This window comes from Fistularia commersonii, chromosome 29, assembly GCF_037954325.1.
Source record: "Fistularia commersonii isolate RoL2024-O1a breed Wild chromosome 29, RoL_Fcom_v1.0, whole genome shotgun sequence".
NCBI lineage: Eukaryota > Metazoa > Chordata > Actinopteri > Syngnathiformes > Fistulariidae > Fistularia > Fistularia commersonii.
Genome location: NC_141312.1, coordinates 10,767,143 through 11,037,582, shown reverse-complemented (window position 1 = coordinate 11,037,582; position 270,440 = coordinate 10,767,143). Strand labels below are relative to the sequence as shown.

Below are 270,440 nucleotides of genomic sequence, written 5' to 3'. Positions count from 1 at the left end.
GACATAAACATATAATATACATTAGCTTGCGTCAACTATCTTAGGAAAGAAACAAGTTCTACAAGCAAATAATGCAGATGTTTAAGATGCCAACACTGACATAGTACCTCAATACCTTTTCAGGAAGATGTGGATCAAGGCCTGGGATTTCATTTATAATACATTTCATAAGATCTACATCAGTGTTTCCCAACCTTTTTTGAGCCACGGCACATATTTTACATTAGAAAAATCCCGCGGCACCACCAAATAAATATGTCAAAAACATTTTTTAATGAATTAGAATGAAACCGTAGTCTCAATTTACTTAGTGTGAAATCTAATATATCTAATATCTGTAGATTTGTCAAGTTGCAATGCAAATTTCCCACTGATGTGCAACTTTTCCAGAACACTTTTTCAATTTCTGAAGACATGTCATCAATATGTCTGGAAATGGTATTATTTGAGAGAACTCTGGCTATTTCTTTATCAACGCCAGAGCCGAGCATTTCTTATACAATGATTTTGCCGGCAGGTAGTATTAATGTTTTGCTACGGTGTGTGGCTGTTTGGAATTAGAGATGAGTTCAACAACTTTGTAGCAAGTTTTCACTGCTTTCTCACTCGTCTTGGTAGTTTTCAATAATGCTGCCTGTTTGTTTACGCAGATACAAGTACTTTTTATCTTAAAAATGTATCACGCAAAGCGTCACTAATCACTCTGATACGCAGATGCACAGGTTAATTCATTACCGGTTGCCATCGAGTGGAAGAGCATTTAATTGTTCTGCCTGTCACTGCACGCTGCCCACATAGACATAGGATGACACATTATTTGCGTTGGATAAATAATTTCCGGACCAATGAGGTGAAAGTGGGCATTTTTCCATGGCGCACCTAATGATCTCTCACGGCACACTAATGTGCTGCGGCACAGTGGTTGGGAAAAACTGATCTACATAACCAGCTTTGACAAACCATCAACACATTCAGCTGCGTCTACGCAACTGCAGACCAATTTATCAATCAACTTGTTGATGAGAAAAGGCAATTGTTGTGTTAGACCTCAGCATGTCTACATCCTACCATTGAGTCGGTGCAAACAACATAAAAAAAAATAAATCTCAAAATGTGTGATGTAAGCCTGAGATATAGTGCCTTTCTAGTAAGCTGCTATACTGATGTTTGCAAACAAGAAAAGTTTTATTTTGAAGAATGAATAGAATACATCACGAGATGAGCAGAGAAGTAAGAGAACTAAGAAGAGAAAAAAATAGAGAGCTCTCCCAGGGATGGGTTTCTTGTTTTTACTTCAAGAAAGTCTTGATCTTGGGTCTGCAGTGTGTGTGTGTGTGTACACGTTTGTGTATGTCTTGTCAAAAAAAACAAACAAAAAAAAACCTCACTAACCCAAGCTTACTGTTCTGTATATTTCCTGTGCATCGTGTATTTGCAAGTGTATTTGCAGTCCCTATGTCCTCTATTGTAAGTCGCTTTGGATAAAAGCGTCTGCCAAATGTAATGTAATGTAATGTAATGTAATGGGTCTACTAAGTGAAGGCAAGTGCAAATCTCAGTCAGAGCTTTTTCTTGCTTTTGAAGGCCATGAGTTAAGAGTTCATACTTTGTTTTTACTGATGAATTTTGATTGATGATTCTGCAGCCCACCATGAAGTCCCCCCCCCCATAAATATCTTAATAAATAACAGACATATTCATAACAGGAGTATTATTCAAGCTGAAAAAGTAATTGACAAAATTGATAACAATCTAATTGTGTGACATATGTGGCAGAGCAAGGGACCAGATGAACAAATACAGTAAAAAAGGTTTGCATTCAGCTCAGACTTTAAATATGGGCGTTGATATTTGTTTGTAAAATACCAATATGTAGAATCCTCTGGACCTTCATATATAAAATGCATGTAAAACATTTCTAATGAGACAAATTTAAAAAAATAAGTTAATGCAGCCATTATATCATTATATGTTGGAAAACACATTTCCTCCATTCAATATGAATGATTCCAATTCAAAATCCTGCATTTTGGATCAATCAGCTTTGAGATGCAAGCACAGCCTTGAAAACACAATAGCAGCCAATTTAATGGGTCAAGCTCATGAAGGTCTTCATAGCTTATAGCGCAATCTTCCGCTCACTCCCTGCAGCGGTGTGGCCTCTCCTATATTAAGAAGATCCAACTTGACTCTGATACAGAATTACGAAAATGATAGACATGGGTAGAGGAAAAAGAAAACTGAAATGAACAAACTGGAAAAGAAAAAAATTCATTGGTGGACTTGCACTTGCTGTCACTCTTATCTCACATTAATAATTTGTATGATTAGAATCCTGATTTGTGGATGATTCCAAATTACATTTTCTGATGAAATATTAAATAAAAATATTGATAAAAATAAAACAGTTTTGACACTGTTATATGTAACCTCTAGACAAGTAGTACCGTTGTTCAAATTCAGAAAACAATCTTCTGTTCGAGCTGTTTTATCTTTTTTATGGACTTCTCAACCCCTTGTAGGGCAAGATTTGACAGGACTGAGGAAATTATTTTGAGTATTTAATACCTTTCAGAGTGAAGTTAAATACTAAACCAAAAGCATTTTGTTTCTATCTTTCTCTCTTATTTACCTGAAACCTTAAAAAAAACACACACACGCACACACACACATGCATACACACACACACACACACACACACACACACACACAAATACACACACACACACAAATACACACACACACACTCACACTCACACGCACATTACATTATTGATCATTACATGTTGATATATCATTATACAAGCTGTACATTTTAGCCATTAAATGGGGAAATGGGAATGTGAGTATGCCTTGTTTGATAAGTTTTCTCTTGGAAATTGACTTTTTTGCTCTAATATAAAATTTGTGGCTGCAGTCTGGGGAAAAAAAAAAAAGCCTCATTAAGCAAGTGTAGAATTAAACTGTTAGTTTTCTATCTACTGCTCATTATGGTTCCCTTGCTCTGACTGTGTTGTATGTTGTGCCGAACAACATGTACCTGCACTGGTGAGGTGCTAATGATAGTTTATCAAGCTGTGTGATTGTCCATCAGGTGCTTAAACCTGACCCAGAGCGATGCCATCTGAACAGTGAGGGATGAATGTTTAGGCTATGTTCCTCGGGTTAATCTTGACAAACTTGTCCATATTTGGTATTTCCAGATGCTTTCTTATGAGAATTTATGAATATCTATGTTAGTCCAAGGGACTGAAAAGCACTGGGGGCAGAAAGGGGAGGCGAGAGGAAAGTCACTCATGTCACTTTACTCCTGTCCTTGTGTAGCATTATACCTATTTTTATCCTTCTACTGTTGTTGTCTCTGTCCTTTTTAATGGCTATTTACATTTATTGTTGTTGTTTATTATCTTTTGTTACCTGTTCTCTGGCCTGTGCTTCTGCAACATCCGAACTTCCCTTGTGGGGATAACTACAGTATAATTGTATCTTATTTTAAGAGGATGACAGAGAAGCAGAATGAGGGAAAAGATGGTGCCCTCAGAGTGACAGGATTCCACGAATGCATCAGTTCCTCTGACGAGCCAAGAGATGTCCAGTTGCAGCAGAGGAATCATTTAACCTAGCTTTTTTTTTTGTTGATTTCTTTTTGAATCAAGAAATTCTGCTTGTGTCTGACATGCTCTGAAAGAAGTCCAAGAAGTTATTCGGTGAGATTAGGCTCACAGCGATGAAAACATAACAGAAACCAGAAGTGAAATCTCAACTAAACAGCTCCAAAGATCTAAAATGTGGTGTCTTTGCTGGACCCCAAGGGAAAGAATTTACACGAGTGCCAATTTCAAGGCAACATTTAGTGTCTTTTAACCCCCCAATTTCTGATGACAATTTTGTGGTCTTTGATGTCAAATATTTTGTGTTTGTTTTCAGATTTTTATCCCTACCACATTAGTTAAAGCAATATAAAAGATATTTCCATAAAATTGTGCATTTGAAAATAAAAGGGTGTTTATAAGGTGCTTCAGTCACATGGTATAGTTTGGACCCAGTTTCTACATCCTCATTGGACAGTAGCTAACATAAAGCGTGTCATCCACTGTGGAGGATTCAAGATTTAAGCTTTCTGTTGTCATGTATTCTTGTTGAAATTAGCTTGTCGCAGCAACTGGACTTGAATTTCTTCAGTTACTTGGAGACGTTTCATTACATTACATTACATTACATTACATTTGGCAGACGCTTTTATCCAGAGCGACTTACAATAGAGGACACAGGGACTGCAATAACACTTGCAAATACATCATCTGAGAGGCTTCTTCAGTTCTGAACCGTGAGCCTCCGGACATGTTGTCACATATATTGTAAGAATGTGGTTATTCGGACAGTGCAGTGAAATTCTTGCTTTGTACACTCCTTTCACACCAGATGGATAGCAGTAGAGAGACCCTGCTATTGATGCAACAGAACAATAATGCTAGTAAATATGCCAAATGAGAACCATGATTCCGCTTACCTCAGAAAGCAGTGCAAACGAATAGGGGCAGGGAAGGGGTCATTCAACCTGTTTATATGCATGGGTGTGTTCCCTTACAGGTTCAGGATCAACACAACCCCCTGTACAAACATTAGGGGAAAATATTAATACATATGTGTTAATTAACTTGAATAACATTCAATCATTATCTACCGCTTGTCCTGCACTCAGGGTGCTGAAGCTTATTCCAGCTGATTTGAGCAACAGCTGGGGCTTTATTCCAAAACAAAAAACAATTCACCCTCTCATTCAAACATCTGGGCAATTTTGGATCTCCAATTAACCTTCTGCATGTTTTTGGATTGTGAGAGAAAACAGGAGGACCAAGAGGAAACCCGAGCTGACCCAGGAAAAACGTGCAAAAGCCACCGCCTAACTTTAATAATGACATCACATTTACTGTTTGCATTTGGAATACAACAGTGCAAAAATGACACCTTTTTCTCACTCCAATTAGACAGCATATTTGCATTGTTTCTTTTGCATATTGCAACCAGCCTTTGCCCATTTGTAAAGTACTTCTAAAGCAAACAGTCTGTCAAAAGTAATCTACTGTATAGCTCTCTCTCTCTCCCTCTCTCTCTCTCTCTCTCTCTCTCTCTCTCTCTCTCATATATATATATATATATATATATATATACATATATATAAAAGAGAGAGATATGGATATATATATATATATACACTGCTCAAAAAAATAAAGGGAACACTTAAAAAACACATCCTATCTAAATGAATGAAATATTCTTATGAAATACTTTGCTCTTTACACAGTTGAATGTGCTGACAACAAAATCACACAAAAATGATCAATGGAAATCAATTGTATCAACCCATGGAGGTCTGGATTAGGAATCACACTCAAAATTAAAGTGTAAAAACAAACTCCAGGCTGATCCAACTTTGATGTAATGTCCTTAAAACAAGTCAAAATGAATCTGTGTTGCTTCCTGAGTGGACACTATGATTTCACAGAAGTGGGATTGACTTGGAGTTACATTGTGTTGTTCAAGTGTTCCCTTTATTTTTTTGAGCAGTATATATATATATATCCATATTCTTCTTTTTCTTCTTTTGGCTGTTCCCTTCAGGGGTCACCACAACGTATCAACCCTCTCCATCTAACCCTATTTTCTGTATCCTCGTCTCTCACACAATCTACCTTTGTATCCTCTCTCACTACATCCATAAATCTTCTCCTTGGTCTTCCTCGAGACCTCCTGCCTGGCAGCTCCAATTCCAGTATCCATCCACCAATATTTTCACTCTGCATCCTCTGTACATGATCTAAACCATCTCAATTTGGCTTCTCTCGCCTTCTCTCCTAAACATCTAACATGAGCCATCCGACTGATATACTCATTCCTGATCCTATCCATCCTGGTCACTCCCAAAGAGAACCTCAACATCTTCATCTCTGCAACCTCTAGTTCTGCCTGCTGTCTTTTGGTCATTGTAACAGTTTCTAGTCCATACATCATTGCTGGTCTCACCACTGTCTTGTACACCTTTCCTTTCATTCTGGCTGATAGTCTTCTTGCACCCCTGACGCTTTTCTCCACCCATTCCAACCTGCTTGGACCCGTCTCTTCACCTCATTCCCACACTCTCTGTTGCTCTGGACTGTTGACCCCAAGTACCTGATATCCTCCAGCTTCTTGATCTCCACTCCCTGTAGCCTCACTGTTCCACCCGAGTTCCTCTCATTCACACACATATATTCTGTCTTGCTGCGAATAATTTTCATTCTTCTCCTTTCCAGCGCGTTCCTCCACCTCTCTAAATTTCCTCTGCCTGTTTTCTGCTCTCACAACAGATCACAATGTCATCTGGAAATATCATGGTCCATGGGGATTCCTGTCTAACCTCATCTGTGAGCCTGTCCATCACCACTGCAAACAAGAAGGGGCTCAGAGCTGGTCCGTGATGGAGTCCCACCTCCACCTTAAACTTCTATTACACATACAGCACACAGCACCACTGTCTCACAGCTAGCATACATGTCCTGGACCAGTCTAACATACTTCTCTGCCAATCCAAATTGTCTCATTCAATACCAGAGCTCTTCTCTTGGTACCCTGTCATAGGCTTTTTCTAGGTCTACAGAAACACAATGCAGCTCCCTCTGTCCTTCTCTGTACTTCTCTGTCAGCATTCTCATAGCAAATACTGCATCTGTGGTACAGTTTCTAGGCGTGAAGTGATGTTGCTGTTCACAAATGCTGACTTCTGCTCTCAGTCTAGTTTCCACTACTCTTTCCCATAACTTCATTGTATGGCTTATCAACTTTATCCCTCTATAGTTGCCGCAATTCTGCACATCCCCCTTATCCTTAAAAGTGGGCACCATCACACTTCATCTCCATTCTTCAGGCATCTTCTCACTCTCTATGAACCTGTTGAATAATCAAGTCAGAAACTCTACCGTTGCCTCTCCTAGACACTTCCACACCTTCACGGGTATATCATCAGGACCACCTGCCTTTCCACTCTTCATCCTCTTCAATGCTCTCTTCACATCACTTTTACTAATCTCTGCTACTCTGTGGTCTACAATAGTCACCTCTTCTACCCTTGCCTCTCTTTCATTTTCCACATTCATCAGCTCTTCAAAGTACTCTTTCCATCTTCCCATTACCTTTCTAGCATCTGTCAATAAATTTCCCTCTCTATCCCTAATCACCCAGACTTGTTGTACATTGTTTCATCATTATTTCTGTTTTGCCACCCTGTATAGATCATTCTCTCTCTCCTTACTGTCCAACCGAGCATACCAGTCATTGTGTGCCCTTTGTTTTGCCTTGCTACCTCTATTTTTACCTTATGTTGTATCTCCCTGTACTCCTCTCTGATCTCTTCAGCCCTGTCAGTGTCCTACTTTTACTTTGCCAACTGCTTTTTCTGTATATACTCCTGCACTTCCTCATACCACCACCAAGTCTTCCTTCCAGATGACATACCAAGTACTATCCTCCATGTCTCCTTGATAGCACTAGCTGTAGTTGTCCAATCATCTGGAAGCTCTCCCTGACCACCCAGAGCCTTTCTGTACTCCTCCTTGAAAACCATACAACACTCCACCCTTTTCAGCTTCCACCACTTTGTCCTCTGCTCTGCCTTTGTCCTCTTTATCTTCCTTGCCACCAGAGTCATCCTACAAACCTCCTTACAAGATGTATTCTACCTGGTTGCTCTTACCTCCGCTCTTATAAGTTACCCTATGTCCTGTCTTTTCTGGAAAAAAGTGTTCAATACAGCCATCTCACTCCAGAACTACTCTCTCTCCTCAAACTCACATCCCACCTGCATAGCCACTAACAACATTGAGCATCACACCTTCAATTTCAAGTTTCAGACTCATAAGCCTCTCTGACATTCTTTTCACCTCCAGAACGTTCCTAACAAACTCCTCCTTCAACTTTTCCTGTCATAGTCCCAAATATAGCCAAAGAACTTCAGTCTCTACTCTCAGTCCCAGAGTCTTGCCTTTCTTCTTCTCTCTCTGCTTCTGAACATGCCCTCCTCCTCTCCTTCTTTGACCTATTGTAGCCCAGGTTCCATTGGTTCCCTTTTGGTCATCTGTACCAATGGCGGTCATTGTTCACCTTGGCCTCGACCGATCTGGTTATTATGATTGATTCGCATATTTGGTTTTGGCAAAAGTTTTACATTGGATGCCCTTCCTGATGCAACCTTCTCCATTAAGCCTACCTAACAACCATACTTATCCACCAATTTGCCCCAACTAATAGAAGATCAATGGTGATCGTTGTCTCCCTGAGCCAGGTACTGGCTCAGGGTGACACTGGCCCATGCCCCCCGCACCCCCCGAGCTGGCTTGGGGAGACACCGGCCCCCCTGAAGCTGCATTGCGCATTGTAATTGAGCTTGTAATTGTGATGTAATATAAATAAAATTATTAATGCTGTTAAAAAACATTTTTAAAATATTTTCCAAGTGAATGAGGTTTTGCCCTGTGAAACAGCACTAGCTCCCGGAAACATTATGAGTTAATTGAAATATAATTCAGAATACTATATGACAAAAAATTATGATGATTTTAGGAGAGATATGACTATCATCTCTTGAAGCCAACATGATATTTATACATTGACAATGTAACAAAATGAGTTGGAGAAGTTCCTCCACATATATTTTCTTGGAAAGCCAATTGTACCTTTTCGCAACATATCGACAATACAGTAAATGAGTGGACAAAAATCAATATCAAATGTTCTCTCTCTCTCTCTCTCTCTCTCTCTCTCTCTCTCTCACTCACACTCACACTCACAAACATCTGTGATATTTGTAAAGTTGAGACTTAAATTGTAAACATATAACCTTCATTCTTCTGGTAACTAACTGTGCATCACCACAGCACAACATACATGTCCCTCAGCTGTGTATGGTTACATAGGTATCCTCTATTAAACGTTTCTGGTGAGACGTGTTTGAAATTTCAAATCATTTGATTCTATGAAGAAATCTGGAAAATCATGCCAAAAGATGATTTACTTTGCCATTCCACAGTCATCTCAACCACTTAATGGCCACTTGTGCCATTGTAATATACGCTATCTGTCATCATCAAGGGCATTAACCTTTTTTTGAGATGTCATATTCCACTGACCTTTTCCACTATACTAAATGCTCAAATAATTCTTCATTTAATTGCCTCTTTTTCATTTTTCTTTCGTTTTGTCTTTTTACCTTCCCTAAAGAAAATCTGCTGCAACACACGAGAGCCCCAGTCAATTCTATCTCCCCCCAAGTCATACATCATACATCAAGTGCATGGATTTCTAATATCTTGCTACAGCAGTCAAGATGATGTAGCAGATATGGACCCTGACCACATCTCAAACAGATTACTTTAGGATATTCAAAAGGGATGTCAAGAGACATTACTTAAAAATACTTTTTTTATAGATAGCCTCATACCATGAATTATACAGTCAAATATCAAAGCATTGCTGAGAGTAGTTTTTGGAGTTTGATGATATAAAGCTGTTGATAATATTGATGATTCCAAAAATTGTATAGCCAAAGAACTTTAGCACATCCTTGAAAACCTGGGGGGGGTTTCAGAATGCAAAAGATCCAACCAATGATTTGCAAGGTATTCTGATTTCAAAGATCAACCCACTTTCAAGGTTTTGGCAACATGTTTAAACATTTGATCAAGGGTGTTCTGTCTTTAAAATGGGTTTCACAGGTAGAATTGAAATCCAGCTAACCGTAGAGTACAAGAAAAATGCTATACTTTTGTTAAAGTCTTGAATTTTTAGAATATACTGTAAGTGATGATGCCATCATTTATTAATCAGTTCATATAAGATGTTGATAGTTATCCTCTTACCCTATCTTTGACATAATTGTGGAACATGTGGGTGAGTTAAGATAAAACTTTCATGGCTCTGATGCTGATAATGAATGACAAATAGTGAGGGGAAATTACTGTGTAGTGTCTTTGACAAGCTGGACTATTTCTATGGGCCAAAAAGGACCTTGTAATTTTTCTTAAATTACTGGATGCTTTCACATATTTTTAAAAGGTCCCTCCCAGATTAAATCGTGCACTCATGGTTGGAATATTCATGCTTATACAAAGACATCAGAGCTATTGTTTGACAGGGAATTGACATTTTCTAATTATTGTTTCCAATTAAAAAATAGGGACCTGAAAACATTCCCAGCATTTATGGTTGCTGCACAATGACTCTTTCCATTCTCTTTTCAAAAGCTTCATATCATGTTTACAACTGCCTCTTAGCACTTAGTACTCTTAGCTGTTGTATGGGAATTGTTGGGAAAGTGGTTGAGTACATGTCAAGCCTGATTAAGAGGCTCTAAATCACTGGGACCCAGTCTTGCCCACAAGATATATACAATGAGAGGAGCAAGAGGGGGGACAATACAAAATCCCATGTAATACATCATAAGACTAAATCCAGCTGACCACAGGGGAACACTAACCCCAAAAATGCCCTCTCCCAATTCATTGTTACTCTTTTGTTCTCTCTCTTCCCCCCCTTTGTCTTTGTCCTGGTACATCTGTCGCCAGTTTACAGTATCTTCTCTCCCTCCTTATCCACTGCTGGCTTGGACCTCCTGTATTGTAATTTTAACATGGATATTATGTGTAACTGACAAAACATATTAGATATCGGCGTTCGATGTTGGGCTCTTTCAATTCAAATAATTATGATTAACAGGGCAAATAGGTACAGTTACCTAGTTAAGAGATACTGTGATGCCAAATTAGATGATATCACTGAAATCCCATTTTACACATATTGTAATTTTATAATACAGCAACATTTATTAATTTTATATTAATTTTAAAAATGAGCAATGGTCATAAGTATTTATTTCATATTCAAATTTAATACTACTCAAAATGTGTCAATATACTGTTTTTTTCATTAAAAGTCTCAAAGTTAACTGTAATGTCAATAACGCCATATGTTGCACAAATATAGATGATTGAAATTGTGTGCTGAAATGGTTGCATGTTTGTCACAGTGCAGTGGGTGAATTATAAATAAACATGCAGAAGATTAATTTGACTTCGTAGTTATTCAAAAACATGTCTCCCTTTAAATGACTTGAATCTGTCACATTAGGTAGAAACAAACAAACAAACAAATAAAAACAGAACAGTATACTCACACATCTCAGTATAATGGGACATTCATTCTCACACCATCACTTTACTTAAAACCCCCAAACAGATTTGGCAAGGTAAACTAGTAAGTGTCTTTTTACGTTCTCACTTTGCATTTGAGCTCTGATGTCAAAAAGAATATATAACCACTGTGGTCCATCCTGCTAGTGAGGAATGACTGCGGTGCGCCCTAAGTGCGCCTTATCTCCGCCTCAAGATCCCGCCACTTCATCGCCTCCTGTCGAAGAGAGCAAGCCCACAGTCCTGGAGACCAAGCTTGCAATTAATGACCTGTGCTGCCAGAGCTGTGAGGGTCAGAAACGGCAGTTACGAAATCTACAGGACCATTTTTGTGGCAAGAGAAGAGGACTACACACAGACAAGCCTAGTCCAATATAAGATTGACACTGGTGGGGCCCATCCAGTTCATCTCCACCCCAATCATCTACTGTTTGCCGAGCAGATTGCGACCGAACAGAAAAGTCAGAAGAGGGGGAAGAAAGGCCTTACCCCTAAACAAAGTGGATCAAACCGTGTCCTGTCCTGGTGAAAATTGGATGTTTTTTGCGGGGTTAGCTTGATAAAGAGCAGCCATGTGGTGGTACAACAAGGTGTGCCATATCATCAATTGACCCCAGAGGGGGGTGAGGGGACAGGGACAGGATACCAGCCTTCAGATCCACTGCATCAACAGAATCTACTGGGGAGGCATTCAACTGACCCCGCTGATTGTGCACGGTCCTACACAACTTAAAGGATTTTATTATGGCGGCTGAGATTGCTGAGGAAAACGGGCTAAAGTGCGGGCTATGTAATGTGTTGTGGGGAGACTTGCCGTGTCTTCCCAGTGGCCTTTGTTGCAGAAGTCACAACCTTGTTTGTCTCCTATAGTTTAATACTTAAAAGCCTAAATGTTTATGTCAGTGTCCTGTACAGGAGGCACCATGAACGAGACTGCTTGCCTTTAAATCATGCCCTGAGGTATTCCTGTCGGTTGAATGTTTTCTAATCTACGCATTAATCAAAGAACATAATCCTTGAAAAAGTAATTCCTCTATTTGCCTTCTGCAGCCCTGGCTTGGCATATAATGTATGATGACATTTTCTTCATTGTGAAATATTTTCCTTTGCACTTTATAATTAAATATTGGGGAGATCAACATATCCCTCAGGCTATGCATTTGGGTTCTCTTCAACGTTGCCAAGTCATGCATGGTTAGGCTTGACAGAGTGAAGCCTCAAAAATGAACCAAGCTAACTTGTATAAACAATCATCAAAGAACATAATCCTTGAAAAAATGATTCCTCTATTTGCCTGGCTCACAATAATGTTATTCTACCTATTTATAATGATTAAGTTGACAATAATGGCAAAACTATATTGAAAGCATATATACATCAGTCAGCCTCTATGTCATCTCATGTCTAAATATTGTCTTTTTTCATCAGTTGGACAAATAGAAATGGTTGGTTTGAAATGTAATAACAGCGACTTACAGAACATTATAAAAATATACATGAGCTTGGTATACATAAAATACATATAGAAAGGTCAGACCTGGTGAGTCAAATCAACTCTTTCAGGTTTCAGAGAAAACAAAGCTGGTAACTATGGGTGTGCATCAGTAGTGTCCCAAGCCAAGCAGGGCCAGTGGACTACTCAGAGCACTGTAAGCTCACTCGGTGAGATCTATGGGAAAAGGAAGGGACCAAAATCAGCTTCATCATGACGGCCAACATTGCTTTTGATGCACACAAACCAGGGTGGCGTACACAGGTGCAAGATATTGTGGGGATCTTCACCAAAGAGAAGGATATTCACCAAACCACTTGTTTAGGTTTGTGGGTGTGGGAAGAACATCATAGGTGGCTCTGATGATGAAGCTGATTTGGCTTCCTTCCAGTTGAGCTTTCTAAGTTCAAGGTTTTCCAGCCTAGTCCACTGGTCCGGTTTGGACCACTAGACTGCCTTTGTGCCTCCTCCGTGTGCCTCCTCTTCTTGCCGCACCTGATCCACTACCAGCTTTCTCCACTGGGTTGATGTTGCTCTGTTCCATGTTGGTCGACTCCTCCCAAGCCTGCATCTTCCATGCAGTGCCTGGCCTTCAACATATCCATACCTGAGAGCAGATTTTGCTTTCTGTATGGCCTCAGATGGGATCCATTTCCTCCAAGTTGCCAGTCCTGCAGCAACCAATTGAATCTTGTCATCTTGGGACTCAGTCAGGGTCATGTCCAGCCTCACTTGGGTGCATTTTAACTCCTCTATGAGGCTTGAGATGGGCTGATCCAGGGCACCATGTCCATATTCATTATTGTATTTATTTTTCTGTCTTATTATTTCTTTCTTTATTTTTTTTGATGCTTTGGCCGTGGAACTTATAGGGGGAAGAAGACTGGGTATTTAGGTGTGGTGTATTGGAGTGTGGCTCCTGCTCTCTGTGTATTGAATAGCCTTTGTGACTAGGCTCCTGGTGGTGTGTAGTGAACACCCCTTGAATTGGCTCGTACTTGGTGTGTGGTGAAACAGCCCTTGTGAGTTGGCTCCTTTTGCTCTGTAGTGACTAAAACTCTGCATTGTTATCTGGCTACGCTCTGTGTGGAGTGAATTCCCAGAAAAAGCTTATTTATTATTGGGGTGTAGGTGTAATACTTAGTATTTCCTCTGGGGCGTCGCAGCCAAAGCTGACCTGTTACACTTATTTTGCTTTCTTGTCAGATTGTCAGATTTTCTTGTCCATCTCGAAGAACAAGAAGAAGAAGAAGAGGAGGAGTGCGTGCTCGGAAGCAGAGAAAGAGGAGGAAAGGAAAGAGTCTGGGACTGAGAGTAGGGACTTTGAATATTGGGACTATGACAGGAAAAGGTAGAGAGTTGGTCGACATGATGCAGAGAAGGAAGGTGGATATACTCTGTGTCCAGGAGACCAGGTGGAAAGGTAGTAAGGCTAGAGGCTTAGGAGCAGGCTTTAAGTTGTACTATTATGGTACTGACAAGAAGAGAAATGGAGTAGGAGTTATCTTGAAGGAGGAGTTCATAAGGAACGTCCTAGAGGTGAAAAGAATGTCAGATAGACTTATGAGTCTGAAACTGGAAATTGAAGGTGTGATGCTCAATGTTGTAAGTGGCTATGCCCCACAGGTGGGATGTGAATCTGAAGAGAAGGAGAAGTTCTGGAATGAGTTAGATGAAGTGATACAGAATATTCCCAGAAATGAGAGAGTGATAATTGGTGCAGACTTCAATGGACATTTTGGTGAAGGCAATAGAGGGGATGAAGAAGTGATGGGCAGATTTGGTATCCAGGATAGGAACGCAAAGGGACAGATGGTGGTAGATTTTGCAAAAAGGATGGAAATGGCTGTAGTGAATACCTTTTTCCAGAAAAAACAGGAACATAGGATGACTTATAAGAGCAGAGGTAGGAGCATGCAGGTAGACTACATCTTGTATAGACGAGGTAACCTGAAAGAGATCAGTGACTGCAAAGTAGTTGTAGGTGAGAGTGTAGCCAGACAGCATAGGATGGTGGTTTGTAGGATGACTCTGGTGACAAGGAAGCCACTTGAGCCACAATAAGACAGAATACATTGGTTTGAATGAGAGGGACTTAAGTGGAACAGTGACTCAACAGGGAGTGGGGATAAAGAACATGGAGGATTTTAAGTATTTAGGGTCAACACTCTTAAGCAATTTAATATATGGAAAGGAGGTTAAGAAAAATGGTCAACCAGGTTGGAATGGGTGGAGAAAGGTATAGCAATGCAGTGTTGTTTTAGAGACAGTGACATTGGAGAAAATACAGGAAGCAGTGCTGGAGGTTACAAAGACAGGATAAACGAGAATATCCTTTTAATATTTCTTTAATTCCCTTTTTCATCTCACAGTGGGAAATTTCAAATGAATTTCAATTTTCAAATGAAGATGGTTAAGGTCCTGGTTAGGTTTTCTTTGGAAATGATGAGGATGTATTGATCAAGAATTATTCCATCAGAGGGACAGCACATGATAGATGTTTCAGCGATGAGGTCAGAGAAGCCAGACTATGATAGTTTGCTTATGTAATGAGGAAGAAAACTGAATAGTAAAGTTGGTAGAAAGATGCCAAGATTGGGATTGTCAGGTAGACCAAAGAGGAAGACCATTAACGCCATTCTGAGAGCATAGCTTAGCATTTTAAATCAGCTGTGTGGGTTATGGTAAGAATGGGTACTACAAATGAAGTATTTGCTTTGAGAATGTGGGTAAAATAGTGTACACAATGACAGAAGGAGCTGCCTGGTGCCTTTTTTGATCTAGAAAAAGCCTTGGACAAGTTGCAGAGAGAAATAATGTGTGAGGAAGTCTGAAGTGGGAGATATGCATGTTAGATTTGTGCAGGGCATGTATGAGAGCTGTTTGACTGTGAGATGTGACAAAAGAGTTCATGGTAGAGATGGGGCCACATCTGGGCTCAGGTCTGATCTGTTCTTTGTTTGCTATGGTGATGGACATGCTGCCAGATAAGGTTTGACCGAAATCACCATGGCTTTTTATATTTGCAGATGATATTGTGGGTTATAGCAAGAGCAGAGTAGTAGAGGATTGACTGTCGCAAGACTGAATATAAATATGTGAATTAGAGTGTTTCAAGTAATATACTTAGATAACATGTTTGAGACACAAAAAATTTCAAATTTTTGGAAAATTTCAAATACCTTGGGTCCACAATCATGAGCAACAGTGAGAGTGAAAAGGTGGGGAAAGCGAAGAGGCATGTACCAGCAAGCTGGAATTGGAGTAGTAGCCAGAATGAAAGCGGAGCTGTACAAGAACAGCTTGTGAGACCAGCAATGTTATATGGTTCAGAAACAGCACCATGAAATGAAAGATAGGACGCAGACATGAAAATGTAGTGATGTGTCTGGGAGTGATGACGATGGATAGGTTTTAGATTGAGGCCATCAGAGAGACGGCACCTCACATTATTTTGAGACAAAGTTAACTTGGCCAGTTGGAGATAGTTTGGACATGTAGAGAGGGAGGGTGGTGAATATATCGGTAGAAGGATTCTGGGGCTGGAATTACCTGGCAGGGGACTCAAAGGATAAAACTAATAGATGGAGTGAAATTGTTAGTTGGTGAGAGAGAAGTTGTCACAGAGAAGAGGTTAGAAGGCAGCAGGTGATTCACTGTGGCAACCCCTGAAAGAAGCAGTTGAAAGGAAAAGAAGATGTACGTCTAATGAAAACACGAAGGATAGTTTACGGCAGAATGTTATTCAATAATAAATTATCTCTTTTTTATGTGTCAAAATAGTACTTATGTATTATGTCACCTTTACTTGTAGTTGAAAATGTGAAGTATAATTAGTCTGCCTGGTTTCTCAAAGTACACAGCTACGGCCAATGAGACTCAAGTGGCTGTAATGGAAGTCATACTTTTTTCAATTTCTTTTCCTTACAGTTCAGTTCAAAGTCTTAGGATTGTAATTGCAGCAGGATGTACTTTGAAGATTACACCTGCTTTAGCTGAGCTGTCTGAAGAAAATTATGTGGATGAGGCGATCCTGTCAGTGTGAGGCACAGCAGCTTTTCATGGATGTTACACAGCCATCAACCAGCTACTCAAAATTTCCTGGGAGGGCGGAAAAATGACCAATTTTTTACAGCACTGGGTGCTTTTGTATCAGTGGGTCTGACAAGTTCACAGGTAATTAAGCATCACTTTATTGGCACTTTAGGGGCATGGTTGTGCTTGTGCCTGTGCTGAGTTCCTATCTTGAGAGAGCATTATTATTATCATTATTATTATATTATCCAGGTGGTGTCAAATATTTTACAGTTACAAAAAAACACATATCTTGACATGTTTATAATCACATATGCTGCTTATTTTTGTTACTTATTTCTTGCACTTTGCTTTATATCCCGTTCCCTTTATTTTTTGTCTTGATCTTTACTTTACTTATACACAGCTTCCTCTATATCTTCTTGTAAATTTATTTCGTCCAAAAAAGTGTATCATCCGTTAAGTTTCGCCATGTACTGTTGACATTTTTCTTACTTCATTATTGTGTCTGTAGATATTTCACCCTGGGGCTATATGGAATGATATCAAATAAGTTTGTGAAAGAACTGATGAGGAAAAAAAAGAAGCTGCACCAGGATAATGGTGGAAATATACATAACCGAAATAAAATAATTCTTAGATAATGGACCAAAAAGAATCCATCAAGCATGACGCTTTCCATGCACATTTTGTAATTAAATGTTATAGTTTGCTAAAAAAAATATTGCTTACTGCATGACCATACATTTTTGTCCTCTTGCCATTTTACTTACCTAGCATGCAAGACAAAAAATGACACCCCAACAAATCTTAAAATGTCACACACATTCACGAATAACATGATGAAAAACAGCTGTTATACTGTTCCCTTTTAGGAACAATCAGTCACCTGACTGTTCATGCAGTTCCTGAACAACAAGGTAGTTCCCCACCAAGAGAATTCAAATAAAAAAATGCCAACGATGACCAAAAATGGCTCAACCAAAGAAACAGAAAATCATGAGTGAGTGCAGGAAATTTCAGATATGGTGGGGAAATTAACATTTCTTTACAGAAGTCAATGGGAAGTATGTCTGATTAATTTGCAACAAAACTGCTGCAGTGATGAAAGTTGCAATGATAATGTCCGACAACTCTACGAAACAAAACATTCGACCTACACTTTTTACAATGCTGCTGAAAGAGAAGATAAAGTTAAGAAAATGACAGCAAGCCTGCAAAAACAAGAACAGTTTTTTTTTTTTCGTGCTCAGAAAATACAAGAAAATGCCACACAGGCAAGTTATGAAGTCGCTCAACTCATCGTCCAACACAGAGACACATCCAACACGTCCTTTCTCAGATAGTGAATTCATAAAACAGTGCCTTACTAAGGTCTTGAGAATAATGTGCCAGAAAAAAACTGCAGGACTTCAACAAAATTAGCATGTCCAGAAACACAGTTGTGTGGTTCATCGATGTCTTGTCAGCCAACATAAAACTTCAAAAAGCTTGCGCTTTTGATTTTTATTCAATCGGATGTGATGAGCGCACAGATGCCACAGACACGGCACAGCTGTGAAATTTTTTGTGGGGAGTTGATAATTTTTGCATTACGGAGGAGCTGTGTGATCGCAGGAGTGTAAAAGGCACAACTGGAAAGGACATTTTTGAAGCTGTGTCGGTTTCAATGGACAAGATGGGACTTCAATGGGAAAAGCTGTGTGGAGTTATTACCGATAGGGCTCCAGCTCTGACAAGTGAGTGCCAAGGAATGGCTTCTATGGTGTGCAGCAAGGTGCAAGAGAGAATATGGTTAAATTGAATTGATTATGGCTAAAGTTTAACCATATTCAATTAAAAATCATGATTAACTAACATTTTATTGATTTTGCTAATTTTAATACACTAGAAGTGAAGTTATATACCTGACCACTAGTGAGTGGCCCAGTCCTTTTTTATATTTTTCTGTATGTGGCCCTCAGTGAAAAAAGTTTGGACACCCCCGATTTAGGGTGTTGATCTTCTCAGGCTACACCCTCCCTTGTTACACAAATACACATTAACTTATATGCATTTAATCCAATAAGTATTCAAGTTTATACACCTTGGAGTTGGAAATTATGGATAAAATGATGATATGGTAGAAATAGGCCCTTGCCTAATTATTGTGCAGAGTATAGCTGTAGCTCCTTGGTCAATAAATCACTAACACTATAAAACATATGGCAAAATATAGACATAGGAAGCATTATGTCTTTTCTCTAATTTTACGAACAAAAGTTCTTGATTTGGACTGGACTGCATGGGTAAATGCTTGCTTTCTCTCCCTATATATATATATATATATACACACACACACACACATATATATATATATGCACATATATATACACACACACACACACACACACACACACATATATATATATATATATATATATATATATATACAGTATATCTGTGTGTTAAAAGGGCATATATATGTACAGTATATGCCCAATAAATCAGTATTTAGTGTGTGTTAAATGCATTCTTAATACATTATTATTTACTCATTTCCACAACACATTCTGGACTTGATCTGCTGTTTTGGTGTCATCCCTCTCGACCTTACAGCAGATGAAGTCCCCATAACAGGTCACTTCCTCCTCTCATTTTTAGTGAAACTCACTCTCCTCATTTCTAAGATATGTCATGGAAAATTTTTATTGCCGGTCCTGTGACAATAAGTGAAATAGACTGGAATCCGAGAGGAGTCTAGGCATTTTTTTAATTATTTCTTTGAGCTCAGAGAGGTACCGGTCATGCAGAGCACACAGCAGACTGCAGGAGAGTGTGAAGAAAACAGAGCGAGAATGGTTTTTTAAGCCCAGAGAGGAGGCACCATCTTGAAGGATGAAGTCAGGAGATTTGTCCGGTCCCATGGTGGTCCCATGCTAAGAAAGACTTTTTTTTTTACCGTTTCTTTGAGTCATATTTAGATTAGGTGTTACAATACCGCAAAATGGAATAGTACATAGTGACATTTCTTGGAAAATGTATGCTTATTTAAACTGATTTATATAAATAACGGAATTGTTGTCGTGGTAACTTGTAGATAATATACCAGTGTTGCTCAGTGTCCAAAAGGGGATGGGATGATGTTTTGTCAAAGCTAATGTCTCCAGTGATCATGTCACTGTATCATCATCCACTACAAGCTTTTGTAATGTTGGCTTCAAAGGAGTCACGACTGGAACAAATTGGTTTTACATGCTTTTCTCTGGATGATTGGAGTAGGTTTGTGTGTTTGCTACCATAGTACACATTTTTCTAAAACAAACAATTGATCCGGCGTGATGTTTTCACCCCAAACCCTCAATACATTTCCAACTTTTAAGCAATGCAGTTAATCAATAGTCTTTTTAATCTCACATGTGAGTACAGTCAATAAAACTACTGATTAATTGATTTTTTTTTACTCAATTTTTATTTAGTTTTTCTCTACATCAATATGACAGGTACATGTACCACATATAATGAGATGACCTGATAATGGATAAATAAGTAAGATAAGATCAGCTGTATTGATCCCCAAAGGTGAAATCCCTTTGTTACAGCCGGGTAACAGTTATAATGTCAAAAACATTAAAAGTAACATAAATATTAATATAAATATAAGTAGAGAGACAGAAGACAAAGGATTTCAAAACGTCCACAAATAAATAAACAGCAGCAACAACATCAGGGATAATAATGGACAACATAAAGGAACAGTAAGGGTGGAAATACACAAACAGAACTAAACGACAATATGAATAGCGTGACAATAGCAATAACAAGAATAACATAAATAAATAGAAATCAGCAGGATGTGTGCGGGCTGGGACCAACAATGATAAGAAAGACAGCAGAGTTAGGGCATGACGTGAATGGGTGAAGTAGTGAATGGGGTAAGGTAGTGAGATTGTGGGAGGAGCACAGATGAACTCAGGCCGGTCAGAGTAGCATGTCGTCCAGATTGCTGTTGTACAGTCTGATGGCCGTGGGCCTTTTGTAGCGTTCAGTTCTGCACCGGGGTGGGATGAACTGTTGGCTGAAGGAGCTGCCTGTCAGCCACAGCTCGATGTGCAGGGGGTGGGAAAGATTGTCCAGGAAAGCTCCCACTTTGTCCTTCACCCTCCCCACTGCCATCGATTGAAGATGAGCCAGGTTCAGTCCCGAGCAGCCTTTCCTCACTATCTTGTTGAGCCTATTGACCTCACTAGTCCTGGCAACGCCCCACCATCACACTATTCCAAAGAAGAGTGCGCTGGCTACCATAGACTGGTAGAAGGTCTTGAAGAGCCTGCTGCAGACACCAAACGACCTCAGTCTCCTCGGGAAAAACATCCTGCTTTGACCCTTCCTGTAGAGTGCATCAGTGTTGTGTTACCAGTTGAATTTATTGTTAAAGTGAATCCCAAGGTACTTGTAGGACTCCACTATCTCCACCTCTTCACCTTGGATGGTGATTGGTAGCTGTCTTTTCTGATTCTTATGGAAGTCCACAACCACCTCATTGGTCTTTGAGTTGTTGAGTAGGAGTTGTTTCTGGTTGCTCCACTCAACAAAACTTGTGATCAGTCCCTCTTGATTTATTATTATTCCTTTTTATGCTTTCTTCTCTAATGAGCTGGGCCAGTGGATCAATGCTGATAGCAAACAGCAGGGGTGATTAAGAGCAACCTTGTGTGCATCCTTATTCTAGTGTAAATCTCTCTTATCTGTTTCCATTTACCTTAATGACTGCTTTTGGGGATGAATGAAGTATTTGAATCCAATTTATGAAATTAGGACCAAATCTGAATTGTTTAAGTCTTTGAAATAGTAATTGCCATGATACCCGATCAAATGGTTTTGTGCATCCATAGATACTCTTATTGGTTCTAATTTAATAACTTTCTAAAGTGTTATTATATTTACTAGGCGATGTGCATTCTCCATAAAACCTTCCAGTGATGAAGCCTCTTTGGTCAGGGTGTAGAATTTGGGCAATTATCTTACTTAACCTTCTAGCTAGAATTGCATTTGATATATCCAAATCTCTGTTTAGTAATTATATTGGCCTATGAGACTGGGATTTAATAGGGTCCTTATGAATTACAACTATTGTTGCCTCGGTCTAGGATGGTGCCATAGTTTTAGAATCTAGTGCATATCTGTATGTATTTGGTAAAAGGGGTGCTAGCAGGTCTTTAAAGGTTTTATAAAATCCATTGACATATCCATCAGGACCTGGACTTTTGTTATTCTTAAGTGATGAAATAACTTGCTTAATTTCCATTCACCAATCTGCTTGTTTAACTCCTAAGCTTAGTTAAGTCTGTCAGTTCATTACATCACATTACATTACAGTCATTTGGCAGGTGTTTTTATCCAAAGCGACTTGCAACAAGTTTGGTTAGTTTTATGCTTTTTAAGTACTCTGCGAGTTCTGCATCAGCACTGCATGTGACTGCATTCTCATATAATGATTTCTAAAACCTTGCAAACGCCTCTACTATTTTGTTTGGTTTCACTTACACGTGATTTTATTTTCTTCAGTATGTTGGAAGATTGTTGCTTTCTTAGTTTCCGTATTCATAATATTTTTGTTTAGTAAATCTGAAACTTCCCTCAATTTTATCTGATAATAAGCTGTTCAGTTGTCTTCAGATTGTATTTAAATTATCTGTGAGCTTAATTGTTTATTTTTATGTTCTAACTTTTATTTTATCTTCCAACTCTCGCTGTTTGACCTCCCTCTCTCTTTTCCTTGCAGTTGTGAATGTAATAAAGTGTCCTCTGATATATGCCTTGGCACAATCCCACAGTATCAGGGGATTAGTTTCCAGTGAGATATTGGTGTCTAGATACTTTTTTAATTCTTCTGTGATGAACAAGATAAATTCTTTATCGTTAAGAAAAGAAGTATTAAGCCTCCATTGTTTATTTGTTGGTCTTTGTCATATATCCCATTTCAATACTACAGGCACATGATCAGAAATAGTGATAGGCAGTATCTCAACGGCTCTACTCTGTCTCACAGCTAGCATACATGTCCTGCACCAGTTTAACATATTTCTCTGCCACTCCAGACTTCCTCATACAATACCAGAGCTCCTCTCTTGGCACCCTATCATATGCTTTTTCTAGGTCTCCAAAAACGCAATGCAGCTCCCTCTGGCCTTCTCTGTACTTCTCTATTAGCATTCTCAATGCAAATACTGGATTTGTAGTACTCTTTCTAGGCATGAAGCCATACTGCTGTTCACAAATGCTTACTTCTGCTCTCAGTCTAGTTTCAACTACTCTTTCCCATAACTTCATTGTATGGCTCATCAACTTTATTCCTCTAGAGTTGCAGCAATTCTGCATATCCCCTTTATTCTTAAAAACAGGTACCATCACACTTCGTCTCCATTCTTCAGGCACTGTCTCACTCTCTAAGATCCTGTTGAATAATAGTCAGAAAATCTACCACTGCCTCTCCTAGACACTTCCACACCTCCAGGTATATCATCAGGACCAACTGCTTTTCCCCTCTTCATCCTCTTTAATGCCTTCCTCACTTCATGTTCACTAATTTCTGGTCTATTTCACTAACTTTGTGGTCTATAATAGGAACCTCTTCCCTGCCTCTCTTTCATTTTCCCCATTCATCAGCTCTTCAAAGTACTCTTTCCATCTTCCCATCACTCTTCTAGCATCTGTCAATACATTTCCTCTCTCTATCCTTAATCACCCAGACCTGTTGTACATCCTCTCCATCATTATCTCTGTTCCGCCAACCTGTATAGATCATTCTCACCCTCCTTACCATCCAACCGAGCATACAAGTCATCGTACGCCCTTTGTTTTGCCTTTGCTACCTCTATCTTTACCTTATGTTGTATCTCCCTGTACTCCTCTCTGTTCTCTTCAGTCCTCTCAGTATCCCACTTCTTCTTTGCTAACTGCTTTCTCTGTATATACTCCTGCACTTCCTCATTCCACCACCAAGTCTCCTTATCTACTTTCCTTCCAGATGACACACCAAGTGCTCTTCTATCTGTCTCCCTGATAACACTAGCAGTTGTTGTCCAATCACCTAGTGGCTCACCCTGATCACCCAGAGCCTTTCTCAACTCCTCCCTGAAAACCATGCAATACTCCTCCCTTTTCAGTTTTCACCACTTTGTCCTCTGCCCTGCCTTTGCCCTCTTGATCCTCATTGTCACCAGTCATCCTACAAACCACCATACTATTCTGTCTGGCAACACTCAACTACAACTACTTTGCAGTCACTGATCTCTTTCAGGTTACCTCATCAATAGAAGATGCAGTCTACCTGCGCGCTCCTACCTCTGCTCTTATACGTTACCCTATGTTCCTGTTTTTTCTGGAAAAAAGTGTTCACTACAGCCATGTCAATGCCATTTCCTTTTCGCAACCAGCATGTCCATTGAAGTCTGCACCAATTACCACTCTCTCATCTCTGGCGATATTCTGCATCACTTCATCTAGCTCATCCCAGAACTTCTCCTTCTCCTCAAACTCACATCCCACCTGCGGGGATAAGCCACAAACAACATTTAGCATCACGCCTTCAGTTTCCAGTTTCAGACTCGTAAGTCTATCTGACATTCTTTTTATCTACAGATCATTTCTAGCAAACTCCTCTTTCAAGATTACTCCTCCTCCATTTCTCCTCCTGTCAGTACCATGATAGTACAACTTAAATCCTGCGCCTAAGGTTCTATCTTTACTACCTTTCCAGCTGGTCTCCTGGACACACAGTATATCCACATTCCTTCTCTGCATCGTGTCGACCAACTCTCTACCTTATTCTGTCATAGTCCTGATATTCAAAGTCTCTACTCCCAGTCCCAGACTCTTGCCTTTCCTTTTCTTTCTCTGCTTCTGAAACACCTTCCTCCTCTCCTTCTTTGTACTACAGTAGCCCAGTTTCCATTGGTGCCCTGTAGGACATTAGCACCAATGGAGGTCATTGCTAACCTGGGCCTCGACCGATCTAGTATGATCTTATTATAAAATTTGATTTGCATGTTTGGTTTTTGGCAAAAGTTTTACGCAGGATTACCTTCCTGATGCAATCCTCTGCATTAATCCATGCTTGGGACCAGCTCAGGGAGAAACCGTCCAGTGCCACCCTGAGGCAGCATTATGATAATGATGATGATTTCATGATAAAATTATAATCATTTGATGTCTGTGGAGGTTCTCAGTCATCCAGGTCATGGTGAATAATAATATCATATTTGTCCCACAGTTTCTTTTATAGGTGCAAAAAAAATGTGTTGAGCAAATTTTTGCTAAGAACCTTCCATGTGTTTTAAAGTAAACACAAAAATTTTGATAGACTATAATTTTTTTAACGGTTTTTAAATCTTTGAATTCTGATGTTTTATTCAATTTTATTACAGTTTGCTCATCAAGAGGACAGCAAGAAAAGGAAGGCACTAGTATAATCGAGGTCCTTTTTTTTAACTTAGTCTCATCTAATTATTGAGACTGTAAATCGTTTGTGGTCTTACTTATATTATCAAAGTCCATGCGCCCTCTCAATGAAAGGCTCTATTACTTTGTTGTGAGAGTCCTTGTTATTGTATTTAATTTATCCCAGTTATTTTGTCTTACACTGCTTATAGAAGGATTACAGCAAAAGGCACCTGCCAGCTCATGTACCCAGCTTCAGGTGTCAGGACAGCACTGTCTGACTCACCCAATAACTTTTCTAATTTATTGGTTGATTACTAAAATAATAATGTCATACGCTTACATTACACATTACACAGGCTGTAGAAAGTTACAGCTTGTAATAAATCTTAAAAATCTACAAACGTTCTATTGGAGATATATGGGAGATAAAAGTAAGCACTTGGCAGGGAATCCAGTTATAGGGAGTTGTACATTCAGAGGTAAAGCTCGGTTTGCCGCTGTCACACCTCGGGTTTCTGCTCTGTATTTGATTGTCAAATGCTCAAATTCAGCAATTATATTCAAGAAAATGTTTATAACATTTATAACACAGATCAGTTGACAAATATTGTTTTTTTGTTATCATTATACAGTAGTTTTCGTACAGATCAGGGAGCCTCTCCTTCCCTGCCACCCCTGACCGTCAGTACTAATATATACAGTATGTATTTGACTATGAGCTGGATGACTGAGAACCTTCACAGAGACATCCGAGTTTCAATTCCACTCGATGCAACACAAATTGTATTTTTTTCAGCTAGATACATCATATAATGTTAGACTACCTCTTACCGTTGTATTTCATGTGTATATCTGTATCTTCCTCCCAACCCCTTGTCCTAATACATGCAATTCAGAGGAAGCTTCAATCAGGAATAATTATCTGCATGGCCATGTGGTCTTCGTTCAATAACAACATTCAGAAGGACAGCAATGGTGACACGTTGCTGGAGAATGCTGAGCATAAAAACACATAACAGATGATATTGACTAATTTAAGAGTGAGGGCCAGTTTGATTTAGCCCCTCATTAATCCTTAGGATTGTAATCATTAGGAGAGTGAACTCCTGGATGAACCAAGGCTATAATTTGGAGGTATCCTTCAAAGATTTAAAGTAACAGCCCGCAGTTCGTTAAATGCATCAATAGCCTTTAATAGACAAATACAGTATATGGAGGCACTAAGTAGTCTAAGAAAAATGTACTGACATTTTTATTGGAATAGAAAGCAATATAATGTTCAATATAATCACAGCAAACAGAGCTGAACTTCACATTGCTGGTTTTTATATTCAAGTTGCAGCTCACTCAACTTTGCCCCTGGTAAAACAGTCACCTCATATACTGGTAATACTTTGGGGGATGTCAGCATTCCTCTTATTGTTGCTTGTGCTCAATTGTAACATTTGTAAAAGGCACCAAATAGAGAGCAATTATCTTTTCATTTTGCCTGTTTGTTTTTGTTAATTTTTTTCACAGGCTAAAATTATCTTTAAATTCCCAAAGAGTATCAACCAATATTTGCTCAGTCATTGGTCATAAACACAAGAATGTGTCATATCACTGGTGCTCACACTGTATCAGGTTCCACACTTCTTTTTAAATGACTTATCTATTGACATTTAAAAATGCTAAACATATATTAACGTATAAATATACTAATTATATTATGCAGATATTATATATACGTTGCTGTTCCTTACATAACTGCATGACCCCCCTATGGCACAATACAATTTAGAACATTTACAGTCTCTACTCTAAAAGGAGTCAGCCAGGGTTGCATAGTCCAGACAGTAGTTGCTGGTAGCTTGCCCAAAGAAGGCTGTAAAATGATCATCAGTAATGGTCGAATCTATTCGGACTTAACGATCTTCATGTAAGAAGAGATTGAATCCTCCATTTTTCTCTTTCTCAGCTTATTAATTGGACTGATGTCAGTGGTGTAATTTTTATGAACGGTTTGAAGTGGTGGCAATTCCCTTCTATGGAATAATAATGATAGACTGACTTGGAGAAAAAAATTAAAAGTGCTTATGATAGTGGTAAGCTTTTGGTAACTTGGTCCAGCTTTCCTACTCATTGAGAGTAATCAGTTTTTAGTAACTCTCCCTGGTAGACATGAATTGTAAGCTTACTGAAGTTCTTAAGTAGCTTGCATGTTTGACTGCATGTTCATTTGCCCATGGTGTGTTTGAAGAAAGACTACCCAGACTGACTGCTTGGACATCATAGAACTGACAAATGCCAAATAAAGGATAGACGACAGGCTATCTATTCATTTATCTTTTTATTTTTTTTCCTATGACTGGCATGCAATTTGTAACTGCACTACCTTTGCAATCAACATTTTGGTAACCCCAACTTTATGCAATCCTTTGACACAGGTACGTGTTGTGATAGCAGTCATGTTGACAGAGTCATCATATTACCATTGTATTTGCAAGTGCATTTGCAGTCCGTATGTCCTCTATTGTAAGTCGCTTTGGATAAAAGCGTCTGCCAAATGCAATGTAATGTAATTACCAAAACAAAATTATTGAAATTTTGATCAACTAAAGTACTTTGTGGGACAAAGAACTGATGATCATCCAGTCGACAGATCGTTGAGCCAAAGTAGGGTTGACTACTTTCTCCAAATGTGGTTTGATTTGAAAAATAAAGAAAACAAAAAAAGAAGTCACAAAAACACATACATACAGTACATAAAACTTACAAACGAAAGAAAAACTGTCAAAATTCCTCTAAATCTAATTTAATTGTACAAATGTTGTTGCAATTTGATACTTCATTGGTTTTTCAGTCTATACACACACACACACACACACACACACACGGTTTGTTTTATTTCCAAAACTGTCTTATTAGCGTATCTATTCAGTCAATGGGCTGAACTCCTATTTCGAAACATTCTTTGCTCAGTGCAGTCAGTAAGTTCATGAGACACAGCAGAACATTTATTTTTTTACAATTTATTTATTTTTCATTTCTCCTTTTTTTTTTTTTTTACAAAACAGTTTGCCATAAACTAACACATAAAATGCATAAAGAAAACTATACAGTCAGTTTGCCAAGTCTGAGTCTCTTCTAAGCAAGAACAATGTTATCTACAACGTGGTTCCTGTTGGTGGCCCTCTAGTGAAGCTCAAGGGATTCATGTAACACTGAAGGAAGAGCCAAAAAAACATGAGCTAGTCTGTTATGTAGTTCATATCATCTGGCAGAGCTTCAGTCTTTATGCACTACCAGACTCTGATTATGTCTGAATCAACCTTGAGAGAGAAATGGACAAATGTGACATCAAAGGGCAGGAATGTGACTTTTTACATAACTTGAAACTGTATAAGACTGTGTGGGATGATTAAGTGGTCCAACACGATCATATTCAAGATTTGGTTTAATTATATTCATGCCTCAAAGCTGTCAAATACTTATGGGTTTAAATGCTACTTGGGAAGCCTGAAACTGTCAAATGATCTCTTTTTTCTTTATCTTTTATTGTCACAGTAAGAAACCTAGTGAATTAAATCATATCAAGGTATCATTTAGGTAGGAAAATGTTTCCTCCTTCTTGGTGCAACAATGTTCAAGAAAATATTTTCAAGATTGAGTTATGTTATTAAGTTTTTAACTTTCAAAATGTCATCAAACACACTTGTTTTATATCACAGCGAATTATCAGCAAATATCTATATTACAGATAATAGAAAATTAACATTGCCTCTTGCATTTATTTTGTTCTTAATTTTTTCGTTAGATTAATTTGATTTGTGTCTACCATACAGATTGCATGTGTTACTCACAGATACTATGCAACGGGACAAACAGCAGGAAGTCATCAACATTTAATTAGGGCTGCTACTTGATCTGGTGTCAGACAGATATAATGAAATATTGTCTAATCACAAGACTCCAGTTGGATTTTTAGTGGAACACAAAAAATAAGATATTCTATCAGGTGAACTTCAGGAAGCTTCAGATGTGAATATGCCCAGTTTGCCCCCTTTTGGATATTTTTGACCCACACAAAGATGGCAATAACTTGACAATTCTAGTGGCTGTGAGTATTTGTGCAGTGATTATTAATGGAGATCTCTCTGAATAATCATTTCAATTATGTAATTGTCTTTCCATGGAATAACAGATAACCTTTAGTACTTTAAGTATACTTAGTCTACTTTGTATAGAATTAAATCAGTTATTTGGTTTTAAATCTGTTTTGGCCATGGAGTATATCAAAGAGTTATCCTGCATCACAAAGGGCTTTAAATTGTCATTCTTTGTAATAAACAACTAATTATAACTAAGTGCATAGACAGTTAAAAAATGACCATATGTATGAATATTTCAGTAAATACTCAAATTGAGTTTGATTGCTTATATTACATCCTTTAATACAGCATGATTTTCATTTTCATAAAAGTTGGTTGCATCAAGTGTCAAAATGACAAATTCCATTGGGGGATTAACAGATAACTACCTTGTTCAAAATACCCTTGCTTATAACAGCAATGCGTCTTGTTTTAGCCCAGGATGTGAAGAACATCACGGGTGTCATCCAAATGTTCAAAATGAATACCTCAGGAGGTAGGGATGGTTAAGTGACACTATGTTTTTTTTTTTATGACAATCTTATTGCATTTACAGAGAGGCGGCAGCACCATGTAATTCATCATCAGAATGATTAGTGCAAATAGAAACAGCAAATTACACAGAAGATGCTGGAGTTTACCTACTGATAAAAATATCAGCAATTTGAATAGAAAAATGTTGCTGGTGTTGATACAATAATCGGTGACACCCCCCACCCAGATCCCCACATTTATTTATTTACCCTTTATCAACAATGATATAAATGATGCCCAAGCCAGTACATCCTGAGCCATTTATTTCATTTAGCAATCAATATGTTCCTAGAATTGTGAAAGCGTAATGCAATAATGTTTAAATTATTCAGAGTACAGTAAAATGTTTGTAGACAATATACTCATATCCCTTTGGGGTTGCAGGCTGAAGTTATAGATACAGCACACATTATCCTCATGTGGGTAACATTTTCAATCCACCACACATCCCAAATAATTTGTTGGAGAGACAGCCACTAATCATCTGTGTGCTACAGCCCTATAAGTGACAGATGTGTATTTCCCTTTCGTTTTGATGCATGGCTCATTGGGAGGTTTGCAAATGCTCACAGCCAGGCAGATCATCAAGTTGATGCCACTTTGGTCCTTCCACGGCATATAGCCAGCATATACCAGATTCATTACCCTGAGGATATCTGGTAAGCGGCATTGTCAGGCTTCACGGCACAGAGTTGTGCTGGGGGTATGCCATTAAATTTAGAAACCGAGGGGGGATAAATCATAGCCTTGCAAGAGACAACATTATGTAATGTTCATTACTGTTTAACAATGACATAAACTGTTGACAGACTTGTATGATGGACCAAAATTCTGTGCATGAAGCAAACTTCTGGAGGGAATGGAGATAATGACATCTTTCACATGGAGGATACTTGATTTTAAAAGGACTCAGAACACACAAACACTAAATGTTGATCATACATTTTGTGGTGATTATATGAATCACTGGTGAAAACAATGAACATAGTTGAAATTGGAAAGCTTTTTACTTTTAAAAAAGTGAGCATTGTGCATAGTTTATAGTTTGTTAGTAACCACTCTAGGTACCTATTTGCTGTGATAACATGGAAGGAAGTGCAATTATGTACATTTCTGTATAATTAAATGCACATAGATCACTGTTGCACTCAATGGCATTGACACTTTCTCCCGATAGAAATACCACAGCAGGGTGTGTTTTCTTTATTTCTATATTAAGTGTAGGTTTTGTTACAATAATTCTGTACGTATGCCCTTCTATCCCAGTCCCAGGGTTGAGTCCACAAACTAATGTTTACATGAATCTTTAACATATCTACTTGGGCCTGATATCTCCCCTTTTTATTTGTTATAATGATAGAACTCCCGTTTAATTAGTTATTAATTCATTTATTGTCTTTTCACTCATACCTCACCAACCCAAACAACTGTGTTCCCTCTCTTGATATCTGAAACCTCGCAGTGTGGCGTTCTCTGCTTTCCATTCAGGACAAACAGAGATTCAGCAGATGGTGTTACAAGGTATTGTCCAAACAAGCCACTTGACACAACCACTCTGGTGGCCCCCCCCCATGGCCACGACTGTGGGGATAAGGGCTCCTTGAGGTTTTGGAGAACCTCGCTGCGACCTGATGATAGATCAGCAAAAAGTAGGTCTGTGCTTGAGCTTGAGGTGGCCACCATCACGTGCTGGTTGGACTCTGTGAAGGACAGCTGGAAAACCAGATCAGAGATAACTACAGGGTTCTCAATTTCTAGGTTAAGACCCAGCACGCCATGGAAAGACACTGTCTGTACTATTAAATTTGAGCTGTGGAGGTCTGGAGTCACAATATAACGTCCATCCTGTGACACAAATGCCTGCCCTGTGATATTTAGGTTTGGGCCGATCACCGCGTCTGTCACACTGTCGAGGAGGAGTTGAGATGGGGCTTGATGCTGGTTCTTTGCTTGGCACTGGATGAAGTAGAAGCCACTCAGATGTGTGTAGGCCATACTGACCGGTATGCAACTGTAGTTTTTCAGGCTTATGGTCTTGACACGGTAGAAAGTTTCCAGGTCAATCTTATGCACCGCAGGTTCATTTTTGAGGAAGATGAAGGCAAACCTATATTGACAAAGTTCAAATGTTGGTTAATAACCTCTTAAGTAGGAGCGATTAATACAAATTATGATTTTCATTAGAATACTGATTTGCTCTTTCCTTCTAAAACTCAGCAATTGCAATTATGAGAGACCAATGAGGTCACAGCAGTAATGTGTATGAAATCAGGGGTGGCTGATTTCGTGCAGTTTTGTGTGCTCTTTTACCTCACATGAGTGATGATGAGGTTGGTGGGGGGAATGAAGAAGTCATTGACCCTCTGGAATGTTGTGTGGATGGCATGATGTACTTCCCCAACACTAGCTTGAGGTATAACCTGTTGGTGATAATAATAAGAATAAGAATAACTGTTAGTGATACACAGGAATTAATTCAATAGTATATATGTAGATTAAGTTTTTTCCACCACATGGATTCCATGACTATAAACAACAACATTTTATGCAACCATGCTGTTGAACATAATGTGTATTTTTGTGGCACTTCTTCTCACTTCACATGGTAAATGGAAATAAGGAAAAATAGAGACATCATCATTCATTACTAGTGTTGATTGAATTGACTTATTCTTGTTGCCATTACATAATATATATACTGCTCAAAAAAATAAAGGGAACACTTGAACAAGACAATGTAACTCCAAGTCAATCACACTTCTGTGAAATCATAGTGTCCACTCAGGAAGCAACACAGATTCATTTTGACTTGTTTTAAGGACATTACATCAAAGTTGGATCAGCCTGGAGTTTGTTTTTACACTTTAATTTTGAGTGTGATTCCTAATCCAGACCTCCATGGGTTGATACAATTGATTTCCATTGATCATTTTGGTGTGATTTTGTTGTCAGCACATTCAACTGTGTAAAGAGCAAAGTATTTCATAAGAATATTTCATTCATTTAGATCTAGGATGTGTTTTTTAAGTGTTCCCTTTATTTTTTTGAGCAGTGTACATAATATATCAAGAAATACATAAAAAAAATGTTTTATATTTTTCATCAGAGCCATAGACATCATAGCCCACTAACTCTAATAAAGCCATAGAGTTTGTTGTGATCAGTGCTACTAACTTGGTTGGATTCAGGAAAACAGTTCAACATTAACACAGTTTAGGTATTTTGCAACAACACAATTTCATTGTTAGAGGAATATTCATTGTATTATTATAGTCATATTCAGAATATTCTTTCTTCATTTACTGAAGTTGTGCAGCATGTAACATTGTGTTGAAATGAATACTAGACGTTCAAGCTAAAACTATACTTATTGCATCATTGGAATGTCATTTCCATATTTGCCATTGTTCACTCTTGAAGTAAAAAAAGATTCTTGCATATTATGTTAAGGGCTCTTATTGGAAATCATAGTTAAAAACAGTGACTAATTTGTTTCAGGTCCATTTAATTTTATCCCTGACAGTTTTGTGCAGCAAGCGAACCTGACAGATGAGCCCATTACATATTTTTTCAATTCCATAGCTCAATTTTCATGTATTCACCACTTAAGTTACTTAATGAGTAAAATATCTAATGTTATATTTATCACACAAGTTTTAATGTAGGTGAGGTACTTTGAAAAAGTTCTGACTGAAAAGCTTGTTCTATTTTTATTTTTTTCAATCTCTAAATATATTTTCCAATTTAACAGTTGATGCATCAGAAAAAAAAAATCAATATTCTGAAAGGTTTATTCATCCCACAACTACTGAGCAAATTTGCTAAGCACCAGTCTACTGAGGATAAAATTGCTGCTTCCTTAAAGTGAAGTCAGGATGACAAACAAAAAAGGGGAAGGGAAAAAGATGATTACGAAGATTTGGCAAAATATTAACTGACAAAAATGGTTAGACAAAAAGTGAACAAGACCAGCAGTTAATAATTATTTTAAATTAAATCAGCAACGTCTATTGTAGGCACAAAGCTAAGATTTCACTCTGGAACTCAACAGCACAACATAGCATAAATTCAATAATGTGCATGGAAGGTAGAATTTAACACATTTCTTTGTGATCAAAAGTAGTGCAAACACAATAATTGTTTCATATCATGAATTTCACATCCTGAACCTAATAAAATTTTCAAAATAAGTTCAATCAATGCCAGATGGACCACAATAATCAAGTAAGCCCTGAACTCAAGAGAACAATTGGAATTGAAAAAATATGTTGATAGAAGAAAGACATTTGGGTTGATCAATTCTGTTTGAGAAATATTTACTGATTAAATCAAGATGGATCACAATAATCAACTAAGCCCTGAACTCAAGAAAACATATCTGAATTGAAAGAATATGTAGATGAAAGAAGGACTATTAGGTTGGTGAATTGTGTTTGAGAAAGGTTTACTGATTAAATCAACCTTATGTTCTTTTTTTTCTTTTTTTGAAAATGCATATTGAAAAACATGGGTGCCACATTGTCAAGACAAATTTTCCCATAATTAATGAGCAGTGTTTGTTTCTCACACTGAATGAATTTATAATTTGAGGTAAAACAAATTCATGGCATTATAGGCTATAGGGCTGGGTTGTGTGTTGTGTCTAAATTTTTAATAAAATATATTCACTACTTTATTTACAATGAGTCAGGTGACAAATTTTCAGATGTCACCTGACAAAACTAAACTTACTAACTGCAGTGTAAGAAAAGTGTTGCCAATCAATTGAGAGAGATGAAACTCAAATGAGCTTAAAAGCAACATAGACACCAAGTTCTTCAGGCTATGAGCATGCTAAGAGGCTTATACCAAAAAATCATTTTAGTATTAGATGGGTATAAAAAAAGATATGTCAGAAGATGATGAAAGTGAAGAGAGAAGAGTTCATCTGGGGATAGAAAAGACATGTGGAGAAAACACTGGAGAGAGAATATACTCCTCATGCATATTGGAACAATAGGTGTTGTACCAAATTTTGCTGGAAAAATGTATGTGGGTATACAGACACAGACACACACACACACACACACACACACACACACACACACTCAGTTTTTTGTAATTTTGTTTTTTTCTTTTTCATTTTTGTAATCAAATATTTGTGTCATGGATCCAGACAGGAGGCCCACAGGGAATGTATGTGTAGACGTAGGTTGATCTCCAAACACTGCTATCAAAATGGCTTGTAATATGAATTGTACTGCATGAATTATACAAATCGCAGATCAATTTCCAGTAAGTACGGTGAGTAGGGAAAGTAAAGTCAGTTTCTGTTTCTTTTGGCACCTTGAGACCGAACAATTTGTAAAAGTAAAACTGCTCAGTCACTATCAATCCTTATATACAGTATAAGCAAGCAAGCTAAATGAGTAGTTGTCATCTCTGAATGTTTGGAAAAGAAAATGCAAAACAGTGACCTCTTACCAAGGGAAGACAGAGGTATTTATTTGAAAGCACCCGCATATATGCAGATGGCAGTTTTTGAATGATACCTAAAAATATTACATTATATTTCAGTAACTCCTGCCATAGTATTGTTTTAAGACTGTATATGTTCTAATGGGGTTTCATTTTTTTGGTTACCAGAATTGTATCAGAAAGCTGAAAAGCTGAAAATCTCACACCCAACGATGTTTATGATATTTGGACACCTTAAAACCTGGCTTTGGGTAATACCTTGTAGCTGAACCTACATCTACACCCTTGCAAAAACAGATTTTCTTATGATGAGCACATAAATAAGCTCCTGTGAAAACTGAGACACATACTCATTCACATGCATGATTCATTGAGTGCTTCTGATGGTGGCAAGGTGTTACTCAACTGGTCAGTTACTTTTATTCAAAATGTTAATGACATTATCAGACCATTAGTATTTTGATTCATGTGTGCTCCAATCCATTATGTTGTTTTTCCTGCAAAAACATTTGTAAGTGATTCATGCTATGCAAACTAACTACTCATTGCCTGTGCATGACTGTGTTTTCTTTTTACAAGATCCCACGTTCTACTTTACACACATACACACATATATGTATGTATATTGTATTTTTATTGCATTTATATTTAAAGTTATAAAAAGCTCTTTTTTCTGTTTTTTTTTTTTTTTTTTTTTTTTTTTATTGTAGAATTGTTTTTGTTTGCAATAAAAAAGTAAGTACATGACCAATGTATTTTTAGATCACGTGTTTTTCAGTTACACGGCATATATGATATCAGTTAGCATTTGGTAAAATTGTATGTAATGAGTCATTAATTCTAATTACAATGTTGACAAATATTAAGATAAGATACATTTAAAGGGGAATTAAATTAACAAACCATCACATTTGATGTAAATGCATCAACAATTCCATAGAAAGGGATTATTTTCAGGGTAAAATGCAAAACCATTAACAATTGATTAACCACTGAAATCAGAAATAATCCACTTAACATGGAGAACACCAGATACCAGTGTAATTTCCTTTTTAATTAAAGTGCTTATCAAACTATTACGAGCAATTTCATTCCCAAGATTCTCTGAAGAATCATGAATTAGTGAATATATCATCACTTGGCAATCCTTTGCAATGAACATGAAAATGCAGACAAATCAGATCACACATTCGTCAGTGGGAGGAGACAGACTTCTTGAAGCATCCTGCCCTCCTATTTCCACAAGCAAACACACACAGTCATATCAAATGATTTGCCACCCACTCTGCATCTTCCTCTCTGTTCCCTTAACATGCTCAATTCCCAAAGATAAATTCAAGACAACCATGTCTGCAATTAGTTCTTATTTGTAAAATCTTCAACAACAGAGGTCTGCAGGGACATTCAACGCCTGCCATCAGCAATTCATCCGTGAATCACTGTCTTGCTGGCTTAAAAAATGTGCTCAATCATACATATATTAGATGCTGTGATACAAATTGTCGCACAAATGGGGACAAGGATACAACATCCTGCAAAAAAAATTGTTATTTCGCCGTCCTTTTCCTTTTATGGAAAACCTTCAACATTTGGTATTGATTGTATTGTCCCTTCCCACTACTATTACTACTACCACTAATTCTAGTAATAATGATAACATATTAATTATTGTTATTATTATTTTACATCTAAGAAAATATTTATTTGTGATGCTTTAGGCTGCCTTTAAACTACATATGTAACTGAATTTTTCCTCTCTTGTTGTGTGTTCTTGAAAATATGAATAGAAAACATTCTCAAGAGAGGCTTTAAAATGCAGTAGCTCTTGTTACTATTTTGCTTTCATCTGTGTCCATATAAAATACCTCTGGTCATTTTTTGCTTCTGTTTTTATCTGAACTCATTCGCTTGCATGTTTTCTCTTCATGCAAGCAAGCATTAAGGGTCTCTTTCAAAAGTAGATACTTGAAGATAGTTAAATCATAATTGGAGATAAAGATATGAAGGGAAGATTCCTGTTTGCTTTTAAACTGGCATTAAGCTGGCTTTCATCTAGGGAATATCTGGAATAAAGTTATGATCTTAAAGAAGTAGCCAAGTTGTCCATAAGGGACTAGTCCGCATAGGAGACTGTTAAATGGTTTTTAATTAATGTTCATTGCAGTCCAGGGTATACCCCGCCTCTCGCACAATGACAGCTGGGATAGGATCCAATGCGACCCTGAGTGCAGGATAAGCGGCAGGCGATGGATGGATGTATTGCACATCCAAGATCTGTACCAAGACCATGTTGCCACCCTTTTATTGTGTCTTTGCTCTTGTTAATTTCAATAAACAGAAACAGGAAGGCATGCGTGGCTTGGTTTGATGATGATCTGGCTTTGTTATCTAGATATTGCACAAACTTGGCTTGATTAAGAGAATCAGGTGGTATCTCGATTAGCCATAAAGGACAAAATTCATGTATTTAGTTATATTGTGAAACTGGTATGCCAAAGTGCAAGTGCACACAATTTGCACTTTTTGCTCACTTGTGTTTAACTATATTGTTCAACTCCACCTCACTCTCCCACTCCCTCCATTCTGCCCCACCCCTAGATGTTGAACTCTCTTTCTCTTCATTGTTCACTACCCAGATTCCGAACTCTCCCCCTACTTTCTACTGGACTCTGACAATATTTCGCACTTTGCATTGTCACGGAGAAAACCATCATGCTGCTATTGTACTATATAACATTATGGTATAACTTACTTACCGACCTTTGCACTGAACTGTTCAAACAAACAAAAACAACCTCTGCTGCCACTATCTCATGCTGTCAAATGTCTTTTCACCTTACCAGCAGTTGCTACTCTTGATCAATACATCAAATTTCACAAAATTTAATCCAGTCTATCTTAAACTTAATTTTGTATACTGTTAACATAGCTTTGCGGGAATTTAAAGTGCAATAACATTTAATAAAGCACAGATTTGTGTGATATTTGTCCCTCTTTTTAGCACCATTTGTACTGTGTGCTCTTGTTTGTGTGAGGGAAATCATGTTGTAGATAAAGTGATTGTTTGTGCCCAGTTAACCCCTAACTCCTAGGAGGAGTTGCAAACATATTTACTCTGGAAATAATAGATGAAGTATGGTTTCATTGCACATTACAAAAACAGCTACCTTTGTGCTAACCTTAATAGAGTAGGTGGGAATACTTGCAGGGCAGAGAGAAAGTGGAAATGTTTAAAGGCTCTCTGTCACATTGTCATTACACTGTCTCAAACCACATTGAGAGCACAGGTGAAAGCCTAAATATTGAGTAGCAGGTCACAGTTAGGACTTCTCTCCTGAAAGATATGGTAGGTTGCATTGGTTTGTAAAAAACAAAGATTTCATGTCATCTGGATTTTTCTCTTTTAAGCGTTGTATGACGCAGCCCATTCGTTCAGCCCTTGATCTCCCACAACCACTCGATTAACCATTATTATGAATATTTGTAAAAGGAATGGTCCCAGACAGTCCTATGTCAACGGTTCATCCAATACCTGAAGTGTTGCCTTTTGTTGCTTACATGTTGAGAAAGTAAGAAGCACAATGGAACATCCATCTTGTGGCACACATCCATCTTGGATGAACACAGGTATACCATTTTTCATCAGCTTTTGTCTACTTTCAGTCCTATAACTGTGGAAACAGGCAATAGATTTATTTTTAACCCTGCCTCAAATGTAGGCTGGAGTTTTTGAACTTTTTAAACAGAACAAAATTGGGACCACCTCAAAGCACCAACACAAATTTTAAAGGTATGCTGCTATGACTATGTTTAAAGTTTGGTTTAGGTGGTCAAAATTAATTGGCTGCATTGCTATTTCATTTATCCAAGGTGGATGTTAATTTGTCTCCTTTCCCCCAGAAATGACAAGTGACAATGATAAGTGACAGAAAATTGCCAACTCTAAATGGTTTGACTATTCTTCTCTGAAAAAAGAAATATCAATCATACATACCTGTAGTGTTGGATGTGTTCTTTCCATATCCCCCCATGTTAGAACCCAGACTTGGTCATGAGATTTGTCATACAGCATCTTCACAGGGAAAGGATCTGTTACTATTACCTGGTAGATACAGAAGAGCAGAATTATCAAATGAACAGAAATACAACTTCAGATTGTAGTACTACAATCCTGCATAATCCAAGTTGATATTAAAACTAGCTCATATAAGCAGGGAAATGATACTATGGCAAATAACATATAAGAGTTATCAGTTTGATTTGATTATACTGTAAGCTGTCAGAAGTATATGAATTGGGAAATTGCCAGGTATTGAGGTCATGGATGAATTTCAGATTATCAAATCATCAGAACACTCACTCACTCTGGATTTCTTATATATGTGTTTTTTTTACTTTGGTTGGGATTTTATTTGTTTAGATGCAGCCTGTCAAAGATATCTTTATTTGTCTACTTTTACCTGTGCTTGTAAACTATTGAAACTAGAACAAATTAAAGGCAGGAGTTATTTTTTTTTAGTTATTTAGCAAAATCTGTTAAAGCTTTTCTCAACATCCACTATTATGTGATAAGATGGCAAATTGGAAGATAATTCATAAAAGGCTCAGTATAACTCAGGGATCGCAGCTATTGAAAAGGCTTGGTGAATTTGCTTTTGAAACATTGTCATCTCCAAATATCAAACATAATTGAATGTTCCCAATAAAATAATCAGGAAAGTGGTGTTTAACAAAGATTTGGACATAGCTGCCAAACATGAGCACTTGGCTTCATGAAAGGAGAATATACAGTAATTAAAATATACCTGACATTCTTTATTCAAGACAATGTTACGTCTGTATTTATCCTTGCTCCCAGGGTTGTGAGAACAAAATGACATAATTCTGTTCTTTCAGCCCCAGTGTGGGAGTTCTCTCAGCTTGGTCTGGACAGATCATCTTGACAGAACTTTTTTTTCATGTGGTGTCTCAGAACTTTTGTCTGACTGGTCAGATATTTGAAGCAGGCATAGTTATTATGGAGAGCAGAAGTACTGTAATTTCCATTTTTCCACTGGCATGAATGGTTGTACAGTGTATAGTTTTGAGGCTGATAGTATGAAGATCAATGTAACACATCTGGACATAAAAGACACACATGGCTAGTAATTCTTTAGAAGAGGTAGCCTGAACAGTGTGCAAAGTTGAGGACACCTGTCCCAAAAGATGGTGATACCTTCAAGACAAATGATGTGGATGGATTAAAAGGAGTGGTGAACCTGGTGGGAGAAAATCATTTTTTCACTTTGTTACAGTAACTTGATGCGCAAATAAAAATAATGACCAAAGACCAACGTGGCTTTCACTGCCATAATCACCGTGCTGTCGCTGCATTTCTGCTGGATTCCCAAATTGTGAAGCGCAAATGACATTTGCCCAGGGTCTAAGAGGAACTCCTGAAGTTCTACACCTGAGTTTCTGATGAAGTACCAAATGTCATATCTACAACTAACTGCCTTTGTGTTTTTGGCACCTTGAGAAAAATAACACATTTATATTCTTGTTGAAGATGTGTAGGCTTCATGTGTGCTCAACTATCACAGTTCCATCTATCTACTTTTTTGGATAAAATAAGTATGTGTATTTGCAATGTGTAGAGATGGCCTATGTTTTACCTCTGTATTTGTTAAGCTTACAGAGCAATTGGAGAACAGACAGAATTGGGCTAAATTCAGTGTTAAGCTGATTGACAGGCAGCAGTTGAGTTTTCATAACGAAATCCATTGCGGAGGTCCTGCTGTGTTTAAATGTAAATCAAAGTTGAATTTGTGCTAGCTGATGGTTTAAAGTGTTTTTTTTACATATCAGAACACGTCCTATCCTAAACGGTCTTTGTTGACTGAGTCAAGAGACAAAAGTTGTCTGAGTAATACATCACTAACAGCAATTAATGAGCTTGTTAGCTACTTGGTTGCTCATTTTAGAAGCATTAAATGAGAGGGTTACAAATCTGTGGATGTAAATTTGAACTCAACCGATGGTGGTGTAGTCATTACTCCTCAAATCCAAATATGCGAAAACACATTAGCTACAAAAGTATTTGTAAAGACCACCAGTTTGTCAACGTAGCATCAATTCAGACCAGTTTAGCTGCTGCTACACTCATTGATTTAAAGCATCTTCACAGCCACTTTGAATTAATAATTGATTTACACTTATGCATTTGGATAATGAAGAAGACTTGTTCCCCTATGTAAAACAGAAAAGTAGTTATCAGTGAAGAAATATTAAAATACTAGTTTGAGCACAAAGTACAGATAATTGAATCAAACATTATATTGGCAGTGTTGTTTACAAGAGGAATATCTCTATTTTTAGCATTGCCAATAAATATTGATTAATGATGCTGTTTATCAATGATAATCATTGATAATAATTGCTAAACAGCATCATTATAATATAATATAACTATTAATGACTGATGTATAATCACTGAATGATTATATATCAGTCATTAATGGTTATATTTCTTTTTTACATTTATAATTATGATAGGAGCATAACATCATTGCTTCATAGAACAAATAGCTTTTCTGAGACTGCTTTTGATTTGGGGCATTAAAATGATAAAATGAAAAAAAAAAAGATTTTCACTCGCCATTGTCTGCTATTTCACGCAACACAGTTGGGGACTGTGAAATTTAAAATCACCTTTTCTGTTGAAGCATTTAACTGTAAAATCTTTATGTATCCGTTCACTTCCTCTGAAATAGCATGGGAATCTTGCCATGGCATGCAAGACATGCCATACAAACATTTTTCTTTACCTAATGGGTTAATTGTGGACAAATTACTACAAATATACCTTGAGTGAATAAAATCAGGTCTACAGAGAGATAACACACAAGTACTATACAAACACATTTACAAGTGGGATATTTGACTCATAAGCCGGTTATCAAAGTTAACCAAAATAAACTAAAATTTGAAAACATGATTTATGGTGTGTAGGGGCAAATATAACTTGCCCAAGAAAACCTTGTAGAATGGATTCTAATAGATACAACTGATAATGTTGAGGCTTGTATTTATATATTTTTTTTAAATGGCATTTATTTTATTGTATTTTATCTTATTTATTCATAAATGTATTCATAGTTATATTTAAAACCAAATGGATGGATCGTGGATGCTGAAATGAATTTGTGGTCTGAATTTGTTGTTTAATTCATTAATTAAGCAATTAATCAAGGCTTATTTATTTCCTAATTTATGTATTCACTAATTACATTGTATAGATTCGTTATTATTATTAGTAGTATTCATGCTGTTAATAATATTGACTTATGTCTCCCTTTGGGAAATGATAATTATGAACCCCAATCCACACATAACAAAAGTTAATTAACAAAAAATATGTTGCATTCTTTTTTTATTTCATTTTTAATTTTCTTTTTAATTTTTCTTATGCTATGCTTGGTTCATTTACCTTGAATTAGGCCTTATGACCTATCCCTTACTCAGAATGATGCTGACCCTTTGAGGAAAATCTGAAGGAGTCTCTAAACAGCTCTTATAGGTAAGATGGATAGGGAGGTGGCATCTTTTATTTTATTTTTTTTCAATTATGAGCTATTGAGCACTATTGACATTCAAACCTGAAATATCCTGCAATTATGGTTGTAGAATTCATCATAATTCGTGTTTTTCTCCTTTTACAGTTGATGATGATTTATACTTTATTAATACATCGTGCGAAAATTCGTTCTTTGCAATTAAGCCATTATGGATGAACCATGGGCAGTCGGCTGCTGTCGACCAGTGCCAGGGGAGCAGTTAGGGGTTCAATGTCTTGCTCAGCAACACTTGGACGCACTAGGAGGAGCTTTACCTCCTGTGCCTTGCTGTTCTGGTGCAAACTGGTAATTCAGCATTGCACTTATGTTTTGACAGTCTCGTCAAAAATTTTCACAGAAAATGTATAATTTCAGTCACTTGTCAATAGGAAATTGATTATTTATTTGTTTTCAAAAAATACCATGGTAAATTCAAACAACCCCCCTGCATTTACTCCACTTACCTGCATGACCCGCTGAGCCTGAATGTCAACTACTAGCAGTCGGCTTTGGAGGGGCTGTGTTACATAAATGTATTTATCCCTGACATTGACTGCTGATGACCATATGCAACTCTGAGGTGACACCCCCTCTCCCTTTGGGCACATCTCCTCCTGGGGAAACCAGTAAAGGCAAGAAGATAATGAGTAGTATGAATGAGTGCAATGCTTATGTTTATTTAACTTATTTCTTTAATTGCTGAACTATTAAGGGATGTAACCGTCAGCTGCAGGTTATGCTTAAAGGCCAAGGTTTAGAATGACAGGATGTCATGATACAATTTAGAAAGAAGGAAAAGAGGAAACACTGAAAGCCGATTCTGTTTCTCAGCCTTTGGCTACTGTCTTTCTCCGCCACTGATGAACAACTAACAGAAGATTTGGTTTATAAATCAAAGAGATGAAGATAAACAACAATGTACTGGTTCTAACTTTTTGGTTAGTGGAGAGCAAAGCAAAAATTTGAAAGAAACTCCTCATTGTATATTCGAAAATAGTCTTTGCTTTCAAGTAGGAGTTTAGAAACAATGTTTATCAGTATAAAGCAAAGATGACTGCGGACTATATGCATTATCCCCGATGTTCTCAAAGAACACTTTATTTATAAAACACACACACACACACACACACACACACACACACACACACACACACACACACACCTATGTGATCATTAATACCCACTAATTTGCCCCGACAGACATTGTTACAAGGGCTTTTACCTCAGGAAAGTGGTGAAACTGCTGTTTATAGCAGGGACTGAAACATATGGTGTATTGAGTTTGTATTGATCTGTAATACAATTACAGGCAGGCTGTGAAACCCCAATCCTTCAGTGGAACAAGGAACTTTTACTATCCTAAGACTATTGCTTGAGATGAAGTATGTTAATCAGAGAACTAAGAACCTGAGGATCTGTAGAATCAGCTTTATATCGTCCACTGGTGTAAACTGTTGACTGAAGGACCTAAGCAGTCCAATTGTTAGAAATGTGACATCAATAACTGGGGGCGTAGGATATAAGTCCCAAAAGCAGTATCCAACAAAATTGTTTTAATGGGTTTCCCGATTTTAATGGGCTTTTTTACAAATAATATAAAATTGTCCATTGTCAACTCAGAGGTTGACAATGGACGTCATGCTACCCAACAGATATTTTCACTACAGTTACTACTACTGAATGTATTAATGAATTATACAATTAATAAATAAATGCAAAGTTGTACATACGTAGGTGGCGACTATCCTCTCTGTCTGCTTAATGTGTCTATGAATCTCGCACTGACTTGGCTGAAGAACTGTGATACCCTCATCAGAGAACACATAGAACATGTTTCCAACACTCAAGCCTGAAAGACAGGACAGGAAAACAAACAAAAGTGAATAGAGGTACTAAGGAAAATGTACAAAATAAAAATAACTTGCATATGACACCTCTGATGAACACTTAAATTTCTTTTTTTAGCCCAAGGACATAAGAATGTGTTGAAATCATGCTGGTGGACAATGTGTGGGTGTAAATATTTTGCAGCACACAAGTTCTTAGCACCACCAGAATCCTGTGGGTTAAAATATTTTCTGTTAAAGTTGTTTGTTGTGGTGTTTTGAAGACCAAATTAAAAAGAATAAAAAAATCTTGTGTTCACGTTGCTGTGTGAGTATAAAGTCAATCGCAGAGTATACATTTTTTCAGTCCTGAAGAAAAAACAGTTTTTCATTTCACCAACAATGGAATCATAGCATTATTTTTCAAATTGAGACAGTCCACAAAAACTCTTGTTGAGTATAGATATTTAAAAAAAAAAAGAAAAAGAAAAAATTTAGAGACCATTAACACAATGATGACACACCATGGGCCTTCGCGTGAGAAAGCAACATTTGTTGCCGAGAAAACTTTCTGAATCTAAAGTACAAAAAAATCAAACAATATATAAATCATCTTGGAAAGGAACATATCATATACTATAAGTTATAGGCCCTGGAGTGGTATTAAAAAGGCTAAATAAATTATCACATTGACAACAATACAAATTACTTTGAGTATTAAGTAAGAAGCAATATGCATTACCTTCCTCTCTCCATAGAATGTTCGCAACTGCATAGTAAGGTATAGAGTGGAAACAGAGAGGGGAGATAAAAAATACACAAGTCAAAAGGATCTTTTGTATATTCAGAAAGTAGATTTTCAAGTTAAAAATATTCTCAAAGGACATAAAGGTAAGCAATCTTCAGCAACCTTCTGGCTGTGAGGCAGAAGCACACAGCCATCCTGCATATATATATATATATGTATTAATACATACTCTACAAGTTCTATAACATGACCTCACATACAAAACATACATAATCCACACCTTTTTCAATTTCACTGTTTACCTCTTATAATATAAGTGATAGTTTGGCTATGAAATCGCAACAATATAATGAAAGGCATTTTGTCTCAATTGAGAGAAATTGGATAAACTCACGTGTCTTCTTGGCTGAATCTTCAACAAAAAGAGAGGAGATATCTTCATCCACCCCCACTTCATTTTTGGCAATGCAAGTGTAGGCCCCAGTATCCTCATACCGGACACTGCCTATAAAGAGCTCACTACCATTTGCTAAAATGAATACATGAAATTGTATTAGCAAACAAATAAATAAAAAGGAGATGAGAGAAAAATATTTTCTTAAATATTTTGTTGTGCATTATTCAAAATGAGTGTGAACAGGCTTGTTAGAGTGAGCCAAATTTATCTTTGACATTACCTGTGCACAATTGCTTGCAAATACAAAAACAAAAAAAATGACAAAAACTGTGATATATTAACTATTGATATACATTTGTCCTATAAGAAATACTTATTGATAAAAGTCACATTTTATTGTCTTTTTAGGGATATTTCAGTTTACCCAAAATCATACAAAGCACAAGGCTGTTTCTGAAACTGGCAGATATGAGCTTGATATTTCTTCTTCTTCTTCTTCTTCTTCTTCTTCTTCTTCTTCTTCTTCTTCTTCTTCTTCTTCTTATCCTTTCACCTTTTCCCCTCAGGGGTTATCACAGCGACCTTCTCCATCTAACCCTATTCTCTGTATTCTCCTCTCTCACACCAGCTACCTTCATATCCTCTCTCATTATGTCCATACATATTCTCTTTGGTCCCCCTTGAGACCTCATGCCTTGCAGCTCCAATTCCAGCATCCATCTACCAATATATTCACTTTCCCTCCTTTGTACATGATGGAATCATCTCAGTCTGGATTCTCTGACCTTCTCTCCAAAAAAACTAAGATATCATGTTCTTCTGATAGACTCATTCCTGATCCTATCCATCCTGGTCACTCCCAAAGAGAACCTTAGCATCTTCATCGCTGTGATCTCTAGCTCTGCCTCCTGTTTTTTCATCCTTGCAACTGTTTCTAGACCATAGAGCAACGCTGGTCTCACCACTGTCTTGTACACCTGTCCTTTCCTTCTGGCTGATACTCTTCCATCGCATAGTACCCCTGACACTTTTCTCCACCCATTCTAACCTGTTTGAATCTGTCTCTTCACCTCTTTTTCACACTCTCTGCTACTCTGGACTGTTGACCCTGGGTACCTGAAATACTCCAACCTCTCGACCCCCACTCCCTGTAGCCTCACTGTTCAACCCAAGTTCCTCTCATTCATACACAAATATTCTGTCTCGCTGCAACTAACTTTCATTCCTCTCAATTCCAGCACATACCTCCACCTCTCTAGATTTTCCTCAACCTGATCTCTGCTCTCTCTACAAATCATGAGGTCATCTGCAAACATCATGGTCCCATGGAGATTCCTTTCTAACCTCATCTGTCAGCCTCCATCACAACTGCAAACATGAAGGGGCTTAGAGCTGATCCCTCATGGAGTCCCACCTCCACCTTGAACTTCTCTGTTACCTCTACAGCACACCGTACCACTTCTCACAGCTAGCATACATGTCCTGCACCAGTTTAACATACTTCTCTGCCCCTCCAGATTTCCTCATACAATACCAGAGCTCCTCTCTTGGCATCCGGTCATATGATTTTTCTAGGTCTACAAAAACACAATGCAGCTCCCCCTGTCCGTCTCTGTACTTCTTCATTAGCATTCTCAAAGCAAATACTGCATCTGTAGTACTCTTTCTTGGCATGAAGCAATACTGCTGCTCACAAATGCTGCCTTCTGCTCTAAGTTTAGTTTCCACTACTCTTTCCCATAACTTCATTTTATGGCTTTTCAGCTTTATCCCTCTATAGTTGCCGCAATTCTGCATATACCCATTGTTCTTAAAAAATGGCCACCATCACACTTTGTCGCCATTCTTCAGGCATCTTCTCGCTCTTAAAGATCCTGTTGAAGAATTGAATCAGAGACTCTACCACTGCCTCTCCTAGACACTTCCATACCTTCACAGGTATATCATCAGGACCAACTGCCTTTCAACTCTTCATCCTCTTCAACGCCTTCCTCACTTCACTTTTACTGATATCTGCTACTTTTTGGTCTTCAATAGTCACCTCTTCGTCCCTTGCCTCTTTCATTTTCCACATTCATCAGCTCTTCACAGTAGTTTTTCCGTCTTCCCATCACTCTTCCAGCATCTGTCATTACATTTCCCTTTCTATCCCTAATTACCCAATCCTGTTGTACATAGTTTCAATTTCTTTCCATTGAAGTCTGCACCAATTACCACTCTCTCATCTCTGGCGATATTCTGTATCCCTGCATCATTCCAGAACTTCTCCTCCTCCTCAAACTCACATCCCACCTGTAGGGATAAGCCACGAACAACATTGAGCATCACACCTTCAGTTTCAAGTTTCAGACTCATAAGTCTATCTGACATTCTTCCACCTCTAGGTCGTTCCTAACAAACTCCTCCTTCAAGATAACTCCAACTCCATTTCTCTTCTTGTCACTACCATGATTGTATAACTTAAAGCCTCTAGCCTTACTACCTTTCCAGCTGGTCTCTTGGACACACAGTATATCCTCTTTCCTTCTCTGCATCGTGTCGACCAAATTTTCCCTGTCATAGTTCCAATATTCAAAGTCCCTACTCTCAGTTTCAGACTCTTGCTTTTCCTCCTTACTCTCTGCTTCCTACCACGCCTTCCTCCTCTCCTTTGACCTGAAGTAGCCCAGTTTCCATTGGTTTCTCGAAGGTCATCGGTACCAATGGCGGTCGGTGCATTCAGTGCATTAAATGTGCTGTTGTAACGCAACTACATTCAAATGTATGACACATTTGAAAGTCGAATGGTTGTGGGATACATTTTCCTGAATTTCTGAATAAGACTATTGTATTCCATTGAGAACAGAGGCAAAAAGTCATCATAGTACTGTTAGTGCCATATCACTTGCCTCAATGTCCATTAAATTATTTGAAAGAAATCTGCATTGATGAAAACAGTAGCCCATCAGCTCCCAGGCAAATACTGTGAAGCCCTTCAGTATCTGTGGTATCTCCTCCAGTATCTTGTTATTTCTCTTCTTATTTTACCCTCTTGTAAAATATCTACATAATAACGATTGAAGTCTGTTCAAAGTCCAGAATACAACTACTTACCCTGCCCAAAATAATTCATAATTATGGTTGTAACAGATATTCATGGCAGTGGTGGGAGTTGCTCTACCCTGGACGAGGTTATTATGACAATAACAACAATAATGATAATAATAATAATGATAATAATAATAATCATTATTATTATTGTTGAGTGGTAAGAACATAAAAAATCTTCAGTTTTCTTTCTACGCAAGAATAATCAGTTTTACAAACACTCAGTCTTTGTACCCTTGATTTCTTGTCATATTGTCTATATTATAGTCAGAGCAAGAGACATACTAATCAGAAAATGCAGAGCATGCCTACAAAATTACAAGCTGTGCTCTTTTTTTAATTGGAAATTATCTTCAGCTACTAATTAGTGTCTCGTGAATTATAAAATGACAAGATATTACAGTGGTTGATGTAAAGTTTCAGATATTAGTGAAATTTTTTTTTAGTGCCTTAGAATTCTCTTTTATCGAAGGAAAATTATCTACTGCTTTAAAATAGAAACTGCCCTACAGAACAGTGGACCTTTGAGAAAAACAACACCATCTAAATTACTTCTAGTTTGTATAAATGGTCAGAAAATTCTTTACTTGAAGGGATCATTCACTCAGTTACAATTTGAAACTTAATTTATTGTCTTGTAGGAGCTTGCTTTACTTTGACAAGGGAGCTTGTTTGACAGAGAACTGTATATTATATACATACCCACACAAACATGTGTGTGTATATACCAGTATATGCATGCATACACACACACACACGCACACATACACATACACACACACACACACACACACACACACACACACACACACACACACACACACACACACACACACACACACACACACACACACACACCTGTGCAAAGGGCCAAAGTAAGGTGATGAGGTCTCTTAGTCTCCTAGTCATCTGGACTCCTAAGTTACCAATTATAAGCTCTAAGAAGTAAGGTGTTACGTATAGTGCACTGCCTCAGGAAGAGTTGGAGCGACAACTCAAGGATTAATCAAAGCCACCCTCTTACCAACCTCAAATTCCTTTCTGTTTGTGAAAGTGTCAATGTATGCATGGTTGAACAATTAGTGCTCCTCACTTTTCAGCACTTTGTGACCCAGACTCAGTGAAATATATATTGGAGCAAGAAGCTACTGTTAGTCACAGTGACGATGTGTCTTTATGTTCAGCCAACAATTGCAAGTATAACTTGTTCCCGTAATTATGGATATTTTCAGGAAGTTGTCAGACCTGGGCAGTGATGATTTTAGTTATTGGGATTTAAATTGAGTTAAATTAGGCCAGGTTTTGCACATTTCACATGAAAGAATGCAGAGAAAGATGGCGAGTGCGGTTTTTTAGATTTTGCAGTATCTTCCGGCTCATTTGGGGTGTGTTTTTAACTGAACAGCTACACAGCCGTAGCTTTTGGATATCAATTTTGCCACTTCAACATTTTTATCAATGATCTTTGACTCTGCCTGAGGAGATGCTTGCAGGTGGTGTCAAATTGACAAACAAATCCTGGGGAAGCATGGACTGCCTGACAATACTGTCAAATTTGCTGGGAACACAACACTCTGAGCAGATAGAACAGAGGATGACTCAGGAAAGACAACGGTTGGTTGACTGCGATTTGTATATCAACAAGGCTTGGTTCATCCAACCTTGAGTTTCTCATGGTCAACTGTAAACCTACTTTTATCTGCCACGGGAGTTTACATCCACTATTGTAGCCACAGCCTGTATCCCTCCGGGTACTACTGACGAATTTGCTATAAACAAACTCTATACAGCCATTAGCAAACAATGGACTCCTCAGCCACATGCTGCATTTATAGTTGGTGATTTTGATTATTCAAATTCAAAACAGTGCTTCCAAAATTACACCAGAATGTCTCCTGCAATTCCTGAGCAAACAAAACTCCTGAATCATGTTTACTCAAACATTGGCCAGCAAGGCCCTGGACCGCTGGTCTATTCAAATCCGGAAAAGTTTTCTTTTTTAATTTGTAAATAACACTATTATTTAATTCTTTAATACAATAGCTAGCTTGTGTTGTCTGGTTCTATGAAGTCTGCCTGAGACCTTGAGAACAAACAGAGCAGGCTCCTGTGTGCGACAAGCATTTTATTATTTTTTTAATTTATTGTTGATATGTTTTTGTCATTTCTATTTTGTTAGAATTAAAATGAATGCTAATGAAATGACAAAAATACAAAAAATAAAAAAATAAATATGGATTTCCCACGGATTTCTTATATGAAACAGCAGTAACGTGCAGTACATATGACAAACTTGTTTAAGCTCTCTAGCGTACTGTTAGTGGACTTGTTAAAGTACTGCTGTCTTAAAATCACCTTTTATTTGGGAGTTTTGATAGTATCCCAATACCAGCTACACAAAGCAGTTTCTCTAGTTAATGTTTACCTCTGGTTAGTAATTGATGCTGCAATGCAAATGTATTCGTGTTTGTCATTGTTTGGCAATAAAAATAAATGACTAAAATGAGCAAGATATTGATCAAGACCCAAGGATGTCACTTATCAGACCTCTACAGCTGTTTGTCATGGAACAAGTAGAACCAAGGTAAACCACAAGTAAAATCGTCTCCCAACAGTAATATAATGTAGAACATAGAATCGTATCTCATCAAATAAAATCAGAATGAAAATCTTGCAAAAGTACATAGCAATACATAGAACGTAGATCCTGCAGCTGCACCAAATGCCAATCTATGTAAAATGATAAGAAAAAAATATGACAGGTAAAAAAATGAATAAATAAAATCACAGTAAGCTTTTAAAAACACTATGTAGCATCTTGTTTTGGATCTTGCAAGACTACGTCTACCCTAATAGTATGCATGTAATTTGACTGGTATGGAGCCCATCAAATTTTTGAATTCTTGGTAAAAAAAATATAATAAAACAGAAATCAAAAAAATCAAACGTTTGCCATTGCTATGATTCTGTAGTCACAGCAGTGTTTGTGTGTTGATGAACCTAACAGTGTTTGTTTGAGTGTCTGGGGGATGATAATGGCCTATTACCACAGGTAATGACCCACACACTGCCAATAAACTCTGTGCTAATGAGAACCAGATCATAAAAAGACATTGTATGCTCCATTCTGCTTCTTCTCTTACAAAAAGAACATGTCATATAATGCCTTTCTCTCTTGCATATGTAGCTTTGGTTTTATGTCATGATAGTACATATGTTCTAATGCCTTTTTGAGCTTCATTATTTTTTCCTTGGAAAATAAAGTAAATCCACACCTCACTAAATCTGTAATAATGTTTAGAATTCATACTGCTGAAGGCAATAATCAAAATAAAGAAAAGCTTCTCACCTATGAGAGAAAGTTGTTTGGAGGATCTGGGCTGCAAGTCCATACCATTCTTTAGCCAGAGGAGTTTTGGATTTGGGATGCCATCAGCATGGCAGTGGAGGCTGGCAGGGACACCTGGCTCCTGGGCCTGAGTCTCTGGATATACCAGAATCACTGGAGGAACTGAATAAACAAACAGAAACAAAGAAGGCAGGAGGGGGGGTGGATAATTATACACTGTTTTATGGTATACTGTAATTCCTGTGGGACTGCAGCACAAAAACGAACATGCACAGTGGGAAGGAAGACATTAATTTCTCCATAGTATGGAATATATTTGCATATAATAAGAATCCAAAGAGTCGTACGTGGTTTTTAAATGACCAGAGTTTTGCATCTAATTGATGTTGAAGATACCTACTACTTATGTCCTAATATACATGAACAGATCTGTTTTTTTTATGAAGCTTGAGGCCACTTTAGCCCTTACTACTGGCAACTGGTGTTAAAATCTGATTTGTCTTTCTTTTGGCAAATCCTTTTGTCATGTCGTCTACATGTGCTAAGAAAAAATGCAGATTAAGTTCCTTGGTTCCTAAGTTTCTAAGCTATGGATGTACAATTTAATACGTTAGTTGTTCTTTCTCCCTCAAAATAAAGGATTCATTCTGTTGTCATATATTGACCTCTGTTTTTTTCAGCTCTTAAATTTCAGATTTATCCACTTTTATTCAACTGAATAAAGCCACTTTGTTGCCAAACGCACAGACACAGACCCACACCTACACACAAACATACACATATCAAAATTTACACAACTGTTGTTCCTGTATGTCCTTAGTCACTCTAAAAATCAAAACCTGCAGTTCTTTGCTGTCTAAAACATGCTTCACAGAGAATTTATAACTTGGAGCACATGTTATTATAAAACAAAGAAAATATACTAAGCAGGCACAATTATAGTTCTCCTTACAAAAGCTCAAGATATGTCATCTCTTATTCTACATGTCAGAAAAATTAGATGCATGGTCTTAATGGTATAATTTAGGATTAATTTGGGGTATTGACCACTTCCGTCACAATTTTCCGCCAGATTTTCTCACACAATTTTCCTTCACTAGGAGTAATTTTCTTCTGACTTACTAGATAATAATTAAAGTCATATAAGTCAAATCTGTAAAAAACAAAAATATATGATCCTTTTTTTATTTACAAAAACAAACAAACCTGAATGATAATGATAACAACCGGTAAGCAGGTGAGTAAACATATAAACACACAAATAAAGGAAAATACAAATGAATAAACAAATAAATAAAATGATAACTAGATAAATGCATAAATAAATAAGCAAGCTAGCAAGCAAGCAAGCGAGCAAGCCACTACTGACCATTCACCTGCAGCACATGAGTCTGGTAAAGATCTTCATAGCCATAGGCATGGCAGCTGTAGTTCCCCATGTGGATGGTTGTCACCTTAGTAATGTAAAGAGAGCCATCATCCCCAAAGTCCTGAAATAAAGGGTAGGGAGATTGAACAGTTAAATGAAGGAACACAACAAGTGTATTTGTGAAAGAGCATAGAAAATGATAAAGACAGATAATCAGCAAAGACGAGCAGTGGAAAATCTAGGGGCTATAAGGAATTGGGTGCTGGAAAAAAACACAGGGAGAGGGGGCACAATAGGTGAAAGGAATGGATGTAGCTTGATAGCATACATAAAGTCATTCAGAGGGAAGAGAGGAAGCACACAGCAGGAGGGAGTGATGGTAAAATACGAGTGAGAGAAAAGTGGAATGCAAGAAGAGACAGCAGGGGGAAGAACGGGGGATGTAACAGCGGGGAGTGATGGGAAAAGATGGGAGAAAATGAGTGATGTGAAAAAGTAGTGAGGCCATGAATCAATGGTTCCCCTGTTGAGCTGATGCAGGTGTTAGGGAATTTGATCTTTCTCTCTCTCATTCCTCAGTGTGATAAATGGCAAGGGTTAAAAATATAAAGCTCATTAGGTTGATAAATGGGTGAGGGGAGTTTGTTGGTGCAAGATGCTGAAGCACCAGGGACTACCAGTTTATGGTGGATTAAGGTATTAAATACTTTGCTGTTCCAATAAATGGTAGAGCTATGTTCTATGTTCAGCTGTGTCATAACACAGAATCATATCTATCTATAAAAATAGAAATCACAGCTGGACGTTTCGGCGGGGCTGGGGGGTGGGGTGTTCTTTTAAAGGATAATTTATTTCTCAATTGACAGTCATGCCTACATTAGCACCAAATGACAACAATCACTTTCACACATGCAGCTTAAATGAATTGAAACGAGATAAATGAAAAGGTGTACAGATTACCCTCCTGAAAAGTTTTCTTAAATTTCAACACAGAGATTCTTCACAATTAAGACAATAAATGTTCTTAGACGTGGTTTAAATTAAGAACTGTTCCATAGGCTGTTGAACTTTCGGGTAAATGTTCAATTTTCAGAATTAAACCGTTGACTTTAAATGTTCAAATTACACAGCTCCTCAAAAGCATTTTTTGGAGTAACCGATATTTTTAAAGTGTTGTCTTAAAGTGTTGTCTTTATAAAGCGTTGTCTTAAAGTGTTGTCTTTATACAGAAATAAAGTACTGGAAAACAAACAATAATCCCAAACAAAAAGCAACAAATAAAAAACGACAATGGTGAATCATAAAACCCAGCGAACATGTGAACATTGCAGAAAAGGTTTTTATATTGGCGGGAACTTTGGTGCTGACTGCCAGCAGCAACATTCTATTTGATCCAAATTATGCTTCTAAAATGTAACCAATAACAATGATGCCTTTTTACTCCTTTTTCAAAATAGGACTGATCACTTCTTTATCATGGTATTGTGGAAAAAAAAAAAAAAAAATCAAAGTCAGCACATGTAAGGAACAATATACTTTCCATTTTCATTCACACAAATTTATAACTTATTTCAGACACTAATAACACGATCATTGGTTGACTTACGAATGTTGCACTTGCCTTTTACCGAAAACACATTTTTATGGAAAAAAAAAGAGACAAAACTATGAGTGAGGAAGAGTGAGACTGAAGGTAATAACAAAGGAGAGGTTGAAGGAGAGCTGAGAAATGACATCAATTGTAATGATGGGTTGTTTCTCATATTTAGAATACACTTAAGAGTGCAGAAAGATTCTCATCACTGAAAAATGGAATTTTAGGAATTTAAAGAAAAAAGTGGCAAAAGGTTACTTTTCTTTCCTGAAATACAATCTTCTTAGACACTAAGTGACAAGTCAGTTTAAATGTCTGTGGTTTGTTTTTTGGTTTTGCGTTTTTAAGCGACTCTGCAGAGTTCAACAGTACTTTGAGTGGACTGGCAGATGGAGAGGGTGCAGAAGAGGAATTGCAGTCAAATTAACCTTGGTGCTGTTTTACAGATTTCAGATTTACTAGACGTGAACTGTTTAACTATTTTACTCAGCAAATCGATTGGTTTGTTTTGAAAAAATAGAGGGACATCTCTATGCTTGTAACACCAATAAGCAGAAATTGATTTCTACAAGAATCAGTTTTGTAAATACAATATACAAACATCCAAACAAGCATGTATCTAACCCTCCCCCCCTCTCCCTCAAGAAGTAGCTTTACAAGGTATTGGAATGTATCATATTATATTATGACATAATAAAACACAATGTTCAAAGCTTTTAGCTTTGTTATATGCATTCTTTGACTCATTAAAAGCATGCCCATATGCACTTCTTCTCCTTCCAGCTTTTCCCTTCAGGGGTCGCCACAGCGAATCAACTTTCTTCATCTAACCCTATTCTCTGTATCCGCCTCTCTCATACCAACTACCTTCATATTTTCTCTCACTATGTCCATAAATCATCCCATCACGCATGTGATGTGTGACAACCCATTTTCCTGAGCATCTCATTCTTTCATTAAAGGTAAAGTTCCATGTTCCCAGAGCCACAACGTGAATAGGGATATATTAATTTAAAGAGAGTGCAATAATAATCAAAAAGTCATTGTTGATTACATGAAATTATTATTAGCAATATATGTAGCGGAGTTAAAAAAATATTGTCCAAGTTCTCCCACTTAAAGAGATGATAGAGGCCTGTAATCTTCATCATAGTGCACTTCAACTCTGAGTGACAGAATATGAAAAACAAAATACAGAAAAATCACATTGTCTGATTTTTAATACTCTGTTGTATACCCTTTGTTGGCAATGACAGAGGTCAAACATTTTCTGTAAGTCTTCACAAGGTTTTCACAAACTGTTGCTTGGCCCATTCCTCCATGGAGATCTCCCCTAGAGCAATGATGTTTTGGGGCTGTCGGTCCCTCCAAAGATTTTCGATGGGGGTTGAGATACGGAGACTGGCTAGGCCACTCCAGAACGTTGAAATGCTTCTTAAGAAGCCACTCCTTTGTTACCTGGGCGGTATGTTTGGTATCATTGTCATGCTGAAAGACCCAGCCACGATTCATCTTCAATGCCCTTGCTGATGGAAGGAGGTATTCACTCAAAATCTCATGATCTAATGATACATGGCCACATTTTTTCTTTTCTTTTTACGGATGGTCCCTTTGCAGAAAAACAGCCCCAAAGCATGCTGTTTCCACCACTATGCTTCACAGTAGGTATGGTATTATTTGGATATAACTCAGCATTCTTTCTCCTCCGAACACAAGTTGAGTTTGTCATATGGTCAGATGAAACCAAAATAGAAATTTCTGGTACATTCGCCCAATCCTCTTCTGGATCATCCAAATACTCTCTAGCAAACTTCAAAACAGGCCTGGACACGTCTGGCACTGCAGGATTTGAGTCCCCGGCGGCGTGGTGTTACTCATGGTAGCCTTTGTTACTTTATTGGAGGGTCTGTGTAGGTCATTCAGAAGCCCCCCTGCATGGTTCTGGGATTTTTGCTCACTGTTCATGTGATCATTTTGACCCCATGGGATGAGATCTTGCGTGGAGCCCCAGACTGGGGTGGATAATCAGCGGTCTTAAATGTCTTCCATTTTCAAATAATTTCTCCCACAGTTGATTTTTTTCACACCAAGCTGCTTACCTATTGCAGATTCAATCTTCCCAGCCTGGTGTGGGTCTGCAATTTTGTTTCTGGTGTCCTTTGACAGCTCTTTGGTCTTGGCCACAGTGTAGTTTTGAGTGTGACTGTTTGAGGTTTTGGACAGGTGTCTTTTATACTTATAATCAGTTCATATAGGTGCCATTAGTACAGATAATGTATGGAGGACTAAGGCGCCTCTTACAAAAGAAGTTATGGTGTGTAAGAGCCAGAAATCTTGCTTGTTTGTAGGTGGCCAAATACTCATTTTTCACCATAATTTGCAAATAAATTCTTTAAAAAAATCAGACATTGTGATTCTCTAGATGTTTTTTCCACGTTCTGTCTCTCATAATTGAAGTGTACCTATGATGAAAATTACAGGCCTCTGTCACCTTTTTAAGTGAGAGAACTTGCACGATTGGTGGCTGACTAAATACTGTTTTGTCCCACTGTATATTTTGTGTATGTATCCTTTATCCTTTACCCAGGGCTTCAGTTGAGTAGGAGCAAATCCTATCTCTTCTAGAATGCAAGGTCGACTGGCAGCCAGTTAATCACAGGACAACATGGAGAGACACTGATATTAATTCTCCAATTGACATGTTTTGGCAATTTGGAGTTTTCAATGTGTCAGTGAATCAACCCAGAAAGAAGAAGGCAGAAAACGTATTTTTAAAGTCAGCAATGCCAGCCACCGTGTCACTGAGCCCCGGAAAAATGATAGAATATTATTCTGTTTGTGCTTCAGTGTGGCATGGGACATAATTTTATGTTTGAAACCAGCCCTTTAAGTGTAGTTTCCAAGCCCAGCCTGATCCCAAAAGTCCTTTTTGCCCTACTCAGTTGAGCGAAATTACCGAGAAAGTGCTACCAGTCCATGTCTTGGCAGGTGGGGACTGCCATAATAGACCGCTCGAATGTAATAATTATCACAATCACCAACCAAAACATTTCTAAGAAAAACATGGCATATTCTCACATTGATATCCTCAACGTCCAAGAAGTTAAGTACGACGCCGTTTCTCTTCCAGATGATTGGCGGCCGCAAGGTCCCCTGAATAGCGCAGGTGAGGACAGCACTGAGGCCCACTGTTACAGAAGAGATGCTGATTTGCTGGTCCTCTGTCAGGCTCAGCTGGATAACCTCTGTTAGGGTGTGAGAATGAAGTATGACAATTAGTGCCATAGAAACAATTAGAGAGGTAAGGAGCAAATTATTGTGAGAGGCAAAGAGTAAGTAGTGAATAATGGGGAAATGAACAAAAAGCAGCAGGAAACAGTTGCTGAAACAGTGGCCAAGCTTAATACATTTTAGCCATTTTAGCATCTATGTCATTACGAGTACAACAAAAAGGAAAACCAGCTGCCCAAGACTTAATATATCCCATATGAAAACAGCCACCCAAATACCATTCTTCTCATTAAGGGTCATTTATGTTCATTTACAATGGCAATCTAACGCAATTCACTTTTACAGACAATTAAGAGGTATTCTTCTTTGCTTCTTATGGCACCATAAATCGTATATATTATGAAACTGTTTGGCAAGACACCAATTCTAAAAATCGGATTAAAAAAAAAGTGTTACGCACAATATTGTTTTGACGTTTCAGTTCAAACTGTACTCTGTGTTTTAGTGTGTTGGTGAATCGACAGTTGTGATGGAATGGATTGTGTAAACTCACCATTAGCACAATTATTTTCCCTTATGAGTAAAATGTATGTGCCAAATTTGATCTGTTATCGTATTGATCGTTAATGATCTTCTCAAAATACCTGTCATGTGTCTTTAATGTGTTCAGTACCAAGTTGTTAACCAAAACAATAATGACTTTGTCTTCAATAATTGTTTCTTATCAATAAATAGTGTGTTAAAACTGAACGAGGAACATGGTGATTAACAGTTAACGAAACGCAGCGCCAGCATGCAACCTTTAAATGTTATATTCAATCAAGCATGTTAAACCGAAGCAACACTTGTGAGGAATACAGTTTTTCTTTGCAGGAATATAAAATTAAGTCAAATTTACAATGCCAAATTTAACAAAATACATAGGAATTCAATCATTTAAAAAGACAGATGGCAATTATTTTCTTCTACTGAAAAGGCAATGCTGGTTTTATGAGAAAATTAAATCACCAGAAACTGGTGTCCTATATTTAGAGTGATTCCAAATGTTATTCTATCTTGGAATTAAAGGGATAATTAATAGCACAGCCGCAGTGTCGGTTTGCATTTCGTGCCTCATAAAATGGTACCGGTAAATGATAGTTCAGGTATTACCTTGTTCAGTGATATATAAGAGGTACTTCTTGGGTGACAGTTGAGTAATAACAGAATGCCTTTGGACAAATAAAGTTATAATTCAGCATTGATTGAGACTGAGCATCATGTGAATGAATACCAGATGACATACATACTGTAAATCTGACACAGCTTAGAGGGAAAGTTTCAGGTTGGTCCTGTGAATTTCCTGTTACCAGCTCAATTTGATTTGAACACTATCCTCTGGAATCTTTCTTGTGCAGTTTGCTACAATTTTGTTTTATAGTGGACTGTTCAGATGTAAAATCCATTGCACCACAGACCTACCTCATATCTGATGTACAAAGATAGCTCTCAACTTTTGTACCTCTCACCTTAGAGCAACTGGTTTAGAGAACACAAATTGACGTACTGCAGCAATGTGGGAATATTGAGCAGAACCAACTCAAGAAATGGTGTTGGTTGCCTCATGTCCATTTTGAGAATATTTGGGATGAGAAGGTTTAACATATTTACAGCTGGGTTAGATCAAAAGTCTTTGACACCATTACAATGTTGCACAATCTTGCAGTGTGTCTGTAACTGTTTCTTTCTTTTTTTTGACAAACTGAAGTTCCACCTGCAAATTCTGTCACCTTGATTCAGTGCTCAGTTTTTACCACAATATTTAGATCTTCTAAAGACTTTCAGTAGCTTGGAATGTATGATATTTGGCATATAGTATAACAACCTATATATGATACATGGTATGGTATGTGGCCTGTATTAAAGTGACATTGATCTGAGTGATCCCTGATGATCCACTACTGTCGTTATGTATCACACATAACATATAAACAGTGAACTAGCAGTCCTTAAAATCAACATTTGATCATGTGAAAACCAATTTCAGCTGAATTTTGAATTGATCAAAATGTATCACGATGGGGTGGGACATGTTTGTGTCACAAGCTCCAGATTTCAATGTCCGGACTCTGGACTCTTCAGCTGCTCTATCCATCTTGCCCACTCAATACAACTACTTTCAATCTCCCGATTATACTCACCCAAACCTGATCACAACAATCATGACCAGTAAAAAGACATAAGCCTCAGACTCATGCAGTTGCCATTGCTCACACTGCCAGGTTCTGCATCAGTTTTTGCACCTTGAGGTGCAAGGCTGTCCATTGTTTCTTGTGACTATTTTCCTGGTTCTGACCCTGCCTGTCCCTGGCTGGCCTGCTTAATCTGTTTTCCTTGTCGGTTTTTTCGTCACCTATTCCTGTCTTTACGGTCAACCAATAAAGGGCAATGAAATAAAGATCCAGTGGTCCATTGTGCTGCAAATTATGTAATATGAAAATCTAAATTCGTGGTTGTTTAAAAATAGATCTGTAGGACTGGACAATTTCTGAAAATTCTTAACCTCCTCGGAATCTCATGGAGAGAGCATTTCAGCCACAATTGGACAGCTCTGAGTCCAGTGCTTAAGAATCTGTTTCTGACGAGAGGGCTATAAACCAGGGCACCTTGCAAAATATTCAAAGTAATGTTTCAGTGAGACCTGGAATTGTAGACCAGCTTGGAAAGAAAACACACCAAATTCATGAACTGTAAATGCAAGTCTTACTTTGTAACTTAACATGCCCTCGGGACAAAAAGTCCAGGAAGCCTCAATACACTGTGCCAACAACCATTGGCAGCAGTCATGCAACTACATCTAAGTAACTGCACACGCAGTGCAGCTGCTTGGATGTCATTGGTCTCAAGAAAGATCTGTGTCATGTATGATGGAATCAAAAATCATTAAAAAAAGCCCCTCAAATCAACATTCTCCTAAGATCAGCCATAGGCCAGTCCATTACTATCCAATCCAAACAATGCCACCTCTGAGTGGAGCACTAATCTGAACTATGCCAGTGACAACAAAGTCTTGGATGCAGCAGTCAGCTGCATGGCATGCCATCCTGTGTCCAAGGAGCTTGACAAAGAACAAACTTTGGTGGAGGTTAGCAACACCATCAACAACCTAACCAGTAGAAAAGCACCATGCCACAGATGGCCCCACAGATGGAGTTCCCAAGTGTTGGAAGCTGGCTTTTCAAGATGACCTCAACAAGATCCTCTGTCTGTGTTGGAGCAACATGCAACATGCAAATATTGTCATTGTCTACAAGGGGCAAAGGAGACAGGAGTGTCTGACAACTACTGTGGGATTTCTCTCCTTAGCATCCCTGGCAAATTATTTGCTCGAGTTGTATTGAGCAAGCTTCAGGTCCACAGTGAAAAGATATGCCCAGAAACTGAAGCTGGGCTCAGAGCAGGAAGGTGTACCAGAGACTCATTGACTTGACAAAAGCCTTTGACCTTGTGAGCAGGGAGCAGGAGTGGGCTTGTCAGTAGCATTGAATGTATATATTGTCATCCCTCCTATGCATCCTGCACTGACATGCAACTCACTGTCCAGTTTGCTGTGTCCACTTCACTCCCTTTCAAAATCTGCTGTGGTATTTAGCACCATTGTGTGTTGATATCCACAGTTTGTGGGATTGTCTATTCTCTCCTTTTGCGTCAAGCCTTGATAACACTGACTGAGGGTGACTACAGAACCATAAGAACAGAGGGCAAACTGTATATGACTGTAAACCAAATCAGAGGTGAGATCTGTCACCGTTAACTGATGATGCAGCAATACTGACACGGACCAATTCACCCATACCAGCTTGCAATTTGGCCTGATCAGCCTTAACAACAGTAAGATAAAACAAGATACAGACCCCGCCCATGGATCTCCATTAACAAGTACACACAGGAGGCTGTGTATAGTTTCACCTACCTTGGATCCACCATCACAAGCAATCTATTGGTAGTTTCCATTCTCGGAATTAAACAAATGAATGATGGAAGAATTTCAAAGGACCTCCTTTATTTGGAACTGGCTTTTGACAAAACGCCTACTGGCCAACCTCAGCTTCACTATAAAGAAATTTGTAAGCAAGATCTCAAGTGCCTCAAGTATAGTAGTATATCAAAAGAATTTCATATTGTCCATAAAGATGTTACAGTATTTTCTCGAATACAAACTGAGTATATCATGTATCTTTCGTTGCTCTGTATCTTATTCCCACACAAGTACTAATCTTCCTCTCAATTCAAGAACTTAAGCTCTCTCTCTGAGAGTTCTGGCATAGTGATTATTCATGAGGGATGAGCAATCATCATCCAGCTCATTAATCACTTTTGCTGGAGATCCTTAATCTCCTCTGCTGGTACAGAGGAATCCAGCACCACTCTTCAGCCACAGGGAATCTTAAAATCTTAAACGTTAAGAAAAAAAAAAAGAATTTCACCCACTTACTGTAAATTGTAATAATTTATCTGTATATATGTTCATAACTGTGCAAGATTTGATAACAGCTACATGTACAATATTTCTTAATTTTTTCATACTCTTGTCCACTCCTTATCTTTCACTTGGTACTGAAGACCTTAAGACACTTTATAGTTTTCACTTGTTACTTAAGACACATTGTTTATTTGTATTTCTTATTCTCCTTTTTTTTTTACTGTTTATACAATTTTCTACAATTATTTATTATTGTTACATTTTTCTTGCAACTCTGGCACAATAATTTCCTTCGGGATAAATAAAGTTGTTCTTAGTCTTATTCTTATTCTTATTGCATATTTAACTTTCACTTCCTTCCAGCCTTTCTCTTTTCTTTTTTCCTCTAATGACTTGTTTGCATCTTTGGTTATAACTGTCTTTATGTTTTACTCTGCCTGTCAGTCCCATCCTGCAGCTGACACTTTCTTGTTCATATGGTCCGTTTTATCTACTTATGTTACACTTAGTGTCCCCATCTGACTTTGTTTTTTTTGTGATAGTAAAGCCATGCTTCTGTCTCTTTTTAATGTTCCTCTACACAAGAAAAAGATGCCATATTGTGGTCTAAAATTTTAGACAAAGGTGAAGAAAAAAAACGGTATGAATGGTAAAAAGGAAAGACCCATTCAGACTGTCTTAATTTGCAAATTGCATAGATTTGAAAAGAAATGTGTTATTTCCCCCCTTCAAATACATTTCACTCCAGACTGAGCTGGTAAAAGCCCTTTCATAAACAGTTTGCAAGAGAAATACACTCACATGCAGTCTATTTTTCAAGAGCCAGAGGAAAATTCAATTTCATCTTCTACTAAATCGTGACACAGATTTGTGTGTGTGAATGTGTGTGTGTGAGAGTGAAAGAGATTCGTAAATGAAAACTCGAAGCAAACAAACAAACCAAAACCAGATAACAACTGGTAAATAGCTTAGACATTGATGCAGAAAAAAAAAAACAAAAAAAAACAGAAAAGGGCTGCACTGTGGACACTGTGAAAGCCCTTGTCATACAGCAGTTTGCCAGTGACAAATACACACACAGGTGGCATCAGCCATCATTTTTGGAATGGTCTGCCTGGCCAATAGTATGCCAGCAATGGACAGGCAGAGGCTGGGGAGACTGATGGGAAAAGCCAACCCTGTCTGGAATGCTCCCCAAACTCAGTGGAGGTGGTGCAGGGGTGAGAGAGATAAAGCAAAACGATCATATCTGGTGGACAACCTGTACCACCACAAGATACCATCACAGCACTGAGCAGCTCCTTAAGTGACTGACAAACATTGTAAATGTCTGCAAGAGGATCTCTCTTTAGACAGCATTGGTCCTCATGCCAGGTGCAGTATGACAATTGCCATTTCAAGGATATAGATAGATTGACATAGGGAACATCATAAGGAAATAGCAGGAACACACACAAATGTCACCATTGTATTACCTTCAACTTGCAAATGCGTTTCCAAAGAATAAGAATAAGAATAAGAATAAGAATAAGAATAAGAATAAGAATAAGAATAAGAATAAGAATAAGAATAAGAATAAGAATAAGAATAAGAATAAGAATAAGAATAAGAATAAGAATAAGAATAAGAATAAGAATAAGAATAAGAATAAGAATAAGAATAAGAATAAGAATAAGAATAAGAATAAGAATAAGAATAAGAATAAGAATAAGAATAAGAATAAGAATAAGAATAAGAATAAGAACAACCTATTCAGTAGTCCTTGTCAGTTTCCAGGTTTTCTTCTGAACAATGGTCGTGCTTCTTGCCTACAGTCTTAAATGCAAAATGGGCGTACAATATACTATACATTCCTTCTATCTTTCCCATTGTTTAAAAAAGAAATTGAATGAAGGGAAGTTATGAAGCTAATCTCTCCTGAGATTCTTCACTGTATGAGATGAAAAACTACTAAGAGACTGTTACAAAAAACACACTTCTGCTCTTTCCACTGAAAATACATTTTTCTGATAGGGTTGGCCAAATGGATTTTCTTGTTTTGAAGCCCTTTAGTCCTGCAAAGGAAGCAAATAGAAGAGATTCATGCCCTTCAGCAGACCTCAGCCTCTGCCCTCCAGGAACTGTACCATGACTTGACCTGAGGGTCCATCTGAATAAAGTTACTGCCAAAAAAAAGATGAGCTCTGTTTATCTGGATGAGCAACGTGTATGCATTTTATGTATTAGTCTCCAAGATTTTTTTTTTGCAGTATACTGACTTTATAATGTATATTCAAAGTATCACTTAAAAAACTGAAAGTCCCCTTGCTATGACTACCATTCTTTCAATGAATCCCATTTACCTTCTCGCCTGTTATAATTGTGATGGTCTGTCCCGCCATAATTCACTGATTTCTAGTCAAAGCTTGAGAAAAATGTTCCTGCAGCACAATGATTTTTGTGCCCCCCCCCTCCCGCAAACTAGCATCTTACACCGTCATGTCATGTTCTTGACAAATACAGGGGCCTCTCTAGTTTGACATTGCAGTCTTTTCGTTTTGGGGTCTTACTTTTTTCTCTCTTTTGGTGGATTCCATTTTCATATCAACGTGAGTGCCTGTGGTTGAGCCAACATGTTCTAAGCTTCTATTCAGCCTTCTTTAACCAATAGAAGGCAGTCTTGACCCCTCCATGATCTGATGATGAATCCCATGAAGCAGCTGAGTTTCATTGTTAATGCTTTTTAATAATTCCTTTTCCCAGAGGACACAATTGCAACAGTTGACGCTTAATATATTTATGGATGCTACATTTACTTCATAATATGAAGAGTTCTTACTTGTGAGCTTTGTCGTTCAGTCTATATTGTTGCCAATGTGAAAAGGGAAGGCAGATATAATCAACATATTCCAATCCCAATTGGTAAACACATTCATGTTTTATTTGGGATTCTGGATACTTAATTAATCCATTGCGGAAAATCGTTCCCAAAATTTACCCATCATGGATGAACCATGAGCAGCAGCCACCCTCTTATCATTGCCCTTTTGTGCTGCAAGATGCTACTGTTTACTTAATTCAAGTGTAGATGAGCATATATGTGGCTGGGTGTATAACTTCATATGTATGGTGATTTTTTTTCTGCCTTGTGCATTGTAATACTTTCTGATTGCTCTTTATCCAGTCTCATCAAAAGATGGTACCAATAAAGTTATCTACAAATGTGAAATATGATGGGTGGCTGCAATAAAAACGAAATTTCAGGAGAGTAAGATCTGGAAAAATAATCAAAGAAAAAAGCCTTTAGGCTGAACTCTTTTTCCTGTGAAGGTGTCACATGCCGGTCAAGGAGGTGAAGGAAGTCATACCTGTAGTTTTAAGTAACAACAGCCTTTCTGGGTGTGTCGATTCAGTGTCCGAGCATGACAATTTACTGACAAGACCCATCTACGACAGTCAAAAATACAATGGATTACATACAGTTGATTTTGTCCGAAACAGACAAATCATGTTCAGTTATGACTGATTAATAGATGTTTTTGTGCTCACATAAAATCATTACAGATGACTTTATTCCTCTAGCTATTTTAATGAAAACATCAAATTCCATCGAAATCATAGAACTTTTCATTCTGATATTGAGCAACTACTCTACATCAATAAATTTCTCAATTGTTTGCATCATATGGTGATTTTAGCCTGTCTAAAATCTGCACAAAAAAAACTCAAAGCTTTGAATCAAGTTGGATGGATTATGTTTTAATAAGTCTGGGTTCAGAAGGATACTTGTGCCGAAGGAGATATTTTGAAACACTGCAGTGAGTACAGACGTCTTAGTACGTCTGGAGAATCAGGCAGCACTTCTGAGGATAAGGACTCGTAATATTTGGGAGTTTTGCGTTTATACCATGAATTCTCTAGGTTTCATTTTATCTCTCTCTTGTCAACGCTCAACTAAACCAGTGAATACTTCAGGTTTTCAAAGGTAACTGAACAAATATTTTGTCTTTGGAATTGTTGAGTCACTGAACAGTACTTGCTCTTACTGTGAGTATTATAATGGAAAACCATTTTATATAAAGAGAGAGTGCAGATTATCTGTAAAGAAAATGCAATTGTTACAACTGTAGATGCTTTCCTGGCGGGGGGGGGGGTATTCATGTCTTTCAGTAATTAAACAAGTTCAGTTTCCAAAATAAGATTTATCAGACAATATGAAACTTTATGGTTATCTCACCTCAAAATTTGGGATAAACAATCTTTGAGCGGTGTAAATCATAGGATTGAGTTTGAAAAGCTTGAAGCTGCTGGACAAAAAGCAAAAGTGGCAACGTCTTATAAAAAGGTTAAGACAAGGACATCATTCCATTGATGACCTAAAGGCTAAGACCATTCAAATATTTAGAGAAGTGATCAAATCTTATCAGTGTGGTCCTGGAGGAAAAATATAAGAATGCTGGAAGTATAAGCAAGTGCTAGTGCTCCCAATGGGAATGGCAAACCGGACAAAAGTATCGGAGTGTACTGTATACCATTCAGCATAGTGAGAATACACTGACCTTTACATTGGGGAAACAAAACAACAAGTGCACAAATGCTAGGACCAAACACAGCTCTTGAGATGATAACCCAGTAGTCCATGTAAAAGGAGTGTTAGAGTTTTTTCTCTATATTCATAGCTATGTTATTTCGACTACTCAACGAGACTCCTTTCAAGACAGTCAGTCCCACATCTTTGGAAGAGCGAGGGGTATGAGAAGTCATTTTTTGACTTTTGAGACATCGTTTAAAAGAGGAAATGGCCTTTAACAATATTTCACATTGCTTCTTTGAGGTAGGCTAACTCCTGCTTCCTATAGGACTAATGTGATCTGAGTGGCTCAAATGTTGAGGGGGTGGGTAAAAAAATTCCCAGTTGACCAAGGTGACCCCCATTCAACAGCCCTAACAAGTAACCGAACTGGCTCTGCAGGGGGCTCCGGACTCCTTCAATGCTGTCTACTAGGTGGATCCACAAGTCTTTGTTTCTCTAGGTTCAACCCCTTTTGTGGTTAAAAAGTGCAAAATCACCACAGTTTGTTTGGAAAGGTGACACTGCTTGATGAGCACTGAAATATCTTAAAGAAATTGTCAGGTCCAGCTCTCTTTATAGAATTTATTTTCCACTTATTAGATGACATGACAACAGCTGCACTTTGTAACACTCAAATACTTACTGGATATTTTTGAGGAAACTGATAATACTTATATATCTTACAGATTCTGAAAAAAGGATGGAATACACCATTGGAATCAAGTACCAAGGAAATAGACTTTAGTCCAAACTGCATGTATACTATTGTATGCTGGGAACGTAAAATCTCCATGCGATACACAATATGGCCAAAAGTATTTGCTCACCTGCCTTGACTCGCATATGAAATGGAATCCCATTCCTAATCAATAGAGTTCAATATGATGTTGGTCAACCCTTTGAAGCTAGGATAACTTCTTCTCTTGTGGGACGGCTGGCCACAAGGTTCAGGAGTGTATTTATGGGAATTTTTGTCCATTCTTCCTGAAGCACATTTGTGAGGTCACACGCTGATGTTGGATGAGAAGGCCTGGCTCTCAGTCTCCGCTCTAATTCATCCCAAGGGTGTTCTCTGGGCGGGCCAGTTAAGTTCATCCACACCAGACTCTGTCATGCATGTCTTTATGGACCTTGCTTCCTGTTGGAAAAGGAAGGGGCCAGCTCCAAACTGTTCCCCCAAAGTTGAGAGCATGGAATTGTCCAATCCCAACTGGATTTGTTGCACAGGTGGCAACCTATCACAGTTCCACACTCGAATTCACTGAGCTCCTGAGGGCCACCCACTCTTTCACAAATGTTTGTAAAAAAAAAAAAGGCCTGCATGCCTTGGTGCTTGATTTCATACAACTGTGGGCATGGAAGTGATTGGAGAACACCTGATTCTGATTATTTGGACAGGTGAGCAAATACTTTTGGCCATATATTGTGGATGAACTTACAGTGCCAATGAGGCTGCACAATATAAAGAAAGCAGAACCATATGATCAATAGAGATGCAACCTATTTAATTTCCTGAAATAGGACTTGAGATCCTTCACCAGCAAGGCGTTGTTCCATATCATTCACCAATCTTGAATGCAAAGTGGTTCCATCAGTGTGAGATGGAGTATTCTATTAAGGTGTGGCAACAAATGGGGATCTACAGTATGGTGTGTAGGCTTTTCCTTTTCCTTTGGGTCTCCTTTGAATCAATCCCTCCCCACTCTCTGTAATGTGTGTGCCAGGATCAACTCCTGGTGGCTAAAGTGGTGAGTGCTTCTTCCCCTAAAGTATTCATCTGAGCTAATTGCCATGCTCTGAGCCAATATGCTTCAGATTTAGTGAGGTCCTTTCTCTAATCTCCCAGTCATGGTGTTTTGCATGTTGGTGTATTTTGCTTCATGGAGATGACAATTTTCTTGATGTTGACTCTGAATCTCACCTTTCCATCCTCTTCATTTATTGCTATGACTGAGTTGTATTGCTCCTGGGTAGATGTTAGGTAGGGTTGGCTGATTTCAGGGCATTTATGAACGTCTTTCAAGTCAGGATATAATCCATGTTGTTTCTTATGTTGTGCCCGGGACTTCTCAGTGTCCATCTCCTTCATTTGGACAGTCTGAACCAGGTGTTTCCAGTGTTGAAGTTGTTGCTTTGCCACCCTGCCAGATGTTCTCATCTCATTTGAAGTTCCCAGGCCAAATGTTCTAATGTTGTTCCCCGCCTTTTCATAGAACCCATCCAGTTCTTGTTCACTTCCGTCACTTCTGGGAGCATGTACTTGTATGATGTTTATGTCAAAAGGTTTATCTTGAAGCTTGATCAAGATGACTCTATCAGAAAAAGACAAAAATCCTCTCAGTGTTTTTGCATGGTTCTGGTCCAGGATGGCTCCGACTCCTCTTCTGTCATGTTGACTCCCCTAGTTATGGTCAGATACCCATCTGTAGTTGTTGTTTGGCCTACATTGGTCCACCTTTCTTCTGTGAGTCCCAGTATGTTGACACCAAATATGTGCATTAAGGCGAGCTCAGCTATATGAAGCAAATCTTCAGCCTTGCAGGCTCCTACCCTATCAGAGAGGTGATGTTTCATGTCCATAGGTATTGAACCACACTTTTTCTGGTTCCCAAGGAGGCTAATAAATCCCTCCACAACTAGGATCACTGGGACAGACAGATACCCCCAGCTCAATAAGTTCTGCAAATGAACAAAGTTCTTTTGAAGTGCTGATTTTTTTTGTAAAGTGACAGAAAGAGAAAAGGATAATTTACTCCTACAATGAGATCAGCTGAAATGTCAATCAACTTAAGAGTCAGGATTGTTTCCTTGCCAGAACAGGAGTTAGAGGAGAGCGATAAAAGCTGACGTCATAATGTGCTGCAATAACAGCCAGGGGCTAATGGAAAGGAATTATTGCACATGGGAAATGGTTCCTGCTTTTGGTACTCACAGGTTGCAAAGTGAAGAGAAAGAAGCAAAATAAAGATAAAGCATACTGAAGATTGGCAGCAGGGTAAAGCTAATGTGGCCTAGTTCCTGAGTTGATCCTGATTTCTATAGTGAATTAGCGACATGAAGTTAAAATTCAAGTAGTGGAAAAGAAGAAAAAGACAGATGACAAAGAATTCAGAAGCAATATTCTATAGCATTATTTAATATGATAATATGACGGTTTTTATCAAGACAAAATGTGGCTAAATCACGAGTCATTTTCAAGGTGCATTGGACTTGCAATATGTTTGGTCCATTTTCCTCCTTTCCTCAATGAAATTCACCATTTTATGTTTTGATGACACATATCCATAATCTATTTCTTCTTGGGAAAGAGAAAAAAAATTCTCTAATTTCTTACTATATGTTTTAATTATTCAACAAAACTTAAATGTATTGATAATAAATAAAATGTATTTATGTAGCACAAATTCATGACATAGTTGTCTCATTACACTTTATATATGGGATAGATCTGGACAGTGACGTGCAGTCAGTAGAGGCAGGGGAGGCCGGGCCTCACCTGCCATCATGGAAAGAAAAAAATGTAAAATGAAAAAATAAATTAAATGGTTATATTTATTCTTTAATTTTTATTATAAAGTTATTTTCCACATAGCTTCACTACTTTCAGTTTTTTTTTTTCAAAATTGCCAAAAAAAATTCACATTCACCATTCAAATATGAAGAAGAGATGTGCGGTGACATGGCAACCAGCTGAGCCCACTCTGGAATGATTCTGCTAACTGTGCTGGCATGCTATGCAATTAGACCATATTGCTGTCTCTGTGGATGTCACTATTAAAAGACACACTTTTAATATATGACCTAAATTTTCATTGTTTTGCTGATGTGTCAAATGTTTTCGTCAACAACTGTAACGTGTTTCTTGTGTTTCTCGTAATCATTAAGTGAGGCACGCAGTGACGGTGCCTCATGGTAGGGGGCACCGCTGATCCCAGGGATCCTTCTTACTACTCGGCTACAGAATAATAGAATTAGCAATAGCAAGCTACAGTAAACAGTTAGCAAGTCAAATGCAGGCATCCAGCTATTTTTTGCCGATCTCATCGGGCTGTATAGCTCACAAACGGTGAGGGATGAATGCAAATCTCCTTGGCAGCCTCTAAACTTTTTGTCCCAGAAGGATCTCATTCAAACTGTTCCTGATGCGACAAAGTTGCTCCGTTCCGGCTACGACAGCATCAGTGGAGCGCTCATTCTCTGCACCGAAAATACTCAAAACATACAGTCGGAACAAGACCGATCAAGGACCACTGCCTTCACTGGTAGCGATTTCCATATAGACAGAGATACTTTTAAAACTGAAGAAAGAAACAGAAGACTTCTACAATCAAGCTATCGATGCTTCAGAAGGAGCGGCGCATGGACTTCATTTATAAGGAAAGGTAAGAGACAATAACGTTTTTGTACATGTGCTTTTTCATATGCTACAGTTTGTTTATGTAAAGAATGCTGATATGATATTTTAAACAAAACACGTCAACTGGTGGCAATGAAATGGTGAATAAGTCACTCTGTAGGGTTCATGTGTTTGTAAATCTGACGGTGATGATGTCAGTGCCTCACCAGCCATGAGCCTCACTGCACCTCACTGGATCTGGACCACCCTGATAATTATAGAGATCCAACTTTCCCCGTGATTAAGCATTTACCTGTCAGAATCTTGAAAAGATCAATGCTCGATGGGATTGCCTCATATCTTGACTGGTCGGAATGAAAAGGTGAGCGAGAGGGTCAGACAGAAAGAGAAAGAAAGAGAAAGAGAAAACCACAGTGATAGAATGCAAGACTGTGATGGGACAGTATGGAGGGTTTGTGAAGTACAGCCACAAATGCTGATGGATCTATTATTATTGCTACCAGTACTGATAAAGTCACATGAATAATAGCTTTATCCTGACTACTTAGATTATTTTAACCACTTAACCACCATAATGTCAGAAAGAAAGAAATATGAATAAATTATATAAATAGAAAAGGGAGAAGATAGCAAGTCAAAACAATCCAGGAATAGATAGACAACAATTAGTAAATATTCTTGTAAAACTGCAATATGAATTATTTGGAATAATTATCAAATACATAATTTATAAAGAAATATATGATAAACTCGAGCTTTGTTTAAATGTATTGTAAAAAAGATGATTAGGCACAACAATGCATGTCTTCAATGCATCTTTTGGAACTGTTCATTTTGTGTGGTGTTGCAGCCAACCATACTACTGCTACTAAAAATAATGATCATAAGAATAATAACATAAAAAAAAAATCATACACAGAATGAACACACAATGAATGTAATGAATAAAATACAGATCTACAATTTCACTTGTTCGCACATGTGCTTTGAGGTGTACTTCTTAATTTTTAAGCTCCAGTTGTGTAATTTTTTCTTTAAAATATGCTGTGTACCTTATATACCCTTGTAAAATGTATTACAAAAACGTCAGTGGGCACAATGTAGTGTGTTCTTGTTTCATTAATATACAAGAATGGCTCAACAAGCTGCCCCTTAGTCATTAACATACATTTTTACAATGGCTCTGTAATTGTAAAGTAAGTGACTGTTTGACACCGACTGCAGGAAATTACCATCTTTTGCGGTGTGGTTGAGGAAATACTTGCATACCACCAAAAAGAAACAAACAAACAAAAAAGAAATATATATAAAAATGCAGTCAGATACATATATGAAAAACATTCATTAATTAAATGTACTCTCTGATCAATGCCGAATATGAACCTCCAATTTTCACAAAGATTTCCCTCTGATCACCTTTTACGATCATGTTCTCAGATTAACCTTGGAGTTAAATAATTCTCAAGATCTACTGAAATAACTACAGCTGCAGACATGAAAGTTATAATAACATGCTTCTCGGAAAACTGCTTTTTAACACCAGTTATCCTGTCACACCAGTCCCAGACCAAAAAGTAACATTAAAAAAAAAAAAAAAAAAAAAACACAAACAGTCATACTTAATCAGTCAACTATAAATAGCAAGATCCAGAGGCTAGAAACATGTTTCTGCCTCTTAAATCCTAGTCTCAGAATAATCCAGGATTCATTTGTGCAGCAAGTGACAATGATAATTGTTTCAAAAGTGAACCCTGAAAAAACACATTTCAGCTATTCTACCTCAGGATAAATCATTTTTTACCATCTTTTGAAATTAAGAAATAAACTATGTCACATAGATGTCAGATATCTCAGTTAACAAGTACACAATATAATGCATCTGGCATCTGGTAACAACAACCAAATAATCTCAAGATCTCTTCTTCAGTAATACATACATACATACATACAGTAACTGTTAAAATTTGTGATATATGTTTAAGGGTGGCACTGAATGGTGACTCCCCGAGCCAGCCTTTGAGGGGGGGGGGGGGGGGGGGGGAAGCATGGGCCCCTGAGGCAGTCCCAAGCCCAGTTAACTGCTGAGGGTTGCATCAGGAAGGGCCTCTGGCGTAAAACCTTTGCCAAAACCAAACATGCGAATCACCCACAATAATAAGATCATACCAGAACGGTCAAGGCCTGGGTTAACAATGACCGCCATTGGTACCAATGACCTACAGGGAACCAATGGAAACTGGGCAGTTGTAGGTCAAAGAAGGAAAGAAGGAAGGCGTGTTCGGAAGCAGAGAGAGAAGAGGAAGGCAAGAGTCTGGGACTGGGAGTAGCAACTTTGAATATTGGGACTATGACAGGAAAGGGTAAAGAGTTGGTCGACATGATGCAGAGAAGGAAGGTGGATATATTGTGTGTCCAGGAGACCAGGAGGGAAGGTAGTAAGGCTAGAAGCTTAGGAGCAGGCATTAAGTTGTACTATCACGGTACTGACCAGAAGAGAAATGGAGTAGGAGTTATCTTGATGAGAAGGAGAAGTTCTTGAATGAGTTAGATGAAGTGATGCAGAATCACTTAATCACGTGATGAGAGAGTGGTAATTGTTGGAGACTTCAATGGCCATGTTGGTGAAAGCAATAGAGGGGATGAAGAAGTGATGGTCATATTTGGGACAGAGGATAGGAATGCAGAGGGACAGGTTGTGGTAGATTTTGCATAAAGGATGAAAATGGCTCTAGTACACTTTTTCCAGAAAAGACAGGAACATAGGGTAACTTATAAGAGCGGAGGTAGGAGGATGCAGGTAGACTACAACTTGTATAGACAAGGTAACCTGAAAGAGATCAGTGACTGTTAAGTAGTTGTAGGTGAGAAGGTGGCCAGACAGCATAGAATGGTGGTTTGTAGGACAACTCTGGTAACAAGGAAGATCAAGAGGATAAAGCAGAGGACAAAATGGTGGAACTAAGTTGGAGGAGGGAGGAGTGTTGTATGGTTTTCAGGAAGGAGTTGAGAAAGTGTCTGGGTGCTCAAGGTGAGCTTCCAGATGATTGGAGAACTACAGCTAGTGTTATCGGGGAGACAGGTAGAAAAGTGCTTGGTGTGTCATCTGGAAGGGAAGTAGATAAGGAGACTTGCTGGTGGAATGAGGAAGTGCAGGAGTACACACAGAAAAAGCAGTTAAAGAAGTAAAGAGTAAAGAAGTAAAGAAGACGTAAAGAAGTAAAGAAGAAGTGTAAAGAAGAAGTAAAGAAGAAGTGGGATACTGAGAGGACTGAAGAGAACAGAGAGGAGTACAGGAAGATACAACATAAGGTAAAGATAGAGGTAGCAAAAGGCAAAACTAAGGGCGTATGATGACTTGTATCCTCGGTTGGACAGTAAGGAGGGAGAGAATGATCCTGTGGGGGTATGGAAGTGTCTAGGAGAGGCAACTGTAGTTTCTGACTGAATTTTTCAACAAGATCTTAGAGACCGCGAAGATGCCTGAAAATGGAAATGAAGTGTGATGGTGCATATTTTTAAGAATAAGGGGGATGCTCAGGATTGCGGAAAATATAGAGGGATAAACTCGATGAGCCATACAATTAAGTTATGGGAAAGAGTAGTGAAAACTAGACCGAGAGCAGATGTCAGCATTTGTGAACAGCAGTATGGCTTCATGCCTAAAAAGAGTACTATAGATAGAGTATTTGCTTTGAGAATAGTAATGGAGAAGTACAGAAAAGGCCAGAGGGAGCTGCATTGTGTTTTTTGTAGATATAGAAAGAGCATATGCTAGGGTCCCAAGAGAGGAACTCTGGTATTGTATGAGGAAATCTGGAGTGGTAGAGAAGTATGTTAGACTGGTGCAGGACATATATGCTAGCTGTGAGACAGTGATGCAGTGTGCAGTAGCCGTGACAGAGAAGTTCAAGGTGGTGGTGGTGGTAATCCATCAGGGATCAGCTCTGAGCCCCCTCTTGTTTGCAATGGCGATGGACAGGCTGACAGATGAGGTTAGACAGGAATATCCATGGACCATGGTGTTTGCAGATGACATTGTGATCTGTAGTCAGAGCAGAAAACAGGTAGAGGAAAATCTAGATAGGAGAAGGTATGTGCCGGAAAGGAGAGGAATGAAAGTTAGTCGTAGCAAGACAGATTATGTGTGTGTGAGGCATTGAGGCCTCAGGGAGTTGGAGGATTTCAGGCACTTGGGGTCAACAGTTCAGAGCAACAGAGAGTGTGGAAAAGAGGTGAAGAGACGGATTCAAGTAGGTTGGAATTGGTGGAGAAAAGTGTTAGGGGCACTATATGATAGAAGACTATTGGCCAGAATGAAAGGAAAGGTTTGGAAGACGGTGGTTAGGCCAGTAATGTTGTATGGACTAGAAACAGTTACAAAGACCAAAACACAGGATGCATAGCTCGAGGTCGCAGAGATGAAGATGCTAAGGTTCTCTTTGGGAGTGACCAGGATGGATAGGATCGGGAATGAGTCCATCAGACGGACAGCACATGTTAGATGTTTTGGAGTGGAGAGAATGTCAGAGAAGCCAGACTAATGTGGTTTGGTCATGTACAAAGAAGGGATTATGAATAAATTGGTAGATGGATGCTGGATTTGGAGCTGCCATGCAGGCGGTCCTGAGGAAGACCAAAGAGAAGATTTATGGACGTAGTTAGAGAAGATATGAAGGTAGTTGGTGTGAGAGAGGAGGATATAGAGAATAGGGTTAGATAGAGAAAGTTGATTCGCTGTGGGGACCCCTGACGCGAAAATCCAAAAGGAGAAGAAGTTCAACCCTTTGACAGAGAACTCCCATGACTAATGTGATCCAAATAACTTACATGTTGAGGGGTTGGGTAAAAAATTCCCAGCTGACCAAGGTGACCCCCATTCATGGCTTTTAGCTTTCAGGTAAATGCTCTAAAAATGTCAATGAAACAGGTAGCGTGTGAGTGTACATGTCAATTTATCGGTTCAGTGAGAAAAACAACAAAGCATTTATGAAATATCAAACCTTGAATCTTTAATGAAAATATCAATAGCCATGTCAAAAAACAAAACAAACAAACAATAAATAATGTGATTGCTTTTTGTGTGAGTGTGTTTTCGGTTTCAGCTACACAGTAGATTTTCTATGCATGATTTGCTTTTTTGTAGTCCCTTTTTTCAACTATACCGCAAAGTATTATGTTTTTTTACTGGCTCCCAAAGTGCTTTCATTTTTTAATGTCATGTTCTCACAGTTCCTGTAATCTAGGGTTTCCATTTTTTTCTTTTCTCAGACCATACTGGTTCTCGAAACAGCAGCTATTTTGAATCAATTCCATATATTATATTATATTGTTATGAATTTAATCAAAATCAACCTAGCAAAGCATCAGTTTTTGCATTTGTTGGTGAGATTTCAGGAGCTGATTTACTTAAATCATCAAGCGTAGTTTGTGTTATCACATCACCAAGTTGTACTGAACAAACAAATAGAAATAAAATAGTCTCACAAATCTGTCTCTGGTTGTGCAATGCATAAATGATAACCTGAGTGGTTTGTACACCTGAAGAGAACTCACTCAACAAAGGATGTTTTGACCAGGCTTACTGATGTGGAAATAATGTAAGAACACTCATTTTTTGAAGACAAATACTTTTTTTTTTTTAACTTCGGAATGGTGAGTGGGTTATTTGCTACTGTATTGGTGATATGGTAAAACTATCATATCATAATTCCATATGGTCGAAGCCATTTTTAGTCTTTGAATAAGATTAGAAAATTAGCTTGACAGAAAACAGTGAAAACCGTTTTCCACATCGTCATTCACTTTTAATTTTCCAATTTCCTATATTTCATCCCTGGTAAACACACCTGTGATTCCTGGCTACTCTCTTCCTAGTTCCCCCACAGAGGACGGCAATGACTTCACTCAGGAATACACACACAAATACACAACTCACTGGTAATTATACAATCCCAACAAATACATTGACATGCAAAGATGCATAATTTTGTCCCCATCAACATGATCCAGGACAGCAGATGAACCATTCAAAAATAATTACTCCCACTTGGCATTGCCTTATTGCAGCCATGCCATTAACCTTGAGCATCATCTGATTGAAAGGTTCTAATTTTCCCCCAAACTACTCTCATCTACAAAACTTGAAATGCGGTGACAAAAGTGGTCTAAATGCCTACAGCCTTGCCTATGGTTGCATTAATAACTTGCAATGCATCCTGACTATCCACCTGGGAGGTGAGGGGAGTGTAACTGGATAATGGAAAGATAGTTCACACTGAAACCACCCATTAAGAAGCTAAATTAGTGGTTAGGCTTAATGGACCTTCACAAGCTGAGTGTGGAGTATTACAAATGGCCACCTGCCACCGTGAACAGCTTCATTTATCAATTTTACAAGATTTTATCTCCAATTTGGATAGATATGTATGCTGTTCACTGCAGATTAATGACAAATTGGGAAAGAAACAGGAAAAAAATAGTTTGAAATCCAAAGCTATGTGTGTTGCCATGACAACTCTCATTTTAATGCTGATGCAACTGTAACATTCATTTAAGAAATGTTATTGGTTTTAATTCGACAGTTTTCAGACTAATCTCTGAGCTGCAGCACAGTAAAACTGCAAAGCCTATTATGTTTCTTCCAGAGACCAAAATTATTGCTGAATCTGGGCAAATTGATGAGTGAGCAATCTTCGATATATTGACCACAGACATATTTTAATGTCTGTGGCTGGTGTTGCGAGTTTAACAGAGGAGGAAATCACTGTACAAACAGTAGTAAAATAAACAGAGTGTGTTTTTGAAAGCCACAATGGAAAATGCATCATATTATTTGTCAGCCATTGCATATAAGGTATCAGATGAATTGGACTCAACACTGGCAGTTGTTTAGTGTATTTATCAACAATGTTGTTATTTAGCTTTATTTGAACATTTTAAATGATGCTTCATATTAAAAAAAAAATGCCACATAATTCACATAATTTCACATAATTCACAGCAAAGATGAAATATGCTTAAAACAAAGTTCTGTGAAAAGGAAGACATGCAGGTAAGTATAGACTCACGGAAAGCTGTATAGAACTCATGTAGACTGAGGTGTCCATCATTGTTATAGTCATCATAACGCAACAGGTCCTGCATAGAGCACTCCAGCAGGTTGTCCTCCAGGTGTTCTTTCACTGAGATCTAAAATATAAAGTACAATATACTGGTAAATCATATGACTAAGCAAAATAAGGGGGTTTGAAGATTTACAAAGACTGCATGGGCCACAGTTTTTGAGGTTTAATGGAAAATGAGGAAAGAAAAAGAATAGCTCACTAGCAACCCATCCCTTTTGTTGTGATTTCTATTTGTTTTCCCCATGTCAATGAAGGTTCTCAGTCGTCCAGATCATGAACAAGCATTGCTAGGTCTTATTGTAGTAACTGGATTTCTTTCTCTTTTTTTGAAGATGTTTCACCTCTTATCTAAGAGACTTATTGAGTCTAAAGAACTATTTGTATGAGAAAAACTAAGACCAGTTGCTGAAAAGATAGGATTGCTTTGTATCTTAAGTTATTTGTTCTAATATGAAACAAACGTATACACGTGTTCCTGTAACTCCTGGTCTGGTAATAATAAACCTCTAGGAAAGTGATATGGTGTGAAATATTGCTTATTTTTCAATTCAGTACTTATTTCACAGGGTCTCCAAACAACATAATTGTACATCTTCTTCACATGTAAAAAAAAGCCAGAACCAAGTGTTATCTAGAACAAGACATACAACAATAATGAAAAAACACATGAATGACTTTTAAAGCAATTTCCTCATTTGAATTACATGAGGTAAATGAATATAGCACTTGCTGATCATATACATGTACCCAAATGTGAATTGACATTATCATTTATTTTTTTTGTGCTGACACTAATTTTCTCACACCAATCTAATCCAGAGCATGGGATTAACTGAATTTACTATTTATCTTTATAAAATGATCCAACTACTTCTATTGTAGTCACTTGATTTATGATCTGCAGCTTCAGTGAGTACAACCACCCCAGCCCCAGAAAACTGAGTTTATATTGAACTTTGACTATAACATTTTTTGCTTACAGTAGAAGCAGTCAACTCCAAATGTATCGCAGGCTAATTTTCTTTAATCTTCCATCTTAATAAAACTACAGTAGATTTTTGACTGTTAAAGGGAACATTTTTCCCTTACTATTTTAACAAGCTCGGCCTAGACCGTTTGCATAAAAATGCCTTGAGAAAGTATTATGAATTAGTCATATACACACCAAACTGGACTGAGCCTAATGCAAGCATTTCACAGCTTAACATTTTAGGGAGAAGAACTAGGTTCTGTTTTATTCCAATAATGCTTATATACAGATTAAAACTACAAATGGAGGGAATCACTCTCTGTGAAACTTAATGAAAATGGAACAAAAAGAAGGAAAAATTATACCCACCTTCTCCAACTCTTTACTGGCCAGCTGACCATCATGATTGAAATCTAAATATTTGAACATTGAATCCACCAGAGTTTTCTTCTCTTCTGTGTCCCTCTGCTGACTCTTTTCTCCATATTTCAAGATTTTATGTTGCATGTCGATAAGATTTCGCTTGAGTTTGCTGTACTCTGACATTGTACATGCCTTGCCTAAAAGAGAAAACACATGCATATACAAAGCATAGTGTTACTTTTATTTATACAAGCACAAGCTCTACATCTTTGCATTTGTATCGACAAAAAAAAAAATAAAAAAATGAACCATAGACTGTAACTGTACATGGGTTTTCACACATCCTTGAGTGTTTGTGTATCTAAATAAATGCAATTTTTGCTTGCATACATAGATAGCCGTTGCGGTACAGTGGGTTGAATCAATCTCATGTAATCCTTAAATCAACATGGCAACAGAAAGCTGAACATCCTCATTTAAACCTAATCGAGGCCCTAGTCCTCCTTTATGTTATAATTAAAGGTCATGTTCAAACTAGAATCCAAATCAAGGTTTGGAGATTAAATGAATATTTAATCTCCTCCGGAACTCAGCAAATTTTAAAGCCAATAAATTGATTAAATTGGATTTTAGAGATTTAAAAAGCAAAGCTTTTGGAAATTTATTATCAGTGCCTCTTGGATATAAATTCTGTAGCAAAGTCATTGTGTAATGGTCTATATTCTCTTTAGTCCTCTCAGTGTCCCACTTCTTCTTTGCTGACTGCTCTCTCTGGATATACTCCTGCTATTGCTCATTCCACCACCAAGTCTCCTTATCTACTTTCCTTCCAGATAATACACCAAGTACTCTCCTACCTGTCTCCCTGATAACATTAGCTGCAGTTCTCCAATAACCTGAAGCTCTCCCTGACCACTCAGTTATTCTCACCTCCTGCGTGAAACCTTAAAAACACTCCTCCCTTTTTTTTAGCTTCCACCTCTTTGTCCTTTGCTCTGCCTTCGTTCTCTTGATCCTCCTTGTCACCAGTCATCCTACAAACCACCATCCTATGGTGTCTGGCTACACTCTCACCTACAACTACTTTGCAGTCACTGATCTCTTTCAGACTACCTTGTCTATACAAGTTATAGTCGACCTGCTTGCTCCTACCTCTGCTCTTATAAGTTACCCTATGTTCCTGTTTTGTCTTGAAAAACAGAGTTCCCAACAGCCATTTCCATGCCATTTCCTTTTTTCAAAGTCTATCACCGTCTGTCTTTCTGCCTTTCTATCCTGTATATCAAATCTGCCCATCACTTCTTCATCCCCCTATTGCCTGTACCAACATGCCCATCGAAGTCCACACCAATTACCACTTTCATCTCTGGGGATATTCTGCATCTAGCTCATTCCAGAACACCTCCTTCTCCTCAAACTCACATCTCATCTGTGGGGCATAGCCACTAATAACACTGAGCATCACACCTTCAATTTCCAGTTTCAGACCTATAAGTCTATCTGACATTCTTTTCACCTCCAGAACAGTCCTAATAAACTCCTCCTTCAAGGTAACTCATACCCCATTTCTCTTCCTGTCAGTACCATGATAGTACAACAAGTACAAGCTCCAGAGCCTCTAGCCTTACTACCTTTCCACCTAGTCTTCTGGACACACAGTACATCCACCTTCCTTCTCTGTATCATGTGGACCAACTCTCTAACTTTTCCTGTAGTAGTCCTGATATTTCAAGTCTCTACTGTCAGTCCCAGACTCTTGCCTTTCCTCTTCTCTCTCTGCTTCCAAACAAACCCCTGAAAGTGTCTGGATAATATGTCAAATTTCAACCCAGGCACCAAATAAGTGGGAGTGAATAGGAAACATTTTAGAGCACTCTTAGTGGGCATATTTTTGTCAAACCTTTGTTTAGTGAACAGAGAAAAGTCAGTGTTCTGTTTGATGCTAAGGTTTGGATGTACTAGTTAATACAAGCAGTATTTAAAGTCATAATTGTGTGTTTTTTTTTACAGTAAAATAATTTTACATATTTTGCAAATCTGTATTTTCAAAGTTTTAGGGATTGGTGTCAATACGACTTGAAAACATCATGTCCACTTGACACCAAGCAAAGTGACAGAGGTGCCTCACCACTGTCTTACTTTAATAATTTCATAAAGATGCCTACCTGAAATGAATGACGGTGAAAATATTGAAATGTGCATTTTTTTCTGATTACAGTAAAACTATTGGCGTGCCTGCAGGTATCATGACAAAATGATAATGAGCACATGGGCAGTGTGACTCTGAAACTTCTGAATTATGTGCTACTGCAACTGAAAATTAACAGTTATGAGAAACGTTTATCGGTTGGTCGAGATGTATTGATGTTAAAAATGTAAAATTTTAAATTTCAAATTCCACAATAAATACATAGGATTTATGACGCTTGAGTTACAGGGCATTACAACAACCACCAATGGCTAAAGTTTGGCTTTCAAAAAAAAAAAAAACAAAACCACTATCACTATGGTACATGAATACACACTCAAATCAAAAAGGACCAGCTGTTATGCTGTGTAACATCTTGCATTTACACCAGAAATATCTGCATGTTCTTTGCAAAGACAATGTGCAATCTAATAGCTGCCACTTGTGTCAAAATCTTGGCAAAATCCCTGTTCAGTGTTAGTCTTGTGAACATGAGTAAGATCAGACATGATGAATCATCACCTTACTCTCAATCTCTTTCCTTTCTGGGAGGACAAAAATAAATGAATACCCTCTGTGCTGATTTGATTATTGTCAAAAAGGAAAAGAGGAATTCTTCCATACGGTCTAATTTACTTTTCTGTTCGAAGTATATGTGGAGAAAGCAGGTGATTATTACAGCAAATAATGTGTTGAGTCTATTTAAAAATATCAATCCATCCATCCATCCATACTTTTCCTGCACTCAGGGTCGCGGGGGGATGCTGGAGCCTATCCCAGCTGCCATCTGGCGAGAGGCAGCGCACACCCTGGACTGGTTGCCAATCAATCACAGGGCCACATAAACAGACAAACAATCATGCACTCAATAAACACAGCATTTATTCCTGCAATGGTTGGAAATATAATTGTTGATTCTGGGGACTGTTTCAATTATTATTCAGCTAGATATGAGCTCTCATATCTGACAAGGGAAACAAATACATGGGTATTAAGAGATTCTTTTCTATTTGTTTGTGAAACTATCCTTGGTATTTGTTTTGATAATGTGAACAATATTCCTACACCAAAAAGTGAATAAATAGACAATATTTTATATTTATATTTAAAACTAGGTTTTTTGATAGTGTGAGCAATATTTGCTACACCAAAAAAGCAAATAATTTATGAGCCATTGTTAGTTACAACCTCCTTATTCCTCAATGCACTCTCGTTGAATTCAATTATACATACATTGCCTGAGTACCAGCAGGTTGTCTGTAGGTTTCCCTCACAACACATTCAGCAGAGTGGATCATAGAAAGCCTTATCTGAGCCAGTGCAGCTTGGCACTGACTAAATAAGAAACCTGTTGCTACACTGACATTATTAGCAAATCAGCAGAGGAAGAAATTGAACACTTGCATTCAAATCCTTTCTGCTTATAAGGGAAGTAGCTTCACAAACTGCACAACAGCAACATAGACATCAGCCCCATGTCTTGTCTCCTCTCTCTCCAACTCAGCACTCCCTCACACCCTGTCAGGACAATCTTGTCGGTCTGTGGAAGAATCTACCGGAAATACAAGAGAACAAAGAACACAGTGACTTCAGTTGTATCCAAGGCCCTCCTGTATGGGAGGAGTGCTCCTCGGAAAAATACTGATCACTGTTGTGACAAGTGTTGTTAGCATCACACTGCTGCTGCTACCATTTTGTCAAATATCTCTCCTTGGCCCAAACGCAGATCTTCTTCTTCTCCTTTCGGCTTTTCCCTTCAGGGGTTGCCAGTGTGAATCAACCTTCTCCATCTAACCCTATTCTCTTTATCCTCCTCTCTCACACCAACTACCTTCATATCCTCTCTCACTACGTCCATGAATCTTCTTTGGTCTTTCGCTAGACCTCCTGCCTGACAGCTCCAATTCCAACATCCGTCTACCAATATATTCTCTATCCCTGCTCTGTACATGACCGAACCATCTCAGTCCGGCTTCTCGGACCTTCTCCCCGAAACATCATTGCTGCATTGTGCTGTTCCTCTGATGGACTTATTCCTGATCTGATCCATCATGGTCACTGCCAAAGAGAACCTTAGCATCGTCATCTGCGACCTCTAGCTCTGCCTCCTGTCTTTTCATCATTGTAACTGTTTCTAGTCCATACAACATCGCAGGTCTCGCCACCATCTTTTACACCTTTCCTTTCATTCTGGCTGATAGTCTTCTATTGCATAGTACCGCTGACCCTTTTCTCCACCCATTCCAACCTGCTTGAACCCGTGTCTTCCTGTCTTTTCCACACTCTCCGTTGCTCTGGACTGTTGACCCCAAGTATCTGAAATCCTCCAACTTCTTGATCTCCACTCTCTGTAGCCTCATCGTTTCCACCCGAGTTCCTCTCATTCACATACATTTATTCTGTCTTGCTGCGACTAACTTTCATTCCTCTCTTTTCCAGAGCATACCTCCACCTATCTAGATTTTCTCTGCGCTCACTATAGATCAAAGTGTCATCTTGAAAAACCATGTCGTAATGCCAGCTAGTGTTGTGTGTGGCTCAGTGGTAGAGTGCGTGCTTCATATGTATGATTCCTGGGTTCAATCCCCAGCATTTTCATTGTAAGTCACTTTGGTTAAAACTAAACTAAAACTCCCGTAACTTCATTGTATGGCTTATCAGCTTTATCCCTTTATATTTTCCGCAATCCTGAACATCCCCCTTATTCTTAAAAATAGGCCCCCTCACACTTTGTCTCCATTCAATAGGCATCTTCTCACTCTCTAAGATTCTGTTGAATAATCTCATCAGAAATTCTACCACTGCCTCTCCTAGACACCTCCACACCTCCAGAGATATATCATCAGGACCAACTGCCTTTCCACCCTTCATCCTCTTTAACGCCTTCCTCACTTCACTTTTACTAAACTGTGTTACTTTGTGGTCTACAATAGTCACATCTTCTACCCTTGCCTCTCTGTCATTTTCTTCATTCATCAGCTCTTCAAAGAACTCTTTCCATCTTTACATCACCCTTCTGTCATCTGCATCTGCCAATACATTTCCTTAATCACTCGGACCTGTTGTACATCCTTTCAATTTCTATCTCTGTTTCGCCAACCTGGATAGATCATAACCCCCCATCCTTACCGTCCAACCGAGCTTACAAGTCATCGTACGCCCTTTGTTTAGCCTTTGCTACCTCTATCTTTACCTTATGTTGTAAGCCTTTCCTCTTCAGTCCTCTCAGTATTCCACTTCTTTGCTAACCGCTTTCTCTGTACATACTCCTGCATGTCCTCATTTCCCCACCAAGTCTCCTTATCTACTTTCCTTCCAGATGACACACCAAGTACTCTCCTACCTGTGTCCCTGATAACACTAGCTGTTGTTGCCCAATCATCTGGAAGCTCTCCCTCACCACTCAAAGCTTTTCTCAACTCCTCCCTGAAAACCATACAACACTCCTCCCTTTTCAGCTTCCACCACTTTGTCCTCTACTCTGCCTTTGTCTTCTTGATATTCCTTGACACCAGGGTCATCCTACAAACCACCATCCAATACTGTCTGCGTACACTCTCACCTACAAATACTTTGCAGTTACTGATCTCTTTCAGGTTACCTTGTCTATTCAAGATGTAGTCTACCTGCATGCTCCTACCTCCGTTCTTATAAGTTAACCCATGTTCCTGTCTTTTCTGGAAAATATGTTCACTAAAGCAATATCCATCCTTTTTGCAAAATCTACCACCACCTGTCCCTCTGCTGTCCTATCCTGAATACCAAATCTGCCCATCACTTTTTCATCCCCTCTATTGCCTGCACCAACATGCTCATTGACGTCTGCACCAATTACCACTTTCATCTCTGGGGATATTCTGCATCTAGCTCATTCCAGACCACCTCCTTCTCCTCAAACTCACATCAAACCTGTGGGGCATAGCCACTAATAACATTGAGCATCACAACTTTAATTTCCAGTTTCAGACCTAAAAGTCTATCTGACATCATTTTTACCTCCAGAACATCCCTAATAAACTCCTCCTTCAAGATAACTCATACCCCATTTCTCTTCCTGTCAGTACCATGATAGTACAACCTAATGCCTGCTCCCAATCTTCCAGCCGTTCTACCTTTCCATCTGGTCTCCTGGACACACAATATATCCACCGTCCTTCTCTGCATCATGTTGAACAACTCTTTATCTTTTCCTGTTGTAGCCCCAATATTCAAAGTCCCTACTCCAGTCCCAGACTCTTGCCTTTCCTCTTCTCTCTCTGCTTCTGAAGACGCCTTCCTCCTTATCCTTCTTTGACCTACAGTATTCCAGTTTCCACTGGTTCCTTTTAGGTCATCCGTACCAATGGTGGTTGTTGTTAACCCAGGCGTTGACTGATCTAGTATGATCTGGTTATTATGGTTGATTTGCATGTTTGCCTTTGGCAAACGTTTTACGCCAGATGCTCTTCCTGACGCAACCCCCTGCATTTATCCGGGCTTGGGACCAGCTCAGGCAGTTGTGTCTAATCATCTTTTTATAAAACACATTTAAGCTGGACTTTATTATATATTTCTTTATAAATGATGTGTTTACTAATTATTCCAAATAATTCACGTTGCAGTTTTATCAAAATGTATGCTAATTGCTGTCTATTTATTTGTGGATTGTTTTGTCTTGCGATCTTCTGCTTTTCTATTTATATAATTTATTCATTTTGTTTTCTCTTTTTTGGCATTATAACTGTAACACTGCTGTGACAAAGGAATTCCCCATGTGGGAATCGATAAAGTTTATTTTATTTTAACTGGAATTTTTATTCTGCCATCTTCCGAAGCTGCATTCCGCCCTGGGGCTGCATTCAGATATTCAGATAAATTCCCTTCGAAAGAATCTTCAAACTTTAAGGCGAAGAAGTATCTTACAAATCATTACCTCAATGTATTATATTCAATACCTGAACAGTCACATATTGTTTCACAAAGCATGGCTTTCTTTTAAACCCGATAGTCTCCTCACACACATAGCCAGTTTGACCATAAGGTCCATTAATGGCTCCATCTATACTGTTGCCTTCAGTATCAGAACTTTAGACTGCTTTCCCACAAGTGTCAAATCCTGTACAACTTTAGACATGACTAAAAAACTGTGTAGAGAACTGTGATATGTGTTCAAATAGATGTACTATAGTCAGCCAAAAAATGACCAAAACCTGGGCCTTGCTAATGTAAATGGTTCTGATGAATCTCTGAGTAGCTGTGAAACTACACATGTCAGCTATCTGATTTTAAAGTTTTTACTTGTCCTCCTGACTAAAATTTACAAGTAAATAACAATTGAACAACAAAATAATTTGACAGTAAATCAATGGAATGCTTACTTATATATGTTGAGACAGAAAAAATAAAGAAAATGTTTATCAATGTGAGGTAATTACACTTATTGTGAGAATCAGACTAGCACACAGAGGCTGTTTATTTTAGAGTTTCAGCACATATGCAATGGTATAATCATCTACTGAGCTTCAACCATACCTGACCCAAAATGCCTGTATGTAGTATATGAGTTTAATGACTGGATTGAATACCACTATGGGGTTACACCCACAACAGTTAGGGCAGTATATGGGGACATGTCATATTTACTTACTAAGTTAACGAACTGGGAACATGAATAATAGGTAAGTGGAAGACTTTAGTAATCTAAAGTGGAGTTGAACTGTGATGGTTAGCATCACATCTAAAAAACAGCAGTTTTTGTTGGCTTTACAATGTCTGCTGTAATCGTTAGCTATTTTATTTATTTATTTTTATTTCATTTATTAATTTATTTAAATTGCTGTTTTAACCGCAGCATTACAAAACTTGTGACCCAGTAAAGGAGTATGAAGACAAGGCACAATGACATGGTTGATGACCAGCTGTTTCCTGTCAGCCAAAACTCCAAAATTGTGGTGAATTGGGCTGCCCGGGCATCTCTTCACAGCTTATACTCCCTGTAATGGGCACATAGGCATCAAAACTGCAACATGCAATAAAGGGAGAATGGAGTGTGGTCTTTTGAATCACATTTTCTTTTGTGCGTATGTAACGACTGAGAGTATGTGTACTGCTTCATTGGAGAAGATAATGCACCAGGAGAACTATACAGATGGATGCAGCGTGATACTCTACATATCTATGATACTTTAATGTTCTACTGAGAAACGTCAGGTCCTCCCATGATATGACCTGTTCTACCCTCTCAAACACTGCTGCAGACCAAGTTCATCTGATGATGTACATATGCATTTGATAGAGAAAAAATGCCCAATGGCAATGCCATCTTTATGAAGATTCTGTGCCACACAACAAAAATAGGGTCTGTATTGGTTTGAAGAACTCAGCTATAAGTTTGAGGTTTAGGTTTTGGGTTTTCTGGACAAACAATTCTGACCAATAGAGGCCTCCCCTTTACGGTTCGCAGGCATTAAAGGATCTGTTGCTTAATGGGTTATACCAAATGACATATCACACCGTCAGAAGTCTCGATGAATCCTTGCATGTTGGATTGTAATCCTGGCAAGGTTATTTTACCACCGAAGGAGGACCTGCACAATGTTAGGCAGGCGGTCATTATGCTGGATCATATAGATATACTACAACATCACAGCCAATGCATTATTTTTCCATTCTGCTCTAAATTTGAAAGCAACACTAATGTGGTTTGCCACATTACACAGGGGTGGCAGGGTAATGTATGAAATACCATTATGACCCATTAACCAAAAAGTTGTTTCTGTTCAGCACAGGCTTAATAACACAACGGGCAAACAATTCCTGTTTAGAGAGAATGCTAGTACAGTTACACTTGTGTCTTGAGTGCTAGTGACATCAGATTTACCTAAGGAAAATAAGAAAATGCTCAAATTTTTATCACATACTCTCCTCTCTTCCATACACCTGCAGTATAAGTTAGAACAATCTCAAGGCCTTTTACAGCCCTCACTGAGGTCTGCAGGCTGCTGGCTACTGATCCCTGGAGTATACACCTTTTAAATTGCCTGTATGTGTGGACGAGAGGAGATGGAGGCCTCTGGCAGTATATGGCCTTGCTGAACCCTTCTCACAAAAGACAAAACTGGACTCACATCCAGTAAACCCCTGGGCTGCAGTGTCCTTCTGGGAAAGTTCCAGGGGCATTTGGGAAGAGTACCCAATTTGAAGTTAGAAATTTGAAGTACAATTAAAGTTGTAAAAGAAAACCTTCTAAAAGACTCCTTAAAAATAAACAAAAAACAATCAAACAAACAAAAAAAAAAACAATAATATAATAAAAAAAAAAAAAAAGATAAAATCTTGAATTTTCATATACAACAACAATAATAGCACCATTTGTCATTCTTGGGAGCTTGCAGTTTTTGTTTCACTGCTTTGGCATGAAATGTCTTGTTTACGGAAGTTCTCAGTCATCCAGGTCATGGTGAAATCTTGTTGAAATCTTCTTGTTGTGGTAACTGGACTAGAATTTCTTTACTTGAGGAAGTTTCACACCTCATCACAGAGGCATTTCAATTCAGTAGGTTCTTCGGTTGCTTTTCTCTGTGTTCTGTTCACATTTGTGACTGTTTGATTGCTTTATTTGGTTGTTTGGGCTGTAAGGTGTGCCCACCTGCACTATGGTGCTGTCTAACCAGGGACATGGCGTTCTCTGAGCTCCCCCCCTCCGTCTCTCAAGTACGGAGTACAGATAATGGTGCCTGACACTACGATGTCCATGGAGGGAATACTGCTTGCAGTCGGTGAGCAGGTAGGACATGAAAATCTGACATACGCATCCAGAATGAACTGAGGTGTGGTTGCTTTCGTGAAGTCGGAAGCGCTCATCCACCAGCTGATTGCTAGCAACAATCAGCCCCAGTCCATACCCTCGACATGGATCACCGTTCATTTCAAACAGACTGTTGGAAAATGTATGGAAAGTTTGCCAATGGCTTTAAAACAGTAAGCCTGGGGCGCAAGGATCCTTGGCTAAGGCGTGTTCAGTCCCTGAGGAGGCAGGCTTTCATGATTTTGGAGGTGCCATCACAGACCCTTGTGGTCTGTCCAAAACTGCAAGGAAAATGAAGTAAAAGACCATGTATCGCTCCTGCTTTTTGCCCTGTTGTTTATCATGTCCAGTCTCTCACCCTGGTGTCTCTCTTTCCCCATTCATGAGGAAGGTAGAGGAATAACCACTGGGCTCGTGGCTGATGGAGGACCCGCTGCTCTTCAACAGTTTCCTGAGGTCCCAGTCTTAATAATAATAATAATAATTTATTTCTTAATCTCATTTTAATTTTTTGACGGCTATTGATCAGCCTCATTTGAGTAAAAATGTACAATGACGACCAAATGATTTATTGTGTTTTGTAACTGGCTTATGTCAGGCTCTTAAAAGACAAAAGTACAATTTTGAATGGTGGAATTTAGATTAAACTAACTGATTTCCCATCATAATCAAGATACCTCACCTCCTCAGCAAATGGAAGGCAGTAGAGTTAGGGAGGAAAACTTTCTAGACTATCAAATGCCATTGCTGTTCTCACCTCTGGTAAACAACCCGCATTACTCTTTTCCATCTACACATTCAACCCCTCCCCACCCCTTGCCTGTGGCTGTTTTCATGAATACCCACAAGAATTGGTTTAAAGTGTGTTACAGTCAGCTGCTTGTATATAGAACGGAAGCAAAACGGTATAGCAGTAATTAGACCACATCAAGGCCCTGACAAATAAGATTGAGAAAAAGGTATAGGTTAGCAACACTCACACAGACTGTACTACTCTATCATAAAACATAGTTCATTAATTCTGCTTTTAGCCCACTTTGATTTGATGCGTAAATCCCAGGTCAAAAAAAACATAATAGTGACACGACAGTTGGTCAGCTGCCTTGAAGCTTGAGATCAGTGAAGATTTGCAAGATCTTAAGACAACAGATAGGACATATAACTATTAGAAAGAATTTAATTCAGCCAGCAATTGATAAATGAAGAAATAAATAAATTCATACATAAGCAAATTGCTGATTACTTAATTAACAACAGCAGCACTACTTAGCACTATTGCCTTTACAAAATATTACTACTACTACATATAATGAAAATTATAATAATATGTCGAGCCAAAAAACAAAAGTCCATTAAACTGTTGCAAAATTGTGCAAAGCCGATACAGATACGGGTCAACTGTAAGAATGATTATGGTTTACAAGTGGACTAAGAAATAGAAGGTTGATGAAGGCATTGAAGAGGATGAAGAGTGGGAAGGCAGTTGGTCCTGATGATATACCTGTGGAGGTGTGGAAGTGTCTATGAGAGGCAGCGGTAGAGTTGCTGACTCGATTATTCAACAAGACCTTTGAGAGCGAGAAGATGCCTGAAGAATGGAGACAAAGTGTGAAGGTGCATATTTTTAAGAATAAGGGGGATGTCTAGAATTGCGGCAATTATAGAGGGATAAAGTTGATGAGCCATACAATGAAGTTATGGGAAAGAGTAATGGAAAATAGACCGAGAGCAGAAGTAAGCATTTGTGAACAGCAGTATGGCTTCATGCCTAAAAAGAGTACTACAGGTGCAGTATTTGCTCTGAGAATGCAAATAGAGAAATACAGAGCAGGCCAGAGGGAGCTGCATTGTGTTTTTGTAGACCTAGAAAAAGAATATGACTGGGTGCCAAGAGAGGAGCTCTGGTATTGTATGAAGAAGTCTGGAGTGGGAGAGAAGTATGTTAGACTGGTGCGGGACATGTATGCTAGCTGTGAGACAGTGGTGCGGTGTGCTGTAGGGGAAACGGAGAAGTTCAAGGTGGAGGTGGGACTCCATCAGGGATCAGCTCTGAGCCCCTTCTTGTTTGCAATGGTGATGGACAGGCTGACAGAGGAATCTCCATGAACCATGATGTTTGCAGATGACATTATGATCTTTAGTGAGAGCAGTAAACAGGTAGAGGAAAATCTAGAGAGGTGGAGGTATGCTCTGGAAAAGAGAGGAATGAAAGGTAGTCGCAGCAAGACAGAATATATGTGTGTGAATGAGAGATACCCCGGTGGAACGGTGAGGCTACAGGGAGTGGAGATCAAGAAGTTGGAGGATTTCAGGTACTTGGGGTCAACAGTCCAGAGCAACGAAGAGTGTGGAAAAGACAGGAAGACACGGGTTCAAGCAGGTTGGAATGGGTGGAGAAAAGGGTCAGGGGTACTATGCAATACAAGACTATCAGCCAGAATGATAGAAAAGGTGTAAAAGATGGTGGTGAGACCTGCGATGTTGTATGGACTAGAAACAGTTACAATGACGAAAAGACAAGGGGCAGAGCTAGAGGTAGGAGAGGTGAAGATGCTAAGGTTCTCTTTGGGAGTGACCAGGATGGATAGGATCAGGAATGAGTCTATCAGAGGAACAGCACATGTTGGATAATTTGGAGAGAAGATCATCGAAGCCAGACTGAGATGGTTCGGTCATGTACAAAGGAGGGATAGTGAATACAGTATATTGGTAGACAGATGCTGGAATTCAAGCTGCCAGGCAGGAGGTCTTGAGGAAGACCAAAGAGAAGATTTATGGACGTAGTGAGAGTGCATATGAAGGTAGTTGGTTTGAGAGAAGAGGATACAGAGAATAGTGTTAGATGGAGAAAGTTGAATTGCTGTGGCGATCCCCAAAGGGAAAACCCGAAAGAATAAGAAGAAGAACAAGTGGACTAAGAAATGGTGATGGTAGAAGCACACCATGCCATTAACCAGATGATAGGACTAACGGGGGGACGAGATTAACATGGCATTCAGAAATTCATCGACATGACATTCAGAAATTCTCTGCTTGTTTCATATTGATTGAATTTTCTTGTTCCTGTATTTTACCACCCCTTTTCATTAGAGGGGATGCTATTTAAGTCACGGATATCTGCCATTTTTACAACCAAAACACAACCTGTATTCTATGAGAGTTTTACATTTTCTAAATATCAATACAAAGTGGTATTTTAATTGTATTTTTAGACCTAAACTGAGAAAAAAGACTAGTTTTACATATTTGACTTTGCAGAAAATCTCCTTTTATCCTTCAGTCACATGTTTCCTCAGTTATTTTACAAAGTAGTTAGGGTAAGGGTAACAAGAGAATGCTTTTCTTTCAGCCCCTGACTTGGTTCTGTTTTTCAGACCCAGTCAGAGAATTTATAACAGGTCATTGAAGATGTCACCATTGATTAAAAACTTGCAGCATTTTTAGAGGACCAAGATAAAACAACAGCTGCTCTAGTGTCATGATTTTTTATTTGTATTTCTTGAGCTTTATCAATACAGCTAGATTTCAGAATGTATATCCCTCTAATATGGATAATGGTTTAAGGTGTAAAATAATGGCATCTTTGTTGTTTGACTAATATATGGATGGCTCTGCTTGAAGTGTGTGTCTGTGTGTGGGGGGGGGCAAAGGAAAGTGTAGCATTTCTATTCATCAAAAATCAATCAAAATATGTATTTCTAAACTGATATCATGGTTTTCATCATCAACAACATCTTAATCATCTTTGTATCAAGAGTGTTTCTGCTTTTTGTTTTTTTGGTACCCCAGTGTAAGACAGAATATCTACCATATTGAGGTCATTTATTCTCAGTTCAGCTGTTGACACAGTGAAATGAAAAACCAAAGGTTTCAGCAATTGTCATAATTCTGAAAATGTACAGTACCTCACACTGCAGCCGTAGGAGACCATCTTTGTTTTACGACTTGTTTTTAGTATTAGTCACCATTAATAGCAAAGTATTGTGTCTGAGGGGCTTTTTTCAATCATGTCGAATAATTGATCTACAGGGAGCAATAACTTAATAATGAAGAAAGAAAATCTGTCTAATTACTATCCTAAACAGGGGATTAACAGCCATCGTCTCTTGGGGCTGAGAACCAAATTACATGTTAATAGCATCAGTATTAAAAACCTCCAAGATCATTCTTTATTCTGGTGATAATATTATGTTGTTTCCTTTCATGCTGCTATCCATTTTAATCTTTACTAATACACTAATACAAATGTTTTTTTTTTTTTTTTAAATTTGTATTTTTTTCGGTGGCCTCTATTTTAATGTGGCTTTAATTTAGTAGGCAATTCAGCAATTGAGTCCCGTATATTAGCAAGAAGTCATTCATTTCAAAAGAAAAACACAAGTTTTAAACCCCAAAAATCAATTAAAATTAATATTTAAACATTAAATGGCACTTAAATAACACATGCTTCTGACCTTACAATGGTTGGTAGAGGCGACGGTTCTTAACGCTAAACCTTAAACATTATGTTGTAGTAGGCTGAAAAAATGAAAGTAGCAAAATGGGATCATTTTTCTCCTGTCAAAAAATGACAAGCTGGCTGATTTACATTGATAAAAATAAAATTATTGCAAAGACATATAATATTGCTTTATCTAAGCTAATTGAAGAAAGTACAACCTGCAATTTAATTTTGTTAAAATGAATAAAACCGTATACCATTTGATACCTACATCATCCCTATGCTTGTTCTTAAAAAAAAAAAAAAAAAGAAAAAAAAAATCTCAAAGCCAACCGTGAGCTAAAGATCTCCTTTGATGCCAGACTGCCCAATGTGAAAGATGTAAATTGGTTTTCCCACTTACAAAGCACAATTTGGCAGGCACCTTAGCAATTCAACGATCCTGCTGTCTGGTGTTACTTTACACCACCACTGCATCAAATCATCCACTGGCAGGTAGTGAACATGCACTTCAACAGATAACAGCCTTTAATGAAATAACATATTAATTGCCATTGATCTATTACGAATCGAAGGTTAGTCTAGAAATCTTTATAATAATTTGAAGTATGAGTAACTTATCAAATTTGTAACAGTATTCAACCACCCAAACAAAAAAAATGTTTAACAAGGATGAAGGAAAGTGATTTAATGAAATATTATTGAAACACTAACCAAAACACATTTGAAAATCTTCTTCTCCTTTTGGCTTTTCCCTTCAGGGGTCACCACAGCGAATCAACCTTCTCCATCTAACCCTATTCTCTGTATCCTCCTCTCTCACACCAACTACCTTCATATATTCTCTCACTACGTCCATAAATCTTCTCTTTGGTCTTCCTCAAGACCTCCTGCCTGACAGCTAAAGTTCCAGCATCCGTCTACCAATATATTCACTATCCCTCCTCTGCACGTGACCGAACCATCTCAGTCTGGCTTCTCTGAGCTTCTCTCCAAAACATCTAATATGTGCTGTTCCTCTGATAGACTCATTCCTGATCCTATCCATCCTGATCACTCCCAAAGAGAACTTCAACATCTTGATCTCTGCACAGAAAGGCCACCTATCTAGATAAAACCAGTGGCCTTCTTGTTGTGAGGTGGTTGAAGTCACCACTGCAGCAGTGTGTTGTCCGGTTTATATAATGTCAAACCAATTCTTTGAGTCAGTAAAGCCCAGTTAATTTGCATAAATAAAATTTTACAAACTGTCTCTTGTAAAATCTTTCATTCAAATACAGAATCTATTTGTGATGCATAGTTGGATGAATATGAAGTAAACATGCCTGGCCAATGTGACATACCTGGACTACCTTCTTCTTCTCCTTTTGGCTTTTCCCTTCAGGGGTTGGCACAGTGAGTCAACTTTCTCCATCTAACCTTATTCTCTGTATCCTCCTCTCTGACACCAAGTACCTTCATATCCTCCCTCACTATGTCTTCCTTGAGAACTCCTGCCTGGCAGCTCAAATTCCAGCATCTGTCTACCAACATATTCACTATCCCTCCCCCATATGTGACCAAACAAACTCAGTCTGGCTTCTCTGACGTTCTCTCCAAAACATGTAGTTTGCACTGTCCCTCCGATGGACTCATTCCTGATCCTATTCATCCTGGTCACTCTCAAAGAGAACCTTAGCATCTCCATCTCTGCAACCTCCAGCTCTGCCTCCTGTCTTTTCGTCATTGTAACGCTTTCTAGGCCATACAGCCTGGTCTCAGCACTGTCTTGTACACCTTTCCTTTCATTCTGGCTGATAGTCTTGTATCGCATAGTACCCTGACACTTTTCGCCACTCATTCCAACCTGCTTGAACCCGTGTCTTCACCTCTTTTCCACACTCTCCATTGCTCTGGACTGTTGACCCCAAGTACCGGGAATCCTCCAACTTCTTGATCTCCACTCCCTGTAGCCTCACCGTTCCACCCGGGTTCCTCTCATTCACATACACATACTCTGTCTTGCTGCGACAAACTTTCATTCCTCTCTTTTCCAGCTCATACCTCTCTAGATTTTCCTCTACTTGTTCTCTGCTCTCACTACAGATCAAACAGCCTGTCTATCACCACTGCAAACAAGAAGGGGCTCGGAGCTGATCCCTGATGGAGTCCCACCTGCACCTTGAACTTCTCTGTCACCCCTACCACAAACCGCACCACTGTCTCTCAGCTAGCATACTTGTCCTGCACCAGTCTAACATACTTCTGTGCCACTCCAGATTTCCTTATGCAATACCAGAGTTCCTCTCTTTTTGCATCCTGTAAATATGTTTTTTCTATCTTAAACACATTTGAAAGTCGTAACCTCAAAAATACTACTCCTAAAGTAGTACCTTAAGACACCAATCATTAAAATTACCAAAAGGGTCTGCCAGCGAGGTTTGATTCATCTCCCTGACATATTTTATAAATAAATATGTGTGAGCTTCCCTATCAAAAAGAGAACGATGGTGAATTAAATGTTTTTTTTTTTACCATCACATGTGGCTATATACCTATATATATTTTTTGGGGGGTAACGAGCTTCATGCCACCAAAGCATTTAGCCTCAGCACATCAGATTAATGAAAGTATGGTGAAATTCTGAGGCTGTTCAATTCCAACACTAAAGAAAACAACTTATTGGTTTTAGTGCCCAGGAGGATGATGAAGATACTCTGACTTATTGGTTATGTAGGATATTGAGTCCAAGATAAAAACAACATGAAGTTGGAAGTTGAATTAAGTTTTAATGTTAATTATTTCATCAAATCAGTGGGACTGATTTGATACTACATGCATTGCCAAATCATCTTTTGATGAAGCTCTACTTTTCAAGCACGGTTACTAATGCAATCACAATTCTAGACTGTGGCCTAGATAATGCAACAGCAATGTGATATGCTTTTCCTGTGAAAAATCACATTCATTAAATCACATAATCAGTGAATAGAAACATGAGCAGAAATCCAATGTTTCACTCTTTTTTTAATATAATAATAAGTTATCCTCTATCAACCCCCTGGGGAAATCAGTCTCTGCAATTAACCCATCATAGATGAACCAAAAGCAGTGGGCTGCTGTACACCAGCTCAAGGGCATTGGTTCTTGCTCAACAACACTTCAATACACTTGGAGGAGCGAGGGATCAAACCAGGGATGTTCCAAAGACGATTGCTCTATCTCCTGCGCCACGCTGTCCCCAACACTGTGTTGACTGTCCTCCTTTTAATTTTTCCTTATGTGACTAATTTTATCAGCAGACATGGATAAAAATTGTGATTACCAAAATCAGTCTCTAATTTCTCTATGGTTTTGTCAATTTTTTCAATTTTTTTTTGGAAGTTGTTAGTCAGTAGGGAGGATACCTTTAATACTTTGAAAACCTTGTCAATTCCATTGCCATGGGATCCAATGATAGAGCAGAGTCTGGGGACTCAGGGGTGGCCTCTCCTATCTCTGAGACTAAATTTATCAAGGTGGTTAAAAAACTTGGCACTTCACATAAAAACACACACAATCATATTATTTTCCACTTTTATGCTTTGAGGTAGAATCTCTATATTTGCCAGCCATGAGGTCTTGCAGTGGAGTCTTGGCATCTGTGGTTGGTGTTTAGGCAGCGAAGGGCATAGCTTTAGGATAGCTGAGGAAAGATCTGTAGCTAAAGGAATTCTGCATGTGCACTGCAGAGATGGCCAAGCTGATATGCAGTTACATTTTGGGAGTCTTAAAATCTAGATAATACATCGTCTGTCTTTATAATCAGGTTTTTGATAAAACATGTTTCCTCGTGCTTAACCCGCTAAATTTAGAATTGAAAAATGACTTATAGTTTTTGAGCATTGCATAGTCCTGTATTTTTAAATCACACTTTTCAAATTAGACAAATGTAGTCTGACAATGAAGGGGGATGTGCAGAATTATGGCAACTATAGAGGGATAAAGTTGATGAGCCATACAATGAAGTTGTGGGAAAGAGTAGTGGAAACTAGACTGAGAGCAGAATTTAGCATTTGTGAACAGCAGTATGGCTCCATGCTTACAAAAAATACTACAGATGCAATATTTGCTTTGAGAATGCTAATAGAGAGATACAGAGAAGCCCAGAGGGAGCTGCATTATGTTTTTGTAGGCCTAGAAATGTATATGACGGGGTGCCAAAAGAGGAGCTCTGGTATTGTATGAGAAAATCTGGAGTGGCACAGAAGTATGTTAGACTGGTGCAGGACATGTATGCTAGCTGTGAGACAGTGGTGCGGTGTGCTGTAGGGGTAACAGAGAGGTTCAAGGTGGAGGTGGGACTCCATCAGGGATCAGCTCCGAGCCCCTTCTTGTTTGCAGTGGTGATGGACAGGCTGTCTGATCTGTGGTGAGAGCAAAGAACAGGTAGAGGAAAGTCTAGAGAGGTATGTGCTGGAAAAGAGAGGAATGAAAGATAGTCACAGCAAGACAGAGTATATGTGTGTGAATGAGAGGAATGGAATTTTGAGGCTACAGGGAGTGGAGATCAAGAAGTTGGAGGATTTCAGGTACTTGGGGTCAACAGTCCAGAGCAATGGAGAGTTTGGAAAAGAGGGGAAGACACAGGTTCAAACAGGTTGGAATGGGTGAAGAAAAGTGTCAGGGGTACTATACAATAAAAGACTATCAGCCAGAATGTAAGGAAAGGTGTACAAGACAGGGCTGAGACCAGGCTGTATGGCTTAGAGACAGTTACCATTGTGAAAAGACAGGAGGCAGAGCTGGAGGTTGCAGAGATCAAGATGTTGAGGTTTTCTTTGGGAGTGACCAGGATGGATAGGATCAGGAATGAGTCTATCAGTGGAACAGCACATGTTAGATGTTTTGGACAGAAGGTTAGAGAAGCCAGACTGGGATGGTTCGGTCATGTACAGAGGAGGGATAGTGAATATATTGGTAGACGGATGCTGGAATTCAAGCTGCCAGGCAGGAGGTCTCGAGGAAGACCAAAGAGAAGATTTATGGACGTAGTGAGAGAAGATATGAAGGTAGTTGGTGTGAGAGAAGAGGATACAGAGAATAGGGTGAGATAGAGAAAGTTGATTCTCTGTGGCAACCCCTAAAGGGAAAAGCTGAAAGGAGAAGAAGAAGAAGAAGAAGAAGAAGAATGAATGACAAGAATATTACCACTGTGATTCAATTCAAGTCCACAAAAACAACTTGGGGGTTGTTTGAAATGCATCCATAAAGAAAGAGATGCAATCATTTATTCATGAACCGACAAAACTTACCCCAAATGGCCCCTCCTAGTATTATTCATTTCAATTCATAAGGATTCAAGGGCATACATTTTACCAAAGTAAAGGAATATATTTTTGATATAATCAAGCTCTCTCTCTCACTCAATCACGTATACATCATCAACACATAAAATATATCATCCTGGTAAATGCAATAATTAGCTGCAATCCACAAAGGGTGAAATTTGAAGTACCACTGGAATGGAAAAAGGCTGTAATGTTTGGGTTCAGGCACTGACAGGTGTGTTTCTTGGCTGCGGGTTCTTCTGAGTTATTCATGCAACCTATAATGCAAAATACGATCAGCACACTGGTGCTTTTAGGTTCGAAATACATCTCATTTTTAAATATTTTTTTTTTCCCTGATGCTAAACTGTCACGTTTAGTGAAAGTCTAGGTGTCATATGATTCAGTATTACCAACTGACCAAAAAGTAAGTAAAAGCTGAGAGTGATAAAATTATGTTGGTGTTATTCACTTGTGAAACAGATACCTGAATGTATATGTATGTACACACACACACACACACACACACACACACACACACACACATATATATATATATATATATATACATATATACATATAGTGATATGCCTTGTGAATTGTGTCTGAAAAAAAATAGAAGAAGTGTCATGGTGCCATGGTGATGACCATCACAAGCTTTAGGAGAGGGAAAATGTCTCTGTGCATGAAAGATTATTACACTTTAAAAACATTGCTCTAAAACAGGACTGGAACACCAGTTTCAGTTTGTCTTGGTCAGTAGTATTCTCCTCGGGCTGGCTGACAGGGGGCACAGAAGGAAACCAATAAGAATCTACTCATTGCAGATAATCTGTTCATATTTTTAAGAAGTACAGTTTCCTCCCAACTGTTCTAATGAGGCTTCATATAGTTCTCCAGAACTCTGCAGATGAAAGCCTGACAGAATGAAGGGATTGAGGAGAGAAGGAATGACATCAGGACTGATTACGGAGGAGAGGAAAAAAAGTTGAGGCAAGATGGAAAAAAAAACAGTTTAACGGGGCTGAACATGATGGAGCCTTGAGGGTAGAGAGTGAAGAGGATGAGTGAATAACTATTTAGGACATAAGGGGGAGAAAGTGGGAGAGGACGGGAGGATAAAGCCGGGTAGCATAGGGGAAAGGAGAGGGACATACGGAGGGCTTAAAATCTGGTTGGGGGCTCCAGGGCAGCATGGACGAAGAGACTGAGACACAGTTCAGCTGCAGGGACTGCCACTGCTTGATTTGCAATAGAAAAGAAGGTTAGGGATGGATGTCAGTGTGAGCTCTCAGGCTTAGTTCATGTGAGTATAAGTCATAAGTAGAGGGTATATTTTTTCTGTCACGAAAGCATCGGTGCCAAACCATAAACTAGCCTGTCATGCAAATGGCTGTACCTTTACATAACCATTTTTATGTGCCTTTTTCGGCCTTTTTTCCTCCCAGACGACCAATGCAGCTGCTCTCGAGAAGCAATTACTGTGCTTGACCATGCAGTGTTTGTTTACCACAACTTGGCACTACAGATTTTAGTTGTCATCATGCCTGTTTGTTTATTAGCTCTTAGAAAAAAAAACACGGAACATTTACCTAGACAAACATCATCCAGCATCCTGCGAGATGGCACACACCAGGACTGGCACAAAACAATATGAACTGAGGACCAGTAGATACTAGGACTGTTAAAATATCAAATAGCTCCCAAAAGTCTTATTATTACCATCACTGTGTTAGACAGCAAAATAAAAAAAATAAAGAAACAAAGAATGATACAACAAATAGATTTATAATTTCATCAATTTAAGAATAACAATAAGCCAACATCTTCAAACTTTGGTGAACAAAAATCTGTTGCAGGAAATCATTGTTTTTGAATTAATTAAGTGAATTTATTTAATTTCATCCTTTGGGGATATTTAATACTTTCAATATGTTGACATTTGAAATGCTACAACTGATTATATATTGCATGCTTTATATAAACTAAAAGTGAGTATTCAGAATCAACACTCAAAGTAAGACACTTGTTAGATTGGCCTTATTCTCACTGTATAGCCTGGTATGAGAATGAGAAAGGGGGCTGAATGGTCCCGCAGAGATAAGGTCCCAAATCTTCATCCCCACACCAGTAAGGTTCTTTGTTTGATTCTTATAGGGCCTTTCTGAGTTATGCATGGGTTTCCCCGAGGTTCTTCGGTTCCCTCCCACAGTCCAAAAACATGCAGTATGTTCTTCGGAGACCCTAAATTGCTCAGATGTGTTGATGAGAAAGTGAATGTTTGTATGTTGCTTCAATGTTTATATATGACCCTGTGACCGACTACCTCAGGGTGAACCCTGCCTCTTGCACGATGATAAGTGGGCTAGCGACCCTGAGTTCATGATAGGCAGTAAATAATAAATTAATTAATTTATGATAAGATGTTTTCATCGCTTATGAATATGCATTTGTCATGAATCCAGTGGAGTGGCTACAGCATATTTGTGCCCATTGTGAAAATATCTCCCCTCCCTCCATCTCTTTGCCAGGGACAAACCTGTTATCACCTGCATGAGCAAATTCTGTCTACATCTGACGGCTCTGAAGAATGCTGCATTCAACTTTGAATATCACCATAATACCAAACAAAATGTGTGGAATGCAGAATATCTTATAGTTAATCATCTGTTTGTTTGGCCTGGAATGAGAATCGTGTCCTCTGCCTCTTTCTCCTCCATACCTACCCTCAACCAATGCATACACAAATCTCCTCTATAGTCTTCCCCATTGCCTCTTGCCTAGCTCTGTCACCAACATTCTTCCGCCACCAATATACCTGTATTCACTTTCTCTCCTCTTCTCTTCTTTCTTGCCAGACCATCTCAATCTCAGACTTTGCTTAAAAGAAGTCTAATTTCGGTTGTTGCTCTGATGTGCATGTTTTTAATCTTTGAGTCATTTGCATCCCAAAACCTGTACCTAATACCATGGTATTTATCCTGAGAAAAACAATATTAATTATTTTCCAGTTACGGTAGTCAAGGTGTGAAATGCAGCCTCAGGGCAGCAGGGGCTGGTGGCTCCCCGAGTCAGCAATGGGGGGGCATGAGCCACTGTCTCCCTGAGCCGGTTCCAAGCCCAGGTAAATGCAGAAGATTGCGACAGGAAGGGCATCTTACAGAAAAATTTTGCCAAAACCAAACATGTGAATTAAACATAGTAACCAGATCATACCGGATCGGTCGAGGCCTGGGTTAACAACGACCGCCATTGGTATCGATGACCTACAGGGAACCAATGGAAACTGGGCTACTGTAGGTCAAAGAAGGAGAGGAGGAAGGCGTGTTCGGAAGCAGAGAAAGAAGATGAAAGACAATAGTCTGGGACTAGGAGGAGGGACTTTGAATATTGAGAGTTGGTCGACATGATGCAGAGAAGGAAGGTGGATATACTGTGTGTCCAGGAGACAAGGTGGAAAGGTAGTAGGGCTAGAAGATTAGGAGCAGGTTTTAAGTTGTACTATCATCATACTGACAGGAATAGAAATGGTGTAGGAGTTATCTTGAAGGAGGAGCTTGATAGGAACGTTCTGGAGGTAAAAAGAATGCCAGATAGACTTATAGGTTTGAAACTGGAAATTGAGGGTGTGATGCTCAATGCTGTTGGTGGCTATGCCCCACAGGTGGGATGTGAGTTTGAGGAGAAGGAGAAGTTCTGGAATGAGTTAGATAAAGTGATGTGGAACATTCCCAGAAATGAGAGCGGGGTAATTGGTGCAGACTTCAATGGACACGTTGGTGAAGACAATCGAGGGGATGAAGAAGTGATGGGCAGATTTGGTATACAAGATAGGAACGCAGAAGGACAGATGGTTGTAGATGTTGCAAAAAGGATGGAAATGGCTGTAGAGAACACTTTTTTTCCAGAAAACACACGAACATAGGGTAACTTATAAGAGCGGAGGTAGGAGGACATAGGTAGACTACATCTTACATAGACAAGGTAATTTGAAAGAGATCAGTGACAGCAAAGTAGATGTGGGTGAGAGTGCAGCCAGACAGCATAGCAGAGAGATGATGGTGATGCTTGGTATGCTTTGCTCTGGTGACAAGGAAGGTCAAGAGTACAAAGGCAAAGCAGAGCAGAGGATAAAGTGATAGAAGCTGAAAAGGTAGGAGTGTTGTATTGTTTTCAGGGAGGAGTTGAAAGGCTCTGGGTGGTCAAGGAGAGCTTCCAGATGATTGGACAACAACAGCTAGTGTTATCAGGGAGACAAGTAGGAGAGTACTTGGTGTGTCATCTGGAAGGAAAGTAGATAAGGAGACTTGGTGGCGGAATGAGGAAGTGCAGGAGTATATACAGAGAAAGCGGTTAGCAAAGAAGACGTGGGATACTGAGAGGACTGAAGGGAACAGACAGGAGTACAGGGAGATACAACATAAGGTAAAAATAGAGGTAACAAAGGCAAAACAAAGGGTGTACATTGACCTGTATTCTTGGTTGGACAGAGAGGAGGGACACAATGATCTATACAGGTTTAGGAAACAGAGAGATATGGATGGAAAGGATGTACATCAGGTCAAGGTGATTAAGGATAGAGCGGGAAATGTATTAATAGATGCTAAAAGAGTGATGGGATGAATTTCTGTCTTTCTTTTTTCTTTAACCTTTATTTAACCAGGAAAGTCCCATTGAGATTAAAAACCTCTTTGCCAAGGGAGTCCTGGCCAAGAGGCAGCAAAAGAATACAGTTACATTTAAAATGAAATCAAAATTACATACAAATCATATAAAACAGTTACAAATCAGTGAAGTTGTCTCAAGTGCTCTGAATCTGGATTTAAAGCCGTTCAATGAAACAAGTTCCGTGAGTTTCCAGTCCTTTTGCAACATGTTCCATGTAGAGGGGGCAGAATAGACAAAAGCATTTTTTTCCCAGTTTCGTGCGGACAAATGGAACAGAAAGAAACAGCTGATCATTAAAATGTAAACCATAAGAATCAACACTTCTCTGTATAATTAAGTTACAAATGTAAGAGGGCAGCAGTCCCAGCACAGCCATGAAAGTGCTCCAGTGAATAAATCTTCTGGTGGACAAAGAAGACCATCCCACTCGAGAATACAGCTCACAGTGATGGGTTAAGGCCCTCGAGTTAGAAACAAACCTCAAAGTAGCATGATACACCGAGTCAACCTTACTCAGACACTGAGCTGTAGCATTCACATACAAAAGTTCTCCATAATCTAAAATGGATAAAAAGTTGCAAAAGTCGCTTTTTGACCTCAAAGGAAAAACAGCATTTATTTCGGAATAAAAACCCAGGCTCAATTTGAGCTTCTTCACAAGACTCTCAACATGAGGATCTCAACATGATATTTGTATACATGAACCACCTCAATTTCACTTCCCTTAAACGTGGACACTGTAGGGATAACTTGCAGCCTCTTTCTAGAGTTTGGAAACAACATTAGTTTGGTTTTGTTAGTATTAAGAACTAATTTTAGTTGCAAAAGTGTGTGCTGCACCACATTAAAAGCTTTCTGCAGAGATTCAATAGCAGCAGCATGGGATGAGCCAAAGCAGTGCATTATTGTGTCATCTGCATAAAAATGCATGCCAGCATTGGAGACATTTTGTCCTAAATCATTAATGTGCATAATGAATAAGAGTCCTTCGTAGACGCTCAAGAAATTACAACACAGGTCATTATATTCAAAACACTGGGTCCTGTCACTCAAATAATTTGTGAACCAGGAGGTGACATTTTCTGAAAGACCAAAACTGATGAGCCTTTGTTTTAAGACTGTGTGGTCCACAGTGTCAAACGCCTTTGACAAATCAATAAAAAGTGCACCACAGTACTGTTTTTTTATCAAGAGCTACAAGTATATCATTAATCACTTTTGTTGCAGCAGTAATAGTGCTGTGTTTTTTCCTAAAGCCCGATTGCAGCTTTGATAGAAGCTCTTTCAAGTATAGAAACTCTTTAAGTTGATCACACACAAGAGATTCAAGAATTTTGGACAAAATGCACAAATTTGAAAGTGGTCTATAATTTGTTAAAACTATTGGATCGTCTCCTTCTAAGAGAGGGACAACAAAAGCACACTTCCAAACTGAAGGAATTTCTTTGTTTTCAAATTTAAAAGCACTGCAAGAGGCTGTGCAATCAAATCAGCAGCCATTTTCAAAAAATAAGACTCAGTTAGATCTGGCCCAGGGGGCTTTCTGTGATTCAAACTTTTGAGAGCCTTATGAACTTGCTGCACAGTAAAAGGCACAAATGCAAAGGGTTCTCCTGAACATATTTGAGTGTTTGTATAGTGAGGCACAGAAGTAACTCCTGTAGAGTCAAATAATGAACCACATGCTACAAAATGATCATTAAAGCAATTTAAAATCTAAGCTCTATCATATATTGGGACTGAGTCTTTTAAAACAAAAGTAGGAAGCACCTGATTGCATTTGTTCACAAATAAAGACTTAATCACTTTCCAAAATTTCTGTGGGTTATTGAGATTCTCAGTAGTGACGGACAAGTAATATTCAGATTTAGCCTTTTTAATAAAAGAGGTGCATTTAGTTCTCAGTTGTCTAAAGATAGCCCAGTCACTAGCAGAATCACTTTTCCTGGCTTTGGCCCATGCCACATTATGCTGGTGAATAAGATCAGATAGTTCAGGAGAAAACCAGGGGTTTTATCGCCCCTTTACCCTGAATTTCCTCATAGGAACATGCTTATTTACAATTTTGTCAAAGTGGTCCTTAAAAAAGGTCCAAGCTAGCTCAACATCTGGTATTAGGCCTATTTGTTCCCAATTGACCAAGGACAAGTCAGGATGACAGGCCTGTTCATTAAATTTCTTCAAACTTTTCATAAAAATAATGCACAATTTAAATTTTGGGATTTTTGTGTCTCTGTATGCTGCTACAACACAATGATCATTCAAATCATTGCAGAAAATTCCCTACAGATGAAAACTTATGTGGAACATTTGTTAGAATTACATCGATCAAAGTACACTTTTCAGGGCATTTAACATTTGGCCTAGTTGGATGATTGATCAAATAGCTAAAATTTGCAGAATCACAGAAGGATTAAAATTCTTCAGTAGCTGTGTTTAACCAATCCCAATTGAGGTCTCCTGCAATTAAAAACTCATTATAGTTGGATTTCGACAGAAGCTGCCCTAAAGATGACAGTGCCTCTTTGGTGGCAGACGGAGGTCTGTGACAAAAGTTATAGAAAAGGGTTTAACAATTTCTACATTCAAGGCCAGAAACTCCATTTGCTTTGAAATGGACTTAGACGGGACAACTGAAGTATCATATTTTGATTTTACGTAGATGGCTACACCACCACCTTTTTTAGGCCTGTCAGTGCGATGGACATTGCATCCATTTATACTAATGTCATCGTTTGTGATAGATTTTGTCAGCCATGTTTCAGAGATTATCACAATGTCCGCATCAGTTGATTTAATCCAAATTTTGACCATGTCCATTTTAGGCAATAAATTGCGCACATTAAGGTGAACACTTTTGAGACCAAGCATTGATTTGAAATCAGCAGGAGTCTCAATACATTGCAGTCCAGGACCAGGGTTAGGCTGCACATTTCCAGATAAAAGTAAAAGCAGGACAACCATGAATCTTTGCTTCAGATTACTTCTTGGAACAATATTTTTGTTTGTTGACTCCAAGCAATTCTTTTCACTTGAGTGTGAGATCATACAAAGTAAGAACATTTTGAAGTTTAAGTAGCTCCCTCGACACATCTGACCAGGAGTTTAAGAACCAGACCAAATGAGTCTGTGATTACCCATACACAGTATTACCTCAGTAGTACCACTATTGTAAGTGTCCCAAGAACACAACACATTATTATGGGTACTCACCCAGGAAACATTGTTTGGTCTCATGTCACAGGTGTGCCATAAAGCATACCAAAATACTGAAAAATGCCATTGTCCTCCCCTTTAACTCCAAGAGAAGTGCAGCAGGCTCCAGGAAGTGTAGGCCTTGCGGCCCAGCCTTGAGGCAGATGAAGCAGGCTCAAGCCAGTTAGCTCGGCTTTAGGAGAAGTGTAGGCCCCCAAACCAGTCTACAGGGGGACGATGCAGACTAAAGTTAGTTAGCTTGGCTCCAGGGGAAGTGCATGCCTCCCAGAACAGTCTCCAGGGGAATGTAACAGGCTCCAGGAGAAGTTTAGGCCTCCCAGAACAGTCTCGAGGAAGATGAAACAGGGTGAAGCTTGTTCGCTCCACTCTTGGAGAGGTATAGTCCCCCAAACCAGTCTCCAGGGGGAAGTAGGCTCAAGCTAGTTAGCTCGGCTCCTAGGAGAAGTGTTGGCCTCCCAGACCAGTCTCTCGGGGGATGAGGCAGGCTTAAGCCAGTTGGCTCTGCTCCAAGAGAAGTGTAGTCCTCCCAGCTCAGTCTCTAGAGGGGATGAAGCAGGCTCAGGCTCCAGGAGGTACAAAAAGCCCAGGCCTGTTAGCCAAACTTTTTAGAAGTCACTCAGTTCATGAAAATCCCAATGCACTTGGAGCATGTGAAGGGATTTTGGTAAAAATGTCAACAGCAACTTACTAAAAAAAGATATTTTACTGTGGGAAGCAAGTGTTTGTCTTGGACTGCTGTGTTCTTCTTCCACCATGCATACCGCCCCTTGTTATGTCCAAATAACTCAATTTTAGTTTCATCAGTACACAGCATCTTATTCCAAAATGAAGCTGGCTTGGAATGTGCTTTAGCATACCTCAAGCGACTCTGTTTGTGGCATGTGCGCAGAAAAGGCTTCTGCCGTATTACTCTCCCATACCGCATGTCCTTGTGCAAAGTGCGCTGAATAGTTGAATAATCCACAGTGACACCATCTACAGCAAGATCCTGTTGTAGGTCTTTGGTGCTGGTCAATGGGTTGAGTTTGACTGTTCTCACCATCCTTCGCGTCTGCTTATCTGATATTTTTCTTGGCCTGCCACTCTGGGCCTTAACTAGAACTGTGCCTGTGGTCTTCCATTTCCTCACTATGTTTCTCACTGTGGAAACTGACAGCTTAAATCTATGAGCTAGTGAATTGTATCCTTCCCCTAAACCCTGATGTCGAACAATCTTTGTTTTCAGGTCATTTGACAGTTGTTTTGAGGTTCCCATGTTGCCACTCTTCAGAGTAGATGCAAAGAGGAGAAAAACTTGCAACTGGCCACCTTAAATACCCTTTCTCATCTTTGGCTTCACTTATGTATGTAGGTCAAGGCTTACCAAACAAATTTTGTGTTCCAATAGTTAGTGCTAAAGGTATTCAAATCAATAAAACAAAAGGGTGCCCAAATTTATGCACCTGCCTACTTTTGTTTCAGTAATTATTGCTTACTTTCTGTAAATCCTTTTAACTTCATTTCACTTCTGAAACATCACTGTGTTTGTCTGCTATATCATATATTTAACCCTTGTGTTGTCTTGCGGGTCAAAAGTGACCCACTACCATGTTAAGCTGTAGAAAAAAACACCTTAACCTACTTTTTTCCAACTTGAAATTCTATGACTTTTCCTAAAGAGATCCCATAATTTGAAAAAGTGATACGTCTTTTTTGTTTATGTTTCCATGTGGGCTGTACACCACTAGGGAACAAAGATTATCTCATTGGTCATTTTTGACCCGTAGGACAAGGGGAGTAAACACAATGTTAAGATCGCATGAGGGTTAACTGAAATTGCTGATCTGAACAACCAATGATTTATAAAGGAAAATCTGTGAAAATGATTAGGGGTGCCCAAACTTTTTCAAATGACCGTATATAAGTTTAGTCATTTATTTATTATCTACCACTTATACATGCACTCTGGGCACAGTCGCAGGGATGCTGGAGCTCAGCCAAAGCTGGGTACACCCTGGACTGGTCGCCAGCCAATCGCAGAGCCACATATTGAGACAAACAACCATTTACTCTCTCATTCACACATCTTGGCAATGGCATTTGGGTCTCCAGTTGACTTCGGTGTTTTTGGATCGAAGGAGAAAATTTCAAAACCCGGCAGACACATGTGGAAACATGCAAACTCCACACAGAAAGGCACCCCGTGGGCATTGAACCGGGGTGCTTTTTGCTTGTGAGGCAAAATCGTGGCACCAACTACAGTCTTGGACTACAGAACTTTTGTCACACAGCAAGAAGGTCTGACAGCAAATCTCAATCCAAAAATACAGTACAGTAGGTTAATAAAAACTCACTTTTCTGTGACTGAAAACAAATGTAAATGGTTGATTGTTTGTATATGTGGCCCTGTAATCGAATGACAGCAGGCCAAGATCAATCCTAGCTCCGAAGCTATTCAATTTAGTATTCTGTACTTTGTACTTTCTGAACTATGGGAACCCTGTACACCTACAAGTGAATTAAAATCAAGTTATGATATTTTGAGATCTGGACAGAACCTAAAGGTGTATGAAATCATGCACCTAGGCATGAAGACTCTTTTTACAAACATTTGTGAAAGAATGTGTCACTCAGGAGTTCAGTGAATTCCAGCATGGAACTGTGATAGGATGACACCTGTGCGACAAAACCAGTTGTGAAATTTACACGCTCCTAAATATTCCACAATCAACTATAAGGTGTATTATAAGAACATGGAAGTGTTTGGGAACAACAGCAACTAAGCAATGAAGTGGTAAACTGATGGAGTGAGGTCAGCAGATGCTGAGCTGCATAGTGTGAAGAGGCCACCAACTTTCTGCAGAGTCAATCACTACAGACCTCCAAACTTCATGCGGCCTTCAGATTAGCTCAACAGTTTGCAGGGAGTTTCATAGAATGGGTTTTCCAAGGCTGAGCAGCTGCATCCAAACCACACATCACACACAATTTAAAGTGCAGAGGCAGAAAGCACACCGCCACTATGCACTAGCGCAGTTGAGATGCATTTTTTGGAGTAATGAATCTCGCTTTTCCATCTGGCAATCTGATGGATGAGTCTGGATTTGGTGGTTGCCAGGAGAACGTTACTGACTGCATTGTGCCATCATCCTACTACCGATATACTTACTCTCCTCTTAACTTTCATGTACAACAATTATCTGGCCTTTCTTACTTCGTCCCTAAGACATCTAACCAGAGCTATCCCTCTGATGTGCTCATTTTTTACCCTGTCCATCCTTCCCACACCTAAAGAAAAATGTATCTTCAACTCTGCCGTCTCCAGCTCTGCTTCTTGTCTTTTAGAGTCACCGCCTCCAAGCTATACAGAACGGCTTATCTCACCGCTCTTTTGTAAACCTTTCCCATCACTCTTGCTGCTAATCTGTCATAGACAGCAACACTCTTCTCCATCCACAAGACTCCACCTCTACTTATTTATTCACCTCTTTTCCACACTCTCTAGTGATTGTCCGTGCAAAGGCTTGGCTCCGCTCACTGGTACTGCACCTCAGGTTTCTGCCCTGGCAGGAAATGCTCAGATAAATGTTTTCAATTATTGGAATAAATCATTAAAAATATAAATTCATTTTATGTAATCATTACTGATCCAAAACAGTTCTGATCCACCCAATCCTACTTGTATATTAAAGAGCAAAATAATGAAATAAGAGAGGGGCCGATCCCAACAAGTCTGAAAATCATTGTCTTACAACAGTTTGATAACAAATTAATGAGACATCAGCAAGGATTCACAATATGCTTTGCGCTCTCACCTCATAAACAGATGTATTCAATGCTACTAGTACCTCTCATGATGATGATGATAATAATAATAATAATAATAACAATAATTATAAAAATACAACTAATAATAGCAATAACAATAATAATAACAAAAGCAATTATAACTATAATTAATTATAATTATAATAATAACAATGTGCCATATATAATAAATTGGTAGTAATAGTAGTCATGCTATAATGTAGCCTCAGGGCAGCGCTGGCCCGTGTCTCCCCAAGCCTGCCTTGGGGGGGCACGGAGCAGGTCCCAAGCCCGGATAAATGCCGAGGGTTGTGTCAGGAAGGGCATGGGGTGTAAAACTTTTGCCAAAACCAAATATGCAAGTCAACCATGACCATATCATACCGGATCGGTTGAGCACCGGGTTAACAACGACCGCTATACCAGGGTAACAGTAAAAATTGGGCTACTGTGGGTCGAAGAACAAGAACAAGAAGAAGCAGAGGAGTGCGTGTTTGGAAGCAGAGAGAGAGGAGGAAAGGAAAGAGCCTGGGACTGAAAGTAGGGACTTTGAATATCGGGACAATGACAGGAAAAGGTAGAGAGTTGGTAGACATGATGCAGAGAAGGAAGGTGAATGTACTGTGTGTTCAGGAGACCAGGTGGAAAAGTTGTAAGGCTAGAAGATTAGGGGCAGGCTTTAAGTTGTACTATTATGATACTGACAAGAGGAGAAATGAAGTAGGAGTTATCTTGAAGGAGGAGTTTGCTAGTAACGTTCTAGACGTGAAAAGGATGTCAGATAGACTTATGAGTCTGAAACTGGAAATTGAAGGTGTGATGCTCAATGTTGTTAGTGGCTATGCCCCACAGGTGGGATTTGAATTTGAAGAGAAGGAGAAGTTCTGGAATGAGTTAGATGAAGTGATACAGAATATTCCCAGAAATGAGAGAGTGGTAATTGGTGCAGACTTCAATGGACATGTTGGTGAAGACAATAAAGGGGATGATGAAGTGATGGGCAGATTTGGTATCCAGGATAGGAACGCAGAGGGACAGATGGTGGAAGACTTTGCAAAATGGATGGAAATGGCTGTAGTGAACACCTTTTTCCAGAACACAGGGTAACTTATAAGAGCAGAGGTAGGAGCACGCAGTTAGACTACATCTTGTATAGACGAGGTAACCTGAAATAGATCAACGACTGCAAAGTAGTTGTTTGTGAGAGTGTGGCCAGACCGCATAGGATGGTGGTTTGTAGAAGGACTCTGGTGAAAAGGAAGATCAAGGGGACAAAGGCAGAGGAGAGGACAAAGTGGTGGAAGCTGAAAAGGGAGGAGTGTTGCATGGTTTTCAAGGAGGAGTTGAAAGGCTCTGGGTGGTCAAGGAGAGCTTCCAGATGATTGGACAACAACAGCTAGCGTCATCAGGGAGACAGGTAGAAGAGTACTTGGTGTATCATCTGGAAGGAAAGTAGATAAGGAGACTTGGTGGTGAAATGAGGAAGTGCAGGAGTATATCCAGAGAAAGCGGTTTGCAAATATTAGTGGGATACTGAGAGGACTGGAGAGAACAGACAGGAGTACAGGGAGATAAAACGTAAGGTAAAGATAGATACCAAAGGCAAAACAAAGGGCCTACAATGACTTGTATGCTTCGTTGGATAGTAAGGAGGGTGAGAATGATCTATACAGGCTGGCAAAACAGAGAGATAGAGATGGAAAGGATGTACAACTGGTCAAGTTGATTAAGGATAGAGAGGGAAATGTATTGACAGATGCTAGAAGAGTGATGGGAAGATGGAAAGAGTACATTGAAGCTGATAAATGGGGAAAATGAAAGAGAGGCAAGGGTAGAAGAGGTGACCATTGAAGACCACAAAGTAGCACAAATTAGTAAAAAAAAGCGAGGAAGGCATTAAAGAGGATGAAGAGTGGAAAAGCAGTTGGTCCTGATGATATACCCATGGAAGTGTGGAAGTGTCTAGGAGAGGCAGCGGTAGAGTCTCTCACTCTATTAATAAACAGGATCTTAGAGAGTGAGACGATGCCTGAAGAATGGGGAGGAGGTGTGATGGTGCCTATTTTTAAGAATAAAGGGGATGTGCAGAATTGCGGTAATTATAGAGGGATAAAGTTGATGAGCCATACAATGAAGTTATGGGAAAGAGTAGTGGAAACTAGACTGAGACCAGAAGTCAGCATTTGTGAACAGCAGTATGGCTTCATGCCTAGAAAGAGTACTACAGATGCAGTATTTGCGTTGAGCATGTGATTGTTGTTCACTATTGTGATTGTTGTCCATCACTATTGTTCGCAATAGTGATGGACAGGCTGACAGATGAGGTTAGACAGGAATCTCCATGGACCAGATGTTTGCAGATGACATTGTGATCTGTAGTGAGAGCAGAGAACAGGTAGAGGAAAATCTGGAGAGGTATGTGCTGGACAGGAGAGGAATGAAAGTTAGTCGCAGCAAGACAGATTATATTTATGTGAATGAGAGGAACTCGGGTGGAAACGATGAGGCTACAGGGAGTGGAAATCAAGAAGTTGGAGGATTTCAGGTACTTGGGGTCAACAGTCCAGAGCAATGGAGAGTTTGGAAAAGAGGGGAAGACACAGGTTCAAACAGGTTGGAATGGGTGGAGAAAAGTATCAGGGGTACTATGTGATAGAAGACTATTGGACAGAATAAAAAGAAAGTTGTACAAGACAGTGATGAGACCAGCCATGCTGTATGGCCTAGAAACAGTTACAATGACGAAAAAGACAGGAGGCAGAACTAGAGGTTGCAGAGATGAAGATGTTGAGGGTCTCTTTGGGAGTGACCAGGATGGATAGGATCAGGAATGAGTCTATTAGAGGAACAACACATGTTAGGTGTTTTGGAGAGAAGGTTAGAGAAGCCAGACTGGGATGGTTTGGTCATGTACAGAGGAGGGATAGTGAATACATTGGTAGACGGATGCTGGAATTGGAGCTGCTAGGCAAGAGGTCTCAAGGAAGACCAAAGAGAAGATTTATGAACGTAGTGAGAGAGGCACTATGTATATGAGAGAGGAGGATACAGAGAATAGGGTTAGATGGAAAAAGCTGATTCGCTGTGGCGACCCCTGAGGGGAAAAGCCAAAAGAATAAGAAGAAGAAGTAGTCATGCAATATTCATCAAACTAATTATCAGTATCATTTTTGATACAGAACAGCTATATAATTATCTATCAATGAAGTCTGACATATGATTTGATCGAAGGCAACTGTTTAACTCCAAGTTGACTCCAAGTCAGGTAGTAGCATTGTTGTTGTATGTAGCAGCAGACTTATGAGATTGCATCTTGTCTGTGTGTGAAAATCACAGACTGAATAGGCCAATGCTTTACTTGGCAGGGAAGGGAAATTACATAAGCAATTTGCAAATGCAAGCTAATGTCTCTAGTATACATAAAGCTCAGACAGGATAATTTTTTACAGCAGTAGCCAACTATTGGCAATGTTTGGAATTTATACTGACTGCCGAGAGCGACTTTAACAGAAGCTGACAGACGTGTGATAAATTAAAGTACAGATACAAAGATAAGTGCAGGTATTTAAGGCATGGCTATCATTTTAAGTTGAGTCTGAGCCGGAACCTCACCAGCCAAACAACAAATGTTTTCATTCTTTCATGTTGACTGTCTGTGTGAGAAAAGAGGCTATAATTTGCTGTGATTGATTGTTGAGACTAAGGCTTGATAGATAGCTGAATGCTTCAAAATTACAACTTTTGACTCAAAAACTTTGTTTCTCCTTACATTTTGAACCATGAAATCCCTGCATTAAGTATGACTCAAGGGTAATCATTTAAGGGCAATGTTCTTAAAAAAAGACAAAACTATAAGATATAGGCTATCAGACATTAGAGGGAAATTCTTGTTTTCATGTTGCAGCATCAGGTGAGGGTCTTGTTTTTATTTGCATCAGAGTAAAGTCAAAAATCATGTTATTTATACATTTAATGGCTTATAATGCCTATATCATTAATTAATTCACTGAATATACCACTTATCCTGCAGTCAGGGTTGTGGAACTGCTATCCCAGCTGCCTACCCCAGCCTATCCCAGCTGTCATAGGGAGGTAGGTGGGGTGTCCCCCAGACCAGTTAGCAGTTGATCACAGGGCCTAATATAGAGACAAACAACCATTCACCCTCATTCACTCATCTGGGTTGTAAGGTTCTTCAGTGAACCTACTAAACACTTTCTCTGGAAGCAGAGAATCCGGAGATACCAACCCAGATATGGGGAGAACATGCAAACTCCAAGCCGAAGGCCACTCTCAGGAATTGAACGAGGCACCTTGTTGCTATGAGATGAAGGTCCTGCAACCCTGTGCCACTGTACAACCCCTTATTCTTAATTTTGAGAGAAAAAAATCATAAACCCATTTAAAATAATTCACAGGACACTGGAACTGATATTGCAATTTACTATATCTGTTCTTCACGTCCCTGCAACCCTGAATGAAGGATAAGTGGAAGAGAATGGATGGATGGATGTTCTTAACCCTGTATGTTATACATATCACAAATCAAAATCACAGGCAAAGCATGAATTGCACTATTTTCAAACAGATCAGTCAATTTAGACAACATTCTTTTACCTTTGAAAAAGCAGTCCTTGCTGTGCACCACATAGATATGCCTCCTCTCCAAGCAGGCAGTTCTGTAAACCTCACAATGGTTTTCGTAGAGCCTGCCATCTGAGCCACACACAGGCACAAAGGTAGTTCGGCATTTCTCTTGGCAAATACACTCAGCATGGGCATTTTCTGCCAACAGCACACACTGTCGACCCCGGCCGCAGTACATCCTTTGACAGGGGGATCCATCTGAATCAGAAAGGGCTAGAAAAAGAAAGAGATGGAGAAAATACTGAGAAACACTGCACCACAGACAGGTGCAAGAAAAAAAAAAGTACACCCACCTTTGGAGTGAGTGTCAAGACATATTTGTTCAGACAAGACATCAATGATAGTCAAAGAAAGTGAGGTATTGGCGCATAAAACAACCAATGAAAATGACTTATTTACCTCTTCCTGAAATACAAAGGCACACAGAAAAATATCAAGGTGATATTGAAAATGCCTTATTTAGTTTCAGCACTGTTCTTCTCTTCAACAGTGAAAGAGGAAACATACATGTAAAAAACTAAGCATTCCAAATGCAACTTTAAACCTGAAACAGATATACCAAAAAAAAAAAAAAAAAGAAATAATCAGTCAAATTCCCTCTCTCCCTCCCACATCTTACCTCTTTGCCACACTTTGCATTGCTCTGGACTGTTGACTCTAAGTACAGGGTGGAGCATACCTCCAGCTCTCTGGATTTTCCTCCACCTGTTCCCTACTCTCACAGCAGTTCACAATGTCATCTGCGAACATCATGGTCCATGGATATTGCTGTCTAACTTCCTCTGTCAGTTGGTCCATCATCACTCCAAACAAGAGGGGGCTCAGAACCGATCCCTGATGTACCACCTGCACAGTGAACTTCTCTGTCACACCTGCACCATTCTCACATTTTGCATGCATGTCCTGCACCAGTCTAACTCACTTCTCTGTCTCTCCAGACTTCTTCAGACAATACCATAGATCTCTTGGCACCATGTTATATGATTTATCTAAGTCTGCAAAAGCATAATGCAACTCCCTCTGACCTTCTTTGTACTTCTCTACCAGCATTCCAAAAGGAAATACTGCATTTGTAGTACACTTTCGAGGCATGAAACCGTACTGCTGCTCACAAATGCAAACTTCTGCTCTCAGTCTAGTTTCCACTACTCTTTTCTAGGATTTTATAGTATAGCTCATCAACTTTATCCCTCTATAGGTTTTTGCAGTTCTGCACATGTCCCTTATTCTTAAAAATGGGTAACATACCATACTACCACATACAATCATACTACTTCTTCATTCTTCAGGCATTCCCCACTCTCATAGATCCTTTTGAATAATCTCGCAAAAACTCTACCGCTGCCTCTCCTAGAAATGTCTATACCTCCACAGGTATATCATCAAGACCAACTGCCTTGCCACTCTTCATCCTCCTCAATGCACTCCTCACTTCACTTTCACTTCTCTCTGTTATGGTCCACAAGAGTCACCTCTTCTACCCATTTTCATTTTCCTTATTCATCAGCTGTTGAATGTACTCTTCCCATCTTCCCATCACTCTTCCAGCATCTGTCAATACATTACTCTCTCTATTCTTAATCGTCCAAACCTGATGTAAATCCTCTCCATCTCCATCTCTGTTTCACCAACTGCATGACTCATTCTCACCCCCCTTGCTCTCCACCGAGCATAAAAGTCATCATACGTCCTTTGTTTGGCCTTTGCCACCTCTACCTTTACCTTGAGCTGCTTCTCTTTATACTCCTGTCTGTCTTCTTCAGTCCCCTCAGTGGCCTACTTCTTCTTTGCTCACCTCTTTCTCTGAATATACTCCTGCACTTCCTCACTCCACCACCAGATCTCCTATCTACTTTCCTTCTAGATGACACAAGTACTCTCCTACCTATCTCCCTGATCACATTAGCTGTTGTCCCGTCATCTGGAAGCTCTCCCTGACCACCGAGAATCTTCCTCAGCTCCTCCCTAAAACCATCCACAATCCTCCCTTTTCAGCTGCCATTACTTTCTCTTCTGCTCTGCCTTTGTCCTCTGTAACTTTCCTACCTTTAGATTTATCATACAAACCATCATCCTATGCTGTCTGGCTACGCTCATCTATCACTACTTTGCATTCACTGATCTATTTCAGGTTACCTCGTCTACGCAAGATTTGGTCTATCTCTGCTCCTATCTCTGCTCTCACAGTACCCAAGTTACCCAATGTTCCTGTCTTTTCTGGAAAAAAAAAAATTCAATACAGCCATCTCCACCCTTTTAGCAAAGTCTACCACCATCTGTCTCTGCGTTCCTATCCTTGATACCAAATCTGCCCATCACTTCTTCGTCACCCCTACAGCCTGCATCAACATGTGCATTGAAGTCTGCATCCGGTTACCACTCTCTCTGGGGATATTCCTTTTCCCTCAGCCAAAGGGAATATTCAAATCTTTGTACTTTCTAAGACCTTAAAACACTTAATAGCCTTGACTTTGACACTTTATAGTTTTATTTGTATTTCTTATTTTCCCTATTATTATTATTATTATTATTATTACTATTATTTATTATTGTTATGTTTTACTTGAATTCTGGCACAACAATATCCTTCGGGATAAATAAAGTTGTTCTTATTCTTATTCCTATATTTTGTATCACTTCATCTAAATCACACCAGAAATTCTCCTTCTCCTCTAACTCGCATCCAACCTGTGGGGAGTAGCCACAGTAGGCAGTCCAGAGCTGTGATTGCAAGGCAATCAGCGCTGCCCTGTTGGGGCAGCAACCCTTGAAGCCCCTGTGGGGCTCTGGAGGCAGCTGACTTTTACCAGCAGGTAAAACAACATGCTTGCTTCTGGTGGTTGCCGTGGCAAAAATTCATGGGAAGAGTTTGGGGAGACCATGGAGAATGACTTCTGGTGGGCTTCAAGGAGATTCTGGTCCACCATCCGGTGGCTTGGGTATGGAAAGCAGTGTTCTGTCAACACTGTGCATAGTGAGAGTGGGGCGCTGCTGACCTCAACTCCAGACATAGCTTGGCTGCAGGAATACTTCTGGGACCTTCTCAATCCCATCTAAAGGCCTTCCAATGAGGAATCAGAATCATGGGACTCTGGAGCGGACCCATCTATTTCCAGGGCTGAAGTTGCTGAGGCAGTCAAAAAGCTCTTCAATCGCGGGGTTGATGAGGTCCGCCCTGGGTTCCTCAAGGCTCTGGATGCTGTATGACTGTCCTGACTGAAGCATTTGGTGAATGTTGGGGACATTGCTGCTGGAATGGCAGACTGGGGTGGTGTTCGCCCTCTTAAGATGAGATGAGAACAACTTTATTTATCCCGAAGGAAATTGTTGTATCCCAAAGGAAATTGTTGAGAAATAGCGAATGGAGCAACATCTCTTGTTTTGGTAAATTCAATTAACTTAACTCAATAGTTACTAAAATAGTTAAAAAATAGTGAAAAAGGGGGATCAGAGGCTGTGCTCTAACTACAATGGAATCACACACCTCAGCTTCCCTGGTAAGGTCTATTCCGCAGTGTTGGAGAGGAAGGTCTGTTGGGTCATTGAAACTCGGATCCCAAAGGAGCATTATGGCTTTCATCCTGGTTATGGAACAGTGGAACAGCTCTATACACTGAGCAGGGTTCTCAAGAGGGCATGGGAGTTTTATTTATATATATATATATATATATATATATATATATATATATATATATATTTATATCTATCTATCTATCTATCTATCTATCTATCTATCTATCTATCTATCTATCTATCTATCTATCTATCTATCTATCTATCTATCTATGTGTGTGTGTATGTATATGTATATATATATATATATATATATATATATATATATATACTTCATTATTCCCCAAGACCAATTTAAACACCCAAAACTGATGTTGCTTACAACAACATTTCTGTGACACTTGAATGAAAAGACACTCATTTCCAGCTATTTTATTTTATTATTTATTATATTTATTATTTTATTTTATTATTGGACCCATGCAGAGAAGGGTTAAATTCTGTCACCAAAAAAAAAGAGAAAAAAAACAGCTGGGAAAGGCTAGAAGTCAAAGTGTTGAAAAGTGAATTTAAATTTTCCTGGACTAAATTACAATCTTAACTCTCTGGATATTCAATAAAAAAAAATGTTTATTCTGCTGTCAGAGAGGAATTACAAAAAGAGGGTCAGTTCAAGACCTTAGGCATCCAAGATCAAACATTACTACTCAATTGGCCAGGTACAAAGTTTTCAAGTTTGGCAAAATTCAGTTTTGACATTGCACTCAATATGTCCTGTCAAATACATAAAATACTGCTAGTATTTGACAGCTGCTATTCTTTTTGCTTTTTATTATAATGTCTAAAACAATCTGTGATGGGATATCAGAGGTTATTTAATAATTATGAGGAATTGTGACATTATTTGGCAGGGGATAGCTTAATAAAAGACTGTGTGTGTTTGCGTGTGTGAGGGGGTGAGTGTACACATTCATTCTTATCTAGTTTACTAATTGTTTTGCTTCTCATGCAAAGCGTCTGTTGGAAGTGTAAAGTAGCTTAGTTATGGTATGACCTTTCTGTTTATGGCAAGGTCAAACACGATAACAAAATTGTTTGCATTCTCTGAGCATAACAGATTAAACGCTTAGCAACAACAATCCGGTGGCAGTCACCCACTCGTGGTATTCTATGTCATCCACTTGTTTATTCCGCCCCTGCCTTTCACTCCGTTCACACAACCCTCTTGCCCTTTTTGGTTTTTCTCTGAGAAAACAGTATACAAGAAGCATTTACTGGAACAACAGAAACAATAATGCACAACCATTGCATTCACAATACAAAAACTGTCTGGCATTTAGCAAAGTTTTACTCTTATGTTTATCCTCGCTGCGTGTCCTTTGTCTTGGACTCTCTTGGATCATGTAGCTTGCTTAAGAGGCTAAAAGAGTTGTCTCATAATCCTCCCTGTCTAAGCTGTTGGCACAGTTTTTATACATGAGTCTTAGAGGTTCTGATGTTGTGGTGTGCCAGAACAATAAAGAACTGACCATCACTATCAAGCCCCCTGCCACTAGCTCTATTTCCTTTATTCTTCCTTGTGTCAAATATTTTATTCTCTTTAGTTTGACGTGCATATGGAAACACTGACTCCTTGTCTTTGTTTCTTTATAAGCACAAGTGTGGTGTGTTGTTCGGCTTGAGGGAAATTATACTTTTATAGATTTTCAGGCCATATTATTGGAAAGAAAACTCTCGAAATTTCGGGGGAATGTAAGGGATTTTGAGTATTAAGACCATTTATCTCCTTGACATTTTGACAAACAAAGATACATTTCCTCTCTCATATTCTTTTTATGCAAGCATAAGTGGATCAGGGCATAACTGAAGGCACAGCATGTCTGTCTGACTGACTGGATTTTCATTTGTCAGGAGAGTCAGTCTTGTCAGTTTCACCCCTTTCTGTATCCTCGTATTGAAACCAATGGCAAATTGAGCCACAGAATTGAGCATGTACTCATATAAATATTGTACAGCACACCGACTGGCAGAGTCGCAAGGTGTCAGAATATGTCAGTTTACTGCAGGCAAAAGAAGAAAACATTGCCCGATGTATACCTGAGCTTAACTCATATATTCAAAGAAATTACCACAATCCCTACTTTGTATATGATCCAACAAAATTGAGTGTCTCACAATCACTGAATACCTGACAGCTATAAACTTTTTAGCATGTATTCAGTGTGTATTTTTACAATGTGGAAAATAAACATGATAATGATTGTTTTGTGTCTATACTGGGCTTTCCCCTGCTCAGGAAAAAAAACAAAAAACAAAAAAAAAAAAAACTGTCAAGACATGGTGACATAACAGATCATTCTATCTCGACTAGTTGTAGATGATTACATTTTGAGCCATGCCATCAAGTTCTGTCTCTCCCTCTGTCCGACAAGCATGCTAAACTTAAATATCAATGGAAATCACAAGTCCTTTGTGCTGCTTGAGACATGCTATGGAATGCACAACTGTAAACTGTGTAAACTGCCCATTTTTGATACTGTGCTGACAAATTGTGGTTCTCTAGCTAAACACTTGCTTCAGATTTGAATAAAGAGAACGTCCATCAGTAGAGAAATCCAAATGCTGATGTAATAATATATTGAGGGGTAAAAGAAGTCAACAATTATACAAGTTTTATTATGTTAAGATACTAGCCATAAGACAGATAACACATTTTAAAGATTTTATTATAAATTCATTGGCTTGAACGCACAACATTTAGTATATTCACATTATATTAACACTCATGGTGTTTAGACAGTTCAGTTAATATATCTGCATAAATAACTGAGCCCTATTTAACAAGCCCCATTTCTACATATATGCATAAATTAGCTGCTGTTTAAAACAAATATCCAGTCAGCTCTTACTCGCAGAAAATACATCAAGACTTATATGATGTTAAGAGAATACTTTAACCAAAAATGCAACACACAGACAGGAACTATGTGTTTAATGTTGCATGACCACTGAAGCCAAATGTGTTTGAGCATAGGGAGATGACTGGCAGAAAGGTGACAATTAATACGCTTGCACACACACACACAAACACAGAGATGGCCAGACAAAAACTGGATACTGCAAATGTTGATGCTCAAAAGGACATCTCCTATAAAGAAAAATACTACAAAAAGCACTCTATAACCCCTCCAAGCTTGGCAATTGCACACCTGCCGCAGATGTCTGTGAGTTGGGAGTGCACAGCTGGGCCCGGTTACCAGCATTTGGTGAGGGCTCAATTCCCCCCCCATTCCCTTGTCTGTATATGTTAATGTCCCCCTGCCTGGTTTCCCATCCAAGTAGACTTGTTTTCAATCCCTATCTGTTTGGTGCGGAGTCGTGTGGCTGCGTGTGGATCTGACCTCCCAACCGGAATAGTTGTCTTGAACATGCATGTAACTGTGGTGACTGCAATATCTCCAGTTATGTTTCTGTGGCTGCAGCTGGCATGTATGAAAGGCAAAAATGTTGAAATCAGAAAAAAAAAATGCATAGCTGTTTATTTTTTTTTTTCTGCATTTCCCTTAGATGATCAGCTTAAACTGCCCTCTATTGATGTTTATTGTGAATTAAATTTGAGTAATGTTAATGTATTCTTCAGTGTCACCCTGATCTCATCTTTGACTCTTTTGTCTAAATCTTTCTACACTATGTGCTGCACTTTTCTGACCTCACACCTGAACCTCTCTGCCTGCAGGGATCTGGGAGAAAAAAGACCAAGTGCTCCGAATGGCCTTGCTCCTGCCGCCAAGATAATTAGTAGCACCTACAGTGCAAGATGCTACAGAGGTGAGACACAAAGTGAGGGAAAATGGATCAGGCGATGTCATCCTATAAGCCTTGTAAATATTTTCCTTAGTTGGGTGAACTTGAGCTTGTTCAACTTGGGCCCATCATCGGCAAAAAGCAATTTCAAAATGAGCGACCAATATACAGCATTGTAAAGACACAATTTCACTTGGCAAACGTTTCTGTGAAGAAAAATGAAATGAGTAAAACACTGGTGTTAAGAACACTACTATGCTATAGTGCTATTGTGCTATAGTGCTATGCTATTTGCAGACTGTGCTACTCGAGAGGTGTTGTTTCTAAGCCATTAAAATTCACATTAGTTGCAACTTTGAAAAGGTACCATGATCATTTAACAGAAGGGAAATGATTAGCAAAAGCATATGTCAGGGTCATTTTTTGTTTGTATTTTTTTAATTTGTTTAAGTAATGCTTTTAGATTTAGCCATAATGCACTGTTCAACATCAAGGTGATAGTACAATCAGTACATATGTTATTATATAGAAATATCCATCTCCTGCAAAAAGTGTGAGGAGACAACTTGGCAGGGGTAACCGAGTAGGATGCCAAAAGAAAGGTCCTGTGCAGATGTTAGTTGAGCCCTAGGAAAGGTGAGCACATGTTTGGGATTTAAAGCAGGGTTAAATGCTAAAATTAATTTAGAAAAATAAGAAATGGACAGTATAATGCAGCCTTGGGGGAGAGCACAGGCCAGTATCTCCCTGAGCCAGCCTCAGGGGGGGGAACAGGCCAGTGTCTCCATGAGTTGGTCCCAAGCCCAGATAAATGCAGAAGGTTGTGTCAGGAAGGGCAGCCAGAGTAAAACTTGTGGCAAAACCGAATATGCGGATCAAACCTAAGAATCTAATACTGAATAGGATGAGGCCCGGGTTAACATCGAACACCATTGGAGCAGATAATCTACAGGGTAACAGTGGAAATTGGGCCGCTGTGGGTTGAAGACGGAGAGGAGGAAGGTGTGTTTGAAAGCAGAGGAGAAGAGGAAAGGCGAGAGTCTGGGACCAAGAGCAGGGACTTTAATTATTGGGACAGTGACAGGAAAGATAGAGTTGGTTGATATTATGCAGAGAAGAAAGGTGGGTATAATGTTTCTCCAGGTGGAAAGGTAGTAACGACAGAGGTTTAAAGTTGTACTATCATGGTACTGACAGGAAGAGAAATGGAGTAGGAGTTATTTTGGAGGAGTTTGTTGGGAATATTCTGGAGGTGAAAATGTCATAGACGTATGAGTCTGAAATAGAAAACTGAAGGTTTGATGGTCAAAGTTGTTCGTGGCTATGCTATGCCCCAAAAGTGGGATGAGAGTTAGAGAAGGAGAAGTTCTGTTGTGAGTTAGATGAAGTGATGTAGAATATCCCCAGAGAGAATGGTAACTGGTGCGGATCTCAATTCACATGTTGATGCAGGTGATATAAGTGATGGTTAGGTTTGGTATCAGGATAGGAACACAGAGGGACAAATTATAGACTTTCCAAAAAGGATAGAAATGGCTCTGGTGATTCTAGGGATTTTTTTTTTTTAATCTATCCAGAAAAGTCTTCTCTATACAACACTAAATCTTGGATAGACAAGGTAACCTGAAAGAGAACAGTGACTGCTAAGTCGTGATAGGTGAAAGTGTAGCCATACAGCAGAGGATGGTGTTTTGTGGGGTAAATCTAATGACTGGAAAGTTAAAAAGGACAAAGGCAGAGCAGAAGAGAAAGTAATAGAAGCTGAACAGGGAGGATTATTGAATGTTTTTAGGAAGAAGCTGCGAAAGACTCTCAATGGTCAGAGAGCTTCCAGATGACTGGACTACAGCTAATGTGATCCGGTAGAAGAGTGCTTGGTGTGTCGTCTAGAAGGAAAGTAGATGAGGAGATCTGGTGGTGGAATTAGGAAGTGCAGGAGTATATTCAAAGAAAGCGTTTAGCAAAGAAGTGAAACACTGAGGGGACTGAAGAGAACAGACAGGTGTACAGGAGATGCACCGCAAGGTAAAGGTAGAGGTTGCAAAGGCCGAACAAAGAGCGGGAGCAAGGAGAGTGAGAATAAGTCATACATGTTTGCAAATAGAGATGGAAGGGATGTACATCAGTTTCGGTTGATTAAGAATAGAGAGGGAGACGTAATGACAGATGCTGGAAGAGTGATGGGAAGATGAAAAGAGTACTTTGAACAGCTGATGAATGAGGAAAATGAAAGAGGTATGGGGAGAAGAGGTGACCATTGTAGACCACAAAGTAGCAAAGATTAGTAAAAGTGAAGTGAGGAAGAAATTGAAGAGTGGAAAGGCAGTTGGTCCTGATGATTTATCTGTGGAGGTATGGAAATGTCTAGGAGTGGCAGTGGTGGAGTTTCTGGCTAGATTATTCAACAGGATCTTAGAGAGAGAAGATGCCTGATGAATGGAGGAGTGTGACAGTGCCCATTTTTAAGAATAAGGGGGATGTGCAGATTTGCGGCAACTATAGAGGGATAAAGATGAGCCATACAATGAATAGTGGAAACTGGCACAAGAGCAAACGTAAGCATTTGTGAACAGCTGTATGGCTTCATGCCTAGAAAGGGTACTATGGATGCAGTATTTGCTTTGAGAATGCTCATAAGTACAGAGAAGGTCAGAGGGAGCTGCATTGTAGCCATTTTGTAGGCCTAGAAAAAGCATATTACAGGGTGTCAGGAGAGGAACTCAGGTATTGTATGAGAGTCTGGAGTGGCAGAGAACTATGTTAGACTGGTGCAGGACATGGATGCTAGCTGTGTGATGGTGGTGAGGTGCGCTGTAGGCATAACTGAAGTTTAAGGTTGAGGTCGGACTTCATCAAGGATCAGCTCTGAGCCCCCTTCTTGTTTGCAGTGGTGATGCACAGGCTGACAGATGAGGTTAGACAGGAATCTCCATGGACCATGATGTTTGCAGATGACATTGTGACCTGGAGTGAGAGCAGGGACAGGATGAGGGAGAGGTGGAGGTATGTGCTGGAGAGGAATTAAGGTTTGTCACAGCAAGACAGAATATATGTGTGTGAATAAGAGGAATATGGGGGGAACGGTGAGGCTACAGGAAGTGGAAATCAGGAAGTCAGAGGATTTCATGTACTGAGGGTCAACAGTCCAGAGCAACGGAAAATGTGGAATAGAGGTAAAGAAACTGGTTCAAGCAGGTTGGAATGGCTGGATAAAAGTATCAGGGGTATTATGTGATCAAAAACTATCAGCCAGAATGAAAGGAGTGGTGTACAAGACAGTGGTGAGAACAGAGATGTCAGTGACAATGACAAAAAGAGAGGAGGCTGAGCTGGAGTTTTCAGATTAAGTTGTTGAGGTTCTCTTTGGGAGTGACAAGAATGGATAGGATAAGAAATGACTCATCAGAAGAACAGCACATGTTAGCTGTTTTGGAGAGGGTCAAAGATGCCAGACTGAGATGATTTGGTAATGCACAAAGGAGGGATAGTGAATATATTGGTAGACGGATGCTGGAATTGGAGCTGTCAGGCAGCAGTTCTCGAGGAAGACCAAAGAGAAGAATTATGGACATAGTGAGAGAGTACATGAAGGCAGTCGGTGTCAAAGAGGAGAATACAGAGAATAAGGTTAAATGGAGAAAGTTGATTTGCTGTGGCAACCCCTGAGGGGAAAAGCCAAAAGGAAAAGAAGAAGAAGAAATGGACAGTCATTTGGTGTGAGGTATACAGATAATCACATCACTGTACACTCCTGTCACCAGTGAGTTTCTTTTTGCATGACTGATGCCAGGAAGGGACTTCTGATGGCAACATCATGTTGGGATTGGTCTTTTGATAGAAAAGGAGTTGAAAATAAATTAAATTGCAATAAGGGCTACAATGATTGTCATCCAAATGAGGGTACAAGAATAGTGATGAGTTACTAAGTAGGTGAAAACCAAAGGCAAAAGGGATGACAGATGCACTACAAAGCAGTTCCCTGGGTAAAAACAAAGTACTGACAGAGAAAGATAAGTAGGCAATAGACAAGGAGAATATTTTTGAAGACACATTAACTGAAAAGTGAAGAGGACAAATAAGGGTAATCAAATGGTATTATAGTGGAAAGTAGAATGGAGGATTAGGAGGCAGCTGCTGAAAAATGATACAGTTGAGTATGAGAGAAAAGGAACGTGTGCTTGTGTGACCACGTTAATCTGCCAAGCATAAAGTGGTGAACAAAAAGAGCGATTAGGTGGCAGATAATTAAAGAAGACATGCTATTGACTTAGATGATGATGGAGGTCCTTTCAATTGCTTTAGATAAACAAAATGGGTATTTCTTTTCCAAACCTGGTGCCCATGTGATGGGTTCACAGAAGGGGCAAGATGGGAACACTCAGCTTCAATCAAATCACAATACATAATTGATGGAAATGTAAATATCTTATGAAGGACTGCAATGGAGAAAATGAGTCAGTACTCAAAAACACACAAACTTGCACGTAGACTTTGAAAAGGAGTACAAAAAAAACAAGACCATGTAACAAAAGTGTATTCATACTGTATGCATACTTTATCTTTAAATTGATAATTTGGGCAGTATAATTTTGTAGCTCCTGTCTGTTCAAATCTAAATTCTAAAATTACATATTAGGAGTCAGGTATCAGGATGAAATCCTCGGACCTATTGTCAGAACCTAGGCTGGTGCAGTGGGACATTGTCAGGCATAATTTTTTGACTTTGATTTATGGGGTTTCTTTTATTAAACCCTCTATAGGGTGATCATTTTCATTTCAATCAAATTTTGTGGCTTTCTTTTGCTACAAACAAAAACTACTCATCTGGAAAGGTATTAAAGATTGTTTTGTCCCATTTAGATCTGTGTTTTCAAGGTTTTCCCCATATCTGAGCAATATTTACACATTAAAAAACAAACATGGTGCTTCAGAAAATAAATGTATAATAGAAAATACAAAAAATTGAGATGAAATAAATGTATTCACAATATAAAGGCAAAAACTATCCAATCATACATTTTTGGGATTGTTACTTATTAACATGTAGATTGGGATGCTTTTGAGTCTCTGGTTTGTACTCTCTGTGTGGTAATGATATTATGAGTGCAGAGGCAGTGTGAAGCCGTGCAAAGTCCCACAGGGGACTGCTAAAAGCAGACCCTGACCCTGTTGATCATCAATAATTCAGGGAATCAGGGTTAGAATAAGTGCAGCATCGAACGGCACATCATTTATACAGTACATAGAAGAGACAACATCTCTACCATCATAAAGTTTGCATAAGACCCAAGTGTCCCCTGTTAGCTGTCCACTGGGGTGAGCATTAGCTCCATTACCCTGAAAAAAATAAAACAAGCAGTGATGAGTCACCATCCAACCTCAGTCTCTTCTGAGACTGCCACAGAGAAAATACACAGTCCTGTGGTTGGTCTGGAATGCCAGTAGTTGCTGGCCTCCTATTGAGCCTGCTACTACACTGAGAACACATGGTAGCAAACATTAGAGCAAACAACTGAATGTCAGATGAGGTGCAGAATTAGAATTCTACAGAAAAAATGGGGCAAATTCAATAGAAGTAATGTCTTCATTATCTTACTTCCTGAACATGTTGCGTTGCCCTCCAACACTGCCTTTATCTGACAATAATATTCTTTAAAAAAAAAAAAAACATAAACAGACCAAGATGATTTTGTAAAAGACCAATATGGCAAAGGCTACGCTCCTTTCTGTGATATTTCTATAGGTTTCTCTGATATTACTTTTTTTTTTCATCACACCCACCACCTCATCTGGATGCATATGCTGCGTGAACAGCAAACACCAGGACTGAAAACATGTCTTCTTAATGCCCGAGAATTGATATTGTTTATATCAAAGAAAAGCTTCAACACAGATCTCACGATCCATGTAGTTTCCTGGGAAAGAACATTTGATTTATCTTTTCCTAAATCAACTTTGATGCACTCAGATGACCTGCTTGCCAGCAGTTTTTAAAATGTAGGCCAGCAGTCTTTCCAGCACTTAAATGCGTCCATAAGCTGTCTCTTAGGTGATGTGATGTGTAATGATTATCTGTTTAACACACCCCTTGAATTTCTTTCTTCTCCATCAAGCAACAGTGGTTGCAGCCAATAGGAGCACATTTCACAAATGTGATACATGAAAAGATGCTCAGGGGTGTACAATTATTATTGATATAGCCATTACCCAGTTTTTAATAGATGATAAAGTGTTTCAAATGAACAAGATCAGTTAGGATTACCAATAATTTTATCAAAGCATTTCTTGGTTAGGAGGAGCCAAAATTAAGCTAAAACCAAGCAATGTTTTTTGGATCAAAGAAGCAACACAATAACTGCCAAGGAGCCCACAAATCAATTGATAATCCTGAGTGAAATTAGGGCAAGTGACAAACTGACATTACTTGTTCTTGTGAATAAGATTTTTTTATTTCCAGTCTGTAAAAATAAAAAAAAAACTGTCACGAAATGTGCATTTTCTATGGTATTGCCCATTTGCCATATAATACCTCTCAGTGTCTCTGCAGGTGGGTATAGTAGGAGCTCATTAGCAGTAGTGGTAACAGCGGCACCCTTTGTACCAGCACACTGTGAATATCTTCCAAGACAGCAGTTGGTCACCTGTTTCTGATTCCTGAAAGACTCTTTGTTTCATTTTTCTTCGGCCCCTGGACTTCTGTTGCACTATGCCCCCCCCCGACATAATCTTTCACGTGTTCCTATAACTAACACTACCTTCATGCTCACTTGATATCTCATTTTATTCAGAATGAAACGCTAACGTGTAGGAGAAGTCCATCAAAGGGCCACAATGGGACAAAGAACTATTCATGCCCCCTTATACATTAAATTGTCTTTTTTTTTCCCTCAACATCTGGTATCCCCCTTTTTAATTGGTGCAACAATATCCAGGAGAGTAAATAAAAATAACTCTTTGCATCAAGCGCCAGGGAAGCAGTTGGGGTTCAGTGTCTTGCTCAACAACACTGCGACACACTAGAAGGAGCCAGGAATCAAACCAGGAATGTTTGGTTCCAAAGATGATTGCTCTACATCCTGCGCCACACAGCCCTGCCAAAAAGGTCATAGCACCTGGTATTCCCAGGCAGTCTCCCTGGAAGATATGAAGTTATGGGGGAATCAATTTAAATATATGGTACAAAAGGAAAGCCCTTGAGATCTCATGGAGCGGGTCAAATCCGATATGTCATCAGTGAATAACTGATGTGTGATAACAGAACATACTACTCTTTAACAATATAATGTTCTTCTTGTTGCCTGTCTGTATTTTGTGGTACAATGACTTCCACAGAGAAAGATTAAGTTTTTCTTCATCATGGCTAATCTAAAGATCATTAGTAACACTATATGCTCGACTTGTGTTATTTATTGTGCTATTATTTTCCCTATTAAAAATCTCACTGGAAAATGATTAATGTGGCTATGCCTCTATGCATGCCTGTCAATGAAACCTCTGTACCCTAAGAGAAAGTATGATTTTTCACTTATCAAGAATTTTACTCAACAATGAAATTAGAATGCAATGTTATAGGAATATTGTGCGAGCTACAACTTAAGATTCCACAGCAGCAATCTGGGAAACACTATTTTCTCATATCTCAAGCACAACTGTTTTTTGATATGAAATATGAAAGCCAGTTGAGAAAAAGTCTCAACTCATATCCAAGCAAGTAATTTATTCAAAAGCTAAATTTTATGATGACTGATTTTACATTATTTGAATCATCATAAAAACAGACAGGAGTTCTTATGTGTTTTTGAAGGAAAATTTGCCTCCTCTTAAGGTATTTACTAAATTCACTTGTCCCCAATCATTTAGTGTCATAATTTAGTTCTGCTCAGTCTTTAGGTAGTGTAATTTTATGGGAGGTAGCACTGAAACAGACATGGTTGTCAAAGTATAGAATACAGTGATTTAGCAGACAATTTTATCCAGAGCAACTTACAATGGAGGTGCCAAGGATTGAACCCAGGACCTCATATATGCAAAGTATATACATTACCACTGAGCAACACATGAACCTGTTTGGCTTGCTCTCTCTTTACTATCTCCCCTAACCTGCAGGTTGGTGGACCATGTACACTGGTTTGCTGCGGCATACCTGTCTTGTAACTAGTCCTGGCTTACTTAATCCCCCTGCTTCCTAGTGTTCAGTGCTAGATCGTGGTCACACATATTCCAGTGTTTATTGCCAGTCTCTCTAGTCTCTGTCCTCTGTACAGTTGGACAAACTGTACAGTGTACAAGACCTTTCTGTCACAGCCAGTTATACAGCAAAATTTTACCACTATATTGAATCATGGAATATCCTGGGCTACTGAACATCGCCAACAACGATTCTGCAGGCTAGGAGGAGCAGGGGAATTGAAACAAGAATGTTCGGTTCCAGGGTAAATCGAGAGGTCGACTTTAGCATAATGGAAGAAAAGAAAAGGCCCTGTGATATCTGGTGTTTTAAAAAAGGAGAAATCGTGGCACAATATCTTGCACCCTTATCAAGAATAGCTCCTAAAACCAGCATTGTTTTTTCCCAGGTTCCCATTGTATGTGGCTTGATCTACTGCAGTGGTCTTATAAGGCACCCACCATTGGTATCCCTTTATTTATATATGCATATAATATTAAAGCTTCCACCGTAACTGTCAACACTAATGGTATTAGAAGCACTAGACCATTTGCGCCAAGGAAGATAGGATTATCAAAGCCATCATGAATTATTACTCATCAACTCTCCATTTCAAGAAAATAATCCGTTGCCAGTGAGGAATGAAAAAAATACATTTTGTAACCCATTACAATTAACTACATTTCTATGATGCTGTTTAACCAAGGAGTTAGCAAATCCACTAATACAAAACTGCCAGAGATCTCTGTGCCATAGCATCTAATGTTAAAATAAACAAACCAACAAATAAACCCAAACACACCTCTCATTATGCCTGTGAGAGTGGCATGCATTTTCAAAGGATGCCTTGTCTCCACCACAAAATGCAGTGCGCTGAAATCAGTACTACTCTCAAATTTTAGGCTGGCAATCCTTTCCTGATCTATATCCCCATCTAGCATGGGAGCCTGTGAAGATGAATGAGTCTGTGCAACAATGAAAAATACCAAACACTTAACCATATAACTAGTGGTAAAAGCTAAAACTATCAGCCTCCAGACTTTTTCCCAAGGGGAAGACACTTCTCCTTTGCCATTAACACCATCTTAGTCTTCTTTTATAATTGTAAAAACACATTCTTTCCCACAACATTGATTACTATGATGTGGAAAAAGGGCAGTATCTCACTTTCCCACTTGTACCGAAACATTTGTCCTTATCGAGAAAAGCAGGTAAATCATTTTTACATCAAGTACATTTAAAAAACACATTCCTATTATTACTGAATCCATCATGAAAATATTTGTTTGGTCAAAACCACATCTTCCGTCAACAGTTCAAGGTCACTTCTCTTATATCAACATACCTGCATGCACATTACATGAAACCTTGTGATGTGTTTTGAAGAAAATATTGAACAAATTTAAACCACAAATCAGGATATGGTAAAAAAAAAAATATATATATATATTTATCAAAATTGTCCAATATCGCCGATCAAGTGATGGAGCACACACTCAAGCTAGTTATCATGGCCTCATGCGAATATAGTTTCCTTTCTTTGGATAGCCAGCATTTATTAGTAAATACATGAGAACCTTCACCAACTGGAGAAAACTCACTCTGTCTGCTTGTGTTCGCAATCTCATTCTTTCAGTCACGACACACAGCTTGTGACTATAGTTGAGGGAAAGAACATAGATCAACCGATAATTGGGAGCTTCGTCTTTTGGCTCAAGCTCCCTCTTATCCATGACAGACCGGTTTAGAGTCCGCATTGGTATAGACGCCGCACAGATCTCCTCGTCGATCTTCCGCTCCATCCTTCCCTCACTTGTGAACAAGACCTGAAATACTTCAACTCCTCCACTTGGGGCACAACCACTTCCTCGACCCGGAGTGGACTTTGAATATTGGGACTACGACAGGAAAAAGTATAGAGTTGGTCCACATGATGCAGAGAAGGAAGGTGGATATACTGTGTGTCCGGAAGACCAGGTGGAAAGGTATTGAGATTAGAAGCTTAGGAGCAGCTTTAAGGGTGTGATGCTCAATGTTTTTAGTGGCTATGCCCCACAGGTGGGATGTGAGTTAGAGGAGGAGAAATTCTGGAATGAGTTCAATGAAATGATGGAGAATATCCCCAGAGATGAGAAAGTGGTAATTGGTGCAGACTTTAATGGACATATTGATGCAGATAATAGAAGGGATGAAGAAGTGATGGGCATGTTTGGTATCCAGGATAAGGATGCAGAGGGACAGATGGTGGTAGACTTTGCAAAAAGGATAGAAATGGCTGTAATGAATACTTTTTCTTGGACGATGGTTGTAGTGGACCACAGAAAACACAGTGGACCAACACCAGCACATGCCTTGTGCATCACACTGGACTTCAAGCAATGTGGACTCTGTGGCTTCACCCTCTTCCTCCAGACTCTGAGACCTTGATTTCCAAATGACATGCAAAATTTATCTGAAAAGATGAATCTTTTTTCTCTACAGTTCAATGATTGTTTAGCCAACACACCCTTACTGAAAGACTTTTAAAATTAGGATACCTTCGTGGGTGTCTTGAGTTACCTAGCTGATTAGAGTGACACCATGAATTACCTGTACTGAACTTTGTCACAATATTCTAATTTTGTGTGGCACTGAATTTTCTGTTTCATTATCTGTAAGCCAGAATCATCAACAAATTCAAGAAATAAAGGCTTGAAATATTTCACTCTACGTGTATGTGTAAAGAATCCATATAATTTAATGGGTTCCACCTTCCAAAGTGAGTGATAAAAATATTGAACTTTCAGGATAATATTATTTTTTAAGATGTACCCCACTATCACTAGAGAGAGAGAGAGAGAGAAAGAGAGAGAGAGAGAGAGAGAGAGAGAGAGAGAGAGATGTTAATACATGTGGATAAATTGAAAATAAAGCTGACTTTTGACTTATTGTTATAAAATTAAGTAACATTATATTGTTTTTTTTCTTTTCAAAAAGGGCGTTGTAGGAGGTAAAGCATTCCTGGTTCAACATTGAACCCCAAACTGCTCCCCTGGCAGCTAGTGGTTCATCCATCATGGGTTAAATGCAGAGAGGGCATTTCCCTGGCAAAGATTAATAAAGTATAATAATATATAAACAGTATTATGACAAAAAAATGTTTCAAGGACTTTATAAAGAGTTTTTCTTCACCTGTAAAATCATGTTTGGAAATAACTGAAATAAAGTTTTAACAGCAAATATTCATTAAGAGGATCATGCTGTCAAAAAACAGTCATACTTAAGTCATTACTTGATCAAGAAGAAAGCAAGATATGGTACAAAAAATACATTGAAACTTAAATCAACATGAAAAACAATAATCTTAATGTCATCTACAAACAAAAGCAGAGGGTTGTTTTGATAACAGACACCACGGCCTTCCTCTCTCCACTGAGAATTGATGCAAAGGTAAGTCATTTTTGTTGTGTCTGTCACGGCGTCTTAAAGTCTGAGATATGAAAGAAAGAGAGATATCTGTCTCCCTCTGGAAAAATAGATGGAATAAATTGGATGCTACTCTAATCATGGTAATTCCGTTTTATCCCCAAAAACTTAACATATGAGTGAATATAGTTTAACTTTCCGTTTTAATGAGTTATAGGCCTTTACAAAATTAGTTAATTTGTATTATTTCCACAACTACTGTATCTCTAATTTCTCTCTTCATCCGCACTGCATTCAATAAAACAATTCTACATAACTTTGTATACTGTACTTATAAATTCAACGTGTACTTATGCCTAGTTCATCTGAGTCACAGTTAATCAATCCTGACTTTTCAGCTTATGAATTTACTGATGATGTACTTGGCAGCCTCTGTTTAATCTGTTTAGGTTTTGCCCAAGCGAAAAGGAAATGTTTCAGAATCCAGTGCAGATTTTGAATATTCTTCCTGAGCTGTTAATGTTTGAATTTGGGTGATAAATCAAATCTTTTAAGGTCCTGTAGCTTCACCTACTGAGGTAACCTGAGAGGCATTGCATCAAATGGCAAACATGGGCATGAAAATTTTAATGTTTTTTCTTCTTTCTTTCTTTTTTCTTTCTTTCTTTTTTCTTTCTTTCTTTCTTTCTTTCTTTCTTTCTTTCTTTCTTTCTTTCTTTCTTTCTTTCTTTCTTTCTTTCTTCCTTTCTTTCTTTCTTTCTTTCTTTCTGTCTGTCTTCCACTGTGAGTGTGAAAGAGCAAGGAGGACATTTCAAGTCTTTCTGTGCTATTTTGGGACACTTGCTCACTCACTTCAGGATAAATATATTTTGATGTGTCATGGGAAGACTGACAGGGGAGTTTTCACAGCATCCTTTGCTTCGGCAGTTTAGAATTTTTTTGGCTTCCTGTCGTTTAACACCTGAAAGCCGAGGTGTTTATGTGTGTCTCCTGCATAGGTGCACAGGTGATGCACTAATCTGTGCTTTTGCACGACAGGACGACAGAATGTGGATACACCATCATGAGACTGATTGCTGTGTGAATTAAAACCTGAGGTTGTTTCAACACATTATAATTTAGAGATCCACGTCGTTGAAAACCTGATGTCTGCACTTTAATTACTTGTTGCAATACTGCGCTGTATCAACACACACTGTTATGACTGTTTGAAAACAATGCCTCCCAAAAGGAAGTATGTGGCTGTTATTAGGAAGTCAATGATGGGTAAAATCACAAGGAGTGGGAATGAAAAGAAGGTTATTGAAAATCTTGAAAATGGATATATTATGCAGAGGGAAGCTCGGAATAAAGAATAAAGACAGCTCTGATCAGGTCCTGTCTTCTCCAGCTCAAGGATATGGATGCCCCAAATTCCTGTTTCTCAACCTCGAAAGATCCACCGCTTAGCGAAAGCTAATGTTTTGTTTGACATTACCTAGAGACAGCGTCACCATCGATTCTACGGAAGTGGGGGCTCAAACGCACTGTTTTACAGACTTGTCTGGGGCTGGGGATTAGGTGTATGGAAACATCAGGGAAAGTTTCAAAGTGTCCATGCTCCCCCACCGTGGCCAATCAGATCACCTCTCTCGTTTCTAATCCCAGCATGCAGATCTCTTATTAAAACAACCAAACCTACTGTGAGATAGGAATAGATTTGGCTGTGTCCACTGTCAAGCACTGTATCGATAGCATCACTGTAGACAGGGGGACCAGATGACATCGGAATAACAAACCATGGATGACCAGAAAAGTCAAACGGCTGCTGAATGAACATATCTCTGCTTTCTTGTTGGGCAACATGAAGCTTTATAGTGTTTTTAGAGCCAAATGCCATCGCAGTGGCAAAATCCGCATTTGGGAAGAAAATAGGAGGACAATTCAATAAAAGAGACCCACCCCCAGCGCATCTGGCAATGCATCAAACAGGTGACAGACTACAAGGGCAACGAGGAGCTGGCGCCCAGCAGCAGAGGTGGCAGTCACTCATTGGCTATGGAGTGCAACTACTTTTTGCCCACTTCAAAGAAGCTGACGCTACACTTGCGGTGGACACTTGTTTGTCCACCTTTCACGGACAAACCAGCATTTTTGTGAATGTTGAGGATATCAGGGGAGTCTTCCGTAGAGTCAATCCCAGAAAATCTATGGGCCCAGAAACCGTCCCCAGGATAGTGCTCCAAGACTGCACAGATCAGCTGGCTGAGATATTGGTGAACATTTTCAACCTATTTTTGGTAACATGCTTAACCCTCTCAGGCTCAAATTAAGTTGTAGTCGCAGGAAAAATCTGATATTTGGCTGTCGCAAATCTGCAACATCTCCCTGGAGAGGGTTAACATGTTATGTATGTTAGCATGTAGCACTGTGCCAAAATTTCTCAAACCACCACTGTCGTACGCATTCCCAAGAAAACACACACCAGTGACCTAAATGACGAGAGACCAGTAGCACTAACATCAACTGTGATGAAGTGTTTTGAGAGGATGGTCCCAGCTCATGTGAAAGCAAAACTCCTCCTACCCTCCATTGACCAACCTCCAAATTTGCATATAGACCCAACAGGTCAACAGAAGATGCGATAACCACTGCACTTAACTCAGTATTGACTCTCCTGGAAAACCCAGGCTCATATGCAAGGATTCTATTTGTAGACTTCAGTTCTGTATTCAATATAATCTTCCCTAGCAGACCAGTTGATAAGGTACTCGAGCTAGGAATAGCTGGGAACACGAGTAGATGGATAAAGGACTTCTTAACAGACTGCCCCCAGACTCTCAGGCTGGGGTCTTACTACCCTACAGTTCTGCAGGAGTATATGCTTTCTCCAGTCCTTAACACATTTTACTTTTGACCGCACACCATCATACAACGATAATGAAATAATCAAGTTAGCAGATAATACAACAGTGGTGGAACCGATCCAAGAGGATGAGTCAGCATACCGAGATGAAGTCCACATCTCACAGTTTGGTGCTCTAATAACAACCAGGCACTGAATTCCAAAAAAACGAAAGAACTGAAAATGGACTTCAGGAGAAGGAGCGTGGAACCTACTCCTCTATTTATCAAAGGAGTGGGGGTCAACAGGATAAGGGAATTCAGGATCCTTGGCACATCTCCCAGGACCTCTCATGAACATTAAACACCATTGTCCTTGTAAAGAAGGCACAGCAGTTGCTGTATTTCCCGAGGTCACTAAGGAAACTCAACCTCTCTCGGGAACTGCTGCTGTCTTTCTACAGATTCTATTTGCTTTTGGGAAAGAAACTGAATAGGGGTAGAAGACAAAGTAAGTGTATGGTAATCAAAGTGGAGGTAGCTACTGCCTCGCTGTCATCTAGGGGAAGGGTGTTGGTCACCAACAACCTCATTGAGACTCAACTATTTGGCGCAAGCTTATTGCATTACCAATACCAAGGGCTTGCTACAGGAGTTCCAGAGGTCAATCTTAGACATCTTCTTCTGGAAAACACTGGACCCGAGCACTTGTGCTCTATATTCCAGCCAAGGACTCACTCACATTCTTCTGTAAGGTATCAGATTCCAGATTGCATCCAGCAAAGAGGGTCCTGTTTAAGTACAGACCCAAACTGGCTGATCACCGGACTTATATCCTTCTACAGCTCAGCCCTCTAAGCTTGGCTTATCCTAGCATTTATATGGGTTGACAATGACTTCCCCAGCTGGTAGCTGACGGAAGAGCCTCTGCTTTTCAATCATTTTCAGTAAAACCAGTCTTTGCGTTTCCAAAGGCCTGTGTTTCAGCATCAGCTGGTCTTACAAAGCTGGGTCACCTTTTACAGCTCACCCCTTCTTCTCGAATGCACTAAGGGCTTTTGGACAAATCACCTCTGTTACGTTGGTTGCCAGAGTTACCAAGAAAATCTTATATGTAATACTTTGCGACTGATCATTCTTGCCTTGAGTCATGGAATGAGAATGTTGACTACAAGTTTCCCTCACTCACGATGTGGCAGCTGATGGGGCATGAGAGGACAAAGAAAGCCAGCTACTGATCTACTACTTCTTCAAGAAGCCACTCTTGAAGTAGTTTCAAGCTACAGATAAAAGACCGCTACTTAACTTATGTCAAGGTTCTTAAACTTCAACCCCTATCACAAGTATAGGTATCTGAGTGACTTATCTTATTTTGAACAGACTCGTCTCTGAAAGGGAGATGCTGAGTCCTGTTCAAGCAACCAGTGGAAAAATCACTGGCAGGTGACCTCCACTGGAGAATTATGTATAGCGCCAAAACGACAAACGGATAAAGAGCACATTTTGAATTGCGAGAGACAGGAGAGTGCTTGTTTTGTTCACATCCTGAAATGTTTTCTTATTTGTTCATTGAATGTCCCAGGTTGCAGTCACTGTTTAGTTTCTTGAAGGGCTTGTTTCTTGGTTATAGGTTTCCTTTACTTCCCATTTGTTTATTTTTGGTTCAAAGTACTCAAAGGACCACAAGAGGGCATCAGTATGTTAAACCTTTTGACTGACTCGGCCACATTAGCCATTTAGCTGACCGAGAAAATAAGGATCGTGATCAAGGGAATGAGAATCCAGTCATAGTTTTAAAAGCATTAATTAAAACTCATTCAAAAGTGGAATTAGATTTTTTTTCATTAACAGACAACTTCGGGACTGTATTTGTATTTGGGCGAGGGGAGGAGTATTTTGTTCTGTTAACAACAGTAGCGAGTTGATATTTTCATTTTAGGTTGATCACTCTTCCATTGTCATTAAGTTAAATTGGGTATCTTATGTGTTCCCTTGAATCTATTCTTGTCAAATCCCAGCATTTGAATTAAGGGATTTTTAAACTCAAACTCTGTCTTTCTTTCTTTTTTAATTTTAGAAAGTCAAAAACAAAACATACAAAAGAAATTGAAAAAGCAACTTGCTAAAAGCTGCAGAAGCTGTGGGAAACAGGGAATTGTTGTATGTAAACAGGTTTAAACAGTTACCGGTTCAATTAATTAATCTATATGTTATGTGCAGTTCTACTGTAAAAGAGATACTAATTTTCTTCATTTGGGTTAACAGGTTCACATTTAGTTTAATTGCTATGATTAAAAAATACTGAGCGACAGCCTTTAATTGCCTGAGTTTGCTATGGAATATACTTTTTCCCTCAGTGTATGTACAGTCTGTTTACTTTGCCCTTGCCAACTGTTTTCCCCTTTTGTCTGCTTCTTTTGCTCCTGCAGTTACTGAAAATATATGTATTACTAATTATGTATTATCTTGTCTGCAGAGAGCAATAAACCACACTTGACAAACAAAATCAGACTAATCTACTGTTGACTTTCTACCACGATGCAACTGCATTTAAATTCAGTCTATCATAATAGAACTGACAGAACTGCTTATTTTCTTTGTGCCACTTGTTTCTTTGTAGTCATTCATTAATCATTCAATTTATCCAATCTGCAGGCACCTGCCTGCCATTACCTTGTCAACTGTTGTAGTTTATCTAGCTTAGTCTATCAGCCATCCTGCAAAATGTTGATTCAGCCGTCGAGGGAAATCAGACTTTCGGACACCTTGCATTTAATTAAATGACAATTCATTTTCCACACTTGTTTTACTCCCTTGTGGACTGACTTCTGCTAACGCACATGTGGTGCCCCATTGCATCTTGAAGTGTCCTTAAACAATTTTGTCTTTCTTGACCATGAACGTTGGACTGTCCCTTCTCTTTTTTTCTACTAGGTTCGCCAAAGCTGGACCATGAAAGGTAGACCTAATTTTTACTTTCATTATGTTGGCCATGTATATACTGCTCCTCACAGTGACTTATACTAAAAAAAACAACCAAAAAAAAAAGAAACTGATGATCAGAAGCCCCTAGTTTTGTATAATCACGTAAATAGGTCAGTCAAACTACATGTTATAATTTTGCTTGAAGCTTTGTTGTCATTGACTCAAAAAACAACACAACTAAACTCTTTTATAATTACAATATTATTATTGTTCTTGATACTCTAAATATTATCAAATTATCAAATCATGTCCCAGAAAATGTGCGCATCCTTATCCTCGACTAATACGGCAATTTTAGTCTGAGGGTGTCCTCTGGGGCATCTACATCCGATTGGCACCGTCTGGAGAAAGGCATTATCACCGGCTGCAACAATCTCGGTGTCCCTGTTCGCCGAGGCCCACCGTCTAGATCTCGCACCCGACAACCACCGATCAGAGCATTCATGGATGACCTCACGGTAACCGCAGCATCTGTGCCCAGATGCCGATGGCTCCTGCAAGGTCTGGATTGACTCTTCACTTTGGCCAGACTCAGCTTGAAGCCCGAAAAGTCCAGGTCCCTTGTCTAGAGGAAGGGGATGGTGACGGATCGCTTCCGATTCAGCCTGAGTGACGCTACTATTCCATTCGTGTCCGAGAAACCAGTGAAGAGCCTCGGAAAGCTCTTCACCAGCGATCAGAATTAAACCCCTGCACGACGGGCAGCCAGCGCCGATCTCAACCAGTGGCTTTCTGCTGTCGACAAGTCCTGGACTGCCAAGGAAATTCAAGACCTGGAAAGAGCCAAGGCACGGCTGTGGCACAGTACCTTAGTGGGTACTGTGACCACAGGTCGGACAGGACTGGGCAGCAACCCTAAGCCTTGCTATAGCAGGGCCAAAGGGAAGGAGAGGCGCAGGCTCATTCAAGATGAGGTTTGAGCAGAAGTGGAAGAAGCTCGCCTCACCAGAGTGATGGGCATGAGCAAGCATGGGGCCTGGACCAAGTGGGAACATGTCAAGAGCCGTAAGATCACCTGGACTGATCTGTGGAGGGCGGAGCCACATCATTTCAAGTTCCTCGTGCAGTCTGTGTATGCTGTCCTCCCAAGCCCCGCTAACCTGTTCGCCTGGGACCTGAAAGATGCCCCTCAGTGGATCCTTAGAATACATCCTCAGCTGTTGCTCAAAGGCCTTGGGAGATGGGGGGTATCGCTGGCGCCACGACCAGGTCCTGTGGGCAATAGCAGACACCATCTGCACCGGCATCAACATCAGCAAGGGACAACAGCCAACCAAGAAAGCCATTGCCTTTGTCCAAGCAGGGGAGAAACCTCAACCCTCCAAGAAGACACAAAGGGGCCTGCTTTCAACAGCAAGGCACTGGAAACTCTTGGTTGATTTGGGGAGGCAGCTGTGTTTCTTGGACAACATCGCAGCCACGACACTCCTTCCAGACATAGTGTTGATGTCAATTTCCAGCAGGCAGGTGGTGCTTTTCAAGTTAACAGTTCCCTAGGAGGACAGAATGGAGGAAGCCCAGGAGAGGAAAAGAGCAAGATACGCAGAGCTTGTGGCAAGAGGAACGGTTGAATGCCCGCTGCGTGCCTATTGAGGTGGGCTGCAGGGGCTGTGCAGGCAGATCCCTACATCATGCCCTTGGACTCCGAAGAATTTGTGGACTGCAGAGGCAAGGGCCTCCAAGAACATCTTTGAAGCAGCTGAGAAGGCTTCACGGTGGCTCTGGTTGAAAAGGGGGGAGTCGTGGCGTAGTTTGCTACCTGGACACAAGTCGGGGGACTGATCAAACCCTGAGTTATGCACCCTTATGCACCCTAAGGGTGTATGACTCAGACCCAACACCCAGTGATCTTTGGAGAGTCACTGAAGATGTGTCCAGGTTGCACCTCCAGGTGTATTTTAGGTCTAATGCAATTAAAAGCTCCCTTTTGAATTATTGTAAAAAAAATAAATAAAAAGCTAAAGAAGCATATCAACAATGGTAAAGGAGACATTTGGTGAAAATAAGAAGGCGATGTTTCACATTTGCCTTAAATCAACTCCCATCTAGCAATTACCATGTAAATTTAGAATATGTGAAGCTTTAAGATGTGATAATTTCCCTGAGAAAAGGGTCTGACCCAGGGACTATGAGCCTGCAAACAGGCAGCAATGAACTATGATTCATCCTCACTTTTTTCTGTTTACATAGAGCCTTAGTAACTAATTAGTAACAAAAAAAATCAAATCATCAAAAATTATAGTCTCCCAGATTTTTATTATTATAATGTGTATCATCATCATTGATATTATTATTATTACTGCTGTTAGTATTGTCTTTTTTATCATTGTTGGTAGTATCAGTAATATTATTAATATTAGAATTGTTGCTGATACCAGATGAGTCAAAGTGTATGAGACTGATTTTACTATGAATGCTTGAAACACTGGAATTTTATGTGTGGCAATAGGAGTCAAGCATTGATTATTGATAACAGAAAAAAATCTTTATTTATATTTCTTTGTGTTCTGAATCTGAATCACTGTCCCCCTCTGTGGGCCGAGTCTTACAAAGGATCTGGATACAGTTAAAAACAAACAAACAAAACAAGCTTCACTTGTGTGGTCTAGATTTATTTATTTATTCTGTTATGAAAAAAATAAAGCAGACACTTTATTCATGCACTGTATTCAAAACAAAACATTTCTTTTAAAGGTAATATGGAATCATTCAAGGTCTTTCAGGTCTTTTTTTTTTGTTCCTCTTATAATGACACTATCATACATGCACTGGGAGACAGCTCATTACTGCCTATCAAAATAACAATTCAACCACAGGCACCTAAATCTCTGCCTCTCTTCTTTTTCCTCTTATTACAGATGTCCTTAATGCAAGACAGTGTCTCATTCATTGCCAGTGCCTTTGATTTTTTTTCAGGTGCACATAGATGCTCTGTTTGCATTTGGCTATTAAATTTATCTCCCCAGTGTGACTCGCGATGATGTCTCATTTTCCTGTGAGAGCAGTACTAATGTTAAGTGCAATATATTCTTCCATGGGAGTACCGTGTCTTCTCTTTGTCATGAGCTGTGGCAAATCTAGAATAAAATGTAGAATGGTATGAAAAATTTTAAACCCACTCGGTGTTGCCGATTATCGGATTAAACTGGTCTTTTGAGGTTTCAATTAAAAAGTCCTAAATAGGACTTAAGAGTGCAGTGGATTAACATCAATAATTTCATTCTGAATATGCTGTCAATAAATGTCTTTAATTTTGTCTATATTTGAATAAAGCTGTCTTACGATGTGTTATATATACTGTAAAGTACACATACACTATGAAAATAGGTATGTGTTGCTTGTGTGTATAAATATGTATATACTTATACACATAAGCACACACACATACCTTTGTGTGAAAAAAACTCAAACTAAAATAACAAACATTAATGTTAGGACTGGATTACTCTGTGGGTTACTCTAGTTTTTACTCTATTTTTTCACAAGAAAGAAAGAAAAAAAGAAAGAAAAATAGAATGAAATTGATCAATATATGCTTGATATATGCTGAATGTAATGAACTTAATATTAACAATGATAACCAAACAAATTCAAAACAAACATTATACCATCAAATTTATATATATATTTTTTTAGCAATTTGGACCATTTCAATAACAATTGCTTTGTTCATATGCCCACACTGATGACAATTACTTCAACAATTTATAATAAAGAGATATCTCTCTCAGGTTCAGCTGGACTGAAGATGAATTAAAAAAGATAAACAACACCATGTCTGGATTCTTAAGATGAAAGGATGTTTTATTTTGTTTTATTTTATCTATTTATATGATTTTTTTTTTTTGCATTCACAGTTGGTTTGTCATTGAGCTTCAAACACATTGAAGGACTTCGTGTGGCTGAGCAAATATTAAAAATAGATTCCTCTATATAGGCTATGCCAATGATCAGAGAGTCTCACAAGTTTATTTCCAGAGACTGCTCTCTTGGTTGTAGGTATATGGTACTTTGTTGCAACCAGAATATTTCTTATAGTAGCTGCAGCCCTTTTATGAGCTTTCTTGTCAATAAGTCCTTCATGAGAAATCTGTTATTGCAAATGGAATTCTTAAACCTAAAAAGCAGAATCCTGGCATAGTCCACTCTCTCAGACAAGCATAAAACAGACAATCATAAATATTTTTGGAAAATACTAAAAGAGGCTGAGAGATTTCGAAGAGATATAGTCGGACTCACCTCAACACAGGCTACTAGGCGTCTTAAGAGGGGCTGGACTCTTTTTTATTTTGGAGTTGCCCCCAGTGAAAGGCACCAGGCAAGTGTGGGCATATAGATTGCTGCCCCATCTCGGCGCCTACATGTTGGGGTTCAAACTGGTGGACGAGAGGGTAGCCTCCCTCCGCCTTCAGGTAGGGGGACGGGTTCTGACTGTTGATTGTGGCTATGCACCCAACAACAGTTCAATTTTCCCACCCTTCTTGGGGTCCCTCGAGGGACTGCCCCTACCAGGGACTCCCTTGTTATGCTAGGGGACTTCAACACTCATGTGGGCAATGACAGTTTGACTTGGACGGGCATGATTTGGAGGAATGGCCCCCCTGATCTGAACCCAAGCAGTGTTTTTATTGGGCTTCTGTGCTCGTCATTGATTGTCCATAACGAACACGATGCTCAGGCATAAAGGTGTCAATATGTGCACTTGGCACAAACACACCTTAGGCCACAGTTCTTTGATCTATATTGTGGTCATAGCATCGGACTTGCAGTTGCATGTCCTGGACACTTGGGTGAAGAGAGGGGCGGAGCTGTCAACTGATCACCACCTGGTGGTGGCCGGCTCAAATGGTGGGGGTGGCTGCCAGTCAGACCTGGCCGACCCAAACGTAATGTAAGCGTCTGCTAAGAACTTCTAGCAGAGTCCCCTGTCAGAGGGAGTTTCAACTTCCACCTCCGGCAGAACTACAACCACGTCCTGAGGGAGGCAGGAGACATTGAGTCCGAACGGGCCTTGTTCCATGCTTCCATTGTCGAGGTGGCAGACCGGAGCTGCGGTCATAAGGCAGTCGGCGCCTGTTTGGGAGGGAACCCTTGAACCCGCTGGTGGACTCCGGCGGTGAGTGATGCTGTCAAACTGAAGGAGTCCTATCAGGCCTTTCTGGCCTGTGGGGCTCCGGAGGCAGCCGACAGGTACCGACAGGCCAAGCAGCTTTGGTGATTGCTGAGGCAAAAACTAGAGCATGTGAGGAGTTCAGGGAGACCATGGAGAATGAATTCAGGTGGGCCACCCCCGGTCCTTTGAAACACTTTGAAAGGATCGATGAAGAGAAAAATAGCTCGCTGCAGTTCATTCTAAGGTATTAATTTTCAAACGTAAAATTAATTTGCTTGTGTTGTCAGTGATGTTTTCATTACCAAGGAGCAGAAGTTGATTTCCAGTGAATTATATTTAGATCCTAGACAGACTACGTATTACATTCTTGTTTATGGTGTGAAACCTCCAGATAATCAGATTTTTCCATCACACTGAACATTTATCGTATTAAACAAATAGTATTAAAATACATTAAAAAATAGAAGAAAAGAAGAAAAGAAAGAATGTTGAAACATCTAAAAAGGGCTTTGTAACCAAATGAAATTTGATTTAGAAATCCAATATTCCTCTTCCTACACACGTATGGCTAAGACTTTGACTGAACCAAAAACGGATACATGCAAGTATTACAATAATGCAAGTATTATAATAAGTATACAATAATCCCAGCACTTAATTTGGTGCTCATTTCTTTCAGATTATCACCATATGTGTTTGTATGTGTCTGTCTGTCTATCTATCCATCAATGACTTGTACTCCAGTGCAGTATTAATTCATAAAAATAATCTCTGATAGGTAAAGGGCAAATATAAACCATGTCCAATATTTATACTGCCTATATTTCCAATGAAGCAAACACTATATTATAGTTATAGATTATATATAGATTGTATATATTGACACTATATAGATTATATTAAGTAGAAAAAAGAAAAAAAAAAACTGGCTAAATAACAAAAACACAAACACCAGACAAGGGTTAAATCAGCTTTCTAAATGTTTACTTTTTTATATTGAAAAAACATGGAAGTTTGTCATCAAACTTCCAAGATTTTTGATCTCAAATGACAGAATTACCAGCTGTCCCCAATAATAAGGTAATAATGTGCACTGAAGAGGTGCATATTTAAGAGAAAAAGATGTACATCCTTAGTTTACTTATATGTCAACACAATGGTACTACAATGAATATGAACAATGTCCAACCTAGTAAAAATTTGGCAGCTGAACCAAAGACCATCTAAAAACAAGCCAGTTTACATTACTCTATATGATCATATTGTACGTTGATACCGTGATCAGAGACAGATTTTAATGGAGATCCTGTTGATAGAATCACATATGCAATGCTGGCCCAGTCAGCAAAATTGGACATACTGGTTCCCACAATTTAAACGCCTCTGTAGAGCGAGCACGATTGTGAAGAAATTTGATGAGTTGAATTGTGCATAGTTTCTTCACCTAATGGGAGGACTGTCAATCAAAGTTTTAGTTTAAGTCAAGAGTGACAAAAATAGACAGACTACTGTTAGCCCAAAAGAGCTTACCTTGTAAATAACATATTTGAAACCAAGGACTCCATTTGAAAAGTTGCACAACTCCTGACACATTCAGAATCATGCATAGATTAGGCAACAATAAGCAGATAACCAGATCAAACAATAAGCAGATAAAACACCAGGGAAAAAAAAACCAAAAAGCAATAGGAAAACAAATTATATTTTCTGTGCAGGGCAAATGATATCAAGTAATATCAAATCTATCACACACACACACACACACACACACACACACAGAGGGAGAGTTTCACAGCCATGGAGAACATCCTGCATGATACTCCACACCCTAAAGAACTTAACATCTAAAGGTCATTGGCAGTAACATACAACCTGATGAAAAACCTTAAGAGATTGGTCATTATCCCAGTCTGCCTTCATGTGAACACTTCAGTGGACTCACTGCAGTTTGTGCCATAAGGCATAGTAGAGTCCTTAAACTTGCTTCAAAACAGAATTCCCCTCAACAGACCAAGAGCAATGTAATGATCATGTTCTTTGATTTCCTTAGCGCTTTCATTACAATATACATTGTAGGCCTGATAAAGAACCCAGATAAAGCAAAGGTTAATATCCACCTTGCATCCTACATTTTGATTTATTAATCCAGACTATGTGCCTTGACACTAGACTATATGCTCAGCATAGTCATCAGCTGTATAGCACACTCTATGCACCATTATGGCTCAGTGTCTTTGCACTGTATACTTGACAGACTTGTCACACACACACACATAACACACACGTACTGTACTACTACTTTAATTTCTTAGACAACTCACAAGTGCTTACCTCAATGGAATCGAAACTACAGGGGGTGCACATAACAGATAGAAAACTTATTGCCCAGTGCCAGCAAAAACAGTTGCAGTTTGACAGGTAAACCAAAGTGATGGTAGTAAAATAATGCATGTGATGTACACACACCAATAACCATCCTGCATATGATCATTTAAATGGTCATGTAATAAGGATACTTTGACATTAAACTGAAAAAATAGAGTGGAGTGAACTGACAAGACTAAAGAACTTTGCAAGAAAAGTCGGAATTTTTTTGTTATTTTATTTTGTATCTTTTCTTTTCTTTTTCTTTTTTTTTTTATTAACAGTTTGGCACTTGTATTGATTGCTTGTAAGATACTTCAACTTATACATTGTTTGCTATGCAAATATTCCATCTAGGAATATGACAAATGAATTTCAATAGACATAATGAACCAGGGACCCTGTGCATTCCTGTCCTGCAAAAATATTTTGCAACAGTAAAAATGAAAAGTAGATTTAAATACACTTAATGTTTTGCACGTACATGAAGTAAAATAGTAGAAGTAAATCTGATGCACACAGAAGTGCAATAACAACTGGGATAGCGACTGTAATAAATGGTTCCCAAAACAAGCTGTATGAGTGCATATCGGCCCAATAACTTTAGATTCACCCGTTACAATTTGGAAATGAAAACAAATTTGTCACCAAAATGAAAAGTCAGACAAGTGGCACATTTTGAAAAATGTAGTTTACAACATAGTAAGTGTACTCACATTGATAGAAGCTTCTGTCTTCTTTCCCCTTCTCCTGCAAACAGAATAAACAAAAAGCTGATGATTACAGGCATGCACACAGACACACACACAAACACACACACAGACACACCTTCTACAGCTTTTTTGAGCTACATCAATTATTTTCTGTTTCCCTCTTCCTCGAGGTCATTCAACAATTACAAGAAATGCAAAGTGGACATTTGGGAAAAGAATGAAAAGGGCTAGAGATTAGTGAGTGAGTGAGACTATAAGACGGATGATATCGGAAAAACCTGAGGACATTTACAATTCAAAAGCAGATCCAAGATTCAATTTAATCACCATAATTCAATACACGGTTTCAAACAGGATAAAAAGTGGAAGGCGTCAAAATGTGAGTATGTCAAAGCAAGTATACCTCCAGGATGAATAAGGTAACTAATTTTTGTCAATTTAAAATACATGTAAGACGGTGTCATTTAACCTTTGCACTTTCAACAGAGGCATTTGAAAAAAGACAGGATAAATCTAAATTGATTGAAAGTTTATACTGATATTTCTACCAAGAAAAACAAAAGTCTTATTATTTTCAGCGTATTAGAGTAAATTGTGACAAACAGATTAGCATTTCATGTTGTAAGAAATGGCAAAAATGACTAGGTTGATGTCATGCCATAGTTAAATCTCTATTTATCAGAAAATTGTATAAGCTTTATGAGAACCTACATGTTATTGAATAAAACTTTAAAACTATATATAATGTTTTAATTTCTATCTATAGTATAGATAGAAATTAAAACATTATATGTGGTTTCACATAGTATAGAGTCTATATGAAAGCGCAAGATGAATTTAGCTATTTACTCAGAATTAACCTCAAAAGTTGATTGGGGTCGTATAATCCAATTTGAAGCTCATACGTAATTACCGCAACAATGATTTCATATTATTCCTTCAGGTACTGAGAAGGCGTTCATCACGCTAAACAAGTCATGCACTTCCATGGCTTTTCTTATCATACAATATCCTCAGCTCTAGTTTGCAGGCGAGCAGCTATGATGTAGGAGTTGAGGTTATTCTGTTGAAATGCTCAGACTGTTTCAAACAGCAATTTGTGCCTTTTCCTCACATCACTGTCTATAACACAGAGGAATTGTAAAGTTAAGAAACTAGGAGTCGTTGGTGGTCAAGATGGAAGGATGGAAAGAAAGATAATATTTCTTGTTTAGAATGTAATTGGAGTGAAAGCATTTATAACCCTTTCCACTGTCTTCAAGGGTTAACCAAAAAGTGCCTACCAAGAGGTAGCAAATTTCCTACCCGGCACCTAAACAGTGATTTCATGCATTCTTAAAATTTTGGTGAACGATAAACCAGATTTGAAAAACCTATATTTTCATACCATCTCCAGAAAGGTGATGTGTATTGGACCATTCCAAGTTTCAGATATGATTGAGAACTGTTCATATTATTTACTGTTTGCCAGAACCCTCTGAAAAATTGTTCCAACTAGTCACATGCAAACCAAAGTGGATCAACATGCTAGGCGCCTGTGTAAACCCACACAACTAAGAGACATTAACCACATGGTGAACCTTGAGGGCTGATGTTCAGAATAGGTCATTGACTTCAATAATAAAACTCTGATCCTACCAACATGAAATGGTCCCCTTTTCCACCAAACAATTCCAGTATGACTTGACCTGATTTTTTTATGGTTTGTTTTGGTAAATTTGCTTTTTTTTTCATTATGGAACATTTTCCATACCCGTTACTTTTATACATTGGTTATACCTTATACTTATAGATCATACCTACCTGCTCTAGTGAGGTTACAAGTTAAATGTGACATAAACTGACTGCCAGTCACTGAGTTACCAGAGTGAGCATGTGCTCAACAAAATAATGAAACCCATTCTTTGAAAAAAAGCAACTACACAAAAAACAAACCAAAAAACTTAAGTTATCGTACATGAAAGTATGTCTTCTGTTGTGTCACATTGTCTATAGCCCTCTCTGGCTCTTTTATGTCACTTTATGTTTGACAAAAAGCCACGGACTGAGCAGCAAGAACAGTAATCCCTCAATGTCCTCCATTGTTGTGTGGTTAGTGTCACATATAACACAACATCACAGCAGCCCATAGGCTGTGCTATGACGGCACTGCCCCAATTTAATAGGTCTCATGAAGTAATAGAAAAAAACAAACACAGTCCTATCCAGTCATACCATGTCATGCTGGAACTGTAATCGTCCTGCTTTCCACTAATTTCACAGTAACATAGAACCAGCTGATCATATTCTAATTTGGCAGTTCTAAGTTCGTAGTTTTTCCACTGCTTTGAATCACACATTTCCATTTATATTTCTTCTATGCTTTAAGTTTTTCAAAAATATGTATTTCTGGTCAAAAATTCTGCAACCCCCAATTTTTGAAATCTTGTCAATCTCACCTCTTTCTCTTTCACCTGACTTATAGATCCTGATTATTTCTTTTTACATGTGTACTGTATATTTTTGAACCTTTTGGGAAATGAGGAAAAAAAAGTTTGAGGAAAAGAAGGGTGTTCTGAAACTATTAAGCAGTAACACAAAACACTGCTGTGACATTTTTCAACCTTAACCATTACTGTAAAGGCTCAATGATAAAATGTATGGTTCTGTGTGTTGCCCCCCTTTCTGTGTTTTTCATATTGTCATGCGGGTGGACTGTGGTGTCAATCAGAACACCCGAATTCAATCAGCTGCGGTCAATCACCATGTGCTAACTTCTTTAAAGGCTGACACTACTGTTCAACTGTTGCTGATGTGCAGCACGCTAAGGTGAAATGCTGTGAAGTTTGGGAGAACAAACATTGTGAGGGTGTTGGGGTTGCTGACTGTGTATTTCAGAGTGTGTGGCTTTTGTTCTCCTTTGTTGCTCTACCTGCAGACTCCGAGGTAGTGGGTTGTTCCTGTTATGAGGACTCTTTCTGTTTTATTCCTTGTTGATTTGAGCAGCAGCAAACCTACCTCTTTTTCCTTGTAGTTGTAACTCTGCACCTTCTTTTGCAGACTTCCATTATAAGCAGTTTTATTAAAAAACAATTACATCTGGTTATATGTTGCTTCCCCTCTTCAAGCTAGGATGTAACACTGTGAGACCCTTCTAGTTTCCCAGGAGACAGAGAGCCCCAGGCCAGACAGCAATATCAGACCTACCATCCCCCATCTCTTCATTTTTGGTTGTCGTCCTTCTGCTGTATGTCCATATTAATTGCAAATGCACTTACAGAGTCATCACATCATAACCATGTCCCATCATCTTAAATAGCAGTGGTTGAATGGTTGATTAGAAAATCACATCCAATTGGTCATACAGTTTGTACATGAACAATTAAGACGTAGTTTATATAAGATTTTCAAATGTTGCTTATTATATTATATTCAATGCAGCTAAAAACCAACATTTTCTTGAATTTTGTCTGCATCTTAAAGACCTGTGTTTTGTTGTCCAAAGGGGATGAAAGTCATTGACATTTGAAGGGATAATAGAGGGTCCGACTAGTATGCTCTTAAAAAATACAACCAAATGCAGTCTATCTCTAACTTCTCTCTCGCAGGTGTACATGGTGTACTCTATGGATAGTCATACTAGAATGCTTTGCACATATGTCTTAATGAGTAAAGTAACATAGGAGAGGAAAGGAAAAGAATATTTTGAACATTCAACCTACAATTTGTGAATGCGCGCACACAGTTGCACTAAACTGTTTACTATTCAATCTACACTTTTTTCAACTCACACATCCAGTGGTGAATCGAACTCGTTACATTTCAATTTGGATTCTCATTTTGCACATCTAATATTGTCTCTATTATGCTAATTTATTGTTTTGTCTTTATTTACTTACCTATTTCTCTTCTACTAACACCCTATCAAACCTCTTCTTCTTTTGGCTTTTCCCTTCAGGGGTCGCCACAGCGAATCAACTTTCTCCATCTAACCCTATTCTCCGTATCCTACTCTGTCACACCAACTACCTTCATATCTACTCTCACTACTTCCATAAATTTTCTCTTTGGTCTTCCTCGAGACCTCTTGCCTGGCAGCTCCAATTCCAGCATCCGTCTACCAATATATTCTCTATTCCTCCTTTGTACATCGGAACCATCTCAGTCTGGCTTCTCTGACCTTCTCTCCAAAACATCTAACATGTGCTGTTCCTCTGAAAGACTCATTCCTGATCCTATCCATGGCTGGTAGGATCTAACATTCAGCTTAACTATGAACAGCAAAATAAGAATGTCTTAATGTGCAAATGACAAACTTTTCGAAGCCACCGAGCCTGCAAAAATGTTAGCTCTGTAATTTCTTTCCTGTCTGTTTACCTTCCCCACCCTAATGTGTTTCACCTGTCTTGTTAGCTCCCTTCTTCATCTGCTTAGAATCATTCCATTATGTTTCCGCAATACTGTCATGTTTGTTTAGACGAAAATGTATCCAGCCTGATTCCTGAGGATATTTCATAGTGTGTGGACCTTAGTTGTCTTTCATCCTTGTTTGTTGCCTTTTGAATATCTGAACCCTTGCCTTTTGAATCTGAACTCCTGCTCAACTAAAACCCCATTCTTCTATCACAAAGAAAGTGTTGGAAAGTGTTGCTTGATGTCAAACAATCTGGCAGCTGGGTGACTATAATTGTTGGTGATAGAGCAGTGGAAAAGCACTGAATCCAAGCTCCTGAATCTGCAGACTGTTCTTGTGCGAAAGCTAAATGCAGCCACAATTCGGAAGGAGGTTGACTATTAACCATAGGTGTTACCATTAGTAACCATTAGGCTGAACAGGATATGAAACAAAGCCCTGAGAATATCTTTCATTTGTATTTAATATGCAACAAATGAGATTTACCTTAGAGGCATCTGTTAATGCTCCTAAAATAATTTCTGTCAGCATGTTTGTGTCAAATACTCAGATAAAGTAAGGGAGAAATTCAGTAGTGTCTGTCATTTTGTAATGTGGGATGCTTTTGCACTGGACAGCTGCTGTCATCAATTAGCAAGAAGCTGACAGAAGATTAGTTAATAATGTGCATGTATCATTTTCTCATACTAGATATATATATATATATATATATATATATATATATATATATATATGAAAACCAACCCATTCAAGCAAAATACACTGCTAAGGGAACACTTAAAAAACACATCCTAGATCTAAATGAATGAAATATTCTTATGAAATACTTTGCTCTCTACACAATTGAATGTGCTGACAACAAAATCACACAAAAATGATCAATGGAAATCAATTGTATCAACCCATGGAGGTCTGATTGGGAATCACACTCAAAATTAACGTGTAAAAACAAACTCCAGGCTGATCCAACTTTGATGTAATGTCTTTAAAACAAGTCAAAATGAATCTGTGTTGCTTCCTGAGTGGACACTATGATTTCACAGAAGTGTGATTGACTTGGAGTTACATTGTGTTGTTCAAGTGTTCCCTTTATTTTTTTGAGCAGTATATATTGATTGGTTGTCTAAGCGGTCAACCTTTTGAAATAAAGACAAACTGACCATACGAGTATGATTATAAAAATCATTAATAGCAACTGCTAGCATCACCAAAATATACTGTAACTTGCACAGTTATATTATTATTCATAACTTAAATGTTTGCATCGCATCTTCATTGATTCTGCTCACTGATCCACTGACGGTAGACAGATCATTGTGTAAGCATGGAAAGACAAATACCTGATCACTGTACCCTGTACAGATTTGTTGGACAACATCATGTAAACCAGTAAATTAATGTATAAACATTTTTAGTATTACTGTTTTTCAGCAGGCTATGCCTGGATCCAGATAAGTACAGCCTTATGTTTACAATATTAACGTGATGTCAAGAACTCTAGAAAAGGTATTGTATGTGATCGGTATATGTTATGATGTAAAAAGCTGGAGCTTTTCCTTGTGGAGTTATGATGCTGAGGGTGGTTGTGGGGTTGAAAGCCAATGTATTACCTGAATGCTACGTTACAAAGACAATAGTGTTGCAGGAGTTTGTTGAAACCAATGAAACTTGAAGTTATTTGATTGTGTTTCTATAGGTATGTAGGTGTCATATTAAGCATAGTCAGCAATTAGTTTTACTGCACTTCTATTAATGCTTTTTTTTTTCTTGTTTTTGTTTTTTACAATGAATGGTGTTGGCTTGTTAAGGATCATGTACTGCATATGTCTAGTCTTAAGAGTTCTGTGTGGTTATTCAAATTATAATGTGCATGTGAATGACCAATTTAGCCTAAAAAAAAAGACACAACCAAGGTCGATCCACAGAAAAAGGGTGGAAAAAAAAAACTTGCATCAGTTTGGACAAATAGGAAATAAGAGTTCAAGAAAATTACAGTTCATGGAGCCTTGGTCCACACTGCAGTAGTGCCTATGAAGACAATGTGAAACAGAGGTACTAGTCGTTACCACCAGATTCAGTAGCAGCATTGTTTTAAACTTTTAGATTTCAAAGATCAGATTTAGATTCCAGAGAGACATTGATTTAATCATTTTCACACTATGGAGGACAAGCATGTTACTTTACATTTTGGATTGTTCTTAGTACGATGAAGCCACCTGACTGATTGAAAGGGGACAGATTATTGTATTAAGCGTTAGCTGCAAATTAAACAAATCAAAAATAAAAAAAAAATGTTCATTCATGCATTGTCAGTTTCATGTATCCTGCAATCAGGGACACAATGAGACTAGGGGCTGTAGCTGAAAACCGAGGACCTGGAGGACACCCATGAAGACATGACAAAAAATGACAACTCCTCACAGAGTCCCCCTGACGTAATTAACCACTGCGCTGCCCCAATGAAAGTGCTTTACAAAAGTTAGGGCATACCAAAACTGCACCATATATTCTCCTGTGAAGACAAGGCAATGTATCTGGTTTCTGTTTTTAAAAATGTAAATCATTTTCTTTTGGTTACACTCATCAGAATTACTGTACTGGCTGCCGAAAGGATTTGGCCCATGATGATGGCCATCACTCATACATGTTCAGAAAGAAAATAAAAAGGAAACGCTATCAGCTCGCATTTCAATGAACAACAAGCCAGCCAGAAAAAAAGGCAGCATGGAAATTATTTCAAAATTGTAAATAATTCATTCATAAAAAAGCTATCAGCTTTTGTACACTTGTATCTTGTAAAATTGCTGCCATGTGGGATACTACAGACCATCAATAAAAGAACTTTATCTTGTGCTTACATAGTATAAGGGGTGTGTTAAGATTATACCTTATAGCGTGGTTGCTTGAAGATGGCTTGCAACATGCTGAGTGCATCCATGTTGCCTTGCTCACTGCTTTTGTTCCCTTTGGAGTCCCAGCACATTGAGGCTCCCAAAAGAGCGACCACTGTCACAACCCACACACTCCGGCTGGCCATGAGTAGCAACCTTTCTGGGGGAAAAAAAAGCAGATATGATTATCTTAATATTTTTTTAAATGATGATGGGATTGTTAATCTTTTTTATAAGACACATAGACTAAAAGACAAACAAACAAGCACCGCCTACGATCTGTGGCCAGGTCCCCCAATATATGACACATAGGGGTAACAAATTTAAATGAACATCAAGCTCTATGGCCTTTTTACATAATGATGTTTCTATTTATGAATGGCATGAGTGAGAAAAAAAATGAAACAATAGATGCCTGTGTCTAATTGTGTCTTCAGAGATAAAAATATTGACATTCTCAATGCAAGTTATGAGGATTGATAGGATCAGGGATGAGTCCATCTGAGGGACAGCACATGTATATTTTAGAGCTGAGACTAGACTGAGATGGTTTAGACATGTATAGAGGAGGGACAGTGAATGTGTTGGAAGGAAGGTCTACAGGAAGACCAAAGAGTTGACTTATGGGTGTAGGACATGAAATTTGTTTGTGTGAGAGCAGGGGATAGAGGATAGTTAGTTGGAGGCAAATTATTTGCTGGGGTGACCCCTGGAAGGAACAGCCATAAGTAGAAGAGGTGTCTTATAAATAGACATAAATATGCAAACAGTACAACCACATACACAAGCATGTGCCCGCTACAACTAATGCACAATGTAAAGCTCAAAGCCCTCACTGAGGGTATAATTATTTGTATTACACAGGATATCAAGACTTGCTTTCATGTTAACAAAAGGACAAACCATTGAAGTTATTAAACCGTAGTGGTATGTGAGCTTGCTACATAAACTCCAAATGATCAGTGTCATCCAAGAAACATACTGTACCTCGTTATTAAATTGCCTGTGTTGCTGGAGTTTAAAAAAGCTTGTAACTTTGATGCACCTTTTTCTGTTTTTTTTTTGTTTTTGTTTTTTTTTCACAAACCATGACCAGTGTAGATTACTACTACTACTAAAGGAGAGTGTCTTTAAGAACTTTATTTCAAGACAAAAACTTTAAAAAAGTGATTGAAACAAAATAGGAACTGTTCATTAAACTGAACAATTTGTCTTATAAATATCTACACTGCGTGCACAATTATTAGGCAAGTTGTATTTTTGAGGATTAATTATGTTATTGTACAACTACAGTGCTCTTGGTCATTCTGAAATGTTAACAAAGCCTCAAACCTGAACATTTAAGGAGTAAATGTGAAGTTTTGGCTTTCTTAAGAGAATATCTATATATACGCCATTATACGCCATATATACGCCAAAGTTTACAAATAAATATTTTTGAAGTAAAAAAAAATGTCAGTGACTAATATAGCTACCCTAACAGTCACAAGCATTCCAGTCATGGAATCAGTCAGTTTCTTGATCTGGTTAGAATCAACAAAATCAACTTTTTGTGCAGCCACAACCACATTCTACCAGACACTGTTCAGATATGTGTACTGTTTACCTTTACTGTAAATTTTCTACTTAAGAAGGGCCCAAAAGTTCTCAATAGGTTTTAAGTCAGGTGGAGAAGGGGTTCGTGTCATTAGTTTTTCATCTTTAAGCCCTTACCGGCCAGCCACACAATGGCATACTTTGATGCATATGATGGAGCATTGTTTTGGATAAAAATCTAAGTCTTTTTGAAAGATGCAGACTTTTTCCTGTATCAACACTTGAAGAAAGTGTTACCTAAAAATTACGGTAGATCTGAGAGTTGATTTTGAGTCAATTTTCAACCGAAAAAGGTTCTTGTAGCTCATCTTTCACGTACATGCCCGTATCAGTACCCCACCTCCACCTTGTTGGCGTCTGAGTAGCTATGTCCTTTACTGATCTAACCACAGGCCCATCCATCTGGTTCATCAAGAGTCACTCTCATCTCATCAGTCCACAAAACCTTTGAAAAATCTTTCTTGAGATATTTCTTGGCCCATTCTTAATGTTTCAACTTATGTGTCTTGTTCAGAGGCAGCCAGATTTCAGCCTTTCTTACCATGGCCATGTCTGAGAACTGAACACCTTGTACTTCTTGACACTCCAGTTAGGTTGCAGTTGTGGAATATGGCAGCACTCGAGGATAATCTTCAAACTGAAGCAGGAACCCATAGCTTCATGTTTGATACCTTTCTAATCTTTGGTGGTCAATTTGCTAATTTTCTTCCCAACACATTTATTTGACCCTGTTGCCTATTTGCAACAAAACGCCTGATGGTTATGTGATCACGCCCCAATAGCTTAGATATTTCAAGAGTGCTGCATCCCTGTGAAAGATCTCACAATTTTTGACTTTTCAGAGTCAGTCAAATCTCTTTTTTCCTGAGGAGAAGAATCTGCCTTGATACAGGGTGTTGATCTCCTTAGGCCACAACCATCCCTCGTTACACAAATATGCACAGCCTGATATGCATTAAATCCAATAAGCATTCAAGTTTATATTGCTTGGAGTTGGAAATTATGGATAAAATAATGATATGGTCAAAATAATCACTTCCCTAATGATTGTGCACAGAGTGTATCTATCTATCTATCTATCTATCTATCTATCTATCTATCTATCTATCTATCTATCTATCTATCTATCTATCTATCTATCTATCTATCTATCTATCTATCTATCTATCTATCTATACATACATACATATATAATATATACGTATATATATATATTATATATTATCTATTATATTATACCAATATATGTGGAAAAGAGGGGAAGAGACAGGTACAAGCAGCAGGTTGGAATGGGTGAAGAAAAGTGTCAGGGGTACTATGCGATAGAAGACTATCAGCCAGAATGAAATAAAAGGTGTACAATATAGTGGTGAAACCAGTGATGCTATATGGCCTGGAAACAGTTACAATGACAAAAAGATAGGAAGCAGAGCTAGAGGTCACAGAGATAAAGATGCTAAGGTTCTCTTTGGGAGAAGGATGGATAGGATCAGGAATGAGTCTATCAGAAGAACAGCACATGTTACATGTTTTAGAGAAGGTCAGAGAAGCCAGACTGAGATGGTTTGGATAGTGAATATATTGGTAGAAGGATGCTGGAATTGGAGCTGCCGGGTGGGGGGGAGCTTCCAGGGGGGGAACCCAAGGAAGACCAAAAGAGATGATTTAAGGATGTAGTGAAAGAGGATATGAAGGTAGTTGGTGTGAGAGAGGAGGATACAGAGAATAGGGTTAGATGGAGATGGTTGATTCACTGTGGCAAACCCCTGAAGGGAAAAGCCAAAAGGAAAAGATATATATATATATATATATATATATATATATATTATATTGATTTTGAGGGTCATGGTGTACATTGGATTTTTCATTTTGGTTTCAGTTTGAGAATAATATCATCGAGTGTCACTGTGAAATAATCAGCTCACAAGCCAAAGCTCTATGGTAAAGCCATTATTTTACTGGCATCAACTGCGAAACTCAAATAATTTGTGATCAGTGAAGTACATGCATAACAAAAACACTCAGACATGTGATCAGCTGGATCGGTTGTTGTAAACTGAGCATTTTAGTTTTATTAATAGTTAGGGTTGTTTAGCATTATATGTAAATATAGCCTTGATTATATCCATTCGATATCATTCAAAATTTTTTTGAACTTTTTCCATCCATCCATCTTCTGGGTTCTCCATATATGTGTGTTTGGGTTGCTGTGGCAGAACCCTAAACAAAAAGGCAGACGCTTCCCTCTTCTTGGCCACATCATCCAGATCTATCAGCGGAATCCTGAGGTGTTCCTAGGCCGGGTGAGTTACATATTCCCCATTGTGTGGCTTAGGTCTTCCCCAGGGCCTCCTCCCAGTGGGACCCACCTGGGACACCTCACCAGGGGGGCATCCTGAGCAGATACTCGAGCCACCTTATCTGGATCCTCTCGGTGCAAAGGAGCAGCACCTTTATTCAGAACCCCTAGTAGATGACTAAGCTTTTCACCCAACTCTAAGAAAAGCCTATGCAACCTCCAAGGAAAATCATTTTGGCTACCTAAATATATGATCTTATTTTTTTTGTCACTAATCCACTGGTTGTGATCATAGGTTAGGAATGTAGATCAACCAGTAAATACCCTAATTTCCGGCCTATTGAGCGCACCTCAATATAAGCTGCACCGGCTAGCCGATCGCTATCTTGGGCTTCCTCCTGCGCACTAAAACCGTCAAAGACGTCTTCTTCGGTGTCGGCGTTGAACGGACTCAGAATTTTCCGGTCATTCCATTGGTCCGAAGTGACGAGGGTAAACGTTTTACGGCGTGAGGCTCGTTAGCGCCCCCCACCCAAAAAAGTCCATATATTAGTCGTATCGTTGTTTACGTGAAAAAAGTTTCGGCTTATCATCCGGAAATTACGGTAAGTGGATTAGCTGTTCGACTCAGCTCCTTCTTTACCATGACAGACCAATACCACACTTATCCCTATGCTGATCATCCACTACATTCTTTCCTCCTTAGATACTCGAATACCTACACTTAGAGCAGAGCTGATTCCAATCTCAGCCTCTTCTTATCTGACTGCAAAAGACTTCAGCAAGCGCAGGGGATCACAGATGCATGAAGTTTACCACATCATCGGCAAAAAATAGACTTGATCCTAAGGCCACCAGACCAGATTCCCTAAATGCTCCAGATGTGCTTAGAAATTCTGTTCATATAGGTTTTGAACACAATCAGTACTAAAAGGCATCAGTGGCAAAGTCCAAGGTTCACTGGAACCTTGTATAACTTATGGCGCACCTACTGAGATAATGTTTGGTGCCTGGACACAGGCACAAAACATCCCAGACGCTACTCCACCAGGTTAAACCACAGTACTGGTGCTGAGCCAATGGGCAATTAGTATGTGCACATGTACTTTGCTCAGGGGAAAATAGTCTATCCTTTCTGTAGAAGCCTGGTTCCCAAGCTGTGTAGCTCGATTTGAGACCAATTATATTAAGTTGGAAGGTTTATGTTATCGATAGCTTGTTGAACCTCCGACAGTTGTGTATTGGTTAGTGCTCTGGATTCACAGCATGAAGGACCGTGGTTCGGTTCTGACAAGGGACCTTTCGATATGGAGTTTTGCATGTTCTCTCCATGTGGCTTTCCTCTGGTTTCCTCCAACAGTCAAAAAACATGTTTTCCCTTAATTGGAAAATTGTGAAAATTGCCCAGATGTGCCAATGAAAGAATGATTGTCTGTCTGTATATGTGGCCCTGCAATTGACTGGCAACCAGTCCAGGGGTACCCGGGCTCGCCTGAGAAGGCAGACAATGGATGGATGGACTTTGTTATTGACTACATTGTATTGAAGCATATTATCTTTTGAATATTAAATAGATCCTGTTGAGCTATTTCTATTATTGTCCCATTCATAGAATTACATTTACTATTCTATTATTTTCAAACAGAAATCCCCAAACCAAGAGAATCCGATTTTGGAAGGTACTGTATTTATGTACTCTGTTCAAAGTTAAATATAGTCATTCGGTATAATTGTTCCTTGATGTTGCACATTGTCATCCCTGATGTTGTTGTTGTTGTTGTCTGCTGTACACTTATCTGCTGTCCATTTATTTGTGGATTTTTCTTGTCTTGCTATATCCTGTCTTCTGCCTTTCATATTTATATTCATATTTATTACCTTTTCTTTTTTTTTGACATTACAACTGTTACGCTGCTGTGACAAAGGCATTTCCCCTTTGGGGATCAATAAAGTTTATCTTACCTTATTTGCAGTTAATTATGACGGGATCACCAAAAGGATTGCCTTTTGCTTGAAATGTACCGGAGAACACTGAAGAGACATCTTATTCTATCATCTGCAATGTATGTAAATTAAATTTTTATCAAACAGACTCGGGATCACATTTTCAACAAAATTCAATTTGATCCCAACCAGGGCAAAACCATACATCCACATACACACTATCATATGATTTTTTTTTTTTTTTTTTATCACATGAAATGTATTTATCTGGGGATGTGCTGAACTCATATTTTCTGTGTGTGTAAAACACATGATCTCTGCCTCATATAGAGGAAATGGGATAAGTTGTTGAAAGCTGACGGCATTTATCAGAACAGAATCCTGTAGGCTCATGTTAGAAGAGTTTTTATTTTGGTACCTTTGGTATATTTGAATTTGTTAGGAGAGGGTATTTAAATAAAGATTAGTCAAACATTAAGTACAAATTTCAATTATTTGTTGGTCACTGGAAAATTTAACCAATTCCAAATGACAAAAGACAAACAAAAAACATCTAAGGTGAACATTTTGTTTGCGTGTTATTTGCGTGTCTGAAAATTCAAATACCTATTTTTTTTGGTTTGACCACTTTTACACCAAGATGGGAGGAGCACTATCTAATGAGCGACAATGGATGATTTGCCCTTCACTCTCACTCAGGCATGTGTGCACACACATACGCACACACAAACACATTTGCATTCAACGTTAAGAATTTCCTTTCAGCACATTTCTGCCATTTTATTTTTACACAAATAAATAGACAGTGGCTGCCTATAATAACTTGCCACAGGAGTATATAGCCATGCTACTAATTTTTCATTTGTTTACTTTCATCGAGTATCCACAAGTAACTGACATTCTGTTTATTTTACACTAGTTTAAACTGCTGTCATGGAACTGAAATCCCTGATTTAACTTCTGAGCAAGATAATGCCCCAATTCCTCACAGTGGGAACCACTGAATTCTAACAATATCCTACAAAGATTAATAACATCTTCAGAAAAAAAAAAAAAATCAATTTTGGTTTTGTCGTGCTCCTACTCTGCCTTCATGCTTTTCCATGTGTACATTCTGATGTGCTTGTTTTCTATTTGTGCTGTCTACAATGTGCTCAGAAATTTTGAACATTATTTAAGGGCTGCTAAGTTCACACCAGGAACAGGACTGCTTTTGAAAACCATCTTTTTGTATTTCTTGCAATGTTTAAAAACAACATGAAAAATGCTTTTTCATGCAAGATTTTTGTCTGAGTTTAAGTCAATTTGAATCCTTGATTCAAGAAAGTCAGTCATCAGAATCAGAGACATTTAGTATTACTATAACAAGATTTAAATCCCTCTGGCAACACAATGGTGCTGTGGTTAGCACTTCTGCCTCACAAATGTTGACTGGTCCAGAGTCCGACCCAAATCCTGGCCAGTGACAGCTGGGATAGGCTCCAGCCCAGGGACGGATTGTTCATAAGGGTGAGATGGAGGGCACACTACCAAAGCCCACAAAAGGAGGGAATATTTAAAATAACATTCTGTTAAGTAGCTCTGACAATTGTAGCTGCCTCTTAATGTAATTACCAATCAGTGTGAATTGCCACTCCTCAGGAAACCGCCCCCTTTTGGGCAATTTTCAGTTAGGTTGAAATTGAAATTGAAAAGCACTTCAACGCATTCCCGAAGGGCTCCAGGAGGACTTCCACATACGTGCTTTTGTCATTGCGTAACCTGTTCAGGCTTTCACATATGTGCTTTCGTCATACAAGCCGTGGTCAAACAGGCTTCTCTCTTTATATTCAGAGATATCTGAACATAAACACACAATTATCGTATGAATGAGCGGTCAATCCAATTTGGTTAATTTAGAGAATTTCACCGTGAACAATTTTAGATGTACCTTCCTTATAGGTTATGTAACTTGAGGGAACATCTCTGTGTTTATCTTGCCACCTTTTTGTTACAAGTATTGTAACAAAGACTTTGTAACAGACTGTTACAAGACTTTGACAAGACAAAGGTGAGTTATGACAATTGTCTAGCCAGCTGACAATTTACCTATTTAATGGGTCACATCATCATCATCATTGCAAAAGTTGCACCCTCGATAATTTCGTCAGGACCCACCATTGCTTCCGCTCCCCCACCAGATAAGCTGTATAGATAATGAATGTTATAAACACAAAAAAGGATATCAGAGTGATCTATACAAGTAAGATAGTGTTGTCAATATTGACTGCTAACTATAAAGAAGGCAACAGCATGATAAACTGTGTATTGAAAAAAAAAGAAAATGTGTGGCATTTGTAATTGAAAAATAACTAAATAATAAAAATAGATAAGAAACGGAAGACAGTAGCGGCAACACCATTTTCAGCATTAGCAAAATGATAATTGGATGTTTAAAGCACAGTGTCTCAAGCAATTGAGGTGAGTGCCAATTATCCTCAAAATCAAATATTTGTTGTTTTATTTCCCTCATTGACTGACTACAATACTCGGTCCGGGTGATTGCTGTTGTGGTCCCCCATAAATGATTTCCACTGAAATCTCCCACCAATTCAACACTGGTATTCAGCTTAGCTCCGAAAAGGAAAAAGTGGAAGGAAGTACCAAAACCTGTAATCACCACTGGACTGGTGTGCAATTATATTCACCTACGTTCTTTTTTTTTCTTCTATATATTCTCAAAATACAAAGGCACAGATGTTTACATTTGACTCTGGAAGAACCCATAAAAATACTAATCTATTCCTTTTTGCATGCCTCACGTTACCTAATCCATACAATCTATACATCATCAAATCAGACATGGAATAATTTATGAGGTTATATGCTAGAATACCATCAATTTTGTACCTACGATCCTAACAAAGCAGGAGAAGTATACAGGGTACCAAACCCCATTTTATGGGCTTTTTCCAAATGAAAGAGTAAATCGGGAAAATAACATTGAATGAGTGAATTGCACAGAAATATGAAGAAGTATAAATGATAATTAATAATCTCTGCCACAGGCTAATATGAAGTGAATGAAGAACAAAATGAACAACGACTAAATTAAGAGATGTTTAGTCAGCAGGGCGCTTAAGGCTCAGTGGGAATCAAAAGTTCAAATGGATAACGAGAATCCAGCCAAAGAAATTCAGAGAGAGACATCAGTCAAGTGCTGTAATCAGTTCCCAAAAAGCCAATTGGTTTTTCATGCATGGACTTTAATGCTATTTTCGATATTATTTTTGTAATGAGGTATGTTTAAAGTGAAAAAGAAACTTTTTTTTTTTTTTTTTTAAGGAACCAAGCTTAATATCTGCTGAAATTAAAATTTTCTCTTCAACAGAAAATCAAACACAGGTCAGGATCAGCTCTGAGATAGAACATGTTTTTTTCAGGTTTAGGGCCAGCCTACCAGAACAGTTAATTTGTTGAGAACTGTCAGAGGAACTATTCAATGATTTATTCCCTGGGTGTTGAAAAAATTAACATAATATACTGATAGATAGATCGATAGGTCGATAGATCGATAGATCGATAGATAGATAGATAGATAGATAGATAGATAGATAGATAGATAGATAGATAGATAGATAGATAGATAGATAGATAGATACACATTGATGTGAATGGAAATTAAAGTTTTCAGCCAATGGATTCAATGGATTAAAAATATGTTCATGAATGGGACCGGCCAGTTACTTAATAATTTTCAGTGTGCAACTGTTAAGCTTAGTTAACTCCTCTATGCATCTACTATTGTCTTGTCTGACTTTTTCATCAGTTGCCTTCATGCTTCAGGTACTGCTTCTTTGTTCATTGCGAATCGAGCAGTAAAGGTCATTTCTCGAAGTTCAACATAAGTGATCGGAATTTTAATTGACCTGTTTTGCTAGCATTTTTCAGTGACAACATAGTACAGACAGCTCCAGCAATAAATCTGAAATGTAAGCCACAATGAATATACTTCCTCTCTCATTCCTTTTAATTTTTCATTAAGTGCTTCTCATTGAGCTACTCATTGTGTTAAGATACATATAGCATAAGATTAATTAAATCAGGAGAAGATAAGATATGTAAGATAAGATAATTCAAAATACAATATGATAAAATACACAGCAATGTACAATAATGTAATACAACAATGAATAGCAATATATTTTAACTGTTAATATATTTATTTATTATCTATTTTTTATTCATTGATTTTAATGCCAATCACATCAGTTTGATTATAATCTAACTGAATTTAATTTAACTGTTTTTGTATATATATACATATATATATATATATATATATATATATATATATATATATATATATATATATATATATATATATATACATATATATATATTAGTGCTACCTTCAGAACTTCATGTGGATTGCTTCAACCCGAACACTAGTGTATTAAAAATGACTTGCAGTGGCTTTTCTATGGTAAAAAAAATAAAACATGTGACAAATGCGTGTACATTTCACAAAATACATTGCATACCTTTCCTTTGGAAATGTTTGCATCTGAAAGTCAAAATATGCTATGTATTATTAAAAAAAAAAAAAAAAAAAAAAAAAAACAGAGAACGTTTTATTGTAGGTTGCAGATTTTTTATCTTTATTTTTTTATTTTTGTTATTCAAGAACAGATGCAGTACAAGGACTGTTCAACCCTCTTTTCGCAAAGTCCTGGAACACGGGGAGCCGTTAAACTGGGTTCTGACCACTGATCTTCTGAAAGAGGTATGAAAAATCTGTCCCTACTGAAGTGTTTTATTCATCTACGAAATTATATTATGTGTACTCTGTACATTGTCAACTCCTGAAATAAGCTTTGTCAGCAATTACATATTTGGGGAATAACTTGACATGTGATGGATTATGACTTGCATGCTAAAGGAAAACATTTCTGAGTTATTATGAAAGTATTGCCTCAGGCTACTGTATGCTGTATCATTATTAAAATAGATTAAACAGACAACTACACCAATATCAATGTCTAAATGCTCACTGGATGCATTTCAGTTCAAGAGTTTTTTTTTTAATGCAGGGTCTCCAGAAACATGTAAGCCCAGTAAAAATAGTTACAGTTTTAATACGCTGTTAGACATTACAGGGATTTATGAAGGTTTAAGAAATCAAGTCCCCAACAATGAATAACTGATCATTTCTTCCAAAAATGTCAATCTGGAATACGCTGCTCCTGATATGTTATTGCAGAAAAGACAACATATTTGTGACAACTTTGACAAGTGTGACAACAAGTTTGGGAATGTGAGAGAATGTTTTTGAGTGGATGTGAGTTTACTTAACCGGGATGGTGCCTCAATGAGCCTGGAGAGCACTGCTTTCTAGTCAATTATTCACTGTAATGAATGGTTCTGATTCTATTGTTTCAGGTGTTGTCAATTTCGCACATCTATGTGTATGTCGGAGACATGGGGGAGTCCAACTCAGAAAGAAGCTGCAGCGTCAGGGAACGATAACGTGCAATGAAGGAGTGCAAGGGACCGGAGTGTTTTCAGCACCTTGGAGAGCTCCGGCCAATACTATATATCACGCAAGTGCGCGTTTCGAACCTGATCCCCATTTCTCACTCCGCTGGCCGTCACGGGGGCTTTGCTGCTGCTGTGCCAGCTCTCCGGTGTCTCTGATAGGATTTCCCGTGGGGGAGTGCTGAAGCAGCTCATTTAACTCAATCAGACTTCTTCAGGAATCCTTCATTGCCAAGAGATTTTTTTTTTATTTGTTTATATTTGAAGATCACGGCTCATTATTAGATTGTCTTAGACTGTATAGAAACGCGTAGACTAAAAAAGGGGCTGATTGAAGGCTTTGTAATTGGTATTAGGACAGGGAATCCACATGCCAGAGACCCCATCCGAGGTACGTGCGTGTCTCACTCTATTAACATCTTGGTCTCTCTGACGCTAATGCAAACCTTCCTCTGACCGGATGAGTCCTCCAGGAGCCCTTTATCAAACGTTCCCCTGCTTTTTTTTCGAACGAGGTCGCCGCTATTTATATGTATAAATATATGTATAAATACATATACATATGTACATTTCTGGCATCTATTATAGTACGTGATTTATCAATCCTGACGCTGTGTTGCAGACAATAAGGCTCGATATCGGCTGGTTGCACTTAAAAAGATAAAAAAAAACATATTTATAATAAAAGTAAAGTGACATATTTTATTTCTAAAAGCACAAAAATTATAAATTGCAATTTTTCTGGGTAGGTGACATTCCGTGGGATTTTTGTATTCGATGGGTGTTTCTTTATCTACTCGTAAACTAATTCACAATCACAAGTAACACACACGCCTTAACACCCCCTTTCCATTAACGCATGATAGCAACAAAAAAATCAATTAAAAAACGAATACATAAATAAACAAATAGATAAATAAATAAAATATATGCATATATTTATTAAAAAAAAAGAGGGGAAACACGTCAAACTTATGGGACGGTCGGCCAGCACTTTTTTGGGCTATTACTGCCCCCCCATAGGAGTAAATACAGCATCCACCTTACCTGTGTTATTCCGAGACGACGGGACGCACAGCAATCAGATTTCCTCGATGCGCCGCGTTCCGACTGCGCTATAGCGGCCACTTCTACTTCTCTCCTCCGCTTCGGTTGAAACGAATCGGGCTATTCTGGATCTTAACGTGTCAGCGGCGGGTAGAATAACGGGCGTCGTGTCCCAACCGGTTACAGCCACTTGCCATGCTCTAGCCTCACCGACTGGTTTTCCTCTCCGCGGTCTGGTCCTCTCCTGCCCTATTTCAACTCCCTCTCGCTCCGCTCTCCTCCTGACGTCAACCGCCACACGCCGAATGCGGTGAGGCTGCATCTGCAGATTTATCTCACGACAAAGCGACACCTGTGTGTGAGGCGTGCTCTATCTGTGCTCACACGTTTCTATTGTTATTATTATTATTATCATTATTATCATTATTATCGGTATTTGATATGTAAATTAATTTAACCCATCCCCGCCCAACGCAATGCCATGCCAGTGTATTGCACACTATTATACATTTAGTCTAAAGTTTAAATTCTAAAATCAATTTATGGTCCGAGTCTATATTTCCACTCACTTTTACAGAGCATTCAGTAATTCACCAAGTTACTGCCAGAGCAACCATAGGCAAATGTATATAGCTGTATCTATCCATTTATTTATCAGATGTTTTCCATGCAGTGACCTATTGGTCAAACAGTGACTAATTAAGTAGGAGATATTGTGTTCGCACGGTACTTACAGATATACATTTAAGATAAGTCATGTTTGCAGATTTGCAGATTCACAGCAGAGTACCCGGTCACATAAGGGTTATGTAAAATGTTTTATACATTCAGTCATAGTAGATCACTGTTGTATAGTTTTATTATTTTTACATTTTGCCTTAGTGAAGATATCAAAACAGATCAGTCAAAATTATCAGAACATAATGTTAAGAAACATGCATCTCTATCCAATTTTTAATATAGTGAAATGAATATAACTGTGCACTGCACAATTACAAAGTGTACTGTATCCTAAAACATGCATGGATAGCTGTCTCCCCATCAAAATTGCATATGGAATTAAACTTTAATGCCCAATGTAACATTCATCAAGACACTGAAAAAGAAGGCTGGAAAATATGAGACAGAAAAAGAAAAAAAATGAAAAGAGGTGGGAGAATGAAGGGTAGACAAATAGAGAAAGAATAGTCATGATTTTGCAGTTCTTAAAATACAGGTCTATGATGCTAAAAAAAAAAAAAACAAGATACTATATATCTGAAGTGATCAACATCTGGCCCTCATGTCCACAGACAAAAATGTCAATTTTCTTTTAGAATAATTTTTTTGAGAAACTGAATATGTAGGTCTTTTTCAACTAATTCTGGATTTATGAGGTTATTCATTACACTGAGCAGGGCAATGGAAATATGCAACACCAAGTATCAAAGAAATGTAAACTGAGAGAGAATAGCAATTTGTTATCTTGTGGCTGAATTTACAGTTGGGTCTGCATGGGTTTTCTCTGCTTCTACGTTTTCCTCCCACAGCCCAAAAAACATGCTGCAGCTTAATTGGAAAAATTGGGAAATGGATGAGTGATTGAATGCGATTGACAGGTGAACAGTCCAAGATGTACCCTCCCTCTCGCCCAATCACAGCTGGGATAGTTATTAAGCATCCTCCGTGACCCTGAGTGCAGGATAAGGGCCAGACCATGGATGGATGGCTGGTTCAATGGATATGAGTCAAGGATGTGGAAACAACACCAGGCCATTATTTGTTATCAATCTAAATACATATGAGCTAAAAAATACAAACACAACCATACCCTGTTATTATGTCAGTGCCTTCTAACATTTTGGGGAGATACAATTTGAACATTGCCTACAACAATAGGTAAACAGGGCCATGGTCACATTTGAACTTCAGAACAGGTCAAATCTATCAACTACACTGATTCAAGCAATAGAAGACATGTTGGTATTACTGGACACAGGAAATGACCACAGTTTTCCAACCAAATGGTGAATTTGTGTAACTGTATTATAACAACAACAAGTGAGTGAGTGAGTGAGTGAGTGAGTGAGTGAGTGAGTGAGTGAGTGAGTGAGTGAGTGAGTGAGTGAGTCATTTCCATTCTTTTTTTTATCAAAATACTGAAACTGGCGATAGTGACCTTAGCATAGTGTTTACTTAACTTTTTACTTTTAAAGTTTACTGTGGCTTTGTGAAAGAATGAACCATGAATCTGAGTATTCGCAGACATGGGGCATGCAAATTATACCTACTGTTATTTCTAACAATAACAAATTTGAGTAGTTAGAATGTGATTTATACTTCCCTTTAACAGTGAAGAATGTGATATCTTGCCCATCTCGAAAACTCCTTTTATCTTTTGAGAAATGTAATGACAGTTCAATGACAGATTATCTTCCTCTGCGTGCTTCTGAGAGGTGGATGGAAATGTTTTATTTTTTTTACATTTAATACTACTAATGCTACTACTTATACTACTACTAATACTACTACTACTACTAATAATAATAATAATAATAATACTGTTTAACTGGTTCAGATCCTGGCTTTTTTTTGCACCAAAAGACCAAAAGAAATGATCACGATTATTATACATTCTTACTTTGCCAACAAACAGCAGTCATACACACATTCACATGCTGTACACACAACCAAACATTCCTTTAACAAATTCTGGGCCATGCAGTGGAAATGTCCAAATCTATATTATTGAAAAATGCACATCACAATCTATTCATAAAGTCAACAGTTCTCCGGGTTCTACAGAGATAATCTCAGACTGCTCTGGGCGCACTGTGAGTGGCAAATCAATCGTGCCTAAATGGCCTAAATATGAATCAACCCTCTGGAGGCGTTCACATCAAATCTATGAAGACTAGTACATAGCATTGGGAAGGGATTAAAATATACATTTTACTGGAAGCTATACCCTTGGCTGGACAAACTGGGATTCATACAGCATACAGAATTGAGCCATAGCACCAGTTATCATTATCCCGTCCATCATTTCCTCAAAGGTGTTTGTATTAGACCTCATATATCACAAACATAATGTCCTCTTCCCTCGACCATAAAGACACTCAAGCATATGTCATCTCTAAAAGGTCCCTCTCACATATCTGCTCCCTCAGACAGAAACACCTGAAGATAGAGTCATAACTCTTCCTTATCTTCCTTTTTTTCAGGCCATTGATGCAAGTATCTGTGTCATCATTTGATTCACACACAAAAGACTATACAACTGACAGAAGATGGGTACGCCTACTGCCGTTTTAGAACATGGAAGGACATTGTCTACAAATAATTGTGGGAGGACTCATCAGCATATTGTTGTTGAAAAACAACTGTGTTGATAATGGATGAAACCCCCAGTTTGTATTCAATAAAATAGCATGGTAGTATTTCAAAATGTTTTTCATTTCATTTAATGCAGCAAATATGTGGTCAATTTAAAATAAAAATAGCATTTGTGGTTATGGGAGTGATTTGGAATTTTAAGATCACAGTGTAAGCTGTGCATTTGTGGCAGAGAATATTGATGTAAATCACAAGCATTTTTTGGTACAAATGGAGATGTCCTAGCCATCTACATCACTCACATTACTCACAGAATAACCCTGTGTAAATATGAAAACTGAATTGCCTTTACATTTTCACAAACTAAAAGAAAATTGCAGCTACAGTGATTATAAATTTGTAAAAATTCGATATTCACTCCCTTTTGGAAACAAGTATGCAGTGAGACTGCAGAACTACTCTTTGGGTATAAAAAACACCACATATCTGATATATTTTATCCAAATGTGATTTTAGTATGAACCAAGCAGGGAGAGATTATGAAAACTGTATCCATGCATGCTCTTTGAATTTTTAACCCAGAGCAGGGGAAGAAAAAAACAATCAGAGGTTTCAACATTTTAGACTGATAATTTGCACACAAATATGTGTACTTTAACATAAACACTTGAACATGCAAACATAAATATGACAGAAGGAAAACTATTTTTTCTCTGTGTGACAGTATTCATCCCCTTTATGTCTCTGCTCACATTGTATGAACATGTTTATTTCCTTTTCTTGTCTAACTGCAATGCAATTGCAATGGAGCACCGAGTTTCTCCAGATTATCACTGAGATAGCATGAATAGATGAAAGTATCTGTAGGGCGCTAAAGGTAATGGCACCACCAATCTGGCTTAAAGGCCATGTATCTCTTTAATTAGTCATACCTTCCTTCTCAATGACACTTGCTGCAGTAAGCTGCATTTTTTTCCTACGAGAGAGGAAGGGACATCTCAAATAGGAGCATTGCTCAAATAGGAGCATGCATGCTTACATGCTTCTAAAAAACGGTAGGACTTTAAACAAATAAATGAATAATTAACTACATAAAAAAAATAACTGGCAATGTATAACTTCGAGCATTTAAATAATGTTTTGCAAAATAATTTTAAGCAATAAAAATATGCATATTAATTAATTCATCCTCAATTAAAATTTTGTACCTACAATACCGAGCTAACAGTTAATACATTTTTTTCCAATTTCATGATGTCTCAATCTATGCAGTTACCATACATTTTTTTATAAAGAATCTATGAATATGAATAATATAGGGAAAATATTTTGCAATGTATATTAATTTGTTGATTATCAAGTAGTGCATTATAAATGATCTCATGAACCATGAGCAGCTCCTGAAGAACATCAACATTTGTTACTCCAATGGTTTCTTTAAAAAGGAGCCCTGTCATTGTAATCTGTTTCATTGTCACAGTCTATGCTGACACTAATTTACATAATGTGCCCTGAGCATCTCAGGGGTATCTACAATTTAGATCAAGTGTTCCTTGTCAAGTAGTTAAAATGTTATAGATTACAAATTGACCATAGTTAATTTCATTAGAATGTACAAGTACCCACCTTGGTCTAAATATTTTCTTCAAGTCAAAGAGCAACGTTCCTATTACATGCAGAATTTTTCCACTCAAAAAGCATTGACCACTCTCTTAAACTGGCACCGTATGGGGACTTCCACTTTATAAGTCTAGCCTAGCTCTCATATTATCCATTTTAATCAATGTACAAACGTGTTGCTTGTGTTTTTATTTTGTATATTAAAGAAGGGACCACAGGTGGCATTGTGGCACAGTGGCTTCTGCCTCACAACTGGATGGTACCTGGATGACTTCTAACCGAGTTTCAATGTTCTCCCACTTTCTGCATGGGTTTCCTTCTAGTTCTCAGGTTCCTTCTATGGTCCAAAAGACATATGGCAGGTTGATTGGAGACCCCTGATGTATGAAGAATGTCCATATATGGAGCGGTGATTGTCAGGCAACCGGTCCAGAGCTAACCCTGCCTGTTGCCCAATGATGGGTGCAATAGGCTCCAGCAACCCTGCGTGTCTGGGTGCATGGTTAGCAGTAAAGATAATAGATTAATGGAAGGAGGGACACATATGTTGTGTACTATATGTGAGATATTTGATTGCTAATGAAACTGTCCTGATAATTTATGAATGTGCGTTGATTTATTGAAAAAAATGACAGAAGAATGTTAGAAATACTAATTCTGAACTAATACCAATGCAGCCTCAGGGCGGCATGGGCCAGTGACTCCCTGAGCCAACTTTGGAGGACACAGGTCGCCCAGTGTCGCCCGAAGCCAGTCCCAAGCCTGGATAAATGCAGAGGGTTGCGTAAGGAAAGGCATCCGGCGTAAAATTTTTGCAAACCCTCTTCTTCTCCTTTCAGCTTTTCCCTTCGGGGGTCGCCACAGCGAATCAACCTTCTCCATCTAACCTTCTCTGTATCTCCCTGTAGCTTCAGGGTTCCACCTGGGTTCCTCTTATCCACACACATATACTTGCTTTGACTAATCTTCATTTCTATCCTTTCCAGCGCATACCTCCACCTCTCTAGAATTTCCTCAACTTGTTCCCTGCTCTCACTACAGATCATGATGTCATCTGCAAACATTATGGTCCATGGGGATTCCTTTCTAACCTCATCTGTCAGCCTGTCCATCACCACTGCAAACAAGAAGGGGCTCAGAGCTGATCCCTGATGGAGTCCCACCTCCACCTTGAACGTCTCTGTTAACCCTACAGCACACCTCACATCTCAAAGCTAGCATACGTGTCCTGCACCAGTCTGACAACTTTTCAGCCACTTCAGACATCCTCATACAATACGAGAGTTCGTCTCTTGGCTCCCTGTATGCTGTATGTATGCTTGCTGTGAGACATTGTTGAGGTGTGCAATATAGGTAACAGAGAAGTATAAGATGAAGGTGGGACTGCATCAGGGATCAGCTCTAAACCCCCTATCTGGCCTAGGAACAGTGACAATGACAAGAAGACAGGAGGCAGAGCTAGAGGTCACAGATTCTAAGGTTCTCTTTGGGAGTGACAAGGATGGATAGGATCGGGAGTGAGTCCATAAGAGAAACAGCACATCTAAGATGTTTTGGAGAGAAGGTCAGAGAAGCCAGACTGAGATGGTTCAGTCATGTTCAGAGGAAGGATAGCGAATATATTGGTAGACAGATGTAGGAATTGAAGCTGTCAGGCAGGGGGTCCAGAGGAAGACCAAATAGAAGATTTATGGACGTAGTAGGGAGGATATGAAGGTAGTTGGTATGAGCAATGAGGATAAAGGGAATAGGGTTAGATGGAGAAGGTTGATTTGCTGTGGTGACCCCTGAAGGGAAAAGCCGAAAGGAGAAGTATACAGGGTACCAAACCCCATTTTATGGGCTTTTTCCAAATGAAGGAGTAAATAGGGAAAATAACATTGACTGAATGAATTGCACAGAAACATGAAGAAGTATAAATGATAATTAATAATCCCTGCCACGGGCTAATATGAAATGAAGAACAAGGACTAAATTAAGAGATGTTTAGTCAGCAGGGCGCTTAAGGCTCAGTGGGAATCAAAAGTTCAAATGGATAACGAGAATCCAGCCAAAGAAATTCAGAGAGAGAGACATCAGTCAAGTGCTGTAATCAGTTCACAAAAATCCAATTGGTTTTTCATGCATGGACTTTAATGGTATTTTCTATATAATGTTTGTAATGAGGTATGTTTAAAATGAAAAAGAAACAAACTTTTTTTTTTTCTTCTTTTTTTAAGTAACCAAGCTTAATATATGCTAAAATTAAAATTTTGTCTTCGACAGATAATTAATCACAGGTCAGGATCAGCTCTTGGATGGAACATGTTTTTTTCAGGTTTAGGGCCAGCCTACAAGAACAGTTAATTTGTTGAGAACTGTCAGAAGAACTATTCAATGATTTATTCCCTGGGTGTTGAAAAAATTAACATAATATACCGATACCGTCCACCAGAGGGTTCCAGGGTTTCTGCCCCAACAGGAGCTGACCCCCTTACAGCCGCAGCTCCAGTCTGCCACCTCAAAGCCCAGAACACGCCCAATTCAGACTCAATGTCCCCCCACAGCCCTCTGGATGTGGATTTAGCTCTGCCGGAGGAGGGAATTGAAATTCCTGACAGGAGACTCTGCCAGACGTTCACAGCAGACCCTCACATTACGTTTGGGTCTGCCAGGTCTGATGGGCATCCTCCCCCACCATTGGAGCCAGCTCACCGCCAGGTGGGGATCAATTGACAGCTCCGCTCCTCTCCTCACACAAATGTCCAGGACATAAGGCTGCCATAAGGCTTTTGATCAACCACAAGGTTGATCAAAAAACTGTGGCCTAAGGAGCGTTGGTGCCAAGTGTACATTTGGACACCTTTATCCTTAAACATGGTGTTCGTTATATTCATAATGAGCACAGAAGTCCAATGACAAAACACCGCTCAGGTTCAGACTGGACGGGCCGTTCCTTCCAAAGTTGCACTGTTGCTCCCCATATGAGGATTGAAGTCTCCCAGTAGAACGTGGGAGTCACTGATAGGAGCGCTCTCTGGCAGCTCCTCAAGGGACCCCAAGAAGGTTGGGTAAACTGAACTGTTGTTGGGTGCATAGCTACAAACAACAGTCAGAACCCCCCACCTCCACCACTACCACCACCACCTGAAGGCGGAGGGAGGCTAACCTCTCGTCCACCACGTTGAACCCCATCATACAGGTGCTGATTCCGGGGACAATCAATATGCCCACACCTACCTGGCGCCTCTCACGGGGGGGGGGGGACTCCAGAGTAAAAAAGAGTCCTCTTGAGAGGCCTGGTTCCAGACCACACGCTGTGTGTCGAGGTCATTCCAACTATCAAGTTGGAATCTCTCAGCCCACCAGCTTGGGCTCCTTCCCCGCCATAGAGGTGCCATTCTTTGTCCCAAGAGCCAGCTTCTACAACTGGAATTGGACAGCCACGATCCTCCGCCCCAGCTACTACCCGGCTCACACTGCATCCGACACCCTTGGCCCTTCCTGTGGGTGGTGAGCCCAGGGGAAGAGCGACCCACGTCAATCCTTCAGGCTGTGCCTGCCCAAGCCCCTCGGGTACAGGCCCAGCCACCCGGCACTTGCAATTGAGCCCCATCCCGAGGCCTGGCTCCTGTTTAGGGCCCCGGTGACCAGGATCCGGGCAAACAAATACTGTATCCAAAGTTTTTATTCTTCATGAGAGTTTTCTGAGCCACACTTTGTCTGGCCCCTCACCTCGGGTGCAAAAGACCCTGACAAAATAGCTCCCAGGATCACTGGTACATGCAAACCCCTCTAAGGTGGCAGCTCAAGGAGCAGCTTATCATCACAATTGTATTGATATCGTTATTGTTATTGTTATTCTTATTGTTATTGTTATTGGTATTCTTTTTTGAAAATGACTGTACATAATTTGATTACATCAATAAATAACTTCAACTTCATCAGATAGTGACAACTGCAATATACTTGGGGATGCGAGGCTCCAAGCAGTTTCCGGTGATGGAGACTTCAGAGTACAACTTTCCAGCAATAAACAGTGATGTTATTTGGTCAATTCAGCCTTCATACATCAATATGCCAGCTAATATCCTGAAATGTATCCATTATCATCGATTGGTAACACTTGTATTCTTCAATATAGTTCGTATATTTTTCCTTTCTTTTTTAAAGCCTGCTGAGACAAATTCTGGATTTTACCAAATTCAATTAACCTAATTAGCATCTCTCTGCTCATTTGCTCATATTAATTGACAGTTTTGTTTGTTGTTTTTTTTTCTTTCATAGACATTTGTTGAAATGATCATTTATACATTTTAGTGGTATGCCAATATGTTCCATGAAGGTTTATTTTTGTCAAGTTCAATTGCTTTATCTCAGTTTCTACTGTCTTATTTGTGCCAATGTATGAGACAGATGCTCAGTTCAGTCAGCATCAGAAACAAAAACAGTCCAGTTCGGCATTTTACTACAGTTTTTAGAAGCTTACTTTCTAAAGTCAGCTTTGGGCCCTTTTAATAGTTTCCTGATTGCCTGAAAGATTCTGCCTCTAATGATTTGTCTGTGCAGTGTTCCATTTCTGCAATGCTCTGATAAGTAATGTATTGAAACTATCTGCATTTCCTTCTGCTTCTTGTTCATCTGACCCAGGCATTAAAAATATAAGCAATTTTCCCAGCGGGCCAGACTGCTTAAAGGCCTACTGACATAAGATAATAAAAGAGAGAAATAAAATTAATATACAAATAAACAAGAGTACATATATATATATATATATATATATATATATATATAAATTGTCATTTGCCTGCAGACATTTTGTGCACCATGTATAACATGAGGACAGAGAGGGAGCTAACATGAGGATGAGACATCACAAACAAAGCAGGGCCACAGGGGCTGATAGATTAACAAGACACAAAAAATAGCAGATAAACTTCTGAGGGAGAAGCCTACAAAAGACAGAAAATAAAGCATAGTATGACATTTAGTAAAATCTGCTTGTAAGAGTCATAAGTTTATGAAAAAAATTATAGAAACGTAAGGGAAATAAACAACAAAAACAAAAGGTGTTGTAAGGGAAGACACAAGAAATAGAGCCATAAAGGCAAATCCAATGTGCTTATAACAAAATAAGTCTGAAATCAGGAGAAGGAGGCTTATGTGGGTATGTTATAATAATTATAACAACAGCAACAAATAATTGTAATGTAAATATAATGTATAATGAATGATGATGATGATGATGATGATGATGATGATGATGATGATGATGATGATGATGATGATGATGATGATGATGACGATGATGATGATACTACTACTACTGGTACTACCTATACTGATACTAATACTAATACTAATACTAATACTAATACTAATACTAATACTAATACTAATACTAATACTAATACTAATACTAATACTAATGCCAAGAAAAGATTGAATGATGCACCTCAACTTCCTCTGTAGCAGATCCCCCTTGTAGTTTACCTGATTGGTTGGGCAAAGCTACCAAATGGCTTTATTGCTACTGCTTCAAACATGTGTTAGATGTCTGAAGATACAGCTGTCTGTCATTTTGTTGTAATCAGAACCTGAGACAAGTCCAACAAGTTAAGGCCAGTCTGCTGAGAGTAGTTTTGTAGCAGACTGTAAACAAGGAGTAAGAAGACGAGAGAACAGAAGATCATACCACAATGGAAAATATTGTCTTATCATAACCATCGTCATCATCATCATCACCATTATCAGAATAATGGAAGCCAGACTGAAAGTACAGGTGAACATTTGTGAGCAGCAGTATGGTTTTATGCCCAGAGAAAATATAACATATGTAGTATATGCTTTGAGAAACATACTTGAAAAATACAGTTTTTGGAGGTTAAAAGAGTGTATGATAGAGTGATGAGTCTAAAACTGAAGTTCTCAGAGAGCTTGAAGTTCGAAGAGAAGAAAATCTGGAGTGAGTAAGATGAAGTGATACAGAATAGGGGTGAGAGAGTGGTAATTGGTGCAGACTTCATGGACCTGTAGGTGCAGGTAATAGAGTTGGTGAAGAAGTGTTTGCTGGCTTTGCTATTCAAGATAGGACCCTGGAAGCACATATGATGGTAGTCTATGCAGAAAGGATGGACATAGCTTTCTTCTAGATGAAACGGGAACATAGGTAGACTACATCTTGTAAAGATTATCTGAAGGAGATCAGTGACTGCAAAGTAGTGGAAGGTGAGACTGTAGCACAGAATGATGATTTCCAGGATAATGAAAGGGAGAGGTGTTGCATGATTTTCAGGGAACTGTTGAAAAAGGCTTTGGGTGGTCAGCAGTAGCTTCCAGATGGGTTGACAGCTGCAGCTACTCTGATTGAGAAGACAGGTAGGAGAGTACTTGGTATGTCATGTGGAAGAAAAGCAGATAGGGTGACTTGGTGGAGGAATGAGGAAGTGCCGGAGTACATACAGAGACAGAGGTTGGCAGAGAAGTGGGACACTGAGGGGATTGAAGAGAGCAGACAGAAGTACAGGGAGATGCTGTGCAAGGTTGTAGTAGAGGAGGGCAAATAAAGGGTGTATTATGACTTGTATGCTTAGTTGAGGGAGGGTGGGGAAAGAATGATTCAAATAGGTTGTCAAAACAGAGATGTAGAGATGGGAGGGGGTAGATGAAAAGAGTATTTTGTAGAGCTGAGGAGTGAGGACAATGAAAAACAGAGTAGGATAAAGGAGGTGACCATTGTTGACCATGTAGTGGCAGAGATTAGTGAAGGTGAGGTGAGTAGGGTATTGAAGAAAATGAAGAGTGGAAAGACAGTTGGTCCTGATGATATGATGATATACCTGTGGAGGTATGGAAGTGTCTGGGAGAGGCAGCAGTTGAGTTTCTGGCTAGATTATTCAACATGATCTTAGAGAGTGAGAAGATGCCTGATGAATGGAGAAGTGTGATGGTGCCAATTTTAAAGTGCAAGGGGGATGAGCAGAATTGTGCTAACTATAGAGGTATAATTGTGGGGTGTCTAGGTAAAGTACTACAGATGCAATACATTTGTTTTAAGAATTTTGATCAAGAAGTACAGAGAAGGTCACAGGGAGCTGAACTGCACCTTTGCAAATCTGAAAAAGCATACGACAGTGTGCAGAGGAAGTGTACTTCATTAGGAAGTCTGGAGTGGCAGAAAAGTATGTTAGACTGGTGCAGGACATGTGTGAGACCTGTGAGACAGTGGGGAAGTGTGCCATAGGTGTGACAGATGAGTTCAAGTTGGGACTCCATCAGGTATCAGTTTTGGGCCCCTTCTTGTTGGCAGTGTTGATGGACAGGCTGACAAATGAGGTTAGACAGGAATATCAATCGCCATTGATGAAGGTTTGCGGCAGCAAGACTGAGTGAATGAGAGGGACTTAATGCAATGGTGAGGCTACAGGGAGTAGAAATCAAGAAGGTGGAGGCTTTCGAGTATTTAGGGTCAATAGCTCAGGGCCATGGAGAGTGTGGAAAAGAGGTAAAGAAATGTGTTAAAGCCAGTTGAAACAGGTGGAGAAAATCGTAAGCGTTATTTTGTGATAAAGCATTCACAAAAGATATAAGCCAGAATAAATGGAAAGGTGTACAGGACAGTGGTGGGACCAGCAGTGCTGTATAGTTTGAACAGTGGCACAGAGGAAACACAGGAAGCTGAGTTTGTGGTCACAGAGAGGTTGAGGTTATCTTTTTGGAGCGGTGGCTGTGGTTACTGACAATTGCCCTAACCTTAAGGAAACATAATTTAAAGCCTAACTACAATATTTAATCACACAATATAACAAAGTAGGTATTATAATTGGTTTATCAATACTATTACCTAGATTCCATTTCTTCCTTTGCCTGAAGTAATCCAAGTGTTATAAATGTGATATCTCCCAACAGTTCTTTTTCACCACTGTGATTTCCAGTTATAGGAGTTATAGATGCACAATGTTTTTTTTTTTCAATATGAACAACAGATATGAAAAAACAAAACAAAACTGAAGAACAATGCATTGACCTTTCTGCACAGTAAAGATGAAATAACAGATACTGTTATAGAATCTAAAAACAGTCAAGATGAGAAAGGCCAAAACCCCCACACAGATGTTGTGAGTCTGGCACTTTCCTGACTCCGGTTTTCCAATTACTAGAGTCTGGTCTCAGGGCCACTTAGCTCTAATTACTGTACCCTGATGGCTTAGACAATCATGGGCAGGTTAATTGTTTGATCTCTGCCATATGCACAAGGCACCGTCATGTTAATCCACCTCATCATACATAAAGGAGTCCACCATCCAGCCACTTGCATGGTCCACCTGCTGCTGTCAGCGAGGCAATTTGTGTTGATATAAATAAGCGACATACTTCAAGGTGAGTCCGAAAAGGTCAGATCTAGATTAAATACATATTTGCAAAGAAAGAGCAAGTACTAAAACATAATTTTCAGCCTTGGTTAAACTATGAAAGGACAGTTCAGTTCTGCATTTACATTGCATTGTTTCCCCTATTTGTACAAGAAATTGATGTACCTGTTTGGACCAGGAAAACCATGAAATGCAATAAAGCTGTTTGAATGTCAACCCAATTGATTTTGAACAGCATTATGTGCCAATAGAGACCATTAAAAACTTGGGGCTACAGAAACTGACATATATTCACTTTTACTTTAATAAGACAAACTTATAAGTGGAAAACTGATTATTTTAACATCTGTCATTGAATTGGATAAAATGTCACATTTCTTTTTGGTCTGCTTTCATCCTCATTTAAGATATGGTTCCCTGGCCACTTACTTGCCAATTAATGGTCAATATTTTGATTGTCTACTGATAAATGCAAAATGTTTCCTGTGGCTTATCTTCATCCATCTGCCTGGTTGAGCTAGGAAATATGCAGTTAAAAGGGTTGAGAATGAAAAAGAGAATATCTAATTTGCATTGATCAAAAACCTGAAATGGTGGGTAGAACAAAAAGCTTTTAGAACTAGCTCGTGTCTATGTAGATATGCCACAACAAGCAAGCCTGTAATAATAGCTGCCATGTGTTCACATCACAAATGAATAACAAAAGTCAAATATTGTGAAAAAAATGTTCAAAGCATTCAATTTGATGAATTTGACATTGATGTTAAACCAAACCGAATTAACAGTAAATGTTTCAACAGTCAATGAGCCTTTTTTTCTATTTTAAGGTACTGAAAATCACAGAATATAGTATACTGCTCCCCTTTTCTAGAATTGTACAGTGTTTACCAGGTTTGTTTCTGCAAACCCCAGTATTCCACACATTTTCCAAGGAGATTTTCCCTTGATTGGGTGCAGCACATCTTAGGTTGAAGGACAAGTATTGCATTGATCATTTGCTTTAAATACATGGAGTACCAGCACAGCCTAGTGATGCTTTGATAAGCAGTATAATGGAAGTAAATCTGTTAACTTTGAATTCCTTTGTCACAACAGCAATGACAGTTGAAGTAGAAAGAAATAGTTTGCTGTAAATGAGCTGCAGTTGTTAATTGAGAGCAAAAGTTCAACTTCTAAATATTTTTCCTCAGTGTCAAATTTTTGTCAACAAATTTGCTACCCAACCAAATATAATTGCTGCTCATGCTGTTTGACAGAAATGCCTGCTATCTGCCATCCTATTTAGAGCATTGTTACTCATAGCACCTCCTGGAATGACCAACAGTGTTTATCAATCTGGTTATAAAGTCCTCAAAATAATGCTGAATTAATGAAATGCCAACCGTTTTGTTTAATTTTGTTTTGTTTTGTTTTGTTTTGTTTTGTTTTGTTTTGTTTTGTTTTGTTTTGTTTTGTTTTGTTTTGTTTTGTTTTGTTTTGTTTTGTTTTGTTTTGTTTTGTTTTGTTTTGTTTTGTTTTGTTTTGTTTTGTTTTGTTTTGTTTTGTTTTGTTTTGTTTTGTTTTGTTTTGTTTTGTTTTGTTTTGTTTTGTTTTTACATAAAAAATAGATTACAAATAAGTGTCTTTAAATATTGGTGCTGCAATCTTGAGTGTGCTGCTATTTAATGACAGTATAGTAGTAGAACACTCAAACTGTATTGTGTTTTTTATAACCTCATAAGTGCCCTTGTTTTGTATTTCCATTCTTCTTCTTTGCCAGATTCATCCATGAAGTCATCATTATTTTTGCATGGATTAGGGTAATCTACAGTATTAAATGTTGTGGCATTTGGTAGTCGATTGAAGGTCCAGCACTAAAGACAAGAGTTATCAGTAAACATAATAACACATGAGGGTGTTGGTCCAACCTCTTACAAAGAAGGTTCTACTGTACTCAGTAAAGCTTTACATCTTATTTAAATTTTCATTTCATTTTTATGTATCATTTTTTTTGTATAGAAATATGTATTCTCCTTCAATCATCTATTACGGGGTTGGCAAACTACCAGCATTAAAAGCCAAAAAGAATGCCTATAAATTTATATTTAGATATGTTTATGCAAGAAGAGGAGTTCTCACTCCCATTGCTATAAGAGAAAAATAATGTTCTGTTCTCACAGCCTGGGTCTTTGGGTTGTCGCAATTTGTCCTCCATACCTCATCTGAGCAAAACTTTCTTCCCATGAGGTGTCCAAGAACTATTAAGCAGCTTTTTCAGAAATCAGACCTTTGGAGTGCGTGTGGTTCATGCTGAAGTGTAAGGTTGTACACTGAAGGACAGTATTAAGACTCTGCTGGCTGAGGTGATGAGATAGTATGAAAATCTATGAAACACATCGAGTGAGGTATGTAAAAACATACTAATGGCACACATAATCTAATGCGCAGCAGACATCTGTCACAAAAGATGTCAATACCTTTGCGGCAAATTCTCAAAGGCCAAATGGAGTGCAGATAAAGAGTGGTAATTCCCGCAGGAGGATTTCATTCCAATCCCTTTACATCTTATTGCAGTGGCTCAATGCTCACCTTCAACAATCTGAAACAACTGCCCACCTGTTTCCCTCTGCCATTCTCACTGCGCTGTTGCGGCATAGTTGTTGTTTCAGTGATATTGGCTGGTTAAGATGGTGACCATACATGTTTTACTCTAAGGAACTGCTGAAAGAAAAGGAGGAATTACTGCACACAATCTTTTTACAACCTCCCCACATTGTGAAAGAAGTGAGGAAATGTTCTTGGACAGATATTAAATGCTTCCTGTGAAATATCTTAAAACTATTTAAGCTGTAGACCTGTTTGAACATTGTAGAGAAGAGCCAAAACTACCCTAAAGTTAATAGCTAATGCTAACGATGGAAGACTCAGTTTAAGATGGTAACACAAGAGATACGGAGGTTGCCAACCTAAAAGCAAAGGGAATCTAAAAGAAGTGCACTCTTATGCCTGTCTATCTGACTTTGGAAAAGGATGTACTTCTCCAATCACACTAGTCAAACATCCAGCTAAGAAGGCTGAAAGCAACAGCATGGGGCCTTGCAGGGTGACTCAACATTGGATGAGCTACAAACCACCATCATAAACTAGATAAAGGAAAGAGCATCCAAGATAAAAAGACCTCTACAGCACAATACTTCTCAGAATGAGGAGACAAAAACATCACTAACATTCTGCCATCAAGAACTCAGCAACTTCTTAAAACAGAATGCAGCCAAAAAAAGCATTCAAACAGCTCAAGAAAAGAAGCACCTTAGACGGAGATGAAAATAAATGAAGCTGAGTGCAACACCCGATGACAAAACCTCTGGCTGAACAGTGTCCCTGAAAAGGATGACGATAATATCAAATCTCAAGTATGTGGCATCTATTGAGCTGTTACTGAGGAAAAATCGGTTGTTACAGTGATGGATGTCATACACAGATTTGGCAGTCCCAAACCAGACAAAAGACTTGATAACCAGTTTCTGTCCAGAAAGACCAGAGATCTGCCACGGAAATGCTCCAAGACAATCATCTATCTGAAGAACAACCAACTTCCCTTCAAAGAGTACCTGACAGGAAAAGACTGAACTACCTGCAGTCAACTTTGGCCAACCATAGTTGCAACAAGGAAGAGAGGTGATGAGGCCTACTTCCTGGGAAATGAGGCCCTGTGATAGGGAGAGAAATACTGTCTTTGGTGGTTGCAGAGGCAAAAACTTGGGCGTGGGAGGGAGTTTGACAATGACATGGACCATGGACAATGACTTTGTTAAAGAGATTCTGGTCCACCATCCGGCAGCTCAGGAGGGGGAAGCAGTACTCTGTCAACATTGTGTACAGTGAGAGCGGGCGCTTCCAACCTCAACTCAAGACATTGTAGATCAGTGTCAGGAATACTTCCAAGACCTCCTCAACCATGTTGAAACAGCTTCCATTGAGGAAGCAGAGCCTGCCTCATTGCATGGATGTCGGGGACGGTGCCACTGAACAGGCAAACTGGGGTGGTGATCCCCTTCTTGAAAAACGGGGATTGGAGGGTGTGCTCCAACTCCAACTACAGTATCACACTCCTCAGCCTCCTTGGTAAGGTCTAGTCAGCGGCGTTAGAGAAGAGGGTCCACTGAGTTGTTGAACCTCGGCTCCCGGAGGAGATGTGTGGTTTTTGTCCTATCTCTGTATCTGCAAGATGGAAACAGTACTTTGAAGAGCTGATGAATGGGGGAAATGAAAGAGATGCAAGGGTAGAGGAGGTGACTGTTGTAGACCACAAAATAGCGCAGATTTGTAAAAGTGAAGTGAGGAAGGCATTCAAGAAGATGGAGAGTAGAAAGGGAGTTGGTCATGGTGATATACCAGTTGAAGAATGGACGTGTCTAGGAGAGGTAGTGGTAGAGTTCCTGGCTAGATTATTCAACAGGATCTTGGAGAGTGAGAAGATGCCTGAGGAAAGGAGGAGAAGTGTGATGGTGCCCATTAATAAGAATAAGGGGGATGTGCAGAATGAACTATAGAGGGATAAAGTTGATTAAGTCATACAAGTAAGATATTGGAAACAGTAGTGGAAAGTAGACTGAGCAGAGGTCAGCATTTGTGAACAGCAGTATGGCTTCATGCCGAGAAAGATTACTACAGATGCAGTATTTGCTTTGCGAATGCTAATAGAGAAGTAGAGAGAAGGCTAGAAGGAGCTACATTGTGTTTTGTGTTTTTGTAGACCGAGAAAAAGCATATGATGGGGTACTCTGGTCTTGTATAAAGAACTCAAGGGCGGCGTAGAAGTATATTAGACAGGTGTAGGACATGTATGCTAGCTGTGCGACAGTGGTGATAATCTTGGTGTGACAGAAAAGTCTAAGATGGAGGTGAGTCTTCATCAGGGACAGGAATCTCCATGGACCATGATGTTTGCAAGTGACATTGTGATCTGCAGTGAGAATAGGGAACAGGTTGAGGAAAATCTCGAGAGATTGAGGTATGCTCTAGAAAGGAAGAGAATGAAGGTTAGTCACAGTAAGACAGAATATATGTGAGTGAATGAGAGGAACCCCGGTGAAACAGTGAGGTTACAGGGAGTGGAGATCAAGAAGTTGGTGGATTTCAAGTACTTCAGGTCAACAGTCCAGAGCAATGTAGAGTATGTAAAAGAGGTAAAGAAACCTGTTCAAACAGGTTGGAAAGGGTGGAGAAAAGTGTTACAATAGATGCAATAGAAAGTGTCAGGGTTGTCAGCTTGGGGATGCTGTGTTGCAGGCTGAGAATCCAAGTTTCCTCAGCAACATCTCCACCAGGCACTTTCAAGTTTTTGACTTGACTGACTTGGCGCTAATGATCCAAGATCATCTAGCTTGGCCTCCACAAAGATGTCACGGAGTGGGCAGGTGCATGTGTGGCATGACAGTGCGTTACGGTCTATCAGCACACCATGACCCCTTGAACTGTTTTTCGATTCCAGCCAGACAGTTTAGCCATGTGTATGTTGATCTGATGGGCTCTCTTTTTTTATTGCAGAATTTTTCACACCTACTTATTATGGTTGATCAGACCACAAGGTGGCCAAAGACAATCCCTCTTTCCTCTACAACATCCACAAAAATAGCAGCACATTTCTTTCTGCCTGGATCCCACGTGTCCACACCTCATCAGATCCCCTCTGACAGGGTACCGCGGTTCTTGTCAGAGCTAGGGTCAGTGCTGGTGAGGTCCTTGGGTGTGCGGCTCCACGGTGCTATCACATAATACCCTCAGGCTAATTAGTTATGAGAACTTTTTGACCAGCCTCTCAATAAAGGCTTTGAGCTGCACTCTTTGATGGTAATAGGGTGAATCGTTTACCTTGGATGATGGTCCTTGAATGAGGACTACGTTGTTGCAGAATTTTTGCCTGAGAGTTCTGTTCTGCAACCTCGTCACACTGTCTATCTTTTTTTGTCTGACAGCACTCTGGTTACAGGCCCCATTCACTTCTGATTCTCACTCTAATGTTTTCAACAGTCATTTATACCATACAATTGCCTATTTCAGGTTCTCAAGAACCTTAAAGGGGCTTAAGGGTTTTGAGCCCAATGTGGGTGGGTGTAGAAAGTTCATCACGTTGGCTTGAGCTTGCACATTTAAAGACGGACATCTGTCAGACCTAGGTTCCCTGTCGCGGTCACCCTCCTTCCAGGACCCAGGCTATGTCTGTGGGAGACAAAAAAATTTGATTTTCAGCCTTCAGTGGACTGTGTTTCACCTTGCTGTGCTTTATCTGGAAACCCTGCACAACATGTTTCACTGAACAATTGAGGCTGGAGGATGTCTCAATGGATGGTTAAATCCTCCAACAAGTGTTTGTCTTTCAATTCCAGCAGCATTTTCTGAGTGTTCATAGGGTAGGGGGCTGTCTGTAGGCAACAGACAATTTGCCTCTTATGCAGCAGGACTGTGGGTTACACTTCCAGGTTTTGGTGCACTGCTATTCCTGAGTTGTAAGTACCCCTAGCAACATACTTCGTGGTCCCGCTCGTTTTCTCAGGTTTGCCATTTTGTATATTCATATATATATGCACATTCATGTCCATGTGCGTACACACACATAGATATGTATATGTGTGTGTGTGTGTGTGTGTCTGTGTGTGTGTCACCCAGTTGGCTTTTCTTGATCAGTCTGCCCCTGTCAATGAACTCTTAGTGTGCATGTGCCACTTTGCATGCAACCTTTTGCAGTTGCTCCTGCTTGTTTTCTCACATTTTCCTATATTTATATACTGATTTAACTTTTCTTTTAAATGTCTTTTGTTCAGCATCTTTTCCAAGCGGTTTTCCTCTCATACCATGCTGGTGGAGATTTCTGGTCTATGTGTTTGTCAGAAATTTACTTTTTTCACTCTGCCGGATTCTGCAACCACCTGGCCGTCTTTTTTACATGAGGGATCAGCTAATCGTACTGAAGCCGGCCGGCGTAGTGACCAGATCTGCCAACATCCCTGAAGAGATCTAGAGAAGAACACACTGAGGTTGCAGGGGAAAGAAAAACAATTTGAAGGAAGGAAAAAAGTAGAAGGAAAGCATATAAGCATATAAGCCATGTCTTCCTTTTGTCACCATGAGCAATGTGAGAGTGCTGGCGAATAAGATGGATGAGCTAACTGCGTTAGCCAGGAGTCAGACGGAGTAACAGGTGACTGATTGGTGCAAATCACCTGTATCTGTTTCTTTAGTTTCTTTTAAAGCACAGCACTGACCACTCCAAGGTGTGTGGCAGATTTGGTCGTTTGTTAAAAATCTTCAGCGATCTGTTCAGTTGTCTCTTGAGTGTCAGAGCCATAGAGATCTGCCCTTCAGAGAAAAGTGGCAGTTTGCATGGAGTTTTGTCTGAGTCACGGGCTGGTATGGCTTATATTTTATCGACTTGTCCTGTGCATCACAGTTTGTGGTTGTCTGTAGACCTCCAATACGTGGGGCTGTCTGCTGTCGGCAAGCTTCGATTTTATTCACGGCTAAATTTTATTTGTAAAGCAGTTGGGGATGCTAGCAGGGAGGCCCAACACCTGGTGTTGGGGTATCGGCGGGTCTGACTCACTGTCCATCACGAGTGTGTGTGTGTGTGTGCGTTTATGTGTTTGTGTGTGTGCATGTGCACTTCACATGTGGCCTCTCTCTCATGGCTCTCCTACTGACCGCCTTCCCATGGTGAGCCCCTCTCCTGTAATCTGTGTGACCCAGCCAGCAATTTGAGTGATTGCCATTTTAGACCAATTACTGGATAAATTAATGAAAAGTTGTCATTTATTTTGCGGAAACCCTGTCTCTGTTCATCCTTGGCAGACCCTTTGTGCCTTGCATTAGTCGGTTGATCTCCTTTCCCGAGGTGATATATATCTCCCTTGGGTGGTGTTGTCGGGATAGAAAAAAGAAGGAGGTTTCATTGATACCCTGTACATGAAACACCTTTCAGATATTTCAGGCCAACAGACAACACGGGGAGCAGTAAACAAAAAGAAGATGGGGGCGTTCTCGTAAACAACAGATGGTGCAATCCTGCTCACATAATGATCAAAGAGCGAATCAGTAGCCAAGATATTGAACTGGTAGCTGTTGGTCTCCGTCCATATTATTTGCCAAGGGAGTTCCCACATGTTATGGTGACGATTTATGTTCCTCCCTCTCCTAACCCAACTTCTGTGTGTGAAGTCACCCACTCTACCATAGCCCGGTTGTGGATGCAGCACCAGAATGCCTTCATTTTTATCTCGGGTGACTTCCATCATGTCACCATGGACAAAACCCCGCCAAACACCCAGAATGTGAACTGCCCCAGAAGGGAGGAGAGGGCTCTGAACCTGTAGTACGTGAAAGTGAAAAATGCAGCTCCTCCCCCCTCTCCCCACTGGGCAGGTAAGATCCTAACCTTGTACACCTCAGCCCCTCTTACATGCCTCTGGCAAAAAGCCTTTCTGCGACCACAAGGACAGTGAGGAGATGGTCTGACGAGGCTTATGAGGCACTGGCTGGGTGCTTTGAGATCATTGACTGGGAGGGACTCTGTGAGACTCATAGTGAGGACATCAGCGGACTCACAGAGTGGATCATGCACTACATTGATTTCTGCGTCGACTCCATTGTCCCAGCCGAGATTGTTTAATGTTACCTTGCCTTGGGTAAGAAACACTAAAGCCCCCCTGAATGACAAGAAGAGGTCTTGCTGCTGGGAGGGGGTGAGAACCATTCAGCGACACCTAAAGATGAAGATCAGGGGCCAAGGAGGACTTACAGGGGGAAACTGGAGTGGGAACGCCAGCAAAACAACCCTAGAGAGGTCTGGAGAGGTATGAGGACCATCACTGGTTTTAGGTTGGCGGGAAAAAAAGGAATTGAAGTTAACAAGGAATGGGTCAACTAACTTAATCTTTTCTTTAATAGATCTGATTTCATAGTCCCCACACCCCCTGCAGTTTCCCCCATCACCTCTGCTCCCTGCCAATAACCATTACCTACTCCACTCTCTCCTTCTCCCCCTCCTTACAGCCTCCCATCTTCTGACTCGCACCCCCTCTCCCAAGGATGTGTATTAACAGTACTCTCAGGGGGCTCCACATCCTCCCTTCTCTGCTCATCTACTTCGCCACCACCTCCACAATGAACATCACAATGAACCTGTGCCACCAAACTCTGTGGAGTTCTGCAGTACATTTTAAACATGAGCCTGAGTCTGCAGAGGGTCCCTGTGAGGTGGAAGACATCCTGCCTCATTCCTGTGCCAAAGGCGGTACCTCCTGGTGCCTCTACGAATTACAGACCACTGGCACTGACCTCCCACTTCATGAAGACCCTTGAGACACTCGTCTTGAAGCAGTTCAAACCCATGGTCAAACCCCACGTGGACCCACTTCAGTTTGGCAATCAGCTCCGACTTGGAGTTGAGGACAACATCATCTGCCTGCTGGACTGTCTCTACACCCATTTAGACAAGGCGGCGTGCACTGTGAGAGTCATGTTTTTTGAGTTCTCTTGCCCTTTCAACACCATCAGTCCGGCTCTACTGGGTGAGAAGGTGATGGGGATGAAGGTGGACTCCCCTTTGTGTCCTGACTTATTGACCACCAGATGTGCAGATCACAGTATGTGCGCCTGCAGCACTGTGTGTCAGACAGAGTGGTCAGCAACTTGGGCCCCACAGGGGACTGTTCTCTCTCTCTTCCTCCTCACCCTCTACACTATGAACTTCAACTACTGCACAGTCCTGTCATCTCCAAAAGCTTTCTGATGACTCAGCAGTTGTCAGATGTATCAGCCAGTGTGATGAGGTTGAGTACTGGGTTGCTGTGAATTCCTTTTTCAGATGGTGTGAGCTGAACCATGTACAGCTCAACGTGGCAAAGACGAAGGAACTTGTGGTGGACCTTGGAAGGACCAGGGGCCGGTGACCCCTGTCTTCATCAAGGGGGTTAGTGTGGACATTTTGGTTGACTACAAGTATCTGGGGGTAGTCATCGACAACAAACTGGACTGAGGAAAGAACACGGACACCCTGTATAAGAAGAACCAGAACCACCTCTATCTGCTGAGGCAACTGAGGTCCTTTATCATCTGCAGGACCATGCTTAAAATGTTCTATGACTCGGTGGTAGCCAGTGCTATCTTCTACGGTATGCTGCACACTGGGGCAGCACACTTAGAATGGTGGATGCCAGTAGAATGAAAAGGCTGATCCGCAATGCCAGTGATGTTGTGGGAGTAAGGCTGAACCATTTGACGGTGGTGTCAGATCAGAGAATGCTTCACAAAGTGCAGTTTATCCTGGACTCTGTGACCCACTCCACGACGTGCTGGTCAGGTACAGGAGTTCTTTCAGTAGCAGACTGATCCCACCACAATACACCACAGAGCGCCACAGGAAATCATTCCTGCTGGCAGCCATCAGACAGCATAATTCTTCACTCTGAGTATCAGACGCTCTGCGTCAGTTGACTGTTGGTGGAGTCATCATACATCATACATCATACTGTTTACAACAATTCTCTGTATGTGCAATATGTGCAATATGCAGTATGTGCAGTATGTGCAATAATTATTACATGTAATCATATATGTGTACTTGTAAATACACATGGATAGTTGACATATATTTTTACAAACCTTTAACTTTATTTTTATTTATTTATTTCGATCATTACCATTTTTTTTATAATTTCTTAAATTTAATTTTATTCTTATTATTCACTATTTTATTCTTTATTTTTATGTAGAGTTCTATTTCGATTCTTCCCCACTTTACTCTGTAGCAGGAGCTGCTTTCAACGGGAGTATCTGATTGAAAGATATCTTAATTACTCACCAAAAAAAAGTTCAGATGAAAATAATTACAAGAGGTAAAGCTAAAAGACTGGTAACCTCTTTATTCAACATATTTCTGACTATTGTGCTTAAAAATATTATATATTCACAAACAACACTTTTTTTTCAATCAGACGTTTATCCATGAGTAAGACATGTTGGCAAATATTCATTGAGCAGTTAAGCACAGCAACTAAAGTTCAGTTCCCTGTCATACTTTTAATTCACCTAACAGATTGACAGGCTGAGGTACCTTAAATTGCCCAAGAAAGTGTGTGTAATTGTGATGATCTGTATAGAAATGTTTAATCAGAGGGAAATGAGTCATACAGAATCAACAGGCAGATTTTAAGAAAATTGTATAGTATGGTATGTAGCATCATTTATTTATATACCCAATTTTACTTTGATTTACTTCTCTCTCCATCATTTCAAAATATATATAAGTCTTCATCATTTCATCTTCTACAAATGCAAATTGCCTTCTTAAAGATATTTCAAGGGCTTTAGATCAACTGCTTAAGCTGCAAGCCCAAGAAAGCTTATCTGGTTGTTCTGTTTTCTTTTCCTTTACAATACTTTACATCCTTATTATAGACCAGCATTTGGAATTGCCGAGAGCAGTGTTTACTTTGCAAACAATAGAATGTCGGGTAAGAAGAGGGAAGGCAAATGAATACTGACAGCTCCTTTTACCGTTTAGTTCTCTCGCCTGGCTTTGACATCACGCTATGAATCCTAATTTAGCAGTAAGAGGCACATACATTTGCAGAATGAGTGGCATTAAGCATGTGGTCACAGTATGGTGATTTATGCAGTCACTAGTATCGCCCACACAGTCAGGATGGTGATATAAAACTGTATTTTGATGCTGTACAGGCTGATGATTCATGATTTAAACAGAGTACTTCATTGCAACGTACAGTGATGTGCAAGCTCATCATATATCACATATACATATTAAATCACATTATTCATATTCCCTGGCAGGGAAATAGTAAGTACATTTTTTGTCTTTATACCTATTGTCCAGGTTAGCACAGGTGTGCGGTGGTTAGCACTTCTCCCTCACAGCAAGAAAGACCCTGGGTCTTTCCTGACAGGGAACCTTTCTGTGTGGAATTTACACGCCCCTTGTGTCTGCATGGGTTTCCTCCGAGTTCTTCTATTTCCTCCCACTGTCCAAAAACATGCAGCAGGTTACTTGGAAAATTTGGGAAAATTGCCCAGATGTGTGAATAAGAGAGTGCATGGTTGTCTGTCTGTATATCTAATGACTGGCAGTGAGTCCAGGATCCCCACCTCTTGCCTGATGGCAGCTGGGAAAGGCTCCAGCCTCCCTCGTGACCCTAAGTAAGATAAGTGGTAAATAATGGATGGATGGATCAATAGATATCTTGTCCATTTTTGTGGTATTGGCAGCAAGACAAATAGGTTTTATTATATAGTAAACATTCCAGAAAAATGAAAATGCCTGATTTAAGGCACTTTGTTTGAAAAAAAAAGTACTGTACACAAAAGACCAAAATGCAATGATAATAATGTCTCCACAGGTGTTAACAAAGAAAACATGACCCTTATCTCATTATTATATGATAATCCAGAATTATTTTGAATATAGATTGGTGGTTTCACTATTATGCAGAGTTGCAATCATCTGCAAACATCAAAAGCCAGTTATAAGAAATATGATAAAAGGGGCATATACGTAACAACAATAGAACCCAATCGTGCACAGTTGTTTATCAGCAGTTGTATCAACTGTTTATTCTTTATAGTGAAAAATACAAAATGCATTGTTAACAAAATTTGAACAGATGGTTCACCACATGCACAAAATGATATCACATCACGATGTACATGTCATAACCGCTTAAAAAGATCAAAAAGATGTAGTTTTTGCTATTGAAAAACAGATTTGAATATAAATTTCTGGGAATTGCCATTGAAAAGGCGGCTGTGAGTGACCCTGATAGTTTTCAGCATCCACAACAAATGGCACAGTGTAATTTCATTATATGATGGAGTGGCCTATTCTGCTATTTATATATCACCCTTGCGTTTGGCTTTTTAAATGGCTAAAATGGCTTATCATTGGTCCATTCATAATTGAATGGGTGTTTTTGGATAACCAATTCTTTTTCAACATCTCATGCATTTTAATGTCAAATATATAATCACCTCCAATGTCCAGGTATTGCTGGCATATTTAAGTAATGACATTCTGATGTTATACTAAACAGGGAAAACAAGCAAATTTGTTCTGATATTGGTGTCCTTGTGAAGAACAGGGAGAAGATCTGCCAAGTACACGGTGATGCCAATTCACCAACATGGCATTTGTTTCATGTAACATTATGCAACATTATTCCTACACATTTCTTTTTCTGCTTTTATTTATAAACAACCCCAATCTATCTAAATGATCAAAAGATCATTGGCATCACCTTACCTAATAATTTGGTTTGGAGTCATATGTCTATTTATAGTTTTACTATGATGTTGGCTCAACAAAGGCATTTCCTAGTCCAACATCCGAGGAAAAAGATGAGTTTAGTTCTTTGGAGACATGGTACAGAATGCAAAATTACATCTCCACTTGGTCAAAGGTTCACACTTGATCAAGCCCTCAGTCTTGTTAGTGCCATTTTACACTTTGGTTATCTGAAGTCAGAAAGGTTAGACTTCATTATATGATTATTATGTATGGCAAAAGCTACCCTTGGAATGACTGCGCATTTTCATTTTGAAATGCACTGAATGCATGCCATTTAATGATAGACGACTGATACTTGGGAAAAAATAATTTGTGTGATCTGTTGTGTTAAAACATTTTCTTTCCTTCATTTCGGTCTAAAGTCTGAGTTGAAGCACTGTGCTACTTTAGTGCTCATTCTATGCCTCATTAAACCTGGACTGTGTTGAACAGGCCCTGAGGCATGTTGTCAGAAAACCTTGCCTGATGACAACATGACAACTCCATCCATCTTCTTTACCCACCGGACAGTGTAGATCTGCTGTGGCAATCAATAATACTTACAATTAGTTTCCTTCCTGGTGGTGCAGGCTGAGTGGGGTCCATGAGGGATGTAGCGAGTTGGCTGTCATTCCTTGACACAGGTGGACAGAGTTAATGTGTGGCCCCAGTCCATGTCAGGCACATGTTCTGACAAACATCTCACAGAAAGCAACAGCATTCCCTTATGTTCAGTAGAAAATAAGAGAGGTCTGTGTGATACTGTTTGTCTGAAAGAAAACATTTCTATGGGTGTTTCTCCAGCGGTATTTTCTGCCCATTAGTGTATGAGTGGGCACTCATATATTGGTGGTTATTCACCTTGGTTCAGTGACCTAGAAAATCTCCTCCAAAGAGGCAGTCATATGCTAGAGAAAAGCCCTCCTGAGGAAGCTGATGGATTTATACCAAGCTATAAAAAAGATAATTGCTATTTGTCATCTTTATTTGGACATTATCCCTTGTCAACAATGTTCAGGGTTGGCATACAGATCCCTGTGTGGTTTGGTGTTATTTGGCATTGCTTTATAGGTGAATTAGACCTATTTTATTCCCTATGACTGTTTTTATGTTATGACAATGACTGGAGAAAAGAACAATATTGGTTGACAAGTATATAAAAATGCCATACCTTTGAATTTATAATTCCGAGAATGGGGAGGATGTTAACTTGACTAAGAAAATTACATTCCCCCATATGCAAATTTTGTCATTTGAACATCATATGAACATGTATATCCACACAGTTGCTGATCATGATACATTAACTTTTAAGCAGCCACATTAGTTCATCTTCTCCTACTCTGGCTTCGGTGGTTAACTCACAGTGCCTCTTGTAACTTTTTTATTCAATCTTTTCAGAAATAATTCATGTTGCTAAACCTTTTCAAAGTCAGAAGAGAATGGCAAATACCTTCTGTATTTCCCCAGAGGCCAGGGGAAAATGCATGCAGAAGCAAGTTTTTCTGTAGAATTATTGTACCACAGAGGCTTAATATATTAAATCGGCATTACAAAGCCACTTAACAAATATGAGATATGCCCCTTTTTCAAAAATGAGGCTTCTGTGGTGAGAATGCTGAGGAAAACTAGTCCTCAAAGACGCACGATTTCTTGTGTTTTGTTGTATCTAAGAAGGATGTCTAATCTCATCATGTTCACTTACAGCTTCCTGGGCACATGACACATTTTTTTTGTGAAATTATATGTAATTTGTGCTCAGGTTGGGCAACAGCAGTCATCAACAACATGGTAATTCTTCAACACAGATACCAAGTTGGATTGTAAGGAAAAACAAAAGTATGGAGAGCTGCAAGAGTAAGAATGCTAAAATGGTGGAAAATTACAACCGAAATTAGATGAGAAATGAAAAGATTAAAACATTTATACATGAGGAAGGAAATGATTGAGAAGACAGGTGATTGAGGCAAAAAGCATCACTATTGATGAAGGAAAGAATACAAAATCACTTTTGAAAATTTATTGAGACACCTACTGGGGATGAGGCGTAAAAAAAAATGTTAAAGTCTTGAAAATGTGTTAAATATTAAGCTGAGAGAACGAGAAGAAATAGGACCCGAGGTGCCGATAGTAGATGTAAGAGAATACAATATTCTGCCATTAACTCTTTTCAGCTTAAGTGTATGTTCAAAGTCTCAGCAGTATTTGTTTAATATTTTATTATTTTAGCTGAGGATATTTCTTGAGATTTAAGGGTGGGCCTGGAGCAGTGAGAGGTTAATTTAATTTTTCTCAAAAGAACATTTGAATGACTGCAGAATTACATACCAGTGTGTTTATGGTGTATTTATCTGTGTGTGGAGACTAATTTCATTATAACCCCTCATTTCTGTATTTGAAATTGAAAAAAAAACACATACTAATCCAAAATCTCTCACTGGGTGTTGTGACATGATATGCTATATGATGATGGGTAGATATGATATAAAAATTTAAGCAGTGGCTTGGCCAGAATCTGGAAATTAACATGTGAAATATCAGGGTTTTAAGAGACACACTGCAAGTTAGCTATGCTTCTGATGAATATTGGCTTTTGGCTGAACATTTGATTTTCATGTCTTGAAAATAACAAGGGGGTGGTTTGAAATAAAGCTAAATGTTCATATGTTTGAGCTCACTCATATAATGCAGATGATATATGCTATGATTGGAATGAAAGATAGAAAGAAAATAAATGAAATATGTATTATTTTACATATGTTCTATTTTATCATGCTTTTTCATGTTATTAATTTCTCTCTTTTTTGGACAATTTTGGTTGTGGCGTGAACTGTATAACGCAGATAATTTTAAAAAAGGCTCTTAAATAGTGTCACAGTATTTTATTTCAAGCCTTATCGATGTCAATATATAGAATACGGATATGATAAAATATTATTAAGGTGGTATCATCAATTTTTATCCCTTTTTAGCTTCTTTTTTTCTACTAGGTGAAATGTATAAGACTTTACACTCCTGCTATTTTAGCATGCGTTTATTGTATTTTTTGTCTTTCCCTTTCTTCCTTTATCGGATTGTTTTTAAAAAACAATCTGTTGTGGCATCAAAATTAATCAAGTCAGCCTGTACCCCAGTACCTGATTTGGTCCAAATGTTTTTTCTACATTAATGGAGTGGTGTAAATTCCATAAACTTTTAATGAAAAAAGGCAAACTTAAACCAGAGAATGTTGTCTTTGCAACTCACCTTGTGGCCCTAGACAAGGCATGATTAGGCTTTTGCAAAGAAGTCACTTGATGTTTAGCCACCATCATTGCCCACTGAAAATACCGATTTCAGAAAAATAAACACCTGACAGATATGGTATTTTCGGATGTTTAAGCAGCCTTAGATGCAGGCCACATTCATGTTAAAATCCGGCTGTATGTGGTTTTCATCCAATGGATCAACATGAGTCTATCCTGTCAAGGCTGGTGAGAGAAACATTTGGCATAATGTGTTGTAGTTTTCTAAAATATTTGGAATTAGTTTGCTAACTTAAAGTGAAAAATGTTAGCCTACAGTCAGAAACACATCTAAAATTTGAAAAACAAACCAAAACAAAACAAACAAACAAAAAAAAAATACTGTATTGCTATTCTGATGACTTAATGAAATAAATGATAAACTAAAATCAGAGGCATTGTCAGTTTGGCTCCAATACATACTGTACCTAACATGGATGTTCTTGAAGGTTAAATACAGGAGCTCCTGCAGCCTCTGGAACCATTTAATCAATCTGTGCCAGCGTAAAAGTTTTATCATGACAAATAATGGTGTTTTTATGTGAGCCGATGAATTGGACATCAATAAAGCCTAATTACATGTCAGCCCTACGAATAGATTATTGTACGAACCTCATAAAAACACAATATCCCATCAGGTCTGAAGGCCCTGATGATCCCACAATGTCTATGTAAAGTCAATGTGGGTCCCATCCCTGATGGATATACGCTCTTAGTTCATTTTATCTTACTGCCCTTCAAGACAAAAAAGCGCAAGACAAATAAAGCAGGCATGTCAACCTATTACATTTTTAAGACACTTGACTCGGGTAAAGTTGTCTCTTGTTTTGCAAGTCATTGTGTTATACATTGAATTTGACATATTTGCTTGTACATTATATTTTTGAATGATGTTTGACAATATGTAATTGACTGAGAATACAAAATTGTCTTTTTTATAAATATTGAAGCCTGTTGACTGGAAATAATGCAGCCTCAAGGGGTGATGGGCCAGTGTCTCCCTGAGCTGGTCCCTCGCCCAGATAGATTCAGAGGGTTGCGTCAGGAAGGGCATCCGGCATAAAACTTTTGCCAAAACCAAACATGTGAATCAAACCTCATAATCTCATACCAGATCGGTCGTGGCCTGGGTTAACAACGACCACTATTGGTATAAAAGACCTAAAGGGCACTAGTGGAAATAGGAATACTGTTGGTGAAAGAAGGAGAGGGGGAAGGCGTGTTCAGAAGCAGAGAGAGAGGAGGAAAGGCAAGAGTCTGGGACTGAGAGTAAGGACTTTGAATATTAGGACTATGGCAAGAAAAGGTAGAGAGTTAGTCGGCATGATGCCGAGAAGGAAGGTGGATATACTGTGTCTAGGAGACCAGGTGCAGAGACCAGGTAGTAAGGATAGAAGCTTAGGAGAAGGTTTTAAGTTGTACTATTATTGTACTAAAAAGAAGAGAAATGGAGTTGGGGTTATCTTGAAGGAGGAAAAGAATGTCAGATAGACTTATGAGTCCGAAATTGGAAATTGAAGGTGTGATGCTCAATGTTGTTAGTGGCTATGCCCCGCAGGTGGGATGTGACTTGGAGGAGAGGGAGAAGTTCTGGAATGAGCCAAATGAAGTGATGCGATGAGAGTGGTAATCGGGGCATGTTGGTGCAGGCAAGAAAGGGGATGAATAAGTGATAGGCAGAAGATTGAAGAGGTGAAGAGGTGGGTATTGAAGACCACAAAGTAGCAGAGATTAGTAAAAGTGAAGTGAGGAAAGAATTGAAGAGGGTGACTAGTGGAAAGGCAGTTGGTCCTGATGATACGCCTGTGGAGTTGGTGATGTGCCTAGGTGAGGCAGCGGTAGAGTTTCTGATTAGATTATTGGAGCAGTTTGCAGATAACTGGACAACTGAAGCTAATGTGATCAGGAAGACAGGTAGGAGGGTACTTGGTGTGTCATCTGGAAGAACAGTAGGTAGGAGACTCGGTGATGGAGAGAAAATGTCCAAGGGTGTAGAAGAGGAAGAGGTTAACTCGGAAGAAGTGGGACAACAAGCGGACTGAGGAAAGGACACAAGAGTACAGTGCGGTACTGCATAGTACTGCACTAAAATACATTCAATGGCAGTACGCATTACTAAGTGGCTGACTGCTATAAATTCCTCATTCAGAACCAGTCATGGCCAGACCATGAGTCAGAACCGCAGGCGATGTTGGGTCTTGAAAACTGCTTTATCTGTTTACAAATTATTTTAACTTGTTTGAATTGTTTCTGAACTGTCAGTGTTATGTTTTATTCCATACTGGACGGTCTTGGGCAGCCATCTCCCTCTGTTCCTTAGGGCTCCTGGCCTGCTTCTCAGAGTAAGCAGTTGTGTTTTATGTTATTTTGTTCAATTTTAATGATACAAGAAACCTCAGATAATTTATTTAATAAAATCAGAGACCAACAACAGACATTTCACCTTGAAAGGCAAGTTACAGCGTAATGTCGGAGTGGATGTGCCTAAGGATGACAATTTGCTGGTTAAACCTTATCCTTATTAGAACAATTACAACAATTAAGCAACAGCAGCTCCACTCAATCTTCTCCGTCTCAGTGCTGTCTCTCCTCCCACTCACCCCCTCACTCTCTCTCACCCCGAAACACAATCACAGCCACAAAGAAATCACAGAACTCTGACCGTTCCTCTCAACTGGGGATCGGCAACCTGCGGCTCCGGAGCCGCATGCGGCTCTTTCATCCTTACACTGCGGCTCTGAGTGGCTTGGGAAAATAAATTATGAGTATTTAATTGAAGTGTATTTATTTGTTTTAGTTCCCTATTTTAATTTTAGTTCTAAATTGGAAGCTTATTGTGATCTTGAAATATTAAAATAAAATTACATGTTTTATTTTTTCGACGCTCAAAATAAACATCACACTCGGGGAAGCCGGTATACCCGCCAAAATGACGGCCCGATTTGTAGATGCTGTGCGCAGAAGTTCAGGAGCAGAAGTCCCAGTAACCAGGTAAAATATATATTTATGAAGATATTTGCAAATATTTATTTTTTATTGTTTACTGACACAGTGCTTTTTTCCAATTTATTTTTTAAAATTGAGGTCAAGGCTCTGCGCTCTGAAAGCCCAAAGCTCAAAATGTTCAAATGTGTTCATTACATAAAATTTAATTTTCTCTGTAGCACTTCATGTATTTTATAAGAAACACACTAAAGTTGTTTGTACGAAGCATGAAGGTAAGAAAAAGCAATATATGCAGTGGTACCTTTATTTTAGACGTCAAAAAGTAATTGCGGCTCCCAGTGTTTTCTTTTCCATGGGAACCGGGTCCAAATGGCTCTTTGGGTGTTACAGGTTGGCGACTCCTGCTCTAAACAGTATCGCAGGGTCATTAAAATAGTAATAACAATAGAATAGAGAACAAAAGGCTCTATAGGTGTCTGGTATGTTAACACAACATATTAACAGCTATTCAGATAACCATAGCATAAACAGCATAGCATAACAAGTTTACCAAACTCTCGATCTCACTCCAAATCACTAAATCCATTGAATTTTTCATCTTCTGTGTCACTTCTGAACAACTCCGCCAACTCCAGAGATAGACGACGCACCGCATCCTCTTCTGCATGGCTGTTTTTCAAACATCATTGTCTGTGCTCTGATAGAGAGGCGGTTGCGTAGTATGAAATGTTAACACCAAGAAACTCATTTATAGTCATTGCCTTGGCAACTACCTGGGCGTGGAGGTGTGACAACACCATTGACAAGCCTCTCCCGGCAGCACGTTGTTCAAGCACCCATTTGTGAACTTGTTCCTCTAGCTGTGGCCATCTAGCTGTTAGCCCTTAATTAACTTTCTTTTTTTTCTTCATTGCAGTTAGAGAATCCTCTGCTTTTCGCCAGTCCCTCACTAGTTTCTCACTCACTCTAAACTTTATTTCTGCTGCTCGAGAACCGTTTTCAGCTGCATATTTCACTATTTGCAACTTGTAATCTGCAGAATATGATTTTTCTTTTCGGGGGCATTTGTGTTCAATCTTTCTCAGTTGTCTTGATAAGTTGATGTGTAAATTTAAAATTTTCTGTGGTATAGGAGTGATAGGAGTAGCAGATACTGGCACACAAGCCTGGAGTGCACTCTCGCAGCTGTCAGTGTGAAAATAACTACCATATATTTTAACATATGAGTTGTACCTAGTATAAGTCCAGGACCAGCCAAACCAGGGGTGAGCAAAGTATGGCCCGCAGGCCACATCCGACCTGTTGGTCTTTTTAATCCGGCCCGCCAAAGATTGGTACAGAATTCATACTTGATGTGAAGGATTGAATGATTGGATCAATGAATATGGGAGCTCAAACATTTTATTTTTGGAGCAACTTGAGAACACTTTTGAAAATTTTCCTGAGCTGAATGATACAGATTGGCTTTGTGATTTAGCCTTCACTGTGGACATACTGACACACGTGAATGAGCTGCATGTGAAGCTGCAAGGGAAAATTGGTTTGTGCATGAAATGCAAGCAAAGGTCAGAGCCTTCAAAACCAAGCTGATTTTATTTTCAAAGCAGATGTCAGACAATGTTAAGACAAATGTCAGACGAGTCTGATATGTACTGTTGACAAACGCAAAAAATTTTTCTTTCATATGTTATGTATCTTGTGCTGTCAAATTTTAAAAGGCATTACGGCCCCTGAGCCAAAAAGTTTGCCCAACCCTGAGCCAAACCATGAAAAAAAGTGTGACTTACAATCCGAAAAATACGGTGCACAAAATATAGATCCGAAGAAACATAAAAAAAAAAAAAAAATGGAAATGACAAAGCAGTTTAAAAAACAAAAAACATCCATAAATACATCCAAGATGGCAGCAGGTGCACACGCAGCTTCTGATGGCACCTGGCTGTCTATGTTTATTTTTGTGTTTTGTGTTCTCTCTCTGGATTTCTGTAATGGATGCACTAATCCAGTACAGAGGATCTGGACTGTTGGAGTTAGGAATAAACTTCAGACTCCACTCATTTCTGAAACTGGACTTTTTCCTATCTGAGCTGCAATGCACAACTGCTGCCCCCACCATTCCACTGCTGTGGTCTGAGACTGTGGTCCCCAACCTTTTTATCGCCGCGGACTGGTCAACACTATACATAGATTGTTTATATTCCAACTATAATATTATATACGTGGATCTACCTCTTCCCCTTCGAAAAGAAACTTTCCGCCTGGTGTCTGTTTTTCACTCATTTTGCTAGCTTGTGGGTTACAAATTTCACAAATCCATAGTTTCCAACAAGGAATGACAATATACTGGACCAGATATACTACAACATTCCAGTTGCATACAAGGCTGTGTGTGTGTGTGTGTGTGTGTGTGTGTGTGTATGTGTGTACTGTCTTGGATGATACCCAGACTCTTACCCATACGGGAGGTTGAGATTGGATTTAGGTGAATTTCATACCAATGAGGAGAATCTTGGTTTTGCTACTGTTTATATTTAAGGAAGTTTAGGATGAAACAAGTTTTTTTTTATTTTGGAGATGCAATCAGGAGCGAGGTGGGCTGGAAAGTGAACAGGGGTTTTGTGGTGAGGTAGAGTTAAGTGTTGTCTTTATGGCAGTAGAACTGAATGTTGGTCTTCCATAAGATGTTTTAGAGGGAAAGGAGGTAGATGATGAAGAGGAAGGACCCTAAGACAGAGCCCTGTGGCACACATGTAGTGAATTGGGAAGGGATGGAATTGAAGTTGAATGAACTGAGTGCAGTCAGTGAGGTAAGACCTATGAACCAGTCCAGAGGAGTGTGGGTGGATGACAGCTTGTTAAAGAGGGTGATGTGACATTGAGATGGTATTGAGGGCCAGACTCAGGTCGAGTAGAACGAGAATGGTAAGGAGAATCAGTTGCCAGGTGGAGGTCATTGGTGATTTTGATGAGAGCTTTTTCAGTGTGATGGAGTGGATGGGAACCGGACTCGTACTGTTCAAACATGTTATTACGGGGTGGGTGAGACAACAGATTCGAAGGAGCTGGAGGTGGGCAGTGACATGGGTGAGACTTTCCACTTCTCTCAGTAGATAATCAAAAGATCACCTTCCCGGCTTGAGCCACAGCGTTGACATCTGTAAGCAGACCCAGGAGGGGAGAATGCTTTAAGTAACAAGAAGTTGTTAGGCTGTTGCCATGTCTCAATTAGATAGAGAAAGTCCAGCTTATGGTCAGTGAGGAGAGCCTGGATGAGATGTCCTTTGTCCTCTTAGACTGGGAGTGGATGTTGAACAGAGCAAAGTTGAGTGAGGTGCTGTCAAAGCAGGTGGTGGTAGTGCTAGATGATCTGGCTAGGTGAGCTAACACACTGTGCTTGACAGCCTGGTCAGTAGAGCGTGTTGTGCATCGAGAGCTGAACTAGATGGTCTTTATTGCTGTTGAGTAAATTGCAGAGATACCGGCGGGAGCCTCAGTGGATGTATCTCTAGCATGGCTGGAAATTGATGGTGGAGTGTCACTGGTGCAGGTCCAGGCAGGTGCCAGCGCAGCCGGAGGAGCTCAAACTCTGAGTACTGAAGTAAATCTCTCTTCGGATGGTAATGTTGGGAAGTCTTAAAAGTATTCCAGGTGAAGACAGTTGCAGGGTCCGATTAGGTCACCGAATGATAGTTTGGTAGATGATAGATACCGATGAAAAAATTAGTCACTGATGGGCAGTGGCAGCAAGTTGTGCTAGCATTCACCTGCCTGCCGCCATCTTCAGGAGTTGTAGATACTTTATAGTGCAGAAAAAGCATATGACAGCGTGTTGAGGAAGGACCTATTGTATTGTATGAAATTGTATGAGTCGCAAATGAGTATGTTAGAGTGGTGCATGGCGATTGTGAATGGTGTACAACAATGGTGAGTTGTGCTGTTGATGTGATAGAAGAGTTGAAGGTGGAGATGGAATGCCATCAGTGATCAGCACTGAGCCCCTTCATAGTTGCCCAGGTAACTGACGGGCTAACAGATGAAGACAGACAAAACTTCAGCTTATGTTTTTAAATGTCATTGTGATAGCTTATATTTAAGGGTATAAAACTAGATCAACTAATGAAGTGGCTCACACCATCCTCGCAGAGGCAGGCAGGAAACTTTTCACAGTTTATTACAATCCATAAAACATCAATACAACACTTTAATTTTGTCCAATCGGTATTATATAGAGAGATGCATGCTGTGTGTTTCAAAACTATTTCTAGAAATAACATAATAATGAATATATCTAAAATGGTAAGGGGAAGGACTAGTAAAAGTTCGTCTCAGAGGGCCTTCCATATTGACAAACAGGAGCAGATCTTGTTTTAGCTTGTCTGGACATGGGTCACCCCGGTTCTGCTCTGGAGCTAGGCCTGGGGCTGGGACATGATTGTAAGCATCTGGTTGCAAGGTGTGCACTTATTGGACCTGGCTAAGATCTGTTGTGTAGGACTAGGTGTTGATATTCCTTGATGAAAGCATACCTAAGGCACCGATGAGACTCTGTGGGGTTTCAAGTGAGCGATGGCCTCCTTCGGGTTGTCAAGTGAGCGCCCTCCCTCATGGATGTTTCGCTGATTGGCCCACGACATCTCCAGAGGGTTCAGCAGTGAATCCCAGCATCCCAGGTTCACTTCCTGATGCCATTAGCTCACTTGAAGGCCCACGTTAGATCTCTTCTCTTCAACCACAGCCACTGGCTCCCATTTTCAGCAGCCCTGGAGAAGTCCTTGATTGCCTGTCTGTGGGCGCGTCCTTTTACTCCCATCTCCCTGAGTAGCCTAGATGTTGACGTGGCTATGACACCTCTGCAGCGTACTTCCACTGGACGAACCTTCGCTTTCCAGCCTTGTCGCTGAGCATCTGCATCTGGGGATCACCAACCAGGTCTGCCAGGTTTGACCAGCATCCTACCCCACCATCGGAGCCAGCTCACCACCAGGTGGTGATCAGTTGACAGGTCGTCCCCTCTCTTCACCCGATTGTCCAGGACATCCGACCACAAGGTTGACCAAAGAACTGTAGCCTAAAGTGTGTTGAGCTAAGTGCACATTTCGATACCTTTTTGCCTGAACATGGTGTTTGTTATGAACAATCCGTAATGAGCACAGAGGTTCAATAACAAAACACCGCTCAGGCTCAGATCGGGGGGGCGTTCCAGTAGGAGTGCTCTCTAGCAGCCCCTCTAGAGACCCCAAGAAGGGTGGGTAAACTCAACTCTTGTTGGGTGCATAGCCACAAACAACACTCAGAACCTGTCCCCACACCTGAAGGCAGTGGGATGCTACCCTCTCGTCCAACAGGTTGAGCCCCAATGTGCTGGCGCCAAGACAGGGGGCAATCAATATGGCCACACCTGCCCGGTGCCTCTCACCAGGGGCAACTCTAGAATAAAAAAAGAGTCCAGTTCCTCTCGAGAGGCGCAGTTCCAGACCCCACGCTGTGCGCTGAGGTGAGTCTGGCAAGATCTAGTTGGAATCTATCAGCTTTGCTCACCAGCTAGACTCCATGTTCCAAGAGCCAGATTCTGCAGCCAAGGATCAGACCGCCAAGGTACCATGGTCCAGCTACCAGCTCAACTTCACCCAATTCCCTTGGCCCTTTCTGTGGTCGGTGAACCCGGGGGAAGAGGGACCCATGTTGTTCCCTTGGGCTGTGCCCGGCCGAGCCCCATGGGTGAATCCCGGCCACCAGGCGCTCTTTACCAAGCCCCGCCCCTAGGCCTGGCTACAGATGGAGGCCCAGTGTCCAATGATTGTCTTCCTCATGAGGGTCTTCTGAGCCACACTTTGTCTGGTCCCTCACCTGGGACCTGTTTGCCTTGGGTGACCGTTCTAGGGGCATATAGCCCCCGACAACATAGCAACCAGGATCACTGGGATACACAAACCCCTCCACCACAGTAAGGAAGCAGGTCATGGTGTTTTATTATTATTATACTTTATTAATCCTTTACAGTGAATTCCTCTTTGCATTTAACCCATCATGGATGAACCATGACCAGTGGCAGCCACCTAGATGCAGGACATATTTGTTTGTTTTATATGTTTAGGGAAGGATATGAACAGGCAAAGAGAGAAGCCAGTAACTAAATCTTAAGGGCTTGGACGTCAGTGGGCTGTTGGCTAACTGCATTAGTGAGCTGACAGTGTTTTTATGATCTATGTTTTGGGATGCATCGCTGTTTTTTTTAATTTTAAATTATATTAAATGAATCAAAATGACCCTAACTATATAAAGACCATAATTTTCAACAAAGCATTTTATAATTTTGTGAAATGTATTTATTTGGTTTTATTTTGTGTAAATTGATGTTCCTGACAAAGTCAAAGTTTTGATGCAATAAATTAATGCATGCAGGACTTTAATGCATTTGAATCAATAAACAGGTCGGTGCTGACCCCAACACAAAGAGAAGATTAAACCTACTGAACGATCAATACCCTTATCTTTGGACTAGATCTGAGTCATGGCACTCAGCATCTCTCACGTCAAGTGAAAAAAGGGTGGTATGTGGGGCCCTCAAAAGCACTGGCAATTGGTCACTGATTGGAAGGTAATGGAAGTCCTTGAATAAAACAATTCCCAGAAGCCTCCAGCCACATCTCACTTAGGCAGACTCCGGTATGTTGACTAGATTGTTGAAGCAGATATCAGTTACCTTAAGCTGTAACATATAAGGACATCAGGAAACCTATAAATCCACATTTACACTACCATCTTTTTCGTCTGCTTAGACATTTCTATTATTTCTGTAATTGTCTTCAGATATGTAATCTTCTCTCATTTGAATCTCCAGTTCACATCAAAGTTCCACAATGAGACATTTAGTCAGTGGTCCTTGTGTCATTTTCTCACCTAAATTCTAAATTAAAATGTTTTGACATCCCCATTTTCTGATTTCATATTTATATATATATATATATATATTTCTATTGGCCCACTTTCTGAACTTGTTTGTTGGAAAGTGTCTCTGATAGAGGCCATAACTGTGCCAATAAAATGCTCATGGGTATTCTTTTTTTTTCATTTAAAGAGCTCATATTGCAACACAGAGATAAATACATGGAACTTCATAAATAAAACCAGTGGGGAAATTTTCTATTCTGCAGCCCACGATGAATGAAACTGCCCTGAAGCATCAGAATCGTAGGTACAGCAGTAGTACATAATACATTAAAGTGTTCAGAAATGGCCCATGCACTACACATCCTCCATATACTTGGAGGCAGAAGAAAGATAAAATCATAGAGGGGTTAAGGCTGATAATATCAAGTCATACTATACAAAAAAAAACATCAAAAAACCTTTGCAGCACAATGGTGCAAGTTTTCTGGCGCAGCTTCCATTTCCTTACACAGAGGAAGTGTTCTCTCACCCAAACAGAAATGCAGGGTTATACACAAGAGTACAATCTGCAATAAAGATAGGCCTTACAATGTCACAGAAACAAAAATTATCTCACACTATCACAAGTGCACATACTCATACATGTTGTTGTATGAGTCTGTCAGTCTGTCAACAGACTGCACACTCACATTGTATATATTCTACATAACCCCCTCTCCCACACTCACTTTCATGGCTCCAGCTGACCCAGGCAAACTGTGCAACACCTTAGTTGCTCCCACACAAAGATCATCCGGGCAGAGATGCTCATTCACCTATAAATGAGGCCTATCAAGCAGAGTGGTAGACACCTGCCACGTTTAATCGAGGGTGTAAAACAATAAAATCAAGTTAATTAGCCAATGTATCTTGATGAGGAATACTCTTCCTACTCTGTGCAATCACTCTACACATTGCAAACTGTTTCCATGTTTTAAGTGTATGAGAACAAAAGAAGCAAATTGGGAAACCTAAAGAGTAGGACAAAGAAACATGAATAGGACAAGCAATGAAAGTGAGAAATCATCCCTGACAACTGCAAAAATATATGGATTTATCAGAAACAGGATAACATTATTATTATTATTATTATTATTATCATTATTATTATCATTATTATTATTATTATTATTATTATTTATTTTTATTTTTATTTTTATTTTCATTTTTTTAGCAGTCGTACTATGAGTCTTCTTCTCCTTTCGGCTTTTCCCTTCAGGGGTCACCACAGTGAATCAACCCTCTCCATCTAACCCTATTCTCTGTATCCTCTTTTCTCACCCCAACTACCTTCATATTCTCTCTCATTACGTCCATAAATCTTCCTCTTTGGTCTTCCTTGTGACCTCCTGCCTTGCAGCTCCTATTCCAGCATCCATCTACCAATGAATTTGTATCTCTCCTCTGTACATGACCGAACCATCTCAGTCTGGCTACTCTGACCTTCTCTCCAAAAGTAGTAGTAGTATAATTATTATTATTATTATTATTATTATAATTATTATTATTATTATTGAGTGGCAAAATTTTGTGTTTTTTGCAGGTCATCTTTAAGCTCTACAATCTGAATAATTGATTACCTGTTTTATTTGATAAGTGAATTTGTGCTGGCTTATATCCTTCCCCTTATGATTACTTGTATCTCAATCTAAATCAAACAGATCAATGTTATCCATTAGAAATGCATTCAAATGTTAATTTAATCTAAACTAAGTAGATTCGGTAGTTTTCATTGCATGGGATGGAATAATAATTTATACACACGCTCACACACACACACACACACACACACACACACACACACACACACACACACACACACACACACACACACACACTCACACACACAGGCCTCCCTCTGCCTGTAGATCATGGGATGACTTCTGACTATTTTGGGACCATGTGACAATGCATCTGATAGGAATCCTTGAGGCGGGGGGTTACCCGAGTGCACTCCTGCAGGGACTTCCATTATTCTGCTGCTAGGCGGCTCCAATATTCATGTAGGCAACAACAATGAGACCTGTAGGGGCATGATCAGGAGGAATCTGGATCTGGACCGGAGCAAATAATTGGCCTATATTCATGCAAATATAAACATTAAAGGAAAAAAAAAGGTAAAGTAGCACAGTACAAATGGCTGATAAGTATGCAAATATGGTAGAAACTGTGTTTCGCTTCACGACAAACTCACTTAACAACATTTAAGTGAGTCCCAATGGAACGTTACCCTGTTGTTGAATGAGGACCACCTCTATACTGTGTGTCCAGGAAGACCAGTTGGAAACGTGGCATGGCCAGAGACTTAAGAGCAGGATTGAAGTTGTCGTATTGAAAGGAAGAGAAATGGAGAAAAGTGAGGTCAATGTTGGTATCCTGCCTGAGTTCTTCCATCTGTTCAGAGCCTTTCAGTTGCACTGTGCACCACCAGCCCAGGCTTTTGACAGGGTTTTCCGGGATTAATGGAATTACCTAATTGTTGATGTGGAACCTCTCATGGCAAGCTGGCCCTTGACAATGCAGGTAATACAGGATTTGCTGGGTTTAAGCTCCATTCATGCCTATCTGATATTTCCCTGGAGTTTGTCCAGCAGACGTTTGGTTGTCATTATCATGTCATCCATATTCTTCAAGCATTTACCTCCAACCACCAATCGCAATGCTCGGATGATTAAGTCCATTGTCATAGTGTAGGCCAAAGGGGAGATTGGGCAGCTCATCATTATGCCTTGCTCCAAGTGCTGCCAGGAGGTTGTATTAGACTGAGTTGTGACACAGAACTGGAGGTCCTGGAATTAATCTTCGGCAAGCCTTGTGATGCCATCTAGGACTTAGAAGAAGTTGAAAGCTGCCCACAGTACCTTATGAGGCATTGATCCAGAGGTATTGGCAAGGTCCAAGAATAACACTCACAGATTTTTATCAACTTACTCGTCATTTCTTTTCCTCTAGCCAGATGATGGTTCCATGCTCCAGTTATCCTGAAAACCCTGCCTTCTGTACTGAGTTGGGGTAAAGTGCCACAAGAACTTGTACAACTTGTAACCAATAGGTAATGAGATAGACACAAACCATACATTCATAGAAGAACTGTCATTTTACTGTCATAAGAGAACTCTGCAATTTTAACCTGACTGAAATTTTAACCTGACTGAAAGTCGCCCAAACTCGCAGTGCCACTGGAGTTGCTCCTTCTTTTTCTGTGCTTTGGTGGTATGTCGCCCAGATCAAACCAACCAAAATTATACACCTTACCTTTCATTCTTTTCAATACCTGTTTTTGCGTGTTAACCCGCCCCTTTTTTCTACCTGTTCAAACCTGCTTGCACATGTCTCTTTACCTCTTTTCCACATTGCCAGTTACTCTGGATTGTTGACCAAAAGTACTAAGAATCCTCCACTTTCTTTCTCTCCACTCCCTGTAGCCTTACCATTCTACTTGGGTCACTCTCATTCACACATAGAGTTTGTATTCTGTCTTGCTGTGGTAGACCCAAGATTTCTTTTTGATGGGAAAATACAAGAAAACCCCTCTACAGGTTCTTGACGCTGTTGATTTGGTCCAGGTTCAGTTCCACCACCAAGTGGTCTTTCCTCACTAGCTTGTTGAGCCTGTTGACCTCACCAATCCTGGCACCACCCAACCAGCACATTATAGCGAAGAGCGCGCTGGCTACCATAGACTGGTAGAAGGTCCGATACAGATACCAAACAACCTCACTCTCCTCAGTAAGAACATCCTGCTCTCATCCTTCCTGTAGAGTGCACCTGTGCTGTCTGTCCAGTCCAGTTTATTGTTGATGTTGATCCCAAGGTATTTGTAGGAGCCCACTATCTCCTCCTCCTAACGCTGGATGGTGATCGGTACCTGTCTCCTCCAATTCTTCCGGAAGTCCACAACCACCTCCTTGGTCTTGGAGATGTTGATTAGAAGGTGGTTCTGGCAGCTCCACTCAACAAAACTCACTATCACCCCCCCCCAATGATGGAAGACTCATCAGAGAACTTCTGGAGGTGGCAGGAACAGGAGCTGTACTGGAAGTCGGAGTTGAAGAGGAATGGAGAAAGAACAGTAGCTTGGGACACTCCTGTGCTGGACGCCACAGCCTCAGATGCGGGTTGTTGTTAGCCAGGGCCTAAAAGATCCAGTATGGGAATCATATCTTTGATTCAAGTATTTAGTTTGGCATGTTTCATATCAGATGAGTTTCCTGACACAACCATCCAGGTTTGGGACCAGTGTAGGTAGACCACTGGCCTTTGTCATCTTTGAGCTACATTAGACCGGTGACAAAATGTATTCCCATATATTCCATGTAACGGCACAGCTCCACCTGACGTAATACGTAAATAGAATCAAGAGTGGGAGACAGTGACGTAGGAAGATACATTGAATTAATAAAGCCATGACACCTTACGGCATTATCTTAAGGTATTTTAGACCCAATATGAATAGACAACAAAAGAGTAGATTTGAATTATTAATAATATTGATGAATTAATTAAGGGCCACATGTTTTTTCCCTCTTATTCATTCATTCATTCATTCATTACTTTATTATCTAAACCATGGGTGTCAAACTCATATTCACAGTGGGACGAAATTAAGCAGTGAAATAATGTCACGGGCCAAACCTAATGTTTATTGAAAAAATTAACTGCAGCTGATATGTAATGTTTAACCTTTTTATATGGGAACAAACTTTAGTTTTGCTTAAAAACAGAATCAGGAACAACCAAAGCTTGATATTACAAACACATGAGAAATTAAATTTGACATAAAAGACACATCAGTGGTATTCATTTCTTATTTAAATAAGTAAATAAAGTATGTCTCTTCCTGTATCCTTTCAGGTTACTTTTTAAAGCAAATCTTTTTCAAAGCCAACAACAAAATAACCAAAAATAATAATTTCATTCAATACAAATCCACCTATTTCAACAAACAGACCATGTCTTGCAGTAGAAAAAGTGCATAAGAAACATATACTCAAGCTCAGTTAACTACACTCTGATTTACCCTGCACATTGGTCTAAGCCAGATGCCTGGCATCTTTTCTTAGACGCAAGTTCATCAATGTCTGGGGTCAGGCTCTGAGCTGAGGAAAACCTCAGGACGGATTGAAAGTGTTCATCAATGAGTCGACTTCTGTGTGGTGTTTTGTCACCTTCATCATTGAGAACAGAAGTTCACATAGATATGTGCTGCCGAACATTGAGAGCATTTGAGCGGCTTGGATGCGCAATTGGGGCATCGTGTTGAGGAGAAAATACGGAAAACGCACAGCACCAACAAAGTCATATTTTGATTTCAGCATTTCCTTACATTGGAGTTCAATTAGCTCCATTTTGAGACAGGTTGGTGCAATTTTCACGTCGATCGCAATAGGGTTACTAAGCAGTTAAAATCTCCCTTTCTGAACCTCAAAGTTGCCAAATCGCCGTGAAAACTTGGCACTGAGGTTGTTGATTTTTTCAGCAAACTGGGCGCTAGGCAGCACTGCAGGAGAAATTGCCCTGCCATGGTTTGGCAGCACAGGAAATGACCCGTTTCCTTTCGGCATCTTAGTCTTCCACAGACTTATGTCATATTCTTTCGTTACAATCGCACTAGCTCCGCAAACAGGACAAACAAGTCTGTAGCTGATATTCGTGAACAGATAATCTGGCTCCCACCTGTCTTGAAAGCTTCTGTTGTCCATCTTTCATTTGGCCATTTTTGTGGAGGCTGAAATTAATTTGCCTAGTGTGGCTGTAGCATGGTTGTTAATGACTGTCAACAGAAAAAAGAGCGCTTGCGGGTTCGACTGCATGCCAGGATACTAGCAAAGATTGTGGGATTTGTAGTATTAGTGGTACATGTGGTGGGCCAGCTTTAATGCACATTTGATATGATTTCGCCAATTATAATTACACTGAGGGTCAAATAGGCCCATGGGCCTGGTTTGACACATGTGATCCAAACTGATCACGCATTTTTGTTGCATGTGGTAGGGGTGGGCGGGAGTGTTACATTACATTATAGTCGTTTGGCTGACGCTGTTAAGCCAAACGAATTACAGTGGAGATACCGGGGATCAAATTGAGGACCTCATACATGCAAAGCACCACTCAGCCACATTCGACACTTACATTTCACAGTGTATGTCTACATTCTGTCATCTCAGCATTGGAACTTGACAGTGGTAGAACTTAGAATATTCAAAGGGACAATTTGAAATGTAATTTAATTTTTTTTAATAGAGTGTGGTTACCTAAAATTATGTAGTCTTAAGTTATAATGAATGAAAAAGAAAGACTGAAAGAATATGCAAAATCTTCGAAGAAAGATCCTAAGTGTAATTAATCAGGAAACTCTTGTGAGGCTGGAATGCTAAGAAAATACAAACAGCAACACTTTGTGATGCACTGACTGTTTTGTTTGTTTGTTTATTGTTGTGCCTTTTTTTGTAATGAAGATAACCAGGAAACTGATTGTAATTGCATTTATGCCATTACAAGCCTTTATCCAGTCAATGCCCTTCACAACCTTTTTCTTGGAACTGTCCCCCAACCTTTCTCAACCTTTGCAATCCAGAGCATAATACTGTATTTAAAATAGACAATTCTTACTGAATGAAATTCACATAAAAAGTCACACCACGTTTTAACTGAAAAAAAAAACAAAAACTGTCAAGTCCGCACCTAGGGCAAGCACTGCTGAATCAAGCATTTGAGCCTCAGAAGTCATACCTAATACATGTCTCTGTTGCCCTCTGACTCTCTGGGGTCTCTAATTAGATCCAAACATTGGTGATTGTCTTTGCCTCCGTCTTTGTCTTTGCCTCGAACTCCAACACAACCTTCATCTGAGCTAATTTCTCTGAGTTTAGGTCTTGCACTAAACCCAACTCATGAGGCTTCAATTGCTCTGCTATGTATCAATAAAATAAAATAAAATAAAATAAAATAAAATAAAATAAAATTAAATTAAATTAAATTAAATTAAATTAAATTAAATTAAATTAAATTAAATTAAATTAAATTAATCATTCAAGGAGTGAGTGAAAAAATGTGGCCTCATATAATGGTTATATTTTGGTCAAACAAAGTCAAGGTAATCATTATTTATTATTATTCTATACGATGTAACTTTAAGGCTCTAACTGAAATGAGTGATTTATTTAATTTTAGTTCAAAAATGTGATGAGACAGTGTATATCCTCATTCTACGAGCAAATATTGTGAAAAAGTGATGAGGGATGTGACTTTAAGCTTTAATATGAATAGCAATAAAGAGGATATGAAAAACGTGACTTTTTCCATCGCATCACATTGTATTTATAGTGGTCAAACAACCCAACTTCCAAACACACAAGGCAGTAACTATAATTATTCATGAAAAGAGGTAACTAAATCAATGGAATTATTATTGTAGGATAAATCCCTTGTCATAAACAGACCATCTGAATTTTTGAAGACCCTCAATCACAAAATAAATTTATAAACTGTATTAACTTTCAGTATGATTTTTTTCACGTAATTTGGACGTCAGATTGGAATTTGCTTTCCTTTTGGAATTTTAAATATTTATGACTGCAATTTTTACATAATTATTCCATTCTAATAGTGTCAAGCTGAATTATTTCAAAATCTGGATATGGTAATAGCAATTCACAAAATATCTTGGTTTTTACGTTTGATGTTTTTTGTTTCAAGACAGAAAACAAGTAAAACTATTAAAAATACTGTATAATATGTATCCATATATCATCATTTAATTCATGCTCAGGGAATAACAAAATGCCACTATGATTTAAGATATATATTTGTGAAATCCAACAACAGCAAACATTGTATTGAAGTAACATTGCATTTACAAAGACAGATCACTTTAGAAATGCCATTCCAGTCCTTCATCCATGTTCTAATACTATTGGTTTCTCTGGTTTATCTGCATTGAGCGCAAGCCTAACCCATTTACAGATTAGAAATGGTTTTCCCTAATTATCCAGATTAGGGATGGTCTGTCAAATGTAGTATATATGAATAAGAGCCCTTTATGTGTACAGAAAATGTAAATAGACCTCTTTCTCCATCCTCTATGGGCTTTGCTCTTTAATCACATTCAGGCACTGCATGGTGAATGCGAATGGTTATCTGCTCAAAGAGACTTGTCAATTGTTTCTGTTTTTTCGGGGAGAAATTGTTCTTGTGACGCATCATGTCACTTGGAAGGAAATCAGTGACTGCAAAGTAGTGAGCGTGTAAGCAGACAGCATAGGATGGTGGTTTGTAGGATGGTTCTGGTGAAAAGAAAGTTAAAGAGGACATAGGCAGAGCGGAGGAAAAAGTGGTAAAGGCTTAAAGGGGAGGAGTGTTGTATGGTTTTCAGGAAGGAGTGGAGAAAGACTCGGAGCGCTCAAGGAGAGATTCCAGACGACTGGACAACTATAACTAATGTGATCAGGGAGACAGGTGAGAGAGTACTTGCTGTGTTGTCTGGAAGGAAAGCAGATACAGAGACTTAGTGGTGGAATGAGGAAGTGCAGAAGTATATACATTGAAAGAGGTTATCAAAGAAGAAGTGGGACACTGAGGCGACTGAAGAGAATAGACAGGCCTACAGGGAGACGCAGTGCAATACACAGGTAGAGGTAGCAAAGGCCGAACAAAGGGTGTATCAAGACTAGCATTCTAGGTTCGGCAATAAGGAGGGAGAGAATGAATTATGCAAGATGGCAAAACAGAGATAGAGATGAAAAGGATGATGTGATTGTGGATCAAAAGGGAAATGTATTGACTAAATGAATGATGAGAAGAGGTAGAAGAGGTGAATATTGTGTACCACAAAGTACCAAAGACTAGTGACGGTGAACTGAGAAGGGTATTGAAGATGACGAGGAGTGGAAAGGAACTTGGTCCTGATGATATATCCATGGAGGTATGGAAGTCTGAAATCCATCACAGACCCTCTCCTGGACCTGCAATTCGCCTACAGAGCCAACAGGTCTGTAGACGATGCAGTAAACCTGGCCCTCCACTACACCCTACAGCATCTGGATACAGCAGGAACCTATGCCAGGATCTTGTTGATTTCAGCTCCGCCTTTAAACACAATTATCCCAGCTCTCTTACAGGACAAGCTCTTCCAGCAGAACGTGCCAGACTCCACCTGCAAGTGGATCACAGACTTCCTGTCTGCCAGGAGACTGCACGTGAAGCTGGGAAAACAGAATCTCTGACTCCAGGACCATCAGCATCGGATCCCCCCGATGCTGTGTTCTTTCCCCTCTGCTCTACCCCCTCTGCACCAACAGCTGCACCTCCAGTCACCAGTCTGTGAAGCTCCTGAAGTTCACGGACGACAACACCGTCATTTGACTCATCTCCAGTGGGAATGACTCCGCCTACAGATGGGAGATCAACCACCTAGTGACTATGGAGATGGTGGTTGACTTCAGGAGGAACCCAGCCCCAGCCTCCCCCCATCATCCTGAGGGACTCCCCAGCTTGCAATGTGGAGTCCTGCCGCTTCCTGGAAACAATCATCTCTCAGGACCTCAAGTGGGAATTGAACATCAGCTCCCTCACAAGCAAAGCACAGCAGAGGATTTTCTTCCTGAAGCAGCTAAAGAAGTTCAACCTGCCAAAGTTGATGATAGTGCACTTCTACACCTCCATCAATGAGTCCATCCTCACCAGCATTTGTAAGCAGCAGTATGGTTTCATGCCCAGAAAGAGTACTACAGATACAGTATTTGCTTTAAGAATGCTGGAAGTGAATTACAGAGAAGCTAATAAATAGCTGGAAAAAGCATATGACAGGGTGCAGAGAGAAGAGCAACAGAACTGTATAAGGAACTGTGGCATGGCATAGAATTACGTTAGACTGGTGCATGACATATATGCTGATGTGAGACAGTGGTGAGGTGTACTATAGGTGTGACAGAGAAGTGCAAGGTGGAGGTGGAACTTCATCATGGAGCAGCTCTCTAGGTAATTCGATACATGTGAGGGTATGCTCTGGAAAGGAAAGAAATTAAGGGTTAGTCACCGCAAAACAGAATATATTTGTGGAGAAGGTGGAGGATTTTAAGTACTTATGGTCAATAGTCCAGACCAATGGAGAGTATTGAAAAGAAGTGAAAAAACAAGTTCAAGCAGGTTGGAACGGATGGAGAAACAGATGGAAAGCAGATTTAGAGGTCGCAGAGATGAAGATGTTGAAGTTGTCTTTGGGAGTGATGAGGATGGATAGGTTCAGGAATGAGTCCATCAGAGGGACAGCACATGATGTTTTGGAGATAAGGTCAGAAATAGTGAATATAATTTTTATCTTCATTGGCCCACCCTTAACAGTGGTACCTCTCAATTCTTCTGGATGTTATGCGGACAAGAGGCTCTCTCCCCCACCCCCCAACCCACCTAGTCCACCTGCGAACTTTGTCTCTCTGTCAGAACTCTCCGAGGTTGTCTCCATGGCAACAGTTGTGTCTTTGTCATCAGAGAACATTGGGTGGGGTTGAACTCTGTGGCCTGTAACATAAGCACATGAAAACATAATGCACACTCACACAACACCTTCTTGGCTCCCACCCACAGAGAAAGGCTCTGGGTGGACAGGGAGAGCTTCCAGATGATTGGATAACAACAGCTGGTGTCATCAGGGAGACAGGTAGGAGAGTACTTGGTGTGTCATCTGGAAGGAGAGTAGATAAGGAGACTTGGTGGTGGAATGAGGAAGTGCAGGAGTATATACAGAGAAAGCAGTAAGCAAAGAAGAAGTGGGATAGTGAGAGGACTGAAGAGAACAGACAGGAGTACAGAGAGCTACAACGTAAGGTAAAGATAGAGGTAGCAAAGGCAAAACAAAGGGCGTACAATGACCTGTGTGCTCGGTTGGACAGTAAGGTGAGAGAATGATCTATAGGGGTTGGCAAAACAGAGAGATAATGATGGAAAGGATGCACAGCAGGTCTGGGTGATTAAGGATAGAGAGGGAAATGTATCGACAGATGCTAGAAGAGTGATGGGAAGATGAAAAGACTAATTTGAAGAGTCGATGAATGAGGAAAATGAAAGAGAGGAAAGGGTAGAAGACATGACTATTGTAGACCAATAAGTAGCACAAAATAGTAAAAGTGAAGTGAGGAGGGCATTGAAGAGGATGAAGAGTGGAAAAGCAGTTGGTAATGATGATGTACCTGTGGAGGTGTGGAAGTTTCTAGGAGAGGCAGTGGTACATTTTCTGACTCGATTATTCAACAGGATCTTAGATAGTGAGAAGATGCCTGAAGAATGGAGATGAAGTGTAATGGTGTCTATTTTTAAGAATAAAGGGGGGTATGCAGAATCATACGTTATTACTACAGATGCAGTATTTGCTTTGAGAATGCTGATGGAGAAATACTGAGAAGGCCAGAGGGAGCTGCATTGTGTTGTTGTAGACCTAGAAAAAGCATATGACAGGGTGCTAAGAGAGGAGCTCTGGTATTGTATGAGGAAGACTGGAGTGGCAGAGAAGGGAAGGTTGTGGGGGTAACAGAGAGGTTCAAGGTGGAGGTGGGACTCCATCAGGGATCAGCTCTGAGCCCCTTCTTGTTCCCAGTGGTGATGGATAGGCTGACAGATGAGGTTAGACAGGAATCTCCATGGACCGCGATGTTTGCAGATGACATTGTGCATTGTGAAATAAGTTTTCTGCTAGAAGTTTGTACTTGAGGCACAACACCACCATGTCAAATCACATCCAAAACAATGTAGGTTCTGGTTCTTTATGGAATTCCGGGGTGTGGACACATGTCTGATGTTTTTTCAATGACCAGATGTTGGTCTGTATTTCCATCAATGATATATGCTATCATATATGCTTTGAAAAGCATCCATTTTCCGCTCATCAATCCCTCACTAGAATTGCCACCTCCATGACCTTCCTGCTATAACACCTGTTGGAGGTCATCTGTCACACTTTCTTGTTACAGATGAGTCATCTTCAAATCTGAGGTTCTCTCATAAACTGTTCTGAATAGATATAGGGAAGATGTGGTGACAGAACACAACATTGGCTGACTCTTCTCTCTATGTTCTGTCACCAGCTAATGTCCTGTCAATTGTTGGGCTTTAGAGTGACCAAATGGAGAAGAAAACCCATCTAAGTCAAAATGTTCCATAACTTACGATGACTGACACATTCAAATGTTTTGGAGTAATCAATGAAGCATATATAAGAGCAAAATATTGTATACCCTGAACTTCTCGCATTCTGATGTTCATTATTAGTTCCCTTGTACATCTGCCCTCAACAAACCCAGCTTGTTCTATTCCATGTCTGCATTGTCCTTCAAACTATCACCAATGACATGTTGCTAGTGTAAACAACAAGATTAATGGCACAGTGGTTGTAGCATTCTAAAAGGTTCTGCTTCCTTTTCAGTGGAATGAAAAATGATTTACACCATTCAGTTGTCCAATCCTCCAAGTATCAAAATTTGATTCACATCCACCATAATAGCTCTGTATCCCATTCTCCAGTTGCCTCCAGATCTCAGTGGGAAGATTATCAAACCCATGATGCGTTTCCATTCTTTAACTGTTCGATTGCAGTGGGCAACACAAAAAATATTCATGTTGCGGCATCATGTGTGTCTCTTGACACCTCCCTGCCTGATATTTTCTTTTGTCCTCCAGTACCTGGTGACTATGTTGTCCAACTCTGTCACGGTTGGGAGTGTGTACAGATCCAAGTGCAACACAAGAGTCCGCAACAACAGGGAGAGTTAAAAAAACAACAAGTTAATTTTAAGTTTCCAGCAGCAGATGAACAGTTGCTCAAAATCAGGTGGGCAAGCATGGGTAGGGGGATGCAGTTGTGGGGCCAGGAACTCAAAAAGGCAATGCCACTACTGGGAGATCAGGCAGACTTATCCAGACTTTATATCCTGAAGTTGTCTTTAGGCCTTTCCTGACTTCCATGATAGCGCTCTGCTACAGCCTGCCCCCATCTTCCTCCTGAAGAACCTTCTTTTCCTGTCTAATCCTCCACCTCAACTCCTCTTCAACTGCCTTCAGTTCCTCCTTTTTTCCCTGCTTAAGGACCCTCTTCTTCTCCTTAAGGAGGGCTTTATATTAGTATTACCACATGATTTGTTGTTAGAGAAATATTGTACAGCCCTAATGGGTTCTCCATTGGGGCAATTGTTCTCCATCTCCTTGTTCTCCAATTGTTCTCCATGTAGAAGTTGATGTATCCAGTGATGGTGTCTGTAATGGCTGTCTAAGTCCTCCCCATAAGGATCACAAAGTTTTCCACACACAGTTGTTACAAAACAGTCCCTCAAACCTTTTGGACTCCTTGCAACATCTTCTAACTGCATGATTCACAGCTGGCTCTCTGCGCATGACAGGTTCATACACAATACTGTAGATCAGTGGTCCCCAACCCCCGGGCTGCGGACTGGTACCGATCCATGGATCGATTGGTACTGGGCCGCCCAAGAAATAACATTTTTTTTTCCGTTGGATTTATTATCTGAGTCTGAACAATCTTTGTTTTGAAAAAATCTTTTATTTTGTAAAATGACCAGATTCTCTTGGTTACATCTCGGTTACTTGAGTAGCTAAAATTTAACCCACAAGCTACCAAAATGAGTAATAAACAGACGTCTTTGGAAAATTTTGCAGGGGAAAGGCCCAGTGAAGAGACGGAAGAAAAGCCTACAATTTCCAAGAAAAAGAACGCTTTTAACAGACAATACCAGGAGTTCCCACAGACCAAGCCCATTCTGCAATTGGCTCTGTAATAATTGCTGGTTATTGGTCTTTATTTATTTTTCCACTTGTATTTTCTTATAATTTATTCAGAGGGGCAGAGAGGATATTAACAGAGACTTTGATGTTATACTTATGTTGCTGGAACAATGTTACGAGGAAGCTGCTAATAAAGTTGCCTATGATTACATAGTGAAGTCACCTTTACTATTCCATTCGCAATATAAACAATCTACGGGTGACCAGTTCGCCGTGATAAAAAGGTTGGGGACCACTGCTGTAAATGAACCTGGTTGCGGTCTGATCTCCCAGGGGGAAAGGATGGGCGTTAACCTATGTGCCTCCTTGGATTTGGCAAAAAAAAAGATCCAGTGTTTTGTTTTTTCTTGGTAACATACTTTTTTTTTTGTGACATACGAGGTGAATTTAGGTAGGATAGACAAAGGACAGGCATGGTACAAATCCCCAGAGACAACGAATAGGACATGTGGGGGCTGTGTCTGTAGCCTGCTCATTGTTAAAAGCAGGACATCAGAGTCCTCCTTGCTGTTTGCAGAGGGGGATGTACACAGGAATAACAATTGCATTACTCAGCTAATTATGACATTCCTGAGGTTCCACCCGCATGCAGGACGACTTTACCTATTGGTTTCCAAAATTTGGCTCATATTATTCAGCAGCAAGTATTGCCTTGTTTTAAATTGAAATATTTTTAGAAACATGTGCTTTGTATTAAATGATTAATCATAATTAAAACTGACTTAATCAGGATGACATGATGGACACTGATTAGCACTTCCATCTCAAAGCAAGAAGATTCCTTATTCAGACAGACCTTATTTGCTTAGTCATGTGAATGAATAATTTGTCTCTAAATGTGGCTCTGTCATCGGCTGACGACCAGTCCACAATCTTCCCTGCCTTTCTTTCCCAATGACAGTTTGGAAAGGATTCAGCACCCCATGACCCTTACTGCAGGATAAGTGATATAGATAATGAATGAATGAATGAATAAGCTAACACAAAGTGAAGAATACAAAGGCATGATTTATTTATAAAGGCTGCTCAATTGTTTCAACAGACTGAGAATTGAAGATCAGGCTTTCAATAATCATTGCTTTTCAAGGGTAGTTTACCAGCTGATGTGAAGGTACAATGCTTTTATTTTGGGTTTATCACCCAATAGAAAAGAAATCTGCTAATTTCAATTCTATTCCAACAAAATTTTGAAATGTTAATTAATCTTTTATTTTTTTTGCGCTTGTCTATTGCATCATCTATCCTTACACATTATGTAATTTTAAATTATGTAATTATGTAATGACATCCAATATTGGAGAAGATCTTCACGAGGTCTGAAGCCTCGCATTGTGTCTTTGTTTATAATTGGCTTTTTTAAAAAATGTACATATTCATGCACTTATTTATTTATCCAAATTAACATAATGGAGTATTGAATACTTTTAACAGTCTCAATGAAAACATCCCTGTGTCCGCAGGGTGGTTAAACAATTAATGGTTAATAGTTTAAATTGGAATTTGCCCTTACACTTGTATTTAGTCAGACTTAATATACTATGAAATACAGTATAACAGTACTGCAATGAAACAACATGTCTCAACTTCACCTACTCCAGCCTCCCCGAACACACACACAGACACACACACACAGACACACACACACACACACATGCACATACGCTTGTTTATATATATAAACAGAAATATATATATAGACGTATGTGTGTGTGTAGATAGATAGAGAGATAGATAGATAGATAGATAGATAGATAGATAGATAGATAGATAGATAGATAGATAGATAGATAGATAGATAGATAGATAGATAGATAGATAGATAGATAGATAGATAGATAGATAGATTGCTGTGTATTATGGTATTTGCAGTTATTGTTGGTGTTTAGAGGATTGCTACATTTTGAGCCCCATTTACCATTTGCAAAGAGAAAAAGAATACACCACTGACCTGTACCTATAGTTTGTCTTTGGAGTGTATATTCAATTTTAAACATAGAAGTGCACGCCCAAATGATATTCCACATGAGCTAAATGCCCTCCGCTATCCACAGCAAATATCTTGTTTCAGGCTTTTTAGTTTGCTGTTTGATGTGATTCTGCCTAGAAGACAGCACTGACATTTCGGATAATTTGACGTACAGTATCCATTGAAGACAAGCCTACTGTTGATGTGGGCCCAGTTAGCAATAATAGCAGCAATGAATCAAACTTTAATTATTTTATTTAGCTATCTGTACTGCTTATCCTGCAGTAGGGGTCAAAGGGATACTGGAAACATGTTATGTGTTTTCAAGGATCTCTGATAAGAATCTGACAGATTCACAGATTTTTTTTTTAATGTAAGAAGCTAATTTAAAAGAACACACAATGTAAGATAGATATTCATCCATTCCAACCATCCTCTGTTGCTCATCATGGGTCAAGTCATGTGGCAGCAGCCTAAGTAGAGGCCCAGACTTCCCTCTCTCTCAGTCTACTTTGTCCAGCCCTTCCAAAGGAATCCTAAATTATTACCTGGCCAACCAACATGGTTTGTTTGTTTGTGACAGTGCATGTTAATGAACACACATGAGACATGCATGTAAACACACCACTCCGGATTGGGCTAATTTGCATCCGTTGTCCCACAGTTGCGCTCACAAACACACTCTCATTCATCCTGACCTATTGTACATGTTTTTAGTGGTAGGGGAAACCGGAGTACCCGAAGGAAACCTACGCAGACACGGAGCAGGGAGGTACAGGGCATTCTTATCAGATACCTGAGCCACCTCATCTAGCTCCAAACAAAGTAGAGGAGCAGCACTTCTTCGTTTGAACCCTCCCAAGCTTGACTGAGCTTGCCTGCTGAGGAAACTTAATATGTTTACTCGTATCTGTGATCTTGATGTTTTGGTCTTTACCCACAGCTCATGCCCATGGGTGATGGTAGGAATGTAAATTCCAAAGTAAATGGAGTGCTTCACCTTTCAAGTCAGCCTCCTCACCATGGCAGATGGATAAGGAGTCCTAATCACTGGTGAAACCGTATTGATTGGCTTCTCAACCTTCAACTCCATTTTTCCCTGACTTGTGCACCAGACCCCAAGATTCTTGATAGCTGCCCCTTTGGGCAGATTCTCATTTGCGGCCCTGGAGATGGTACTCCACCATCTACTAGCTGAGGACTATGGCGTCTGACTTTTTGGTGCTGATTTACATCCCCTTTGCCTCACGCTCGGCTGCAAACTGTTCAAGCAAGGGTTGGAGATCACTGCCTGATGAAGCCAACAAAACAGCATCAGCTAAAAGTGGCAACCCAGTCATGAGACAATCAAAGAAATGACCCAGTGGCATGAAAAAAATAAATTTTTAGACCAATGTTGTCTCTTTGCAAGACCCAGTGGTTGCAGGCCCGGCCAACAGGCGCTTTCCATCAAGCCGCCTTATTAGATTCCTAGGGGCAAGGCAAGGGAAAGTTAGATCCATTCTTGTTTGTCATTATAGGGTGCCCTCTGAAACACACTTTGTCTGTTCCCTCACCTGAGACCTGTCGTCCTTGGATTACCACTCCACGGGGCATAAACCACACCATCATGACAAAATTCCAGTTCAAGCAGGGAAGATGGTGGCTCTGTGAGGGGTGTGAGTATTACTATTTATCATTATTAATGTAATTAATAAGATAAAATATCAGTTCGATGCTAATCCTTTATCCTAAACCATGTTGAATGCACTTTAAAGTTTAATGAAATGATAGTATGAGATATAGTCTGCAGAAATTGCAGAAACAAGGACAGACAAAAAAAAAAGAAAAGAAAACTGGGTCATGTCATAATCTTAGTTCAAGTGGAATGAGTCATGAAATATTTAATAATTCTAGAGTCTGGCCCTACAGTATATACAATGTTATTAGGGTTTCGTGTACATGTGTGTCTTGGAGTCTTTTGTCTATTGTCGAATGTCTCCAAGGATCTGTTTATTTACCCCAGCTCAGTTTTGTGTGTGACTCATTCCTAATTAGAATATTACTTTTGCTGCTGAAACACTAAAGACTGAAATTCTGATTTTTTTGTTGAATTAATGATTTTGTAATAATATAAAATTCTTTGAGTCAGCCAAATATTCCTTTGTATTTTCTATACTTTGTGGTGTCCTATTGTCACCACTTCTACTGTTTTTCTTCTCTTGAATCTATCTGAAGTTGCATACAAGTCATCATACACCATTTATTTGGCCTTTGGCACAACTATATTCACCTTATGCTGCGTATCCCTGAAGCCCTGTCTCTTTTCTCAAATCAGCTTAGTGTCCCACTTCTACTAAGCCAACCCATTTCTCTATATACACTCCTACATTTCCTCAGTATCCTTATTTATTTTACTTCCAACAAGTACTCTCCTACTTGTCTCCTTGATCCTCCTGGCCACTCAGTCTGTCTCAACTCCTCAGTGAAAACCACACAGCTATCTTCAAGTCTTTTTTGCTTCTCACTTCAAGGGTTGTCACAGCGTATCGGCTGACTAACCCCAGTCTCAGTATCCTAGTCTCTCACACCAACAAATTTCATGATCACTTTCACGACATCCATCAATCTTCTCTTTGGTCTTTCTCTAGACCACCTGCCTGGCAATTTCCAGCCTCAGCATCCTCCCACATATAAATTCCCTATCTCTCCTTTGTACAATCAAAACAAATCATAGTCTGGTCTCTCTGACTTTATACATCAATCATCTAACATGTGCTGTTCCTCTGATAGACTCATTCCTGATCCTATCCATCCTGGTCACTCCCAAAAAGAACCTCAACATCTTCATCACTGCAACCTCTAGTTCTGCCTCCTGTCTTTTTGTCATTGTAACAGTTTCTAGACCATGCAGCATTGCTGGTCTCACCACCGTCTTGTACATCTTTCCTTTCATTCTGGCTCTCTCATTTCTGGGAATATTCTGCATCACTTCATCTAACTCATTCCAGAACTTCTCCTTCTCTTCAGATTCACATCCCACCTGCGGGGCATAACCCCTTACAACATTGAGCATCACACCTTGAATTTCCAGTTTCAGACTCATAAATCTATCTGACATTCTTTTCACCCCCAGTACGTTCCTAACAAACTCCTCATTCAAGATTACTCCTACTCCATTTCTTGTAATATTCTGTGAGAATATGTCTACAATATCTGCATTATTTGGATATGTGTTGTCCACTGTGATTGGTCAACATGTCATGTGATGCTGGCTGCATCACATGCAGGCTACGTAAAACTGTGTATTTAGCTGTATCAACCTGCCTATTCCCTTGTCTGGAGAACGCTCTAACAGTATACTACAAACAAGTTCAAACTGTTGTACTGACCGTCATTGTACACACTGTACATTTATAAAACTGAGAAACAACAGTACCATAATAGTACAATTTAAAGCCTGCTCCTAAGCTTTTAGCCTTACTACCTTTCAACCTGGTCTCCTGGACACATATATCCACCTTCCTTCTCTGCATCATGTCTCTACCTATTCCTGTCATAGTCCCGATATTCAAAGCCCCTATTATCAGTTCCAAGCTCTTTCCTTTCCTCCTCTCTCTCTGCTTCTGAACACGTCCTCCTCTTCTTCTTCTTCGACCCCAGTAGCCCAATTTCCACTGGTACCCTTTAGGTCATCAGTATCAATGGCAGTCGTTATTAACCCGGTCCTCGACCGATCCAGTATGATATGGTTATGGTTGATTTGCATGTTTGGTTTTGGCAAAAGTTTTACGCTGGATGCCCTTCCTGACACAACCCTTTGCATTTATCCAGGCTTTCTGCACCGATGATGTGCTTCCTACAAATACAATTACTGTCTTTCCTAACCAAAAGTCGTGGATGGACAGCACAGTGAGGACCCTGCTCAAAAGCCCAGGATGCCACCTATATGGCAAGCGATAGGCTGGCCTACAACAGAGCCCAGAGGGATCTGAGAAGGGGCCTACGGCTGGCTAAAAACAGGCACAGACAACGTATGGAAGACCACTCCAACAACGACCCACGCCACATATGGAGAGGCATCAGGGCCATCACTGGCTACAAAGGCAGTGCCCAGCAGATCAGCCACGACCCCACCCTGCCTTACACCCTGAACAGCTTCTTTGCTCACTTTGACTCATCAAGCTGCAGCGATGCTCCACATCTTCCCCAGCCAGACTGGCCTCTGCATCAGGTGAGTTCTACCCTGAGGAAGATCGACACAGGACCAGACGTGGTGTCAGATTGGACCCTGAAGTCATGCACAGAACAACTAGCAGGGGTCTTTCTTGATATCTTCAATCTGTCCCTGCAACTGTCCTGGCTGCCTCAACACCTCAATAATTTTGCCTATGCCGAAAAAATATCAACTGTCACCTGCCTCAATGATTATCGTCCCGTCACCCTAACACCAGTGATCATGAAGTTCTTTGAGAGGATCCCCTGCAAGGATCAAGGATGCTATCCCTGCTGGTCTGGAAAGCCTGCAGTTTGCCTACAGGGTGAACCGCTCCACGGAAGATGCTGTCTCGCTAGCGTTCCACACGACCCTGTCCCTCCTCCAACGCCCCAACACCTACATCAGAATGCTGTTCTTGGACTTCAGCTTGGCCTTCAACACCATCCTCCCAGACTAGTTGGCTCTGAAACTCCGCAACCTAGGCCTGCCTGCTTCCTTGTGTTTGTGGATCTACAACTTCCTCACCAATGGCCTCAGGTGGTGATGTCGGGGAACTCCGCCTCAGGGTTGCGTACTCAGCCCAATCCTCTTCACCCTATTCACACACGACTGTCTCGCCACCCCACAAACAACACCATCATCAAGTTTGCAGATGACACCATGGTGGTGGGTCTCATATCAGACAGTGATGAGGCCCACTGCAGAGAATAGATCCAGCACCTAACTCAATCCCAAACACGAGCAAGACCGGGGAGATGTTGTGGATTGCCAGAGTTCCAAAAGAATGGCTCACGCTCCTCTCCACATAAATGGGGATACAGTGCAGTGCATTGACAGCTTCATGTTCCTGGGCATCCACATCTCATCCAACCTCTAACATGGGCTGCTAACACCTCATACCCGGTAAAGGAAACCCAGCAACTATTCTTCTTCTTCTAGAAGTGAGCTGGCCTCTCCTCTCAGCTGCTCATCAACTTCTACAGATCAACAATAGAAAACATCCTCTGTCTCAGTGCTACAGTGTCGATTAGTGGCTGCACGGCACCAGACAGAAAAGAGCTGGCCCAGGTGGTGACTACAGCACAGGGCATTGTGAGCTGCCTTCTTCAGGATCTAGGTTCTGTCTACGATACTTGGATGCAGAAGAAGGCTAAGAACATTGTAATGGATCCCTCCCACCTGGGCAACAGCCTGTTTGGACCCCTACCTGTTCAGCCACACACTAATACAATTGGCTCTTTATGAGCAAGGACTCCATCCTGCTTCCACAGGGACAATACCTTGCACTAAGCTTCATTTTAAACTCAGTCATATTCATATCACTCTTCATGCCATCTGCACCATGTATACAACTGTTTTGTTTTGTTTTGTTTTGTTTTGTTTTGTTTTGTTTTGTTTTGTTTTGTTTTGTTTTGTTTTGTTTTGTTTTGTTTTGTTTTGTTTTGTTTTGTTTTGTTTTGTTTTGTTTTGTTTTGTTTTGTTTTGTTTTGTTTTGTTTTGTTTTGTTTTGTTTTGTTTTGTTTTGTTTTGTTTTGTTTTGTTTTGTTTTGTTTTGTTTTGTTTTGTTAAGCAAAAAAAAAATCCTCCAAAATTTACATGGTGACACATTTTTAAGTTATATAAAATAATATCAGTAGACCTACTTGAAAGAAATTACACTTGTTCACTGGAGTGGTACAAGACCTAAGAAAGAATAATGTCAAAACCATCTCCAAAGCAATAGCAAATGTCCTTATTTCATATTATCCCATGTTATTATAGAGTAATATAATTAAGCCACAGCAGACAGAATATATAGTGTGTGTCGATGCGAGGAGTCAAATAGAACGGTGAAGCTGCAGGGACTAGGGGAGGATTTTAAATACCTTTATACCTTAAATACCAACATTGTAGAGCGATTGTGACAGTGGAAAAGAAGTGTAGACATGTGTTTGAGAAGGTTTGAAGAGGTTGAGAAATGTGTCAAAAGATAAATATACAGACAACTTATTTACATAAAGTGTGTGCAGAATTATTAGGCAAGTGGTCATTTTGACCTTATTATTGTTTAATTTCCAACTCCAAACTATATAAACTTGAATGCTTATTGGATTTAATGCATATCAGGTCATGTGTAACAAGGGAGGGTGTGACCTAAGGAGATCAGCACCCTATGTTAAGGTGTACATAATTGTTAGGCAGATTCTTCTTCCCCAGGAAAAATGGGCCTAAAAAGAGATTTAACTGACCCTGAAAAGTAAAAAATTGTGAAAAGTCTTTCAGATGGATGCAGCACTCTTTAATTATCTAAGATACTGGGGCATGATCACAGAACCATCAAACATTTTGTTTTAAGTAGTCAACAGGGTCGCAAGAAAAGACGAAAATTAACAACCAAAGATTTGAGAAGACTCAAACATAAAGCTACCAGGAACCCATTATTCTCCAGTACTGCCATATTCCACAACTGCAACCTACCTGGAGAGTCAAGAAGTATAAGGTGTTCAGTTCACAGAGACATGGCCAAGGTAAGAAAGGCTTAAACTTGACTGCCTCTGAACAAGAAACATAAGTTGAAACGTCAAGAATGGGCCAAGAAATATCTGAAGACAGATTTTTCAAAGGTTTTGTGGACTGATGAGATGAGAGTGACTCTTGACGGACCAGATGGATGGGCCCGTGGTTGGATCAGTAACGGAGACAGAGCTCCACTTCGACTCAGATGCCGGCAAAGTGGAGGTTGGATACTGATATAGGCAGGTATTATTAAAGATGAGCTAGTTGGACCTTTTTGGGTTGAAAATTGACTCAAAATCAACTCTCAGACTTACTGCAGCTTTTAGAACACACTTTCTTCAAGCAAGAGGGAAGCACAGGTACGGGAAAGAGTCTGCATCTTTCAAGAAGACTTTGATTTTTATGCAAGGCAACACTCCATCAAATGCACTTTTGGGCCCTTTCTAAGCAGGAAATTCACAGTGAAGGTAAACCGTGAACAGTGTCTGGGATGCTGTGGTTGCAGCTGTGCAAAAAGTTGATTTTGACCAGATCAAGAAACTGACTGACTCCATGAATTGAAGGATTGTAAATGTTTAAGAAGAAGGGTGGCTATAGTGGTCACTGAGGTTTTTTTTGTTTGTTTGTTTGTTTTTTGTGAGTTTGTTTATTATTCTCACTTTAACAGTGAGATGGGAAAATCTGGGAAAATCGTTTTTCACTTAGTTGCATAATGACTGTGCACACTAATAGTTGCCTAATAATGATGGGTGTACATATAGATATTCTCTTAAGAAAGCCAAAACTTCACTTTTACTACTTAAATCTTCATGTTTGAGGGTTTGGTAACATTTTAGATTGACCAAGAGCACTGTAGTTGTACAATAGCTAATAATAATAATGAATCCTCAAAAATACAACTTGCTGAATAATTGTGCACGCATTGTCTGTATGTATACTGAAATGTATGTTTACTGAAATGGTTCGGTCATATATAGAAGAGGGATAGTGAATATATTAGTAGACAGATGCTTGAATTGGAGCTGCCAGGCAGGAGGTCTAGAGGAAGACCAAAGAGAAGATTTATGAACATAGAGAGAGAAGATATGAAGGTAGTTGGTGTGAGAGAGGAGAATACAGAGAAGTTAGATAGAGAAGGTTGATTCATTGTGGCAACCCCTGAAAGAAAAACCGAAAGGAAAAGATTTACATTTATATATACATCTATATATATATGCAAACTGTCTTACTAAGCACAAACATTGGAATTCAAAACCTGTACGTTAAATCAAAGTAATTGATACACTCCTGCTTTGAACCTATATGACTTTGCATAGAGTTTGACCTCCCTGGTAGCTCATTAACAAATAAATTTCACAGAATGCGTTTCTCCAGTGTCTTTAAGACTCTGAAATGCACAATGTTTCACTATTAGAGCAGTCTCTGTGATTGCCACAGACTTGCCTATTCGTCATTCACCTACAAAGTGACTCATTAACTTAGTATTGATTGGAACTTGCTGTGGGCCAAGTTATACTGTCAAAAAGATAAAGGAGATGAGGACGCTAGGGGGTTGAAGATATAGAGAGAGCGGAAATGAAAGTGATTTTGAAAAAAAAAGAAAACGATGGGGATCTGACTTGCATATATTAAAAGTAGTAACTGTGAGTTGTAAAAAAGTATTTTAGATCAGTTAATCAGAAAAATCATCTTAATATAGAGGTGATAAGTGAAACCGGGGAACTAGTGTAGAACGCTTTAGGTTCTACCGTCAATGTCATTTTTTACTGCAGTATATCGGACAAAATTTGATCATTGAGACTGAGCGAAGACTTAAGCCTAGACAATAAGGCCAAAAAAACAGAAATGCAAGGACAAATATGTCCAGACCTTGAGCCAAAAAACATGTATGACACATTCATTACTTCTCAAATAGGATCTGCAGCGGGGTGCGGCAAGATGGAACATCATGCTTAGTGTAATGGATTTGCTGTTCCTGCTGAAACTTCTTTTCCTTTCAGGCTATTCCAAAATTTTGTAAAATCTGATCAAAAAATCCCATGGTCTTAAGGTAAGAGAGAAAAGAAAGTGAAAGGGTGAATAATCACATTTGTTTTTTAGTCATTGACTTCATGGCTTCAAACTATCGTCTTCATAGTTATCCCTATCAACAGTGCTATTATTTTGATCTATAGAGTATTTGCCGTGTTTGGATATGAATGCTTAGCTGCAACAGATATGGAGACCACAGTACTGATTACTGAGGTTTTGGCACTTTGGTGAACCAAAATAAACCTTCCTGCAAAGTTGGTAAACTACTTTATGTCTGTTGATTGGCCCATCTTGCTATTTTTTGTACTCAAATTCCACATCCAGAAGGCCAATGTATCATTTATAGTTTTAGGGTTGGATCATATTCTGCCTAGATAGAAAAAATAAACAAGGGTTCGTCCATCTTTTGCTGCTTATCCAGCACACAGTGCTGTCATCAGCTGTCATCGGATGGGAGGCGGGGTAAAGCCTGGACTGGTTACCACTCAATCAGAGTGCAACACATACAAACAGACAGAAAACCACTTCAGTCACTCCTTTTAGGCAATTTCCCTAATTTGTTTTGACAAGGTCCCCTTGTCAGAATTGAACCTCGTACTGCGAGGCTGAAGTGCTAACCACTGCACCACCTTGCCGCCACCATGGGACCAATAAAGTACAATAAAATCTAAAAAACAAATACATTTATATATGAATCATGGCTTCAACAGTCAGTTTTTGAGAGTGAAAGTTCCAAATATGTTCATACATGCACAAACACCAGCACACACAGAACAGATAAACATTATGTGTCCATAAGCCCCTCAAAGACCTAATCTACTTGTCCTCAGTAATTGACCAGACAGACAATTCAGACAGCAATCAATAAACCCAGGCCCTTTGTCAAATACTAAAAAACAACTACATGTGAGCTGAGACACTGGCTTGTTTGGTCAGGTATATTTTATTGACGAGGGGCAGAGAAGACTTATCTTACTAAATCAAGCAAAAGTGATCTAACCATTAAGATTTGAGGATGAAACCAGTCCAAAGTTTCTTTAGAGGGTTTGTTCAGAAAAAAAATACAGAGGAAAAAAATAAAAAAATATAAAAAAATCATACAAAATGAACCAAAATAAATTACGAATATGAATATGCATCCCTCTTATTTGAACAAGTGGTCAAACGTTTGTAGTCATAACACTGTTTTTTGAAATTAAGTTTGAAGTTCTATTTGTGTAGGTTAATCGTGCTTTTTTTGTTTGTTTTGTTTATTAGTTGTAAGTTGTAGTATAAAAAGGTATTCTAAATCCCCTTTTTTTTCGATCAACCCAATTTTACCTCAGACTCTTAATGTGAGGCAGATAAAATTGTTAATTTAAGAGATTGAAGGTCGATGTTTCTACTCAAATAATGCAAGCTTTGTGAGGAGTTTGTGATGTGATGCAAACTTTACTCATCATTTAAAGTTTTATCATACTCAAGGGTTTACTCTGGTTTTAACAATTTTTACAAATTTTCTTTTCTCCTGATACAATATTTTTGAATCCAAAAAATGAAATGATGGTGCTCTCTCTTGGTTGACAGATTATTTACAAAAACAAATAATAAAACAAACAAAACTTCTATGGCAAAGAAGGTGACACTATTGGTGTCACCATTATTCCCTTTAATTGCCCCCAACTTACCCTCCTTGACAATTTTACTGATGATTTATTTTAATGTAGACAGACATTTAAGGAAATAATAGCATTTTTTTTCTTCTCCATTTCAAATTTTGAACTAGGAATATCCTCAAATATATTAAGTTAAAAAGTTCATAAATGGACATGTATTAGAGTTTTAAAAAAAGTAAAAAAAAAAAAAGAATCACATCAGCACAATCCCCTTGTTGGTAAATCAAGGTTACAGAAAATGTGCAGAGGGCAGCCAAATATTTGAATTGAGTTGTACCTAATGCTATACATATCTATTAATAAAATGCATTTTTACATATATTTCTTTGCCAACACTTTTACACTGGTTTGCTATGAGTCATTGTGCCAAACTTTTCTGAGTCAATGTGGTATCATTGATAGTAGGCTTACTACAATCTAACTGTGGCGGGCCGTGCATTTCACACCTAGCCCTTCAGTAGTGCTCCATTTATCAATCCACCCCTCAATAACTGTTTTATGGCGATAAAAAACATCTTATTATGCAGTATGCAGTAAAGAGCTCTTATATTGCAGAAATTATCGTATTCCAGCACTTTCATTGCATCCTCGAAATGAAAGTTCCTGCTTGCCCAAATAATGGCACAGTCTATCAGTCTTTTTTCACAATTTTTATCCACCTTTTCATTATGGACTTCTGTTTCCCTGCACTCTTGCTCATACAGCTGTAGATCCACTCTGGTTTCCCCCAAACCATTGCTTTTAAGTGTCCAGCAGTACTCTAGTGTGTTGCTGCTGCCTTGGTCGGGCAAGTCAAATTTACAAACCGAGAATGGCTCCAAACACCATGTCGATCAGTGGCAAATAATAAGCATTCCCTGAAATATAATTTGCAGTGTTACTGTGTTTGTGCAGCTGGCTACAGATGCAGCCTGCTAGCTTTGGCTAGTACTCTCTCTCACTATCCAATCAAAGGGTGTGTGACATACTGATGTTACCGTACCCTTCTAGAAGGCCTTGGTGTCGCAACTCAAAATCTGATTGGTTGAAGCAACAGTTTCATGGACACTTATTTTTTGCTTGAGCACCTGTGATGGATTTTGCAGGCCTCCAGGCGGATTTCTTTGACTGTGGCCCTGCCTGGCAACAAATATGGCTTAAATGTTGTTGGTTAAATGCTTTAATATGAAAATACATGTATGGAAGCAGACACACTATTTTGGAATCATTTAATAAGTATTCATGGACAAAATATAATTAAAATAAGTGTGTGATTCAGATATTTTTTATAACCCCATATTTTTTAGGCAAGCAGAGAAGGCCTTGCAGGCACCGACAGCCCACTACTGCAATTTAGGAGTCACTACAGTACTGGTATGGACAAAAATTATTATTTGCAGCGTTGCAAAATATAACATTGCTATTGCAATAAATAATAACAGATTAATTCTAAGCACGACTACAATACATACATGCATACATGCACACTACATACATATATGTATACATACATAAATACTTTGCACATGAGCAGTTGTAAACAGAAAAACTAAAATGTATCACTGGGAAATTGTATATATCCCAAAAGATAAATGATGGATAAAATCCGCATCATGGATAAAAAAAGGCTGATTTCAAAGAAGGAACTGACATGGCATTGTCATGCTGCATGATAATAATAGTAATAATAATAATAATGCATTTATTTAAGGCGCCTAACTCAACACTCAAGGATATCATACAGACATACAAAAAAATGCAGATTTAAAAGGAACATTGAAAATGAAAATTGATGAGAGAGTTTATGCCATAAACCATGAAGTTTAAGATGTTCATTTTATGGCAAAGACAAGAGGACACAAAGCTTCAAATCTGCTTGTATTTGAACTTGTTGAGACATTTCGGAAGTCCAGTTTCAAGATTAAATTATCGGATAAGTCAATGTTTTTAATACGTGGTATCCAAAGAGTATCAAAGTGCCCTTGATAACATGATAACGTGCAGGTTGTAGTTGTGCTGCATGTAGGGAGGCTTTATGGAGTTGTGATCAGACTTGAGAGTTGCCACAGCAAGAGAGACCTTAACTGGGCTTTGATTTGCTCATGCTATATTGAACACCAAAAGCAAAACTTTGGAGACAAAAGACATAGGAAAATGAGCAAAAAAAAAGATATTTTCCCACATCTCTATATAAGCCACTTGAAGAAAGCCGATGGTGCCAAACAAAAATTCCGAGGGGTCATCTTGAATTAAGGACATTATGGTCTGGTGGTGAGATAGTCATATAAATGCTACTCCAGATATGGATGACTATAACCACCCAAGGCTGCCATATTCAGTTTTCATGGTTATGTCCGTCCTGCATCAAAGAAAAAGCTATTTAATTCCTGGCGAGCTAAGCCTCATTGACAGATTGGGATATTACAAGCCTAGTTTGGCTGGGCAGTGCTACTCTATTGAATTATGGATATTAAGTGTTTCTGTGGTCCACATTCACTGTTTGTGTGTTTATAATGGAGTAGACTAATTTATGTGTTTGTTAGTGATGGAATGTGGGGAAAAAAAAAACACAGATCCGGGGACCTGTTGTGTTCAGGTTCTGCCCTATTCTGTTGTGATTTCAATTAAGACAGTAATGGATGATCAGAGACTTCACCTTAGTGGCTATTTTGTAGACATGTGTGAGCATCTCCATGTTGTAGAGCTCTATAAGCTTTTTCCCCCTGCCCCATCCATGTGCAGTATCAACTATGGGCAAAATGAGACCGATAGATGTTGTGTTGTCTCCAGAGCCTCTCAAATGTGTCACAGAAAAGCAGAGTGGAGGGTCGTACTGTTTTGGTAGATATGATCAAATATTCAAACGAGACTGCAAGATCTTTTTTTTTTACACTATTTTTCATTTTTATTTTTCATACTCCTTAAAACTCATGGCTAATTTACTGTATGTCAATTGCAGTTTGGTAGATTGTATTTAAAGCATCGGGAGAATCAATACTCAGTCTGTCCTTTCATTTTTATTAATTAATTCATCTTTTTTATTTTTGGAATGCAGCCCTTTCCCTTTCCTTAATTATTTTTGTAAGCTCTTGTCCTTAAATATGAATCTCTTTTATGAACAAGAATTGTAGTATGAACTTTCAGGCTTAGTCAGATAGTCAGAGATTACAGATCAGTATGTGAGACGGAAACAGGAGTAATTTCTGAAGTTGGTGCGAAATCAAGATGCTGAAATAAGAAGGTTGAATTGAATATACAGTGACATAGATAAAAAGAATGACAACATAAGTAAGACAGATGTAGGACAGCAGAGTGAGGAGGGATACATTGGGTTAATTGAAGGGCTTTTGTGTAAATGAGTATACAGCATAAATGCCAGCTTCCTGGCAACAAGAGGACAAGGGGAGAATCAGAAAAGGGAGGTGAGTAACAGACAGGGTGAAGAAAGGAGCCATGAGAACCCATTTTACTTGACATGGGGGTAACACTAAATAGAAAGGTCGGTGAATAGTCATCTGCTGCATGAAACACACCTGAACACAGAGGGAGTCATGTGAGAAGGAATTTTGACCTGTCTTGCCTGCAGGCACATTCAAGCAAGCACCGTGAAGAAATCATGCCTCAGAGTAAGGACGGAGCCAGGTTTTAATGGACAGTGGACAAGGTCGAAGGGATCATCGCAGCTGTAGACAGAAGCTGTCTGTGCTGAAAGAGAAGTGTTTTATGTAAAAAAAAATGTTCTGTTTAGCATTTAGCCAAGGGTATGGAGGATTACATGCCACGACTTCTTGAGCGTTAATTTATAATTTAGAGTAAATTGAACAGAAGACATGAAAACAAAGTGCAATTTCCCTGAAGGGAAAAACCGAAAGGAGGAGAGGATGATATAGTATTTTATTACCTGCAATTCAGATATCAAACGTGAGATCTGTTTCATTTATCATCCAATTAACTATTCTCTATTTTGAGTCCCTTCTGCTCCTTTTGGCTTTTCCCCTTAAGGGGTCGCCACAGTGAATCAACCTTCTCCATCTGACCCTATTCTCTGTATCCTCCACTCTCACACCAACTACCTTCATATCTTCTCTCACTACGTTCACAAATCTTCTTATATTTTGATTCCCTATAAATAGAAAATATTTGTAGAGATGTTTTAAAAGGGTGATTGGGCCAGCCTTGCACTGATCACGAGTTTCAGAGGCAAAGATGATGTCATCTACGTACTGGATGATAGTGGCTCCCGGGCATAGCTGTAAAAGGGCTAAACTTTCTCGAGCTGCCATATTGTAAATTGTGGGTGATTCACAGTACCCTGGCATAGCCTAGTGAATGTGTATGGTTTGTTGTCACACATGGAGACGAACCAGAATTGGCTGTCTGGGTGTACTGGAGCACAGAAGAAGGCATTGGACAGGTCAATGAACCATTTGGAGGCTTTTGGGATTTGAAACAGAATGATGTAAGGATTTGGAACAATTTGGCTCTAGCTTGGACTGCAGCATTTACTGCTTGCGGATCCTGGACGAAATTCCATTCAGTGGGCAGTAGTCGGAGCAGTGAGAGCCAGACCTCCCTCTCCCCCGCCACATGGTCCAGGTCCTCTGGTGGGACCCCGAGGCGTTCCCAGGCCAGTCTGGACACTTAGTCTCTCCAGCATGTCCTGGGTCTCTCTTCGGTCTATATGGACATGCCCCGAATACCTCCCCCGGGAGGTATCCAGGAGGCATCCTGACCAGATGTCAGAGTCACCTTGTCTGACTCCTCTCTTATGCGGAGGAGTAGCGGCTCTACCCCTAGCTCCTCCCGGATGACCGAACTTCTAAACCTATCTCTAAGGGGAGTCCGGCCACCCTGTGGAGGAAACTCTTTTCAGCCTCGTTCTTTTGGTCACAACCCACAGCTCGTGACCATAGGGGAGGGTGGGAACATACCATCGAGTGGTAGATTCAGAACTTTGCCTTGTCCCCATTCTCGTGTTTTCTTTACCGGAAACAAAGGAGTTGAAACAGGTGAGTCTGGGCAGGGTCTAATTACCCCTGCATTGAGAAGGAATTTGAAGGTTTATGAGGGTATTGAGGCACTTTCAGTCTGTAACTAGAATCCTTTCTTGATTCAAATAATAGTTTTTTCATTTGACCTTCTTGATCTTATTTTGAAAAATGAGTGTTTCCACCTTTGCCTTTCTGCTGCACTTAATATTGTAATTGCCTTATAAAAAGACGTAATATCTTTATTAAATGTATTATTTCTTCTCTGGTTCTTTCAGCACAGTCTCACATCACTCCTCAGGGGGAAGCTGGAGGACGCATGAGTTGACCACAGCCTGGCTGCTTGGACCAATGACTACCTCACCAGAAAACTGCAGTATGTGAGGCTCTGTTACTGCATGTCTGATGTGTTAGTGTGTCACAAGGCATTCCTCTTCACCCTTTACAAATCTGACTATATGTACAACACGGACAGTTTTCACCTCCAGGAATTCTCAGACGAAAGGGTCAGTATTGAATGTGTATCACAGGGGAATGATCAGGTGTACAGGGATGTAATCCCCAACTTTTTCAATGTGTGTGATCTGATCCACGTCCAGATAATCTCCTGTAAAATAAAGGAGATGGCGATTGACTTCTGAAGGAGAGCACCCCAAGTTGGGATCTGAACATCCAGATCATGGAGGAATACAGATACGTGGGTGTTCACCTCAACAACAAGCTTGACTGGTCCCAAAATACAGAGGTCCTGTATAAGAAGGACCAAAATCGTGTTCACCTCTTGAGGAGACTGAGGTCCTTCGGCATATGCATCATCTCTGGAAGAAACCTGGAATGCAGACTGAAACTGGTGCCACAGGGGGTGGTTGGCTGGTATCTAGCGCAGATGGAGGAGAACGTGAGATCTCTTCAAAATAAAATGATATAATCACCATATCTGTAAGGACTAATAAGGAGTTCCAGAGGAACTCTGTTCTGTTTTTTTGTGAAACCTTGCTTATGCTGGAGTTCAACAATTGGCAGTGTATTCATATATAGCAATACTTTATTGATCCCCAAAGGGGTAATTTGTGTAGTACAGCAGCAGGTGAGTTACCGCAACAGGCTGCTGTCTTTCAGCGCCATCTTGAGAAGAAAAGAAAAAAAAAAAAAGGATAACAAGGGGGAGGAATAGGGAAAAAAGCCACCCCAAACTAGGCTCCTGTAGGGGGGCACAGGGTGGGATTAGGAAAAAAAACACCTCAGCCCATAAGCAACATAATCAGACATTGCAAATGAGACATTACAACAGTACTAGCATGTTGCAATGCTAGTACAAGGCATATTGCATCCACTACAGCATACTGCACTGCAACATGGAGCAGGAGGGGCACTGGGAGCTAAGAAGGCGTTGAGTTGAGGGGCATGTTTGTTATGTGTGTTCACTCAGTTCCACCCAATGTTAAGGATGACAAAGCCATGGCTGTTGTTGCGGCGAGGACCTTGGAGAGTTCTGATACAGAAACAATGTTCACAGGTGGAGAGGGGCATCTTGTCTGCATAACATCCAGGAGTGTGGAGAAGCAATGAAGATAACAATTGTTTTGGGCTCAGGCCGTCACTGTAATTTTTCACCTGCCTTAAGTCTCTCAGTGGTTCTCCCAGTGGTGTTAATCCAATTGTCTGAATGAGGTGGCCAATTTCAGCCGAGCTGAGCTTTCAACTTCTCCAAGTTGGCATTCTTGAAAGGTGTTTATCCTGTCTACGACAGCGGTCACTTATCATTTGAGTGTTGGGACCTCTGCACATTCCATTAACCATGACAGGCAGCTTTTCGATAGCCAAAAGTACTGCCAACATCTTTTGCGATAAATCAGGAAACCAACTGATTAGAGTGGACCATGACATGGAAACCTGTGGGAAAAGTTAGGGAGGAGGTTTGTGCTTTTACTGAAATAATAACTGGTGCACGGACACAATGATATTGTAGCTACAACAATATAGTTTCCTGGAATCAGTTATTATTCAGTATACACCATATTACTCCCTGAGAAAACTTTCTTTGGTTATACTTGCGGGTGTCTTCATCCCATCATAAACCCAGACTAGCAATGAAGATTGCTGCTGTGGGAAACTTTCAGGGAAACTGTGTAGTTCTTGCAATGGGAGATTTTACCTTAATTTCTCAGGGGTTGCTGAGCTACAAACAGCTGGCATCATGGTGTGTAGTTAGCAACCTGGGTGGATCATGCGGTGGACTAGACCCATGTTGGCATGGGTCTCTGGGGGGTTGGCATGTAACCCATGTTGCTATAGTTGTGTTGTCTCTTGCTTTTTAAAATTGTTTGTCTTTGTTTTTTAATCCACTGAACCTGAGTGCTGCTATCTCTAAATTTCCTTGCACTCTGTGTTATGACAATATAAGCCTTGGATCCTTGAATCTTTGACACGTGATGGTAAACTGTCCATCATGTCAATAGATACACATGAGGTTGCCTTGATTGTGAGAATGGCCTGAGAAAGATTAAAATTTCAGGACTCATCATCCATAGCGTACCATTAAATCATGGGGTGTTTCAGCCTTTTAACACTAGACTGTCAGGGTTGGGCTCACGGCAGTCATGTTTTTGGCAAATACACAGCTGCCATGGATTGCCACGTATTAGGAGTGCACGACTGGTCCTGATTCTTCGCAGGAATCTTAAAAGCTAGAGTTTTGAGCCTCACTGGTTAACAGGTCATTCTCAGAGTTCCCTATGTCTTCCCCATTCCCTCCTTCTCCCTGGCCCAGCAGTGTAAAACTCATGCACCTTGCTGGCCCACCACTTCCCCTGGCAGTGCAAAGCCGTGCATCTTGCTGGGAAGCCACTCCTCCTACTGGTGTAAACCCGTGCACCTCAGTGGGGTGCCACTACCCTTGGTGTTGTAAACTCATGCATCTCACTTGGCCACCACTCCCTGCGCGGTGTCTTAAATCCTTGCATCCTGCCAGCCTGCCACCTCCCTGATCGGTGTATGCTTGCACTTTCCCCCTAGCTGCCTGTCCCTGACTTCCTGTTCCTGCCGAGTGTTCCTCTGACTGTTCCTGTACAGCATTCCTCTGACTGCTCCTGCCCTACGCTCTCCTACCCAGTCTACCTGTATCTGACCCATAACCCCCTAACTGGATCGCATATACCTGTTCACCTGGTCAAAGTAAACTTGTTGTTTTGAACCCTGTGTGTTTTAGTGTGGGGTCATATGTCTGCATGTGGGTCCTATCGCTTACTGAATCCGTAACACTAGACACCCTCATCAAATATGGCAAGCTATGGGGTGATCGAACCTGAGCTTGTGTCTCATGCCCAATCATTAGAATTGTGTTCTTGTTTGAATGGCTTAGCCTACAGCACTATGCAAGGCAGGGGACGTCATCTTCCCTGAATCAAGCCAACTGCATACCTAGTTCACCTTCCCCCTGGAGGATCAGAGTGCCAAGTCTGGCCTAAGGAAGGTGGCTGCGATCTCAGATGGAAAGATAATTGCTGGGCAATATCAACTAGCATCTTCCAGTCCAAGGCCATTGATAGCTGTCCAGCTTCTGGTTTGGTCCTGGCTGTGGCATCGGGTATACTTGCTGTTATGAGGCTGGTCTTACAACCAGCAATTTCCTTCGGGATTAATAAAGTTGTTCTTATTCTTAAGATATGTTTGAGAGTTGCTGAAGTTAGGCGGAGGACACAGGTTGTGTCCTTGCCATGGATTTGGTGTTGCCAGCCAGAGGCACCAAATTCCTTGCCACGTGTTTGGCAATGTTGTGGGTGATGGAGATGATGCTGCTGACGATGGGCCTCAGGGGGGCTGCCTTCGTATACATTTTTGGGAGTCTCTAAATGCTTGGCATGGGCACAGTCTATAATAAATTAGTTTGTCTATTGGGTGCATCCTTTTCAAGATGCGTTAGAAAGCTGGTCTCTTTCTTCTTATATTTGCTGGTCGTTCAGGGTTTCATAGGTTGTTATTTCCAAGTAGAGATTGTCCTTCCTTGCGTGATAATCTTTCTTATCAAGTACTGCTGTGCACCTACCTTTGTCAGCTGGAAGGATGTCCTCGGTCTTCTGGAGTGAGGAAAGTTCCGTCTTCTCTTCACGCATTGGGTTAGATGGGGGTGGTTTGGCACTGGAGAGTGCTGCTGAGACCTTGAGTCGGATTTGGTCAGCTACTTTATCAGAGATGTTGATGCTGCATGTGACTATTTCTGTTTCTACAATGATGCTGACAGTCTTTTCCAACTCCTGCACAAGTCGAAAGGTGGTCACCCCAAATTATGCAGCATGTCTTTGGTGCTTATCGTGAGAACATACAAGAACATGCGGTATAACACTGTTTCTTTACATTGGAGTTACACCATCTGTTGTTCACAAAATTAGTCAAAATTCATCCAGATCAATGTTTGAATCTGGAGTGATATTGTTATGCCATGTCTCTGTAAAGCACATCAACCAACATTCCTAAAATTCCCTTTGCAGCCTCGTCAGCACTACTAGCTCTTCCGTCTTATTAGGGAGAGGTTTCACATTCCTCGTAATAAGAGATGGAAAAGATAGTTTGTACCGTCTTTTTTTCGCATGGCATTTTGCTCCAGCTCTGGATCTCCAACACTCTCTCCTTAGTTCCTCGGGGAACTCCATTCTTTCATGGGAATTACATAGCTTCATGTTGCCCGGTGCTAATAGCTGCCTACTGGAGTAAATAATAGATCCATGGCTGAATGGTTTACATGATGTAGGTTTGAGTAGTCCTAGGAAAAGAAAGACAAAAATACCTAGCCTCACCAGTTGTGCATCCATAGGTGCACACATCCGATTGAGACTTGTTTTGGAAAAAATACAAAAGAAGCAGAAAGCAAAAAAAGAGCACTCGGAGCTGCTGCAACAGGCTGCCATTCAGGCGGCTCCATGTTGCCAAGAGAAGACTCAATTCCTGACAAGCTCAGTGGGCCCTCTTCTTCAGCTGGATCAATTCCAATGTCTGATTCACTTTTGTATTCAAATTAGGCTGTTCCACTCATTATCTAGCTGTTGGACAACATTTAATTTACTGTAACTGATGATCATTTCAGTCAAGTCACTTTTAAAAACATTGTTTGTACTAATTAGATACGTTAGTGATAATCTTCATTATATCAATTGGATCTTTAACAATAAAATTAAAGAGCTCACTCCTCAAACATTCCATGATTTAAAGCATGGTCATAGCCGCATTGTATTAATGATTACGTTTCAAAGGACATTTCAAAGTTTCAGTATTATGTGGTCTGTGACCTGACCCATCTGACCAGTGAAAACTATGTTTTCCCAAACCACCAAGTTATTAATTAAACAGCCAGACTACCAATGAAAAAGACTTGCTCCAAACTACAGTGGCAACTGGGTTTTGCATCACAAGCATCAACATGAAGAAATACTCAATACATTCAGCACTATCAAATGAGGGCCCCAAAACACAACATTCACTGGGAGCATACAGGTACGACCTAATGTTTGTAATTGTCAGGAACACAAGGGCCATACACTTAGCCCTGTCAGCCCCCAAAAGGGTGTTGGGGTTCAGTCAAGGAGGACAGGGCCTTTCTATGTAAATGTGCTTATTCTTCCCATAGTTGCCTAGATATTTTCTCGGGATCCATTTTTGATCTTAACACCAAAAAATGCACCTTAGATTTAATTACCATTCTGAGGCACCAGATATTTTCCAACGAAGCTGTGCAAGCTACTTATCCTGGGGAATTTGTTAAGTGTAGTCACAATTCTAACTCCTGAGCCAAAGTCATAACATCTGTCTAGTCGAAAACTTTTTTTCAACTTCCACCCACTTACTTTCACACACTTCAGTTGATGCTGGTAGTGTTAAGTCTGGATTTCAAATAAGATGTACATGATATGCCCCCTAATTTAAGGAGATATCTTTGACTTGACAATATCCTTAATAGCCAATGAAAAATGAAATAAGATAAAAATCTAAAATAATGTAAAAACTACATCTTTGTCAGATGTATGTGGTTTCCCATTGATTATTTAATCATCCAAAATAATCAAAATTCCAACCCTATGGTTCAATTAGAGTGAAGTATCAGAAAAGAATAGCTCTTGCCAACTTGTCTTATGTCTTTGTCTAATCCTAAGATCATTTTAAGGAACATGTAATACAGTGTGATACATTTCCTACCAGCTAAATCCTTAACAGATCATTAATTTCTAAAGACGAAACCATCATATCTTGAAAAATAATATGTCTTATGTATGTCCTTTACATGGATCTAAATTTTGTTTCAGTATGGACAGTTTCATGCATACAATGGGTTCTGCTTTAAGTCAGATTCCTTGGTGCGGTGGCATCTCTATGTCTGGTTGGTCAAATGTCTCTCTCTTAAGTACCACACTGCTAGATAAATTGATTTGCCATGGTTCTGATCTGCTTTGGTATATTCTGAGGCTGCATTAATTGGGACACACAAATCATTTTTTCAGATTCAGCTGCATCATTTGCATTCAGCAGGGGGATAATGCCATCTGGTTTTATCTGTTAAAGAATATAATCACATTTTTTCATCAGCTTCTCAGTTTTCAACTTGAGACGTCTTACTAAATTACATTATGTGGAAGATAAATACGTTTTTGGATCCAAGAAAGCAGGGCCTGCAAGAGACAAGACCAGTGAGTTTTCTGAGACACATATAACAATCAATCTCTTTCAGCAAAAGCCAAAACATACTTCTTGCCTTTTTGATACAAATCCTGACAGATCAGATGTTCTTGAAACCTGATCAATTTTGATTCCACCTTACGTTCTTAGATTTTATTCCAGTTTTACCTGTAGTCAGTTAGGGTCTGCCCTTGGAAGGGCCAAAGCTAAATTTTGATGAGAGGTGTTAATTTGATCGAAAGATGTTATTGTGCAAAGATATTCCACGACCACTCCTCATCTTCATGTTTTTTTGACTGGGTGGATAATGATCAGGAGGCCAATACAACTATTAATGGTAGTTGAGACTTGCAGAGGAAGAAGACACTCCCATTCTTCTATTGTATTCAACATGCAATTTCCTTGAATTTACATTGTATAAATATCTTTTTTTTTGTACCTGAACCATTCCTCTTTTCTGATGTAAAGAAAATGGCAAACAAAATAGCTTTCATGATAATGAGAGAAAAGTAAACTTCATGCATGCACTGAGATTTGTCCAGAATCTATATGTGTATGTGTGAGATTTTAACCGTGTCTCAGGTTGAGCCCTTTAATGCCTTTATTGTCACAAACAGTTATACAAAGAGCACCACATCGGCAAAATTTTGACCACAGCATTTAAGCCTTCATGGTTGATCCATGAGCAGGTAGCTAAGGAACTGATGCCTGGGGAGCAGTTAGGGGTTGCATTAGCAGTTTGTGTTGTCTTGCTCAATAACACTTCAACAGGCTTTGAGGAACGAGGAATCGAACCAGGAATGTTTTGCTCCAAGGAGGATTGCTCTCATCCCCTGTCACTGCTCCTTTGTGACACAACAGCACTTTCTGCACCAGATTCCCAACATGTGCAGCTGTGGTGATAAGTTTATATGGAATTGCTGTGTATTACTATCATGTGCTCCTGTTCATATGTAAGACTGACTCCTCTACTTTGCCAAAGTAACAAAAATGGGTAGTTTTTGTTTAGCTTAGTCAAGGAGTCGAGACAGGAGTTGAGGGATAAGACACAAGTTTTTAGGGGGAGGAAGAGGAGGGAGGGATTTTACAGACGCAAATTGAAAGCAGCAATAATGCAGATTCAGTTTGAAAATATATCCCTCCTTCCATGTCTGAAAAAACCACCAGAGATGTCTGCTTTACAAAGTTATCCATTCATACTCCTGTCAAAGCTTAATGAAGCCAAATGTGAGTCCTGCCCCGATCAGAACATCATCTAATAATGTGGTAACATGCATAAAAACGCATTAGGAGAGACAGAGATGGACATATACATACTCAAGAACAGGACCCCCTTATTTATGAGAGCATTCATTTGCTTCCATGTCTTCTTCCTTTCGGCTTTTACCTTCAAGGTTTGCCACAGCAAATCAACCCTCTCCATCTAACCCCATTCTCTGTATCCTCCCCCACTCACACCAACTACCTTCATAACCTCTCACACTTGTCTATAAATCTTCTCCTTGGTCTTCATCAAGACCTCCTGCCTGGCAGCTCCAATTCATGCATGTCCTGTATACTAACACTAAATTGCAGTCTTGTGTTTAAGACATTTTCTCAACTAAATTCGGGATATGCCAACCAACAAAGCTGTGAAGATAAGATATATGCCATTAATATGAGAAACAGCTACTGCAAATATAGTCAAGGAGAATATTGAACCCTCACATAGCAGAGGTAATAACCAGTATATTGGTCATGCATAAGATGTTTTTTTCAGCTACCCTTCCCTGCTTCAAACTCTGATGAATTTAGCTCTCATTATTTTCTATTTGGTCATGCACAAAATGTCTCTTAAAGCATGATGAGAGAACAAATAAAATTAAAGAAATACAGGGTTGGAGCTGAGTATGCCCTAAAAGCAGTTCTGTGCCAATGGTGATGAGCTTTTTTTCTGTAAACGGCTGCCTTATGAATGATTTGTGAGTAGTTAATAAGGCTTAAGAGATCTGATGAGGTGCTCTAATCCACTTAGTTTCAGAGTTGGACAGCAAGTATTTCAGTTTCAGCCAACCAAACAACAACTGCATATGTGAATCTGACAAATACACTAATGTTTTCCCTTCAGCGTGCCTGACACATGATGGCAATTGATAACAGGATGTGGGAAGTGTATGTGTGTATCTGGACTGGTTTATTTTATACTACTATCAATGATTAATTTAAAAAGTACTTTACATAAGATCAGCATTGATATTATATTCTTCTTAAGGATTCTACAAAAAGATTTCTAAATGCTTCAGAATGATACTTGAGTATATAAACGGTATACCCTGTACATTTGCAAAGAATAAAAATAATCATAAAGAGGATATGGAGATCATTTCTTATATATGTACATATGTTTGTGCTTCCATTACTTTTCAAAATGTATTTTAGTCAGCATACAACATACACACAATATATCCATTACATCTCCTCCCAGAAAAAAAGGATGATATCAAGATGGAATGAGAAGATTTCTCTATGTTGTGCTACTAAAGTGGAACTGAGGAGAGAAAGGAGTGAATTTTGTGAATGTATGAAAAACAAAAGTAAAGTGTAAAGTGCTGTGAGAGGTTGAGGCAGAAAAAACAAACAAACACGCAATCCCATAAACTAATTTCACCCTTCAGTTACCTCCTTTTCTTTTTTTTTAACTCAAGGATCAAGGATTTAAGAATTTGAAGTGTTCATTGCCATATGTTCTGTAAGGAAATATGCTTCACTTCACAATGTAAATCTTACTTTGCTTTTTGCAGTGAATGCCAGATAATATAGCATAAATATAAAATAAAAGATAGCATTTGAAAGAAATGGTAGAAATATAAACTGCAGTAAATGATCCACATGGGGTAAAATGTGGTGGCTGTGGGATATGGTTTGTCTCGAGGCCAAGAGCAAATACGGCATCATCTAGATAGTTACTGCGTCCATTATCGAACAAGTGAAGTGCCATTTATCTTTCAATGGCTTGGGGAACAGGAAACCTACAGAACTAATGAATGGCATGCTCGCTCTGCACGGCTCCAGTGACACTTCTCACACCTTTTCCTCACAACACTGGTGCACACTGCTCTTGCATTCTGCCATTTTTACCTATGAAAGACCTTTAGAGATAGGTCATTGTTTGCTTTGCCTATTTTCCTGTACAACATACAACCTTATTGCACCTCTGTGGCGGGACAACAGACTGTTTCCCTGGAAAACGCTAGCAGCCTTGCTTTTTCTCAGGGGAGGGAAACATCACGGCTCAGCATTGGGCACTTAGAGCAGCAATGAGTTCCTCTTAAATTAAGACACATTTTCTGATGGGTGCCTGCTGGTCAATTCAGGTGCCTACAGGAGTGTCCTAACAGCAATTGCCACAGGCAATGATTGACAATCATTCAAGACTGGACACAACTAATGGAACTCCTGTAACACATTTCTGCACATTGTCTTTGACTGTGTTATAATGGTTGTTGTTTTCGAGGATCTTGTCATGGATTATGTTTCAAAGTCAATGATTGACAGATTTTTTGCATGGTTGTGGCTTCTTTGTGGACATCGGCCAGATGTCTCTTGCAGTTACCGGCCCTGACATTTTTTCTGCAATAGTCACCAAACACAAATTGAAATTCTATCACAGCAGCTGTCCCTCTGTTTTTGCATATGCACACTGCACACGGTCGCCCTTGGAACTTTCTGGCACAACAATTTCCTTCGGGATAAATAAAGTTGTTCTCATCTCATCTCTCATCTTAACTCCCCTGGCGCTGCTCAGTGAATAAAAATGTGGTCCAGAAAGAGCATCCAGGTTTTTGGAGTCTTTGTTTTCAAGGTGGGAAAGGGAGAAGTGGAGGGTGGTGGCTATGGCCCCTCAGGTGGACCTGTTGGGCCAGTAAGCAAATTTCAGGGGGTCTCGGCTTTCTGGAATGTTGTTCTGAATGTGGGCCAGTACCACTCTCTTGAAACACTTCATAATGATCGAAGTGCTACTGGCCTGTAGTCATTCAGGCAGGTAGGCTCTTCTTTGGGAGTGGGGACGATGGTTGTAATCTTGAAGTAGGTGGGGACAGAGTTCTGGCTGAGGGCGAGGCTGTTCTGATGACTTTTGTCAGTCTACCGGTCACATACTCAGCATACACCTGTACGCTGACGGACAAATCCTTCTGTGTGGCCCAGTCTTGAACCCTGTCGGTTGTTGCAACGCCCACTGTGATCACAATGGCATCAGGTTGCACCATCTGTAGCACACTGATGACATCATGGAAAACACAGCTGTCAATTCCCTTGGTAGATAATAGGGACAGCATTTAAGCAGGAAAAACTGTCTGGCAAACAGTGCTTGTTTACAGTCCGCATGTCTCCACACCACGAGTTCACGAACATACACACACCTCCCCCTTTTAGCCTTACCGGGGGCTGGGGTCTGGGCCCCTCAGTGTACGGAGTGTGTCTACAGCTGGACGGCAGATTCTGGAACTTTGGCCAAGAGCCAGGTCTCAGATCAGGGCACAGCACTCCTTGATTTCACACTAGGTTGTGATTCTGGTCCTCAGCTCATCCAGTTTGTTCTTCAGGGACCACATGTTTGCCAGCAGAAGGCTAGATAGTGGTGGTCGGCTCACTCGGGCTTTTAGCCTAGTATGTAGCCCACCCCGCTTGCGTCATGGTATCCGAGGTGGCATCCTCAGGCTGACGTATTCACTTGGGCCCGGTGTTTTGGGGCCATCCAAGGGGTGGTGGTGGTCGTGGGAGCGTACAATGATCTAAGCTCCTCAGAATTCTGTCTGTGTGTGATGGTTGGCAATATCCAGAAGTGTCTGCCTGTCGTAGGTTAGTGCAGGCATTTGTGCACAGAAGAAAAAGTTGTCCTTAGAATAGAGGACTCTGCTCTATTTGAAAAAAGCTGGCATGCAACTGTGGAGCGAGCAAACATGCCATGTTTTGAGTAAGGCTGTGAACCCGATGTGCTTTAAAGCCATTGCCATATCAGTCCCGAAGAGGTTATCTCCCTTTTATTTTGGTGACTTGTCCAGCTGCACTGACTCCCATTCTCATTAAGTGATTTGAACAGCAAGTCATGTAGCATACAAAGTCTGCCATCGCAGCTGCACCCCTTCCAATTTGCAAAGCAGTAGAGCAACTTAATCTATGATGTCATCTCAACAGTCTTCCAGTTGGCCCTCACACATCTGGACACAAAGGACTTATATGTCAGAATGGTGTGCATAGACTTCAGTCCCACATCCCGCAACATGATCATCAATCAACAATTCATCCTCAAACTGGACCAGCTGGGGCCAAACACCTCACTGTGCAGTACAACTGGTTATTGGGCTTCCAGATGGAGAGACCGCAGGTAGTACAGGTCAGCAACAACACAACCATCAGCATCACTTCACCTCCTATGCACAGGGCCCCCCCAAGGATGCAGAGTGAGTCCCCTTGTTTACGCTGCCCTTACTCACAACAGCACATCAACACAACTTCAACCTTTTCATTCAGTTTGTGGATGACATAACTGTGGTGAATTCCATCCACAATACAGACAAGACAAGCTACAGGGCGAGGTGAGTCGCTTTGCCAAGTTATGGGGTGCCCTCTCAAAGAGGAAGGACATTGTTGGGTATACCCAGCATGCTCATTTGACCATTTGCTGTGGAGATGGAGAGCAATACAATTTTTCTTGGTGTGAGTGTCAGCAAGACCTCCCAAGAATAACAACAACATCTCTACGTTTTCCACAAACTGAGAACCGACAGTCACAGCCTCCATCATGTATACCTTCCACAGGGACACCATAGAGAGCATCCTGACCAGCTGCATACTGTGTTGTATGGCACCTGCACTGCATCCTATGCAAGACCCTCCAGCACATAGTGAGAACCGCTGAAGAGATTGGGCATAGCTCAGGGGGTAGTACAATCATTTTTGAAACCGAACAATCCTGGTTTGATTCCAGGCTCCTCCTAGTGTGTCGAAGTGCTATTGAGCAAGACACTGAACCCTGAACTGCTCCCCCAGCACTGGGGGACAGCAGCCTACTTCTCATGGTTCATCCATGATGGGGTAATTGCAGAGAATTTCTCCACGGGGGAAAAATAAATAGCAACTTTTCTGATAGTGATATGACATTTTTCTAAATTTCTTAAAGTAAAACATACAATTCAGCAAACATAAGACATAACTATATATACATATATATATATATATATATATATATATATATATATACAGACATACAGTATAACAAATGTTATTGAGTTTATGTCTGAGAAAAGAGGATAAGAGAGACACCTAACATACAGATTAATGTATCTAATTATATTTCACATCAATCATCTGTGCACCTTACTCTGTGCTTATTTTTCTGATGACGTTCAACATGATAGACGGACAAAAGTCACATTTCCCCCCACATCTCAACCCTCGAAAATAGAATCCTTTCAGCATTTCAAATTGACACTCCTCAGCCAGGAGACTGTTTTAGGGTCTTCCCTTAATGTTTTTCAGCACACAGCATCCTTTCATTTTCATTGATTAACTTCTCAGACAGACTACCTGTGTTTTGCCAGAGATAATGTTTTAATTAAAGGACTTCAATATCTAATTAAGATTTGATGTAGATGCTTTATAGAGGTCCTTTAAATAAAGGCAGATAGGTCAGTAGGAGAAGGTCCAGCATGATGACTGGATCAATGTATACCATCGCTGGGCCATTACCTGTTCCTGTTGTACTTTGAACAAAACATGCAGTACCTTGACTGTTGAGCCAGGATGAGTGAACACAACAGTACTCTTTTGGAGTGTGTACTCAATATTAAGCTCAGTCCATATAAAATACAACATTTATAGTAGTTAAAATGGCGTCAACACAGCCAACCAAAACACCTAGACAGTCACTTTTTATCCAGCCAATATTCATTCCTGGCAAAAAACAAAAAATGATACGAAATGTATTAATTTACAAAGTAATGCCAATGTCACTGTTGTTTTGTTTTTTTGTGTGTGTGTGTGTGTGTGTGTGTGTGTGTGTGTGTGTGTGTGTGTGTGTGTGTGTGTGTGTGTGTTTGTGTGTGTGTGTGTGTGTTATTTGTTGTTAAGCACAATTTTCAAAATCACTCCATGAAAAGAGTGTATTGTAAACAGTACAAAAAATGCATGTATATATACATATATATGTATGTTTTTTTATATTTCTGTTTATTTCTGTTTTATTACCTCTTGCATACCTATTGCTAAATTATTGAGAATACCCATGATATCATGGAGACAACCTGCACAATCAAAATAGCACAGATCTTAGGTGTCTATCAAACTTTCTTTGACCTCATTCAGACCAACCATCTAAGTGCTACTGATGATTGTTGTACGCAAAATTAACTGAGAAAATATCTTCAATGTATTGCATGCTAGACAAGCTTAGTTAATTCCTGGTTGAAGAACAATGATGTGCCCCACAGCTCTTCTACTTGAAAATGTCAAACCGGGGATGTTATTTGTCAGATAAAAACACAAACCCGATCTTTGCTATCCTTTCCAATAAAAACTGAAGTCAGCCAAACAATGTCATTCATCGTCCCCTGAAAGATTAAAAAAAGTAAAAACTCATGTCATTTAGTTAATCTCCCAACACAGTAGACATGTAATTTTTGACTTATATGGTGACATAATATACATGGTATGGTAATGGTACAATATGGTGCTTTTAATGCTGGTTCAAACTGCTATTTTTGATTTTATATTTGTATGTGTTTATATCTACATGTTGCATTGTCTTGCTCTTTTAGTTTACTGTACTTAAAACTGAAAATCCACAAGTTTGAAAAAATAAATCAGACAATAAATCAAATGATTGATGCAATTGAGTATATTAAATCAGCAGAACAAGTACAAAATAAACTGATGTCTCAAACCAATTACAAGTATCTTTTTTTTTTCCTGTCGCCTTCTGTTCTTCTTTTCTAGAGCTCGTAGCAATTGCTTCAGGGGTTGCCACAGTAAATCAACCTCCTTTATCTGACCCTATTCTCTGTACCCTCTTCTCTCACGCCAACTTCATGTTGTCTTTCACAAAATCTTTAAATTTACTCTTTGGTCTTCCCCAGGGCCTCTTGCCTGGCAGTTCCAACCTTAGCATTCTTCTACCAATATATGCACTATCTCTCTGTTCATGACCAAACCATCTCGGTCTGGCTCTGACCTCTCTGACCTTATCTCCAAAACATCTAACATGTGCCGTCCCTCTGATGGACTCATTCTTGATCTTATCCATCCCCATCTCTCCCTAAGAGAGCCTCAACATATTCATCTCTGCTTCTTCCAGCTTTACTTCTTGTCTATTCTTCAATACCACTGTCTCACAGCCAAATAGCACCCCTGGTCTCACCACTGTCTTGTGCACCTTACATTTTTTTTTTAATTTTGGCAGATACTACTTTTTCCTGGCAGAACATAAATTTATCTTAAAAGACAGATAGGGTTTTTATTTTGACTGCATATTGCTGCACATGCAATATCCTTTTTCAGACAACACTGATTACATAGTCGCTGAATGTTAAACAGAGCAGGACCAAGTAGGATAGATGGAGTGTATGACATCTACTGCAGAAACTTTATAGTCATTACATAAAAACCCTGTGGTGTTAACATGAAAAGTGACGCATAACATCATTTGATTTCATATTAGGGAATTATTTAAAAACAAGGACGTTTTTATCGATCACATATAGGTTGACAAGTAATTTAACAAACTATTTCAATGCCATCTTTCTGAACGTGCATCTACATCTAAATACTCCCCAGAATGGACACTGAAGTTCCAAACAGTCCACAAAACCACAGTTGGTCGCTGAAATTATTACAGCTTACAATTGGACTTAGTTTATTTTAGGATTCCACCTTTTGATCATCTTTTTGAGCTGCAATAGTTTCTGGTGAGCCATAAATGAGGCTTCAAACAACCTGCTTTGTTAGTTTCTGGGGCAATGGGACAAATGTATCTGGGGGATCGGAAGTCAAAATGGAGTGTCTGCCAGACTCAACATCTAATGAGAGGTGAAACGTCTTCAAGGTGACTTTGATTCATTACCACGGGATTATTATTGTTTCTCTTTCCACCTATTTTTTTTCATGCCTTCATGTCCACTTCAGTGGAACAGGCAACAGTCATTAAATACCAATACTACAACACTTAAATACCCAATTCTAATTAAAACCAATGTTTTGAAACCTGTGCTAATCCATAGCCTATTGTAATGTATTAAGCCTCCATGCATTGATTTGTTTGGTTGGTTCAAAGGAAAACTAATTTGAGAAGATGTGAAAGATGCCCTTAGCTGATTGCGTCAGCTGAGGGCATAAAAATGGAATAAAGATCGGAGAATCTTTATTCCATTTGTGAACTTGATTGTACTGCTCTTAATAGCTGACATATAAAATAAATTTGTGCGAGATGATACATTGTCAAAAAGGCATGTAGTCACATTTTCTGGCAGCATCAAATGCTGACAGTAAATTAAAATTCTTTCACAAAGATTGTGATGTCTCTATGTTACGGGTGGGAGATTAAGACAGACTAATATAGAATAATAATAACAATAACATAGAATCAGGGATTTTTGTTTTCCTCTTTTTTTATTCGGTTTTATGTCATTGTAGCACGTTTGAAATCAGAGATTGACAACCACATTTTTTGGTTCTGTGTGAGAAACTCTACCACACAGAAAGAATCAGACCATAGAGAACAAACATACAAACTCCAAACAGAAAGACAGTCCAGTACATTGTCATTGGCACTGTAAGTCTGAAACATTTGCAGTTACGGTACATATAACTGCCAAGATTTGTATTTCCATTGTAAATAAAGCAATTAACTTTTTTTTTAATTAAGTAGCACAGCCATATACAATTTAATGGAATTGATTTATTTATTCATTCATTGTCTATACTGCTTATTCTACAGTCTGGGCTGTTGTTTATGCAGAGAAACCATACAACCTTTTACACTTATTGGTAATAATAATGGATTGTTTACGGTCATTGTTTAACCTATGGCAAGTTTTTAGACGGTAGAATGAAAGCAGAAAGCAGCATGAGAACAGAGGTGGTAGGGAGAAGAGGTGGCAGGGCTAATCATTTTCAAAATTCATGGTCAAATAATATCAGACATCACCCTCACAGAGCTCAAATTTCATTGTACACCCAAAAAATAATCAAAAAGATCCTAATGCTTCATGGTTCTCCTGATTCAATGAATCCCAATGGCAAAATCACTATAACTCATGAATTTTAACACAAAAAAGCTAGGTTTCTAAATTGTAGATTGCTTGCAAGCTTCTTGAGGAGAAGATTAGTAAGGGTTATCTGTGACAAAAGAGTAGCAACAACAGCAAAGGGAAAGGTTTATTTGACGGTTGTGAGACAAGTCCCTCTGTACAGCTTGATACAGAGGTTCTGACCGAAAGACAGGAGGCAGAGGTTGAGCTTGCAGAGTTGAAAATGTTAAAATTTTCTTTTGGGGGGACAAGGATGGACAGGATTAGAAATAAGCACATGCAAAGAGAGGAGATATATATATGTGTGTGTATGTTTGTCGAAGGATGTTGGAGACTGAGATGCCAGGCAGGAGAAAAAAGGAAAGACAAACAACCAAGGGAAAAACCGAAGAAAAGTGCATGACCCCTGATTGTTGAAAACAGTACCCAGTTGAAAGTAACCACCTTATGTCAAATTGTATTAGCTGAAGCTGAATGTCATATTTTTTTATGTATGTTATAATGTGAAATGGGTACATATTTTTTACACTTTCTGTGACTGCTGAATAGATGCTTTGAAGTGATTTTCAAGAGAGGCTGAGCTGTATTTGTGTATTTCAAATTACTTAACTTAGTACTTCTAGATTTTACAGTTAAAAGAAATACACCACATGTGGTGATATGCTGAACAAATACCAGTCTTGAAGTAAATTCACTCGTAAAATTGTCTCATCTAGAGAGGAAAAAAGTGGCTATTCACCTCTCCTTGGTGTTCATTGATCTGTAGTCTGTGATTCAACCGCCACATTAAATCACCCCCCGGTCCTAAACTCACCCGCAGTCCCTATTTCTTTGTTCACTGTGGCCAAAAGCAAATGGATAATGTTTTGTAGCGGCTGTGCCACAAGGCCCCAATTTCATCTCCAATTTTAAACAGGAATAAAAAGTAAATAATGCATAAATATAACTACATATATATGTATATGTGTGTGTGTGTGTGTGTGTGAGGAGGTGTCTGGGTGTGTATGTATGTTGATTTTTTTCTGTACCACTTTTTTTTGCAAATGTTTGTTGCTCTTTTCCTTTAATCTCTATTTCCTATTGTCAACACATTACAACTGAGCCTTTGTGTAGATTGGACAGAAAGATCTCAATTTAACAAAGGCAGCCTTATATTCTCGACCAGGAACAACAATGGGATGTGTTGTGAGCAGCCTGAGAGTGCTCTTTTATCACTTGAAGGGGAAAAATGAAGGAACAAAAAAAGAGTGTGTATGTATGGGGGGTGCATTTGTGTGTGTGTGTGGGGGGGGGTATGTGTGTGTCATTTATGGCAAATGCAGTATGGTTGGTTGTTCTAGAAATCCCTAACATTGGAATCAATATGACAACATGTTGGGACTCAAAAAAAAATAGGATTATTGCGAGCAGTAGAACTCTGATGAAATTTGGAATTAAGGGAAATATTTTTCCAAATAACCAGTGAATTAGAAATGCATAACTCTACCTCAAACCATAATGGTTATGGTGGTAAGTTCACTTCATATAGAGCGGAAAATCCTACACACTGATAAAGTGTTTCTTCCATGTTGCAGTGTTAGTTATCCATGTTGCAGTGTTAGTGTTAGTTATCAATAACTCTGTTGTGTAAATATATAACTTGGACAATTTTATGCTGCACAGATTTCCGTGTAAGTATATGTGCACAAACTATGTGGCCAAAAGCATGTACTTAAGTGACATCCTATTCCTAATCCATAGGGTTCAATATGATGTCACTCCACCCGTTGCACCTATAACAGTTTCAACTCTTCTGGGAAGGCTGTCTACGAGGTTCAGGAGTGTGTTTATGGGAATCTTTGACCATTCCTCCAGAAATGCCTTTCTGAGGTCACACACTGATGTTGGACAAGAAGGCCTGGCTCTCAGTCTCCGCTCTAATTCATCCCAAAGGGACAAGAACTGTTCCCCTGGCAACAACCGAACCCGGACTCGTCCTTCAGATTGCCAGATGAAGAAGGACGATTTGTCACCCATGAGAACGCGACTCCACTGCTCTAGAGTCCAGTGGCGGCGTGCTTTTACGCCACTGCATCCAATGCTTTGCTTTGCACTTGGTGATATGTGGCTTGGATGCAGCAGCTCCACCATGGAAACCCATTCTCCGCAAACAGTTCTTGAGCTGATCTGAGGGCCACCAGAAATTTGGAGGTCTGTGGCGATTGACTCTGAGGAAAGTTGGCAACCTCTTTGCACTATGCGCCTCAGCATCCGCTGACCTCACTCCGTCAGTTTACATGGCCTATCACGTGGCTGAGTTGCTGTATTTCCCGAACACTTCCACATTCTTATAATACAAATGACAATTGACTTTTAATGTGAATATTTAGGAGCAAGGAAGTTTCACAACTGGATTTGTTGCACAGGTGACATCTTATCAGATTTCTATGCTGGAATTCACTGAGCTCCTGAGAGTGACACATTCTTTCACAAATGTTTGTAAAAACAGTCTGCATGCCTAAGTGCTTGATTTTATACACCTGTGGCTGTGGAAGTGATTGGAATACCTGATTCAGATTATTTGGATGGGTGAGCGAATATTTTTGGCCTTATAGTATAGATATATACATATGACACAATCATTTATTGTCTTTAATTTGTTTATCTACCTATGTTTTGGTTTGTTTGCATTCTCTCTCTCGAGTGGATATAGTTGCATGAAGTGACTTTTCTTGCTAAAAGAACCATAGAAACAGCAGGAGTTACTGATGCCTGATAATGCCATGCTGCAAAAATGCGCATGGAGCATCTGTGTGAGTTTATTGTGTTGCTGTGAGCTAATGGAAGAAATTTGTGTTATTTGTGTCTCTACGAAAATCCACAGACTTAAGGCGGTAAAGGTCAGAGAGAGCTCAGACCTTTGTCTTTGTCAGACCTCATGCAGAAGCATGATCCTTGAGTGAGCTATCGTAAATTTCCCTCGATCACACGGAGGTCAAAGGAGATCACTACCCTGAGCTGTTTCTCTTTGAGTCTGGGTGCTCTTAACAACAGCAGAGCAGAGATAAGAGCATAGTTATCATCCTCCTACACCCTGTGCACAAACCCTGCGCACATTTCAGAGCACAGTCTTCAGTATGCATTTCTCCCAGTTTCTCTTTCACTGTATCTCACATGTTGTGTTGTGTTGTGTTGTGTTGTGTTGTGTTGTGTTGTGTTGTGTTGTGCTGTGTTGTGTTGTGTTGTGTTGTGTTGTGTTGTGTTGTGTTGTGTTGTGTTGTGTTGTGTTGTGTTGTGTTGTGTTGTGTTGTGTTTTGTTTGGTTTGGTTTTGTCACACAACCATGGGCAAGCAAAGCAAGCATGCAAGCAAGCTTGGCCAACCATGACAACAAAAGTGGAAAGTTTCACAGTGTAATCTTGATTGAATGCACTGCATTTTCCCATGCATGGAAAATCAGACAACTGTAAATTAGTGCATTTATGGTGGCATACACAGAACGACACAAGAGATCACACATACTGTATATGCATGTAAACTGTACTGAAAAAGAAAGCCAGAGGCAGCAAATGTAATTTGGAGTATTCCAATAAACTATTAACTAACCCTAACCCTAACTCAGTGTGTGGATTGCATGTTGCCTAAATATTAAAGCTAAACAGACTGAGCAATGCTGAAGTGAAAGTTATCAAAAGCATAATTATTATAAGTTATTATTAAGTTAAGCATAATTATTTGGAAAGTAACATGATAAGCTAAAAGAAGAAAACAATCAGTGGGACCTAGCTTTTTGTTAGAAAAATCTGACATATAGCTGCACATAAGCGCATAATATAAACATATGCAGATTTACAACCTGCTACAGAGGTATCATCACAGTTGGCACTCAAATTACAAAAGTATAAAGAATTTGGATTATTGTTTCCGGGGGTTATTTACAAGTGGCAAAAATAGGATAAGTTGTCATTCTAAGGGCCACAGTCATTCCTAATGTTAACCTTTTGTTTTGGTATGCATTTTTTCCTCTTTCTCTTCCATGAGGGGTAACTTACCTGTTCAACTATGTGCTGAAATACATTTCTAAATCATGGTTAGATAGTCAAAGCAAGACAGAATGACCAGAACAGAGTAAACAAACCTACATGACCAATCTTTAATTAAGTAAAGGGAAAATATCTATACGTAGGAAAAATGGTTGCGCTGACCAAATTGATTTAGTTAAACAATTCCAAAATTTAAAAAAAAAATGATTCTGGTGAGGAGTTGAGGGATAGGAACATGATGAACTGCAACAGACGACAGATAGATAGATAGATAGATAGATAGATAGATAGATAGATAGATAGATAGATAGATAGATAGATAGATAGATAGATAGATAGATAGATAGATAGATAGATAGATAGATAGATAGATAGATAGATAGATAGATAGATAGATAGATAGATAGATAGATAGATAGATAGATAGATAGATAGATAGATCCAAAGATTGGTACAGAATTCATACTTGATGTGAATGATTGAGTGATGGATCAATACATATGGGACCTCCAACAGAAAATTAGTTAATTTTTGGAGCTACTTGAGAACACTTCAGAATTTTCCTGAGCTGAATGACACAGATCAGGTTTATGATTTAGCCCGGTGACTAGTGTGCCGTGAGAGATCGTTGACAGTCACATTTGTGACGCAATGACGTAGAGGTCAATGTTAGAGTTAGTGCTGCGTGACACGTGACAGTGGCAGCCTGGGATCACAGCAAGACAAGCGGGTGACAGTGATGAGGATGGGCAAAAGAAAAAACAAAAGATGGCAAGCTCAAGGTAACAAACAAACAAACAAACAAACAAACAAATAAATAAATAAATAAATAAACAAATAGCTTTCATTTGGATTAACTTTCACCGGGAATGCAATGCTACCGACTCCTCTGTACTTGGTCTGTGGTGAGAAGCTATCCAATAGTGCCATGGTGCCAAGCAAGCTTAAACACCATCTCCAAACGAAACATCCTTTCTGTTCAAAACAAGGCGATAGACTATTTTGTATGCTTATGCACAAACAATGAGAAATGGGCAATTTTTTGGAGAAAAACCACAAAGGTAAACGAGAGAGCCCTCAAAGCTAGCTACCTTGTTGGTGAACTTGTAGCTAAATCAAAAAAGTCCCACACTGAGACAGAAACATTATACTGCCAGCTTGTAAAGCTTGAGAAAGAGCTTTGTGTGTGTCTTTCTACCATTACTGCCAGGATATCCGTTTTGTGTTCATTGAAACAGCCCCAGGTTTCACACTGAGTATAAATACATTAAAAACTATATTATTAACTATATGTATTATATGTATTGTGTTAGAGTGTCTTTTTGTGTTTTTTTGGTTGGTGGTGTGCCCCAGGATTTTGTAAATGTAAAAAATGTGCCATGGCTCAAAAAGGTTTAAAATCACTGATTTAGCCTTTCCTGTGAACATTCTGACACACATGAATGAGCTAGACATGAAGCTACAAGAGAAAAACTGGTTTGTCCATGAAATGTGAGCAAACGCCAGAGCCTTCAAAACCAAGCTGGTTTTATTTTCAAAGAAAATGTCAAATGAGTCTGATATGAACCATTTACAAATGCGTTCTTTTTTTTTTTTTTTTTTAATATGAATCATAACTTGTGGTGACCTGGCCCGTCAGTCAAATTTCAAGTCAATTTGACCCCTGAGCCAAAAAGTTTGCCCAGCAGATAAAACATGCAATCAGCTCTTGTTTTGTAGGTTAGGTGATAATGATATCTTTTCAAATGTTGTTACCTGCTGTCACAAAAAAAAAAAAAAACTGTAATGAACTTTGCAGTAAAAAGCAAAGCTGAAATTTGTGCATGTGAAGAGGACCCCCTGTATTAGACTTCAGCTCTCTACCCTTTAGAAGTCCCTTGAAACAAAGGTTGCTGAGGGAGGAAAAATAGCAGTGACAAGTGAAGTAAAATGCCAGCAGTGAGAGGGTGGCGAGAGAAAATAATTGTATGTCTCAGAGAAAAGAGTTGTATAAGAGTCTTCAAAAGAGATAGCAAAAGGAAAAACACAGCTGTGAGTCTATATGAGATAAACAGCCGCAGTTTGATAAAACTGAAAAATTAATCTGTAAGTCGAGCAAAAGAAGTCTGCGGGGGGTAGGAGGTTTTAGCAAGGGAAAGGAAAAATGGAATGGGAATTTGAAACCAATGTTAAATCTCATCTGTGATACCTTCTTCTTCTTCTCCTTTCGGCTTTTCCCTTCAGGGGTTGCCACAGCGACTCAACCTTCTCCGTCTACCCCTATTCTCCGTATCCTCCTCTCTCACGCCAACTACCTTCATATTCTTCCTCTGTGATATCTAACGATTGGAATACAAGTTGCAAGAATAAGTCTTTACTAAGTCGTTCATAGTCTTTTTGAATAAATTCCCCTGCCCTTCCACATGCATTTTATCAGCCACAAATTGATATCTGTCAACTCAGTGATCGCTTTATTTATCTGAAGGGAGCTGTGTGGAAGGTTGCCTTTAACCCAATGCTCTAATGATATATTTTTGAAGAGATGGATTTTCCGAGAAACATAAGAAATAGATAGGAAAGCGATTGCAAATGTTTTCATTTAGATTTACTAACAGCTTATAATTATTAAGACATATCTGTATCTATAGTGTAAAATTTTGTTATTGGATAATATCTGTTGGGTAAACCTATTTTATGAATGAATTCAATAAAATCATTGTGTCTCAAATTGATTTTAAAGGGGGAACCCCACCTGGGAGAACTAATTGGCCTTAATATACTTTGATATGTGTTATACTACAATTTGTTAAAAAAACATGATTGTTATTTCTTTAACTATCACAATTCATAACATATTTTTAATCTACAGCCATTGTTTTCCTAGCACAATGGGCAGTTGATGTAACAGGTTGCATTGTCTTAACTTTGGACATTCCCTAGTTAACTTTTCACTTGGTATATATCGTGTATACAGTAATAATGCCACATTATGCTGTTGTACATCGTACTGCAAATTTACAGTCCAAGAGAGACAAAGGGAGTGATGCTAGTCCACCCAACTTTCCAAGGGACAAGAAGAGAAGAAAGGAGTAGAATGTACAGGAATTCCTAAGGACCAGCGACTGTGTTTTTGGCTAGTACCGTAATTTTCGGATTATACGTCGCTCCGGAGTGTCACCAGACAAAAATGCATAATAAAGAATGAAAAAAACATATATAAGTCGCACAGGGGTATAAGTCGCATTTTTGGGGGAAATTTACTTGATAAAATCCAACACCTAACCCTAACCCTAACTCAGAGTTACGACGGGTTTTGCGATAATATTAAAATACGTGCAGAATGCACTCTCAGTGGATTTGTGAACGAGTACCGTATTTTTCGGACTATGTGTCGCTCGAGATTATAAGTTGCACCAGCCAAAAATGCATAATAAAGAACAAAAAAAACATATATAAGTCGCATTAGAGTATAAGTCGCATTTTTGGGGCTAAATTTATTTGACAAAATCCACCACCAAGCATAGACATTTAATCTTAAAAAGCAATTTAAAATAAAAATAGAATAGAGAACAACAGGCTGAATAAGTATAGCCTAGTATATCCATCATGACGCATAAACAACGAACTGAGAACGTGCCTGGTAGGCTATGTTAACGTAACATATTACGGTAAGAGTCAGTCAAATAACTCTAGCATATAGCACATGCTTCAACCAAACAATCTGTGTCACTCTAAATCACTAAATCCAACGAAATCCTCTTCTTCGGTGTCACTTCTGAACAACTCCGCCAACTCCGAAGGTAGAAAAAGCGATTCTTCTTCTTCTATCGGTACGTCGCCTACGTCAGAGTCATCGTCAGTTGCAGTTCCAATTATTCCAGCCTTTCTGAATCCCAACAGATGGTGTCCTTGCTCTGATAGAGAAGCGATTGCGTTGCATGAAGCGGTAACACCAAGAAGGTCCTCCCGCAAAGTCATTTATATTCATCTCCTTGGCAACTACCTGGGTGTGAAGACGCAACTGTCCTGTTGAAGAGCATCTCCCGGCAGCACGGTGTTCAAAAACCCATGTGAACTCGTTCCTCTAAATGTGGCCACCTAGCTTTTAGCCTGCGATTAGCTTTTTCAGTTTTCTTCATTTCAGTAAGAGTAACCTCCACTTTTCGCCAGTCCCTTACAAGTTTCTCACTGACATCAAACTTTCTTCCTGCTGCTCGATTGCCGTTTTCAGCTGCGTATTTCACAACTTCTGGCTGGTAACCTGCAGAATAAAATTTTCTTTTCGGTGCCATTTTTGTTCAGCCCTTCTCAGTTGTTTTTATGAGGTACCGCGAATGTTGAAATGATCACTTTTCATAGGTACATAAGTAGCAGGTAGCATCTTTTTTCACAAGAGCACTTCTGCCATGGCCCACCCCTGCTGAATTTTGATCGGTTGGCGTGTGTGTGTGACGATCGCTGTTATATTAAAGGCACGCAAACAGAAACACACACACACACATCAGAGCAAGAGAGCTCAATAATTTCACGCAGAAATCACACCAGAGTATAAGTCGCACCCCCGGTGAAACTATGAAAAAAACTGTGACTTTTAATCCGAAATACTCTCTGGATAAATTTGATGCATTTAGCCAAGCCAAGCGGCTGAAAGAGTTCACGGGTGCTGCTAGTTTTAAACGGGCGCTAAAGCTGAATGCAGTGCTGACAGTTTTCTTTCACAAATACACAAAAGGTCCTCTGGAAATGCGTGAAGCCTGCTCGAGTAAATGCCATGGGCAGGAGACGCTGGATGTTGTCTTTCGAGGATGTCAACAACCTGCTACTGCAGAGGTAGCATCTGATGACGAAAGTACCAGCACAGTCACACAAGCTGACGATGAGTCACCCGGTCAGTTAACACAGCCGTCTGTTAGCCTACAGTGAACATGACAAAAAGTGGAGCTACTTACAACAGACAATTTATCTCCCTGTTGGCGTAGCAATGCTGTTTCCGCACGCACCAAAGCGACTTTGGCCAACTCTTGCCTCTTTGCATCTTAGTTCATCTTAATTTTGAAGCTCCCATTCTTTACCCAGTCAGCATTGTGATGTAATAACAATGGCAGCCTAGGAGTGAAAAGCGTTTTTTACAATTTAATACAATTATGATAGAGTTTGTTTTGTCGTTTTTATGTAGCCAGTACAAATGTAGATCAAATGCGACAATAACGTCTTACAGATTGCCCCCATGAGACAAAAAGGTTTTTGAATTGATTGAATCAGATTGATGACATGGTGGCAGGATGAGGAAAGCTTGCACAGATAGGCAAGTCTCAACTTCATTCCTCCAACCACATAACCAATCCTCTCCCACCAGATATTCAGAAGGGACTTCTGGAAACAAGTTAGTCTGTCACTGAAAGCTTGAGCTGTTCCCCCAGCCAATACATTAAGAGAAACAGAAAGTTGAACTTATAGAGGAACTACCGAGGTTCTTGAAGGAGGCTGACCTTGACGGGAAACCTGGGCCAGGAAACACAACTTTATCCACAACTTTCTGCGCCAGTTTAAGCCTGTGCAGTATGATTTCTTCCCTATGCCCATATCCAGCACAAAACCCTTGGGGCCTGTCTCAAGAACTTGAAATGGGCCATCGTATGGGGATTGGAGAGGTGAGCACTGAGCTCTTGAGCAAAATAGTATGGGGTGAAGGAGCAGAGTTCTCAGGCAAAATTGGTACACAAAACACACACAGAGTAGCTGACCAAGAACCATTTCAACTATTTTGATACATCGAGGTCCTACTTAAGGGCCAAATGCAACCCAAACATAATCCAAGGTAAAAGGTAAACCAATAAGCACACGCAACAGTAAATCAGCAACGGGGTTAGACTTCCTAGCCACATGCTGAATGTCAGTTGTGAACTCAGAGATGGCTGCAAGATGGCGCTGCTGTTGAGCAGACCAAGGGTCAGTTATTTTAGACACGGTGAAAGTCAGTGGCTTATGTTCCACATAAGCCGTGAAAGAGCGACCTCACCGCAGAAACCGTAAATGACAGGTCGCAAGGTTCAAAGCTAGCAACTCGAAAACACTGTACCTGTGCTCACTATCTCACAGCTTGGGGATAAAATATGTGAGTGGTTGCCCACCGCTGTTCAACAACAGCTATGTCAGACGCATTTGTCGTCAAAGGAAAGGACAAAATATGTGTAGGATGGTTGAGGAGAGCTGCATTAGCCTGGGTGTGCTTATCCCCCATCAAAGGCCTGGAGTCCAGTCAACAGGGCAATTTTGCCTTCTGCCTTCTTATGCCACAGTGGCCCATAAAGTGGCTGAAGAGGTGGAAAAGAACACCCAAAAATAAGCTCAAAATTCCTACAATGCCTTGACAACGGCCTGGCAGGGAAATTCTGCCACCACTTGCACCCGTAGGGTAGTGGGAGTCCACCTTGAAGTGAAATGCAATGCTCCAAGAAGTCAATCATTGGCAGATGCCCAAAACACAAAAACAGAATAATACTCCTATTACCCATTATTATGCATCCCAAATTACTAACCATATTAATTCCATCATGTACTTAAAGAAAAACAGCTCCCTCTCACCAGCATAAGCAGGCGTGACAGCACAGCATCATCAGACAATGAGTCACAGTCGCTATGTTGGAGGGATGGAAAAAATTGATTGACAGGTTCTGTCAATGCGCATCATCTACTTCACTATTCTTTTTTCATTCGGTAATAATATGCTCGTTTGAGCTTGGCAGCATCCAACACCTTTTGTCTAAAAGAAAGATATGTCTATCTCCTGTGTCATCCCCAGCTTCCTGGAACAGCTTGATTTATCTGTTTCTAAGCAGGTGTCTAGGTGTGTGTCTGCATTCATGTCTGCATCAGCCAAAGTGAGACAAAAAGAACATGACAATTTTCATTAAGTTTTCTCCAGAACTGTTGCTCCCTATCTGCTGTGCACTTTACATCTGACACCATGTGACAGATCTGTACCAAGAACTAATCAGTTGTTTTTAGTATAGGGTGGTAATTTTCAACTTTTTGGGCACAATATACTGTATGCTTAGTATCCTGCTTCTCAGATTGGTTAGTCCTGGTTTCCTAATACCAGTAATACATTACTAATGTCTTCTTATCAGTATTGGTTGTTGGTAGACAGGTCCGTGTGACATTCATGCAGTGTCGTGTGGTGTAGTTCATGGCCGGAGATGTGGTGTAGTTCAAGGCATTTCAAGATGCAGCATGCATATTAACTACTGGTAATGTTTTATATCTCATAAGTATCACTCTCCCTCATTCCCAGACACACAACACCAATGCATACATAGAAACATATTTGGGACAGAGAGAATGTTTCTCTAATAGCGACAAGAGATAGATGGAGCAAACGTGCCTTCCACCTTCCATACTATGGTATGCACCTAAACAAATGGAAATACGGGATGGTGTGGCGCAGAAGGTAGAGCAATCATCTTTAAAACTGAATGTTACTGGTTCAATTCCCATTTCCTCCTAGTGTATCAAAGTGTTGAGCAACGAACTGCTCCCTGGGCACTGCTGGATGACTGCCAACTGCTCATGGTTCATCCATAGCAGTGGATCCATCTCTGTTAAATGCAGAGAATAAATTTGATTAATTAATTATATTATTATTTCTTTTAATGTAACATAAAACCATTGCGGTCGTCACTTTATTTGTATGGGAAGCTCATGCACGTAAAAAAAAGCTCTATTCGCGGTGAAATGGAAAACCAAAAATGACACAAAGGGAAATGAGTATGTGAACATGTAGCTCACTGGTAGAGTGCATTCTTTGCATGTATGGGGTCCTGGGCTCAATCCCCAGCATCTCTACTGAAATTTCCTTTGGATAGAAGCGTCTGCCAAATGACTATTCTAAAATTTTATTCCTCAAGCCCTAAACCAGGGCAAGTACACAGAGGGCCAGAAAAAACAAATTTGTTTCAAGCTGAGGGCTGGACTAGTTCAGTTTTTATTAAAACATATTGAACTGCCTGAACATAGCCTATTGAACCTATAAACCTAAATGCATAAATGAAATCATGCTTTATAAAATGAAAATGCAATATCATGCTGCTCCATGATCACATCAATTACTGTTTTCAAATAGTAAAATGAGAAAATAAAAATAAATAAATCAAATCAGCTGTATTCTTTCTCATGGCTCCTATCTGCAATTTTCCCTGAGTCCATTAACTGAAAAATAAATATAAATACATAAAATATAATAAAATAAAATACAAAAATCTATGGCACACAGACAGATGCTCAATTGTTTGCGGCTGCGCCTGACACTTGGTGGTGTCTCATCTTTTGTACAAGTTGATCAATGTTCGGGTTCAGGCTCTGAGATGAGGAAATCCTCAGGATTGAGTGAAGGTGCTTATCAATAAGACGGCTCCTGTGTGATGTTTTGTTTAGCTTCATCAAAGAGAACAGTTGTTCACACAAGTATGTGCTGCCAAACATAGAGAGCGTCTGAGCAGCTTGGATGTGCAGCTGGGGCATTGTGTCGGGGATGAAACGTGCAAACTCAGCAGCACCCACTCTCTCATATTTTTTCCTTCAGTGTGTCATTGCACTGGAGCGCAATCAACTCCATTTGTAAGTTTGGTGGTGCGCTTTCCACGTCAACTGCAAAAGGATCGCCGAGCAGTGCAAACCTGCTTTTTTGGGCTTCAAAGTCAGCAAATCGGCGTCGGAAGTCAGCGGCAAGTATGTTGAGTTTATAGGGAAACCACTTGGGAACACAGCGGTAGAAAGCTTCTCTTTCATGGTCAGGCAGCTGTGAAAGTGGCTCAAGTTTTCTATCCACATCTGCAGCCAAACTTTCTCCACATAATAGACACATAGGTTTGCCTTTACCGCCGTGAACATGTACTCTGCCTCCCACCTGCCTTGAAACCCCCGGTTCTCAGCGTCCACCTTTTGTTTGAAAACAGGAATGTTTGTCACCAGATTCCTTCGTACTGTGAGGCTGAAGCGCTAACTACTGCACCACCAAACTGTCCTAAACCTCCTAACAAGTCCTAAACCAAAACTAACAAATGAACACTTTGTACCAGAAATATCAGGGAACATAAACCACGCCCCAAGCTCACAGTAACATGTATGGTTTGTCCTGCACTAGTTTTTCTTGTTCCTATCCCTTCAGTCCTTCCCAGAGTTTCTTTAACTTTATCAGTGCTTCCTATTGGGAGTGAGTTGTTACTTTGCCTCAAGTTCAGATTCTGGTGTCTTCTGTTTGCCCTTCCCTCATTATTAAAATTGTTCAGTTGCTCAATCCATGTGGGTTCATGTGGGTTGTACGTCTGGGTTTTTCCCTCTCGTCAAGTCATTTTGTCTAGGCTTGACATGGAGGATATCTCAGCTTTTGGAAAATCTACTTTTAGGACAGAATGTGACAAACCAAAACCCAAAGGAACTCCTCAACTTCAGGCTGTTGGCACAAACAACCGACCACTTGAAGCCAGAAGTTGGTGGTAGTGGTTGGTCCTTGTCCATCATCACCAGCAACTATCTCCCTCCTCATTTGAGGAATGTACTACACAATTCTAAGTCATGTTTATTAATTTTTCCAGTGTTTTCAATACCGTCCAGCCTGATAATTTGGAGATGGAGCAGGGCTGGATCAGTACCTCACGTTCTGTATCATGGACACCAATTTTCACAACTATGTAAGCTCATGGTGCTGTGCCCAACCTGCTCATCTGC

At 39.4% G+C, this 270,440-nt stretch overlaps 1 protein-coding gene across 4 annotated transcripts; it reads right to left on the bottom strand.

Moving 5' to 3' along the window:
* Nucleotides 1-28,165: 28,165 nt before the first annotated feature.
* On the bottom strand, nt 28,166-169,176 carry fstl4 (follistatin-like 4). Of its 4 annotated transcripts, none has more exons than XM_086177008.1 (16): nt 168,910-169,176; nt 156,503-156,666; nt 149,226-149,259; nt 116,306-116,548; nt 80,322-80,512; nt 78,926-79,046; nt 58,335-58,501; nt 53,663-53,783; nt 52,294-52,455; nt 45,855-45,989; nt 45,455-45,481; nt 44,617-44,735; nt 43,351-43,500; nt 39,286-39,393; nt 32,145-32,254; nt 28,166-31,941 (listed from the first exon to the last, which is right to left on the bottom strand). In XM_086177008.1, the coding sequence occupies exons 2-16, from the start codon at nt 156,650-156,652 to the stop codon at nt 31,239-31,241; spliced, it is 2,541 nt and encodes an 846-aa protein (XP_086033134.1). In that variant the 5' UTR covers nt 156,653-156,666; nt 168,910-169,176; the 3' UTR covers nt 28,166-31,238. The 4 variants fall into 4 exon arrangements, with proteins under 4 accessions (XP_086033134.1, XP_086033136.1, XP_086033135.1 ...); XM_086177010.1 differs by having other exon boundaries at nt 39,286-39,363; XM_086177009.1 differs by having other exon boundaries at nt 156,503-156,662; nt 168,910-169,126.
* Between the last annotated feature and the right edge of the window lie 101,264 nt (nt 169,177-270,440).

Bases quoted from the DNA above. Each gene is read 5' to 3' on its own strand.
- fstl4 (XM_086177008.1), bottom strand. From the start codon at position 156,652: ATGGCCAGCCGGAGTGTGTGGGTTGTGACAGTGGTCGCTCTTTTGGGA. The intron at 45,990-52,293 runs GTGAGAAGCTTT...TATTCATTTTAG, and splicing joins CAAACAACTTTCTCTCATAG to CAAATGGTAGTGAGCTCTTT. The intron at 44,736-45,454 runs GTAATGCATATT...CCTGTCTTTCAG, and splicing joins CATTCTATGGAGAGAGGAAG to GCTTGAGTGTTGGAAACATG.